General features: G+C 35.7%; 1 protein-coding gene across 4 annotated transcripts; it reads left to right on the forward strand.

Annotated features, from left to right (window-relative positions):
* Positions 1-53,845: 53,845 nt before the first annotated feature.
* GABRA2 (gamma-aminobutyric acid type A receptor subunit alpha2) lies at positions 53,846-183,682 on the forward strand. Of its 4 annotated transcripts, XM_070262501.1 has the most exons (11): positions 53,846-54,395; positions 55,372-55,449; positions 57,928-58,043; positions 108,308-108,375; positions 125,308-125,528; positions 127,474-127,556; positions 132,076-132,219; positions 133,207-133,359; positions 169,859-170,061; positions 175,676-175,855; positions 181,507-183,682. In XM_070262501.1, the coding sequence occupies exons 2-11, from the start codon at positions 55,379-55,381 to the stop codon at positions 181,801-181,803; spliced, it is 1,536 nt and encodes a 511-aa protein (XP_070118602.1). In that variant the 5' UTR covers positions 53,846-54,395; positions 55,372-55,378; the 3' UTR covers positions 181,804-183,682. The 4 variants fall into 4 exon arrangements, with proteins under 4 accessions (XP_070118602.1, XP_001496146.1, XP_014594327.1 ...); XM_001496096.7 differs by lacking the exon at positions 175,676-175,855; XM_023638147.2 differs by lacking the exon at positions 53,846-54,395 and having other exon boundaries at positions 55,069-55,449; positions 181,507-182,500.
* Positions 183,683-267,775: the final 84,093 nt, after the last annotated feature.

Genomic DNA, 267,775 nt, shown 5'->3' on the forward strand with positions numbered 1-267,775 from the left:
GCACTTTGATATCTTCAATATTATCAGATCTCCCTTTGTCTCATTTTATAGCACTGTGCCTCTTGCTTCAGCTTTCCTGGAATACCCTTTATAGATCTTAAATATTCTCATCTTTGGTTTGTCTGCTCCTGTCAAGACGATGTTATCTACATAAGTAAGGTACCTAGGCTTATTAACCGATGATAGCATTTCTTTTGTTAATCATTTTCATTTGTCTTCTCTGTGATTTGTTATTTATTTTCTTTTGGGAGAGTCTACAGAGCACATGTGAAAATAAAGGACTCTGTGGGTAGAGTAGCCTCACTCTCCTTGTCACATTAATTTCTTTCTTTCCCCACCCATTGAGCGTTAGAATGTGGGTCACTTTGATATATAACATCCTCACTTATTTCAGCAGCTTATCTGGCAGACACTATTTCGGATCCAGATTTAAAGAAAGAATTATTATAGCTAATCATCAAAGTCGTATTTTTGAAAAAACTAACTAATAATTTTCCCACCTCTCCATTTTGGTCTGTTTCAGATCTCCTCTGAAACTCACAATCAGCTATTTTTGGATCTCTGGCATATCATTTGCCCTGTGTGTCATGCCTCTGCTAAGCTTGCCAACCTTTGCAGTGAGATGTCTACAGACGTCTTGTGATCAGTGTTCAGCAATGTTAGTGGTTTCCAGATTCTAATGCTTTCCCTCTCGTAATTGCTATCAGTAATTTTTCTTGTACTGACCTTTTCAACTTTTATTCATACATCTTTAATCCTAAGGCTTTCTAAAATTCTTTTTTTAAAAAGCTGAAAGACTCAGCAGAAAACAAACAACAGACCCAAGAGAAAAATCAAAGTCTACCTTAATCACTCTGCAATTTTTGAGTTGATATGTTTGCTGTAGAATAATTTTTAACCTCTTGATTAATTCTTGGCATTGGTACACACTACTTCTGTTTTATATGACTTATAATATTCCTTCTTAGAGAACATTTCCTTGATTTCTGATTTCTCTTTCTGTGCCATCTTATCCAATCCTAACCTTTTCTTCTTTGCATACTCTGTTTCCTGTCTGATATTTTATTCTTGCCTGACATTTTCTCTACATCTTTTACCTTGATGGTATAGGCAAATTCTCTCACTTGTACTTTGATTTTTGCTGCTTTATCTTCAATTTCCTTTCCTTTGTTTTTCTATTCTTGCTCTCTCCACAAAATGTTTCTGCAGCCTTATGGAATATTGACTTTCTTCTTGAAAGCCTTGTCTTGACTCAGTCCCTTTTAAAGTCATACTTCATATCACTTTTAACTTTTTCAGTCACTCTCCAACACCTTCAAAGGGCATCTAAGATGCACTCCCTTAATCAATCGTCTCCTAATTTCTTCCTATTCTAATATCTTATCCTCCATTTACCATTATGAGTTAATTCCTTTAGCTCTAAACTGTCCTACAAAAACCTTTATAGACTTTTTCTCAAAGAAAAGATCACCTGCTATTAATTATAAGCGAAGGCAAGCAGGAGAATTCATCCTAAAGCAAAGGGCTGGGGCAGAGGCAGGTTTCTTCCTGGAACGGCTCTGCCTGGCAAGGGAGTGGCCCATTCAAATATTCATCAACTTTTTATGACAAATGGGACTTTGGAAAGTAAGGCGCAGATATTAGTTCTTTGGAAAAACCTAAAGAGAAGGGCTAGGTCTGCAGCTTTAGCATCCTGACTCTGAATTTTCTTAAATCATTGGGCTCATCCTCATCATCTCTCCCTTCCAGGTTCAGTGAACTTTACCTCATTTCTCAAATGGACCAGATCTCATCCTCCCTCACCTTAGGGCCTTCATGTTGTTTCCTCTTCCTGGGACATTTTGACCTCCCAACCCAGCATCCAATTATTCTACCTTATGCATCAGGCTTAGTTTAGATGAGCTCCTTCCTGTTCTCATTACCTGGGTTGGATACTTCTCAGGTGTGTTCTCATAATGCCTTGCATATACCCAGGTGCAGCTTCTGTCATGCTTTATTATAGTGTCTGGTTCTCTGTGCTACTCTGTAAGTTTTCTGAGAGCCCATGATCATCTTAGAGGTGTCTTACCATGGTGGCTAAGGGGACAGACTGGAGTCATGCCTGCTGTGACATTTACTAGCTTATGGACTTGGGAGAGTCACTCACCTCTCTGTGCCTGATTTCTTCATCTATAAATCAGAGATATTATTATACTTGCCTTGCAATTTTTTGTTTGTGAGAATCAAATGCTTAGAACAATTGCAAGCCTGACACAGTAAATGCTCTGTAAAGTTTGCTATAATAATTATTATTATAATTATTCTATATTATATAATATAAAATTATGTTACAATATAAATTAAATTATATAAAGTGATGATGTAATATAAAAAATTATATCATAATAATTATTATTATTAGTCACAGACACATTCCCAGAATATCTAGCACAATATCTACCATAGAATAGTATTCAATCAATGCTTGTGGAATAAATGAACTAAAGAAAGAATGAAAGACACTGAAAAGATACTGAAAATAATGTAAACAGTCTGGCAACATAAGAAAATGTATGTAAACTGGAATAAGTAAGAATGGGAACTTCCCAGAGGCTGGATTACTGTCTTTTTATCCTTCTGATTGGCAGATATATCTAGAAGGGAGCAGACTTTCCAGAGGAAACTTCACCTAAAAATAGCTGGGCAATGATAATTAGTACCCATTTTAGAGATATCTTTTGTTATCTCAGGAAACTTCCTTCCTGGCCTCTTCCCAAATTACGCTTCTGCCAAATTTCTCAGCTTATGAGAAATTTCTGCTTTTCCCATGGTATTATAAGAAAAGGGAGCTTCTTTCATATTTTACAAGCTAAATTCCTTCTTACACACAAATCCTATCAATTCTGTCACATCTCTCTTTTTACTGAATTTGTTACAGAGTGTTAGCATGGGCATGCAAATAAACATCCTACAATCCTATGCTCTTTCAAATCCTTTCTTGCTGTTTCTCATATAGATCTTTTGTTGTTGCTGTGACTGTTTTCATCCCTATCGCCTTTATGGATAGGCAGCCAAAATCCTCTCAATTAGCTGTATGCATAAAAAAGCAGAGTGCTTGCACATTCTCCATTTTTTTTTCCCTTTCGAAATACAAATACATTCACATGTCTAATCACACACCAAATTTTTCCTGAAATGACTTTATATCCAAATTTTAATTTTCCACAATCCATTTTTGCATTTTGCATTCATTGACTTGACATCTATTGAAAACTTACAATATGGTATAAGGAAGTTACAGCAATAGGCCTTTAAAAGAAGTATATAGTTTTTTTGGTAATGTTAATTTTATAGTGTTTTGCATATTATAATAATTCTAGTAAAAATTAACATTTATTTAGACTTTTTTAGGTGCCAGGTATTGTTCCAGGCATTTTACAAGCATAAACTCATTTAGTTTTCACAAAAAGCTTGTAAGTACTGTTTGTATCCCAACTTTACACATGAGGAAACCGAGTAACAGAGATTCTAACAATTACTTGTTATTAAACATACATTTGCTGAATAAAAAGACGTAAAAAATAAAAAAGTAAAATTAAGCAGTGTATTATAGATCCAATGAGGCCGAAAACATCTGATTTTTTTCTGGCGAGGAAGATTGGCTCTGAGCCAACATCTGTTGCCAATCTTCCTCTTTTTGCTTGAGGAAGATTGTCACTGAGCTAACAGCTGTGGCAATCTTCCTCTATTTTGTATGTGGATGCCGCCACAGCATGGCGTGATGAGTGGTGCATAGGTCTGCACCTGGGATCTGAACTTGCAAACCCTGGGCTGCGGATATGGAGCTCGCAAACTTAACTACTACGCCACCAGGCTGGCACCTAAAACATCTGGTTTTTAATACAGTGGTCTATACAGATTCCAAGGAGCAAAAGAGCCTTATGATATGTGGTGGCCAGGTGTAAGTTTTGAGTTATGGTTAGTTTGGGCATTAACGGGTAGATAAGGTTTGAAATGGGCATGAGGAGAAAAATAATAAAAAATCAAAATTAAATGAGCGTGGACTTTGACACTGCCTAAATATTTTACAAATATTATTTAATGTAAGCCTCAAATTACTCTCATGAGGTAGTTCCTATTATTCTCTCCATTTTACAGAAGAGGAAAGAAATCAAGCTTCAGAGAGGGTCAATATGTTGCTCAAGGTCACAGACCCATAAGTCGTAGAGGAAGATTCAACCAGTAGTCTGATTATAGAGCTCTATTCATCCACTGCAAACAGCTCCTCTTTGCTGAAGAATATTTCAATTCATTGGGGACCATACGCAAGTGATAAATGGGTACACACACAAAAAAAGCAAAATAGAAGGGAGAAATATCATGTTCAAATAGTCAAGAAAGTTGAAAAGTACAGACCAAACTAATGACAGTAACTTCTGAAATTTTCAATATTGTTATCAGATATCATAAAAAATAAAATTAAGCTTTGAAATAGACTTATAGAATTGCCTGAATGTTTTTAGCTGGGATTTCTAGACAGTCTTTTAGGTAACCATTGGTAGAGATATGTCGCTGGCAGTCAGAAAGAAGGATGGAGAAAGGATTCCAGAGGGCCAGGAGTCAGCAGGTCACCTTCATAATGGCCTCAATTGACTGTATTTTATCCTGAAGTAGAGCTTCTGTAATGAACAAGTTGGGACCTGATTTAGCTGGCAGGGGTTCCGTAAGCACCTCTCTGTTTCTTTATTACATACCACTGAGTTTCAAGACCCTGAACCAATCTCCCTGTGCTGCAGGGGATAGACACCCCACAATCTCATAATTCTTATTGTTTTTCCTACTAAAACACACCCTTAACAGCCACTTCTGGCTTCTTAGAGAGTCCTTTGTTTCTGAAACCCTTCTTGTTTTCCAGCTCTTATAAAAATAAATCTCAGTTTTACATCTACAAAAAATAATTTCCAAGTGGATTAAATGGTGTATTAGTTTTCTATTGCTGCTGTAACAAGTCACCACAAACTTAACGGCTTAAAACAATGCAAATTTATTAATTTACAGTTCTGGAGATTAGAAGTGTGAAATGGGCCTTATGAGGAGAAAATCTAGGTGTCAGCAGAGCTGTGTTCCTTCTAGAGGCTCTAGAGGAGAATCAGTTCCTTGGCTTTTCCAACTTCTAGAGGCTGCCTGCATTCCTTGGCTAGTGGCCACATCACTCTGACCTCTGCTCCCATCATCACGTCTCTTTCCTGACTCTGAACTCCCTGCCTTCCTCTTATGAGACCCTTGTGATTACGTTGAGCCCACCTGGATAATCCAGGATGTTGTCTCCATCTCAAGATCTTTAACTTATTCACACCCTCAAAGTCCCTTTTGCACTATAAGATATATTCACAGGTCTGTGAATTAAGATGTGGACACCTTTGGGAGGCCATCATTCTGCCTACCACAAATAGCAAAAATAAAACTATAAAGGAAGAAAAAGAAAATAGTAGCAGATATGAATTAGTCTTGGAAAGGGGAAGAATATTATATGTGTGAAAGTGAGTGAAGAAATCATAAAAAAGAGACTGACAGACTTAAATTAAGTTTAAAAAATCTACATTGGGGGCTGGCCCCATGGCCGAGTGGTTAAGTTCGCGTGCTCCGCTGCAGGCGGCCCAGTGTTTTGTTGGTTCGAATCCTGGGCGCGGACATAGCACTGCTCATCAAACCACGCTGAGGCAGCGTCCCACATGCCACAACTAGAAGGACCCACAACAAAGCATATACAACTATGTACCGGGGGGCTTTGGGGAGAAAAAGGAAAAAATAAAATCTTAAAAAAAAAAAATCTACATTGATGGGAAAAACATACCGCATTAAGTAAAATAACAAACAAATGAAAACTAGAATAATAGTTGCAGCAGATTTGCAAAGGGTAAATAAATAACATTATTGATTAAAAAAATAATATTCTCAATCAGTGAGAAATAGATGAATATCTCAACAGAAGGAGCAAAGGACCTGAACAAACTATTAATTGAAAAAAAGGAAACTTAAGAGATCAACAAAAAACACAGAAAAGATTCAACCTTACTAGTTAAGAACTGCAAACTAGTACTAAGAAATACCATTTTCCTTATCAAATCAAGCAAGATTGAAAAAATAACTCTGAATAATGATAATGAAGTGGTTGTAGAACATGTATGGCCAACAAGAGTTTTAAATGTCACAAACTATATGATGGATAATTTGAGAATATATGTCAATAGTCCTTAAAATGCTCAGCATTTTATCTCAATGATTACCATTCCATAATTTATAGGTAAATGAAAAGAAAATATAAGTATTTATTTTCAAGTCTTTTCACTACAGATGAACTTACATTGAGCAAAAATTGGAAAATAACTCGTCTGAAAACTAATTCAATAACTGATCATAGACATTATAGTGGCCCCTTATATAATGAAACATTATCTTGCCATAAAGTTGCTGTTTTCAAAGACGATTTTTCAGAATACATTATTAAGGGCTAAAAGTTAGATACAAACAACATCATTTTAGGCAGTTAAGCTCTGATACAATAACAAATATCAAAAATTCAGAGGCTTACAACATAAAGGTTCATTTCTCATTCATGCAACATCTGCTGTGGGCTCAGTGATGTGCCACAGAGAGTGGTGACTCAGAGCCTCAGTCTGCTCCCATGTAGTGGCCCTGCCAGCTCAACCTGAGACTTCAGGGTTCATGCCTCAACCCAGTAACCTCAGCTAGCCGTACGGTTCTGGGTAAGCAACTTCAAAAGAGAGAGGCAGTGGATTCCTTCCCCCTGCCAAAGAATGAGATAAACACTATTGAGAATTAAAAAAGTTCCAAAACAGGTATATTCTTTGGTCCTGATTTTGTTATTAATTGTTTATACCATACTTATATATGTATATAGATGGATATAGCTATATTTACTTCTATGTGTCTAAACTAAGGGTCAGCTTGATATGGCCCTTGTCAAGTCTAGCCAGCTGTCTGTTTTTGTACAACTGGCCAGCTAAGAATGGTCTTTAGAATATTTACATGGCTGAATAATACTTGAGGATGCATGAAAATTGTATGAAATTCAAATGTAAGTATCCATAAATAAAATTTTATCAGAAACATAGTCATGATCCTTCATTTACCTTTGTGTCTGGTTGATTTCAGACACAACAGCAAAACTGAGTAGTCGTGACAGAGACCCTGTGACCCACAAAGCCTAAAATATTTACGATTTAGGTTTTCACAAAAAGAGTTTGCTGACCTCCATTCTAGATACTTAGGAAAAGTAGGCGTAAAAACAAAATTCTTATAGTAGCTACTTGTAGGTTTATGATTTAGGGTAAGTTTTAGTTTTCATATTTTCTAAAATTTCCACAATGAATATATATTACAGCCATATTTGGGGAAAAACTAATAAAAATAATTCATACGTAGAATCTGTAAGAATATTCTTGCACCATTAATTCCAGGTAGCTGCTTCCTTTCTGGAGGCCTGCCGCCTAACACAAGAGCAAGGGAATCACTACTCAAGAAAGGGTTCTGGCTTCTTTTCCAGTCTCTTCTCCCAGTCCCTTCTCCCTCATTCTAGTCTCCAGCCACACTCCCTTTCTCTCAGTTCTGCAAATAAACCAAGCTTATTCTGTCATCACGGCCTCTAAACTTGCTTCTCCCTGGAGAGCACTTCCTCCAGATTTTCACATGGCTGACAACTTTGTCATTCAGATCTTAGCACAAATGTCACCACATCAGAGATCTCTCCTGACTGCTCTGGGTAATGTTGTACACTACCACAGTCAGTCTCTATCACATTTCTCCATTTTATTTTCTTTATGCACATGTCACTATCTGCTTTATTTCATTTGTCTGTTTGCATTCTTTTTTTAATTTTTTTTTTTTTGAGGAAGATTAGCCCTGAGCTAACATCTGCTGCCAATCCTCCTCTTTTTCCTGAGGAAGACTGGCCTCAGCTAACCTCCGTGACCATCCTCCTCTACTTTATATGGGGGACGCCTAACACAGTATGGCTTGCCAAGCAGTGCCATGTCCACACCTGGGATCCGAACTGGCGAACCCCGGGCCGCCAAAGCAGAACGTGCACACTTAACCACTAAGCCACCAGGCCGGCCCCTCTATTTGCGTTCTTATTGTCTGTTACTCCATTAGAACTGAAAATCCATCAATGCATACTTCTTATCAGTCTTTTAATCACTACTCTATCCTAGAATACTGGACAGTGAATAGTGAAGGATTTTTATATATCTTTTTTTCCATATTTTCCTACGACATCTTTTAAAATATCATATAAAACCAGCTTTTGTCAGAAATTATTTTCCTGGATTTGAGGCACTCAGAAGAATAAAAATAAACAGAAAGAAGCAAATTCCATATGTGTAGGGCAGCTACAGAATTTTGCCCCCTTTCTAAAAGTGTTTGTCTGTCACATGCCCCTGCATTCTTTCAACTCTTCACGATTCTCATCTATTGTTTTCACTTTTTGCATGTATCCACTTAGATTCAACAAAAATCTTCTTTTGTAAGGGTCCAACTTAAGGATTAAAATTTTGTATTTGTCTTAGTTAAATGACACCTCCATGAAACACACATAATTGGTGGAAGAGGAGCGAACTATTCTTGAAGAGGCAGAAAATACCTCATTTCAGGAGAGGAGGCAGCTGCGACCTGCTTCCCTTGGAAAATGCTCAGACAGTGCAATGTAAACGACCTTGGTCTGTTATGTGGAAAAAGAGTAATCTCACAAGCTGTTATTTACTAGCCAAAGATGTATTAAGCCCTAATATTGTGGTCACATATGCATAAAGTCCTATCATTACTACTTTTACAGATAAAATGTTTTTGTCTATGCTATCCATGAATGTCTCCCAAAAGCGGCATTCACGATAAAATTTAACATAAGGATTTTTATAAACCAAATGCTATGGTTTCTCTTCCAACACTGTCACAAAGTCAGATCAAATCTACTTCCTATTCCTCCTATAGACAGCATAAACAACTCTATTGTACTCCCTGTCTCCAGTTGAGTGCTGGAGCTATATGACTGCGCTTGTCAATGGGAGGTGAATGGAAGTTACATGTACCACTTCAAGGCACCGACCATAAACACCTTCACCTCCTCAGACTCCAAGTGAATGTTGATCCAGGCTGAAGAAGGTTTAGCCATTTTCAATGCATTGCTCCCCAGATCTGTGGTCTGTGAATGAGATATGAAGCAGAGTCACCCCTATTCCTTCCATTGCCTGTAAAGTCCACTTGACTGTAAAAACTAAACTACTGTTCTCTTTTCACTGAAATTTCACAGATTGTGTTCTATTGTAGTGACTAATCACATTAAATAATACAAAAGACTACAACAATATGGCTAACAGTATTGCTATCCAACTTTTCTCCATGGCCATGATTAACTCTTTTAATTCCTACAGCCATTTATCCAAATAGACTTTAAGCAATATAATAGAGGAGAAAGAATATCCATTCATCTCTTCAATATTTATTGAGTATCTCCCTCATGCTAAACACTGTGTCTGCTAGACGCATGAAGATGAATTGCACAAGTGCTGGTGTGTTTTGTAGCTAAGATTGTGTGGTTTGGAAGCCAGTAGCTGTAGCATTGGTTTGCTGACCACAGGTAGCAATTTCATAGTGTGGCAGCAGCAGTCCCCTTGGCTGCCTATTTCTGTAGAGTTTTTGGGAAACTTTCCTACTGAAATGTATTTCTTTTGATGTCCTAGTAATTTTTCAAACAACTTAATAATTCTCTGTACTAAATTGTTTTCTCCTTAAACTAGCTTCAGTGGATTCTGTTCTCTGAAACCAGAACGTGTACCCTAAAGGTTCATCATTCCAAGAATATATCTACAGATGTCTCAGTTTTTGGATGCCAATTTGAGAAGTTTGTTTTTAATTAATTGTGTTTAATGTTAAATGTTATTATTTTAAGGTCTCACTTGGTAAATAATGTGTGATTGCAAAACCAAATTCAAAAAACAGGAAATGAAATTTATCAGTATTTAATTATAAGGTGATCATTCAGACAATTCAGAATAGGTTCATACGGTTTACTAGCAAAATAAAATAGAATATTAAAACAAATAGTAATGTGTGAACTTGCAGATACCCAGGGTGCTACTGTTGCAAGACTGAAAAATCCTGGTGTAACACACATAGCTGCTTAGTGCTTGCCACAGTCATGAGAAAGCACTCAATCAGTTGTTCATAATTTTAAACATAATGTTGTTATTCTTAAATACCAATTGAGGTCACAGTTTGGAAGCACTTTGTAAAGTGGTAAAGGTAGTATCATCTACACAAATGCCTCACATTTCCTAACTGCCATAGTAACAATGGTCCAGTGAAGCATTATTGTAACTGAAGGACAACACATTGTATATTTTATCTACTGAAGGCACAGATAGAAATTACATAAAGGACCCTTCACTCTACAGACGAGATTCAGGTTAAGCAGCATTAGTGTAAACAAAAGAGGAGTCCAATAATTGAATGCCCATAGTGATATTCCAGGTCAAGACAGAGGCCTATGTGTAGAGCAGTTTAAATTACTCTTTCTCATGTTGTACTTTATTTCAGGGATCTCAAGCTGCCATTATAACACCTTTCACCAGACTGAACTTGCAATTGAAAATAAATCAATCTTGAGGTGATTGAAGTTACTATTGCCTGACTTCTCTCACTTTGTCATTCCACAGGAAGCCGGTATCGGCAGTAGATAGAGAATTAACTGACATTGTTTCTTCCATTTGGTTGCTTCACAGGCTTTAAGAAAAATTAATCATAGCATCTTTATTTCTATGAAAAGTAACACATGAATTATAAATTTTAGTATATGTTTCTCATATTTATTTTATGTATATTTCCCTCAGTTTATGTGTCCTCTGAACTCAATACTAAAATCACCTTTGAGTTCCAGACCTTGCAATTCAAAAACATAAAAAATATTGACAGGGGCTGGCCCGGTGGTGCAGAGGTTAAGTTCACACATTCCGCTTCTGCGGCCTAGGGTTCACTGGTTCAGATCCTGGATGCAGACCTATGCACCGCTTAGCAAGCCATGCTGTGGCAGGTGCCCCATATAAAATAGAGGAAGATGGGCATGGATGTTAGCTCAGGGCCAGTCTTCCTCAGCAAAAAGAGAAGGATCAGCAGCAGATGTTAGCTCAGGGCTAATCTTCCTCAATATAAAAAGAAATTGACATACTATTTATATACCTATATCAATGTATACTACTGATAGTGTGGATTTATATCTGTAAACCATGAAAATATATAATTATATATTTATAAATATATATAAATATTAATATCATGGTTGATCCAAATTTCATGGATCATCTTCTTGTTAATTTACTGGTTAACTATAGTCTACTCTCTTTGAATTCATTAATTCTACTTTTATTCTGCATAGCACCTACACATTCATTCATAGAAATTCATTTTTGCCCCTGCTCTCATCTTTAAGCCCTTTCTGGCTTTTGAAGACAATAAAGAGAAAAAGCTAGTAAGTAGCTTTTACTAACTCATTACTGTTTTTTCCCTCCCTTTCATTTCTTCCTTTGTATCCAAGCAATCAACACGCTCTTTCAATTTGCCTCATTGTCTCTCAGATTGCACCTCTTCCCATCATTTCCTCTGCACCATGCAGGTCTCGTCCTCATTACCTCACGCCTGTACTAGGGCATTAGCCACCTTGTCAATTTCCTGACACAATTCCCTTTTTCTCTCTCCACTGCCACACATTTCCTTTACCAGATTCCAGCCCCCAAAGGATGATGTTTACTATGCTGCAACTTGTTCAAGAGTCTGTACTCATTCCCACCATCTCCTGCAAATTTTACTAAACCAAGAAATTGTTAATCTTATGAAAAAGAATTCAAGGCCTTAAGTGAACAAATGGAAAGACGGTTCTTGGCTACACAACCTATAGAAACTACAGTATGCTAATACTCACTGTAAATTACCATGAGGACATATAGTAAACAGCAATACCTAAGTAGAACATATTGTTGTTTTGGAGGGGAAGGGAGATACCATTAATATCTAACAGAACATTGATGTTTTACAAAACACCATTAAAGGAAAGCTAATCTGTGAAAATTGTTTTGAAAAGCCTATTGTTAAAGTCTGACTATTAAGCAGCTCACACATTTTTTAAATCTCCTCAACAATTGCCATGAGCCGTAGTCATGATGTGGGCTACACAAGACTTGTGCATTTCCACTTCTGTGACTTAGTGCACGCGCTGTTCACAGCAAAGACCGTCTCTCTTTTCCTTTTCACTAATTTTTGCCTAGGACCACTATGATTTAGGTCAAAATTCCCCTCTCCCAAAAAGCCCTTCTTAATTATCTCCATTTTAGGCTATTATGCTTTTAGTTTAGAGCCATAGTGATATACAAATGTTTTACTCTTTCATCTAAGAATTACATCCTCTTACATATCAATCTAGTCTTCCTGATTGCAATGTAAGCTTTTTGCGAGGTGTGACATTTCTAACTCTTTTGTTTGTTTAATTTTTACTGTTTGTTTATGTTTATGTCTCTAGAATGAGTTACTAGTTGTAATGTCTTTTATGCAATATTTTCCTCATATATTATTTCCTCATGTCTACTAACATAAAATATGCTCTGGCTGCTATACTGAGTAAGCCTGCTGTCAATATCTCTGGATACATTTTAAATGGACAGTAGCAGCATGGTGAGTCAACAGCTGACAGTGACAGTATGGCAACAGACACTCAGTACTTTCATATAAATGAACATTATTTCTGACAGCTTATGTATGACTCAAGAAAACAACTTGCAATATACTATAAATGAGAGAAAGGACTAAGTGGTTTTCACCACGGACTTTATCTATAATGTTTTATAAGCTAAGGGACAATACATGCATATATCATATATATAATATGAATATATAGATCTAAGTATCAAGGAATTTGAAATATATAAGAGTGGAATACACTAGTTCTCCCTTGTCTGCCGGGGATGTGTTGCAGGACCTCCAGTGGATGCTTGAATCTGTGGATAGTACCGAACCCTATACATACTGTTTTTTCCTCTAATACATACCTACGATAAAGCTTAATTTATAAATTAGGCACACCGAGAGATTAACAATAATAAATTCCCTTTGACATATCCGAATTGTCAGCATCATGACTCTTGTGCTTTGAGGTCATTATTAAGCAAAATAAGGGTTACTTGAACACAGGCACTGAAATACTGTGACATTCAATCTGATAACTCAGACATCTACTAAGTGACTAACAGGTGGGTAGCAGGTAGTGTATACAGCGTGGATACACTGAACAAAAGGATGATTCACGTCCCAGGCAGGATGGAGCAGGATGGTGCAAGATTTCATCACACCACTCAGAATGGCCCGCAATTTAAAATTTATGAATTGTTTATTTCTGGAATTTTCCATTTAATATTTTTGGACAGCAGCTGAATTCGAGTAGCTGACACTGTTTCAGACAGTGAAACCGCGCATAAGGAGGGGCTATCGTCTATTAAAATTTTAGCGTTTGTTAATTCCCAGTGATGGAAATAATAAGGAATATTGTATCCTTTGTAAATTTCCATATAATCATATTCCTTCATAGAAATGAAGATGGCAATAACCATTCTGCGTAATTCACCAGACTTTTTGTAAGATCAATAACAATTTATACCTTGATGTCATTTTATTTGAACCCCATAGATCATCGTGTTTTGAGTCTATATTTTCTAAGCAGCATTCTGATTGTAATTGCCTGCCTTGGTGACCTAAGTGTACCGCTTTGCATGAGTTACAGTTTCCATTTTAACTAACACTTTAGCATTTTGTTACATACATTGCGTTCTGTGCACTCCGGTAGCAGGAGTCTGCTCCAGACAGGTAGATCCATACTTGATGTACTTAAAATTTGTTGAGCTTTCTGAGTCTGCAAGGATGAGCATCAGATTCTAAGGCAGTGTTTCTTAAATTGTGGTCAAAAAGCAACCTGCAGCAGAATCATGTGGCAGGGTTGGGGGTGGGCCTGCTTTTAAGTCTGATGAATGGGGGTCTTCATGCATGAATCTAAGGCATCTGCATTCCATATGCTCACACACTTGTGAAGGAATATTGTCCCTAGACTATTCAGTAAATGCTACCTTCTAAGTTTTCTTACTATAGGCATCAGACTTCTCTTGGTAATACCCCAATTTTAGCAATTTTTTTTTTTCATTGCAACTACATTATAACTCACTACTCCATGGACAAATTGATGCAAAATTTTCTGTATAATTTATTATCAAATGTTAAAAATAGGAAACTCTTCTGTTAAGAGCATAATTTTGCAATTATAAATCATAATTTTATAGGGAATACTTCATTCTTTATTATTATACTTGTGGCATAATAATTTCTTTATAATTTTTATGCTTAAACAAATGTAAACTCCATGCAAATCAATATATTCACAGTACAAAATCTATTCTCTTTATTTAGTCAGTTCTTTCATTGAAATTATACAGAGGTCTGGTTACCTTTTTTTTTTAATTTTAAGAAAGGAGACAGTAAAACTAAGAGAATAATGTAGGGATTAAAACACATACAACTTTGCCTCAATGCCTTGGACTTTATATATTTATCCAAACATTGGTTTAAATTTGACTCTTTGCTGAAAACGCCTTGGCACAGCATAAAATTGCAAATTTCTTGAAGTATTTTTAAAGGGATATTATTAAGGGACGTTCTGTCGAGAGTGAATTACCTTTCCACACTCTGAAAGAGGATATTCAAGATTGCATTTTGACTAACATCTGAGAACCAATTAGCATTGCCCCGTGTTCTAAGTGTCTTGTCTCCTAGACGCTCTGTGCTAAAAGGGCAGCATAAAAAAAAAAGCTATGATGGAGATTCTTCTCAGAATTATTCTAATGTTGTGCCTGTATGTGTAGTCCCTTTCTATTGAAGAGTTTACCTTAAATAATTTTAAGTGGAGTAGAAATCCCGGAAGTTTATTACTATAAGAGTAAAAACTGAGGTAAGTTTATCAATAGGAAAATGTAAATTATGAATGTTTGGCTTTAAAAATCTCTTCATGGAAAAATAAAATAGCATCATTATCATATTTTTACATAAAATGCATTCTTTTTTGTTCAAATAATCTTAATTCAATGCCCACACCACTCTGATTGCCATGAGATCTTGCTTTCCTGTTATAAATAATTCAATGACGTTAAAACTTATCACTTAAGTCTTGAAGATATTTCCAGTCTTAAAGTTATGCTAGGATTTTAAAATATTTAATACAAATATAAATTATCTTTTGTGACGGAATCTATACATTTCACGCTATAGTTTAAAAACCGTGTTTAGAAGATAATCATTTTTTCCCCAATAAAATGGATGAACAGCATTGTTTAGAGGAGGCTGAGGTAAAAGTTGCAGGTCTATGTTCTATACACAGTTTGTGAGGAAAGGTAGAAAGTAAGTGCCAAAGAGACTGAAATAGCTGTGCAAATTAAAGAAGATCATAATTTGAATGTCATGTATCACTTACCCCCTGCAGAAACATGAATAGCTAGCTAGCAGGATGGATAGACACGCTGTATGTACTCTACAGACACATATATTTGCTATCTTTACTCACATACGGATATGTAATATTTATTTATATTTCTTGATGCCTAAAGAAGATGATCACATTTTTGCTTTTGTTATTGTTTTTTGCCTCCTCCCCCACCCCTCACTTTCTCAGGAGGAAAGTGTAATTTAATCCTTAGGCTCTGGTACACTGTCCTCATTGGCCAAGGCAAGGTCCCTCTCCTGCTTTATACTCCCTCCGTCCTTGGTCCTCATTCACATCCTTCTCTCCCTTTGCAAAAGTACCTTCTACAATGTATTTGATGTGTTTTCCCAAATAAATCAAGTGAGTAAAATTTATTTTCATTTTTTAAAGCTCAATTTTATTAAGGTAGAGAAGTGGATGATTACGTCTAAACAGATAATTTATTTGACCATTTTGATGAAATTAATCAGCTGTTACCATCCAATTCAGCATTTACCAAGGCCTTACCCAAGGAAATGCAGGAATCACCATGTGCTGAGAACCTTCTGGGTCATGTTTTAGGCATTTTCCAGAAATTTTCTCATTTAATTTTTACTGTAATTATAATTCACTTTATCCATATTTTAGACATGAGAAAACTGAAACTCAGGGTAGGTAGGTAACTTTTTCTAATTTAAAATAGGAAAGGTTTGTGGTAGTACTGAATACTTTCATGGTAATAAATCCTATTTGACGGAATGAAATAATGCCTGCATGCAGGAGTAAATGAATTAATATAACACATTCCCTGCCCTTCATAAGCTTATATTTACCATCTGAGGAATGTTTACTGTCTGAGGAAAGAAGAAGAATTGGGAAAAAATTGGGAAATTCAAATCTGACTCATAGCAAAAGCCAATGTATTATTTAGATAAAGTGGGCTGTGTGAGAGAGGTGTGATCAATGTGAACCATTTTGCAGGTTGCAAACATACAGACAGTTGTGAATTTGCGCATGAAGCCTTTGAGTCTAGGTTAGAAGAGCACAGACAAGATTAGAGGAAAGTAATGGTGCTTTCTTGTTTGCCTTTTGCTTTGTTCACTGTGTATAAAGCAAACAGCTGCTGATTGAAGCTCACTTATGTCTAAGTCAATAAAATGGATGGCAGGAGAGCAAGTGAGGACTTTATGGTTCACAATGCCAATTTCATAATCAATAGCAGTAGCAAAAGCTGTAGTGACTGGCATCGAGTATTAAGATGCACAGAAATGATTCATGGAGGCTGTTTTCTTTACTTTTGTCCTATTTTCTCTCCATCACATAGCCATGGCTTCAGGAAGGGAGTTCATTCTCCACTGGTCTGGCTGGGCTTCACTTTTATTAATTTTCTTAACTATCTGATTTTGTTAACTATCTAATTTTCAAAAATTTCTATGAAGTGATTTGCAAAGACAAAAATCTGCACCGGGCTCTGCTGTGGATAAAATTTAGTCCATTTATAAACTTTCCCACAACAAGCTTCCTACACAACTTCTGTACGTTACTATGTTTATACGAACCTTTGTGTAAAAAATAAAATGATGATATTAGTTTTGCTACGTTAGAGTTGAGTGAATTATTTGGGCAACTTGTATAAATGGGAATATTCAGTGAATAAATGGCATTCATATAAGGATATGGTTGTTTATAAATTAATCTTAACATGCTTGTTTAAATTCCTGTGGACATGTTTTTATACCGTTCCTCTCACTAGTATTTTAATCTTTATTAACAGCTCCACAATCTTTGTTAAGTCGAAACAAGCCTTTTTTAGAGATGCTAAATAGTGCACTAGTTTAGAGAAGGAATATGGCATCAGACAAAATGATTATATCACTTACTAGCTTGGTAGAATACTCTATACTATGTTATTTGCTTTTCACCTGCAAAAAAAAAAAGAGAATAATAATAAAAAGTTCATGTATTTTTCCTTCAGGTTTGAAAGAGATAATGCATACAAAGTCACCACAGCACCTGACATAAGGAAACACCAAAAAATGATAGCTGTTAAAAATATCTGTATTATTTTTCTTATTTATTAGAATCTGGCTTATTTACAACTAATAATTGTCACAATTTACAAAAGAGATGTTTGAAATGGAAAAAATCTGCTTCGACAATTCCGATTTTGCATCACTTACAATGAAATTGATGTACTAAAAAAAACCAATTGCCTATTTCAATTTACTGGCTGAGACATGGCCTAACTTAGTTAAAATGTAGTCAGACAGACAGACAAAATATGCGCATTTATAGAACAGTTATCACCATGGTTTTGTGTTATTCATTCTCCTTCATTTGTTCTCTAGTACCTGACATGCCGTTAATGCATTTTAGTTGGGGCCTTTATTAATTGAAATTTCAATTAATCTAAAGTTATCCAGGAAGATTGGAAGTTGCCAAATTTGTTTTTTTCTTTGAAAACTACATTGTGCAGTAATATTCATAGCTACACCCACTCTCCAGCAATTTTGAGTTGTGTGGAATGAGTCATGCAGACATATGCATATGTATTTTTATCTGGCTAGAAAATGTCATGCCCATCGTATTCTCGGTCTTCCAAATAGATGCACTTCTGGGCTTCAGACCTCTTTCTCATATGCATGGAATGCAAGATAGGGAATGTTATTCCGTAACGTATGTAAGCTATTTTTTAAATCACCCACTTGAAATGATTTGGTGCTTTGAAAATGTTCTTTTAATGAATCCTATCACTGTGTCCATAATTTTTTAATAAATTATTTTTATAAAACCTAAAAGAAAAATGAACATGAGTCATTATTTAGAATACAAAATGTAAAGGTGCTTACTAATTCTTAGAGGTATTTTGGTAATTTTGTTTGATTTTGCGTACTCTATAAAATAATAACACAAATATGTACAGAGGTAGGTATCTTATGTTTGGATTTTTCTAAGAAAGTTGAGTGAAGAAATGATCAGACTGATCAAAGATATTTTTGAATAATAAGAAACTTTTTAACAAATTTTCAAATCAATTAATGAATTATCTGCTAATTATCCACTATGATGTTGTATGTGCCATAACAAGATGGTTTGACTATCATATTTCATCAAAAGAACTACTTCTAAGTCAGTCTTTATTTACTATTTTCACCTTTTGAAAATAATTTTATATTACTAGCTATTGTTTAAAGTTCTTTTGACATTTCCCTCACCCTGATACTTCTTAAAATCATGAGAAAATCAAATACTTTGGTTCAAGATTGTCTCAGTCCACAGTAACCATTGAATTATTTGAAGCAAACCAATCTAATTGATCTCGCTATATATTCTAATTTCCTTAATTATGAGGAGGTAAACCAAAAACAAATAAAGATAGCTTGTTTCTTCAGACAGAATAACGTCACAACATTGTAAGAAAAGAGACTATACTCAACACATGCCCCAACACACACACCAACCCCCATCTACCAAAACTCAAACTCATTTTACTTCAGGCCAAAAGTCAAATTTGTTTGTGTGAGACTCAGATTCCTTTGCATTCTAGCCACAACCACCCTTACAGCCTAGTCCCTGCTACTCTGCAGGTGTGACTCACTCCTTCCTCAAACGCTCAACATGTCTCAGCTTTTGCACACGCATGGTCTTCTGAGGAAAAGCCATACTGTGAATTTGGCTGGAGTATTGGTTCTATGGCTGGAACTGAGGGAAGAGTAGGCTGGAAAGATGAATTGGATCCAACGTATGAAAGGTTTTGACCCTTTGGCTATAAAATTTTGGTTTCTTTTATTAAGCAAGGGAAATATATTTATAATATCTTAATAAAGCAATGCTCTAGAAAAATCAGATGGACAGCAGTATATGAAAAAGCTTAGAAGGGATAAAGAAGTGATAAAATACTGAATGAAGGGAATGCGTTTGAAAGGAAAGGAAGTGAAGGAGCACGATATTTGTAAGAGCATAAAGTCATATCCTAGCCTCCCTGCATACCAGCTGCATGGATTTGGACAACTTACTCAATTGCTCTAAGCTTTACTTTACCTCATTTTGCAAATGAGGATAAAAAATTATTACTTATAGATTTGTATGAGGATGAGGATTTTTTTTTTTTGAGGAAGATTAGCCCTGAGCTAACTGCTGCCAATCCTCCTCTTTTTCGTTGAGGAAGACTGGCCCTGAGCTAACATCTGTGCCCATCTTCCTCTCCTTTACATGTGGGATGCCTGCCACAGTATGGTGTGCCAAGCAGTGCCATGTCTGCCCCTGGGATCTGAACCAGTGAACCCTGGGCCTCCCAAGCAGAATGTGTGCACTTAACCGCTGTGCCACCAGGCTGGCCTCATGAGAATGAGGATTTAATGAAACAATATATACAAAGTATTTAGCATACAGCCTAGCTCATAGTAAGTCATCAAGAAATATTGCCTATTTCATTATTATTATTGTAAAATCAAATGAATTTGACAGCATATTGGCTATGAATGCCAGGGAAAAGAAAGAATAGAAAATCATTCTAAGATTTCTAGCTTGACTGCCTGGAATAAGAATGACACCAGCAGAGTTTGAAAATATAGGAGGCAAAGAGCTGTAGAGGGGAAGAAAATAAGCTAATTTTTTGTTGCATTTTTTATTTGAAGGGTTGGTGGGACGTCCAGGCAGAACTCATTCAGTAACCAGTAAGAATTGTGGCCCTACTGCTTCAGAATGCTCTGCCAACTCGCCATATTATAAACAGCTGGACTATGACAACATCTGATCAGACAACTGTATTTTTTATTTTGCTTTTGATTTTTATCCAATGGATAATTTTAAGCAAACTGATCATGATGATCATACAGCCATATAAGTCTATCTTAATAAAATCTAATGAAAGAGATAAACTATTTCACAACGAAAGCTTGTAGTCTCATGGGTACAGACTCTGAGTCATTTCCTATACTTATATAATCATGTTGTATGTTTATTCAAAAGAGGGATGCAGGCATAATTTTGTGCATTTTCATCTGAAGAAAAATGTTTCAATTACCTCAGGAACACTAAAGATGACTCAGGGAATCTCCCCGTAATCAATTCAGGGAATTTTCCCAATGCTGACGACTCCAAGAATTGAACCGTGCTGTTGGCTTTAGCTAGGTTCTCAACGAAAATAACGTTATTCATATCTTGGTGATTTGCCAACACATTTACTGTAAGAATTATTCTAAAATGTCACTCATTTCCTCCAACTCCCCATTCTATTCCTTTCCCTCTCACTTTCAGATTATGGTATTTTCTCTTTCCTTTGAAAATTAAGCTTGATTTCTCAATCTTGCCTATTTTATGTAGGAAAATTGGTGTGATCTCTCTCATCTTCTCTAATCCCTACCTCACTTTAAGATAACTTACGCTATGATTTCCTATTCTGCCCATTTATAAGGTACATGTTTTGAAAACATGCCCTGCCAGAACAACTCTGAGATCTGGTCCCCTAGTTATGTCTTTGTTTTAGCATCTTCAAGCTCATTGCCTCTGCCCTTAAACATATCTAGTCTATGGCTTCTGAATCATTGTGTAATGAATGCATATCTCAAAATAAAATATAGTAAAATTATTTCCCCCCAAAAGTTAAAATACTCAGGATAACTCAATAATGAAGTCTAGGGGAGGAAATATTTCCTCCTCTGCCCTTGTAGGTTCTTTGCCTAGTCTAATAATCAAATTGGCATAAGATAGATTAGCAAGAGAAAAACAAATTTAATTTTGTCCATACGGGAGCCCCATAAAAATGTGAGACGTAAAGGCAAGTCAGGCAGCTGAGGCTTCTATGCCATTCTGAGCTAAGGAAGGGGATAGGGGCCTAGGGCTTCAAAGGCGAAGAGGGTAATTCACAGGATGATAAGAAGAGCAGATGTTTGGTAACTAGATGTTTGCCCTGCCCTGTAGATAGGTCATTCATAAAAGTTATCTTCGTAATAGCTCTCTCTCTGAGCCAGGCCCACTGTCTAAGTTCTTTTAGGTAGTTAAGGGAGAGGTGAAAGTTTTTCTTGATTCTTCTTGGTCTTGATTGCCTTCGGCTCAAAATAATCCACATGCCAAAGTGGCGTATTTTGGGGTCACATATTCCGTGCCCCCTCAGAAGCAACACAAATGAAAAGTTAGTCACATGAGCCTTCATCCCCTACCCCTAGAAAAAAAAGTGTCTTCTTTTGCCTTAACATCTTTAGTTCTCGTTTTCTGTATGCCTTATAAGATGCTAGTCCTACAACGCCTTGTGTTGGATTTATTCCTATGTTCTCTGTCTTACTACATAGCAAGCACCTTGACATCTGACTTCATTTTTCATCCATTCTTGTATAAGTATTGACTATAATATAAGAATTGAATGAAACGTATTTGAAGCAAGGTTTCGTTAAGATCCCTATTTTTAAAAGAACGCTTATAAAAATCAAGGCTATAGATAGGGTAACAGCTAATCTTTTATGTGAAAAAAGAACACAGCAACTCCCATCATCATGATATTTCCAGGCATGCTAGAGGAGGAGAAAGAGAAATAACTATATCACATTCATTTTTCCTGTTAAGTCCTATCATCTGATTTTTATGTGCAATCAGATTTAATGATTTCATAAACATTAAGATGGGGCTGGGAATTTGCCTCTTTCCCATTTCCTTCATAGCTTAAATTTTTACCTTTAAAAATAATTTCTTTTTGAGGCAAAGGAAGGTGGGGAATTGCCATTCAGTGGGTATAGAGTTTCAATCATGCAAGATGGAAAAATTCTAGAGATCTGCTGTAAACACTGTGCTTATACTTAACACTACTGTACTGCACACTGAAAACTTTGTTAAGAGGGCAGATCTCATGGTATGTGTTTTTTACCAAAATAAAAAAATAATTCTCTGAAACATTGTAGGCCTTTCAATCTTCGCTAAATCACCTATAAAAAGCGAATGTCCATAGAAGATAGTGCATTCCATTTCCAGTGTCTATAGTAGGGCTGCTCAAGGTATGGTCTGAAGACTCATGCTGCTCTGTGAACTATTTGTTACTGATCTGTAATAAAGTAAGTATAAAAAATTGAGAGTATGCATTTAGAAATTTTTATGGAAATTTGACATTGCCATATTTTTAAATTTTATTTTATATAACAATGCCTCTCTGCAACAGATTAGAGGGAAAAAGAAAGGATAAAAGGTCTTTCCTCACAGATCATTCACTGGGGACTATTACCAGGATCCTGTAATGCTAGAACTTATGGATATAGCTTGATGCTCTAAGGATTTTTAGTAGAAAAATGGAAATAATGACTTTCTATAATGGAGGTCATCCTTGTGGAATTTAATGCTTTGGAAGATACCATAAGCTGAAAACCTAAATAGGTATTAAAGTTCGTGGAAAATTATATCTACAGTTGTGTTAAAGGGTGCCCCAGGATTATCATTAATTTTTAGAGAAAATTTTTGGAGATTGTTCACACTTTTGAGAATCTGATGAAAAATGTTGATTCTTCTTGAGAAAAACGGTTAAAAGGTGCATATGGACAATATGCATATATTTTGCATATACATTTGCATATATGCATATAATTTTGAGACGTTTGCAGTTTGAGGTGGAGGTAATCAGGTTAAAAGTAATACACAGTAAGAGAGTAGATCTTAACAGTTCTCATTACAAGAAAAAAAATCGTAACTATGTGTGGCGATAGACCTTAACTAGACTCCTCGTGGTGATCGTTTCACAATATATACAAATATCAAATCATTATGTTGTACACCTGAAACTAATATAACATTATATGTCAATTCTATTTCAATTTAAAAAAGTAATACACAGGAAGGCTTTTGACATTAGATTTCTACCCAATAGAAGTCTGTTTTAACTTTGAACCAGAATCACTTTCTCACCATAGTGAACACAGTGAAACGTGCTTTGGTTGCTGCAGTTTGGTGAGATACAGAGGTTGGTGCTTGGGGAAGAGGAAACACTGAGATAAGCGGTGAGAAAGTAGCAAGCCCTTGCAAACCGAGAGAAAATGCTGCTGCAGCAAAAATTCATTATTGACAGATATCTTGGGAAGAACTGTCTTCCCTCTGCTCTTAATTTCCCCCATCCCCTCCCATTAGTTAGACATTCTGTTTCATCTAAATATAACCTTCCTTCCTTACTGCCTCATTTTCTTAGCTGATCCTTACTCATTTTTCATGACTCAGCAGAATAATGATAATAATGATGATGATTATAACAACAATAATGATAATAATTGCTGAGATTCATTGAGTGTTTGGTTTACTAGGTAGCAGTCATTATCCACACACAGCCATACACACATACACACGCAAGTATATGAAATTTACTCTTTACAACAGCCCCATAAAGAAGGCACCATTTTCAGATAAAGTGATGCACAAAGAGGTTAATTAATTTGCTCAAGGTAACATAGCTATTAAGTGCTAAAAGTAGAACAGATATCATTTTTGCTAAGAAGATTTCTAGGATAGGTTCATTTCCTTTCCTGTGTGCTCTCAAAGCAGCCTGTGTTGATTGCATCATAAACCTTATCAAAATTATAGGTTATCATCCTCCAGCTAGATGATAAACTCCAGAGGGGGAAGAGACTGTCTTGTTTATGCTTTTAGGTATCTCTAGTAAGGAGCACCGAACAGCTAGCACAGAAGAGGCATTCAATAAATATTTGTTGAATGTAAGTAAAAACGAATGAATAAATGAAGCTCATAATTAAAGACTGTATAATCAAAGGCTGAATAAATGAATCTCATAATTAAAGACTGTAAGTAAAAACAAAAATCTTGTTAAGAAGAAGTGACATCCTTGTTTTCCAACTTGGTTAATGAAAGTTATTTCTGTTGTTTATGGAACAATGGAGCAGCATTTCTCTTGACTACTCTGGGCAGACTCTACAACCACAATTTAACAGCAACAATGGAATTAGGGACCATACGCCATTGATCTCCATTTCTCTCTTTGTGTCGACTAGAAACTCCCACATTGAACATGAAGCTCTATCACGATAATGGTAGTTTCCAAAAGAGAAAAATCAATCAATATCTTGTTTATTAATCCACATGATGCCAAATACCTCCACTGGTTTTCTTCTTTTACTGAATTGTCAACCTCATTCGAGTCAATTTAGTTGTATGTAGTGACAATTTTGCTTAATTTAATGATGTGAATTATGAGCATGGTTTTTCCTTCTAAGAACAGATTTTTGCAATGGCCTATTCCCTGGCATCCTGCTTCCAATTCTTCCTTTTCAGTCCTTCACACAGACATCAGATTTCACTTGTAAGAAGATTATTTTCACCATTATACTTCCTTACTCAAAACCTCCAATTATTTTCTAACCTACAGGATCAAGGTCAGATTTCTTAGCCTAATGTTCAAGGCTTCCAGAGTCAGTCCAAACGCGTGTGCTTCTCTTATTTCCAACTCTTCCCTTACATCATCTTTCTACTTCATGTTCTTTGGACATACCTTGCTCAATCCAATATGGTACCATGCAGAGTTAAAGAATAACACTGAAAAATCTTTTCCTTTCTGAATCTCTCTATTCTATTGCCTAATAGGCCTAATATAAACTCCGTCATCTCTACTAAGCGCTACAGATTGTGCTTATTTTTTTTCTCTTTTCTGTTAGTGGGATTTATTTTTGACACAATTTGTTTAGCATTTGGTTTTATACTATCTTGATATTCTTATCCTGTATTTTAATTTATTCATGCCTTCTCTAACTTTGATGGTCAGCATCGTGAGGGCAGAAACATGCCTTGGACTTCTGCTATATTCCATTTTATCCACAGTTTCAATAATGAGTAGCTAATAACTATCTGTTGCACGCATATACTTATGCTTTGGGGTAAATGTTTGATGAGAGATACTCAGAGAGCACATAATTCCAGGCAGGAAACGTGCCAGGCTGAGTCATTCAGCAGCTGCAACATATTTGCAATGTATTTCCTTATCTGGGTGTGAGAATTAGGAATAAAGAAATCTCAGTTTGAAGTGCAGTGAATAATCAATCTTGGGTTTTGTGCGTTCTTGTAATTTAATAATGCATTTGAAAAACTATTCCTGTGTATAATTCTTCCCTTTGATTTCATACAGATAAAGGGGTTTGGCTGCAAGTAACAAAAATGGCTTCAATAATGAGGAAACAATCATACCAAAAGAAAAAAACAAAAGGAAAAGTTTAGAGATAGAATGGTTTCAGATTCCGTTAATTTTATAAATCAAAGACGCCATCTGGGGCAAAGTGTCTTCTATCTTTCTGTTCTCATGCCTCCTACTAGTGTAATCTCCTTGGGCTGAGTCTCTTTTTACTTGTAAAATGGCTGTTATAGATTCATCCCTTTGTTGAAGGTACCACAGTGTTCAGTGGGGGACAGAGTCATTTCTTCTTTGATGACTCTATTTAGGAGTGAAGAAGCCTTTTCCAGAAGTCCCTGGAAGATTTCCTCTAATGTTTTACTTGTTGAAACTGGATTATGTGCTCACTCTAAACTGATCAATGGAAGGAAAGATGAGACTTACACGTTTATCTTGGTTTGGGAAGAATTCTGGTCACTTGGGGAAAGCAGAGGGCTATCAGAACAAAATTAAGGCTTTTCAGTATGTGAGGAGTGGAAATGTCTGCTAGTGAAACAACCCACAGTGGGCCTTAGTTCAAATCCAGTGTTAGCCAATGACCCCTGTCAAGAAGGTAGGCACTGCTCGTCCTTCTCTATTTGTTCTCAAAGGATTGAAGAGGCCAGTGCATTTCCTCACTCTGACGGAGGGATACCATCCAGCTGATCAGTGGTTGGAATCCTCTGCCAGAACATTTTAATTGTCTTAATGACTACAAATTATATATATCGTTTGCATTAAAATATTGGCTATGACTAAGCCCAGAGGTTTCTCTAGGGCATCTTTTTAAAATAATAAATTTTAGACTTTCCAAGCCAACTTGTAAAATAGAGAGATCTTATGGCCAGTTACCCCCACTTCATTTTGTTCCTTTCTTTCACTTAATCAGATGATCTCAAATCTTTTTCTAGAGACCCAAAGTTATATCAGAATCTGTTCTTAGAAGTTTTCTATTGACAGTCAGTTACACTAGAGAATGAATTTGAACACATGTTCCTCTACCTGGAATATGTGAATTAAAAATTAATCACTAATGGTAGAAAAAAGGACTTTCTGGTTTTGCGTGCCGAAATTGTAGGTATCAGCTAAGGGAGTGTGTGTACAATAATTTAAGAGATTTTAAGAGTTTTCTGGCACCCTTAGCTACTCAACACAAGTTTAAAGCTGCTGAAAACATATTTCAATTAGCCAGGTAAAATGTCAGTGTGTGTGTGTGTGTGTGTTTGTGTAGGATGTGAGAGTGTGTGCACGTGTGTGTTGGAGGTGTGACGGAGGAACCAATTTTGAGATGCATGTTTTATGTTGTGATCCAGTTAAGTTCATCTATATTGTCTCCATCCATCCGTTTGTAGAAGTTTTATTTCAAATGCATAGGAAAATTAAGCTGAGTACACAGAAAAAAAAATATATGGTATGCTGTTTTAAAGTCACTTGGAAATAACATTTTTTCTCATCAACTATTTCTAAAAATATATTTTCTCAAAGATTTTTAAAGAGTAAACTCAGTAAAATATTTTCACTCCATTTTTTTTCTTTTTAAAATCTCTTTCAACAATATCTTCTGCTTAATTGAGCTGAATGCTACACACATGACACCCAGAGTCACCGAAGTGTTCAGAATTGTCTGATGAGTTTTGTGTGAACATTAAAAAAAAAAAATTAAAACTCAGATTTCTGACATGTATTCTGTATTCATGTATTCTCACTAACTACATTATTCTTTTCCTACATTTCCTTTGGATAGACTGATAAGAAAACTTTTTGTATCTAATCTGTCAAGGAGAAGGAATACTAATTAAAATAAGGGTTTCAATAGAATAAATTATGATTTCTAAGAATAAATTATGATTTCTTCATCAAGTCAACTCAGACGAAGTTAAAAGGCGTACATTATATTCAGAGTTTTAGCTAAAAGACTAATTTGGCACAAGAATCCTTTGTGAAGTCTTCAACTCAGCTATATCTAGCACAGTATGAGCGCTTCCCAGTTGGGGACCACAGAGTGTTTACAGGGCTCATACTGCTATTGTTTTACTTACCACAGTGCACTGTATTTATTTGTGTATTTTCCTCAACTACAAACTTTTGGAACTCGGGGAACATTTATAAATAATCTTTGAGTGCCCAGTGCTCAGCCAAGTATCCAGCTCACACTAGATGCTCAATGCCCATTAGCAATGCCTCATTCATTTCTGGCCCCTTGCTTTGGACCACTCTGGGTACTAGGTTAGAATTGGAATTATGCTGGACCCTCCATGCAAGGAGATAACAGGAGGAAGTCAAGGCCACTTTGCTCATGGTTTTTCCTCTTCGTAATCTAAATTAGGCACTATTAGACTGTTCTTACATTCTGCCCTTTCTTATCTATTGATGCATTTATTCAAAATTTATTTATTAGATATCTACTATATGCTAGTCACTGTCTCAGGCTCTGGGATCCATCTGTGACTGAAACATGATGAAAAATCATGCTCTCACGGAATTTACATTCCATTTGGAAAGACAGACAGTAGAGACATAATCAAATAGCTATATAATACAGTATATATAGCTATATAATACAGTGTCAAGTAGAGATAAGTGTCATGAAGAAAAGCACAGAAGATAAAGGGACAGAAAGTTTCAAGAGATGCCTTTTTTTTTTTTTTTGAGGAAGATTGGCCCTGAGCTAACTGCTGCCAATCCTCCTCTTTTTTCTGAGGAAGACTTGCTCTGAGCTAACATCCATGCCCCTGTTCCTCTGCTTTATATGTGGGATGCCTACCACAGCATGTCGTGCCAAGCAGTGCCATGTCTGCACCCGGGACACAAACTGGTGAACCCTGGGCCACCAAAGCTTAACATTCGCACTTAACCGCTGCACCACTGGGGCCGGCCCTAAGAGATGCCATTTTTAAAGAAAGTGGTCAGGTCACTTCTCCAAGGTGATAATGGTTGACCAGAGACAGTGGGTATCTGGGGAAGGGATGTTCTAGGCAGAGACCAGTAAAGGCAAAGGCCAAGGCAGAGCATGTACAGTGGGCCTGACAAATAGTAAGAAGAATCTTGTAGCTTGAGAACAATAAGTGGAAGGAAGTATGGTAGGAAGTGAGGTCAGAGAAGTGTTGGGCATCTGACCTTCTAGAGTTTAAGGCAATAGTAAGGGCCCTGGATATTGCTCTGATATACACACACATACCCATACATTAATATATTTGGGCATTATTTTAATATAGTATGGGAAACCACTTGTAAGTGGTTTTGAACAGAGGACTGATTAGATATGATTTTTTTTTGACAGAATTACTTTGACTTCTCTTTGAATTATTGACTGGAGTAAGGCAAAAGTGAAAACAGAGAAAGCAATCAGAAGGCAAGTTGCCGTAATTCAGACATGGCATGGAATGATGGCAGCTGGACTAGGACAGCAAGAGTGGAATGAGTGAAAAATGGTTACTTTCTAGATTTATTTTGAAGTGAGCCAATTAAAAAGATGGATAAATTTGATCAAAGCTGAGAAAAAGAGAAAGTAAAGGATGGCTCCATGAACTTCAACTTGAGCAAGTAGGAGAATGATAGTACTATTTAGTGAGCTAGGAAACACTATCTCATGGCGTGGGCAGGAGGAAGGCAGAGAGGAGCTTGCATTGAAGTGCAGCAGAAATCATAAATTCATCGTGGGACACACTGAGTTTATGATGGTTATTAAACACTTAAATGGAGCGTCACGGATTCCAGGGAAATGGGCAAGTTTGGAGGTTTACTTTTGGGAGTTCTTAGTGCCTTCAAGCCACGGAATGAGATGAACTTGCCTAGGATAGCTATAGAAAAAGAAGAGAAGACATAAGAAAACTGAGACATGAGGTGCTCCAATGTTTATATATCAGAAAGAGGAAGGTAATCTAGCAAAGGAGAGGAAGCAGTTATTGAGGAAAACCACGAGAATGTGCTGCAGGAGAAGTAAAAAAATAAAATAAAATAAGGGCGAAAGACAGCAATGTCTAGTGAGAACCCACTTTCCTTTTTTGCTTGGAATGTTTTCTTCCTCTTTTCTTTAAACATCAAAAAGTGAGATTGATCTTATGATCCAACCTATGTATTAGGATTATTCAGTCCAGAACAAACACAATCAATCTCCCCAACTTGTGAAGGGGTGTCTAAATGATCCATTGTGGGAAATGTTGTTCTTACTTCCATCAGTTAGTTAACTAACTTATACGACACTTAGCTCCTCATCTTACAACATGGGTGAAGGGGTATACAGTGGGTGGCCCAGATGTGTGGACTATGTCCATTATTCAGACCCAGGCTCTGAAAGTCATTTTACTTATTAAGGTCAATTTTTCTAAAATTTATAAAAGCTTTGAAAGTAATTACAGTACATGTCTTCTTATCTGGACTCTTAACAACTGGCTCTAATGTTTCCCATTCTCTCCTTAAAATGCACTGATCACAATAGTCACCAATTGCTCCCAGCCACAGGTTTCTCCCTACCATGTCTGTGCCCTTCTGCTCCCTCTTGGCTTAAGATGCTTCTCAAGATTGTATTTGTTCCCAACCTATGTATGCCAATGTACCTATCAGGGCAATACCTAACTTGATGAAATATTTGTAGACGAATATAACATGAAAACAAAATTTACTACATTGCTGAGTGTTGATGAATGTGGTTGCTAAAATAATTCTGATGATTTGCTGTAGGAGAGATAACTAAAAACTAGGATGAAAATTATAAAGATTAATGAAGACTTGTCCCCAAGTCCTGAATTGCGTATTTACATTACATAGTTATTTAAATAAAGATTAAAGTTAAGTTAAAAATATGTATGGTACACTTTACAAATCTTGCTTTAACAGTACAAAGTCAACAATATCAGTTTTTTACTTGTTAATTTTGAAGAGCATAATACAAATAATTTAATTTAAAATGCTTATTTGGAAAACATAAAATGAAATAGCTGAGACTTTTAAAAATAAAAAAGAAAGAGAAAATCCATTCAGAAGAAAGAAATAGCAGAAAGAGCTTCAAGGGAAAAGAAATGGTTCCTGTGGCATTTTCAAATTCTCAGAATAAAATGAATGTGTGTCTAATTGTGTAGAGAATTGTGCAGTCTTTTGCGATTTTTTTTTTAAATTTGAAAACCTGTGTTAAGCAACTTTTATGTGATTTAGTGAAAAGAGCTTCACCGTGAGTCCCCTGTGAGCTAGTTACCATTTTTGAGTATTTACTCTAAGCCAAGCACTCTACGTGTCTCATTTAATCCTCCTGACAATCCTTCCAGGTATATATTGTCATCCTCATTTTCTCCATGAGAAATAGAGGCTTAGAAAGAGGTGAAATACACAATCAATGGCTGAATAGGGATCTGAGCTAACCTCTCCCTGATGACAGAGGCTGTGTATTTAACCACACGCTACTGTTTCACCTCATCTGTTCATGTCTCAGTTTCTTCTTCTGTAAATTGGGGGTGAGGTCATCTGCCTTCCCCAGAGTAGGACAAACGAAATGAAAAGTGAAAAAATTCCTGGTGCTTTGCAAATGTCAGGCAGTGTTTATTGTTATTATCATCTCTCAAAGAAAGTTGGAAAACAGTTGGAGAAAAACCGAGTAGAGGAGCTTGACCTGGAGAAATGGAAACGTGTTCAGCCCTCAGTATCGGCCAGTGCTTCCAAGCTGCCCTGTTTTGTCACTCCCCAGGCTCTCAGCAAGGGCTCCATGGGGCTGGACAAGTCGTCCTGCAATTTTCTCCTGCTTATCAGTGGGTCATTGTTATCAGATTAACTTTCCAAACAATTTTCTTTTATAAAAAGGAAGAACTAGATGTTATGTAAGTTCTAATTCTGATTTTAACAGAGGCCAGTGACCAGCTATCAGCAAGCATGGCTGTTTCATATATCTCCTCAACTTGGGAGAAATTCCTGATGAAAGGAAATTATAAAATGAACATTGCAGAGAGTCATTTTACTGTCTATTAGGTAAAAGGTAGGAACACCATTTTGAGAATATATTTGGACACATGCATGGTTTTATTAAAGTGTGGCCTCAATGATGAGACATGTAAAATATTCCTAAAACAAACCAACAAAAAAACCCCTCTGGGTTTATTTAAGGAAAAAAATTCTGGGTGAGAGATAACAAAAATTTAGTGGTTTTTTAATACAGTTTAAAAAGTCAATTTTTAAAATTTCTCACTGAACTAAATAGTTCTCTATTATATCAGCAGCAAAAAATCCAGGAATTAGAAGTTAAAAGGGATGGCCAGATAGAAGTGGTTTGGGGGTAATTATAATCAACAATTTCTGAACAGGATTGAAGATGATGTACCCCAGGAGTGAGTTTTAGGCAGTGTGAACAGTAATAGTATGTAATGGATTCCTAAGAAGGAACTTAAGACATTTGTCAGGAGCACATCCTTCGGGAAACTCATTAACAGAGTAAATACATCTAGCTTTTCTCAAACATAATATGTTGGCTTTGACTTGATACCTCAGTGAACAGAGGGTCTGGAGGAGGCAGGGGAGGGGTAAGAAATATATTAAATAAAAATGCTGAAAAAACAAAAAATTCAATGTTCAAATTCCCGTCCTGGGGTGCCTGATTTCAGTGTCAACAAACAGTGTTTTTTCTTCTAGTTTCCCACAGTGTCTTAAATGAGAAAGTTTTCAAGATACTTAGTGGGAAAAAATCAGAACTTTTCAATCTAATCAAATCAAATCACAAAAGAAAGTAAAAGCAATATGTAGCGGTGGATTTTTATTATGTTCCTGACTAAGGAGACTACTCTGATAAAATTGTGAAAGAAAAGGCTCTACTCATGAAATCCTCAAATGGCAGTATTCTAAAAGGTTTTAATATGGGTGCATATGGGTGATCAAATGACTTTAGGAATTTGTATTTTTGTTTTTCTTTTGGATATCCATAAGGCATAGGAAATCGTACTATAAAGATTTCAGTCCAGCTTTGTTTGTTCCAGTATTTCCCATTTTTGCCCTCACATTACACTTAAGCACACTTTTTTTTTTTTTTTTTTTGTCTAATGGAACACTGAGTAATAGCTTCCTGAATGCTTATGGACATGGTTGTCATGTATTGGGACCAATTTGTTATATCTCTCCCTGCGTTCTTGCCTGTAGACACTACGTGAGTAGGGAATACTTCTGCTATCTCCTTGTGTATGTTTAGCACATCACACAGTGCCTGGCATGTAAAAGATGCTCAATAAATATCTGTTGAGTTGAATTGAACAAGACAAGTTAGTCCTTGACTGATATTTAGTCAGGCATGTGGTCCTAATAATGAAATATTTACACACTACATACTCAGACATGGAGTTGATGTTTTAATTACAAGGTGGAGTTTATAAAATAGTGTTAGGCATATTATCAGATTTTATTCCCATAAACAACTGTGAAATGGCATGGAGGAGATGGCTATCTGTCCACCGGAATTTCTATTTCTTTATTTGTGGTATAAAATACTTGCTGGAAAGTGACTAGGTAGAAAATATATTTCTGTGTCCCTTCACTCCTTTTATTTAGGTGCAACTATTTTTCACCATCACAATATGAGTGGAAGTGAGATCTGTGACTTATAGGCCAAGGCTTTTTTTTTTTTTTTAAAGATTTTATCTTTTCCTTTTTCTCCCCAAAGCTCCCCGGTACACAGTTGTATATTCTTCGTTGTGGGTCCTTCTAGTTGTGGCATGTGGGACGCTGTGTCAGCATGGTTTGATGAGCAGTGCCATGTCCGCGCCCAGGATTTGAACCAACGAAACACTGTGCCGCCTGCAGTGGAGCGCGTGAACTAAACCACTCTGCCATGGGGCCAGCCCCAGGCCAAGGCTTTTAAACAGCATGTGTCCCCTTCTCTGTGCTCCCATTCACCTTCTACTGCTGCATAGAATCGGCTGTCACCTGTAGGAAAAACCTGGCTCTATGTATCATACAGAAGAGAGTGGACCACCAATGGAACAACCACATTAGGCCTTTACATGTACAAGAAAAAAAAGCTAAACTATAGACACTGGGTTTGTTACAGCAGCTCAAAGTTGTTATTGCTATTATATCATATTATAGAAGCTGAAATGAGAAAGAGTTGAATGACTTAATTAATGTCAGTTAGTGAAAAACTCAAGTTTCAAATCCAGGTCTTGTCATTACAAAGGCCATGCTTCTTTGAACACTCTGTGCTGCCTCCCAGCCAAACACAAATTTGGGTTGGCCAGGCAGGGATATTGATGGAAGAGCTCCTTGTTTTTGAAGTCTTGAATTTAGTATCTTATATTTGTGAAGTTGATTTGACAACTCAACATGAGAATGGTCATTTTAATAATGATAAGAATAATACCATTATGCATTTTTAGCTCTTTTTAGTTGATATTTTCTTATATGGCTCATTTAATCCTTATAATAACCATACATGGTATATAGAAGATTTGTCCTATCTCCATGTTACAGGTGCTCAAATGAATCTTAAATAAATACTTTTATCCGTAATACTATCATTCAGTTTAGAATGGGCGAATGAGGACTCCAGGAGCGAGGTCTTTAGGAAAAAAAGGAAGAAGTAAAGAGAGACAGACAGATGATCTCAAGAGAATTCCTGACATCATGAGTGTTTGAAAACGTTTGAAAAAACCTTTGAGGACATAGTCAAGAAAGCACGAAATAATTAAAACTCTAGGGAAAAAGAAAATACTGTAAAAGAAATAAAATGGAATAAGAATTACCCTACTTTGTTCTCTAGAGCAAAATAATTACCTAGCCATAATCATATATGTACTGTTTATTCATTCAACTAGAAATAGTCATGAAACCAAGTAGGGCTTATGAGATAGAGAGGTGGGGTTGAGTTGTAAGAGAACTAAATCCTCATAGCAGGAACTCCGTGAATAACGTTTGAAATCAAATAATCAGAAAATACCGCTATGTACCTGTTGTTTGTGTATAGAGAAATAACTGCTGGAAAAAACAGTGAAAAGGTTAAATATTATTGCCTTGAGGTGGTGCAACTCAGAGGTGACAAGCAAGATTTAGATTTTCAGTTTAGATCTCTATAACATTCGGGTTTTTAATCACAGATATGTGGTACTTTGGTTATAAAAACATTTATTTTAAGTGACTTTAAGAAATGCAAAATGCTGAATACTAGTCACAATGACACACACATAGAGAGATCTGGTGTGCACCCCTCACCCCCCGAGGGCAGACTGTGCAGTGAGTTTAGCTTGGACATGGCTGGGATAGAAGCAGGAGCACGTCTTACACAAAGATGCCGGTGAGAAGGGAACAGGCTATGGGGAAGCACGAATAAATGCAGAGAGGACATTTAGCAGCAACTTTCATAGTCCAAGTAACAGAGTTTAGGTTTGGACTAAACAGTAGAGTCAGTGAGCCTGAGAAGGATTCTACATGTTTTGAAGGTAGAAACAAAATATTTGCAGACAGGTTGGATATTGACTGTGAGAGAAAGAGGGGAGTCAACAAGGACTTTACAGTTTGGATCTGAACAACATAAAGAATGAAATTGCCACTTATGGAGCTGGAGAAGACTGTGTGAGGAACACGTTTGGGGGATTAAACTCAGGAGTTCGGTATTGGACATGACAAACTTGCTGTGCCTATTAAACATCCAAGCGGAAATGTCAATTAAATACTTGATATAGGAGTCAGAAATTCAGGAATGGTTCTTAGATGGAGACATAGATGGGAGAGTCAGAGTATAAATGGTAGTTAAAGCTATGAATGGAGGGTCACCTGAGGAGTGAGCATAGAGATGGAAGAAATAAAGTCTGAGGGTGGAGTCTTGGTCATTCTGAAGTTTAGAGGTAGGGAAGATAAGAAGGATCCAGCAAAGGAGACAAAGTAGTAATGGCCAGAGAAGCAGGAGGATAACTAGACAAAGCAACACACAAATGGTCAAGTGAAGATAGTATTTCAAGGCATTGGGAATGAGCAACTGTTTCAAATGCAATTGAGTAATTAAGTGAACGCTGAGAACTAAGTGATTCTTGCATATGGCAACATGAAGCCCATTGGAGTCATTAGGATGGCCCCTTTTAGTAATGTAATTGGGGCCAAATGAGTCCAAGAAAAAATAGGAATACAGACAGTGGAAAATGAGTATAGACATCTTTTTCTGAGTACTGCTGAAAGAGAAGCAAATTTATTAGGCAGCAGTTATAGGAGAATATAGGGTCCAGAGACGTTTTTTGGTTTCTGTTTGTTTATTTTTAATGAAGTATGTTATAGTATGTTTGCTGATGTGAATGAGTCTGTAGTCAGGGAAAAATTCATTCTGTGAAGAAAAACGGGAAAAATTGTGGAGTTATGCACTTGAGTAGACTGAGAGATTGGGAGCTGGTGCGCAGGTAGAGGACAGGAGCACGTTTGGGATTGTCGGATTTTAGATTTAGTGGTAGGAGCATATAAAAACTCTCTCTTACTTTTTTGCTTCTATTTTCCCTGGAGAACGAGAAGCAAAACAATCAGCAGAGAGTGAGGTAGGCAGGAGTTGTAGATATTTGAGGAGTGATAAGAGCATATGAAATAATCACGCAGCAGAGTGAGAGAGAGAAGGAAGTACAGCAGGGTTGCCCTGGTGCACTGGGGCCCACATGAGGTTTTTGGTCATGCCATTGTGTGTTTCTCTCCAGCCACATGCAGCTGCTCAGGCACCTGAACATTAGACCTGGTATGTTGAGAGTTGGGTTCAACCAGGATTGGAGTTTTCCCAAATTAGCTCAACAATGTAAGAGAGGAGTAAGTGAGAAGGGGTCTAGGTGGAGGGATGATTATGATGATGCATCATGGAATGTGAGTCAGGTAAGAAAAGACAAGAGCATGGTCCATGAGAAGGGAGGAGGGTCAATGGGTCTCACATATGTATGGAATTATGAGAATTGAGGTACTAGAAAAAAAAGAGTGACATAGGAAATAGTAACTAGAAGGGGTAAAAGACTGTGCTGAAGACATTGGCTTCAAAGAAGCTGGAGTATTTAGATAGTAGGGAACACGATGGTCTGGATGTTGCAATGAGTAGCAAATAGGAGGCCTATCCACCTCCAAGCTGAGTGGTACACGGGATATAATAGACAAAATGGCCACAGTTGGCAAGGGCTATAAGCAATTTAGCCTTCTCTGTGGATGGACAGATTTCAGAAAGCCTGACAGGAGAAAGAATGCAAATTTATCCTAGAATTTCTTTTAGAATTTTTGGAATGTGCTATACAATATATACATAAATTTATACTATATAGACAAGTATTTATACTATATATATACATATATTTATGTGTCTGTATATATATTCTTTCCTAGAAATAACATTTCTGTTTTTCTAATAGTTTTCTGTAAAGTAGAAAAAGCCTAATTTATATAATATGTGTGTCTATATCTGTGCATTTGTTTTCTCTTCTATTATTTTGTAAGAAAGTAATAAAAGGAAAATAAAACAGGTTCCAAGAAACAGTAATGTTAAGCGCAGCATTACTTGATTGTCAAGCATAACTACTTTTCTCTGAAATTCATTGTTTAACTTAAATCTTATACATTAGCACATGTTTAACATATTCCTTTGTCACTTCAATATTCACCACTCAGCGTTTTGCAAATGACTTCGTAGTATTTTGTTAGCAATAACTTCCTTTGGCTCCTTTGCCAAGTAGTTGATATCCAGATGCTCGTAAGCACAATAAAGTGTCGGCATAAACTAATTATCTGCCATGTGCAGCTATTTATACATCCTCACTACATTAGTAAGATATGAGAGTGATTTACAATTCCCTTTAAATAGCCACATGCACCTGCAGGCAGTTTTGGTTCAATAATACGGCAATGAACGATAAAGATAGGTTAGGCATCTTTGTTCTTTATGGCTTTAAGAGTTCAAATGATTATGAACAAAACATTTCCTTTCACTTCACAGCATTGCAAATACTGTGACAATTTTCTTTGTAAATTCTTGAAATAATTCTGGAGTCTTATATCTTGAAAGCAAAGAAACTGGAGTTCTACAATTTAGGCTGATAAGGTGGTTGCATTAATACGTATATTCTTTAATTTGGGACAAGTGGAAAAAAATGTGAGGTTGGTGATTTAATGGTGGTCAGATTTAATGGTAAGCAGAGGGACATAGTCTTTGGGCTCACTCCATAGGCCTGAGTTTGAATCCTGTGTCTGTATGTCCAACTTTCTTTCTGGGCACAGTAGGCATTGTGCCTAGGACCCCTGATTTTTTTTAGAGACTCACAAAACTATTTTAATTTTAGTTTCTCTTAAAATCAGAAAGAAACAATTGAATATAATAATGATGAATATGTAATACTGAATCCAGACTGGATAATAATTGTCTTTATACTTGCATAATTATCAAGGCGTAATTTTATTTTAATTATCCTTATTACTATGATTTTATTTGTTTATTTTTTTATGGAGGAAGGGGCCCACAAAGGCAAAAGTGCCTAGGGCTTAAAAAGTCCTAATCCAGCTCTGAGTGGCTCTGTCACCTTGAGTAAATAACTGAGAATAAGTGAACCAGCCTCAACCTTATTCTCCCCATCTTTAAAGCAGAGCTAATATTTGAGAGAGCTATTATGAAAAACTGACAAGATGTTGTAAATAAAATTCTCCTTATAGTGTCATGCCCAGTGTAGAGGCTCAATAAATATGAGCTATTATTGTTTCGCTAAAAATGAAGAATTTGCCTCCATTACTACAGCCAAAATGGACTAAGGAGTTGTCTCTCTCTCTCTCTTTCTTTTAACATTGCTTGCTGCATCATTACTGGATGAAGCTGGTTGAGAGGTTTAACAAATTCAATCAGAACAGTTGTTTGTAAAGATAATTGATGACCTTATAAATTAACTGCTTATTTTAAGTACTTAGCCATTGAACTGAAAATATGTTGGCTTGTACAGCTGGGTTCCTCAGCTTGCAGAGCCCGTGTACTACACGGAATTTGTGTCCATTTATGTTTATTTTTTATTTGGATGATTTATAAATGAGTGAGAAACTAAGTTTTTGATCAAATTCTTAAAAAGTGACTATAGACAATTTGTTTTAATTTGAAAAATGACTGCTTATAAACTCTTTAGTTCTACTGTATGAAGCATGGTAGAAGTCTTGTGACAAGTAATTGAAGAAAATAGTCATAGTATCTCTCTTTCCCTGGCACCCTAAAGCCAGGGTTTCAGCCAAATACAAAGAAGGGGAAACATTTCTATTTTTATTTGCTGCTCTTTGAGAAGGAGAAGATGGGGAGTGAGGGGAGAGAGGGGCCTGAGCGTGAATCTTCTCCAAATAGACTCTGATGTAAATGTCAGTCTGTAAGTGGGGACAATGTAGACTTTCCCAGGGCCAGATGGTGTAAAGCTCTGCTTGGTTTCCTGTTCCTGTGATGTTCTCGCATTCCCAACACTGGTTATTAACTCATTAATCATGCCCTCCTCCAAGTAGACAATCTAACAGAATCTAATGATTTCTTGGCCAGTATCTTAGACTTACTAACCTTTCACCTTTATCTTGAGCTCTGATCTGTCGCTACAAATCTGTGATCTTTCAATTCCAGTCTGACACATGCTACCATGTGCCATGGTGGGCATTTTTTGGGGCAGGATGCTGAGACTTAAAATATCTCTGTCTCTGACTTTGTACAAACAACTAGGTTCAAGAGTTGCTTTCCATATTATCTACAAGTGTTCTACAAATAAAAGACCTTTTCTGCCCTAACCTTTCCTACCTATAAGTTTCTTTTCCCAGAGATGCCTTGTCCAAATTCAGGAGCCTAGACTCAGATGTGAGTAAGGCTTCCCTTTCTGTACCCACTCCAGGCAACTTGTGTCACTATTGCTACCTTTAGCCCCATGCCAACTAGAAAGGCCTGGCAACATTTTCTTAAATACCAGCTGCTCACTCCTTGTTTTCTCATTTTCAAGCTCTACAGTTCCTGCGAACAGTTCCAAATTACCCAAGTGTGCCAAAACCAATTTAGTCCTTCAGTGAATGTCAGCTTCTTTTGGTAAACATCAGTAACCACCCCTGGTTAGAGGTAGTCCTCATGCTGCAACCTCTCTCTCAGATGTTAAGTCACAGTGAAAGCAAATCTTAAGCCAAAATCTGCCAAAGAGAAGACATTTATTAACAAGTATGCATAGTCACAGAACTTCTTTAGCTGATTAAGAGATTCATTCTTTTGCCCTCAGGTTCACAGACCAGCATCATCTATGTAAAACACTCACTCTGAGTGGGACACAAGAGGTTCTAGTGGCAGAATCTGCAGGCTTTGTAACTGGATCCACTGGCAAGATGTCTCCAGGTCAAAGGCCCTAGAGATGCGGGCTGCACTGTAGGCATTGGTTGTTGCTAAGCTTGATCTTCTCATACTTTATTCACGCAGGACATTGAGTCTTCTTAAGCTCCTCTTAACTTTTCACATATCTCAAATCCCATTTCTATCACCAACAAAAGGTTATTTCTCATAGGCCTTATGCAAATTAATTAACCCAAAGGGTTGATTCATATTGAGACATTTCTTAGGCTAATTAACTCCCTCCAGAGTGTTAGTTAAATTTAACTTGTCCATACACATATGTCATATTACTTAAACTGAAATACTTAAAGTTAATTACACTCAGAAAATATAATGAACAAAGCAGTCAGTGGGGTGGAGGTGGGGACAGGATTCTTCAGTAATTTCCTAGATTAATAAATAAGGTCAGTGGGACCTTGAAGTTATTCAGCTTTATAAATCAGACATAGAAGTGGATGGTAGGATAGGTTTAAGGGGCATTTAAGGTCCCTTGTAACACTTGAGTCTATGATCCTCTAAAGTCAGCGTTCTTCTTTATCCATGAGACTTTGTCAGCCCTCTCTAGGATTGTGCTATTTAACGGGCCACACTTTTTCGCTGTTAGATAAAACCCTAAGAAAATGCAAAGGAAGAGAATAAAGAAGAAGATGAGAACAGAGTTAGAGGGACACAGTGTTCAATATTCTGATTTGAGTTCCCAAAAGGACTAGGAAGGACAAAATGGTAACTTATTCTTTAAAGAGAGGGGATATTAAAGAGGGACCCAAAGCAGGAGCCAGGTGTGGAAGAATAAAGTGGGATCCCACTTACCAGAAGCAGCTATTGGCTGAGACTTAATCTCAAGCGAAGAATTCTGTTACTACAACTATAAAGGCAGATCAGAATGGAACCCCAACAAGGCTGACTTGAGGTCTACCGTCAAACTCTGGTTCCAGGAGACTTCACATTATTTTACTCTAGTTATTTTCAGAGTTTAGGGTGGGATCCATCCTGAGGCACAGTTAACTGATTTATAAAAAATATTAGAAGAACAAAATGGCACCTACTTGCTTTATTTTCCCCCAAAGTTTTATTTATTCTTAATAGCGTTAAGAATAGTCAGGTCATTACACTAATATTTTCATGTGGTCAATCAATGTTCCTACTGTCCATTTTAAGGAGCTCTCCCTCTCCTTAGCCACCTCCATGATTTATTCAGATACCCATAACTTCTAGCAAATAATAGTAGAAAAGTCAAAGCCCAGAGTTCACATTCATCTGTAAAGAGACCAATACATTCGAATTTGATTTTGGAGACAGTCAGTTGGTTGACAATTGGCTGGCAATGATACATGAATAAAGAATTCAATCTGCTCTTGATTAGATTCAAGTTCATGTTAGCTCTGCTCAGATACTTTGATAAAACTTCAATTGGTGAGAATTGTTATTGTTGTTGTTTAGTTCAGTGTATTTTGTGAGTTAAATAGTACAAATGTTTTAGGACAACTTTGTGACCAAAGATATAAACTATGCTGAAACACCAGAAAATTTGTCTGCTAAGTATAAGTAACAATGAACAAGTGACGTCAATATGAGTATTCATAAAATTATCAAGTAGAAAATGTGTATCTTCACAAAACAGACTTTTTCATCTCTCCAGGCCAACTTGTTTCAAGATCTTATGACCCATGTCTGGTATAACCACGCAGAATAGCAGTGTCCATCTGACCTAATCATCCATCCATATATCGATTTATCTGTTCTTTCAACAAATTTTTATTGAGAACTCATTACTGTACTATACAGAAGGGGACACAGAAATAAATCATTAGTTCCTGTCCTCGAGGCATTGACATTCCACTTGGGGAGACAGGTGACAACATTTTTGCAATATAGTGTGATACTGCAAGCAGAGGACGGTGTGGGAGCACAGGGGAATGATACTCACCAATATGAAGAACGCACATGAGACCTTTTGTTTGAGATTTTTGGTGCAGATCTCACGTTCTTTCATCACACTGTTTCTTGGGGAGGTGGTGACCTTGATTTTTTTCTGTTTTTAATTTAATATAAGCCTAGTATAGTGTTTTACTTTCTAGACATCGTATATAAAAATAGTTTTCAATTCTTCTTTTGGAAAAAAAGATAACTACTTAATTCACGAAGGCATTGTTTGATATTAATTGAACAATATTCCTCTAGGAGCTAGAAAAGAATCTTCTAAGTAGTAACTGTTGAAGGAAGGTGTAAAGAACCACCCTGTTATACAGCACAGCTTTTTTGAATTGCCACTGAGATTCTAGGTGCGACTTTTGACTTAGTTCAGAGGTCAAGAAATTTTTTGTCTTAAAGAGTCAGATTGAAATGTTTTAGCTTTGTGGGCCATTGTGGGACTTCCTTGCAACTACTCAGTTCTGCCACTGTAGCACAAAAGCAACTATTAGACAATACATAAATGAGCAGGCATGGCTATGGTTCAATAAACTTTTTTATTTTTTTTATTTTTTTAAAGATTTTATTTTTTCCTTTTTCTCCCCAAAGCCCCCCGGTACATAGTTGTGTATTCTTCGTTGTGGGTTCTTCTAGTTGTGGCATGTGGGACGCTGCCTCAGCGTGGTCTGATGAGCAGTGCCATGTCCTCACCCAGGACTCGAACCAACGAAACACTGGGCCGCCTGCAGCGGAGCGCGCGAACCTAACCACTCGGCAATGGGGCCAGCCCCGGTTCAATAAACTTTTATACACACAACAGGTAGCTGGCCATATTTGTGCAATAGCTAATTTCCTGACTCCTGAGTCTTAATTGATTAGTTCAGACCATGATACAAACATATGTCTACACATGTGTGCAAATATTCAGTTAGTTACATATTTATGTTGTATAAAGTACATTTCTTTGAGCCATTTACTTTGATTTATAGGAATATGGGACAGATAAACAGTTCATTTGACTTAAGAGCTTAGAATTTAGGAATAATTGATACAAAAAGAAAATTCCTATCTGTAATAAAATTTCTAGAGAAATTAGTCTCTTAGTAGACAAGGAGAATTTTCATAATATAGGACTATATAAGAAATAAAATGTATCTTATATTTCAAATTCTACAACTCTTTCATAACAAAGATCAGGAATACTTATAGATCCCGCATCCATATGGTTCATATAGGCCTGTTAATTTATCCTGCATTTCAGCTAAATAAAAAGAGGCAACCCCATTCTAGGCAGAGAATACTAAGGCAAGATTTGTTGGGATGGTCAATTCTAGAATAGTGAAAAATATCTATATGTGATCTTATTCCTCAAAGTCAAGAATCCATTGGCCTTGACCATTACCAGTTACCTCAGGATAAGCAGAAACAGCCTTCCTCCTTGTGAACCAGTACATGGCTATCTTTCTTACTATTTCCTCCTGCTGGCCTAGCTTGATTGAACTATCTTTTCCTTCTCTGTGGTACCAACACAAAGTGTGCCCTCTTCTCATTTCTCACAAATGCAGAAAGCCAGTGACATGGTCTTAAGCTATGAGTTCTCCATAGATTCTTTATGAATGTGGCAACAACCCAAGTTACTGGACTGTAGATTTATTTTTAGGGATATCAGATGCTAGTTTTGCAAGTAATATTATACAACTAGTCCCTTGTTTGTTACACATTCATTTATTCTTTCATTTTTTCCAACAATTATTTATTGAATACTTACTCTAAGTCAGGCAATGCACTAATTGTAGGGGATAAAAGGTTAAACAAAAATAAGGATGGCCCCTGAACTCATGAAACATACAGCATAGTTGGTTAACAGACATTAGTTAAATAAACACATGCAATAATAAAAAACCAAGACCAGGGGCTGGCCAGGTGGCACAGCAGTTAAGTTTGCACGTTCTACTTTGGTGGCCGCGGGTTCACCAGTTCAGATCCTGGGTGCAGACATGGCACTGCTTGTCAAGCCATGCTATGGTAGGCGCCCCACATATAAAGTAGAGGAAGATGGGCATGGATGTTAGCTCAGAGCCAGCCTTACTCAGCAAAAAGAGGAGGATTGGCAGCAGATGTTAGCTCAGGGCTGATCTTCCTCAAAAAAAAAAACAATAAAATAAAAAATGAAAAATAAAAGGCTATAAAAAAACAAAAAAACAACCCCCCCCCCCCAAGACTAATTCTCTTAGAGAAAGCACATATAACAAAGGAATCTACCAGAGACTGGTGGATGGGGGACTATATCAAGAAAGACTTCTTGAAGAAGGGCTTCCTGCTTTTTTTCTTTTTTCTTGTGCTGAGGAAGATTCACCCTGAGCTAACATCCATGCCAATCTTCCTCTATTTTTTAACATGTGGACCACCAGCACAGCATGGCCACTAACAGAGCAGTGTAAGTCCATGCCTGGGAACTGAACCTGGGCCACTGAAAAGGAGCATGCTAAACTTAACCACTAGGCTACGGGGGCTGGCCTAGTTCCTACTTTTTTAATATGATGGATGAATAGGTGCAAATCAGGTGAGTGGAGGGGGTAGGCACTTTACAGCAGAAGGAACATGTGCTACGATGCCCGATGCCAGGAGGAGAAATGGCAGTAGGGAGTCTGGCACATGCTAGGAACTGAAGAAGGCTGGTGTTGATGGAGCAAGAGAAACAATGGTTCAAAGCCAGGCAGGAGTCAAGGTATTCAAGACTATGGCCGTGACAATGTCTTTGGTCTTGACCTTATGAGATATAGGAAATATTTGAAAGATTTTAAGTTATGCAGTGACATGAACAGATCTGTAGTTTGGAAAGATCACCCAGACCACTGCTTGGAGACCAGTCTGGAGAGGATCATAATGAATAAGGGGAGAAGAAGTGAGCTACAGTGAACATTTATGAGCTCTTTGACACATCATAGCATTTGTTTATAAATTTACTCACTCATCTATGCACTCATTTATTTGCCCTTCTATTAACACTTATTGAACATCTACAATATGAGAAACATGGTGAGGAATAAAAAGATAGATAAATTAGTTTCTGGTCTCTCAAGAGCTTATTAAAGTTGAGTATATTTTTCTCCTCACAACATGAATGCTAAATTGTTGCAATGGTCTGTACTTAAATGGAGTTGACTGACTAGCTAAAAGCAGTTTGGACCTGGAAATTTTTGCTCCAGTGAATTGTGTAGTTACAGCAACAGAATTCGTATTAAAACCCATGACTACCTAGCCTTTTCTGCCTTGCTGGAAATCTCTGAAAATGTCTTTAAAATTTGCACACTGTATACTTATGTCAAAGTCAATTTCTTTTGTTTTCGTTTATGTAGTAGAGATATGGAGATATATTCTTAACATGGATTCCTACTCATTACCAGTTTTCTTATCCATCTCTCTTTTACTTTAACATCTAGCAATTGTTGTCCCAGTCAGGCATCTTTTTCTTCCCCCTTCTCTTTTTATCATCTTTCCATCCCATTTCTGGGACCTGACAGGTGTTTCGGTAATGGGAGTTCCTGCTGGAACACAGTGACTATCATCTTCCTCCCTCAGAACGTGGCGGTGTCTGCGTGATGTCTGTGCTGCTGTGGGGAAGGATGAAGCAGAGGTTCAGAAGGATTGTTCATCAAGAATAATTTCAGACTTTGTCTCAACCCTCTGGGTGTTTAGATGCAAAAAGAAAGTGAAGAAGCTTTAAGAGATGGAAGCAAAGGACGAATGTTACCAAAGACCAAAGAAATCAATTGGTTCAATCTTAGGCAAGCAACGATTTATATGCTATGATTTCGGGATCTTTAAGAAAGTCTCCCCTGTCAGGAAATAGTTTATGTGCCACACCATCATTCATTATTTGGTATTGAAAAAAACACACAACAAAATTTGCTTTTCTCTTCATCCATCAGGGTCAGGATAGACAAAAGTTATTTTGTGGTTAAACATCGCCAAATTTTAGAGGCTTAAAACAACAAATATTTATTTCCGGTCCATGCTATGTGTCCAATGCAGGTCAACTGGAATCTCTTATCTTTGTTGTCCTCATTCAGGGATCCTTTGAATGACCATTTGGAGTATCACTGGCCACAACCAAACATGGGGAAGGAAGCAGCATGATGAATCTGATGCTAGCTCATTCTACTTCCATCTGGAAATGGCCCATGTCTCTTTTACTCACCTTTCTTTGCTGAGAGCCAGTTTTACTGCCACTTCTAATTTCAAGGAGAGTAAGGAAGTTTAGTCTGTTCATATACCTAGGCTGGAAACTGGTAGTTTTTTGCTGAACAGCACTAATGTCTTTTGTAAGTCTCTTTTAAAATGTCTCCCTTCAAAAAAAAATCCTTTAAGCATAATTTGCTAAACTTAAGTCACAATGTAAAAACTTCTCTTACTTCTCTGCTCCAACAAGTAGCATGAGGACAAGAGAAATCTGGAAGTCACAAAAACAGGAAAAGCAATTTGTAACCACATTTTAATCTGAGGTCTGACTAGGAAGACAGCAGGAAGCTCCTGCATTGTTAGTGACTTTGACTTTCTATAAGTTACAGATATGGGTCTGTTTTGAACAGAAGTTCCAATTTGTGGCAATTTCTTTATTGCAGGCAAATCTGTAGCCAATTCAAAAAAGAAAGTCAATTGACTTTGCTATTCAATTCATATACTAAATCAGTAAAATACACTTGAGTGGATTTTATAGCATGACTTATACAGAGACCTGCACAGAGAAACACAGACTGGGGTGCCGATGCATTTGCAGCATAGGTACTCAAGTTCCCATTTGCCTAACTAGGCACTTTCTTATCTGTATGCACAGTTATAAACACACCTTCCTCCATATGCCAAAAGACAAGTGTCCACACAAACGCAGACTCATGGTATATATGAATATAGTTGAGAAAGAGGAGGCAGAGGGAAGATCAGAGCACTGTCAAAAGATGGAAATGTAGGCTCAGGAATATAAAGGAGGGCATGGTATACTAAAAGAAGGACAGAGGGAAAAAGAGCAGAAAAAAAAAAAGAGAGAGAATGAGGGAAACAATACATTCATGAGGGAAAAAAGGAAGAGACAACATAAGAGAATGTGGGTATATGTGGAGGGCTCTGGCAGGTTATTCTGCCAAGGTGGGAACCTGAATGTCAGTGGGAAAGAGAGGATAGAAACATAGGGGAAAAGATGAGTCAAAAGATTCAATACATTCAAGGGCAAGGAGTATAACTAAATCTCATCTATTAAATGTTGAGGCAGTGAACTAAGAGCTTTCAAATACTTCAGCAATACCAGCAAACACTGTGTAGTGTTGCCTACAATCCAAGCATTGTTCTGTGTATGTACATCACCTCACAATGACCATATGAAGTTGGCTTACAATTACCCTTATTCTACTGGTAAGAAAACTGAGGCATAGTAAGGCTAAGGAATTTATCAAGGTGGCATGGTGATTAAGTAATAGAACTAGGATTTGAACTTAAGTATTCAGCACGAGAATCTGAGTGGCTAACCACTACCTTTGTTGCATCTGATTTCCTCTAAAGAAAGCATTGTGGTTCTCATATACATATGAAGGCACATATACTTGTGTACTGTCTCATTTATTCATTAAGTTGTTCATTCATTCATTAATTTGTTCTTTCAGTTATTCTTCAAAAATTTCCTGGAGGATTATGTACGTCTGGTTCTGTGCTAGGCACTTGGAAGGTAAAGATGATTAGAAAGAGGCTCATTGCCTTTAAAAACGTTAAGGGCTAATAGGATGAGATGGAAAAGTTAATAAATAAATTCAATTGGATATTCTAGGTTTCATGTTAATTGCTTGTGCAAAGTTCAATGGGAGTATGAAGGAAGGAATGGATAATTTTATCTGGAAGGGTAAGAAATAGTTTGTAGGGCTGAAGCTTGAAGTGCTCACTAGGTAGACAGTATGAAAGAGGCATTCCAGTTGAAGAGGGCAATGAGAACCAAAAACAAAGGGGCGTAAAACTGTTGGCTGTTGAGAGAAAACATTTTCATTTGAAGGGAGCATAGAGGATAGGATGATGATGAGAAATGAATGCTGATTGTGGAGGGGGCTGTGTGTGTGTGCATGTGCACATGTGTGACAGGGTATGCATGGAAAGAGCAGAGTTGAGGCTGGAGATATAAACAGGGGTCAGACGTGATATGCAAAAGAGTTTGCACCTTAAATTTTTATCAACAAAGAATTTCAAATGATCAAGTGACGTTATCAAATTGGTTTTGAAAGACTATTCTGTTGGCCCTGTAGAAAAAAATAGCTGGAGAAAGCTAAGACTGGAAACAGAGAAACTAGTTAGTAGGCTACTGTTTATTGGTACTGGAGTAGTCCAAGTGAGGAAAGAGATAAGTCTACAGAATTGGTAATGGGTAGAATGGATGAGATAGTGGATAGATAGTAGGTATTTTTCTCAGCAACTGCAAATGTGTGCATGTGTTATGTGTGTGTTGGGGGAAGGGTGTAGAGAAAAAAAGTCTAGAATGACTCTCAGCTTTCATGATTTTGCTGGGGGGGATGGTGGTAAGATAGAGAACACCAGAGGCGATACCTTTTGAATAAAGAAGGTATCTACCAGTGATGTACAATGAGCTGTTAGAGATAGAAAGAGCTTTGAGAATTACCAGTATATTACAGCTGAGACTGCCCGAGGTCATGGCATTTTTAACTCTGGAACCAAGGCTTCCAATTTGTATTCCAAAGTGCTTAACTCTACAAAGAAATCAGGAATTATTTATTCTGCATCTATGAGCAAGTTACTCTGGCAAATACAAAGAGGTTTCTAGAAAGGAAAAATGATCTACATATTATTATTTGAAATCATTTGATATCCATAATTAATTTGCCATGGCATTATTCACTCTTTCTTAAAAATAATTGGTTTCCATTTTCTCTTTCATGTCTCTCTGACTGACCATGAAATACTCATAGCCTGATTATATTTTTCATTTATTTCTCCACGATACATATACTGTTTCTTCTTCACAATATGGAAAAGTTTCGATGCTAAAAATAATGATATTAGAATAATCCTTCAGTTGGACCACTCTTATCCCACCTGAGATGTATGTAAATAGGCCCAAATTAGGTTCTGGACTCTATCCTCTGATTTTGTTGTTGTTACTGTTACTGGCTTCTTCTCATAATTTTGCGTGAGGAAGTGCTATTATTCAGAAAATATTCATATAAAATATATGTCTTTTCATTCTAGACATAAAATTTTCCTGGTCCTAGGGGCTTCTTAAGTGGCTTTTTGTATCATAGAAAGAGCTTAATCATGTTCTTAATAATGATCCACTTATTAGTTGTTATATGGTAAGAACTAGATTTGTAAATTACTAATTAAAGGAGAAACTTGCCATGTTGCATTCTTTCTCTTAAGCTACATGTTACTACTTATAAAGATACCATTGTTTTGAAACATTATAAAGTTGTAGAGTATGTGTACAGTACTTCATCGTTAATTGGTTTGCAGTTAACAACATATGTTATTTCATGCCTTTTCGATTTGCTATAATCTCCTTGAGGGTAGGGACCGTGTCTTGATCATCATTATATCCAAAGTGGTACCTAACAGAATGTCTGGTACAATAGCAGACATTCAATAAGACTTGTTGAATGAATACACAGCTGTTTTTAATAGATTTACACTACCCTGATAACATCAACACATCAAGAGTTAAGTATTTTGTCCAAAGCTTCAAGGGCGAAATTGCACATAAGCTAGACTTTTGGCTGCCATGGAATAACACAGAGGCAATATAGCATAGGAGTTAAGCATGGAGACCCTGGAGCCATACTGACTGGGCTCTACTCCTGGCTCCACCAATGGGAGACCTTGAGCCAGGTCAAGCTTTCCGTGCCTCAAGTTTCTCATCAGTGAAATGGGAATAATAATAACCTAACTCTTACTTGTGAAGATTAAATAAGTTAATACATGCAAAGTATTTAGAATGGGATCTAAACTTTTATACAAATGAAGACAATATGGGTTTACTTGTATCATTTTCATTACTGTGATTATTATTTATGGAACGTGACTCACAGGTAAAAGCATGCCATCACACAGCAGCTCATCCTTCAATGAAATGCACAGTATATTTTCCAATGAGGGAGTTTTTGGTTTGCATTACTGGAATTTTACCTTTGTTTTAAGATGCAATTGAATGACCTAAAAATAAATTCTATCTATAATTTCACAAAATGAAGGCAAATGGATTTCCTTACAAATTAGTCTATATACGTGTTTGATGTAAGTAGCTAGTTTTTAAAATCTCAGAAACCACCAGGATATCTTGAATATGTGATATAATTGATTTGTAAGTTGGATAAGAATTTGTAAAATTATTTTATAGAGAGTTACTGTTTGAAGAAGGTAATGTGCATGGTTTATGCAGGCTAGTATACATGATATATTTAGCTCTAATGAAATGTGACCTAGATACATTAATGTAACAGAGTAGTTTTGGAATTATTTGTTTATAAGGCTAGTTACTCCCACTTTCCAGCTGTTTCTTCTTTCAGAATCTTGGAGACTAGTGGCCATATTAGAACCATCCATCTAAATTCAACTTCCAGGGGAAAATGGAGCTTGACAAGTCATGGTTTTGACTTGAGAATTATCAAATGGATATTTGCTCCAGTTTTTTTTTTTCCCCGAATGATAATGTAGTGAATATTTGAGAACAGACTTACACTCCAAGCTTATTTTGAAATTAGTAAAGCATTCTGAGGAAAAGCACAGGATAGTATTTAATTCTGTGAAAACACGATAATCTATACTTTAGTTCCTAATTTTCCATAAATTTATATCCTCATTTGAATGAATGACTCACATAGGAAATTACGTAAAGTGTATATAAATTAATTATATGGAATACATGCTGATATTTTAAAATTTGTGAATACAGTGAGACGCTATTCTTTTTGAAGTAATTCTGGCACTTCTCTTCAAAGTATGCAAAAATCACTGCGATCAAATTATGTGGTAGTGAGACTAAATACATTCTGTAGAAATGTGTTATATAAACGCTATTCCCATTAAAATCCTTATGCCTATTTTTATTAGTTCAGATATCTATCTTTCCACAGATATATATTTGTTTATCTGTTTGTATGTATGTGTGTATATGATCTATATACATATATATTACATGCAATTACACACATATTATCTTATAGAACTTAAAGATCCATGCAGTCTTCTAGGGCATAAACAGTAGTAGTTCTCTGGAGCAGTAGTGCCAAGTCTTTAAATAGCTGGGCCCTAAAAAAGGAAGCTTTACAAAATATCTGTTCAAAAACATGAACAGTTTCGTAATGAATTTTAAAACTGTACAATATTGTGAGATATCAGGAAAGAAAAATCAGACAAAACCAAGATCCCTCAATTCATCATCTTCCTTTTATTTTTGGTCCTTGTATTAAAATTTCCTTAGGAACTTGGGTATTGGGGATAGCAAATATATAAGAAGTGATCTCCCCAATCCAATTCGTGGGGGAATAATTCAAACAAGTTCAAACAGAAGGTTTCCTACTGCCCTAGCCTGGGTGGGAATGCATTTACTGGCAACCAATTAGTTGCCAATTCTTCTCCAGGATTGGTTGCCTTAGGACATGCTCCAAAAGGAGTGGGTAGGTACAGCTTAGTCACGACCCACACAGGCTGGTTCTCAGATGACAGGCAGTTCACTGCACTCCATCACAGAGAGGAGAGAAGAAAATCAGGCTGAATCTGTCAGATGTATGGGGAAGCTGGACAATACTAGAGGAAATCTGGCCGTACTAGTAAGAGAGTGAAACATCAGCATAGATAAAGCAATAAAAGTAGAGGTCCACTGACCACAATCGGCTTTTCTCATTTCCATTTCCTTTAATAAGCTTTGAAGTTTAAAATCACAGCTATCCAACTTCAATAAAATTGCAAAGCATTTTGTGGGGAAGAACTAAAACACGGCTTTATAAGGATTCTTTGTGAATCTAGTTTTTACTGTAAGTCTTTCTCAGGTAAGTGCATATCCAAATCATATAGACTGTTCCTCCATACAGTTAAAAAAAAAAAAGCAAATGGTGAAAATCATCCAAAACAGTTTGAACTTTGTAAAATTCCATATAAGTGGGTCATGTGGCAATGAGATTACAAATTTAATAAGGGTGCCAATTTAATAAGGCTAATTTTTTAGAACAAATCATTCCAATAGGTACAAATTTTGAGATAAAGCAATTAAAACTAAAATCTATAAGTCAGCATTAGAACCAGGGAGAAGACTACAGTGGTAATAATAGCTAATATTAGGAGGGGGGGTAATAGCTAATAGTAGGAGAATAACTCATGAAGATATTCACAAAAATTGTGACATTCATGAAAGAGAAATTTTGTTGGAGCAGAGAAATTAAGGTTGGGAAGAAAGCATGGGCTGCTTAACTTCCGTTATCAAAATGTTAACAATTCAGTAGTAACATAAATGATGAAGTGACAGAGATCTTAATGAAATGAAGATTGACTCATGGAAATGGAAAATAAGAAAATAAAGTAGCAAGTGAAGTGTTCACAGGAAGCAGAAGATGTTTAGATCCCCTAGGTGCAAGGTTTTAAATGGCATGCTTTTTATCTTTGTGAATTTCAATTAGACTCTGCAATGGGCAAGTCAGGAAGAGAATATTAATGATGGAGGAGAAAGCTGGGTGGTGTTCCATTCTTCACACAGACAGCTAAATAGCAGAGCAAATGTTTGTTTAGGTTGTAGCATATTAAATGTTCATTCAGAAAGTGGTGATTAATAGGTTAAAAAGAACAGCTTGAAATATTTACAATGTAAAGATTTTACTCTCCACACATAATCTTCAAAGCAAAGCTAAAATTTACTGTAGATTAGCTGTGCATGTTGTTATGAAAACTGCACCATCTAGGAAAACACATCTGAATTTTCGGTTCATAACTAACGAAATTGAAATGTTTGGTGCATATTGACTCTGAATGTAAAATGACAAGAACATATCAGCATACTTATCTTTCTTTTCCTTTTAAAGTGTCTAACGTTTATAACAACTTCTTGAAGAGATAAACATTCGCTCTGCTTTGCCTTAGCAGGACGTGAGCAACATTGTCTTATGGGCAGTACAAAAAGGAAAATGTCTCTTTTTTGTTTATATTGCACGTTTAGATTTTATCCCTTCAGATAAAACAGAAGAGAAATGAGCCAGATCAAACACACCACGCTGTAAGTGTACGATGGGATTGGAATTACAACAGGTCCCTTGGCCAGCGAAAAGCCCTAAAGCGGGGAAACCTAGAACCCCTACATTTTCCCCCTGGGGAAAGGACTGCAGAGGTAGTAGAAACACAGCAGGTCCTTTTTATCTCCGGGAAAATATAAACTTTTTTAAAGCCGTTGATTGAGTTTGATCACCAGGTGGGGAGGACGCCTGTGAAAAGAGGTTAGGGGAAAGAAGTGCTGAGTGAGCGGGAGGCTTCTCTAGGTGGATAATCTGCAAGTGGACTTCACTGATCCGCTGGAGGGAAGTCTCCAACTCTCGCTGCTTTAAGGGGAAATTAGTCCTGCGCGCAGGAGGGGGAAGGAATGAGTAGTGTATCAAGAGGGCTCAGGAAATCAAAGAAACTTCCTGCTGTCTGATCCACGCAACATGCGTTGAACTTGGACCTGCGTGGATGCGCTGATGACTAAGTAAAGCCGTGATTAGTCCCCTCGCCTTCCAGCGGGAGCGGTACCTCTTTACCTCTCCTCGGCAGCCACGTCGCTGGTTCCAGAGTCTGGGGATGTTAGGGGGTGGGCGGCAGGGCGAGGCCCGGGGGATCTAAGGCCGCACCAACGCACTGCATTCCCGACTCCGCACCGACACCCCCCGGAAGACCCCCAGGAACCTGGGGGCCTCCGGGGAGCCCGGTGGACCGCCGCGGGGAGCCGTCCCGGGAGGCGCGTGGGCTCCGCTCCTCCGGCGCGGCTAGCCGCGCTCGGGGCGCACCCGGGCGCCCGCTGCCGCCCGGGGCTGTGCGGCTGCAGGTGCCCGGCGGGCGGGTTCCCGGAATCGGGGCGGGCGTGGGGGTAGGGGTCCCTGCGTTTCGGGGAACCTCGTTAGCCCTCCTCCCGGGCCTGGCTCCTCCTCCTCCAGGCGTAGGGCTCGTGCCCGCCACAGCCTGCGCGCACCGCGCCTCCGCTCGCGTACCCCCTCCCCGCCTGCTCGTCCAACGTTTCTCCCTCCTTCTCTTCCTCCTCCTCCGCCCATCACTGCCACTACGGACGCCTTCGCCTCCTTCTACTCCTCGCGCCGCCGCCGCCGCCGCTCCTCGCGCTTCTCTCCGGCTTCCAGCAGCCCTTCGCTCGCCGCTCGCGCGGCTGCTGCAGTCTCTCTCTTTCTCTCCATTTCTCTCTCTCTCTCTCTCTCTCTCTCTCTTTCTCTCTCTCTCTTTCTCTCTCTCAAGTTTCCCATCTCCTCAAGATCAGGGCAAAGGAGGAAAACACCTAATTCTGCTTGCTGTTTCAGGTAAGGTCGCACACGTTGGTCCCAACAGGCACCCTTTCCCATTTGCCTCTGCCTCGCGTGCATGCCTCCTCTCCCCCCACCCCACTCTCCGATGCTCCCTGGAAACCGACGAGGTTCAGGTCGCCCCCTCCTCCCCAGTACATTTAAAAAATAATTTCGATACTCTTCGCCAGAAGCGTATTTACAACTACACCGAGATCCGAGACGGCCGCCCGGCAGCCCGTTCGCCTGGCTCTTTTATAGTCTTCAACTTTGCACGCCGCGCTGCCCTGCCTGCCGGGCTGGATCCGGCAGCCTCACGCTCCGGCTCGGCTTGTGGTGGTCGGCTCCGGAACAGCTGTCAAACGCGTCGTTTACGCAGCAGTTGATCCGAGCCCGGCTGCCTCCAAGATGTGGTCTTGGGCAACTGTGGATAGACAGGGAGGGAGATTATTTTATTTCATTTTATTTCAGAGAGAGTGAAGAAGTGAAGATGTGAGGACTGCAGTTCACTGTAGTGAAAAGAATAATCATCGAAAAAGTGGGCTGGCTGCCCCTTGCTTTTCCCGCTGTGGTTGCGGAGGTGGTCTTGGTTGAGGGGATTGTGGCATGATGTCTCCATCTCTCCTCCCCTTTTTTACTCTCCCCTCCAACCCATTCTCTTCAGCTCATATGTCAGTTCAGAGTCCCGTGTGTTATTATTACGTGTGTGTGAGCACAAAACAGTGTTTGCTGACGACGGGGCTAGGGGAAGTTCCTGGCAGAGCAAAGTCTGATTACTTGCTCATCTTGATGTGGAAGAGAAAAAAAGGAAAGGAAAGAAAGGAAAAGGAAAATAATCTCCCCCAATCATCATGCTCTACCCTCACTCCACTGGAATAATCTCCGTAGCTTGAACTCCAATTCCCAACTGAAATGACATTTTTGGGTTATTTGGGTGGTGAGACTGAACGGAATTTTAAGTGTATTTTGTTTTTCTTCCCATGGCTTTACAAAGAGCGGCTATGAGCATGAAATTGAACACCTACAACATGCAGTTGCTTCTTCTTGTTTTCTTGATGTGGGACCCAGCCAGGTGAGACATTTATTGTATTTGACTTTTAAAATTCAGGATAAGGTGTGTTACTTGAATGCCATCAGTGCAGGGGTGGCTTTTGAGAAGCTGGAGTATTTTGAAGAATTATTTCTAATGAAAAAAGGCTGTGCTAGGAAACTGAACTGTGAAGTGACAGAGACTATAAAAAGTTGACTGCTTCTTGTATTTGCCCATAAAATGCCAAAGTGGACAGAAGCATTTTCTAAAAACAAAAAGCAGTGAAGAAAAGAATAGCTTTTGAATGGCATATTCTAGCAAGAAATTGAAATGGTTAAGTTATATGCACTTATAATGAACCCAAAATTCAGTAAAGAAAACAACAGTTTTCCTTTAAGCCAAACAGAAAAGCACACGCTAAAATAGTTTGAGTGTTAACTTGATTTTTTGTTTTCTTTTAATGGTATTGGCTCTTTTAATCAACATAGAAAACCCAAGTGATGTGTAAGTTTTAAACCTCTAGGTGGAGATAGTATACAACTTCACAATCACAAACAATAAAACAAAAGCTTGATTTATTAGTCAACTTTACATATTATTGATTTAGAGATCTTTTATTCTTAAAATGGTTACTGTCACAAAGACTACTTATTTTAAACAGGTAATTCATTTTGTTTTGCCTATGTTCTACAAACATGAAATTAATTTTTGTTGCTTTCGATAACTTCATCTTAGTTGTAGGGTTTTTTTTTTTCTGATTTTCATCGTTAATGCACATCTCCTATTTATTGCCTTTAAGATAGGGTTTTCTAAACACCAGAGGACTTAAATTACAAGATTCATAAGAATGCTAATGTAATCATTTCTTTTTGAAAAACAATGTCTTTATTATACCTTTATTTCCCTTTTCATTTTGTTGTCCAAGTATTTGTCAACGTATGAAATTATTTTCTAGAATTGAGAAGAAATCTCTTTATGAAGCCTTGTTTTTAATTGGAAAATATCTCCTCATTTAACATCTTAATATTGAATTTAGAAAGAAAATGTGACGTGATTAAAAAACACTTTTCAGTGAGAATCTCTGTGTGGAACTTTATGACTATGTTAGTGATTGGTTTTAAAATTAGCTTAAGACAGTATAGAAACTTTTGAGGCTCAAAGGTATGAACTAATTTGCTGGCGTAATTTTTAAATGTTTATCTTCATATCAGTGTTTTAATACTTTGCTCTCAAGAAAATATTTGTTTAAAGTTGGTTACCAATTTTTTGATGTATTATGACTAATTTTAGCTACTAGCTGTGTAATCATCTAAATGCAAATGGGCTCTGTCAAGGATATTTTACATGCTACACCTTGATCAGAATGCAATTACATATAATCTTTGATTTTAAAGGAGTGAACAAATTATAAATTATAAATTATAGTCAATTAATCATTGAAAACCCTCAGTACTTAACCACTTAGTACTTTCCTCTACTAGTTTTCTGTTCTATATTTGACCAGGCGTGCTCATGCCAGTATTTTATTCTATTATATAAATGATTCTTTTTTTGGGCCAGTAATTTAAATCTCTGAATCATTCTGGGGAGAAAAAATGGCAATGAAGAGGGACATTCTGTTTTATACATCCAGTTGCTTCTGCACCAAATTGCTGGATGTCACAAAATCAGGTCTCTGGCTTTCTGATGGAGAAATAATGGAGAGAATCACTGTTCCTAACCCTCTTCTGGTGATATTTTAAGAGCATTTGTTCTTTCGGAAAATTTGTCACACACACGAAAGTAGCTGAGCATGTTACTCTTTAGGTGACCCCTATCGTCCCCCTCTGAGATCCATCAGGAGGGTCCTCCTCCGAGGCTCTCTGCGGCTGTGTGTGCTGCTGATCCTTTCAGAGCCCCCCCTCCACCTCCTGGCTACATGGAGCCTGGAACACAGCCAGCGGAGATTCCCTGATGTCTATATTGCACTTGGCCATTGGGTGGAGGTATACCCAAAGTAAGGAAATAATCTTGGTTTAAAAGAGAAAAAGACATAAAGAGAAAAAGAAAGACATTTATGAGGAAGATAGAGAAATTTTGTGCCTCCCAGGAGGCAATTTATTTTCCAATTAATATTCAAATCACTGAAGAATTTTTTCAGGAGCCCCTTTGGTTATTGTACCTTTTTAAATGCAGAATAACATTACTAATGGTGTCTGCATGTGATAAGCTGCAATCATAATATATTCTAGGGAATGGATTTTAGAAAAAAATGAATAGTTTGTACACAATACTAAGTGGTAGAAATCTGAAATAATTTGACACAAAACTTTCTAATAATCTAGTATTTAGTATCCATTTTCAACAGCATGTTTATCTTCTGCATAGACATACTGGTATTTATAGAAGTGAAAAAAAGAGGAAAATGGGTGGCACTGATAGCTTAGGGAGTCTTAAAATTCAAATCAAGGCAGAAGAGCATGTTGGCACTTGGAAAACACACTTATGTATATATATCAGCTTGTAAAATTATCTGTTTAGGTTGGTGCTGGCTAACATCCAAGAAGATGAGGCTAAAAATAACATTACCATCTTTACAAGAATTCTAGACAGACTTCTGGATGGTTACGATAATCGACTTAGACCAGGACTGGGAGGTAAAAATAGTTATATTTTTTTAAACTCTCACAAAATAATGCCCTTAAAAGTTAAGGTTAATATTCATATTTTAATACATTTTATTTGTGAATGCATTGCCATGTTTTAAAAAACCCTACATAATAGAAAGTAAGGTATATGAAATAAACATTATCTGTGATTCCTTTTCTACATGCATAATGTATTTAACATATCTTTTATAGAATGCCTAATGTCATATAAGAGCCAGACGTTCTGCATGAATAGTTTTTAAATTATTTATAATGGCTAAGTTTTTCAAATTTAGAGTATGTTAAAACAGAACATCGGGAAGATATGCTTGTGTAGTATTGTGGTTCCCTTCATCATATTTTGCAGAAGTCTCTTTTCACATCTGTAGAGATATGCAGAAATGAAGAACATAAAGAAATAAAAGAATATCTAGATTGTATTTTAACAAATACACTTTTTAGGATTGTGTGATGATATTTCTTTGCACGTGTGTGTGACATTTCTAAAATACAGCTCAGGTTTGGCATTCTTGAAACTTTCAAAGACATTTTAGATGTGTGTTAGCTGTAGGCCTACATTTATTGGGCCGTGGCACAGTTTGGTTTCAAATTTAAACATTCATTTTCAACTCAGAAAAATAAGTCTTTTTTTATCCATAAAGGTAAAGGAAATTAGGCTTGGCTAATATGTTACATTTTAATTATCCTTCAGTGTAGCTGGATGATACTAAGGAGATTAGGTGAAAGTCGGGTAGGTGTGTAATTCCTCAAAGAGTGCTGGGTCAAAATATTGTTACTCATCAAATCTGACGTGAGATATATATGCACACATGCACACATTTATCACATGTCCGTTATACTTATAGGATGTTCAATTTAACAGTTAATTCAAAATTAAGACAAATTAGTTGAACACTTGATACTAATCAAAGGTTTATATAGTTAGCCTGGTTATAACCAGGTTGGCAGCTTTGCAATATTAATTTGCTTGAAAAGATGTGTATTGACTAAAATCCCTGGGTGTTTATGTAAATACTTTCCTTGAAAAATATAGGTGGTTGTTAATTCTATGTATATTTAACAGTTGTATGGTTTGCATTGTCCAGGGGTCAGAAAAAGTGAGAAAAGACCCACCTTGTTTTTAAATAATATGCCTCAACTAATTGCTATTAGTTTTTGACTTGAATCCTGAGTGGTACCTCCCATTTTAAGAGAGAAGTGCTGGGGAGGAATAATGTTCAGAAATATGACACGTTATATCTCTCAGAAAGAATTCAGTGGTTTCGTATGCACATAGTTTTCTAAAAGGAAAAACTAAAAGTAAAAGAATATTTCCAAAGTGATTAATATGTCTAATGAGCATGAATATAAGGAATTACTGTCCATGTTAGCGTGTATGGCAATGAGCTATCGCCAAACTCCTGTAGTAGAAGTATGCCTCTCATAAGGCTGTCACACTTCATGATGGTGGTCTGAGAGGCAGATTGCACTAAGGCAGATATTCTTCCTAAGCCATTGATTTTATTATTTTTAAGTAAATCGTGTGCTGTCAAAAAACTTGAAATATTCAAGCTAGATTTTGAGTTTTGTCTCTGATGTTTTAGGAGAAATATTTACGCGGTGGGTGTATGGTTGGGGAGTAGAAACTACCTATTGCAGGATGTGGGTATGGCCATTTATGTCTTTTATTTCTTTTCTAATATCTCTTACATTCTTTTTTATTTCCATGATCAGACCTCAAATATACATCCTCGTCACCATATTATTTGGGTTAATGCAATAGACTAGATGGCTCTTTCCTAGTCCGTCTCTGCTATTGGACATATGCTGATATCTCACAGTCAGACTAGTCTTCTTTTATTCTTACACTGCTTTTCATAGGTCACTCTCTTCTCTTGACTGGATACCTTCGGTGACTCCCCATTGCCTTCGGTAAATGGGGTGGGGAGGGGTAGTGGAAGGAATATAGGCCTTAGACTCAGATAGATCTAGATTGGAATTTCTGCTCCATCCACACACAAAGCTATGCCTTGGCCAGATAATCTCTGTTTCCTTTCATTTAAAATGACCGTGATGGGGCTGGCCCTGTGGCTTAGTGGGTAAGTCTGGCACGCTCTGCTTCGGTGGCCTGGGTTTGCAGGTTTGGATCCCGGGTGCAGACCTACACCACTTATCAGCTATGCTGTGGCAGTGACCCACATATAAAGTGGAGGAAGGTTGGCACAAATGTTAGCTCAGGGCTAATCTTCTTCAAGCAAAAAAAAAAAGGAGGAAGGTTGGCAACAGATGTTAGCTCAGGGCTAATCTTCCTCAGCAAAAATAATAACAATAATAATAATAAAATGGCCATGATATATCTACCTTTTTACCTTAAAGGGTTGTTGAGAGGATTACATAAACAAAGAGTGCACACAAAGCAGGTGCTGCCTACTAGCAATTCAACAAAAATCTGTTCCTTCCCTTCTCCCCTAGATTCCTAATTTGCCAATCAAGGTTTTCTGTAATCTACTTCTCTGACTTTGTTTTAACTTTACCTCCCATCTGTCCTGCACTTCAAATGCTTCTATTCATTTTTTCTTGATAATCCATTCACAATCTCTCCCTTGGCCTTTGGTCATATTATCTCCTTTCACTGGAATTGCTTTTCCTCATCCTCTCTGCTGATCTAAACCCCACCTTTCCTGTAAAGACCACCTCAACACTGGTCCTCTCTAGTCGTGATCTTTCTTAACTGAATTGAAGCACCCAGATTCAATTTTCTCTCTGTTGTATTTCTTACGTGGTTGTTGGCTCTATATTTCAATAGGTACTTATTATGTGCTATCTTGGATTATTTATTACCTTTTTATGTGTCTCTTGTTGCCTTAACAAGATTGTGAGCTCATTGAGGCAAGATACTGTATCATAAATCCTCTGTGCTCTCAGCAACTAAATATTGATTTGCATATTGTGGCCATAAAATAAATGTTCATTGCTTGATTAACTTTTCTATGACTAGTTAATCATCTGTAAAAGGGGACTACTCATGTCTGGCTGACCTTTTAGTTAGGAATCTTGGGGTGATATGTTGAGCATCACCTTCAGGAAGGTAGTGTTGCTTACTAAAGAGAACCTAACTTTAGACTGCGGACATTTTGGTAAAATCTTGGCTCTGGTCCTGATTAGACCTGTGACCTTTCAATACTTAGCCTCTCGGGGTCCACATTTGTCATGTATAAAATGAGATTGCTAATACTCTTCTTAGAGTTTTTGGTGAATATTAAATATAACAACATATGTTAAGACTTTAGCACAGTGGCTGGCATACACTAGAGAGTTAATAAATAACCATAACTAAAAGACTTTGAAAAACTTTCTAAATGTCCTGTCGTGAATTTACATTATGATTGCTTCTGCATCCAAAATTCTTAGCCTGAATGTTCATATGTCATTTCGAATAGAAAGTTCAGGGAAATTACTTGTATCGTTATGTCCCAGAAATTAACAATAAGGGAAAAATGGGTTTGATTCAATTTTAATATATCAAACTGAACATCTCTATTGATGAATAATCTGGATAATTAATCTCAATTATTATTTTCTTTCCTTTACGACTTTAATATAAATGAGTACATAAGAAAGAACAATCAGTTTTGGACGGTGAGTTAGAAAACTTGCTCGTTTCACCTGGCTCTACCACTTACTAGATCTTACCCTAGGTAAGCTACTTAGACATTCTGGGCTTTGGTATTTTTTTTGGGAAGATGGAAATAATATTTTATTCTGAGAAGGAGGAGGGTAAATTAGGATTCATATATATGACAAAGGTTATGCAATATATTGAATGATAAAATTTTAAGGTGTTTAACGATTAATAATGGATCCTCTTTAAAATTTAAGTCAGATCGTGCCACTCAATAGCTCAAAACCCTGCAGTGTTTTCTACTTCATTCAGAATAAGAACCAGATTTCCTGTGGTGGCCTCCGGGGCCCTGCATGAGCTGTCTCCCAGTTCTTTCTTTGACTTCACCTCACACAACTCTTCTTCTTGCTAACCCTGCTAGAGACACGTTGGCTTCCTTTCTGTTCTTTGAACACACCAGGATACTCCTTGGAGCTTTCTCCCTGGCTCTTTCTCTTTGCTACATATCCATTGATCTCACCTTCTCAATGAGGCCTACCCTGACCAACCAGATAAATACTACAACCTGTCCACCCTTTAGCAATTCTCATCCCCCTTATCCTGCTTCATCTTTTTCTTTTTTTCCTTACCACTTATTATCTTTTAATATACAAGATTATTTATTTATTTATTACCATTATGTCAATTGTTTATTTTTGTCTCTTTTGCTAGAATGTAGGCTCATTGAGATCAGGAAATTTTGCCTGCCTTGTTATTTGATTCCCAAGCATCTAGAACAGTGCCTGGCACATAGTAAGCACTCAAAGGAAGATTTCTGGAATGAATTTTAATTTAATTTATTTGTTTTAGTACGCTACCAGGAAAAGAATCAACTCTGGAACTTACCTTATCCTTAAAATCGATGGAACAGTTATTAAATTACCACACTAGACTTTCACTATTAACATCAGCATATTTTAGACTGAGTTCTTGGTGAATTGAAACAATTGTTTCACCAATTACTCAAACTCTTGACTTAAATGTTAGTTGTGATTTTGTCGTGAACTTATTCTGTGGTTGTGGGTGATTTATTTATTCCATCTGTGACTTAATATACTCATTTGTGAGATGGGAGAAGTTCTACTTATTCTGTTTGTATCTCACAAGGATATGGCATGGCTCAAGTAAATTAAAGTTCTTAAGAAATCATAATGTGACATACAGTTGATAAGCATTAGTATTGTTAGGAATGGCAGAGGAGACTTCTTCAAGGAGAACATCCTCTTAGGAGGTAGCATGCTTTGAAAACATACCAAGAAAATACTGGTAGATCTTGTGTATTTGGTAGACTTACTTCCTTGTGACCTGGAAACCTGAGATGGAGTTTGTCTGGATAGCTTTATCTACCAAGACCATACATTCAGATTAGCTAGAACTAATAACTGAATCAATTTTTTCCTTTTGTCTTCATTGTAGTCATCAGAGCTAACAATTTGGGGTACGACACATGGATTTTTACATTCCATAAGAGGTTTTCAAATTGTTAATGAATAAAAGGAACAACATTTGTTTTTTGGGCCAGTTTTACGGGGTCATTGGAAAAATGAACGTGTAGACAGGCCTCATATATTTATGACAGCTAACGTCCACAATGCTCAACAGTGACAACTATTAGAAATGACAAGCCTTGGTATCTAAATTATGGATTCATTCTGGAAAATCTAGATGGAGTACCATGCTTAACTGCATTTTGAAAAGCTGTTTCGAGGAGGGTGTCTAGATAGAATTTTTTTCCCCCAGTGCCCTTGTTTTATACTCTGAAAACTTGAAGAAGCTTTATGCTTAAAATCATGAGAAACATGATGTCAGATCATAGACTTAGGGTCTGAAGGTTGGTTTCCAACTTCACTCTTGGATATTCATCCTCAGGCTGTGGAGAGATGTATGGTAACATGTTTCTATGAATTTTACTACTCTCACATTTATAAAAACAAAATATAGGCTATTCAGTGGGCAAAAATTAATAGAGAAAAATCTGATCTCTCCCAGAACTTAAGAGGGAATCTGACCTCAAAAATAGCATCATATGACTTTATAAAGTAATGGTTAAGATCAGTGCCTCAGGGTAATGACACCTTTGGATTTGAATTCTGTTGCCACCATATTAACTACAAAAGTTTTAGTGTGTTTCTCAACCTCTCCTTGCTTTGGTTTCTTTATTTGTAAAATGGGAGTAAAATTATGTGACTCATGGGTTCTCTGGGGATTTAAATTTTCTTTTTGCGTATAAATCCTTTGGACAGAGTCTGACATGCAGAGTAGGAACTCAATACATATTGATATTATTGCTGTTATTGCTGGTCCCACTACGCCCCTTCTACTATGAATGCAATAGAAGACATGTTTCACTTAATTTATAAAAACTATGACTTCCAAAAAATGATAAATTTGTAGCACTTATAATCCAGTTTTAAAGAAATGAGATGTTTTTTGTGTTTCTTATGCAATTAGTTTCATTTTGTAGACATACCTTTGTATAGATATAGAATCTCAGAAAGGAAAACCAATCACAAAATAAATGACATATTTATTGCTCTTTATAATTATTATCATGACATATAACAACTTGGCATCATCAATTCGTGATAATGAGTTTGCCTGTAGAAGTGAAGTTTATATTTATAGAATAAAAACCTCACTATATGACATTGATGATGATTTTAAGGACGTAAAACTACAAGCATGTCCACCGACCTATCCTGGGATGTGCCAGGTACTTGAATGGCAAAAACTCTGGGTCTTGGAGCTGTAGAGTGCCTGACTGACGCTTGACAGCATCATAGGATGTGAGGGGTGGTGGAGGCATCAGAAGGAAGAGAATACACTGAGAATGGTCTGAAATCTTTATATAGAATTGGAAGAGGGGGGATGGGGAAAAGTGGGTTGCAAGGTGAACAGAAAGGAAGAGATTAAGCTGTTAAATACTAGTCTCAGCTGGAGGGAGGGTAAAGTCCTGTGTTGGGACCTCGCTTCTTTGGAAAGCTGTGATATTTGTTGTTCTCCTCCTGATTCAGCAGCTGTGGTTGGGGCTGATGCTCGCAAAGAGGCAGGAGGCAGCTGAGAATCTAAGGGAAAGTTGTCCCTTAGACTCAGCTTTCTGGGGTCCCCTAAAGTGTCCAAAGTAGGACAACCTTCAGAATAAGCCTTAGGCATAAGAAGATTTTGGAGACTGTATCACTCTCTGCCACCAGATCTTCCCCACCTACTTGAGTTTCCTAAAGCTCATGGAGAACACTACATTTGATTATTTCATGAGTGACAACATGGAAATAGGTTGGGACGATTTCACACAAGGGTGTAAATAGCTTTCAGTAAATGTGTAAATGACTGATATCAAGTCATTTGTCACTTCCCATTTATTTAAAATTATTTTCTGGGAGGCATGAAACATAGAAAGCGGAAAGGTACTGGCTGCCTGAAGTGGGGTGCTACTGGGGAGGCTGGAAACTCTGGACATGACTTTCAAAATCTGTTGGTTCAATTTTGTCTGGGGCCTGTCCTACGACTCTCCTTCTTGAGTGGAAATAGTATGGGCTTCCTCACAGTGCATGCTAGGTTAAAGAAACATGGTGATATTATGTATAGAGTTTTGGATTCTTTTTACTATTTCAAAGCAAGAGTAAGGAATGCCTTAGCGTTTCTGCACACACTCACTAACACTGTGTTGCTTGTCCACTCCCTGTCAGGCTTCTTCAGAAATGGTTAGAGCGAGGGAGTTTTGCAAAACTTTTTCTCACTTTGGTTGTTTGAACTAGATATATAGCTGTGATTATTTTATAGGAAAGGTAGACTGAGTGCCTGGCAGCAGTGGTATGCCTTAGATTGGATGGCAGCACTTTCTTCCCAAACGGCATCTCTCCAACAAAACTTAAGGTGACATTATTGGAGTGCATGACCCAAAGAATACTACCCGTATTTTAATGAACTAATGCTAAAGCTTTGTTTTCACCTTAAAACATTTTTGGTTAATAGAAGTTTGTTCTTTCAGCCATTGCTGCTAGAGAGGCATTGCCCTCAGTCATAATTTTGAGGGATTGTTATTTTTGCTCCTTTAGGCATGTGCATGCCTCACTCCCTGTGTTGTTTTTCCCTCTAGCATTTAAGCTCAGGTGCAATCAGATTTTTTCTTTTTTTTCCCCCTTTAATTCACAGTGGATAAATTGGACCATAGGCATGACCAATCCATTTCTTTTAGTGTTATTTTTTTATTGCTGCAGCTCAGTCACATTGTAGAAATCTATATTGGTAGTGGAGAAGGCCAAGTGAACAGCTTGGCCAGTCAGCAGTTCATTACTTTTCAATGTGTTAACATGGAAAGACTCAAATGAAATTATTGTAGTATTCTGTTCCTTAGCACATGTGTATTGAAGGCTTATGATGTGCCAGACTTTCAGCAGGATATAAAGATGTGCATGGTCTCCAGGGGATGAAGTCCCTGGGAGGGCAGATAAGGTGGGTACGCTATGGTTCTCAGAATAACTTGAAAGAGCACAAACACATGTTCCATTATAAGAACACCCTATTGAAGTTTAGAGAAGAAATCACTTTTCCTTATTCCATATACCTAGACTTAGCCAAATTCTGTCACTATAAGCGTAGTTCATTTATTCAATGGTTTCTTACTAAGGGCCAAGGATTTGCTAGGTCCTCTTGTAAATGCTGGAAATCTTATGATGAACAGACTCGGTCTTTGCAGAAATTCATATCACATCATATTTTGGCTCTTTCTGCCTTTCGAGTGTCCTAGACATTGGTTAATTCTTTCCCTCCTTAGTGAAGAATACTGTATAGTTACCCTATTTTTGTTTGTTTGTTTGTTTGTTTTGAACTGTAAGTCTTTTCCCATGAAGGGCAGAGTGATTTCTGGTATATTTACTGTCAGGCTGAGAATTATGATATCTACGGAAGAGTATAGCATGCAGAGAGCATGTCTTTTTGTGTCTGTAGCAGGGGTGTTGAGAGTGTCTTAAGAGTGGCATTCCCAGAGGTAGTGAGGTAATTGTTAAGTCTGGTTGAAACTTCTGGATACTCCTCAGCTGTCTTTTTAAGGAAAACTCATTTTCTGCTTTATCTTGTTTTGAGCTACAGATGAGTTAAATACTAACTAGTCATGCCCTGTGAAATGAAAAAAATAAGTGATATAAGGTGTAATGTAGTGAGTGTTAAGTTGATTTCTTTTGAATTTTAATGTTCCTGACACAACTCAGAATTCTGAAAACTTGTTTTAAACTTGAAATACCCTCATCCCTTGAGGTACAAATCTTATCATTTAGGAGTAGGGTATGACAAGAATAAAATTAATATTTAAATCTAAAATAAATTTATATAGAAGCTCATCAAATTAGGGATATTAACTTATAAGATATAGATCCCTTTGAATTCTCCTTTTGGTTTTTGCATTTTAAGTAGGTAGAGTTTTGATATCTTTGTATGTTTTTATTATACCTTTTTATAAGTTAAAAAACTAGCATGTAGAAAAGTATGAGTCCATCTTAATTTGACCTGAATTAAGTGATGTCAATTTTTATGTAGTCCTTTTTACATTCCTTTTTGTTTACTTCAATATTTAAAACATGTTAAAAACAAAAAAATGCTTTCACATAAAGTTCAAAAATATAATACTCTGTTATAAGAGAATCTTTTTAATAAATATCTTTGTTAACATTCAAGATGTTAGTTCTTTTTTAGGGGAATGAATGTAAAATGTAGCACAAAGATTGTTCCAGAAGCGTGTGTGGCAGCATTCTTTCTGTATAAAATGTATCAGTATTCCTAGAGGACGTGTTTAGTTAGGGTTTTACTAATATGATTTAAGATGTAATAAATGAAAATGTAAGGTTTTTCTTCTTATGATATGGTATCCACAGAAAAATATGTCAAAAATAAGATACTGCTATTTTCAACTATTTTGTGGGGATGTTTAGTCAAGTCTAATAGATTTTATGAGTATTTTGGGAATGTGATATTACGAGTAGTAAAATTACATTTTGTCTATGAGTAGAGGAGTAGAGTTATGTCACAAGGTTAAGGAATGTTGAAGAAAGGATAAAAATTATAAATGTCTCCTAATGGCGTTCTCAAACCATTATTTAGATTATTCTTTGTAGTGGTACATAAATATTTTAGTAAGTATTGGGAAGGCATTTGACTTCTATTAAGAAGGTAAAAGACCAGGTGCTTTTAGAATAGTGTATGTTAAAAACTTTTGATGACAAAGGAGTACTCTGGACTTGAATTGGAGAAGTGGTTTAGAGGAGGAAGACAAATGTCACAGGAGACTTTTAGAAAAAGATGAGAGGTTTCCAGTTTACTCCGATATACTCATGAGAAGATTTTTAGACTTAAGAAAGCAAAAGATGCTGAGTTACTACTTAGATATTTGGGCTGGAGAGTCCAAAGTTTTTCAATTATATGAAATTTTTAGAAGCCTTTACGATAGAATTAAGCATAAAATTAAGCCATAGTCAGAGAATGTGGAAAAATGGAACAAATTGATTTTTGTTACCATGATTACATAGAGAAACATTCCAATTTCTGAAGAAAGGAAATAGTGGGATAAAACGCCAGCCAGGTTTACAAGGAAGATTAAAATTTGGATATCGAGAGAGGAAGTCTTAATTAAAAGAAAATGGAATCGCAAGGCTATTGTTCGGGTTGGGTAGAGGGCAGTAGGGGAGAGTAGATTTAATCAGTTATCTAGGGCGCGTGAGAGGATAACCATTGAAGCCAAAAATGTGAGGCTGCTGATTGTGCTTTGTAGAATAGCAAAAGAATCATCCAACAGATAAGGGAGGAAGAGAAACTTTAGAATCTTAGGAGAGTAGATGCAGTGGGTTTAGGCGGTGAAAATGTTAGAAAGGAGTGAAGGTGAATGCAGAGCCATTTTGAAGAAAGTCATCATTAGAGCATTACTAAGAGAACAGTAGATCTTTGATAACTAAAAATTAAAACTGAGTATCCTTTTATCATTTTGAGTAGCTTTTGCCTTAATAACAGTTACAGAATTACAGAATGAGAGATAACTAACAAGAAAACTATATATAGAATCATATGATTAGGAGTGCTTATGTTAATGTATGTCACCCTTTAAAATAGATTAAATATCAAAAATTGACTTGTTAGTCTTAAACATATAAATCCGAATAACAGCGTCTGAATTCTTAAAGGAGAGGATGAGGCTGAAGAAGTAGTGAGGAGAATATTGCTGTAGCAGAATTCCTTTCAACTTTCATTCTTTCAAGTTTCCCAGTTTATCTGAAAGGCTCTTGGAGGTATTTTTGGCTGCCACCAAGCTGATGATATGACTCATAGCTTTAGCAAAGAGGGTCATTTAGAGTTTACGTTATTGTCTGTGAAATCCAGGGGTGAGGGAAAGTTCCATGGGATGCAGTTGCTGACTCAGGATGGAGATATTTACGGTTAAATGCAGTTCTGCTTGTTACATTGATGTTGCTTGCCAGCATTTGTCACCCTCCTTTAGCTGCTGCCACACCCAATCTAGTCTTTGTCATTTTTGATGACAGCTACTAACACAGGCGTCTCACTCTCAGACATCTGACGGCCACCAGTTGCAGGGGGCAGCTACAATTGCTGCTGCTTTTGCTGCCACCTGGGAACAGCCAGGAGGTTAAGCAAAATCTATCCACAGATAAGGAAAGTGGGCAGGTGCATGTTTAAGTGAATGGATATGAAAGTTAGTGGGGTGGAAAGCACATGTGTCTTCATCAGATCCTTTCCCTTTGGGGAACTGTTCTATTGCCTGTCATTTCTTAATTTTCCCCTTGGGCTCAGAGAGTGTGGTATGACACTATATACTTCTGTGAAGACATTAGAAGAGGATATAATAATCCTAAGTGGCCTTTTATAGTGCAAATTTAATGCCCATTGAAAACAAAGGAAACCTTGTTCCCTAACCTTGTAGTAAAATAATAAAATATAGGTGAAAGAAGAATATCATTGTAAACTTTATCAGTTAGGGATGTCTTTGTCTGAAAGTAACAGAAAAATCTATCTACCATGAACTTCAATGAGGATCAGTTTTTCTTACAAACAAGAAGCCTATAGAAGGGCCGGCCCAACGGCCAAATGGTTAAGTTGGCGCGCTCAGCTTCCGTGCCCCAGGCTTTCACTGGTTCAGATCCTGGGGGCGGACATAGCACTGCTCATCAAGCACAACCAGAGGCACTCACAGCCAGAATATACAACTATGTACTGGGGGGCTTTGGGGAGAAAGGAAAAAAAAAGAAGGAAAATTGGCAACAGATGTTAGCTCAAGGCCAATCTTTAAGAAACAACAACAAAAAAGAAGTCTGTAGGAAGGTGGCTTCAAGTATTTAACTGAATTCTTAAATGATGGCATCAAGAACATCAGGAACCCAGACTCTTTTACTTTTTCCTTCCTCTTCCTTAGTTGACTTTTGTCCTTATGCTGTCATCTCATGATCCCAGGATGACTGCTGTGTTCCAACTATCATATCCATGGTTAAGGCTGGAATAAAAGGAAAGGATGGCACCAGCTCCATTCATTCCTTTCATCCGAAAAATAAACCTTAGCATTTGTAGCTGATTTCTGCATTTATCTCATAGCTATTTCAAGCTAGGAGAGCATCTGGGAGAAATGAATGTCCTACCTGGGGTTGGACATGTTTCTTCCCTAAATAAAATTGAAGATGTATTAGAAAGAAGGAAGATGTGTTGTATATTCAGTAGGCTACTAGTAATTTTTGCCACATCTACTAATGCTAATAGCAAAGTTACTTAATCTCTTTGTGCCTCAATTTCTTGCTCTGTAAAATGGGAAATATTAGTTCCAATGAGGAATTGATATATCTTAAGTACTTAAAACTTTAATTTGCATATGAATAACCTGGATACTGGTTGTTAAAATGCAGATTTTGATTCAGTTTGTCTCTGTGGAGCTCAACATGCTGCATTTCTAACAGGCCCCTAGGTGATGCCAGTGCTGCTGGTCCTTGGGCCACACTTTGAGTAGCAAGGAAGTACTTAGCTAATCTTACCAACTTGTGCAAGCTTGGGGGCGTTCATAAAGAATATAATGCAATGAAGAGGCTCTTTAAGTGCTCACTAAATATTATTATTATTATTGTTGTGATTTACTCTGACACTTAGGAATTCATAATTTCTGTTTCTAAAGGTTGTGGGGATAAAACTCATTTTTATCAGAGCATAATATAGACAAATTTATTCCTTATGATATTCTTTTACAAAATTGCCAGTAAATATTAGATTGACCATTAATTTCTGTGGAGATGCTGCATAATGTTAGATATAATTTCTGTATCCAGTTACCAGTACACATTAATTCTATCACACTCTATAAATAAGAACACATCTCTCGGGGCCAGCCCCGTGCCGAGTGTTTAAGTTCTCATGCTCCGCTTAGGCAGCCCACGGTTTCGCTTGTTCGGATCCTGGGTGCAGACATGGCACCACTCATCAGGCCATGCTGAGGTGGCATCCCACATACCACAACTAGAAGGAGCCACAACTAAAAGTATACAACTATCTACTGGGGGGGATTTGGGGAGAAAAAGCAAAAAAAAAAAAAAAAAAGATTGTCAAGTTGTTAGCTCAGATGCCAATCTTTAAAAAAAAAAAAAACACATCTCTCTATATATTGAAAAAATTAAAACTAATCTGTGTTAACACCATGGTGGTATTTGAACTCTGCTTCATAAAAGTATGTTGGATATTCCAGTTAACTAATTGTGGAAAACAAATACTGACATGAAGGTTGTGAACTAAACTAGTATAAATGATTGGTTATCAAAAACTAATTTAATTCTGAATATAGTATTGTGGTAAATAAAATTTTACTACGTGTGTAATCTCGAGGGTAGAAAAATAATAGAGCCCTCTCTTAAAATTATATATTGTTCTATTTAAAATGCTTCAAAATTTTTTTTTGGATAGATAAAAAGTGTTATTTAATTTAAAAAATATTATGCATAGTTTGTATTAGAGCGCCAGAGACCAGATTATAAACCTGGAGGATCCTAAGTTCTTCAGGAACTGATTGTATTTTAATTTTAAAGACACTAAGAAGGAAAAGGGCCTTTGCTTTGATCAGAAGAAAAGCAAACAGAAGAGGCTGTGATCCCAAAGCAGTACACAAGAGCATAAAAACGCTAGTTTATATATGAAAAATCTCTTTCTTTTTATAAAAGCTCTATAACGTTGGGCAAGGCAATTATTATCTCTGCCTCAGTTTCCAAAACATGAAGATGAGGAGACTGTAGCTAATAACTTCCAATATCCCTTCCATCTAAAATTTCTCCCATCTTTTTTGGCTTCTTTCAAGGCAAATAGAGTAGAAAATAAGGCTCTTGGAACAGAATCTAAAACCAATGTTTTCTTCATTGTAGAGAAGTAGACAGAGTGTGGGCCTGAATACAAGCGAGCAGGGAAAGGCCGCCCAGCCTCTAAAGTCTGGCCAGCCGAGAAGAGCACAAAGGCTCTGGGTCTTACAACTCCTAGTAATTAGGAGTTTGTACAAAACTAAGGGCTTCCATTGCATGAAAATTCCAATTAAGAGCTTCTCTTAAAGCTGAGTAAGGTTGGATAAGGAAGTGATTGGTACAGTGAGGTAGTGATAAATGGACCAGATTATATTTACCAATATCAATGTTTACCTTTCTAAACATTGCTCTACACTCTTTATGTATGAGATAGAAATGGCGGTATCGCTTCAAAGCTCACCCTCTTTGACTTCTCTGCTGTTTGATATCATAGATCTACCTCCTTTTGAAACTCCCTCCTCTTTCCTGGGTCTTGGTCCCTTCACCCTTCTCTATCTGTTCCACTCTTTGGTTCCCCTTTTCTCTCTTCTTAAATGTGCTCTCTAAGGTTCTATACTTTTAACTCTTAGTGCTTTTTACTTTAATGATTTTCATAGAACAATCTCATTCGATTCTGTTGCCTCAAATATTACCCATATGTAGATGGTCTCTGGTCCTGATGCTGTTTTCTAATGGGGATTTACTCATTACTGTCCAGATGAACTCCCTTCAATGACCGCCTGCTGCTTTCAGAATCAAGTCCAGAGCACTTAAAATAGTGTGCACGACCTCTGGCCTCTGTTCACTTTTCTGGCCTCATCTGTCACTACTTAAAACTATCTTGCACAAAGTGTTCTAGATTCATTGACCTTGTTTCAGTTTTTATTTTTTAATGCATTTGGCTTTCTCTAGTCTGTGGGCCCTTTATACAAGCTATTGTTTCTATTGGGAACACATTTTCCTTTCATCAGGTTCCAGCTTAGATGTCACTACTTTCTAGCAGCCTTATGTGACTATCACCCCTCACACATGTCTCTATTGAACAAATCACCTGTTACTATATTTGGCATAACATTAACATAGTGTTTTATAACTCTATATTCCACCTATTGGAATCTAAGATCTCTAAAGCAGAAATATGACTCCTTGTCTGTTGATGTAGGCCCAGTGCGATGTGTAATGCTTCTGGAACGTAGATAGTAATCATAATATTTATTGAATAGATGAAAGACTAATGATGAACCATGTACTTTCATACATGAGTTCCTCAAACTTCTAGGAACTAAATTCATAATCTTGCCACCTAAAACTTCCTTTCGTCCTGTAGTTCTCTTGCATGGTTTATGATGTCCATGTTTTTCAAGCTGTGAGAGCTAAAAAATTCATCTGAGAACAGTTTTTCAAATTTTCTTACTTCATTCTAGTCTCCTGATGCTAATTCTGCTATCTTCTAATATACAGATAAAACTCCAATTGATTGGCCTGTTTTTGTTTTTAGATAAATAATTAACTTAAAACATTGAGAAATCAGGACATTTCCAATAAAAATGTGGATTTCTATCTTCTCTTTTAAAAATGGCAGATATGGTGACCCCAGGCTTAAATTCCTGATGACAGAAATTGAAATTGAAATTGAATTGATGACAGAACTTGAAACTAAGTAACAGCTTCCCCTATTAAAGGGGGTGTGTCCTCTACATTTAGTCAGAGATCTCATTCAGTCCCTGTCACTTGGTCAGGTTACGTGCCTGGCCAGTAAATATGCTGCTGCCCAAAAACACATTTGAGTTTATAAACCTAACCCTATCCTATTTTCTATATTGCCAGATTTTTATTTTTAATTTTATCTTTTAATTAGATTTGATTGTGTAATTCTTTTGCTGAACATTCTTCAATGGCTTTCCGTTTTCCCACTTTCCAAAGCTTAATCTTCAGTGTGTGTGACATGGTATTCAGAAACCCAGAACAAGGGGACCAGAATGTTCCCCTTGGCCAAGACAGATAAAAGAATGTGTTGACATTATGGAGACTGAGGGACCGGAGTGTGTGTATTCCTTGTGTGAAGAGGGCTAAGTTTTATGTGCCTATTGCCATGTAAGTGTTAGAATTGCCAGATATCATAATTATTTTTCAAAAGTTGTTGGAAATATCAATTTTGGGGGGAAGTTTCTTAATTTTTAAAGGCCAGCCAATTCTAATTCAATTCAAAACCCACAAAATCTTGTGCATCTCAACAAAATACACCTGAGCATTATTAGTTTGCAGCCATTGGCCCTAAACCAAGATTTCTCATGAAGGCTCTGAAGGAATCACTTGTAGAACTTATTAAATGCAAATTTAACAAATCCTCAAAGTTTTAGTCAGTTTTGGTTTGGGCCCAGGAATCTGGGTTTCATCAAATGTTCTTGATTATCATGCAGGTTGTCCAAACACTGGACTGAATCATTTGTCTTCCAATTTCTGGTTAAAAATGATGGGTCTTCCTCCATTCTCATAGTACTTTGTATGCTCTTAGTTAAAAGCAAAAAATAAACATGGATATTAAGATCAGTCTGTCACTAACTGAGTCTGGTGAGCATTTTTCTCAATAACCTGAAAGAGGAGCTTTTGCGCACCACTGTTCTGAGTTGGTTCTCAGTTTCCTTTTGTGTACTAAGTGTATTAGTCTGAATTAATTGGCTTGTGCTGCAGTAACAACTCTTGACTTAAAACAGTCAAGTTGTGTTTCTCTTGCATTTATCTTGTGTGTGATCCAACACTGTCTTCTGAGATTGGATGGATGTGTAGGGGTTGGGCTCGCCTGTACATTGTCCTCACTTAGGGTCTCAGGCTGATGGACTTCCACCATCTAAACCATTGCTAGTCACTGTGGCAGGGAATAGACGTGTGGTCAGGAGCATATGGTCACTTAAAGCTTCTGCCCAGATCGGACACAATGTCACTTCTGCTCATATTCCATTGTTCAAAGGAAGCCATAGAGATATGCTTAACTTCGAGGAAGCGGGGAAGTACAACTCTACCGTTTACTCAGAAGTAGAAGAATTGGAACTATTTGGCAACTTAATGATTACCATACTTAGCAAGAAGCACTCATTTCTCAGGGAGTAACTCATCTTCAATAGTGATGGATAATATCACTGCTTGACCACACAGGTCGTATCTTCCTTCAAGATATATAATTCGGCAACTCTGTTTTGTGTGTAACATGATTAGTGTGTTTATGAAATTAATTGTTATGCTTTTTTGACAAAAAGTGGATTTGATATACCTTCAAAGCTTTCTTTCCTAACTCCCAGGAGAGAAGAGCTTTGCCATTTGGGCTGTGAAGCCATAGCCCGAATTGCGGGTATTTAAGAGAAAATAGTCCTTGAAGTGGTAGCCTGAAATCTCAAACCTGTGTAACGGTAATTGCCAAGGAGAGTGGAATTACCAGGATGAGCAGCAGAGGCCTTGTCTTTTTATGCTAGCCTGTCCTCAGTGCCTGGCACACAACCTAGAATTCAGTATTTGTTATTTGACTATGTATGTGAATCCGACACTCGTATACGTGAAAATACATAGACAAATCTGTACTGTGCATAGCTACTTATTTTTTGATTCTCAGATACATTTTAGACATTTAACAATCAGTTTTATCTTTAAATTTTAGCGATTTAGACTTCTAGTATTCCTTACAATGAGTCATCCTTCTCAGAAACAATGTCGATTGATATATGGGTTCAGTTGCTGTGCTGAAACTTAAATTCAGTAGCACATAAAATTAGAACCATTAGGATGAGGTTGGATTTGATATAGCGAAATGGGTGATTTCAGTGGCCCTCACTGTTACTGAATTGGGGACCACATAACAATGATCGTGAGCAAAGCCTCATGGGTTCTGCTGTCTGAATGGCGTGCAGCACTGCATTCTTTCACTGAAATGATAGCTCGGGAAAAGCCACTAGTTGCACAAGATAGAAACAAAAACAAAACTGCAAAAATGGATTTCAAAAGTTTGAGATTCATGAGTCTAAAATTTTTTTCTGTGTTGAAATTATGTAAAACTATTGTTAGTTTCATATGGACTCTGTAAATTTTTCAGTTGTCTTGCAGAGGCTATTTAATTTAACATTACAAAATAATGCTAATCATAATAAATTAATAATAATATCTAACATGGTTTGAGTACCAGATAAAGCTAAGCAGTTTACCTATGATTTAATAGTCGTTATTGCTCCCATGAGGTAGGTAATTTGATGATCCTCACTTTACTAGTAGGAAAATGAGAGCCAGAGACCAATTGTTTGCCCTTTCTCACACAATTATTTTGTGATAGAGTGGGCATTTCAACCAATGCATCCTTCTTCAGAGCCTTTGTCTCATCAATCAGGAATTGAGAACACTCAAATCCAACAAAGGTTGTGAGTAGCAATGAGAATATTTCTGCTCTGGGAGTCAGGAGGTCATTGTTTATTACAATTATGTAATCATTAGCCTCTGGATAAGTACCTCTGGAAGGTGAAGGATGGTTTGCAACTCATTTTTTTAATTTGCTTAGGGGTTGTCATTAACACGTTTCTTGATCAGCCTTGACTTTGATGTATATGCTAGACTTGGATCTGGGTTTGGACATGAAGGGACAGAAAGGACATTGATTAGTAGAAAATCTCCTAGGGTGTTGGTGAATTAAAGCCACAATCTTCGACTCTCGCTCTGTAAGAGTTTTAGCCCTTACTTGATGTGAATCAGAGCTTTTACTGATATTCTGCTCAAGAATAGCTAATGAGAAGGACACAAGAAGACCATGTGGTTTAGGCAGATAATTCCAAGATTTCTTGTATATAATAAATTAGTACTCAGATTATTTGTGTAAGAAATGCAATGATGCAATACTCATATAAATTTCAGCTTGGATTGGCTTATCTTAAGTCTCATTTAAAGAATATGGCACGTGAAAGAGGGCTAAGTCTATGAAAGTCAAGGAAATGAAGGAATATTAGATGTAAGAGACATTTCTCCTAAATGCCTTGGATTAAGACGTCTTCATTTTTCTTTGTCTCCATTTCCCCCGTGTTAATCTTCTGAGGCAGGATAGTGTACTTTGGAAAAGGATCAGCCTTTGGAGTCTGATAAACCTAGGCTAGTATTCTGGTTCTAGCATGTTCTAATGAAGTGGTTTTTGTGTGCATTGGTTACCCTCTCTGAACCTCAGTTTCTTCATGGGTAAAATATGGATAAGATAACTAACATTCATAGAAATGTTAAAGAGATTAAATGAAATTATATGTGTAACGTTCCTATGAAAGTACATTAAAGTGGCACATGACAGGTATTCATTAGTGGCCTACTTGCCACTTGTCCTTTGATTCTTGCTAATGTGGCATAATGTGGAGATTTGTTCACAATTTAGAAAATGATGAGTTAAAATGAGAGTTTCTTTAAAAATAGGACATAAGTAGTTATTTTTATTGAGAGAATTCGTGGAATTGGGTGATCTTTCCTTCCCCTAGGATTAGCTGGGATGAAACTGCTGCTTTTTGGGGTGCCCTTCCAGTAGAAGCATCGAACTTCAGAAGATTGTCAGCATCTGTGAATTGCATTGTTTTCTTTGTCATACTTGGAATTAAATGAAAGAGAATTGCTAGCTTTCAAGGTTATGTCTATGGGAGAACACAACAAAACAGAGGAATAGGTATTTTTGAGAAACTATGCGCAGACGAGTAAATGATAGTCTAGATGCTTCTGGCTTTTCTTTAGAAATTCAAATTCCCATAAATATGTTGTATCTCCTGTGTATAAATATAATTAAACATGTAAGGTATAATATGTGAGGGATTTTATTAGGTTTCTAATCATAATTACTTATGATTTCTTCCAACCTTAAAAAAGGTAACTTTTTAAAATGATTCAAAGTGTTATACAATAGACAATTATTAAGACTGTTACCACAACTACTGTGGTAGATGGAATTCTAAGATGTCCCCCACGATTTCTGCCACATGTTTTACAGGTCCTGGATAATCCCTGAGACTGTGACTATAGAAATCCCCTGATAAGCTTTTGCTATGTGGCACTTTGTCTTTAAGGAAGGGAGATTATCCAGGTGGGCCTGACAGAGTCACATGAGCCCTTTAAATCTGATTCTAGTGGTCAGCGCTGGAGAAGTCAGGGAGATCTGAAAGACAAAAGGGATTTGGCATGAAGGAGATCCTCCACTGCTGGAGGGAGCCATGTGGCAAGGAGTGCGGACAGCCTCGAGGAGATGAGATGTGACAGCCAGCAAGGAAACGGGGACCTTAGTTTTTACAAGGGAGTTCTGCAAAGAGCTGAATTTGGTCAACAACCCAAATGAGCTTGGAAGCTGATTTTTCCCTGGAGCCTCTAGAAAGGAACGTAGTCCAGCTGACACCTTATTTCAAGCCTCGGGTCCTGAGCGGAGAACCCAGCCACACCATGCTGGACTCCTTACCTCCAGAACTACGTGCTAAGAAATGAGTAGTGTTTCAAGCTGCCAAGTTTGTAATAATTTGTTACACAATATAAAACTAATGCAATTACTATTGCCAATTAAAAATATTCCACTATTTTAGTGTGCAACTTGTGCTAGGCATAGTACACTTTACAGATATCGTCTATGTAATTTTTATAAAAACACTGAGATTGGCATTATGAGCCCCATCATAATTGTGAAAAAATTACAGTGCATACAATTTAAGTAATGTGCACAGGCTCACACAATTCTTAGTATATGACTCGAATTTGAACTTAGATTTCACTGATTACAAGTTTTGAGACCTTCATGCTCCTTAATTTGTAGGAATGGACATTTCATGGAGGTGATAACATGCTGTCTGTAGGATAAGATGTGACATTGATATGACCCTAGATCTACAAAATATCTTATTTATGAGCTCTTAGGAAGAGATAAAGAAATTTCATTTTATCTTTTACGTGACAAGATTACCAACTGTGGGTGTTACACTTTTAAACCATTATATGTGAGTATATTTTTCCCTTAGAGCTGTTAGGAGAAAGTTGAATTATATCCAGCAATTTTTTTATATGTCAGTTATGGCTCAAAATTGTCATTAATCTGAATAACGCTACATATTCTAAAGTGACTGACTTTTAAAGTCCATTATTGATACATTTATAATGTTTAATTTTATCTTTATCACCTTTGCCTATATTGGATAAATATCTTTTAAAACCATTTTAAGATTGTTAATGTTCCTGTATCTTTATTAAATAGCTTATGGAATATTCTCAGAGTATTAACTTTATAGCCGAAAGGCTGAACTATTACACATTAGAAATTCTATATAATAAAGGGTAATTTTTTTCTTTAAGTCTCCCCTTGCTAAATTGTTCTTTAAATTAGTTGTAAGTCATTATATATTCTCAAATCGCCCATTTTCTTGTCATAATTTTTAGTTAGTATTAGAGTGTTTCCGCCTCTCCTCTCTGGTGACCTCTTTTCTTTCTCCTTCAATACATGCAGTTATTTCTTGCTCCCATTTTCATTCTTGTTGATGGTCTCATCTGTTCCCAGGGATTCAGCTGCCCTTATGTGTGCATGTTTCTAAAGTCTTTTCTTAGCTTGGAGACCTCACAACCCCTCTGCCTCTGCAGGTGTAAACATCTCCTATTCTATCCATTAATGCTTACCTATTAGCTGTCTCCGCCAATTCTTAACACTCCCCCTGCTACTTATCTTCTTTCTGTCTTGTTGAAATACTTCATTCTTGCATTCTCTACATTATCCATCCCTTATCATCTGTCTTATCCATTGCTTCTTAATTCATTTTTCAAAAACGCCTGATTTTGGATATCTTGCAGGTAGTGGAAATATAACTCGTTGGGCTAGATGAGGTGAGAGAAGAAAAAGAAAATCAAGAATGGCTCAAAGCGGGCCAGCCCAGTGGCCGAATGGTTAAGTTCACATGCTCTGCCTCGGTGGCCCAGGGTCCATTGGTTTGGATCCTGGACATGGACCTATACACTGCTCATCAGGCCATGCTGTGGCAGCATCCTACATAGAAGAACTAGAAGGACCTACAGCTAGGATACACAACTATGTATTGGGGCTTTGGGCAGGAAACAAAAGAATGGCTCAAAGGTTTTTTCTTTGTGTGTATGTGTGTGTGTGTGTGTGAGGAAGACTGGCCCTGAGCTAACATCTGTGCCAGTCTTCCTCTATTTTATGTAGGATGCCACCCCAGCATGGCTTGACAAGCGGTGCTAGGTCTGGTCTCAGAATCTGAACCTGCAAAGCCCAGGCTGCCAAAGCAGAGGATGCAAACTTAACGGCTATGCCACCGGGCTGGCCCCTCAAAAGTTTTTGACTTAGGCAAATGGGTGGGAACTGCTGACTTTAACTTAAATAGGAAAGATCTGAATTATTGTCACTTTTGTGCATGCCTTAGCTTCCTGAGTTGCCTATCAATATCTCGTCTTTAGGAACGAAGTCCTCTTGATTGGTTTTTCCCCACAGCATTTAACACAAGATCTGTGTAGAGTATCGCCCAGCAAATACTTAATAGTTGAATAAACTGGTTTAGCTTTCTCGTCTTTTGTCCTTTTGCAAACCATTACTTTACTTCACGTGAGTCTACTAAGACTTGAATTTCTCTCTTCTTAGAAATCACCAGCAGCCATACGGCAGATCCTTATAACCAGTCATTAAAAGTTTAGAGACAATCCCACATCTTTTACTTAGTAGCTTTTTATTGTCCTGGTAGTATGATTTCATCTAAATATTTTTAAAGGTACTTCTATTTCTAAACTATGCTTCTCTTATTGGATGGAATGTAAGTTAATCTCTACCATGTAAAACAGTTTTTTAAATGAAGTTTCTGTTTTCGAGCTGTAAGGAATTTTGTCTTTTTTATTTTTGCATTTCTTGAACAAATCACAATCCCAAAGAGCCAGAGGCGTCTTACCTCGTTTCACTGCTCCCAGAACTAGTAGGACAGGAGAAGAGAGTCCTCTTTTCACTGGTTGGTTTTCTTCTTCTCTCTGCCCCTCTCTTTTCAAGCTTGTGAGTGGAGCTCCACTGCTCCTACACTTCTTTCATGCTCTCATTTATCACTGCAGTGTGATGTAAAAATAAAAATTGCTACATGAGGAGTCCTTTCATGTTGAAAGCAATTATTTTTGAAAAAACAGTACAGAGTTCTAATCAAAAAGCATTTCAAATATTACTTGGTTTATTAAAAAATATTAGAAACAGGCAATTGTAGATATGTTGTTTTAGCAACACACTACTAAATCAAGAAAGATGTGACACTTGTCAATCGTCTTGTGTTTGATGGAGCTGACAGAAAAGCTGACAGGTTTTCTTGGGTCCCACAGAGTTAAGTATAATGAATATTTTGAATATCCACAATTGAAGGTGGGCACTAAAGTGTCCGAGAATGTTAGGTCCCATTAAGATTTAGTTTAAGAATATTTTCTTGAATTTGGAGTAAGTGATTTTCATTAGACTTTACAACATAAGTGGAGAGACTGTCTTGAAACAATTAGATCCCATAAAGATTTTGTTTCAGAATATCTCTTAAATTTGCAGTGAGTGATTTTTATTAGATTTTACAAGACAAATGGACAGTTTTTGGTAAACTTTTGTGGACTAGTGTGTCTGTAGTTTAATAGAGTTTGGATCAGGAGAATATATTTTAGTTAATGCCTCTGTTACTTACTATCTTTATGACCCCATGTACACTGTAATGTTTAAGTTCTCCAAGTTTTGATTTCCTGTTTCAAATTGAAGACAAAATTGCAGATCACAACATTTGGTAAATAACAGACATGTGGTTTGATGGTTGAATGAATGGAGGAAGAAATGAGCCGTGTTTGATAGTTATCCATTACCTGTGAAAACAATTCATCATTCCTTATGTATAGAACATTAATGTGACAGAGATAAATGGATCCGTTATGGATGGTTAGACTGGAATTCAAGTGGAGAAATTCTAACAAGTAACTAAGCTAGTACATAAGATCCTCATAACTGGCGTGGCATGTAGATGAAAAGATTCTGATAGAAGAGTGTGCAGAAAGTTCCGTTGGAGATAAAGTCCAGAGCAGTTCCATGGGAGACAGTGGATATGCTTGGACCTAAGGTGTGCTAGTGTAGCCATTTCTATACTGGAGCCAACCCAGCAAACATGTGGGCCTGGAATCCCTAACTGGCCAATGTGTGTAACTGAGATAAAGGTCAGAATATTCTTAAAGTAATGCCAATTCTGTTTGTCAATATCCTTGTTGACTTCATAGCACTATTTATTTAACAGTGTCCTACTGCCACAAAGAAGACTATGAGAAAATAATTATTTCAACATTCCCTACCACAATCCAATTAAAAGTACTGTATACAGAGCATGTTTTACCTGAAATGTTGCAAAACAAAACACACACGCAAAAATGAAAGCCCTGTACTTCGAAGTCAGAAAATAATACCTCCTGACACAGCATAGCATGTTAAATAACAGTATCCTCTAAGGAATGGGTGTAGGGTTTGAGAGTGGAGTTTAGAAATCAGAAGTTATAAAATATTTTCACCTGAGAATCATCATTGCATCATGGGACATCCTGAAGCTCAGAGACAATGACAGAGAAAGAAGAACCACATTAATAGCAAGAATTAGTCAGTGAGAGTTGGCATTGCTTCCCTAAATGAACCAAAGATCATTATCATCATCATCATCACTTATTGTGTGCTTATTGTACTCCAGGAACCACTGTAAGTGCATCTTATATACTAACCCATTTAGTCCTCATGCCAACTTTAATATTGTAGAACTATTTTAATTTTATATAATGAAAGCTCCACGAAGACAAACGTTTTAGTCTATTTGTTCCTTGTGTGTCTTTGGACCCTAGAATGGTGTCTGGCACATAGTAGATTCTTATTAACTATTAGCTGAATGCATAAGTGAGGAAATGGAAGCACAAAGAGGTTGAATAACTTGCCTACTGTTATGTAGATAGTAAAGACAGAATTCAGATTCAAACTGAGGTCTTTAATCTTCACACAGCCCTAATCAAGAGAAACTCAATATTTTGAGTGAAAAGCAGGCATAATTGCTCATGTCTAGCTGTTGAGAGTCTATGAGGCCAATACTAAGACTCCTTTATTTCCCTCCTAAATACTGACTCACATAAAAACTAGACATAGGAAGCAGGCATAGGGAGATCAGAATATCCGTTTCATTAATAAGGCTGGATTGGAGAATGTGGCTTAGATGTGTGGTCATAGTCAGGCTCCCTAATACTTCACCCCAGGAAATGTTTGGACCTGCAGATAGATAGGAATACGTACTCCTGGGCACTGTTGCATGTGTGTAGGACCCCAATAGTGTAGCCCAAACGGGACACTTTCAGCTCTGTCTCTAGATGACAGACTTATACCTGAATTTGTGTGCTTATCAGAGGAAGCAAGAACATGGGATGCAACTCTCCTGGGCAAGTAGACCCTAAACCAAAGAAAGTGGCAGAGCTGAGCATTTTCAGTTCCTTCTCCCAATCTCACTTGTCACAAAAGTTACTTCTCCCCCAGGGCTGGTATCATTGGGTAGTGAATGGGACTGGAAGTGTTATTTCAGTATTGTTCCTTTTAAGTGGGGAAAGGTCCATGAAAATGTGAGAAATGGGGAATAAGTTTCCCCCTAACACTAGATCAGACCTCCACAGTGTGGCAGTTATGTCTTCTTCATTCTGTCTCCCTGGGAAAATAGAATATGCTAATTCTGAACCCATTAGATTAGTTCTTGATTGTCCTTTGACAGCCTCTGCAGACCCAGGGTTCACGTGAATCTTGGAAGTGATTTTGATATGCAGATTCTAGACTCCTCAAAGGCATGCTTATTCTGATAGAGCTGCCAGGAACCTTGTAATTGCTTGATAAACGTCAAGGAGAGGAGCTGTTAGATACCATAAATTTGGGAAGCTGAAAAGCAGTGGCTGCTTTCTGCTCAGTGAATTTGCCATAACCCGCCCTCCCCCTCCCCCCCCACAACAATTACAAAGACATTTTCTGCCTGGGCAGAGATGTGAAAAGATTAAGGCAAACAGGTTCTTGAATGGGGATTTCAAGAAAATCAGAAAATCGACAAGTACATTGGCTTTGGCAAATCCGTAGAGCGGGACTGGACCGGAGGCTGAAATTCGAAGTCTTGGGAGATGAGATGACAAGCAGAGCAAAAGAAAGCTGATTTTGGTTTTCAGAGAACTCCAGAATTATTAGGTTTCTGGGGAGCACAGTAGAGTAGTGGTTGAAGAAATTGATTTTAGGAGTTTACAGGGCAAATTTGTAAGGAAATGGTATTCCTCCATGAGGATTGATGTGAGTAGAAGCGCTGAGTGCTACGATCCAACTAACAATTAACAAGGATATGACGTTGGCACCTCACGTGAAGTCAGAGAATGTCGCGTTTCAGCAGGTTCAATGAAGATGGAGATGAGTTCTCATGACTCTTGGAATGGGTAATACATTGGTGCCATTATGAAAATAATGGATGAGAAATGTAAACAAAACTCTTGTAACCACATTTAGTTCCAAGTGATCTAATAAGCCGAGGAAGCATGTATTGAAAGACTTAAAGAGTTTTACCATTGAACTGTCATTCTAACTGACCTAGTCAAATTGTAAAATAATGCAGAAAAATATAAATGAATGAAAAAAGACAGAAAACTCATAGCATAGTAGACTGTAATATTTTCTTCCAATAGTGCGCTGACAGTGCTGTGCCTAGCATAGGCCCAATTTTTTGAGAGTTCTTGTGCCCAGGGGGAATCTTTGGCAATGGGAGAATCAGGAATCCTACATATTTAAATGAGTTACCCTGCAGGAAGTGCTAAAGTGAATGCTTTGTACATGTAAAAATTCTTCTCTTGTTTTCTTTAATTTAATAATATCTTTGATTTGAAAAGAAATTTGAGAATCCATTTAAGAAAAGTTATTTGTATTTAAAGGGTCTACTGGGGGGAACATGGAGCATAGCCTGACCCCAAAGGATATATTATCTCTTCACTGCTTGTAAAGGAAGGGACAACTGCTGTTTACAGCACCATTTAGAAAGACAATCTGTTGGAGTATTTTTAAAGCATGATGGATGTTTAATCCTGAAAGACTATTGTTTAGTGCATTGAAATGCCAGGAGTCTTATTGGGTGCTTATACATTCCTCCATGTTTATACTGCAAGAAGTGAACAATTGCAGCTATAAGGACTATTCAGATAAAGAAAATATTGGCAAAAGAGAAAGCAAGAAATTGGGACTGAGGCATTTAATATAAATTGCCAACGTTGATATGACTCACCAGACAAATGAGAAAGAAAAAGGAGTGTTGATGTGGGTGGAGGGTGCCTTGGAAGGGAGTAGACTAGGATATTTTTATCAGAAGGCACATATTAAGAGTCTACTCAGTTCATGGCTGCCTGTAAGGTATGCATAAAGTGGATTAGTGTGTATAATTATATCCAGACCTCCTCTCCTCCCAAGGAATTTTGGAATCTAAGACACAAGTGGCACCAGGTCTGAATATATGGTGCAAAACTGGATGACAAATTCAAATTTGAAATGAGATAGTGTGCACAAGTGTATACACTAGTGCCATGAGTGAGGGAAATTAAAAGTTTCCCATGTTTTATCAAGATGGGACCAAGCATTTTCATTCTTGAGACCATAGCCAAATCGAGAGGATCCACTGAGAGCAGCTGAGGATCAGCTGGTTGGTTGGTTTACGTGAGTCCAGACCAGCAGTTTGAATGATTAAAAAAAAAAAAATCACTTAGCTATTTTTAAAATGCTGAGTTTTCCAAATGGTTTGGGTATTGTTAATTGAAGGTCATGAACAGAGGTCAGGCATTAGAGAAACTTAGGAGTATTTCCCAAGGGAAAATTGAGAATCAGGATATAATGAAATGAATTAAAAGGATAACAAATTAAAATTCACTCGTATTCCCTGTGTTTTTCTTGCCTTTTTCTATAGAAATTATGAGCCAGTATTGAGTTTTGAAAAATTTTCTAAATTAGGATTAGACTCTGGAATAACATATCTCTTGATCCACAAAGTTTAAATCCTTTCCTACACATAACAGAACTTATGATTATCCAGAACTGTGTAGTGAAACAAGTTGCTACTGTCCACGTGTCACAGTGGTTAATGTCCCAAGTTTCGGAGTTGGACGTGAATTTCAATCCTGGCTCTGCCAACTTGCCTGCTGTGTAACCTTGGACAAGTAACAAACTTTTCTAAATGTCAGCTTTTGCATTCTCCAAGAGGAGGCGTAATACCTTGCTCACAGCGTTTTATGAGAGGAGATAAGATAATATATGCAAAATACGCAACAAAGCACTGGCATGTAGTATACAGTCAGTAAAAGATAGCTATTTTTTGATTTATTCTTTCATAAATTTATTCACATATTATAAATATTTATTGAGTGCCAGCTATGTGTCAGCAGTTGTTCTAATCCACTGAAATACATCAGTGAACAAAGCAGATTCCTGCCTCTAAGTGTACATCTTTGTGAGTGGAACAGAAATAAACAAACATAGTAAGTACATACATTATATAGTATGGCCATAAGAGATGAATACTATGGAGAAAATAAAAATAAAAGTGGAGAAGGGAAATGAGTAGTGGGAAGACTCGGAGTAAGATGAGCATTTTCTGGTTTATATAAGGTTGTCAATATCGACCTTGTTGAGATGTTGACATTTCCATGAGGATTTAAAGAAGGTTGAAGGAGGGGCTGGCCCCGTGGCCGAGTGGTTAAGTTCGCGCGCTCCGCTGCAGGCGGCCCAGTGTTTCGTTAGTTCGAATCCTGGGCGCGGACATGGCACTGCTCATCAGACCACGCTGAGGCAGCGTCCCACATGCCACAACTAGAAGAACCCACAACGAAGAATACACAACTATGTACCGGGGGGCTTTGGGGAGAAAAAGGAAAAAATAAAAAAATCTTTAAAAAAAAAAAAAAAAATAAAGAAGGTTGAAGGAGTCGCTTATATGGATGGCTAGAAAAAGCATTCTAGGATGAGGAGGGGTGCAGCCCATTCAAAGGCCTGGAGCAAGGAGGCCAAGTTGATAGAGGGAGAAATCAGTAGAGATGCAGTTAGACTTGTAATGAAGAGATGGCTCATATCACTTAGGGCTTTCTTGGCCATTATACGAGCTTTGGCTTTTAGCCTGAGTGAAATGGGGAATTGTTTCAGAGTTCCGAGAAGAGGCATGGCATGATTCCACTTTCTCATGTTTTGTAAGACCCACTCTGTGCGCTGTGATGAGAGTAGACTGTCTGAGGGCAAAGATGGAAGCTGGGAGACCAGTTAAGAGGCCATTGTTTTTATCCAGGTGAGAGATGGTGGTGGTGTAGCTCAGGGTGGTAGCAGTAGAGATCTTGACAGGTGGTAAGGCTTTGGATATATTTTGATGATAAAGCCAACAGGTTTCCTGATGGATTGGATGTGAATGTGGAAGGGGAAAGTCAAGGATAATTACAAGTTTTTGCCCATCGGGAAAGGTTATAATAAATATTATTATTTTACAACTTATGGATTCTTGTTTTATACACTTAAAAAAGAACAATGAACTTGCTTTTACTTCTTTACATCCTCCACAGCACTGTGAATGAGAAGCACAAAGTTGGTGTCGAATAAATAATTGTTGAACCTTCAAGGGGTATGAAGGACGACTCTTTTGCTCAGAGAAAACACTAAGGCATGAAAAGATACTAAGGCCTTCCAGAGAAAAACTTCTTTTACTTTACAACTTGATCTAGGTTTGGCCCTGCCTCTTCATCCCCCATCAAATTGTCTGATCCAGACACTTGGCTACAGCCATTCTTCAAAATCAATATGGATGCCCACAGCCTTCTTGATTGCAGAAAATGGTGTCTCTTGTTAAGAGCCTTAACAGTGATCTGGCTTCATTGTTCTCTGGCCACATAGAGACGAGTACTGTGCACTCAATGGAAATGGACAATGGATGAAATTACCAGACTAAATAAATCTGTCTAAAATTTCTCTTAAATGGGCAAAAGGGGATCTCAGTTCTTCTCTTTATGTGGTGGTATATTCTCAGGAACTAAAGAGAACTGCCATCATACTCTCTGGAAATGATGTAGTTCATTTCTGTATTGGATTTATACTCTTGTGAACATTTACAGATGGAATACATAAAAACTTTCTCACTGAGAAGAGAAGCAAACATTATTACTTCTGGGAGGACTGAAAGAAAAATAAATTATGTAGCTTGCTTACTGTTTTCGTTTTTTCATCCTAATTGGTGAGTCACAAATATAAGCAAAATGTCGAGGTTCAGTGGTTGTAAATAGAGTTCAGAAATGTAGTGTGAGTTCCAAACAGGAGTATCAGGGTACGAGTGATCTACCTTGATTTAGCTGAAACTGTCCCTGTGACTACAAACTGACTGTTTTTATTGCGTGAGGTGCAGAGGCTCAGTTATCAGTGATTCTCTGCCCTTACAGCAAAAGGCTGAGTCCCACGTTCTGAGCTCAGAGAAGGCAAGCGTGGGGTGAATCTCTTTGATCTATTAGCTGGAGTTGTGCCACAGCTGCCTTTTAAAACTGCCTGGAGAGCTGAAGCAGCAGTTTAAAAGACTACCAGGAATGGCAGGAACAAGTAGGGGTGGACAAGTGGGAATCGTTTTCCGGTAAAACCCAAATGTCTCTACTTACAAGTTTATATAACAAATGCTTTTATAGGAGGCGGTGCTGGAAACTGAATTTAGGACAGGGGGACAAAATCAACTTTTCATAACAGTGGATCAGAGGAGAGAAGGAAAAAGGAGAAAATTTAAATGCAAATCAAAAAGGAATAAAGCAACTTGAATATTTACATTGATATGTTTTATGTAAGAGATATAATCAGAGCTGAGAAATTAAAGGTATGCTACAGACTAATGGTAATTCCAATTTTTTATTTCAAATATTGTCTTTAATCACTATCCTTGAAAGGTCAGTTTTTCATGCATAAGTTTGAATGTTATTACCCATACGTATATCTTTTCAAGTATTCTGAATTTAAAAATTTTGATTGTAAAAATAATTTCTTGTATCTCTAGTTTTTCTTTAGTAGCAAATGTCTAAAATAAAAATATTTTATTGTTCTGAAAAAATATATAGACATAATTAGGATTAAGGGACAGATTTGGAACAAAGTAAAATAATGTTGTGAATTGCAAAGGTTGCCAACTGAGCTTGAGAACTTGCATTAAATTAAAATGAGCATTTCTTGACCAGATCTAAGGGTAGCATCCAAAACAATTTTGAAAGACCACCAGAGAATTCTCCCATCACTTTAACTTTACAGTTCTCCTTTTTTCATCCTTTCATGTCTCCCCTGCATCTAGTGAATCTTTTCTACTAAGTTCCTTTTACTACCGGTTTCTGCACTCACTTTGAGGTCCAAACGCTATGCTGTAATCTCCTTTCTTAAGATTTTCTCCAAGTAAAAATCTGGATCTCCTAAAATTTCTTCAAAGAGGCCTGTCATAAGTATTAATACTCATTAAAGTTAATAGCTTTCTCTTTGTTTTTTTAGCTTGTAACTGGGAAACCATGTAATAAAATGAGTTGAAGTGACAGAGGGGAAAGGTTCTGAGAGCAGAAGCAAAAGTAAATAAAAAGAGCAAGCATTGCAGATAAAAGGACAACTTGAGAAGCCTTCTCTGACTCCCCAGCTCTGAATTCAGTGCCGCCTCTCTCCTTGCCGTCACCCACCTCCCACCTCCTCACACCACACCTTAGCATGTTGGATTATCTTTACCGGTATGCACACTTCATAGACAATAATCTGTTTACTTGTTTCTTCTCCCTCCAAGACCGTGATGGCTGCATACCATGTTCTAAATTTGCCTTTTATCTGAGCTTCTTACATAGTGTAACAGGCACACAATTATGTTTTTTTTGAAGGAGGAAAACAAGAAGGAAGAAGAGAGGAAAGAAAGAAAATTCATTACGATTTCTCAGTGTCTTTCCACATGCAGCCCTCTTCAGAAGTTCCAGATTTAAGATAGAGTGATATGTCTTTTGACTTAAATATGCCACAGCTAGTACCAAAATTTATATATCAGTATATAAATACACTGTATACACACAAATATTTGTACAGTATAAACATACTCAAATAATATATAGTATACACATACATACTACATATTATAACATATATGTGCATATATATACACACATACCAATATATTTCACACATATATATTCACAAACCATATATATGTGTGTGTATACACATACTAAGATGTATATATAATGATACATATGTGATAAGATGAAAAGTTTTTATCTATGTCTGTGACACATATACATATAAACTTTTAATTTTAAAGTTTAAATGACATGTTTAGCAAAACTAGCACTGACTACTTAACTGGACTGAAGTTTGTTTATTATTATTCTTTATTCTTATATCTCCCCAAATATACAAGTTGAAGCTGGTGCATAAGTGTATAATAAATATATATAGTTTGATTATACTGGCACCACTCAAGATATCAAATAGTCTTAAACTAAATGAAAAATCTTTTGCATTGGTTGTGTTTTTGAATGGCATTGCGTTATTTGAGTAGTGTTGAGAATGGGAATTTAAGTCAGAGAAATATGTTTCAGTGCAACTCTATGTCTGATTAGTTGTTGAATTTGGATGAGAAATAAAATGAATATAATTATGCATAGCTTATAGAGTGATCATGAAAACAAATGTGGATCATATATATAAAAATTTAACCTAGTCCAGGCATATAGTAAATAATAGGTGGTAAGTTCCTTTTATTATCACATGATAGGAATTCAACAGATAGAACAAATACTTGAGTTGCTATATACATTTTTAAAAGTCTCTAATTACATGTTAGGTGTACAGTAATCATAACATTTTCCAATGCACATACCATCAGGAAACTGCATCCAGTGATGGGTGATAAAGTTAATTACACTAGGAGATTTCCTTTTTCCTTTCGTATAACTTTAAGTTAAATTTATTTCTAAGAAGAAAGTGATACTATCATCAAACTAGAATATGAATGAACTCTATAAGTACAGAGTTTCTTTTTGAGGCTGATCTGGGTGATTCAATGAAAGGTAACAAGGGTTTGTAATATTGCCAACAAGGCTCTCCGCATTTAACTTTGGAATGTTGTAGATGAAAAATGTTGGATTGCTGAATGTGAGACCTGAACTTTTTCTTGAAACAAAAGCAAATGATCTTATGATTTTAGCATCTAAGTCTGAAACCTTGCCTTTACCTTTTTTTCATATATGATTAAGGTAATTCAGCAGATAACCATCATAATAATTTTCCTACATGTAGTTTATTTCAAATTCTCTATAGGTGTAAAGGTAATAATTTTATTTATTTCATATCTAAGTGTGACAGAATTGGTATGGCTTTATTCTTGATCATAATCTCCTGTCCATTTAGAGTTGCACAAGAAAAACTCAAAATGAATTGTCTACTTAAAAGCCATATTTCTAAAGAAAATATAAACTACATGACAGAAAACAATGAATGGTAAAATGATTCTTCTTAGGATGTTGCTTTGTATTATTCTATGATTATCTATAGAACTATGACACTCATATAGAGCAAAGTGCTGGGAGCTAGTGAGCGGTGAATAGCATGGGGGACCACACGACCATTTAATAACTTCTCATGCATTGAAAGTTGCAGTGTGATTTGATTGTTTGAAGAAGTGAAAATTCCTGGAACCAACAGAAAGACTAATTAAATGCCCCAGGGATGGCAAGAAAAATTTCACAGAGGAAGTGTTAATTGAGCTTGTTTTTTGAGAACAAGAATTAAATGAGAGGACCTTTTTTATAGAGGAGAGAGCAAGAACAAAGAAACAAAGGTATGAATGAGAATGACATGGAGTGTGGTATGGCTGAGGGACACAACATAGAATGGCATTGGATCAGGATGGAAATGTGGACAAAGACAGATCCTGAAGGGTATGTGCCATGCTGTGATCCTTGAACTTGATCTTTAGGCAACGGAGAGTCATTGAGAAAAATTTTGATCCAAGAAGAGACATTGCATGATTTCTAATTAGGAGGGAACACGTTAGTAGTATCATAGAGGGTAAATAGGAGTTTGTACAACTAGAGGCAGGAAGACTAAAAGAGGCCATTCCAGAGGCCATTGCCAATGAGGATGAGGATAAAAGGAAAATTCAAGAAATATATAGGAAATATAATCAACTGAATCTGGTGAATAATTAAAATGTAGAATATGAGTAAGTAGTTCAGACTGAGTTAAAAATTTCATAACTGATAAGATGAGGGTGCCTTTTACCAAGACTAAAATAGAGGATGCAGAATTTGAATGTTTGAAAGCCATGGCCTCTAGAAGCTTTTGAAATTCTTGGGTTTGTATTTTCAATGTTAATACTTCTATTGCATTTTAATGCTTTCTTTCTACAAAATAATAAAGAATAGAAAAATTATTTTGCAAAGTAAATGGAAATATTATTGTCAACAGCACTGTTCTGTGGGGAGGTGAAAACGTCATAAAGCAAAAGTTAATTAGCATGCTTTGACTTATGTATCTTTTTATAAATAAAATGATTATAGGAGGATTTTTTTCAATCCTTTGCTATTAGTAATATATATCAATGATGTTTCTTAATGCATTAAGAATCTTCAGGGGCCAGCCCCGTGGCTGAGTGGTTGAGTTCGCACGCTCTGCTTCGGCGGCCCAGGGTTTCGCTGGTTTGAATCCTGGGCACGGACATGGTACCGCTCATTAGGCCATGTTGAGGCAGTGTCCCACATACCACAACTAGAAGGACCCACAACTAAAATATACAACTGTGTACTGGGGGTATTTGGGGAGAAAAAAAAAAGAGAGAAGATTGGCAGCAGTTGTTAGCTCAGGTGCCAATCTTTAAAAAAAAAAGAAAGAATCTTTAATTTATTTTGATTTTTAAAATAACTAATTATCTTAAAAAGATAAAAGTTTATCCCTACTATATATTGGATATGAGAATCCTTTCTTATTCATATGTATTTTGGGAGTAAAATGTAAATATATATCCGCATATTTTTTACTTTTAAATTCTCATAACTTAGTTGTTAAACTGGTTGCTGTCAGTACTTAGAGAGCAGCATAGGATTTTAGACTGATGACTAAGCTCCAAGTTACTAACTGGCCCAGGACTACTAGCTCTATAATAGTCTGTGCCCACATTGAACTTTGGACTCTTAATATTCTGGCAGATCCCATGTGCTCTGGATGCCATCTTTAACAACTTGAAGTGAGGTGGGATCACTAGAATCTCCTCACAAGAGGATCTAACTTGAATAGTAGAGGTGATATCTTTGAGAACATCTTCACTCTCCCTTGTCAGACTCCAAGACTGAGCATGTAGCAATCGCTTGATGAAACGTTACCTAGAGGAACATAAATAGTTTCTGGTACCACATATAGCTTCCCTTTGGAAGCATTCTCTCCCTTGTCTGTCAGGCTGGGGATGTCTCTAGACTGTACTTAGTAAACCCTTGGTAGCTATTTGTTAATTGAACCAAATGGTCCCACTAAATCAATGGGAATCAATGTGCTTTCAGTCTCCTCTTCCCTTTCCTATTTGATTTCCTTTACTAGTGCTTTGGGGAGACAGGCGTGTCCCGCTTTTTCACCAGAGTACGCTGAGTCATTAGGTCTTGAAGAAAGACATTTCAACGAGAGGGAAGGCTCTATAGATCTCCTACCCGGTGATGGTTCTAAGGGCCAGACAGTCTCAAACCCTGTTGTGGGTGGATAGACCCTGCAGTGATTTCAAAGTCAGATTAATTTGTAACCCATAAGCAGTGACTGTCATGATGGGATATGTTTAGTTTATCCTTTAGGACATTTGTCCTGCTCATAAACAGGCCTCTTGATTCTTGTTCAGGAATCCCAAACAGACTATATTATTTAAATCAATGCACTTTCAGTCAAAGTAATCGACCAAAACTATAAGAACAAACAGAATGTATAAGGATGCAAAAATTAAAAAGCTCCAGGAATCTTACTCTGAGAGGAAGTTTCATAAATTCAATAACGTTGGTATTTTATGTTTCCAAATCATCAGAAATAATCAAAGATCAAAACTTAGAACTGTGATGAAAAATGATGGTACCAAAACACAATACATGCTGGTTTTATTATTGGTCTTAACTCTTCCTGCTTTTTTGGGCAGTTTGTTGACCATCCAAATGCAGCACTGTATTATTCAAGTCATCCCTTTTTGTCAAACATGTATTGAGTGCCTACTGGAAGGAAGATATTGGGAAGGTGCAGCAATTCCTTTGTGGTAGAATGGTGACAGATTATGTTATCAAATTAAAAGTTTTCAACTTTTAATAGGGAGCCCTAAGTGCCATATACACAAATGTCACTTGATAAGTATTTGTTGACTTTAATGAAATTGACTGATGACGAATAGCACATGTAGGTGTTATGGGAATCATCCCAGGAAGCAAAATGTCTTTGTTGTTGCTGAGCAAGTAAAGCAAACACAGCAATGAGTAACTTGTCTTAAAATATGTACTTGACAGTCTATTTATGACACATGATGAGGAAAATTATTAGCATCCTAATATTGAAGGGATGTCATCTACAGTTTGATTTTACTTTCAGCATTGTAAGTTCACATCCTCATTAATATCGCTGTTAATGTCTAAATAACACGGTGAAGACAGTATAGCTTATTGCTTGGATGGTTAGCTCCAATGACTACAATTAATATTTTTCCTGTGTCTTTAATTATTATCATTTTTTTTCTCAGAGTAAGTTTGTAGTTGGCTTTGGTTTCTCTCAGAAGCAGACTCGAAGATATGCCTTAATTTGGGAAGTGATATCAGGACGCATTAGCAGAGTGGGTGGCAAAGTGACATAGAGAAGGGGGGGAGCCAAAAGAGGGTACACTAAAGAGCAAGTTACGAGGGAGGACAACTAGGGGTTAGGCTCACTGAGGACTTCTGGAAATGGTGTGGAACATGCCTTAGAGCTGTCTCCAGTGAGAGGAAGAGAAAGCTGAGTTTTATTTCTTCCAGCTCCCATCAGTCATTGACTGATGGTTGTTCCCAGGAGCATAAACTTCTCTGCACTTCCAGTCTGCCCTGAAAAGCCAGGGAAAGGCCTCAGCCAGAGAATCATAGGTGCCTGCAGCAGAACACCTGCACGTAGATGGATCGTGGTTGTCAAGAGTGTATGGACAAAGAACTGGCAGCACATGCTAGCTTGGTCTTTTATGGATGTATATTTCAAATGTTGTTAATATAATTGTTTAAACTATTAAACTTTTGACTTGGAATCATGTTCTGTCATAATAAGAATAATGCACAGATATTTTGCACATAACTTGAAGTTTCTCTGCTCTCCAGGAACTTCCTTGACTTACCTGCCACTAGACCTAAAAACCTACTTCCATTTGTTTCCGTACTCTCTACTTACTCACGTTATAATCTGGGCTATTCCCTCCTCCTTCTTCCCTCCATGTGGCTATTGTCAATCTCTTTTAATAAATGCACTGCCTGCTAACTCAGAAATATTCCTCTGTCATTGATATTTTCTCTTTCTTGCATATTTAGTCTCTCCATCTCTACCTCAGTCCCTCCCATCTGCATTGCCATATGCTCAACTATCTTTCACCTTAAACAAGCAAAGCAACCAACCATCTCTGTCTCTTTTCTGCCACCTTCCTGTTACTAGCATCCTCTTCCCCTTCACAAGCAAACTTCTCAAAGGTTAAGATCACTCTAGCCTTTTTCTTTTCTCTCCCTTCTCTCACTCCAAGCTGACCTCTGCGTACATTCTTTAGTCCACTAATGACTCCCAGGTCTCTAAATCCAATGAGTGTTCCAGACCTCAGATTACTTGATCTCTGAGCAGCATTGACTATACATCACTCCCTTCTTCATAAAATGCCTTTGAAACATTCTTATCTCCAGTCTTTTTGACACTGTGTTCCCCTCTACTTTTGATTCCAATCCCTGTCTTGATTCTCCTTACTAGCTAATTTCCTGGCTCATTTTCTTTAATGAATTCTTTAAATGTTGGGGCTGGTATCATTTTCCTTCTTAGTCTATATTCTGATCTTCAGTGAATTTTTCTCCTCCTTTGACCCCAATTACAGTATATAATAACAGTAGTAATAATAATAGCCAACATTATGGAACATTATTATCTAGCATTGTTCTATACCCCTTGCATGTCTTAATACTTAAAAGAACCCAGTGAGATGGTTTCTGTTATTTTTCTTGTTTTAGAGATGAATAAATTTGGTTCATAGAGGTTAAATAATTTGCCCAATTATTATTTAGTGAAACCAAAGACTCCATAATATGCATTTGTAGCCCAGAACTCCCCAGTTAGCTGCAGATGTAAATAGATAGCAAACACTTTTATTATTACTTTCTATGTGGCTGTTATAAGTGAGTTTTATAAATTAACTCATTTAATCTTTAAAACCAGCCCATGAAGTATGTATAGTTATTATCTATATTTTACTGATGAAACTGCTTGTTCAACATCATACAATTACAAAGCATGCATGATCTAACGTGCCTATTTCTCCAAACCCATCTCATATGACTCTCCTGTTCCCTCTCTGTTCTCCTGCTGCACTGGGCATTTTTCACTTCCTCACAGGATTTACCTATTTTCCATCTCAGGATCTTTGAATGTTTAGTTTCCTGTTTGCTGCTAAGAGCTAAGTGTTCTCTTGCGTGCCTTCCCCTAACGCACACACCTCTCTAAGGTCTCAATAATGTATCATCTTTTTGATATCACTGAAATGTAACTTGATCAAGGAAACTAGTTCCAATCCCACCCTCCTTGTGCCACTCTGGGGTTCATTGATTGAATTCCTCAAGAGATATTTACTCATAGCCTATTATATTCCAGAAACTGTTCTGTTTGCTTAGAACACATCAGCAAACCAAACGGATTCAAGTATCCTTGCCTTCTTAGAGTTTTAATTTTAAACAATGCACATCATATTTAAGCGAATTAGATGACCTGCTGGAGAGTATCATTATTATGGAAAACGGGCAAAAAAGGAGCAAAGTAAGGGAGAGTCTAAAGTACTGGGAGTGATAGGAAGGTGTGATTCAAATTAGGGTATCAACTTGGGCCCACTGGAAAAAAAAATGACTTTTAAGCAAATATTTGTTAAATACTTAGAGTAGTGCCTGGCATATAGTAGGCACTAGGTAGATATTTGTTAAATTAGACAAATAGATACAAAAATATTTAAATAAGTGAGGTCAGAGAATATCCTATGGCAGAGAAGAATGTCTGTGCAAAGACCTGGCATGTTTGCTGAACAGCCAGGAGGTCAGTGAGGCAGGAATGAGTGAGAAGAGTTGAAGGAGATGAAATAGAAAAGATAACAGGGTGTGCTCATGAAGTGTTCTGTAGGCCAATATAAGGGCTGTAGCTTTTATTCTGGGTGAGATAAGGAGTCATTATAGGGTTTTATGAAGAGGAGAGACAGAATCTGATTTGTGAGTTAAGAAGAGGTTGTGGAAAAATGCTTGTGGAATGGCAGAGTAAGGGTCTCTGAAAATTTACTGACCCCAAAAAGCAACAAGGGCAGTGGCAAAAATTATGCTATCAACTTTCTCAGAACTCTAGAAATTAACCAAAGCCTTGCAGCTATTCAGAGAGCATGTATAAGAAAAACAGCTGAACATCAGTAAGAAGCGTGAGTTTTGTGTCATTTTAACTTTCCTTATCTTATCCCCGTTTTTTGCAGCTCCATACTCACCTTTAAAACCAACAGCCTTGCAAGTATGTCAGTTGTGAAAACTAGCAGCCTAGCAGCTGCTGGAGGGGGCAGCACAGGTTTAGAGCTTCCTCAAAAACCCTATCTCCAGGGAACTGCCACTATTCGACCTGTCTACTAGTTCCTTGGAAGAGCTTCCTTTGCAGAACTTGTCTGAATTTTACCTGACTCACTTTGCTCTGTGTGGGCAGTTCTATCCCTGGGACATTTGCTGAAAACAGTCATGAGCTACTGTTTGACATCACAGCTATTTTAACAGAGATACTAGTTGGGTCTAATAAGAAGCTGGCCAGAATACTTAAAAGGAAAAATCGAGGGCTGAGATGACTACAGGAGGCTTTTAAAACCTCAGGTATATTCCTTGGAATCCAGAAGGCCATGCACACATGCAGGGCTGTGCACATGCCATGGAAAGATGTGAGAAGGCCCTAATCTCTCATCTCTGTATGACATTGGGGTTCTGCACAAGCAGGAAATGAAGGCTAAGGCAGAGGTGTAAACTGTGTGCTGGAGTGTTGAAGACATACCCCAGTATACACACACACATGCATACACCCTGGTGAGTGGAGAGAATCTGATTTTCAGAGTTATATTACTTAAAATTTCCAGTTTTCAACAACAGCAAAATGATTCATGCAAAGAAATAGGAACATATGATCCATATGCAGGAAAAACATGAATAAATCACAACTATCCTTGAGGAAACCTAGATGTTACATTTACTAGACAATGACTTTAAATAAACATTTCTTTTTTCTTTTTTTGCTGAGGAAGTTTTGCCCTGAGCTAACATCTATTGTGAATCTTCCTCTTTTTACTTGAGGAAGATTCACCCTGAGCTAACATCTCTGCCAATCTTCCTCTATTTTGTATGTGGGTTGCTGCCACAGCATGGCTGCCGATGAGTGGTGTAGGTCTGTGCCCAGAAACCAAACGCCTGTCACCAAAGTGGAGCACGCCAAACCTAACCACTAGGCCATGGGGCCAGGCCTAAGCTTTTTAAAATATGGTCAATGAACTAAAGGAAACAATGTCAAAAGAATAAAAGGAAAGTATACGAGTATAAAAATGATATTTCTCCAAAGAGAAGATATTGATAATGAGATATATATTTTTAAAAAAGAACCACATAGAAATTCTGGAATTAAAAATTAACTGAAATGAAAAATTACTAGGGGATCTCCATAGCAAATTTGAATTGGTAGAGAAACTAATAAACCTGAAAAGAAGGTTAATTGAGATTATCCAGTCTAGGGAACAGAAGAAAAAATAATGAAAAGCAAATTAATAAAGCCTCAGAGGCCTGTTGGTATCAAGCATACCAACATAAGGAAGTCTCACAAAAGGTGAAGCAGAAAGAATATTTTTTAAAATTATGGTTTAAATCTTTTCAATTTTGATGAGAAACATTACACTTCCAGAAACTTGACAAAATCAGAGTAAACTCAAAGAAATCCACATAGATAGATCAGAGTCAAATTACAGAACGACAAAGAGAGAATCTTGAAAACAACAAAGGAATTACTCATGATGTCTAGGGATCCTCAGTAAGATAAACAGTTGCTTTTTATCAAAAATAATATAGGCCAGAAGTGGCATGACATATTCAAAGTGCTGAATGAAAAAGCCTGTAAACCAAGAATTCTATATCCAACAAAACAATGAACAATGAAAGAGAAATTAAGACATTCCCAGATAAATAAAAACTAAGAGAATTTGTCACTAGTAGATCTGACATCACCTACCCCGACCCCAAAAAATACTAAAGAGAGTCTTTTAAGCTGAAATAAAGAACACTAGACAGTAACTTGAGTCCTCACAAATAACTAAAGTGCACCCTTGTAGGTAAATATATGTGAAACTTTTTTCTATCTTATTTAATAGGAAACTGCATAAACCAAGAATTACCTGGAGTTGATGGGTTTAAGATATAAAATTGTAATTTGTCTGACAAAAATTCCACAAAGGAGTGGTGTGTGGAAGGAACTATAAGTGGGACAAGCATTAGGTTGGTATTAATAGAGTCTAGATCAATTTAAGATGTTAATTGTAACTCTCAGTGCAGCCATTAATAAAATAACACAAAATGTGAGAAAATAAACAAGAAAATTAAAATGATATACTAGAAATTATCTATACAACACAAAATAAAAAGACATGACATATAAAAACAAATAGCAAGGGGCTGGCCCTGTGGCTGAGTGGTGAAGTTCGTGTGCTCTGCTTTGGCAGTCCAGAGTTTGTCAGTTTGGATCCTGAGTGCACACCTAGCACTGACTGTCAAGCCATGGTGAGTGGTATCTCACATAGAAGAACTAGAAGAACCTACAAGTAGGATATACAACTACGTACTGGGGAGTTTTGGGGAGGAAAAAAGAAAACGATGAAGATTGGCAACAGATGTTAGCTCAGAGTCAATCTTACTAACCCAAAGAAAAACATTAAAAAAAAGGAACTCTAATGTGGTTTTAAAAACAAATAGCAAATGGCAGGTTAATCTTACTTTATTAGTAATTACATTAAGTATAGATGGACAAAACACTTGGATTAAAAGCAGAGATTGACAAAATGGATAAAAATGATTCATCTATATGCTGTTGTTCAAATACATAATAGGTTGAAAGTAAAAGGGTGGAAAAAGTTGTACCATGCAAACAGTAAGAAAAGGAGAACTGGAGTGTCAAAAATAATATTAGTCAAAGTAGACATTGGACAAAAATTGTTGCAACAGGCAAAGAAGGACATTTTAAAATGATAACAGTGCCAATTATCAGGCAGCCATAAAATCTATAAACATATGTACTAATAACAGAACCCCAAAATACATGAATCAAAAATAGACCAATTGAAGGGAGAAATAAATGTTTCAACACTATGCCCAGCTTTTAATCATGGATAGAACAACTAGGTGGAGGATCAACAAAGAAACAGAATATTTGAAAAACACTGTAGACCAATTAGAACTAACAGACATCTATAGCCCTTTCCACCCAATAATAACAGAAAACACATTTTTCTCAACAGCACATGGAACATTCTCCAGGATAGATTATATGTTAGGTCATAAAACCAGCTCAGTAAATTTAATAGGTTTAAAATCATAAAATGCATGTTCTTCAATCACAAAGAACTAAAGTTAGAAATCAATTATAAAAATAAATTTGGAAAATTCACAAATATGTGTAAATTAAATAGCATACTCTCAAAGAGTAATGGATCAAAGAATAAACCACAAGTGAAATTATAAAATACTTTGAGGTGAATCAAAATGAGGACACACCATAGCAAAATTTGTAAGATGCAGCTACAGCAGGCTCAGAGGGAAATTTATAGCTCTAAATTATAAAGGAAGAAAGACCTCAAATCAATAACCTAATTTTCCACCTTATCACAATGAAAAAAACGAAGAGTAAACTAAACTTAAAGCAAGTAGAAAAAGTAATAATAAATGTTAGAGAGGAAAATAATGAAATAGAGAATAGAAAAAAAGCAAAAACAATGAAACCAAAATTTAATTCTTTGACAAGATCAACAAAATTGATAATTTAGCTAGAGGGACCAGGAAAAATGAGGAAGACTCAAATTACTAAAATCAGAAATGAAAGAAGGATCCTTAATATTGATCTTACAGAAATACTATATGGGAATACATTTGTGTTGCATTTGTATGATAACAAATTAAATAACCTAGATGAAATGGACAAATTCCTAGAAAGATGCAAACTGCCAAAACTACCTCAAAAAGAAATAGAAAATCTGAATAGACTTAATGCAAGGAAAGAGACTGAAATAATAATAATTAAAAAAGCTTCCCACAAAGGAAATCTCAGGTCCATATGGCTTCACTGATAAATTTTCCCAAATATTTAAAGGAGAATTAATACCAATCCTTCACAAACTCTCCTGAAAAAATAGAAGAGAACACTTCTCAGTTCATTTTATTAGTCCAATATTACCTTGATACTAAAATGAGACAAAGGCAGTATCAGAACAGAAAACTGAAGACCAATATCCCTTATGAATATAGACACACAATGCTCAACAAAATACTAGCAAATCAAATCCTACAACATGTAAAAAGTTATGCATGAAAAGCAAGTGAGATTTATCTCAAGAATGCGAAGTTGCTTTAACACATGAAAATAAATTGATGTAATATGCCATATTAAAAGAATAAAAGGCAATACTTCATGATCATCTGCATACATGCATAAAAACTTAGTTGATTAAATCCAACACTCATTTGTGATTTAAAAAGAAAACACCACCACCTCTCTGTAAACCAGGAATAGAAAGGATTCCATTTATATGAAATTTCCAGACCAGGCAAATCCATAGAAAGGGAAACTGAATTAGTAGTTGCCAGAGCCTGGAGGGAGGGAGGATAGAGAATGATCACTAATGGGTACAGGGTTTCTTTCTGATGATAAAAGTGTTCTAAGGTTAGATAGTAGTGATGTTGTACAACTCTATACTAAAAACCACTGAATTGTATACTTTCTGGAGGGTGTATTTTATATTATGTGAATTATATCTCAAGAAAGCTATTATAAAAAAATAAAGGAAGAGGGATGAATGAGTGGAAGTAGTATTGTTATAGAGAGATGATAACTTTAAAGAGTATTAACAATGGAGGAAGTCACAAGTCAGATTATAGATATCTCTGAGAGCCAACCAGACTTACTGTTGAAAGAGAGAAGTTGCAAATGAAACCAAGAATTCTGACCTGGAGGGTTGGAACAACAACCAAATATGTGCAATTGGGAAGGCTGCAAGTATGGTTGATCCTGGAGAGAAAAATCAGTTTTGTTTGGGACACAACGAGTTTGAGAAATCTATCAGACAGCCAAGTGGAGATGTCAACTAGATAGTTGGTTGTAGGAGTCTAGATTTTAGAAGAAAGCTCTGGACTTAAAATAGAAATTCAAGAGTCCTTGAGTACATGAAATAAATAAACAAAAGTAAGTATAAATGAAAATAACCAAAAACTGAATGTTGGGCATTCTAGTCTTAACAGGTTGGTGGAATAGGAGTGAAAGATTCTGAGAAGCAATCGGTGAGGTTGGAATAAAATCAAGAGATTGTAGTGTTCCAGAGACCAAGAGAAGAACATATTTCCAGGAGAAGGAGTCTTCCCTTGTTATATGCTCTCATAGCTTCTATCATATCTGTCATTGTGTATTTGTTTGATTTTGCAAAGTATCTCTCTTCACTAGGCTATAGTAAGCTCCATTATGATAGCAGAGGCTATGTACTTTAAATGACTCTGAACTAAGAATGAGAAGCCGTTTATTCGACACAGATTTATTAAGAATATGCACGATGTCAGGGGTGGTTCTGTGCTGGGGTTTTACTTTCCTGAACAAACAAAAATCCCTGTCTTCCTGGGGCTTTACTTCTAGTGGGAGGATTTAGACTAGTGCTATCTAAGAGACCTTTCTGTGATGATGTGGAAATGTTCAACTGTGCTATCCAGTATGGTAGTGATAGTTATATGTGGATAAAATGTGGCTAGTGTAAATTTTTCACTTTATTTAATTGAAATTTAAGTTGAGATAGCCCCATGTAGCTTGTGTTTACCATATTGGTAGATATAGACAGTAAACAGTAAACGTAATAAGTAAATGAATGCATAGAGCCAGGGAGAGATGTGAAAAGGTTGCACTTTCAAGTAGGATTGTAAGGTGGACCTCATTGAGAAAGTAATGAAAGCCCACTGCTGTATTCAGTTGCGTTGAAAGCCATACACCCAATAATGAACCACTGGAAACAACAAGCCTTACATGCATAATTTCAAATGGCCATCAATCCTTCACAAAAAGCTTTACATAAAGATATGATTTTACTCTTGCCAAATGTTAGAAATTTTTGCTTGAAAGGTCTGATTGCTACTGTGTGTAACATTACCCAGCACAGTTCAACTATCCATGATTTCATCCAAATATTTTTTGACAAGCATTTTAAGAAAATATTTTCTGCTTGCTATCTTCATGTCCTCACCATCCATTTACTTTCCAGTCCTCTTTCATTTGTTTTATGCCCTTACAATTCTACTGCAACAGCTAATTTCCAGGCTCTAAAGATCTTCTAGTAGTCAAACAGAAGAGCCTATTTCAGCATCTTTTAACAATACCACTTTAAAAAAAAGCCCCCTATTCCCTTGATTTCTACACTTTCCTTTTCTTAATGTCTTTTTATATATTTTTTCGCCTTAACTATTGCAGCATCCTCCAAACTGGATACATTGTCTTTAATCTCCTCTGATTTGGTTTTCCCACTCTTATAACTGTAACATAACACTTCTAGTACAATAACCTTGGACATAGCATTCTCCAGATCAAAGTCCTTCAGTGAATGCCCTGCTGCCATATATATAGAGAGAGACGATACTCTCATCATTTTTGCACATCAGGTCTTTTTTGATACAACCTCTCTCTTTCTTTATAACCTGATACCCCACCTTCTGTATTCATGAGCCAGGCAACTATTTGCAATGAAATTTTAAAGTAGGTTTGATTTTTATTGTATCCTGCATTACCCAGTGAAGAACAATTTTCATGAGTTAATTTAAACCCTTCTTGAAATTATTTATATGTTCATTTTGGATATCCTTCAAGGCCATTTATTTTTTTTCTATGAAGTATTTCAAATATTCAGAAAAGTACAGAGAATAATATGATTTATTCCGTGACCAGCTTCATCAAATCTTAAGACTTTGCCAAAATTGATTAAGATCAATTTTAAAAGGAGGGCAATGTTAGAAATACATTAGAAGCCCCCTCGGTACCCCTTGGAAGGTTATTCCTCTTTCTCTCTCCTCAGTGATAGCTGCTATCCTGAATTTACTGACTGTTCCTAAGGATCACACGTTCTCCTATGTTTAGTGTACACAGTCCTTATTTTTCCCAAAGTACCTGTTATTAACCTCATGGTGTTTTTGCTTTTGGAAAAATCTATATAGAAGATCCTCTTACTTTTGCATATTATGCTGTTGGTATCTCTAAAACCAAAAATTTAGCTGATAAACAATTTGAGGTAACTCATGGTGGATGTTTCTATTAAAAGCTGCTTACTGTTCAACAGTTAAGGTTTGATTTCCATTGAAATAGTGCTTTCTTTAAATACATTTTCCCCTTTTGCTTGACTTTCAGTTTCTTCCCTGGGAACCAGTTTCCTGGGCTTGAATCGCCCTCTGTCGATGAACAGTTTGGGCTCTTCCTTCACAAATGACAGTGCCCATTCCTTATGAGTAGCAACAGCTATTTTTGCCCATTGTTAATGTTGATGAAATATTTGGGGAGAATTATGTGTTCTGCATGAACTGTAATTGGAAATGATCTGTGTATTCAACTATAAAGCACCTAATATGTGGCAGGCATTGTGCCAATAAGCACTGGGTATATGATAGTGAACAGAAATGTCACCATTCCTGTCTTTTAGTGCATTTGAATCCTGGCTGGGGAGACAGACCAAATACAAAACAAAAAAACAAGTAAAAAAATATTAAGACATGAAAATAATGCAAATTCTAAAAAGTCCTATAAAAAAAGGAAGTGTCAGAGAAAATGAAAGAAGACTTACGTTATGTAGTGGGAATAGTGAACCACTGCTCTGAGGAGAGCACATTAAGTTGAGATTTAAAGTCAGAGAAGCAATTAACTAGAAATGGAGGAGAAGAGGTAATAGCCAATGGGAAAGCCCTGAGTGAGGACAGTGCTTGGTGTGTCCACTAAATGTGATCAGGACTTGAGAGAGTAACTCCTGGTGCCTAAAATGCAGAGACTGAGGTTGCCACCAGAATATCAGTTCATTTGTTTATGCTGTAACATACATTTGTCACATGAATCACAATATTGTAACAGGTTTTAACAACACAGTCCAACCTTGTTCTAAATCCACGAGAAAACAAAATATGTCAGAAGATACTATGGACTGACTCTGATAAGTTAGTGTCACAAGATCTGAAAATAAACTATGTTCATATCATTTCATGGCCCCTCTCCTCCCTCCCCTCCCCTTCCATCTCTTTCCCTTCCCTTCTCTTCTCTTCAGGAAAGCCAAATCATAATCAGAGATTGCACTTTGAATATAGAACCCTGAAAAGTTGTGTTAGATGTCTCAGATATTTTCAGTCATCCCACTAAAATATCGTTCTAATGCGTGTTGGTTCTTTACAGCTCTGCGCATTTGTCCATATAGAAATCCTCAAAGTCTCATTGCCAAGAATCTCTTTCCCAAACTCAGGTAACTGTTGGGTATTCATGGTCAGGGTTTGCCTTGCTGATTTTCCTTTTTTCTGATAAGGATATAGCAGAAGAATATCCCTTGCAATGCATACATTCTTTAACTATGGTTATGAAGTCAAATCATTTTTTTAAGGTAACTTGGCATATCTGTGTTCTGCGTCTTTAGTTGTTGCTCTTATTGTTTATAGCTTTGAAGGTAATCTTATTTTTCCTCTCTTTGGATTCTTAGCTGACACCTCCCTGCAGACACTAGGTACTGATAATACTCTCCCTTACTCTTTAGTTGCCACTTGGCAGCTAGTGGATATTCTTCATATGCTTAGCACGAAGATATTCACATGTTATTGTCATCTCTCTTCTCTAACTTTGCTGCCCCAGACCGAGGAGAATAATTTCATTGCCTCTTTTTGGGTGAAGGCTATTTCACATTTTAATTTCTCTTCTCTGGAACATTTTAAATCAATATCTATAATGACTAAAGTGTTATTCAATTGTTATTGAATAAATGTGGTAGCATGATTGATTTGGTGTGAATTAGAAGAAAATACAAACTTGGGTTTCCTTTTCATAATTTCTTTCTTATAGCATATATAATTCAGGTCCAGGACTAGCTACGTAATTTGTGAGGCCCAGTCCAAGATGAAAATGCAGGGTCCTTTATTCAAAAAATAATGAAGAATTTCAAGAGAGCAAAAACAGAACATTAAACCCAGCATGGGGCTTTGCTGAGCACGGAGTTCTGGGCAGTTGCACAAGTTGCATGCCCTTGAAGCTGACCCTGGGCAGGTCTTTGGGGAAGATGGCAGCTGAGAATTAACTTTATCAATATATTTATGTTTCAAATGAGTTTTCTAATAAAATTTCATGAATACAATTTTTGGAATAAAATAGTATATAAAATAATAAAGTTGAATGAATATATTTATTTGGAACACAATAACTATGCTTTTGGTACAGAGTATTGCAGCAAATAGAAATATGTAGTTAATGGGAAAACACTTTTAGTTTCAGGTTTGTGATTGACTGTAGTATAAGGCTTTGGTTTAGCTTGAGGGCTCAGGAGCCAGATTGTTTGGGTTCTAAAACCTGGCTCTATCTGCTTTACTGAGTGTGGGTCACTGGGCACATTTTCTTACCTTTCAGTACATCAGTGTACACATACATTGGGGTGATAACAGAAAATCTATCTCATAGGTTTGTCACGTGGATTATTATATTCCAAATCCTTTGAAGAGTAAGCATTCAAAGTCTACTGTGTTATTTCAAAATCCTTTTTACTTTTTATTTTTGCCTTACTGGATATAATATCTAGATTTAATTTACTCTTTCTTTCATGGCTGTGAATTAATGTCCAGTATGATAATGAAAGTATTTCATGATATAGTTTGTGTGCAATGACAAATTTGACAGTAGATGAGGCATTCAGCTCATGATGATGGAAATTAATGATGTATTTTTTGCCTTATAAGAACATTGAAAAGTTTTTTTTATAACCTTTTCTTTGAGCTTTTCTCCCAACACCATTTGGCTTAATTAAAATCAAAAGTCTAAATCATTTAGTTATTAGAGCAGTCCAGTTAATTGTGTTATAGTTAATAAGTCACATAACTTTAGAATCTAATTCAATTCACTCTCAGCATTTCAGACAGTCTTAAATATATTTAAAGGCAAGCTTGTTTGGAAGGAATCCATTGTGATTAATGTATGTTATTTGCTTCTACTTTTATGTCACCGAATAATACTTTTTATATTAAAATGAATTAAATTTATTTGTAGTGATTAACAATCTGTTCTTGTGCTTTATTGAGAAGGTATATTAATTTACAATCTACAAACTAAATCTCTACCACCATGAAATACAACCTGAAATATTTAGTTTAAGGGTCAAATTTAAGACTATATCAAATGGTAACCATACTAACTATACTTTTTTTTCAGTACTGGTGGTAAATTTATTGTAAACTAGTTCACTTAAGATAGTTTCTAAGAAACTATTATTTCTGAGCAACATGCTTAAAACAAATTGCTGTAACTGGGTTGTCGTGATATGAAAGAATGTCCTGATACTTCTAGGCATTTAGTGTTTAGGATTGTGAGAACCTATGCAATAATTGAGCAATATAGCTATTTTTGTTATCTGTAAAAGTTGAAAACAAAGTAAAAAGCAATATTCCTAAATATCATGCAGCTTTCTAACCATGCCATGTACCTGACCACTTTTCTTTCCTGTGATTCTCATTATATAATATCTATATTCAATCTCTTTTTCTCATATCAGACAGCATCACTGAAGTCTTCACAAATATCTACGTGACCAGTTTTGGCCCTGTCTCAGATACAGATATGGTGAGTTTTTCATTAACTAGTATTTTTACTTCATATAATGGGAAGTGAAGATGGGGATAATTTAGAATAAACAAGCATCTTTAGTGTTACAGAATTATGTATCTGTCTCATGCCTATTTAGTCTACTCCCAAATACGGAGAATTAGAGATGGTAATGTTTGTGTCTGTGGTGCACTGTTCCAGCCTGAGTGTTCAGATTAGCCCTTATATTCTCTTCAAAATTTGTCTACCTGGCTACAGTGTGGTAAACCATTGTTTAAATGAAAATAATTGTATTACTGAGAATCTTTTTCTAGGATTAAGGCACTTGCTTGGACTTCCGTAAGTAAAGTCTATATGGTTTCGCAGACAACTGCTTCCTATAGAATGTGGTCATAGTCAGAGTTATAAAAGGAAATTTTCTATTGGCCTTGAGTAAGGTGGGTGCCTTATCATGCTATCTACATACGTACAATACATACATTCCGCATACATAGTAGGCACATATACATCAATCTAAAGAAAATTAGAATCTTGACATTCTTAGAGTCTATGGAACTGGTGTTTATGTTTCTTTAAAATGAGATAGATAGGAGAGGGAAATTGGTCTGGTGGGTTAGAAACTGGTGGGCTAGAAACATAATAGATAAAATAATCTTGATTAAGCGTAAAAATTTTGGTTATCAGTCCTCCATTTCTACTGCTAACTGTAGTGCTCTGTTATAGAACTTGTTGTTGAAATAATTTCTCATTCACCTTCCTTATTGCCCAGGGAGTGAGAATTAGAGGAGATGCCCTGTCTCTTCTTTGCCTGGTCTTCCTACATCGTATCATCTCTCTCCAATTTCTTTTCTTTCTCTGAGAGCGCAAGGAGAATGTTGACAAGTTTGAAGGTTTTCCATATGGAGAAACAAACAAAAAACAAAAGATCTTCCCTTTTTGCAGACACTCATAGACACTATTAGCCAATCTATTGGGACCTCCCTACTTTTTCTTTAGGGAGTAGAAATGCCACTTTTATCATTAAAAAAATCCTCTTTTTCTTCCGTCAGAGCCACTTCTTTGACCTCATAGTCCTTTTCTTGTATTGACTTGGATGGCTGAAATATGAGGTGGCAAAAGGGTGGGTATCCCCAGCTTTCAGGAGGTGATCAGAAGGTGATTGACACCAAACACTAGCAGATCTTTGAAGTTTTTGCAAATTAAAATGTGAAGATTTAAGTGCTTCTTTTCCCCCCTCAACTCTAGGCCTTAGACACAGTCCTAGAACAACAGGAAAAATCCCACTCTTCAATATAACTCTTCCCCCTCCCTTGCAGTATCTTATGTTGTGACCTGAAATATTAATACAGCTCTTTCCATAAGCCGTTAGAGTGTACAGGAGCTTAAAAAGATGACAGAGACATATTTACCAAGAGTGTGTATTCCAATAGCTATTAGTTGACTATAAAGATAATACTTCTGTGCAGGTTGTCTTAGTAAATACTCCCAAATATTAGAGACAGAGTGAGAATGAGCACCTAACTTTTGCGTGGAATCAAGTGCAGAGTCAGAATTTTTTCAAGCACCACATTGAAAAACTAGCAGAATATCCTATAAATGGTGGTTCTTATTTGATTACCTCTGGTGTCTTTTTCCAGCCAAAACAGAAAGGCAAATGATACAGGACCCCAAAATATCAAAGTTTTCAATGTTGTAGCTTTTCTCTTGTGAGTATTAGTGGTCATAGTTACTATATTGAAATTTTTTTTCAAAGTAATTATTTTACCTCAAAACAATAAACCCCAAAAATATACATATGTACATAGATATACATAAATGTACATATATATTTTTTTCTAGACATACAAAATATTTGTTATTTGGGAGTTTTAGGCAAACTCAGGTCATATATCTTTAGCAAAATGTATGAAGTGACTTTTTTTTCAGTATTGGTAATGGATTAGATTAATCTTCCACCCCTTTGTTTTGACCAGTCTTTGACATTACTAACACCACTTGAAAAGCTAGTAGCTTCAACTCAAAATGGATTAAAACCTGAATATTAACACCTGAAACCATAAAACTCCTAGAAGAAAACATAGGAGATAAGCTTCTTGACATAAGTCATGGTAATGATTTTTTGGATTTAACACCAAAAGCAAAGGCAACAAAACCCAAAGTAAACGAGTGGAACTACATTGAACTAAAAAGCTCTGCATGGCAAAGGAAACCATCAACAGGATGAAAAGCCAACCTGTAGATTGGGAGAAAAATATTTGCAAATCATGTATCTGTTAAGAGGTTAATATCAAAATATATAAAGAACTCACACAACTCAATAGTAATTGAACCAAACAGTCTGATTAGACAATGGACACAAAAGCTTAATAGACGTTTTTCTGAAGAAGACAAACAGATGGCCAATACGTACATGAAAAGGTGCTCAACATCACTAACCATCAGAGAAATGCAAATCAAAACAACAATGAAATATCTCCTTATACATGTTAGAATGGCTTTAATCAAATATATTAGAGATAATGTGTTGGCAAGGATGTGAAGGAAAGGGAACACTTGTGCACCATTGGTGGGAATGTAAACTGGTGAAACCACTCTGGAAAACAGTATAGAGGTTAGTCAAAAAAATAAAAATAGGGCCCACCTGTGGCATAGTGGTTAAATTCAGTGTGCTTTGCTTTGGCAGCCAGGTTCGTGAGTTTGTATCCCAGGTGCAGACCTACACCATTCATCAGCCATGCTGCGGTAGCGACCCACATATAAAGTGGAGGAAGACTGGCACAGATATTAGCTCTGGGCTAATCTTCCTCAAGCACAAAAAAGAAGAAGATTAGCAACAGATGTTAGCTCAGGGCTAATCTTCCTCAGCAAAAAATAAAAAATAAAAGTGAAAACAGAATTACCATATGATCCAGCAATCCCACTCCTGGATCTACATCCAAAGGAAATGAAAACAGAGATATCTGCACTCCCATGTTCATTGCAGCATTATTCACAATAGCCAAGATGTGAAAACATGATGTGTATATACACAGTGGAATATTATTCAGCCACAAGAAAGAATGAAATCCTGCCATCTGCGACAACGTGGATGGACTCTGAGGGCATTATGCTAAGTGAGATGTCAGACAGAGAAAGACAAATACTGCATGATCATTTACATGTGGAATTTAAAGAAAAGGTCGAACTCATAGAAACAGAGAGTAGAGAAGGGGTGGCCAGGGACTGGGAGATGAGGGAAGTGGGGAGAAGTTGGTAAGAGGGTTCAAACTTTCAGCTGTAAGATGAGTCAGGTCTGAGGAAAACTAAAATGTCAAAGTAAATGACTTTGGTGACTATGGTTGATAATACTGTTCTGTATAATTGAAATTCGCTAAGAGAGTAGAATTGTAATGTTCTCACTATAAAACTAATAAATAAATGAAATGATGGATGTGTTAATTAAGTAGATGGAGGGAGTCCTTTCACAATGCCTACATATATCAAATTGGCACAATGTACACTTGAAATATCTTACAATTTTATTTGTCAATTATATCTCAATAAAGTTGAAATTAAAAATAAGAAAGAAACTATCATCATTCAGCTACCATTTACATGCAGAAATTCCTCCCAGGCATTGTCAGAAAATTTACTTATTTTTACAAATCCTGAATTCTGGGAAAAATCAAGTAAAAAAACAAAATGGAAGAAAGCCTGTGCTACAGGACCATGTGCAGGTGAAGCAGTCATTCTTAGGTGATAGTGCTTCTAACTGTTGTGTGTTTGTAGTCCTGTCTGTTGCTGTCATTCTTAAAAAATAAAATAAATGTTAATTAAGTTTATATGCAAAATTAAATAAGAAGAAGCTGGTAGCTGATGTTACATGTGCAGTCATTAGCAAAGGAACAAATTGAAATTTCCTCATGTCTGAATTGAACTGATAACTTTGGTTTCATCAGTGAATTTAGCCCAAGAACTTTAAAAACATTTTAGCAAGCTCAAGATACACTTTGTTATTTGGGGGGGCCCTACCACACATTTTATAAACGTTAACATATGCTTAATACCCTGAATTTTATATAGATTGAATTGAGGTGAGTGGGATTGTAATTGGCAACGTTTAAATTAAAAAGTCATTTACTTTGACATTTTAGTTTTCCTTCTCTATATCGGAGTGTATGTGTGTGTAAATGCGTGTAATTGTGTGTGCATGTGCACCTTTATGTGGAAATATTCCCCAAAATGAAATACGTATTTGACGTCTCAGTAGGCTCTGAATGCTTGAAGGCCTTAGATGTTTTTCTAACTGTATGTTTCCCTTGAATCACCTAGCCTAACACAGTCCTATAGAATTCTCATTGGTCTTGTCAGATTTTCTCCTTTATTTCCATCTTTATTCACCTTGTGTACTCAGTCTTACCAGTAGTTTGTTTGGAGGAAGTCTGATTAATGGCAAGACCACCAAGTGGGCACCTACTTACTCTATCGTCAGAATCCAGTCAGAGGAAAGGATCCATAACATAATTTGAACAGAGAAAATCTAATATAATGAATTATTAACCAGTACAAGGTGGTTAAATAATAGAACAGGATAAAAGAAGACTCCAAGCAATACAGAATTAGCAATGCAGAAGGCAGCATCTACTTCTAGGAGTGAAGCGTGATGAACAAGGAAGGAACTAAGTCCTTGGAGAGAGTCCTTCCCCCCTGGGACCAAGATTCAGATCCCCTTGAGAGGATGTTACTGCTACAGAAACACGCCACTGCTGCAGGTAAAGAAACATGTGAAGGTACATGCGGAAACCAGTCCATGAGAGCATCCTGCCTAGTGGCTGAAAACTCACAACATGCTAGTCCTTTGAAATTGTACCAAAGAATGAAAATGCATCTGAACCAGAAAGAGAACCAGACAGAAAAGCCCTCTTCTCTTTCCGTGACGTTGGAGTATTCCTCTACCACTTTGTATTGACCAAGCCTAATGTTGTGTGAGTTGGCATAGGAGCAGTGTTTACAGAATCCTTCCCTGTATCACAAAGAAGGAGAAAGGAGGATAGACTTGGAGCTGAGAATCAATACACTGATAATGGGTATACATAATGATGTGTGATATGGGGAGGATTTTGATTAAGAGTCAAGAGATAGTTGGATCACTGAACAGGTACTGTTTGATATTTGTCCAAATCTAAAGAAGATGAAGCTGAGGAAAATGAAAGTTGTGTAACTTATGTATATACAATACAGACACACACACACACACACTCATATTGTAAATTTATTGGAGTAGATAATGCTTAATTTAAAAACATGTATACATTTTGTGAAGACAAATGATTTGGTCTTCCTGATGATCAAATGGAGTGATTTTTAATTTCTATATTACTTTTTCTGGAAAGCAAGATAAATAATGCGTTAAAGTTTGAGTTTACGTTAGTATAGATGGCCAGGTCAAGAAATGAAACTTGGATGTGACACTAAAGAGAAAAATGTATTATGATACAGAGGGAAAACACACCCGTATTATTGTTACCCCTATGTAAAAGTGGATATGAAGATATCTAAGTCATGTCTTGCAGAAGCAATTTAGTAATGGGGAAAAAGTAAAGAATAAGTTTAATTTCACTTTTAGTAGCCTAGGTGATAACACTCTTATTTCTATGCAGTGTGCATACTCAGTAGCAAGACCTCAACCCCTAAGTCCTCCTGTTCAGATCAGTGATGTAGATTTGTTGTGACATTAGCCTGAGAGGAAAAAGAGGCATAGCAAAAAGAATTAAGAACCAAAAGAACACAGACACACACACATACATGCACACACTGCTGTCCCAGAATTATTAACCAGTGTAATTGTCCAAAGAAAGTTGCAGATCTAAATTATAATGAAAGATTCTAATTACAGTGTCTGCAATTAAGTTTAAAAGTCTTTTATTTCAACTTTCAAAAATTCATGAGTAAATAGGTAATTATACTTTTGAATGTACTAGTAGCTGACAGTTGAAAAAGTTTGTAGTAGGCATGTACATTTTAGTAATTTATAGCTCACTCTTCTGTCTTTTGTTTTTTTTCTTTCCTTGGTTTCTATATAGGATGGATGGCTTTTCCCATATTAGTAAATGTTTTCACTGTGTATGCATATTCTTCAAGCGTAAATGGTATTGCTACCAAGCCTAGACAAGGAACCTCAGCTCAAATGATTGTCTCTTGCAGTGCTAAGTGTTAGGGTTAGAACTTGAACAAGGAAAACTTTGAAGTCATCTCAAAATTTCTGATCCAGAGTTTACCCTTATACTGTTAAGAAATAGGCAGTCAGGTAAGTGGTGACCTTGTTTTATTAATCATATAGGTCCCCTTGGTTAATACTTTTCCATCTTATGAAAACATAGAGTGCAGAAGCTATCGGGATGTTATGTAGTTTGGTAATTAACATCATAGGGAGGTTTAGAGAGTTATGAAATCTCAATACTTGTTCAAAAATCGACACTGGATTTATTTGTTAGCTCATCAGAAATTGTCATTATTAAATGTAACTAGATAAGGAAAACTGCTACAAACATGGCAAGTATTGTATATCAAAAGTAACGTAATAATGTTTACTTACTTTAAAGCTAGCATGAAGAAGTTGATTATCAATTGATATTTTGGAAGGATATGAATTAGACTTGAGGAATATTCATTTATTCAGACAATATTTTTCGGCATCCTCTTAGGTTTTTAATAATGTTCCTCAAAATGGGATTCATGAACACTTGTATTGGAATCACCGGGAGTTATTTATTAAAACAATTATTTCTTGGGCTCCTACTATGATTTGCGGAATCATAATTTCTAGTTGTGGGGCATGACAGTCTGCATCTTAACAGGTTAAAGTATTTGACTTTATGCTGAGGGCAGCAAAAGGCCATTTTAGGATTGGTGGAGGGTAGGGGTTCTGTAGAAGGGATGGGACAGAGCTTGATTTTCTGCATTCCGGTAATTTGTATTAGTGGATGAGGAAAGGAAAAACTAGTTTGAAAGCAGTTGCATTCCAGGCAAGAAATGATTGTGGACTGGACCAGGGTAGTGGTAGTGAAGATGGAAAGAACTGAAGAGATTTAAAAGACCTCCATGTGGTGGAATTCATAAGACTTGGTGGTCTGTTGGATATAGGGATTGAAGGGAGAAGTTGAGGATGAAGGTTTAGGAGATTGGGTGGATGGTGGTACAATTTACTGGGATGTGAAATACAGGAAGAAAAGTTTTTACTTTTGTTTTGGTGTTTAGGAGAAGAGTATTTATGTTTCAGACATAGTGAATTGGGATTTCTGTGAGAGATTTATTTGGAGATGTCTGGGTAGCAGACAGGTCTGGAGCTCAAGAGAAGGGCTGAGAGTGCAGTTGATTTTCGGAGCCATCTGATAGTAGTTAAAAACCATGGGCATACATAAAATTGGTTCAGGGAAAGAGATGAGAGTAAAATGGTCATCATACTTTCACAGAAACTCTAGAATTCAAGAGGATAAAAAAAAGGCAGAGGAGACTGAGAAGGAGCAACCATGGATGTCTGTCAAAATGCAGGGTGATTCCCTTCTCTGAGCTAGACTCTGCTTTGATCTGTAGCCACAGAAGTCAGAGGCCACTACCTTTTATTCCTTATCACATGCAATGAATGAGATTCAGTAGTCAGATTATCTGTATCACTGACAGCCCTCTGTCAAGGTAGGATTCTGTATACTGAAGTTGCTATAATTTATTTGGTAATGGGAAGAACCCGTAGGTTTTGCCCACAGTAAAACTTCACCTGGAGAATGGGGTAACAGTTCCAGAAAAGAGTGCAGATAAAGGCAGTTTGACTAGTTTGACTCCATCCATTACCTTCCTGCAGGAGGGAGGGTTGTAGGAACCAACTACAGCCAGTCATAGCTCTCTTGGCTTCCTTGAGAGGGGGCCATTCCTTACCCCCTCCCACTCATTCTTTTGTATAAACAAAATAGCAAACAACTACTATAACTTCTGAACACAAAGTGACTTTTAAAATAAAAATTGCAGAGATTGCATGTTCTTTCCCCAGGCTGCAAGGGTGGAACCTGTCTTTTGGGGAAAGCCGCGCAGAACTTGTTTGCCTTGATTAAGAATAATAGATATTATCTCTTGATGTTACTGCCATACATTTTCCAGGAGATACCATTACACATGGATTGTTGGCAAACACAGAAGGTCTCAGATCCCACGATGAAGATTTTCCTAATGGTTTCCCACAATACCAGGAGAACATGGTTTTAATGTCAGTGCAGGAGAGCATTGCAAAAGTAGGGAGAGAACAACAGAGTCATATATTATAAGGCCGAGAAGAGAATTTGTCATTAGATTAAGAACAAGGAGGTATTTGCTGAGCGTGGTAAAAGCAGCCAGATTGCAGTGGGTTGAGGCTTGTGGGAGGTGAGGAAATGGAGAAAGAGTGGAGGCAACATTTTTAAGCAACGTGGTTGAGGATGGGAGGTGAGACAGAGGGCAGTAGCTGTAAGGCATTCTAACTCTCCATGAGGCTTTTATTTTTAAAGATTGCGTTAAACTTCCCACTGTTCTCTGAACATGCCATCATCTTTAACAACTCTCTGGCCTTGCAGATGTTTTTCCCTGTTCTTGTTATGCTTTCCTCCTCTGACAATTGGGGATCTTTCATTTATTCGAGGCCAAGCTCAAATTTCATCTTCTCTGATGTTTTCCTAGGCTACTCCAAGTAGAGTCAGTCCTTCTTGTCCTTGTGCGCCACCACATGGTATTCACATATTTTTATGGCTTTGCACACTGGCTTATAAAAATCTTTACATGTCTTTCTTCTTTACTGCAGCCTGAGCTACTGGAAGGCATGAGTTGTATTTGTTCATTTCAACAAGATTTCTCAGGACGTACTCTGTCTGTCACAGTGTCAGGAGCTGAATACTTAAGTATAACCAATGTTTGGCCTCAAGTTGTTTACAGTGTTGTGGGGCGACAGCTAAGAAAAATCATCCATTTCAAAACGCTGTGACCATGATTCCTTTTGAAGTATTTATGGATTAATATGGTAGCAGAGGGGATGTGGGTAGAGGATATCTCTATCTGATAAGGTCTCCGTGAAAAGAAAATAGCTGAGGTGGACAAATAAGGATGGGTGAGCCACGTAACAGGAAGAATGTTTTAGCAGAAATTGAAAGAGTTTGTTGAGTTTAGTGCAATGTAAAAGTTCAGTGTGACTGGAACCTAGAATGCTCTTAGGGATTTGGGGCGAAATGAGGCTAGAAAATAAATCAGAGCCAGATCATGAAGGGCTTTATAGCCAATTGCCCCCCAAAAGCCATAAAAGCACCCCTAAATAAAACTTTAAAACAAGTAGATCTCTGTTAGCAGAGAACTTGTTATGGTCTGGTCCTTTATGATATGTGTCAAGATTCTTTAAAATATACCTATTATACACAAGAAATTCCTACTGTGATTAGTTTAATATAGTTATACAGACACACTTAACACTTGCGAATTTAAGAATTAGAGTGTTGCATTCAGGTGACTGCAAAAGATATCTAAGAGCTTTTCCACCATCTGCCTCTACTGATGCCTTTCTCCTAATCTAGTAGTCAAGCTCTGTTGCCCAGAATTCTTGTTAGAACGTTTATTTTCCAAGGACTCCTCTCATTCATTCATTCATGGACTGATTATTATTAATTTCCCATGTTCTAGGCAGTTTATTAGATGCTCGTGATATAGCATGGAAGAAGGTGGTCATGGTCCTTGTTCTCCCTGTGGAGTAAAAGTTGGCCAGATGTAGGCATTGATAGGGAAGAGAGACTGCAACAGAGATGAATAAGGGTAGTGAGGTGGAGCATGACACACCAGAGACCCTGCAATATCTGTATTGCTGTAGGCAGAGTATGTGGTGGAGAGTTGTCATGTGGTGGAGAGTTGTCATGTGGTAGGCTAGAGAGGTAAAGAAGGGAGATGTTATGCAGGGCCTTGGAGGCCGTGAGAAAACGTTTGGACTATTCCAGAGGCTTTAGAAATTCAACTGACCAAACTCAACAACACCTCATTCTTTGCATCTTCTTTCCCCACATCATGACCGTATCTCAGGTGCATCCTGTGGCTTTCTGTTCACTTTCAAATATCAAAGACTCCGGTTCTGTCCAATTTAAAGATCAATCTCTTATGCCATTTAGATCTTCTCTCCTTTTCTCAGCCGTGTTCACAGCTAAGGGATGTACAGTGGGTGACAGGCCATGATCCTGTCCTCTCCTCTGTCTGGGTCTTCCAGAATTGAGGTAAGGAGAGGGGAGATTATGAAAAGGGGGAAAAATATCTTATTACTTGGTTTGTTCTGTTAGTGGTTCTCTCTTGGCCATTTGTATGGCTGGTAGATAAAAGCAGGCTCTCTCATGGGGCACACTTGCGATTTCTTCTCAGGGATCTCTTTGTTGCCCAAAACACAAAACACACGAGTGGCTTATTCTTTAATGGACCTCTTGTGGCATCCTACTCAGCCTCTGCCCCTGGCACTTTACTTTGTGACCTTTTGCTGCTGGGTGTCCCTCCCTTGTCAGGTCACCTTTTGTTGAGTGTGGGGAATGCGGGCAGAAGGATACTTTGAAGGTAATTCATACCTTCCTTGATGTCCAAACTGTTTCTAGGCACTTGAGACATATTATCTCACTTCATCCTTACATGAAGTAAGTTCTATTATTATCACCATTCTGCAGATAAGTCAACTGAAATAAACAGAAATTAAATAACCTGCTCAAGCTCAAGTACTCTGGTTTACCTGACTTAAGATCCCATGCTCTTTACAGCTCCTTCTTATTACTCAGTTTATTATTTTTTCCTTCGATCTTGTGTTTGAGTCAGTTTTAAATGTGGAAAGAAGACTTTGACAGAGATTCTAAAACTCCAGTCTCAGCTCTGCAGCTAAATTCTCCCTGTAACCTTTCATAATCCGTGACTAGCATCCATTTATTGGTCTATAAAAGAAGGAAATTTCATTCTGATGTCCTGCCTCCAAGGATTATTTTTATATATGCTGTAACAAAAAGAGCATGGTGTTAGGAAGCATAAGGTTTGAGATTAAATTTTGGCTTTCTCTCTTTCTTTTAAAATAAATATGGCTTCTGAAGTATTCCCCACCTATGAAATAGGGATACTTTTGCATATTGAATAAGATTATTGTGAATTTTAAATAAATTATATCACTTTCTCTCTTTCTTTTAAAATAAATATGGCTTCTGAAGTATTCCCCACCTATGAAATAGGGATACTTTTGCATATTGAATAAGATTATTGTGAATTTTAAATAAATTATATCAAAGTGAATTGCAGTTAACATATTATAACTATTAATCATTTTGAATAGTTTGATTGGATATATTTTACTAATCTACTATTAGAATCTGAATCTTTAGTATCAGTTTCTAATTTGTTTGTGAAACTTGCCCAACCTCTAGTTCCAAAAAGAAAGCCCAGCCATCTTACCTACCTCCCGGTTGGATCACACAGTTGCCGTGGTATTCTGCAGTCTGTCTTTGTGTGAGCATCTTTGCATAATAGGCTTTTATGATCTTATACTAATTGGGTTTATTGACACTTGGCTGATCTGTTCTTAAGCTTCTCACTTTTTGCAATTTTTTGCAATGCTAATACTGGGCTTAATTTGTTGTTCATGCCCCTTTGAGTACCAACTGAAAGTGTTTGAGCTTAACTATTCTTGTATATTCCAAGGGTGTTGTTTCTTTAATTGCTACAAACCTGCTTCATAAACCACATTTTTCTTCGTTATAGAAGAAATACACTGATTGGAACTTACTCAAAGGAGACTAGCCTTTATTAGCAAAAAGGGTATAATGAAATAAATTTTCTTACTTTAAAACATACTTGGTAAATCAATGTAAATGTGAAATCGCTCCAAGAGCAATCCTACAATTTGATTATGTTTTAGTGGATAGATATAATTCTTCAGAAATTGGCTACAAGCAATGACTTATAATTAATGTAGCCAGGCACTAAAAAATATGCTGTCTTCACTAAGTTACTGTCCTTGAAATCATGTTTGTACAATAAGCTGTGTAATAGAGAGTGATTTCATTGTTTGCAATACAAATTATGGAATACTTAGTGGTAGTAAAAACATTGGACTGGAAACTGCATCCTTTTCTGGGTTCTGCCCCTAACAAGCTTGGAAACAGGAATGTCACTGAATTTATCTATAATCCCATCAATAAAAAGCAGAAGTTGGATTAAATTTTCTATAAAGAATTTTTCAAGTCTTGAAGTGTATAGATTCTTTAACTCTTTAGTCTCACCCAACAGTCAGCCTCACATCTTCTATACATAGGCCATAGGATAACTGCGTGCTGATATATGCTGGTGAATTTTTTTCTTTCTTTCTAAATCTGCTTCTTAGTTGTTGGTATATTCTCTGAGAGATTTTGTAGTTGATCTTGGTGATACTTCTTTCTTTTAGAATCTCAGTTCATCGGTCTGTCTTGTTTGTACGAAGCAGTTGCATTGTTTTGTACTTCTCTGGCAATTTTCTTGTAATACACAAATAATTACTACATTAGGATATACTCATGGAAAACATCAGGTACATTTTAAGGAAACTTTCAAGAATATTCTTTTCAAATACTGAGAGTGTGCATTATATATACATGTATGGAAATCAGATGCAAATCATTTGTTTGGAAATCCTGTTGTACTTAGTGGATAGGAAATAAATATTATTTGATTGAAATGTCTCCTTTCCCTGCTGTTTCGTCTATAAAGCATTAAAAACCATGAAAACTAGTGAATCAACTCTATTTGTTTACGTATTTATATATCTATATCTATATGCTTTTGTATTTATATATTGAAATATTATAACATAAGCACTAAAGCAGAAATTGGAATGGGATGAAGTTAAAATACATGTTATTTCAGGGATAATTATGTTTATTAATTAAATAGATTTTGCTCTCACTTAAGATTGCTCTTCATAATAATACTTTAGCAATTAATATAGTTAAATATGCTTTATTATTTTTAAATATCTTTCTTAAATACTTTATAATATAGCAATCCAAAGGTCTGATTCTAAATTCATATTATTTTAATACTAATTTTGATGACTGTTGTAGATGAAAAAGTTATGTAAATTCAAATTTAAGAAGTGTGTCATTGGCTATTGGTTATTGAACCATCCTGCTAATTTTTTAAAACCCATCCACCAATTTTAGATGTCTGTCTTCATATTCTTGATGCTTCGTTTTTAAAATAACTTAGTATTTGCAATGGCCTTATGCTGTCATTAACCAGCATTTCAAGGTACAACGTGTGCTTCAGATGAAGCTTATCACAATGGGTGTAAAACCACATTTTAAATAGCTTCACTGATAATTGTAAATTTGCTTTTGCAGATTTCTTTTTAGACTTGATTAGTTCATAATTCCTAATGTGCCTAATGAAGAGCTCATATCAGGCATAGAAGTGATATTCCCATGGTGAATACAATCCATGGTGTCATTTAGCAATAGTTTTTGAAGCCACTTGTCATTTTCACTATTTAGTTTAATCGAAACTAGATATTATAACTTGCAAACTCATCTGAGTACAAATCACAGTACACTGACAGCAAATTAATGAGGTATCACTTGACCATTCCCTGTTGTGGCTCATTCTCTTTCCATAGGATGCCTTACATACATGCCCGTCATCTACTTATGGACGTAGTGAGAGTGCCAGTATCATTCCACGTATGATCTGTTAGCAAAGCTTCATTTGCTTCTTATATTTAGATAAGAATTCTATATAAAAATAAAGGTTCCATTATTTTTCTTCCTACACCCAAATAGATGCCCCCCACGCACCCACACACTTTGTAAACTACTGCTCTAAGCTAATTATCTTGCTTCTGCTCAAGCCTCTCTCTTTATGATGCACATATGGTAATTTCTGGTAATCCTACTATCAATTTACTCTAGAGCAGTGGTGGGCATGCTAGGGCCAAATCCTGTCAGCTGCCTATTCTTGTGAACAAAGATTTGTTAGAACATACCACTCTCACTCATTTATCTATTGTCTCTGGGAGCTTTTGCACAAGAGCAGAGTTGAGTAGTTGTCGTACTGACCATATGGCTTGCAAAGCCTAAAATGCTTACTAACTGCCCCTTACGGAAAAAGTTTCCTGACCTCTGGTTTAAACTAACTCTTACACCTTTGTACTAAAGTGCTGTACAAGAATGTTCATAGCAGTATTACTTACAATAGTGACAAATTGGAAAAAGAAAAAAAATTCAAGATCAAGGAAAAAATTGAAGATTGTGAAATATTCTTACAAGGGGCTGCTACATAGCAGTAAAAATGAATAGAATGGGGGGCCGGCCCGGTGGCACAGCGGTTAAGTGCACACGTTCCGCTTCTCGGCGGCCCCGGGGTTTGTCAGTTTGGATCCCAGGTGCCAACATGGCACCGCTTGGCACGCCATGCTGTGGTAGGCATCCCACATATAAAGTAGAGGAAGATGGGCACAGATGTTAGCTCAGGGCCAGGCTTCCTCAGCAAAAAGAGGAGGACTGACAGTAATTAGCGCAGGGTTAATCTTCCTCGGGGGAGAAAAAATGAATAGAAGGACTACATGTATTTCCATGAATAGCTCTCAAGAAGTAACTAAAAAAGCCAAGCGTCAGAAAAATATGCACAGTGTGGTACCATTTCTATAAATGTTAAAAATGAGACACAGAACACATATATAGTAAATGTCTAAGTATGTGTATGGGAATCATAAACATTAAATTCAAGATAATTGTTTCCTCAGAGAGTAGGGGAATGTGATTAAGGAGAGATAAACAGGAGAGGGAAGTCTTCAGTGATATTTGTGACAACATTTCTGCTTGTGATGGTTACAAGGTGTTTGTAATATTCTTTATATGCTCTTATATATCTAAAGACAAAATAAAATAATACACAAATGAAAGCCACAGTCCTTTTCTTGAAGATTTGCAAGCTAGTTGGGAGGCAGAGGATCAAATGTATAATTGCAGTATATGATCTTGCAGTAATGGCTTTATGAGTGATAAAGACACAGAGAGAGCTGACTGTGTATTTTCCAGGTGTTCAAAGGACTGGGAGTGTGGTTGTGAGTAGAGTTCTTGCTCCAGGCAGGTAGGGAACTTGCTGTGTTTGAGGAATGGCAAGCAGTGGGGATTGTTAAAATTGTCGAGAGTGTAACATGACTGTGCCTGCTGGGGGTGGGAGAAAAAGGCCAAGATCACACTGGATTGGTTGGTAGGGCACATTTGGGACACTGTGAATGCTCAGAAACAAATGATATTCTGAAAAACAATTTTTAAAAGCGATCACCTGAAACTTACTCTCTATGTGGTAGGTCTGTAGGAAATGATTGTCGTAGCAATAGCTTCTGAGACAGATAAAACATATCATAATTTTACAGAAATGGAAAAATTGAATTTGAAGTTTTATAAAAAGTTGTAAAATAAATTCAGTTTGCCTGGAAAAGTAAATGTCATATGTAGTCACACTTGGCTTGGATTCGAGGGAACCACAGTTGGAAAGAAACACTTGCACAAAAACTTATATACAAAGACTCATCTCTTAATCTAGTTTTTTTTTAATTGAATTCCATTTCTGTGGAATGAAACATTTAAAACAATGACTAAATTGCAGAGAGTGAGGGTGGATTTGATTATGTAGTTTTCTCCCGAGGATTAGGAGGATAGCCCAGAGACACTGTTCCTTTCCTGTTCGTTTGCCATTACCTATGGCTGATACTTATTATCTTCTTCCATTTAATTTTTGAGAGATCACTGGGGATCAATTATTTTCGTTTACTTGATTAGAATTTGTACAAATGGTTTGATATTTTCATAAGTATATGGTATTTTTAATCTGTCCTTTTTTACACACGCAATTTTAGTTGAGTTCAATTGCTAATTGCTGAAGCATTTATTTTCAAACGTTTGATAATTGTGGCTTTGTGGCCAAAGTACAGTTTCTGAATTTCCAATCTCAGGTGTGTCATTGAATATTTTAATTATTTATCATGTGAGTGTTTGCACAAACATGCATTGACAAAACATTTCACATCTGATAGATTGTTCAGTATTCACAGTTGTGGATTTGTATATCTCGTCTAAAATGTACACATTCTCTTATCCTAAGAAAGACAGAGATAGAGAGAGAAAGGAAGGTAGGAGGGAGAGGGACGGGGGAATGAGAATCAGAGGGAGAGAGATTCAGCTAATAAAGTATGGGAGAAAGACAGTAGAGGAATTGACCACTAACTGGTCTGTGTGAATATTTAAAACTACATTTTAAGCTAAGGAAGTTTATTTGCAAAATATTTGCGTTTTAAGTATTCTAAGAACTTAAAGTATTTTTATTACAAGTAATTTCATTAAATAAACTTTATTAAAATCATCATCCTCTAATGCATTCCTGCTAACAATATGGTATCTTAACATATTTTAGGATTAAAAAAATATGATACTCTACAGTTTCTTTGGCAACAGGAGATGATGACTCATACAGAGCAGAGCTGACAGCGTGTTTGATAGTTGTTTCTTTTTCTTTTTTTGCTACCGAGATGGTTGCTTGTTCATTCTTTCTTGAGATAAATGACTTAAAACAATCCACTCAAACCCTGCGCCAGCCTGCCTCCTCTCTGAGTGGTTCTAAACCATGGGATGCAGTCAAGCAGTTTGACTGAGATCTTGTTCAACCGAAAGAGAACAGATAACGTGAATGTATTCTTTCATTTTCATAACAATATGTAGCTAATTGTGTAAATACACATGCTTTTCCCCATTGTAAGTGGCAACATTTATTTATAAGATTAAGGAATGATCTTTCTAATTCAAAATTTACTTCTCTCAGTATAGCTTTCTTTTTTAAACTATTTATTAGTTTTATTGGAATTTTATAGTGTTCTTGTATCCAAAAAATTTATTATTTTCAAAAGAATCCTATTTTATATTTCAGGAATATACAATAGATGTTTTCTTTCGACAAAAATGGAAAGATGAACGATTAAAATTTAAAGGTCCTATGAACATCCTTCGACTTAACAATTTAATGGCTAGCAAAATCTGGACTCCAGATACCTTCTTTCACAATGGGAAGAAATCGGTAGCTCATAATATGACAATGCCAAATAAGCTTCTTCGAATCCAGGATGATGGGACTCTGCTGTACACAATGAGGTATGTTTTTAGGTTTGGTTTGTGGCATTTAAATGCTGAGAAATCCCTTATTAAAAAACTGGCCAACTTAGTTGAAGTATTAGCATAAATTGAACATTTTCATAACAGGTTAGAAGTACCATAATATGCTTTGTAAATGCTTGGATATTAAAAAAAGCAAAAATAAAATAGTGTTTATGAGTTTGACTCTCATCTTAGTGTGTTAAAACTTAAAAATTGCCTTAACTATTAAGAATTGATCTTTTCGTCGATTTACTTTTCACGCTACATTTTAATTAAGCACAGTTTAATAGCGTGACTTAAAATTTTCTTTATACCAGCATGTAAGTTTATTTTTAATGTCTCATAAGATTTTCCATCAAAAATTTAAGTGATTTTTAAGCAAGCTTTTACTTAATTTAGTATTTGACCCTCCTTATGAAGCAACCCTAAAGAAAACGATATTTTTAAAATTCAGAGTGATAGTTTTTATTTAATAAGGCTCACAAGTATTGGATACCATAAGCATATGTATTAGATTGAATCATATGAAGTTGCCATTTTGTAAATCAAAAAGTGTCATGTAGCATTTCATATGATTCAACCTTAAAAAATTATCTAAAGGAATATACAGGTATGGACTCTAATAACAACTATTCTAACTATTCCCATGAATTAGTCTTTTAAAATAAGTTATTTGTTTTATGTAACAAAGAAAACAAACACAAATCTAATAAAATGATGTAGAATCTAAAATTAGCATGTTTAATAAAGACTTTAAAGCATGGATAACCATCAGCCTTATATACAGACCGGTGTTTGTTCCAGGCATTTGATGTATTGTTATTTCATATGAAATGTTGTGGTAGATTTTAATTGTGAAACATTTGAGAAGGGTCAATAATACAGTCTTGGTCTTTAAAGAAAAATCTCTTGAGGACTCATTACTGAATGACCATTGCCTACAATGGAAGTCTAAGCTGTTCCTTCTGCCTCTCCCTCTGAATCTTGCCATACAGATGCAGTACCCCTGTTGATTTTACACCTTGATCATTCCTGTGGATTGAGACAATGATTGGAAATTTTGAGTTTAAACAAAATATAGGCAGAGAATACACAAAGTGGTAGAAAATATTGGCTGCGGTTCAGCTTAAATACTCTTAGAAGTATATAAGCTGTAATTAAACTGTTGGCCACATTTGCTTTGCTCATCATAAGAGGTTCTTCTCTAAATTCAATTTAGTACCTGTTTTATCCACTTTGCCTTTGTGTGAAATGGAATCATTTATAACTTTATAACAAGTTTCCTATGATTATCCTTTATTGTGATCATGTAGATACAGAAAATGTATTTATTTAGCATTCATACCTTGTGTCCATAATATAGCCAACAGTCTAAACGCAGCAAGATATTTCCAGGAGATACATGTACATATGTATCCATATCTACTTCTATATTTATATCCATGTATCTATATACAGTACATAATGCTTATTCATAATTTACCTGTTTTTGAAGGGAGCTTCTGTGAGCCAATATTGAATTCTCATATCAATTTTGCTAGATAGTAGATGACGTGATGGGGAAGGTGACGTTCTTTTAACAATGGAGATTTTTTTCATTTTTTCTCTAAGATTTTAAATGTTAATAGTGAGATTAATGGGAAAATAGCCCTCCAAAGATGCATGTATAACTTCTTTACTTAACAAACCAGAGTACAAAATGGTTACATAAAATATATTCATAAATAAATATTGTTACTTGAGCTCAGACTTTTTATATGCTCATGTCTTCGGAAGGATGATCTAAATGTGAAAGAATAAAAATGTATTTAAGTGTGGATTAGCCTAATACGATGCTGTAAAGAAGGTCCCACCTCATCATTAATTCTGTTGACAACAGTAAGGAGTGATTTATCTTGACTTGCCAATTTACTTAAACAAAGAGTGGAATTTTGACTTTTAGGCTTACAGTTCAAGCTGAATGTCCCATGCACTTGGAGGATTTTCCAATGGATGCTCATTCATGTCCTCTGAAATTTGGAAGCTGTAAGTATGGGGATGAAGATACATGTTTTGGGTCAATAATATCAGGGATAGTCAGCAACACAGCTGAATTATATAGTTTCTCTTCCATATTATGGAATGCTTAATGCTTGCCCAATAAGATACAGAAGTAAAAGACATGCTTATTTCTCTCAAGGAACTACTTGGCTGGCCCTGTTGTAATCACAAATATCACTATATTGCAATCGTGATGTTTAAATTATCACTTACTTTACTGCTAATAAAGAACATTATGTGTTTTTGTACATGTGTAAAACTAGGCCAGGAGCTCCTTGAAGGTCATGAATATGTCATTTACCTTCTTTTCCAAGTGCTGGCACATTGAAAATGCAAAATAATTGTTTCATTTTTGTTGACTAAGAATGAATTGTAAAGGATAGATTCTATTGTTTATTAAAGTAGCAATCACCCTGTTGCAAATGGCAGGCACAGAAGCAGGCACAGAATTATCATTCTACTTTCTAACTAACGGAAAGGATTTTTTTTCCTAAAATAAATTTGAAGGAGATGACGTAGCTGATTGCTACATGCAGGCACTTTTTGTATACATAGAATATTTCAGAAAAGGCTCTGCGCATTTGGCCATTCTTTAGGTCACTGAGGTTACATCTTGTATGTCAAGCAGAAGCTTTCACTCTCCCGGAATAATTGAAAAGAAGGAAGGTCAAATCATCTCCCTAGGCCCACAAGGCCTTCAGGGCAGGTTCAGGATAAATTCATGGGCACAGCCAAGCAGCTTCTCTCTTGTGTGAGTGTGTTCCATCGCCTGACCTTTTCAGAAACCTCACTCTCTCTGGCACTCCCGTCTTTGTCCATTCTGGGCATCTTTTGACTTTTCATTCTCTTGAACAGAAATGCAGTTCTCCCAACTGATTGAAAATATGTAGCACTGAATAGTGTGCCTTCTCCCTGCAGACTGTATCAAGTGAAAGAAAAGGGAAAAATGATGACTAATATGAATGCAAAACTCTCTAATTATTTTCATGACCGTAGTTTTGTGGAATAAGAAGTTCAACTCTGTTCCATTCATTCTTACAAAAGGTGTCAGCTCTCAATTTTCTTTGAGAATCTTTTCTTTGTTTAACTACAAAGCCTTCTTTTATTGTCATGGAAACCATCACTGCAATACTGGCATTTCTTCCAAAATTATTTAAGATAGTCAATCATGTTATACAACATAAACATGATACTGAGAAAACTACAGCAGATGCAGCAGAGAAAAACTCATTTGCATTGCATAAGTGACATTAAAGGGAACATTGAGAAGCCTTTATACCAAAGAAGGGATTTATTCAAGCTGCTGTGATGGTGTAAGAAGGAAAGACACTTTTCACTGGACAAGTGAGTGCCATTAAGACACCAAACATAAATGATGTGATTTCTCAATTCTGATTATGAAATAAATACACCTGAAAATAACTTAAATAAAATTTAAAAATCCCTTATAGTGTATTCACAGAGTAGTGGAATATTGCATGCTTGACAATATGGTTTCTATATCTAGAAGTGATTTGAGCAACACACAAAGTTTGTTGTTAGGCATTCTCTGTTTAAGTAATTGTTTTTTATTTGTTTTATTCATGTTTATTTTCTGACACATTGAATTAACAATTTGTATATCCTTTTGTTTATCCTTGCCAATAGTAGGTGCTTGATGCGTAAGTGTTACAAGTATGGACACCAGCATGGAGTATTACATACCTAAACCTAAACTGTAAAATGTTGCCACAACATATTTTGGCAGTAGCAGCCATATTTTTGTCTTCTAGTCATTTATTTCTCTCTCGCTTAAAAGCCGTCTTGTCTGCCCCCAAGTGATGGAATTTTTGGAACTTTATCGTTGTCCTCAAATAAAAGAAACATCTTTTCTATAAATTTACAGTTCTGAATTTGATTTTGTTTTGTTTTATTCCTATTGCCTCACATCTTTATATATTTCCTTGCTGTTTGCCTTATTTAAAACTTCCTGAATGGGAGTCTAGGAATATTGTGTACATTAGCCCCAAAGAAATTGCAAATTATATTTTTGGATAAAAATTCATGATTAGAAATGATTTGGGGATTTTTGTTGGTTACCAAATATTAAGAATCAGTCATTATGCATTTGATGTTTAATGCAGAATATGACTCAAAATGGATTACTTAACAGAATTAAATAAAATTATTTAATGAAAACCTAATTTAGAGATGGAATTTATAATGCATTTGTAAAACAAACCTTCTCTCCTTTTGTACTTTACTGGGAAGCTTTGCAGTGGCCTCCTGGTTTGGATGTTTGCTAGTGTACCAGAGAGTGCCTCCAATCTGCCTTGCATCCTTTCTGCCATGTCTTCTCTCAACAGACCCAAAATCTGAAAAACATTTCCTAACTAATGGAATGCAACGATGGCTTTTTCAAAAAGACAGGGGGAAAAGATCCATCATTTTCTTTAACATATTATCGGACTCCTATCCAGATTTCCATCTTCTATAACAGTAAATAACATAAATAGAATATTATGAGTTTATTGATTAGTCTGGCAAGAATGAATGGAGAACTTTCTCTCTGTGTGAGGCACTGTACCACATGAGAAAAGTGTAGATATGAAGAAGACAGAATCCCTGCCCATCAGTGTTTCACCACTTTCTTTAAAATGTCACTGCATTTGTAGGCTTTCATTTTCCCTTATTTATGTGTAAAAGTAAACTTCAAAATTCAAAAGTTGATTATTATACTTACTTAAACAAAAACTTCATAATTTATTAAGATTCACAACTACTCAGTATTGTGAGGCCTTCTGATATAAAGTGGCACATGTGATGTGTCTTTTTTGATTTATTAAGTTCTGCACCATTTGAAATTTTATTGAAGAGAAAGCCATGATATATATTCATGGAGAAAGCAAAATAAGCCGCTGGATGACCTGCAAATGGATTGCTGGTTATCCACATTACTAATGTTACTCATTAATCATAGCAGCAGAATCGTCAATGATTAATTGAAATTAATTAATAACAATTTAAACCGTAGAGTAGCTGGAATTCACTCAAATGTAAACTATGTGAATATATCTGCTAGTAATATATATACACATACATATATGAAGATATACATACATATATACTTTTTTAGAATCATTTCAAAAATTGTTTCACATAATATAATTTACTTGTGGATGTAAGTGAACACATGTCAATAAAAACAGTATTTCACTGATGAACATTTGGTAGCAACATTCAGAAAACCAGACATCATAGTATGCCATTAAAACACCACACAATGAATAAGACACAAACTCATAAACATTCACTTTATTGTTACTGATGACTGAGTGGGAATTTATTTGTGATCTAAGACTTCAGATCAAGGTAAGAACCAGGACCACCCAAGCACAACAGTAGTAAACTAGAAAACTTCTAGATGGCAGGGACATGAGATGAGTTTTCCAGTGTCCTGGAGAGCTAGAGGGAGAGGTATTACCAGAGACAGCTGGGCATTTCTCTCCCTCAATTGACAATGTGACTGCGATGCTGAGTGTTGCTCAAGGGCCAGCACTAACTAATGTTTCTAAACATTCCCCTGAACAAAAGTGCGTAGAAGTTCTCCAAAAGGTCAGTAGTATAGCAAGATTTGTCTGTTTATTCAACTGTGGAGAGACTCTGCCTGCATGGAGAGGTCAGCTGTTCCCTATCAGGACAGATGGGTGCAAGGGAAAGGCCAGGGCCAGAGACGGGCTAGGACAAGCCATTCTGCCTGGCCTCCAGTTCTAAAGTCATCTCACTTCTGCTGAGGTCTGCATCCTTGGCCACATAAATCGGGAAGTTTCACCTGGTCTGTATATATTTTTTCTCTTCCTGCCCACTCACAACTTAACTGGGATGCTGTGAAAGCATAGTCCAGTGAGATCCGTGTGCATTAATTAATTGTAAAATGAACATGTTTTCAAAAGTGTTTGCAACTTGATGGAACTATAGCATTCTCATTTATTTTCTATCTTCTGCAATAATTAGTTCTTATTCTTTTAATGAAGTGCGCTGTATCATGATAACTAAGTCATTAATTCTTAACTAAGTTACTTTTATGTCCAGAAAGCAATATCGTTTTAAATTATGATTGTTCTTTCATGAGCAATTGCTATTTCTAAATAAACTATTTAAATAGGCATTCATAACCTGTTTACCACCATGTCTTAACCTACTACCCTGGGACTATGGGAAATATCTTAACTGTCTCTGGGCCCAATGATTTTTGCAGGCTCTAAAGACAAATTCACTCTTCACCTCTTAAAGTGGTTGCAATGAAAATACTCTCCTGGTCATGGTTGTCACTCTTGGTCTGCTTCACACTCTTCATATTGAAGCTGTAAACTTCAAGGAGACGTTTTTACTCTAAAATATGAGATCCGTAAATATCAGTTTTATAGTAAACAATGATTCTATGAAATACACAACCTTTGATGTTGCACTGTATTGATTCTTCTTACTAAAGTGCTTAAAAAGATTTTTTTCTGATTTCCTGCAGATGCATATACAACCTCAGAGGTCACTTATATTTGGACTTACAATGCATCTGATTCAGTGCAAGTTGCTCCCGATGGCTCTAGATTAAATCAATATGATCTGCTGGGCCAATCCATTGGGAAGGAGACAATTAAATCCAGTACAGGTTAGTAAAATGAAGAAAAGCTAATTCCTAAGAAAATTAATGGGTTCAAGTCATTGGAGATGTCAGTTTTCTAAAAACCTCTTGTTCTTGGGGTCCAAGAACTAGCAGCATAGCCTGTGCTTGGGAACTTTTTAGAAATTCAGAGTCTCAAGCCTGACTCCTTACTAAGTCAGGATCTGCATTTTAACAGGATTTCAAGGAGACCCCAAGGTGTGCATTAAAGTTTGAGAAACACTGGCGTAAAATATGCTACATATTCAAAGCGTGTGTGTCTTCTCAGATAAGCCAGTTACTTTCAAACAGGCTTATAATTTTCCTAGTTTTCTAATTATTTTCCCCCTAAAGCTGACACTCTTTCTAAGGGCCACACTCATCTAAGGAAAAGCAGCTGTGTGGACTAATGATCGTACATCTGGCAGATGTAAACCCAGAGAGCAGAAAGGAAAGGAGCTCTGAGGATAGAATAGAGCTGACTGAAGTGAATTAGAGCGGACATACAGCATTGAGAAATTCAGAATTGGTAACAGTTCTGGGGTTATAAGTAGAAAATCTGGGCCAGCAGATGAGACTTGGAGATATGGCCAGAAATCCACACTTTAAAGAGCCAGAGAGAACTGGACTGAGTTGGAACAGAGGCTTGAGGTTAGTACCAGTGGAGATGAGGGACCAGAGTTAGTAAGATAATTTATGGCAGAGAGCATTTATGAATTCTGTACCCACTTGGTCAATAAGCATGACCTAGAGAGAAAAATGAATACCATACCATGGGACATGCAGTACAAGTTTCTTGGTAATATTAAAATTCTCTTTTAAATACTTGTGCTATGCTAAGCAGGCATTTAAAGGTTATTTACTTTTCATAGCATATCATGTGATAAGTTCTTTTTTTATAATCATGGACTGTTCTTTCTCTAATCCCTTCCATTTCCAAAATGTTCAAACTATTGACTATTACAGTTCCTTAAGCTGTTTAAATTTTTCTTCCAGGTGAATATACTGTAATGACAGCTCATTTCCACTTGAAAAGAAAAATTGGGTATTTTGTGATTCAGACCTATCTGCCTTGCATCATGACTGTCATTCTCTCCCAAGTGTCATTCTGGCTTAACAGAGAATCTGTGCCTGCAAGAACGGTGTTTGGTGAGTGACTAACTACACACTTGGTTGTACAGCACGTTATCTTTTGTAGCCTGCTTTCAAAAGCATTCTCTCTCTCAGTACTCACATCAGTAATTTGTAGGATGTGGGGTAGGGAGTATTGTTTCACCTTCTAGACGAGGAAACTGTGGCTCGGAGAGTAAAATACAGAGTCACTGCCACACTGTTAATAAGGGATATTAACAGTACTCAGATCTTCTGGAAATACGTTGTATTCTTTCTCTTAAATAATTTTGCTTCTCAACATTTGTCTCCGGTATAAGGAAAATACTCTTAGAGGTTTTCATTTAGAGTATAACAATACCATATTTCTAAGCTTTCCATATTTGTTTTTGTTGTTTTTAGATAGACAAAGATGATCTTAATAGTTTAAGTTAGAGAGAGAAAGAAAGAGAAGGAAAGAGAGAGAGACCCCTTCATTCACTATGATTAGTGTGTTTATTAACAAAGTTAATTTTCTTGATTTACACTACGCAGGGGAATTTGGTTACTGCTCTTTGGATGTATGAACTAGGCTGAGCACACTTTGTGACGAGGTAGATTACCTTTGCATATTTAGTACACTCATTCATTTAGAAAACTTATTGAGAATCTACTCTGTCACATACTGCACCAGGTCGTAGAGATGCAAATACATATAAAATATAGTCCTTACATTCTACTAGCTCAGTATAGTGGAGGGCAACAGAATAAGCAGAAAAGATAATGGCAACGCGAGATGAAGGCATTATAAAAGAGCTATATACATGTTGTTCTAGAAAACAGCAACGTGGATCCTCTCTAAGAGAACTGAGTAAGTAGCTGAGTTAACATCTGAGCTAAACTTTGAAGGATGAATAGGAGTTTCTCAGTCAGAAGAGATGGAGCAAGATCCTAGACAAAAAGAATAGATTTTGCAATGACATCGAGGGATGAAAGAACATAGTGTGTTTACTGACAGTGAACTGTTTCAAGGTCAGTGTAGATGCAGATAGAATTATAGTTTGACGCTTAGATGAAAAGGACCTGGTAGACCATGTTAATGCAATGTACCTTTATCTTGCTTTATCTTGCTAGGCTATAGCAAGCCACTATAGTGTTGTGAGGTCATAGACGTGTGTAAAACTCTCAGAGCAAGCCTGGTATTTAATATGTGCTGTCTAGCTGTTAGCTATTTTTATTATTAATATGATCCTATTTGTACTTCAGAAAGATATGCCATCTTTGTGGAAGATGAATTGGAAAGTGGAAATAACCAGAGGCAGGAAGAAAAGTTAGGAGGCTACTGAAATAGTCCAGATGAGATATGATTAGATCATTCCAAAATAAGGCAGTAGAAATAAAGGAAAAAGACACAGGGTCAAAGGATGTTTGAGAGATAAAACCAATGGACTTGGTGAACATATATAGTGAGTAGACATAAAAGAATAATTTAGGATAATGTTTTTGTTTTTCTGCTTCAATACTTTAAGTAGATAGTGTTGCCATTAATAGAAGCAAGGAGAAGGGAGAGGAAAAGTAGGAAAAGGTAATGTAGTTTAAGTTATGTGGATTTGGAAGTTCCTTGTGATATCAATTTGATGTTTAGTAGACCAGTAGAAATTAGTGTATGGAGCATAGATGAATTAGGGAATGTCATATAAATATGAGAATCATTAGCTGAAAGTTAATAAAACTTACAAATCTAGAGCTTATCTCCTAGATAAATTAGGTGACTCAATAAGTGAACAGAGGACAGAATCCTTAAAAATGTTAAAATTGTAGGATTTAAGAGATAAAAAGGAATTAATTGAAATACTCAGAGAATTAGGAAGGAAACTAGTAGAGAACAATATAGTAAAAGGAAAAGAGGAGAATTTCAAAATATATCATACAGACACACAGTCACGCACACATACACAGCCATTTTGGATCTTCACTGTCAAATATGCACAGATAACTCTAAAATGCGTTGAGTGAAGTTGACTAGAAGAAGGTCGCTGACACTAATGAATCCAATGAGAACAGTTGCTTTGGAGTAAAGTCAGATTAAAACGGGAATAAGAGGTAAGAAAGAGGAAGAGCTGGTGTAGAACAAATTTTGAAGGAGAGAGAGAGAAAGATTAAGGTAGCTAGAGAGAGAAGTGAGTCGTTATTATTATTAATATATTATTATTAGCTTGGAAATTTGAACAACAGGGGCAATGACTTTATGTCAAGTGACATACTAAACATGTCACTACTTCTTTACTTCTTATTATATCCATGAAGTAGATTATAATATCCCTCCTTTAAACAGAAGACTCATGGAGACTCTAAAATTTTATCTTGTCCAAGCTCTTGACCTTACTCCAGAGCCTAAGTTCTTTCAACTACACTATGCTGCCTTCATGTTTCTCTTTTAAGTGGAAGAGTTCAAGAAAGAAAAAGGATACTTAAGATATAGAAGAGGGAGAGATTTCTGAAGTATTCTAAAGAAAATACTTGGAATGGAGTTGGGTTCACCAGTAGAAAGAAAGAATCCTGCCTCTCCAACATAGAATGGAAGGAACTCAAAATGGGCTTTGTTGGTGCTTTCCTCTTTCCAAATCATCACGTGACTATTTAACAAACACATAAAAAATTTCTTTATCTTGGAAAAAAGGCCTTTTATTATTACAATATTGGAGGAACAAGTTTGCTTAGAGGCTTAAGTCACTAATTATAAGTATGATATAGACTGTAAATAACATCAAGAAATACTATAATAAGTTAAAATTACAACGAAATTGTGTAAGATAGATAACAGAACCTTTTTGCAGTTGAGATTTGATGGGGAGTTTTAGAAATCTCTAAACAAACACGTTATGCATTAGGGATAGGAAATGGAAGGAAAGAATGGAGAAGAGAATAGAAAGAGCATTTTTTCTTTTAAAATGTATGTACACGTATAGAAAAGTTAAAAATATATACATTTAGGAACAAAATTTAAATTTTACACTTTATGCTAGAGTTTTATTAATTTGGGTTAATCGTATGACTGCAGTGGCTGGCTTGAAATTTATCGGGATATGTCTGTAAAATCAAGTTTAATTAAACATTGTTAACATTTGTTTGTTATGACAATATCATCCATGTTTTCTTTGCACTAATATCACATATTTATGATCTATTTATTCTATTTCATTGCAGAACAATTGAAATAGTTTACAGAGTACTGTATAATTTGGTTATTTTCCAAATACAAGCATTATTCAATTATTTTTTGTCCTCAGTGAATAAGCAGTTGATGCTTTCATAAGCCACAATTGAATTATGTAGAAAAATACAATACTTATAGTTCATAATCCTTTAAGAATTGTGCATTTACAAAATAATAAAATGAAACTATATCTAACAATTAAATTTAGGTCTACATTAGGATATTATAGAGAATTCCAAGAGACTCTTCAATTCAAATTGATAGATAATTTTCAATATGAAGTACATGATATATTAATGCATTAATATATTTACTTGTTAATGCACTAAATAGTTCAAAAAAGACTTTCCTTCCATCCTTCTTCTATGGTGCTTGGTAAATGTCCGCATCTGCCAATTATTACATTTCATTACAGATATTTGGTTTACATGCATGTCTCAGTCTTCAGACAGAGAGTTTCTACACACAGCTATTAGCATAGAGCTTGGCACATGGTAGGTGCTATAAATATATGATGAATGAAAGACAAATAACTGGGCGGAGGGATAATAAAGTGATCCATAAAAATGAGCATTCTTCCATATTAAACTCACTGAAGAAACAATATTAAAAAATAAGAATATGTTCAATTCTAAGCAACAATAAATGTTTTTTCAATATTGTGGGTACAACCAACAAAACAAACAAAGCACACATATACTCCTGCACATACAGAACTACAAAAATTTAATCTGTAAGAGAAACGTATATTGAGAGAATTAAAAAAACATGTGGGAATGTGAACAAAGAGATGAGCACAATTACAGAGAACCATCTAGGAATAATGAAAGTACCAAACAAGAAAACCTGCAGAAGTGGTAATGAAAGAAACAGGTACAACCCGGCAACAGCAAATATACATTCTTCTGAAGTGCATGAGGAACATTCTCCAGAATAGATCACATGTTGCATTGTAAAACAATTCTCGATATATTTTAAAAGGCTGAAATAATACAGTTTCTTCTCTGAACACATTGAAATGAAGCTAGAAATCAAAAACAGAATGAAACTAGAAAAGTCACTACTATGTGGAAATCAAACAATACACTCTGATCCAATGCATCAAAGAATAAATCACTAGTGAAATCAGAAAATACTTTGAGATAAATAAAAATGAAAACACAGCATACCAAAACATATGGGATGCGGTGAAATCGGCATTCAGAGGGAAATTTATAGTTATAAATGCCTACGTTAAAAAAGAAAGAAAATCTCAAATCAATAATCTACCTTTATACTTTTAAGGGATAGAAAAAGAAGAGAAAATGAAGGCCAAAGCCAGTAGAGGGAAGGAAAACATAAAGATTAAAGCAGAGATAAAGGAAATAAAGAATAGAAAATAGAATCAACAAAACCGATGTTGGTTCTTTGATAGATTAACAAAACTGATAAGCCTTCAGCTAGACTAAGAAAAACAGAGATAATTCAAAAACTAAAATCAGAAATGACAGTGAACACATTACTACCAATCGTAGAGTAATTAAAAGGATAAGAGAATAAGATGACAATTGTACACCAATAAATTAGATAATCTGCATGAAATGGACAAATTCCTAGAAATGCACAAATTAACAAACCTGACTCAAAAAGAAACAGAAAATCTCAACAGATCTACAACAAGCAAAGAAATTCAGTCAGTATTCAGAAGCCCCCAACAAAGAAAAGTGTTGTACCAGATGGCTTTACTGGTGAATTCTACCAAACATTTGTAGAAGAATTAATACCAAACCTCTTCAAATTCTTACAAAAAAATGGAAGATGAAAGAACACTTCCTAACATTCTACATGTCCAGCATTACCCTGATACCAAAGCCAAAGATACCACAAGAAAAGAAAACTACAGATCAATATCCCTTATGAATACAGATGCAAAAATCCTCAATAAAACACTAGCAAAGTGAATCGAATAGCATATTAACAGATTATGCACCATCACCAAGTGGAATTTATCTCAGATATACAAGAGTAGTTTAACCCAAGAAAATCAATTGATATAATATACCGCATTAACAGAATGATGAAAAAAAACCCACACATGCATTATTATCTCAATAAATGCTGAAAAAGCATTTAACAAAATTTAACACTTTTCCTGTTAAAAAGAAACAACCTCAGAAAACTAGGAATAGAGGAGAATCTCCTTAAGATGAAAAAGGACATTTATGAAAACCCCACAGCTAACATCACTTTCAATGGTGTAAGACTGAAAACTTTCCCGCTAAGATCAGGAACAAGAAAATAAACCCTGCTTTCACTAGTTATTCAACATTGTGCTGAAAGTCCTAGCCAGAGCAAAAATTAGTCAAGAAAAAGAAATAAAAGACATCCAAACTGGAAAGGAATAATTTGGAAAGGAAGAAGTAAAACTATATTGCATATGGTTGTGTAATATATACTGAAAGAATCAAAACTACTAAAGCTAAAAAACAAATTCGGCAAAGTTGCAGAGTACATGATCAATGCACGAAAATTAGTTTGAATCTTAACACCAGCAATGAATAATTCAAAAGGAAATTAGGAAAATAATTCCGTTTACAATAGCATCCAAAAGAATAAAAACACCTAGGAATAAATTTAACAAAGATGAAAGACTTGTCCACTGAAAACTACAAAACATTGCTGAAAGAAAAAAGAAGACCTAATTAAATGGAAAGACATCCTATGTTCATGGATTGGAAGACAATACTGTTAAGATGGCAATAATCTCTAAAGCAATCTGTAGATCCAATCCAATACCTACCAAAAGTCCAATGGCCTTTTTCTGCATAAATGGCAAAACTGATCCTCAAATTCATATGGAATTACAAGGGGTTACAAATAACCAAACAGTATTGCAAAAGAAAAACAAAGTTGGTGGATTCAGATTTCTCAATTTCAAAACATACTACAAAACAACATTAATCAAAACAGTGTGGTAATGATACAAGGATAGACATACAGACCAATGAAATACAATTGAGAGTCTGGAAACAAACTCAAACATCTGTAGCCAACTGATTTTCAGTAAGGGTGTCAAGACCTCATAGATGAGGAAATAATAGTCTCTTCAACAAATGGTTGCTGGTTGGTTGTATGACCAACACATGCAAAAGATTGAAGTTGGACCCCTACCTCACTCCAGATACAATTAATTCAAGTGGATCAAAAACTGTAATATCAAATCTAAAACAATAAAACTGTTAGAAGAAAACATAAGAATAAACGTTTATGATCCTAGCAGTGGATTCTCAGTAGATTTGACACCAAAAGCATTAGTAACAAAAGAAAAAATAAATTGGATTTCATTAAAATTGAAAACTATTGTGCATCAAAGAACATTATCAATAATGTGAAAAAATAACTTACAGAATGGGAGAAGATATTTGTAAATCATATATCTGATAAGCATTTAATTTCCTGAATAAATAAACAGCTCTTACAACTCAAAAATAAACTCAAAGAAATGGATTTTGTAAAGGGGCAAAAACTTGAATGGACTTTTCTCCAGAGAAAGTATACAAACGGCGAACAAGCACGGGAAATCATGTGCGACATCATTGGATTTAAGGAAATGCAAGTCAAAACCACGGTAACATACACTTCACCTTCACTAGGGTGACTATAATAATTTAAAAAAACGGGAAATAAGTGTTGGCAAGGATGTAGAGAAATAGAAACCCTCATATATTGCTGGTGGCAATGTAAAATGCTGCAGCCTCTGTGGACAACAGTTTCATATTTCCTCAAAAAGTTCAAAAGAGAGTTATCATACAACCCAGCAATTTCACCTCTAAATATATAATCGAGTAATGAAAACATATGTTCACCTGGAAACTTGCACACAGACATTTGTAGCATCATTCCCAATAGTCAAAAGGTGGAAATAACCCAAGTGTCCATCAATGGGTGAATGGATAGCCAAAATGTGGTATATAGTTACAATGAAACACTATTCATCCATAAAAAAGATTAAATCCTGATACATGCTACAACATGGATGAAATTTCAAAAACAGCATGCTAAGTGAAAGAAGCTGGATGCGAAAGGTCGTGTATTTTATGATTCCTTTCATACAAATTATCTAGAATAAGGAAATTCATAGACGCGTAAAGCAGTTTAGAGGTCTCCAGTGGATGGAGGCAGGGCAGAACAGAGAGTGACTACTTCCCAGGGATAGGATGCTCTTTCGGGGTGATGAAGACGTTGTGACACTAGAGAGAGGTGGTCATTGAAGAATATGTGAATACGTAAATTCCCCTGAATTGTACACTTTAAAATGGTGAGTTGTATGTTATGTGAATTTTAAAGTAATTTTAATAAGTCATGAGTTGAAAGAAACAGCATTGAGTGACTACAACAAGGGTTTCCCAGGATCTAGACTGAAAGCAATCTTCTCAGATACCTATTTCCAAATTTGCAAATTATTGAATCAAAGACAAAAAAATTTTTTTTTTAAAGATTGACACCAGAGCTAACATCCGTTGCCAATCTTTTTTTTCCCTTCTTCTTCTCCCCAAAACCCCCCAGTACATATTTGTATACTCTAGTTGTAGGTTCTTCTGGCTGTGCTACATGGGACGCTGCCTCACCATGGCTCGATGAGCGGTGCCATGTCCGCGACCAGGATCTCAACCAGCGAAACCCTGGGCCGCCAAAGCAGAGCACACGAACTTAACCACTCGGCCACAGGGCCAACCCCCTAAAGACAAAAAAATTTGTAGTGCCAAAAATAACAGAAGGTTTTCATTCAGATGACTTAAAAAATAGAACTATGTGATTTTTGGAGCACAAATAATGCAGAAAAAAAGTTTAATGGAAAAATTATACAATAATTAAAAACAGGAAGGAAATGACTAGGACAGAATTGATATTCCAGAAAGATCTAAATTTATATGTAAATATATGACAAATTAGGTAAAATAAAATAATTAAGTATTTGTTTGATAAATGTGAGGAAAGTAAAATATTGCATTGAAGTAAAGACAGAGATTTGGTAGCATAAATCACATAAATGCATATGTTAAAAGCAGCCAATAGAAAACTCTACCTGTCTAAGTATAGAGGAGAGGTTATTAGACGAACAAATATTTAACTTTGAATCGAAAGAATGTGTTAGTGTCAAAGCTGGTGGGTTTAACTATAACAAATGCTCAAAAGTTTTTAAAGATTGGTAGTCAATAAAATGTATATAAAATTAAGAATCCAGGCTAGAGGCTGGCCTCGTGGCGCAGTGGTTAAGTTCACATGTTCCGCTTCTCAGCGGCCTGGGGTTCGCCGGTTCAGATCCCAGGTGTGGACATGGCACTGCTTGGCAAAAACCATGCTGTGATAGGCATCCCATGTATAAAGTAGAAGACGATGGGCATGGATGTTAGCTCAGGGCCAGTCTTCCTCAGCAAAAAGAGGAGGATTAGCAGTAGTTAGCTCAGGGCTAATCTTCCTCAAAAAAAAAAAAAAAAAAAAAAATCCAGGCTCTCTTTGAAGGTGTAAATTTTTATATCAGTTATTTACAGTACAGAATTAAGGATCAAAAAGTCATATTTTCATGTAAATTGAGACTGTTAGATGGTAAACATTCTTAGTATTATCTCCACAAGTTATTCTGTGTAAAGCTTGTAAATAATATAATTCTGTGTGAGTGTATGTGTGTGTTTGCAAGTAAAAGATAAACAAAAATCCTATATCCTGTCTGGAATGAGACTTGAAAGCCCCCCAGCCTCCTTATTCTACACCTTTATTCCATTCTTCATTGTATTCTGCCTCCTTTTGAGTTTGGCCGTTCGTCGTCTGACTAATAGACAGCAGTTACCTAAGCAAAAGTTTCTACCTTCTCAAATTTTTGTCTCTGAATTCACAGACAGATTTACAAGCTGGTGAGAGATCATTAAATCATCTTCCCTCCTCCTGCCTCAAGGCTTTCTGTGACCCATAACCCACCCAAGGAAAAAAACTATTACAGTTAAGAAATTAATATGACCTGGGAGAGAGATGTTAAATTTCCCAACCTTGGAGGTCTGGTTTCATGCTGTGAATAGAATAAGAAAACAGAGCAGACAAGACAGTAGGCAGAGGAGTTGAAATTAGAATGTGCACCTCTTGATATTAGAGACTTTGCTCCATTATACTGGGTTTTAACTATTCATTTTCTGTGTATTGCATTTATTCTGTGGTTTTGTAGATCCAGCTTGATATTTTTCAGATATTTCTTCAAAGGGACTGCCCATGTATTTTGTGATGATAAAAGCCTCTTTTGACTTCTCTGAATGTTCATGCTTAGTTCATTCAACACGAAGAAATACTTATTGAGCACCTATTTATCGGCACTGTCTAGATGTTCGGGACACATCCTTGAGCAAAAACCAAACACGATTCTCTTCATGATGAGGTAGCTGCTCTCTGTTGCCAATAGTGTAAGAAAGCACTTGGACAACTTTTAACTTTATACCCCAGATTTTGTGCTTTTAAGGCTCCCGTGAGTAGACAATACATTCACAATTTACAAACCTCATTTCGTGTTTGTAAAAACATACAGCTTATTTTGTGAAATTGTGGTTTCTGGTCCTTTCAGTTACTTATTTGTTAATAAGTAACTTCCTAACTTATTTGTTAATAAGTCTACTTCAGAACTTCATATAAATAAGTAATAATCATAAAGAATTTGCCAATTATTGTCTGTATATTTGAAGCCAAATGATTTTTCAAATTTATGAATGTTTACATGTGAATATATGACTGTAATTTTAACTATGAACATATGAATAAGCTTACGCATTTATATATAAGAAATATGCCCTGATATTTTTGTCTTAATATTATAATCTGTATGGAACAGAAAGTTTTTTCTCATTCCTTTGCTTTCTTAGTGCTTTTCTCAGCTCTCATCTTCTCAGAGGCCTGACAACCTATCATAATTTGAACTGCTTCCCAATCCTGACTCTTCTGCCCCCCCGGTCCTACTCTATTTTTTTCTTCATTGCACATATCATCTTCCAATATTTTACATAAAAATCTGTTTTTGTTTAATTTCTGTCTCCCCCACTAGAATTTAAATTTCAGGAGGGCAGTTATTTTTGCTTCTTTTTTAAAACTGTTGAACAATAAGTAAATTAAACTGAGACAATAAGTAAATGGAAAATGATTTTAGGTAGATAGATTCATACATACATACATATATAGATGATAGATGATAGAGAGAGAGAGAGATACAAGTGATAGATACTTAACACATAAACATTTGTTAGTTCAACAGGAGTTAGATTAGCAAAACCACAACCATACAGACTAAAAATGTAGCCAAGGTAGTTTCCTAATTTTCTTAATTAGGAAATCAGAATGTTACTTCCAAAAGAAGGTTGAATGGATGTTAGGTAAAAAGTGAATAAATTAAAATTATCCATTGCAATAGGTAGGCCGACTATGAAGTTTAGAAGGAACACAGTCCAGAGGGCTGCAATCACTCTGGCGCTAACTATAAGTTCAGGGGCTCCCCAAATCCCCCTCAGGGCTGATAATTCACTAGAACGACTCCCAGAACCCCTGAAAGCTCTTACGCTCACAGTTAGGGTTCATTACAAAGAAAAGATACAGATTAAAAATTAGCCAAAAGAAGAAGCGCATAGAGTTGAGTCCAGGAAAAGTGCCAAATGCAGAGCTTCCGTTGTCCTCTCCCGGTGGAGTCATGGACAGCATTGCTTTCCTGGCACTGATGTGTGACAGCACATACAGAATGTTGCCTACCAGGAAAGCTCACGTGCACCTTGTGCCCAGAGGTTGTCTCGGGCTCTGTCACATGGGCATGGTTGACTAGTCTTATGGCTCATCTCAGTTCAGCTCTTCTGGAGGTCAAGCTGATATGGCATGATCCCAGACCCCCACCCTAAATTCAGTTGTTACTATCTGGCTGGATCAAAGCCCCAGGCAAACAAAGTTACTCCTAAGCGGTTTGACATTCCAAGGCCTACAAGTTATTCCCAGAAGCTGAGGGCAAAGGCCAGACCTCTCTTGGGGTAAGCTTAAAATTCTTTATTGCCCATACAATATGCATTATAAAGCCAAATATTAAATATCTAACTATTACATTATCATTCTGAACTATCATTTTATCTGCTTCCTTTGTACCTTTATCAGTATTGTCTCTGGTCTTCTTCCTCTCCTTCTCCATCTTTCCTTCCCTTTATGCTGGTTCCCTCATCATTGTCTAATTCCCCATAGGTCTCAACATTTAGTCCTACTCTGGGACATATTTTTCCCATTACTGGCATTCCAAAAAGTTGCTTAATATTAGAAACGTCTTGTTTACAGTGGAATTGGTGAGTGAAAAATATGCTTCTTCATTTAGTTCTAGAAAGTCACACAGAAAATGGGCTCTGTGTACTTGTTGTGTGAAACTCAGCTACATACTGTGGGTGATCATAAAATTAGTAGATAAGAAGAACAGTCCACTGTAACTTTTGAGAACCCAGTCATCTAGTAAGTTTACCATTGGTTAATAAAGAGAGAATCATGATCTGAAGTAATGAATATAGAATTTTTTCTAACACTATTGAGTACTTACTACATGTTTGAAAGAATATGGCAGCAAAATGAAAAGAGCTTCTGTCGGATCCTGACTCCACTTCTAGGTTAGGCAACTGTGTGACCTCTCTAAACTCTAGATTTTCTCTGCTGTAAATGGATATAAAACATATGGTATCTACCTCATAGGGATGCTAAGAGGCTCAATCAAACAATATGTGTTCAAGGTTTCTTAAATCTTAAAGTAAACATATACTTTTGTTGTTTTATATGTTCAACAAATAGCAAGTTTGAGTATTTCCTGAGAACCAAGGATATTGTAGAATGTTCTGTGAATCCAAGTGGTGTGTGTGTATGTGTGTGTATGCTTCTTTCCTGAATTCAAATTCCTTTAGCCTGAGTTTATAATCTCCAGTTCTACAAAATTTTAACTACTTCCCATATTCGTATACAAGGCCATTTCTTACATTTACTTTATCTGGACAAGCTGCTGAATACCATAGAGTTACACAGAACTTAAAGGATGATAGATATAGATAGATAGGTAGATAGATAGATGATAATTTATGGATAATAAAATGTGTTTATCTTTTATTGTCCACATATATCAAATCATGTTTGCATGTGTATATGTATAGATTGTAATAGTTTCCAGTGTTTAAAAAAGGGTGATTGAAAAATCAGAAAATTTGGTAAAAGAGGGACTCGTCTTCTTGCGTGGCGACCCTGGACCGGAACTGAGCAGCAGCAGTCCTGTTGGCCGTGCCCCTGTAGTTTGTCTCATCCCCAACCACTCCCCATTGCCCACCTTCCTTATTTATTTTCCATGCCTAGGCTTTGTGGACTTTGGAATTTGCAGCCTATGGATCAAAGCATGCAGAGATAGGAAAGAGTATTCCATGAGAACTGGGTGAAAAAGCAAAAGCAAAGAGAGAGAAAGTCAAACTCATAGAAACAGAGACTAGAATGCTAGTTGCCAGGGGCTGGGAGTGGGGGTGGGGGCATCGGGAGAGGCTGGTAAGAGGGCACAAACTTTCAGTTACCGGATGAGTAAGGTCTGAGGATCTAATGTATAACATGGTGACTATAGTTGATAACACTCTATTGTATAATTGAAATGTGTTAAGGGAGTAGAACTTCTGTTTTTAATAAAAAAGAGAAAAAAGGGGGAAATATGTGAGATGATGAGTGTGTTAATTAACTCTGTGGTGGGAATCCTTTCGCTCTATATCAATTTGTCACCTTGTACAGTTTGAATATACAATTTTAGTTGGCAATTATACTTCAATAAAGCTGAAAAAATTAGAAAAGAGAGAAAATCAGAAAGTCCCCTGGGTACAGGCTCAAGAGTTGGGGCAGCCTTGGAAGGAGACAGAGATGGCTTTAATTGGAAAGTAGCGAGGAGGTGGCTGTGGGAGTGGAGGGCCTGGGTGGTAGCAGGATAGAGAAGCCGAGAACAGAAAGCCTGTGCAGGGCAGCAAACAGTCTCTGCAAAACTCCTTCCAAATCACTGTCTTCCCCGGGCATGGGCTGCGGAATGCTAACAGGCGGCACACCTGGCAGCCCAGAATTGACTTTGGCACAAGGCAGCTCATGCTAATCAGCAAGCTGCCAGCCCACCGGCCGCCCTCCTTCCCGCTGTCAGAGGCTCAGCCCAGTCAGCCACTGCCAATCAGGAAAGTGACTGAAGCACAATACAGTAATAAGCCATGGCAAGGAAAATTAGAAAGCTTTCTAGTTCCACTCTAGAGGCGGGTTTAGAAGTTGTTTCAGGAATAGAGCTGGGCTGCTGAGGGTTCATTGATGAGAAAAAATTATTAGTAAGGGTATAGGAAGAGAATTAAAAGTATATGCTATTGTTTTGTCCATGAATTGTTTTTTGGATTTTTCCAGGATGTACAAATATCACGTCAATACAGTTATGAACATTCAAGTCACAAGGGCGGGTTATCCAATCCCATCTCTTACACTGAAATCCATGTAGTCATTGTGACAAGAAAAAATTTTAAAACAGCATTTATTAAGCACCTTCTATGGTTCACATACTGTGATAGGCGCTTCAAATTTACTTGTTTAATTCTGAAAAAAAAAAAACCATCCCTGGTTAGGAAAGTAACTATCCCCCCTTTTTCAGACAAGAACATTGAACCCCGGAGATGTTAAGAGGCTACTCTGTTATCAGATAGCAGGTCAGTTACAGAAAAAAATTGACCTTACAGCTCTCTGACTCTAATGCTCTCACTTTTTCTACTGCACCATTAGGCCATCAAACTATTTTTTACTTTCTTTTTTTTTTAAGAGCCTGGAGTCAGAAATATCCCAGGTGATTGCTTCCTACATGGGTAATTTCTGTTTGAGAGTCAGGCTAAGCAAACATATCAAAACTTGAGGTGAACATTCAGATTTGACTTCTCCTAGTTAACTTTCGGTATCAGCAGCCTCTGATTGAAGTCGTTCAGACTCCTTGCCCTATTCCTCGCCCAGAAATCGATGCCGTCAGATTATAATATAGCAACTAATACATTAAATAGCTTTTCCAAGTTTGTTCATTTCCAGGTGTCGTATTCTGCATTTTATGCAAAATTAACCTAGTTAACCCAAGTCTTTATAGAGAATATGAGGGAGATTTCTGGTTTTCAAGGGAACAGTTTTTTTGTTCTTGTTTTGTTTTGATTTTTTTTTTGTAAGCATAGTTTTTGTTTTCTTCACTTAAACTTTGAAATAACAGAGTGGAAAATAATAGCTTTTTCAACTCTGATTATTCTACTATTTATACAAGTTTAGGTCATTAAATATTTAGTTTTACTATAGGAAAATTTTGAGTGCATTTTTATTCTTGGTTTTTTAACTCTCCAGAAAAAGAATGAAAACTATTACTTATTTTCAAATACATCCCAGTCTTTTAAGGAAACGTCTTCCGCTTGGGTGACTTTTTTGTGATAAAAATTCTTTAATAATACATTATTCATCACAAATAACATAATATCTCCCCAGTTAAATCACCTCAGGGAGCTAGAAGAAATCACCAAAACTATTAACATTTGAACATTCACGCTGCATTTTATAGCAGTGCAATTACAAGATTGAAATAGTAAAAGAATTTGACAGCAATGAGGCGTTTTATAGGAAAGTGTTTTCTGTGGTCTCTTGTTCTTTTATTGCCTTATTGTCATCATACTGAATATATTATTTTCTTTTAAAGTCATGAAATGAGAATATTACTGTCTTAGTTCAAACTGCTTTAACAAAGTGCCATAGACTGGGTGGCTTATAGACAAGAGAAGTTTATTTCTCACACTTCTGGAGGCTAGAAGTCTGGGAACAGGCCGCCAGCACAGTGGGCTTCTGCTGAGAGCCCTTTATCAGGTTGCAGACTGCTGCCTTCTCATTGTAGCCTCACGTGACGGAAAGAGAGTGAACTAGCTCTCTGGCTTCTTCTTGTAAGGGCACTAATTCCATTCCTGAGGGGTCCGTTCTCATGACCAAATCACCTCCCAAAAGCGCCACCTCCAAGTCCCATCACATCGGGGGGTTAGATTTCAACATATGAATTTTGGGGGATGAGAGACATGCAGTCCATGACAAATACTGTAACATTTAGCAATTGTATCATATTGGACCTCTTGGGTAACGGAGCGGAGGTGTAGGGGTCCCCAGAGTGGTATCCATGGCAGGTTGTATCCAACCATTTTCAGATTCAACGTTACCTTATTCCAGAACTTCCACCTCATTCCTGATTTAATTTGAGATTAGATGTGAACCAGGCTAGATTTCTTGGAAGTCACCTCTCAAATGTAATAGATTATGATTGATGGATAGTTCTTGCAAGAGATTGGTCTTAAGTCATAATGGCACTGCTGAATATATTTGATAACTTCAGGCTATCAAATTATGCTTAATTAAGGAGCTGAATCATATCCTTTAAGAAATCTAGGTACACAGTAGTTTAGTCATAACGACGATGGATTTGAGACCAAAAGTATGTATATCCACTCTGAAAACATTTCAACCATTCTTGGAACAACGGAAGAAGGGAGGGGAATCTGGTGCAAGGCAGTGCAATCCCTAAGTGTCCTTTGATTTTTCTTAAACCACCACTAGATGGGACTCTTGCATCCTTGGTTTGGATTCTGAGTTGCTTTATCCACACTTTGGGGGCCCAGAAATAACACAGAAGCCATAGTGCTCTTTCGTTGACATGTTCTATATAAGACATTTGCATATATTATTTAAGGTTCAAGTCTATAAGATGTGTTTTATAATTCCCACTTTAGAGATAAAATCACTGAGGCTCAGAGACAGAGAGAGACAGAGAGAAGGGAGAATTTAACATCTGTTGGGCAATTCTGTATAGTAGGCATATGTCCTCATGCTTTATCCTTCCAACGACCTGAAAAAATATCATTTCCATTTTGCAGATTGGGGGAGGGGTTGAAGCTTAGCAAAGTCACATACTGGCTGTGGCAGAAGCAGAATCCAAATCCTTGCCTGATTGTAGTGCACATTTGTCTCCGTGCATAGCCTCCATAGTCTCTGTGCAAGCAATTTAAACACTTTAATGTGTAATATAAATTTACAATATATAAGGGGATGCAGCAGTAAAATGCAAGGATAAGATGCATGATATTGAAAAATATATGATATGGACATGTAATTGGGGTTGAAAAGGAATACCATTTACAGATTAGCCAGTATGAGATAGTGAAGAGTGCCTGGGTTTGTATCCCACTTCTACTACTTGCTAACAGCATGATCTTCAGCAAGGCACTCAGTCTTACTTAGCCTCGGTTTCCTCATCTATAAATGAGGGTAATAATAATGCCTAACTCACAGGGTTGTTATGAGGATTAAGCAAATTAGTACATGAAAAGTTCTGATGATAGAACACGGCATATAGTAGGTACTTCTAAGTGATACTTTTTATAATCCTATCTAGAGTAATGTAAGAAAATGAGATTTATGTGCAAAAGACATCAATTTGTAATATTTTATATCACATTTATATTATGATGTTGTGATTAACCCACTGTTTTATTCTAAAGCTTACTAGATTCTTAACTTGTATATTTCTTCTTATAGAATCTGTAAGTATGGTCCCCCAGTGTTACTGTTCACAGTTTTTTAAATTAATTTTTTCATTCTGTGAACCAACAGATGAGTATTTACTGTTGCCAGAATATGAGTTAGATGGCAGCATTTTAAAAAGACACGAAGAGCCACATACCCACAAGCTGCTCAGAGTGCACAGGAGTGAGAGAGACATGTAAATAAATAAGTGAAGTCAAGGATCATAGATGCCAGGAAAGAAATATTCCAAAATAAGCTAAGGGCAAAAAGAAGGAAGCAATTATATCTGAAGAAGTCAGAGAAGCCCAAAGGGAAGAAGAATCAAGTCAAGCCTTGCAAATTAGCATAATGGAAAAGGCCATTTTCTAAGCAGAGGGTACACAATTGTCAAAAGCAACACGGAGCATATGGAAAACAACAAATTATTGATGGTGTGTCTCAGGCCTGGGATTCATTTGTTTGTAAGGATGGTTAGACGGACAGAGGACACTTCACGTACAGCCTTACATCTGATGCTAAAGCCATGGAAACTGCTTGAAGAGTGTTTGCAAGGGAATGTTTGATGTATTTGAGTTTGGGGAAGACTATTATAGAGAATATTTTATAAATATATTGAAATTGTATGAGTGATACAGGGTGACTAGTTAAGAGATAATAGACATCATCTGGGTGAGAAGTAATGATGGCCTAAAATAGGACAATGAGTATTGGTGGAGAGGGAGTTATAGATTTGAGGGATGCTATGGAGGGAGAATATGCAGGATGTGATGAATCTGAAAGGGAGAGACATATAGGCATTGCAGAATACTTGTAGATTTCTAACTGAGTGACTAGAGAAATGTAATGTTACCCCCTACAATGGAGAATTATGGATGACTAAATAGATTTTGGTTTAGACTATAGACTCAATAATGAATGTTTTAATTTTGAGATTTCTGTGGGATTCATACTCTGTCGGATGTACTGTCTTACCTTTCTTGGTTCTGTTCTACACAGTGTGACAAAAGTGATCTTTCTAAAACTCAAATCTAGTTAGAAAACTCTCTTCTGCATGAAACCTTTCCATGACTCTACGTTGTAGCCATTGACTGAAACCGTCCCCATGATTATGAGACCTTCATGAGGCCTCCCCACCCTGACCTATTGTGAGTCTACCTTTTGCTGTTGACCTACATGAGACCTAGGAACATGCTGTGTCTTCATTGAACGTATTTCCCAGACTCTTCAAATTTCCTTTTGTATATCACTTCCTCTAGAAAGCCTTCTCTGACTTCAAGCTCTTGGTACCCTTTAGATAGTCTCAGAACACCCCATACCTTCTCCATCACCTATTATGCTGTCTGTGTAACTTGCCTATCAATTATCTGCATCTTCCAATAGATTTTATTTTCCCAGAGCATGTAATTCTTGTTTTTCATATACTCATGTCTGACAAAGTGACAGGCATATAGTAAAATAAACACATTTTAATAAAAAAAGAATGTCATATAGGAGGCTCAATAAATTTTTGAGTCCACGTGGAGATATCAAGAAGATGGTCAGTTATTTGACACGGGAGCTCATAAGATACATCTTTGAAGATCTTCTTCATATGGGAGCAGGTTAAGAAATGAGAGTAAATGAAAATGTCCAGAGAGGGCGGTAAAGTAAGAAGAATAGAAGAGTGGTATGTTACTTTGTGGAATATGAACAATTAAGCGACTAGTGGTGAATAACAGCCTACGAAGCGAACAAAAGAAGAGTGGTCAAAAGATAGAATGTGCATGGAATCGTAGTAACTCAAGAATCCCTGTTTAGATGGGACCAAACTGTTTGGAAGTAGGACTTGGGACTGTCTTGAAGCTGCGTTTGCATAGGGAGCACATTGGAATGGCTTGCAGGAGGCCAATGTGTGTTTGTTGAGTTTTGTTTTATTTATTAGCTAGTTTGGTATTTTAGAGGGTCAATATAAAACACTCTTTTCTTCATCTCCCAAATATTCAACCAATTTACACAGTCTGTATCAGACAATCACAGGCGTCCCTGTGTCAGAGATGATTAGTTGCCTCCTAATAACTTACAGAACAATAAAAGTCTTGCTTCTAACTGTGTACGTCAAGTCAAGACTACGTTTCTCTGCCTCCCTTATGCCAGATGTGGCTGTATGACTAATTTCTCAAAGACATATGAGTAAAAATTAGGTGTATAATTTCCAGATGTGACCTTCTTCTTGGGAACATGCCCTGAAAGTGAAAGAATGTGCCTGTCCTCCTCTTCCCTTCTCTTTGCTGGAATGTAGACCAAGTGTTGGAAAGCCCACCTGAGCTTCAGGATCATGGACAATACGTTAAAAATGGCAGAGAAATAAGAAAGAGGAAGCCTAGACCTCTGATACTAAAACCATCCTACCTTTGGATGTCTTGTGCCACAGTTGTTAAGTGAGAGAGCGGTGGGGGGAAGACTTCATCGAATCTTGTCTGCTTTCCTACTGATCACTCCAGAGAATAGTCTTTAGTTGGTGCTTAGCTTAATGCCTTTTTAATACTTAACTATAACTCTGTGTTATATGGGCATATATATAGAACTATTTGTTATATATAGGTAATATTATATACACAACTATATTTGTTATATATAACTATATACTAAATATACATTTTGTACTATATACACATATTATATATATAAAGATTACATATATCAAATTTTGAATAGGCTTATTAAGCATATAAAATGTTAATTTAAAAACTTACAATGATCATACATATTTTTAATCCCAAATCCTCAAAGGCACCCATTTCCCTAGTCATTGAATTTTGGAAAAAATAGCTAGCATCAGGCTATTTTTGTGTATTTACATATTTAACCTCAAACACACAAAAATGCGCTGTCATTTCTGTGTCTCTATCTGCATAAATAGGTGTATTTGCTTCCTAATCTATATTAATTCATTCATTCAATTCAAAAATATGTGCCAGGCACTGTGCTAGGCCTTGTAGATACAAAGTAAATGAGATTGATACGGTCCCTCCTACCCTCACAGAAATACAATCTGTTTGAGGAGATGGCCAGGTAAACAGTTGCATATATTATGATACGGTATGTTCTGTGAATATGCACGGTGCTCTCTGATGACATGCAATGAGCACTCAACCCAGATTTGGAATATTAACTTATCCTCACAGTTTGAGGCTCCACCACTGATTCCCCAGAGTTCCTGAATATTCATGTGCATATGTGTATGCACTTTCACATTCATACTGATTGCAAATAAATTTCCGTCTGTATCCATGAAGATTTTTAACATCTTACTAATTTAACAGCTAGTGTGCATAGATGTTAAATTACTATCAGTAACATTACTGTCTGAATTTCCTTCCTACTTTCAATCTTAAAATACGATTTTGCTTATGCCCGTGGTAAAAGCGTTAAGTAATTTGGCCAAATTTTATAGGTCGTGTTTTTGCCGAAAGTATAATCAAGCCAGTTAGTGGGAGAAAAATATCAGACAAGCTAATTAAATAAATCAAGTACATACATCTGAATTAAAAATTTGGTTGATTTCTTGAATTTTTCTGTTTTTAACAAATTATTTTAAAATGGTGTAGTCATGACGATATTATAACGATACTCTGAGATTCTGTTATAATTCATTTAAATTAATTTTTATATGCTTTCAAAGTTCACCTTTTAAGATTCAGTTAGCAGGAACACAGTGAACGGTTGGAGCATCTGTGTTTCAAATTTAATTATGTTAGCCAAATTCAGAGATTTGTGAAGTTGCCTTGTTGACTCTCAGTCATCTGCTGCTATCCGTTCATTCTTTACTTCCAGAAGGTTGCCTATGTTATATATTGATTCATTTTCTTGCTGAGTATTACCCAGTTTTTCTGATTATCTATCAAATTCAGCTGTCCAGAACACAACCATAAATCCAGAAGAAGAAAATAAATAGACATTGGAGTAAGAACATGAGAAGTTATAAACCTCATGTATTAAAATCGAGGCACTAAGCTTCAGATTTCAGCGCTGACATGTGAAGAGCTGGCAAGTTGTCACTCCCATCCTTATAGCAGGAAAACGCTGAACAAACTGAAAATTAAAGACTTTTATTGCATTCGTAAGAGAATTGCAGTGACAGGAAAAGTGCCATCCCAAACTGTGAAGAGGCAGGCACATTCAGAGACACACAGCTAAGGATTTTTTTACCTGGAAGAGATGCTGCTGAAGCACCATACACTGGTAGAGACTGTGTCCTAGTGTGAGAGGGAGACATTCTCAAGGCCACAGTCTCATGGGCTTTGCCCACCAGATTCTCAAGGTAAAGATCTGAGAAATATCCCTTCCTGACTATGGCAGGGAAAGGGGCAAGGAAGAGGAATCATCCTGATATACACCCAGAGCCTTCTCCATAGCAAAGAGTGCAGGGACTTAGCTACAGCCTCATCCCAGCTGACAGAAGGGCATCCCTCCCACTCCAGCCCCCCAGCCTTACTCTCTCACCTCCGGGCGTATGCAGCAACAAAACTCTGTCAACAGAGATCAGAGCTTCAAGGAAATAGATTAGGCATGCTGCAGCCAGTGAAGGGAGCAAAGATAATGAGGGATAAAGTTGTACTAGTGGAGAAACACTCATGAAGTTTACAGCCTGAGACACAAGCCTCCTGGAAGCCTGAGATTTAATCATAAGATTATGGAACAGTCCCCCTCCTGTACACCTTACCACCACACCAGTAAGGCTCCAGTCCAATAGCAGTAGCTTACAGCAGAAAGAGCTGAAGACACAGACTCTTTGGGAGGAGGAGTTTGTTAGCAAGTTCAAAGTCAGAAGAGAAGCCACAGCAATAACATGAAAGGAACTTAACTGCTGTGGCACCCATAGCTACAGCAAAACTTAAACACACCCCAGCTTCTGGCCAGATTAACATGAAGCCTCCAGTAAAGGGCTGTTTATCTCAGTTCCTATTATCCAAATCAACAGAGTCATCTTTCAAGAAAAACTTATCAGTGATGTATGTCAATTATCTCAATACAACAGGGAGGATAAAAATTAGAAGGCATGCCAAAAGGAAAAGTAAAAACCCAAAACCAAAACACAGTTGAAAGAGAAAAAACAAACAACAGAACCAGACTCAGATATGATGCAGGTGTTGGCATTATTAGACAAGGAATTTTTAAATAACTATAATTAATATGTTAATGTCTCTACTGGCAAAAGTAAACGACATGCAAGGGGAGATCAGTAATGTAAGCAGAGAGATGGAAACTCTATGAATCAAAAAGAAGGATAGAAATTAAAAACCCAGTAACAGAAATGGAGAATGCCTTTCATGGGTCATCAAAAAACTCAGCACAGTGAGGAATGAATCAGTGAGCTTTGTATATAGACCATTAGAAAGTTCCCAAATTGAAATTCAAGCAGGAAAAAATAATTGAATAAACAACAAGAAAACAGCACAAAACATCTGGGAAGTGTGCTACAATTTCAACAAGTATAACACACTCATAATTGGACTATCATAAGAAAAAGTGAGAACAGAGCAGAAAAAAATATTTGGGGTAATAGTTGCTGAGAACTTTCCAAATATTAATGACCGAAACATAGATCCAGAAAGCTCAGAGAACACCAAGAAGGATATATACAAAACAAAAATAAAAAACGAAAACACGTACCTGGTCGTGTCGTATTCAGACTCAGTAAACCAAAGACAAAGAGAAAATGTTGGAAAAACTAGAGAAGGAAATAGCCACCTTAACTATAGAGGAACAGCAACCAAAGCAATCTCTTTGAAACAAGAAATACTGACCATGTCACTACCCTGTTTCAGACGAACTCTATAATGGTTTCCCACTGCTCTTGACAAGAACTTTTATCGCCTTGACACCGTCAAACAGACCCTGAATAGTCTGGCTCCTGCCTTCCTGTCTGGCCTCATTGTCCATGAAACCCTTGTCCCTCCCCTTGCCACCTTGCAGACATCTCTCTGTTCCTCTTAAAAGCCATGTTTCCCCCGTCTCTGGGCTTCTGTGCATCTTCTTTCCTCAGTCTAGTGTCTTCCCTTGTCTGGTGACCCCTCTCCCTTTTCTCCCGATTTCTTTAGGGAGCCTAACCCAGTTTCCCGGTCTGCATGGATCCCCTGGCTGCGGTTCATCGTAGACCTTGCCCACTTGTAATGTTAGGTTACTTTATGCTCTTTAAAAAAAAAAATCTCTTAGACAGGTTATTTTGCTTACATTCCATTCACAGCTCCACAGTGTCCAACATAAATTGGGAACTAAATGTATGCTTGCTTTATGAAAGAAGGAATATATTTCTTGTAATTATCCTAATAAATCAATGCTTATCTATTACAGACCATTGGGGGAGTAGTTTCAATAAATATTTACTAATTCATTTAAAAATTATTCAGTGGCCTCTTACCCTTTGCTAGTCACCCTTTAACATTTTGGGAAGAAGACAAACAGGCTCTAATCCATATAGTTTATTGGGTATACAATCATGTAAACCAACAGAAAATCCAGAAAGGACATGATCTGATAGAAGTATGCATAGGACCAAGTTATACGTGCCTTTAGGGACAAAAATCTACAGAAGGGACAGACTCAGCTGTGGGACTGCAGCATTAGTAGAATGTGCACTCCTTGGGTGCAGTAATCTTTGCTATTTTGTTTGGTTTGTTCCTGGTGCCTGCAAAACTATCTAGCAGTTCGTAGGTACTCAATAATTTATTAAGAGAAGGAATAGGCGTTAGCTAAATAAGAAAGAGGATGGGTTGTTACCTCTTAGGAAAAGATTCTAGATAGAGGAAACAGTACGTTGCCCAGATTGACAAATTGCCCAGACTGACAAAATATTCCTGTCACTGCAACTTCAATGTGGAATGTGAAAGCGGCTTCATTTAGCTAATGGGAGCCTTTCACTGAGTAAAGGACTTCAGGTAGAAAAGAGTTTGGGGAAAGGGATATGAGTTTTGGATTTACTAAACCCATGATATATTCAGGTAAGCAAAGAGAAAAATTTGCAATCCCTCACCGTGTTGTCCACGCTGTAATAAACCTTTGAAACATTTTCTTCTAGATCATAATCAATAGTTTCTGAATTCTCACAGATCTTAAATTAGTGAAATTCAAGTTTAATTAGGTTTTGTGGCAAAGATATGTTATCAAAGTTCCAATTTCTGTCTCTAATATATAGAAGTTACAATGTTTTTATCACTCAGAGGTAGTACAGTTAGAAGTTAAAATGGCAACTTTAAAAATGAGATAAAATTGCAACCTTTTATAGTACAGTTATGTTGTATTTGTAAATGTTATTTTTTTTTGGAGTAGGGGAATTATTGCTTTGCCCAGTGGACTGAAGTGGGAAAAAACCCTTTTGTTATCAAATGTCTGTTATTTCTACCATTTCTAGCAGTAACCAGCAGGTGGTATCAAACAATTTTGTATTTCTGTTGTATCATGGAGTTTCTGAGACTTTTCTTTCCTGACTTACACCGCACACTCCAGCTACAAACGCTCACACCAAACGTTTGATTAGCATACAGGTCTAAAGAAGGATTTTATTTTGTTTTTCTGATTTAAATCTGTCTTGACTTTGCTTGCAGGGTGATATTTTTTTCACACACTCACTGCGGTATCTTTATAATAGAGACACTGCTTTATATGCAGTAACTCGTTTGGTCACTATAACAACACTCTGGGAAAACACTATTTTTAATCCCCACTTTACAAATGAGGAAACTCTGGTACAGGGAGGCTGGGGAACTTCCCCAGGGTCCCAAGATTAGAACTCAGGCATCTGGCCGTGGCGCCCACAGTGTCAGTCTCTGTGCTCGAATCACTTCCCCTGATTTGATTTTCTTCTTTCGGTGCATATTTTTACCCAACACTTAACATTCATTTACTTTGATACCATTTGCTCAGCTACTCTGAGTTGAAGTTTCAGCTACTATGAACTATGAAGTTGAAATTACTATGAGTTGCTCACCTACACCTTGAAATAAGAAATATTGCATAGAATAAAACCAGAATATAAGAGAGTTATCTGTTAGATATTGTCTTTGTATGAGGAATGATCACATATATTTCAAATATATACATAAGATTTTTGTATTAAAAGCACTTTAAGATACTTGTCTTTTATTTTACTGAAAAAGAAACTTCAGCCTTGCAAAGAAGTGGTGAGTTATGGTGGTCACACAAAGGCAACAAGGGAAGAAAGAGTGTGTTAAAGAAATGTTGTGGGAACATTCATTTATGGAGACCCTACTAGGTATAGAAAAATGCCCATTGTTGGGAGATGCGCATGTGGAGGTTTTGTGACCTTTCCAAGTGAGTGCATCTCTTTATTTAATGCCCAGCTCTTCTTTTTAGAGTGTAATCAGACCAGGTGAGGCTCAGCTAGCAGGTAGAAAAGCTGGCATATGAGAATCTTATCCTTGCGGTGAAAAGAAAAAAAGGAAGGGAGGGAGGGAAGGAGGAAGGCACTTACAGTCAGTGTTAACAATTTTACTATCAAGTTTCCAAAATCAAATGAAAGAAAATAAAATTTAGATAAGGAAAAGATTTGAATATGGTGAAAAATAGCCTCATAGTAGATTCATATTAAAATCGCTATGACGTTTTATTGGTTTGTATGACTAGACCCAGATCTAATTTTACACTAGCACTGTAGACTTAGAATCATAGTTGAATTTATGGTTTGCCATAATTTGAACTTGTGGTTTTTTTCTAGGTTTTCTTTAAATTAGTTAGCATTCACGTATCCATCAGTTGTTCCCAAGAAGTCACACTTGAATTGGAAATGATAAATGTATCAAGTATCCCTTGTTTAGATAAAAAATATTTGTATTTTTTTTCTTAACACAAAAGCAGAGCAGGTTTACTGCAGGGGGAAAAAAAAGAAAAATTAAAAAAAATGTATTCCCTTCAATGTTAATTCCCAAAAGTAATTCATATTACCATCTTAGATTGTATCCTTACAGATTTTATCCTTTCACGTTTTTCTGCTAAAATACGAAGTAAAACAATAAAAAATTAGTCACAATCCACTTTCTATTTCATCCATCAAAACACATACTACCTTCTCTCCCAAAGTGGTAACAGAAAGTCAGCGTCCTTTTTGATTTTTTGTTTACCAAGTTCATGCAGGTATATCTATATTGATACACAAATCCAAGTGCATATACTTTTGAAAATTGAAACATGAAATATTTATAAGCAAAATGTATTGTAGATATATTTGCAGTCAATGCATGGTCTTCCTTTATGCTTTGTAATATTTGTTGTGGTATTATTAGTTTGAGTATCCGACAATTTATTAAACTATTTTCCAATCAATGAATATGCCAATATTGGCACTTTTTTACTTTTACAAGAAGTGTTCATGTGAAGAGCCTTGTGTATCACTTATTACTGTAAATTTTTCTACTGTCTTTTCAGTGAGATAGATTTCTGATAATAGTAGTAGTAATAACAACAAAAATAAGAATTAAAATAACTAACATTTACTGAATACATATAGTGTGCCAGGCTTTGTGCTAAGGGCAGACTTACCCTTCAAAACATCCTTCTACAGTAGATACAGTGTATAATTCCACTTTGTAGCAGAGTAAAGTAGTGAGAGTAGTTGAATAACATGCTTAAAAACACAGAGGAAGCAAGTAGTGGAGCCAGGATTCAAACCTAGGCAATCTGACTATAACGCCTTCTCAGGACATAGCCATGCTATTAACTAGTATTTTTTACTGTTCTGCCTTATGTAGAAGAGGAATTGCCAGGTCTCAGGGTAGACCCATTCAAAATGTTAAAAGTGACATAAACAAAAATGATGGTTTAAGAAATTCCAAAATCCCATACCTTCATAAAAGCATTGAATAAAAATGGTAAAAGTGTCAAAGCTAACTTTTTCAGAACTTTGGAAATTAACCAAAGGCATGCAGCAACCATAGGGACACGTTGAAGAAAAAAATGGCTGAATTTTTGAAAGAACAGTAACATTTGTGGTGTTGCAATTTACCATGGTCACATCCCCACTCCCTAGCTGAGTGGTATCCTTGAAATTAATAGCCTGAATTCTTGATACCAGAGGGAAGAAAACAGAGCTCATTCAAAAAAATTATCAACACTTCATCTGTATGGTGGCAACCTGGAAGACTCTCTCAAAAATCTTGTCTTTATTTCACCTGACTCAGAACTCCCCTAGTGCCAAAGCCATTACCTGGGGGATGCCACTGAAAGTGTTTACAGGAACATGTTTTAGTTGCTTCTGTTTGAAGCAGTAGACAACATTTGGGGCAAACAATGAGCTAACTAAAAATTTGAGATGAGAGGCTGAGGAATTGATTGTACACAAGTAATTTGAAATGCACTGACATGTTACTTGGAATCTGGAAGGCCACATGCATACAGAAAGCTATGTGAATACTCAGAAAAGACCTGAGAAATCTTAAGGTGTAATCTCTGATTGGCCTTGAGGCTCTACACATGCAGGAAGTGGATGCTAAGTCAGAGCTGTAAACTGCCTGGCTGAATCTTGAAGACATAACCCAACCTGCACACAGAGTCACTTGGCAAAGACAGAGAATGTTTTGGTTCCAGGTATTTAAGGAAAACTATCAAATCATTAGATAACCACTAAGCTAAGAAAATAGAGACTTCAGTGGCCCAAAACAAACATAATACAGACTTTACAGAATTAGTTGAGAAAAGTCACAAAACAAACAACAAATACAACAAGCAGCAATTGACAGCAAACCCTGGAAAGGGAAAGAATATGATTTTCAGAATTGCCACATTACAATATTCAAAATAATCAGTTTACAACAGAAAATATGAAGCATACAAATAAAAAAAGAAGGTTTAGCCCATTCACAGAAAAAAAAAGAGAGAGATTCAGTAGAAACTATACCTAAGGAAGCTCAGGTATTAGAATAAGTAGATGGACATTTTAAATAAGTTATATTACATAAAATAGAAGAGCTAAAGGAAACCATGTCTACAGAATAAAAGGAAAGTGTAAAAATGACATCTAAGTAGAAAATAGCAATAGATAGAAGTTATAAAAAGAAAACAAAAAGAAATTCTGTAGTTCAAAAACAGCATAACTGAAATTAAAAATTCACTAGAGGAGCTTAACAGCAGATTCAAGCGGTCAGAAGAAGGAAATAGTGAACACAGAGAAAGGATGGTTAAGATTAGTGAGTATGAAGAACAGAAAGAAAAAAAAATGAGGAACAAAAAATCAGAGCCTAAAAGCCCTAAGGTACATTATCAAGAATGTCAATAAATGTATAATGGTCATCACAGAAGGAGAGGGGAGAGAGAAAAGTAAAAAAAATATTTAAAGAAATAATGGCCCCAAACTGTCAAACTTAATGAAAAAGACTAGTCAACACATCCAAGAGCTCAATAAACTAGATACAGAATAAATCCAAGAAATCTACAACTAGACACATTGGAATCAAACAGCAAAGACAAAGACGGACAGAATCTTGAAACCAGCAAGAAAAAAGTGATGCCTCATGTAAAAAGTACCATCAATATGATAAACAGCTAACAAATCATCAGAAACCATGGAAGCCAGAAGGTAGTGTGATGTTATATTCAAACTGTTTAAAGAAAAAGATTGTCAACCAAGAATTCTATATACATCAAAACTATCCTTCAAAAATTAAGATGTTCCCAGATAAAGAAAAACTGAGTGTCTTTTGTCATTGGCAGAACTGCCATATAAGAAATGCTAAAGAGAATGATTTAGGCTGAATTGAAAGGACAGTAAGCAGTAACTCAAATCCACAGAAAGAAATAAAGAATGACAGTAAAAATAACTACACAGGTGAATATAAAATACAGTATAAACATATTTTTTTGTTGGCAAATCCTTTTTTCTTACCTTATTTGAAAGACAATTACACAAAGCAATAACTGTACATCTATATTGATAGACACAATGTGTAAAGATGTAATTTGTGATAATAACATAAAGTGGGGGATGGAGCTATAAAGGAGCAAAGTTTTTGTATACCATTGATATTTTGTTTTTATTAATTTAAACTAGATTGTTTTACATTTTAATCCCCAGGCCAAACACTAAGAAAAAAACTCAAACATGTATAGTAAAAGAAACATCAAGGGAATTAAAATGATACATTATAAAATATTTACTTAAAAAAGAAGGAAGTAGTGAAGGAATTGAGCAACAGAAAGATATAATACATATAGAAAATAAATAGGAAAATGGTAGAAGTAACTTCTCAGTGATTATGTTATATGGGAATGGATTAAACTCACTAATTAAAATTCAGGATTGGCAGAATGGATAAAAAAACAAAAACAAAAACATCATCTAACTATATACCGTCTACAAGAAACTCACTTTAGATTGAAAGATGAAAATAAGTTTAAAGTAAAAGGATGGAAAAAGATATTCCATGCAAACAATAACCAAAAGAAAGCTTGATTCACTACACTAATAATAGACAAAATAGATCTTGAAACAATGAAAGTTACAAGAGACAAAGAAAGACATTGTAGAATGATAAAAGAGTCAATCTATCAAGAAGATATAACAATTATGAAAATATATGCACCTAACAAAAGAGCATAAAAATACATGAATCATAAACTGACAAAAGTGAAGGGAGAAATTAACAGTCCAACAGTATTAGTTGCAGAAATTCAAAGCCTCATCTTCAATAATGGATAGAAGTAGACAGAAGATCAGCAAGGAAATAGAAGACTTGAACAACAGTACAAGCCAATCAGACCTAGCAGACATCTACAGAGCCCTCTACTCAATAAAAGCAGAATGCACATTCTTCTCGTGTGTACATAGAATATTCACCAGGAAGACAATACATCAGGTCACAAAACAAGTCTCAATAAATTTAAAGATTGAGATCATACAACGTATGTTCTCTGACCACAGTGGAGTGAAATTAGAAATCAATAACAGAAAAAATGTTGAAAATTTACAAATATGTAGGAATTAAATAGGAAACTTGTAAGAAGAAATCATAAGGAACATTAGAAAATACTTTACAATGAGTGGAAATGAAAATACAACATACCATAACTTGTGAGATACCACATAAGCAGTTCTCAGAGAGAAATTTGTAGCTGTAAACTCCTACACTAAAACAAATTTTAAAAAATCTCAAATCATTAACCTAGTTTTCCAACTTGCAACTAGAAAAATAACAGCAATAAGAAGGGAATTAATGAAAATTAGAGCAGAAATAAATGGAATAGAGAATAGAAATAATACTAGAGCCAATCAACACACAACCGTAAGTTGGTTTTTTTAAAGGTCAACAAAATTGACGAGGCTTTGGCTAGACTGACCAAGAAAAAAAGAAGACTCAAAATTTAAAAATCAGGAAAACAGAGGAGATGTTACTCTTGATCTTACAGAAATAAAAAAAGATTATAGGGAAATTCTTTGAACAATTGTATGCCAAAAAATGATATAACCTAGAATAAATGGACCAATTCCTAGAAACAAAAAATTACCAAATCTGACTCGAGTCTGATTAAATCGATAATAACTGAAGCTATGAAGTGAGTAATCAAAAAAATCAAGAAGAGTGATGTCAGCAACATGGCAGAGCAGACTGTTCTCTTTATCTTTCCTTCTTTTAACTACAACTAAATGGACATTCATTGACCATTGGAAGATACTCACACAACACAACAGGACACCTGAGAGACCCATGCAGGTATACATCTGAAGGTTGATGGACTGGCCCCCCAGGAAGTAGTGGAGAGAGGTGAGCACTTCCCAACCCTTCCCCGGCAGCACTGCAAGCACACATGAATGCTTTTCTGGCTGGGACCATACCTAGTGCTACTGTGGTCCTGCAAGTGAGAATGTGCCTTGGTGTGATTGTAAGAAGAGGTTATGGCAGCCCTGAACCCAAGCACGAATGCTTTCCTGAGCAGTGGGAGAGCCCACCATGCTGCTGCGGTCCCAATGAGTGGCCCAGGCTTGGATCCTGCAAAGAAGGCCCACCCACCAAGCACAGCAGCTGGTGCAACCATAAAAAGAGGTGGCAGCAGATCTATCTGTGTGCATGCAAATGCTTTCTCTGCCACCAGGAGTGCCCATAGTACTGCTGCATCCCAACAAATGGGAACACACCTTGGTGCAACTGTAAAAAGAGGTGGTGGCAGCCCTGAGCCCACATGCAGATACTTTCCCAGCCAGTGGGAGTGTGCACCATGCCCTCAAAACTTCCAGCATATGGGGTGGGATCGGAAACACAGCTCATGCTTCCCCCCAGCAGTAGCAGGTGGAATCTGTGGCCTGATACTACCAAGATGCACCAGGAAAGGATTAGTTCCAAGCACCATGAGAAGCTACAGCAACAATTCAGAGCAGAAGCAAAATGACAAGTCTTCACAATCCAACCCTGAAGTCACAGAAATTTAGAATCTAAATAATAGAGAATTCAAAGTAGCTGTCATAAAGAAACTCAATGAGTTACAAGAAAACTCAGAAAGACAATTCAATGAGCTCAGGAATAAAATTAATGAGAAAAAAGAAATACTTCATCAAAAAGGTTGAAACTATAAAAAAGACAAGCAGAAATTCTGGATCTGAAGAACACAATTAGATAAAAAATAATCTAGAATCCTTAAAAATAGAGCTGACATTATGGAGAAAAAAATAGTGATTTTAGAGAATAGAAATATGGAAACTTCAGGTGAAAGAAGAGAGAGAACTAAGATTTTTTAAAAATGAAGGAATTGTTTGAGAAATAACTGACTCAATGAAGAAATCAACATAAGGATTATAGAGGGAGAAGAGAGAGAAAGGAGCAGAGAGCTTGTTCACAAGATAATAGCTGAGAACTTCCCAAACCTGTAGAAGGAACTGGACTTACAAATACACGAAGCCAATAGCACTCCTAATGACATTAATGCTGAAAGACCTTCTCCAAGTCATTTAATAGTAAAACTGGCAAAAGTTGTGACAAAGAAAAAATATTAAGGGCAGCAAGACAGAAGAAAATAAACTGCGAAGGAACCCCTATCAGGATTTCAGCAGATTTCTCAGCAGAAATCTAACAGGATAGGAGAGAATGGAATGATATATTCAAAATACTGAAAGACGAAATCTTTCAGCCAAGAATACTCTATCCGGTGAAACTATCCTTCAAATACAATGGAGAAATAAAAGTTTTCCAAGATAAACCAAAGGTGAGGGAGTTCATCATCACTAGACATGCCAACAAGAATTTATCAAGGTTGACCTCATGCCTGACACAAAAGGGCAAAGGTTTACAAAGCTTTGAGCAAGGAGATAAATAGACAGAAAAAAATTAGAAAACTACAGCTCTCTTTCAGAACAGGGTAGCAAATACTTAATTATGCCTTAAAAGGTAGAGGGAAAAAAAGCATTAGAAGTAACTATAAATCTTCAACTTAGTCACAAACTCACAACACAAAACAGAATAATTTGTGACAACAGTAACTCAGAAGGGGACGAGGAGGAGATGGAACCTACTTAGGCTAATGGAGATAAGAAGCTATCAGAAAATGGACTATCTCCTCTATGGCAGTTTTTATACAACAAAGGAGCCAAGAGCATACAATAGAGACAGGAAAGTCTCTTCAATAAATGGTGTTGGGAAAACTGGACGGCCATGTGCAAAAGAGTGAAAGTAGGCCATTGTCTTGCACTGTACACAAAAATTAATTCAAAATGATTAAACATTTGAATGTAAGACCTGAAACCATAAAACTCCTAGAAGGAAATATAGGCAGTGCACTCTTTGACTTCGGACTTAGCAGCATCTTTTTGAATAAAATGTCTACTTAGGCAAGGGAAAAAAAAGAAAAAGTTAACAAATGGAACTACATCAAACTGAAAAGCTTCTGCAAGACAAAGGAAACCATGAACAAAACAGAAAGACAACCCACCAACTGGGAGAAAATATTTACAAATCATGTATCTGACAAGGTGTTAATTTCCAAAATATATAAAGATCTCCTTCAATTCAACAACAAAAAAACAAACAATCTGATCAAAAAATGGCTATAATTACCAAGACAAAAAATAACAAATGTTGGAGAGGTTGTGGAGAAAAGGGAACCCTCATACACTGCTAGTGGGAATGTAAACTGGTGCAGTCACTGTGGAAAACAGTGTGGAGATTTCTCAAAAGATTAAAAATAGGAATACCATGTCATACAGCTATGCCACTACTGGGTATTTATCCAAAGAACTTGACAGCAATAATACAAAGAGATTAATGCACCTCTATGTTAGTTGCAGCATTATTCACAATAGCCAACATGGAAGCAACCCATGTGCCCTTCTACAGATGAATGGATAAAGAAGATGTGGCATATATATACAATGGAATACTATTCAGCCACAAAAAAGACAAAATCATCTCATTTACAACATGGATGGATCTTCAGGGTATAATATTAGTGAACCAAGCCACACAGAGAAAGACAAATACTGCATGATTTTACTCATATATGGAAGATAAACACGTGGATAAAGAGAAGAGATTAGTGGTACCAGAGGGATTGGTTACTGGGTAGTGGGTGAAAGGGGTAAAGGGGCACATATGTATGTTGATGGATAAAAATTAGACTAGTGGTGCAGAGCACAATGCAGTCTATACAGAAATTGATAAATAAGAATGCACACCTGAAATTACACAATGTTATAAACTATTGTGATCTCAATGAAATAGTTGGAAAAAAAACTCCAAGATAGGCCCAAGTCCAGATAGCTTTGTTGATGAATCTACCAAATATTTAAAGAAGAATTAACACCATTTTTTCTCCAACTCTGAAAAAGTAGATGAGGAAACTTCTTGACTTATTCTATGGGGCCATTTGACCACGATATCAAAAGAAGACAAAGAAATCAGAAAGAAAAAAAACCATTACAGATCAATATCCCTTGTGAATATAGATGCAAATGCTCTCAACAAAATACTAGCAAACTGAAAGCAGCCACATATAAAAAGAATTACATAACATAACCGGGTGTGATATATCCCAGGAATGCAAGGTTGGTTGAACATGCAAAAGTAAATCAATGTAATACAACATATTTATGGAATATGGAAGAAACACTTAATCATCTCAATAGACACTGAAAGATAAAATCCAACAACTTTCATGAGAAAAACACTTGAAAAACTGGCAATGGAAAAGCACATCTTCAACCTGATAAAATGGATCTTAGAAAAGTTCACAGCTAACATCATATTTAGAAGTTAAAGATTAGAAGCTTTAACCCTAACATCAGGAACAAGACAAGGACATTTGCTTTTGCCAGTTCTATTCAACATTATACTGCAAGTTTTAGCCAGGGAAATTAAGCAAGAAAAACAGATAAAAGGAATCCAACGTATAAAGCAAGTAGTAAAACTCTTTTCACAGATGACATGATCTTACATATAGAAAACCTTTTATGGTAAACCACATAAAAACTATTAGAGCTAATACCTTTAGCAAAGTTGTAGGGTACAAATTGAACACAAAAAAATCGTGTTTCTGTATACTAGCAATGAACAATCTGAAAAGGAAATTAAGAAAACAATTCTATTTACATTAGTATCCAAATGGTAAAAAATACCTGTGACTTGACTTAACCAAGGAAATGAAAGATTTGTACACTGAAAACTACAAAATATTGCTGAAAGAAATTAAGGAAACTCTAAGTAAATGGAGCTTATATTAATACAATCATGTAAAAATAATTATAATGGATATGTATACCATGTTCAGGGATTGGAAGACTTAATACATTTATGGTGGCAATGCTGTCCAAAACAATAGATTCAATGCAATATCTATCAAAATTCCAATGAATGTTTTTTGCAGAAGTGGGCAAAATGATCATAAAATCATATGGAAATGTGAGGGACCCTGAATAGCCAAACAATCTTGAAAAAGAATAAGAAAGTCAGAGAACTCCAGCTTCTGGATTTCAACTTACCCTGAAGCTACAGTCATCCAAACAATGTGAAAATTGCATGAGGACAGACATATAGACCAATGCAACAGAATTGAGAGTCCAGAAATAAACACATCTATCTATGGTCAATTGATTTTAACAATAGTGCTAAGATAATTTAATGGGGAAGGAAAAGTCTTTTCAACAAATAATACTGGCTAACCACATGCAAATGAATGAATGATGCCACCTACCTCACACCATACACAAAAATTACCCTCAAAATGCACCAGAGACCTAAGTGTAAGAAAACATAACATTCTTAGAAGAAAGCATAAGTTTAAATCTTTATGACCTTGGATTAAGCAAAAGTGTTTTAGATATAACACCAATTTGTAATTCCTGTTAAAGAGGACGTCCATTGCCCCACGTCATCCTCAACACCAGGACAATATCAATCTTTTAACGTTTTGCTAACGTTTTGCTGATGGTATTGTTTTAAAAAGGCATCTCATCGCTTTGTTTGTATTTCCTTGACTGCTAGCAAAGTTAAATACATTTTCATATATTGATTTGTCACTTGCTTGCTTATATTGTGTGTGTGTATATATATATATATGAGGATATGGTTGTGGTTTGTGGGTATGTGTGGGTGTATCTGTCTTGTATTTTATTTAGTTATTCTCCTGTACCAAATTCTCAGAAGAAAATATCTTCACAATCTAAAACCTTTCAGTTTATGCATGCAAGCGCAATGCATTTCTGTAAACGTGTTTTTTGTAATATTGACTGAGCAGCAGATGAACTGAATTTATTTTTCTAGCTTTTATCCCTACTACTACCTTCGTATTCCTAGATGCATTCTCTCATGATTAAATAGAATTATTGCTATTTTTAATTATTAACTATTGTGGATGAGAAAAACAGCTACTTTAAGGGAAAAGCAAAAAATAAAATACAAAAAATTTAAAAATATGAATGAACGTTTCTTTAACATTTTAATTCTCTTTTCATTTAATGTATCCCCTATGTACATAATTAAACTTCTGTTGGATCTCTGATAAAGCAAGTAATTGTAGACATTTTGACTACTGATATTACAACTTACCTCCTGAATTGTTGTTTTCTCTTCACTTAACCATTGTGAGTTCCCTAACAACTGGTAGAAACGCTTTACAATGAAAGGAACTAGACTATTTTTTAAATCAACGAAGGTGTAAAATATTCCTTAGAAGGAATGATTTACATTTTACAATGTTTTGGTTTTAGTTGCTTGTTTTATTTTCTATAGATTCTAAGCTTCACTGTGAAAGAAATTATGTACTGACGATGCCAGGCAATCCAGAATTAATTCCCTACTTAGGCAGCCATACTTAGAATGAAGAACTTCTTAATCATAATTCCATTGTGATCATTGGTGTGGATGTTTGATCCATTGCTTAGTGTGATTCAAATAAATGATGAACAAATTAATGTGAGGCTTTGTGTAGGATTTTTTAAAAAATTAATATTAATGGGCAACAGGTTAATTTAAAGTAGTTACTTTCCTCAGGAAATTCTACTTCAGTCTCCACCAGTCTTTTTAACCTCACCAGTACTTAAGAAGAGAAAAAAAGGATTCATACAAACAAAAATGAAAACTGAAAGCATTTGAGTCAGTACTTCACAAATTATAATAACCACTTATGACAATTAACTTTGCACTGTTCTGCCAGTATTTTTTTTTTTTTTTTAGTGGATAGGAGTGGCACTGAAAGTAGCTTTAAGAAAAAGAATATTTCCAATGCTATCCTGCTAGTGTCTGTTGATGGTTTTGGTCCCTATCTTTTCTTCTGCAGGAGTAACAACCGTTCTAACAATGACAACTCTAAGCATCAGTGCTCGGAATTCTCTCCCCAAAGTGGCTTATGCAACTGCCATGGACTGGTTTATTGCTGTTTGTTATGCATTTGTGTTCTCTGCCCTAATTGAATTTGCAACCGTTAATTACTTCACCAAAAGAGGATGGGCTTGGGATGGGAAGAGTGTAGTAAATGACAAGGTAAGTGAGAACTTCCTTCTCACCATGATTAAGAGAATCTCCTAAGAGATTAGCTTGTAACAGATAAGTTCCCAAAAATTGACATTAAGAACGTTCAAACATAAATTATATGCATAGGGATCATAGAGTTTTCTTTTAAAGTATGCTCTTGCCTGAAATCCTTTAGGAGTGCTTCTGGTAGTATTACTTCTGTTACTTCCTAGTATCTGTTAGCTCTGACTGTGTGTCAGGCACTGTGCTAAGATTTTTACATATGCTCTCTCATGTAATCTTTACGACTTGATAACTAGGGTCTCTTTTTAATTCTCACCTTTTTCTTATGAAGAAGCTGAGGCTTAGTGAAGTTACTTATTTGCCCAAGCTCACACAACTAGTCAGTAAGTATACTTGAACCCAGATCTGTCTCATCATTAAGTTCATACTCTTAAACACCACACTGCTTTGTAAGAGAGATTTGGAAAAAAAGTGGGCATTAACTTTACCTTACATAATTATAGGAATTATAATTGTATAATTATATCTGTTAGAGAATTTCAGGCGCTATTAGTGGCTTGAGTTACTCCTCACCTACCGCCATCTCTGTTGCCTGGATATAAAAGCCCGGGCAGCATTGTTCTCTCTCCCATGTTGTATGGAATAAGTAGGTAGGTGCTAGAATGCCTAGAAATTTCTGGTTGCTCATGTAGTCTATAGGAGAAAAGTTATTTGTTTTTAAGATTAACTTCTTTGGGATTTATTGGTGTCCATTTTTAGGATTCAAGTACTAAAGCTAGTGGGAGTTCTATGCACTGATATAATAACTGTTCCCTTTCTTATTCTTTAGATTATTATTCATCTGCCTTAAGAGGATGTTTTGAATACTGTAGATCACGAGATATGAAGTATTCTTGATAATAGTAAAAAGTTCTACTTAGACGGGCTCTTCTTAACAAAATATCTACCTAAATACTTCTTCTGTTAAATTTGGAATAACATACTTGCTCATTTTATTTCTTTTCAGTTATTTCAGTATCAATGTTTCTTTCTCATTTTTTGACCATATTGCAGTTTAAGCATGCAAGCAGTTGATGTTATAGTTTAAAAGTTTGCTCTTTTTCCCTAATTTTGTAAACATAGAACTTTTAATAAGAGTGCTGGTTTATTTCATTTTATAAGCTATGTTTTGCATACTAACAGCCAATGAGTAAATAGGAAAGGGAATCTGATTAATTTTCTATGCTTAACTTAGGCTATTTCAGCATTTCCATTACATTTTATTGTTGATTTATGTTTTCATTCCCCAAATAGTGTACTGCTTTTTCATTACTATGTATGCAATTACTTCTTTTTAGTTATATTAGTTACACATGCACTTTCATACTAACATTTTTTTGAAGATAAAATGCTAGATAGTTTTTTTGTAAATATGTCACAAAAGACAAATAGTGGTTTGTGGTATAAATGCCCCATATGGAGATTTATTGATATTTTGTTTTTTAGTGCTATGAGGGTGCCAGTCAAATTGATGTTTTGATTTGGCATATCAAATAATATGCCTTCTCAATCCCTGAACTTGGAAAATAAAAGTACCTATGGGCGCAAAAACCACATTCTTGCTAATGCATTCTAAAAGCAATAAGCTACTATTGATGAATACTAGATTTAAGGCTACCCACCTATCAACTCACATGTAGTGAAGATGAATCTAGGTTGAAATCATTGACATTCCAGCCGAAATTGCAGGAAAACAACTAACAAAGTTTATATGATTTCAGTTCTAAGTGGTTCAAGTTCAGTGGTTAAGTTGAAGGGAACATTACACCAGGCATGTTGCTTGTTCTTATGCACTTTTCCAGAGCTAGAGTCCCAAGCACAGTGCCAGGGGCTTAGTAGGCACTTCAGAAATTTCTGTTGAATAAATGAATTTCTGATATTAAATCTGGCAATGTAATACCAGTAAGAAGATTTCTTTGCTGTCATGAAAGGCTTTTAAAACTTAACAGTGATGAATTTATCACTGGATACTCAACCCAATTTCATGATTCAAATGAATTTTGGGAGGTTTTTTCTAAACCTACATTGGAAATATCCAGGTTCTTAGAACTGAAAGGAAATCAGGTAGAGTGCCCAAAACAAGTGCATCTGCCTGACAAATATTTCAGTGCTATCTACCTCTGCTTTAGTTTTCCTGAGATTCAGTTTTTAAGTGGAGAATGTAATTTTCTTGAAATACAGAGTTTTTGTCTACAGGCCACATTGGTGTCCTTTCAGTTTAACCAAACTGGCAGAAGTCTTCTGCTTTTGAAGTTAGTAAACCTGAGTAAATGCAGTTAAATTATCTGTCAATCTAAAGAACATATGAAAAGTTCTAAAAATTTGTAAACTGACCATTATTAATTTGCCTCATGAGAATACCCACTTAGAGGTACATATCAATACTATATGTTTGCAAAAAACAAATATGTATGTATTTTACATATAGTTTACATGTAGATTGTGCTCTGATGATCTTTAAAGTTAGTTTTTGCAAATAAATAAATAAATCCACTCAATTTATATTCAAGCTACATTTGAGTCCTCTACTAGAAGACAAAGCCTACTGTGATCTTGGACAACATTTTATACTACTTTTAGCCTCAGGTGTGAAATTAGACAACATAACCTTATCATTCTGAAAACGTAGTGCTGCATCAAATTTTTATGCCCTTGCATATACAAAACTGTCTATTTATGCAAACCCCCAATTTCTCGGGAAACCTCCCTCATACTCAGTGTTTTTCCACTTGCCAAAGACTAATTCTTTCATTCCACCTCTTGATCTCCTTTCTTCTTGTTCCTTTTTCAACCTTGAACCATCAGTTATTATTTTCTGATTTCTTCAAAGCCATCTTCTCCTTTTCAACTGTCTCCTTCCTTTCAGATTATGAAGATGCTTAATTTACCATGAAGGCAAAAACAAAACTCTCTCCAGATCCTATGTCATCCATTCCCCCACCCTCAGATTCTACCCTCTTTTTCTCCAGTCAAGCTTTTTGAAAGCATTGCTTACAATGTTTGTATTCTCACTTTCAATTTAATTCTCAACCCACTGTAATCTGATTTCCTTTCCATTTAATTGTCCTGTAACTGAAGGGCACCAATAATGTCCATATTTTCAAATCAGATAATAATTTTCCATTTTTCTCAAGGGATCCCTGTTGAACCAAGTGCATATTGTTATACTCCAGAACCCATTTCAGGCCCACGTCAGCAACTCTTTTTCTCTCTTTAAAACAGGCCTTAGCATATCGACTTCCTTCCCTCAAATCCTGGCAGCTGCCACTATTCATTCTATTTTTTGAGATTCACTGCCTGAGTTCACAGTGGATGCAGTCTCCCTAGCATCTGCTCTTGTTTATCTCCAAAGACAGTCATTTGGCTTTATTTTATGTTGTTTTTGTTTTTACTATTCACTATGTGTTCTCACTTTAAGGGTTTTGTGAACAATATTTGTAAGAATGTCTGCAGCAGTAAGCACACTGTCCACTCGTTTACTGTCCCCAAATAGATAATCCCTCCTCATCCTCAGCATGAATATCAATCCTCCAGAAATTCCTTGCTCCTCCTTCAAGTGATTAGATCCCTTCGTAAGTTTGTATAGTTCCCTGCTCTTTTGCATTAGACCCTGTATCACAGTTTGTAATTGCATATTCATGTCTCAGCTCCTTCACTGATCATCCTAACACTGACCATGGTTATCTTAATAAATCGTTTACCCCTGGCCCTTTGCACAGGGCCTTGTGTATATTAGTTATTCAATAAATATGGTGCAAATTAATGAAGTAGAAGCAAATCAAGTCTACAACCCACACCTTTATCTTTCCTTCTGCAGTTATTATCTATACCTGTATCCCCATACCTTTCTTTTAACTTCCAGGATCATATATCCAACCCGTTCTTAGGCGTTTATGCATGAATATAACATCTCAATCTTTACAGATCTTTAGAAAAAGATGAAAAAAGAAACAGAAACAAAACATTCTAAATAGACTTTATATCTTTCCCTTGCCCATGCCTATTTTTTCATCTATACCTCAGTCCATGGCAAAACCTAACCTCACATATCAACAACGTGGAAGTACCCTTTAACATCTAACCAGTCATCAAACGGTGTCCATTCTCCCACTTATATTTCATACACTATGCCCTCCTTACTTCTCATTGTTTTTAATCTCTTTATTCCTCCTTATCTCTGATCACGTCTCCCTCTAATCCATCCTCTACATTAGTGCCAGTTATCTTTCTAAAACAGAAATGTGACCATTTAACTTTTCAGCTCTTCAATGAATTGTTGAAGGCAGTTCTTCAAGCAACTTGGCTAGTATGGTCCAAGTATATAGCTTTCTCATATATATGTTTACATGACGAATAATAAGGATATTTTTTGTTATTTATTTTACACTTCCTACTTTGTGCCTGGGAATATATCCATGTTGGAAATGAGGAAATCTAGGATTAGTCAAATAAAGTTACCTGCTCAGGATCACACATCTAATTAGTGATGTATCCAAGATTGGACAAAGATCCATGCTTTTATTCTTCCTCCAGCCATTACAGACCTCTCCAAATATGCATGCCTCTACACATCTCTATGACATTAGATGTGCTGATCCCTCTTGCTAAAATGCCTTCTTCTTCCTTCCCTAACTGATGGACTCCTACTTACTTCTGAAGATACATCTGATTTTATTTAATCTCGAAACTTTCCATATGAATCTAATTGCCAACCCCCATTATGCTTGTGCAGTACCTGGCACAAATTCCTTTCATGTAACCTCGTTAAATTTTACTTTTATTGTAAATAATTCTGTTTCAAACAGTAGATTACATATTCTAAGAGGATAATGGTTTTGTTGTATTAGCCATTTTCTCTGCCATTACCTAACATAGCATTTAGCATATAGTTTATTTGAATTAAATTTAAAAAATAAATAAACTCAATCTCTTGAGATTGTTTCCATTTCTAAATCTGAGTCAGTGGTTCTACCTCGGCCAAGAAAACCTATACTTTGGAAGGAAACTAGATATTAAATTACTTAAAACAGAGACATAGTAATAGAATATCCAAAATAACATGAACTGTGCCATTTTTTTGTGATTCACTCCATGCAATTCATAGAAAACATCACATTTCAAGTGTTTTTATTCATTTATTTGCATTATGTTAACATCCTGCCTTGTTCCAAAAGCATTTCAGGCAGTTTACCAAAAGAATGCATGTACTTAAGTTATTATAAAATAAAATATAAACAGAAGTCGGAAATATGAATAAAGGAAAATACATTGCAAGTATGCCCACCATTGGAGCCAGAACATTAACTGTAGTCCGTAGCTAGAGAAGTTGAACTTCAAATTCTGAGCTTCTTGGCTAAGCTCAGAATAAACCTTAGGGTGGGGGTGGGGGGGAGCTATTTTTCTTTAATCAAAAAATGGAAGCATAAATTTCCTCAGAGAAAATATTTTCCTACACTGAATTGTCTTCTTTAAGACAATATCGTATGGATTTTATATTAGAGAAAGCTGGATACTGTTACAAGTAATGTCAAAATTTTCCCAATAAACGCAGTAATGAATTTCATATTGATGTTTCTTGTAGTCCCCTTCAATAAAAGCTGAAGGCATTACATTAACATACAACTCAGTGAAGGCACTTCTTCAAGGAGCTAAGCTAATATGGTTCAAGTGTATAGCTTTCTCATGGCCCAATTTAATCCAAGAAAAGACTTTAGAGTACTTAGAGAAGTGGATGGACTGTATAAGCTTCAAACAATCATCTGTAAGTATCCCTTTCTTCAGTTAGGATGGTTAGCCCGCAGTTAATAGCGTTATCTGACCAGGGAGCATGTTGTTGTTTTACAGGTAATAAGCTTTCTGGAAGCCACAGTGACTGTAAAAAAGCAACATGGTATACAGAAAGAGCATAGATTTGCCACTTTGGAGACTGGAGGTTTTCTCCAAAGTCTGTTATATTTAGTGTTATATTTATGAGAGCTCCATTTCTTTATTCTGATGGACAATCTCTGAGATCCTTTCCACCTCCAAAACCATGTGATCGTTATTTTTATTTATATGCCAGGTCACTTTGACTGATAGGTATCTATATTTTATCTAGAGCATTTCCTCATGTTATTAACACACTATTTTATCAAATACCCTTAGGAAGCCAAGATTGGTTTGCCACTGCAGAGTAAGACATTTTGATTTCTGTGATCAAATTTTACAGACTTGAAATTTTTAAGTATATATTCAGATACTCTAATAAAGTAATAACCTCAGAATATTCTGAATCTTATAAAACATCACTTAAAAATAGAAGTTTTGGGGCCAGCCCTGGTGGCCTAGTGGTTAAGTTTGGTGTGCTCTCCTTCAGTGGCCTGGGTTCAATTCCTGGGTGTGGGCCTACACCACTTGTCTGTCAGTGGCTATGCTGTCGCAGCAACTCACATACAAAAAGAGGAAGATTGGCAATAGATGCTAACTCAGGGCGAATCTTCCTCAGCAAAAAAAAAAATAGAATGCTTAATTAATGTGGGTTATATTTCCTTTTCATTCTACTTCAATAACAACATCAACAAATCCTATAGCAGCATAATTTACTCTTTTTTCCCCAGATAATTTATAAAAATACATCATTTACTGATTTTGTATATAGCCATATTTTTCCCCTCCCCACTTATATGAGTCTTAGTCATAAGTAAAACAATTTCCACAAAGAGGTGGAAGTTCCACAAGCATTGTTTTTTAGTTGAGCTTATTTTAATATTTCCCAGTCTGACATCTATAGATGGTGAAATTGAGGACTTTCAGGATAATTACATAACAGAATTGTAGGCCACACTATTGGAATCTGTTTCTATTAATGTAATAAATACTTAATTATATTCTATAAAATACTTTATATGTTTATATAAGAATTTATATATATATATATATTATCATAGTAATCATTCTGGTACATGTCATTCACTTATCATGAAGCAAACATCTTTTTGAGCTTGCTCTGTGCCAGGAACTGTGCTAGAAGCTCTGCAGTGTACACTCTATGCTTTCAAGGAGCTTACAATCAAGTGGAGGAAAAAAGAAGTGAAGAAAAGTTTATGTGCCATTATAGAGACAAGCACCATGGTGCTGTGGAAACACATGGAAGGGGTACTTGCTGTAGTAGGAAGTGATGCCTCAATAGATGTGATTTTGGGCTGAGTCAGTGTAAAAGAGGTCTGTCTAAGGGACCAATGTGATTTGATTACTAGTTTCTGACTCAATTCTGGTATCATTCACAGGTAGGGAATACAAGAGGGTGAACAGGTTTAGGTCGGGAGTGAAAGTGACGAGTTCATTTCTGAATATTTTGTATTTTAATTACCTGTGGGATATGTAGGTGGAGAAAACTAGTGAAACATGGTAGGAATTCTGGTGAGAGATATTATATCAGTCACACATGAAGAGGTAGCAAAAGTCGTAAGAGTCACTTAAAATTAATAGAAAATAGTGCTAGTTTGCCTTCATTTCCCCCATTCTTCTTCCACTTGATTTCACTCTTCACATTTAACATTGTTTTCTTTACTTGTATTTTCAATCATACCTGGCCTTGTTCTTCAAAAGATATGAAGCAGCCTACCTAAGAGCCTTAAAGTAGAAACACAGAATGATAAAATTAAACTGTGAGAAACTAGATAGTAAGAAGTATGAGAGCTTGCCTAGTTCTCAAAAGAAAAAAAAACAACATAGGGTCATGGGCATTAAAAAAATTATCTCATGGCAGTTTGTACAGTTAATTCAAAATAGACTTTCTTGGACTATTTCTCTTCAAGAGTCTGAAGGTCTGAGGGTAAGCCAAGAGTTACACTAAATTATGTAAAATTAGTCTGGAGGGGTCAAATCATGTGGCCCAGGTATCCAGCCTGCTGATGTTCTGTCTTGATCAGAGGCTTGCATGATATTCGAAGAAGAATTTATAACATAATGTCTATCAACTTGGTTCTTTTTAATAGAAGATAATATTGAACAGGGCAAGGGTAATATCTTCTCAAAATGGCCTAGAGTACGGATATTCTTTGGTACTATCACTAGCAGATCTATGTCTTACAAAGAGCAGTAATAAAATATTATATGGACTAATCTATAGACTCTGCTTTTGTAGATTTTAGAATTGTAAGTAAGTCAGCAGAATTTTTCTCTATATACATGATTTTAATTTTAAGTAGATAGGAATAATTTGCTTTACTCTAGATGTGTGATAACTGTTTTCAAATGAACTGAGGGGAATTATTTTATCCTTTAAAAGAAAACTTTGTAAGATTTTGAGCCAGAAAGTCTTTACTGGGTTATGGGGTAGATTTGAGAAGATTTAGTACCATGGGGGTGAGCTCTTTTTCATTCAATGAATTGGTAAGAAATTATAGGTGCCAACCACTGGGTTTTGACTGAAGATAGTACTCCTTGCTATTGTATTTTTGCTTGCTACTCATTCTGAAAATAGTCATTTCCAAGTTCCAAGGGAGCATCTTAAAACCAAAACCATCATCTTGGCAAGTACTGAGCCAACCTCTGAAGTTATACTAATAGCCAGATATTGAAGCCATACTTTGAACAATGAAGAAAAAAACGATGAAATTTTGCCCTTTGTAGCTTAGTCAATGAAAGTTACAAGCATATGTTGGAATGATTTTAACACTGCATATTATAGTGTCCACAGTGTTGGGATGAAACAAAAAACACAAACATTCAAATAGGAGGGCTGCTATTTGGCTAGTGCATACTGGTACAGCCCTTCTGACTATTTACAGCTGATGTCCATTTGGATTGGTCAGAGTATCTGTTGTGATTTAACAAACTCTAGAGTTTAACAAACACCTGTGTGTTTATGTACAAGTGAAAGGTATTCAAGTGGGAGGCAGGAAGGGTGTTGGTAAGAGTTAATACAGAGTGTCTATCTGTAGACCCCTCTTGCCACAAAAGACATTTACATTTTATATTTCTTTGTCTAAATGTCTAGTCCTTACACCATAACTGCTGACCCAACTTAAATGTCCCTCTCTATGAAACCTTTCTTGAGCTCCTCCACACGATGTTTATGTCTTCTTCCAAAGATATAAAGTATATTGTCTATACTTCTTGTACACCGGTAATCATTGTCTCGCTTGTAATAATCATCACTACTTTCTACTAAGAGACTATGAGTATACATTCGTTCATTTGATTCTCACAAAAGTTCAATATGGCTTTGGTATAATTAGCTCCCTTTTTTCAAACTGGAAGCTGAAGCAAGGAGAGGTTAAGAAACATTTCCAAGGTCCAAATTCTCTATAAGTGCAATTTGAAATCATTTTAAATGATGTTTCAGTATAATTGAAATAATAACAATACAAACACTTTACGTTACATACTTTTTGGGCTAAAGAGTCCTTTGAAAATATTGACCTAGTGATATAAGCTTCAATTGGAATATTTTAAGAAAAAGTATTCCCGGGTTTCAAACAAGTTTCTCAGAGAAGTCACATAGCATGGTGTTTAAAGAGATTCAGAAGTCACCCACATCTGAGTTTATCTACTTTTTTAGCCACTCAGTAGACAGGAGACCTGGTCATGTCATGAAACCTCTTTAGCCTTCATTTCTGAATTTGTACCATAGGCTTAACAATAGAACTTACTTCCAGTAGTGAAGTTTTTCACAACTGACACCCTCAGGCTTAACACTCAATGTGATACATCTTAGCGCTCGGAAGGTGTTAGCCATCATCTCCTTACCATTTATACACTTGGAGATTACCTTCCATTTGTAACATGGTTACTACACATGTCGTTACTGAAGGAAACCTGTTTTATAGCTTTTGTAAAGTTACAAATGGTAGTCCCTCACCCCTTTTCCTTTTATACTCCAGCCAAGGCTGGAAGACTGCCTCATCAGCAAGGGAAAGACGAGAGGGAGAAACCCAATGCAGGTGAAGGACAGGAAATCGCTTTCATATCTTATTTTACTTGAACATTTTGAGAATTCTTGCTTCAAATTAACTGATACTCAGAATTCTGTTCTAAACCAATTGGTCCTCTAAATCTGTTGATTTATGCTGTTCACTATTTTGTATAATTCATTGCCAGCTCATTTTGTTTGCATTTAGATAACCAAAAATATGTTTCTATTAGCATTGAAATGCAGGTAAATACTACTTATACTTTCAGGTTTCATTAATTCAGCTACATATTATGTGACTACCTCATGGAAGGCATCATGCTAAGTGCTAAGGTTGTAGTGGTGAACAAGACAGAAGTAGCACCAGCCTTTATTAAACTTAGATTCTAAAGAGAGAGGAAGATGTCAATCAAATAATCACACAACAAAAGAAAGACTTTACACATTTTGAAACATGCCATGATGAAAGTAAACTGCGTGCTATGAAAGAGCATATATGGGAAGCAAGGATTATGATAGATAAGTGGTTAGGAAAGGCCTTTCTGAGGAAATGACATTTGAACCAAGACCAAAATCTGAGAGGGTGGAGGGAAGGCATTCCAGGCTGAGGAAGTAGCATGGCCAAAGGCACCAAACAAGGAAGTATCCTGAAAACTGAAGTTATTTGAGTGGGACTGGTATATAACGAACAAAAAAAAGAAGCCACGGTAAGAAGTACTGATTTTATTCTAAGTTCCATGAGAGAGTATTTAAGAGATTTAAGCAGAGAAGTAACATGATCCCATTTATGTCTTAAAAATTCCCTTTGGCTATAGTGTGACTAACAATTAGATGAAGTCAAGCCAAACTGGGAGAGCACAAAGGAATATTGCTTGGTCCAGGCAGGAGATGATTGTGATCCAGACTAGAGTGGGTGAGAACGGAACTGGGGAATATACAGAGAACCAGGTTGTGGATGAGCTAGGCAAAAATCCAAAAGTTTGTATTTCATCTTCTTTCTATGTTGTTAGTATTTATTATACTGCCCTCTGTATATGGTTACTATTTCCCACCATCTGAGTAAAGCATTGCTGTATGATTTTGACATGAAAGCGGAAATCCTGTTATCAAATTAAAGAAGTTAAATTTCTTCATTCAGAAGATGAGATTATTCATTGTAGTTGATCATTCCTCTTGTTAAAATATTTCTACATTTCATTTATTCATCCACTCATTCATTCAAAAAATATTTGAGTGACTTGTAAGAGTCAAAACTGTTGCGTCATTTATTAAAGTTGTATTTTTTATTGTTTCCCATGTAAACAACAAATAAATGATCCTCTAGGAAAATGGTACCATCGATTTTTACCTTGGGGGTTTCCTCAACCTCGTGGTTTTATTTATTTCCTTAAATTCTTTCTTTCTAATGGATAATAATGTTTATCAAGATACTTTTCTTCAGAATTTGAGCTGGAGTTCAGAAAATATTAAGTAGCGGTTTCACCCCACATTCTGTTAATTCTTGTATTTTTCAATAGAAAAAAGAAAAAACTTCTGTCATGATACAGAACAATGCGTATGCGGTGGCTGTTGCCAACTATGCCCCGAATCTTTCCAAGGACCCAGTTCTCTCCACCATCTCCAAGAGTGCAACCACGCCAGAACCCAACAAGAAGCCAGAAAACAAGCCAGCGGAAGCCAAGAAAACCTTCAACAGTGTTAGCAAAATTGACAGAATGTCTAGAATAGTTTTCCCAGTTTTGTTTGGTACATTTAACTTAGTTTACTGGGCTACGTATTTAAACAGAGAACCTGTATTAGGGGTCAGTCCTTGAATCTAGACACAGGTTATCTTTTGGATGTATAGCAACATTAAACTTGATTTGTTTTGCTATGTACAGTCTGACTAATAACTGCTAATTTGTGAACCAACATGTACAGTATGTATATAGCGATGTAGCTTACCAGTCGACCTCTAATGGAGACAGGCATTTGCTAACTCTTGGAACTACAAGCAAGAAAGCACCCCATGCCCAAAGAACCATTGCCTTTTTTGAAGATTTACCCTAGGAACTGGTTTAAAGTGGAATTCAGATGACCTGATTTATTTCCTATACCACACTTTATGGAGCCTTTTGATTTAGGTCTTACATAAGAGTATTTTCTACTGTGGCCTAACTGTAATTGTAAAATAACATTGTCATTCCAACATGAATTCTCCTAAGTAACAGAACCTAGTATCTGGACCATCAGTTCCCTTCCTGAGTGCTCAGAACCCCTGCTAGTGTAATTGGAAGCTTAGCACACCTCAGAAGAAAAACTAGAGATTTGAAATCAGCTTTTAATTACTCTGTATAGTATCTATAGCCATGTACATATTACAGCATGACTAGCTCAAATAATTCGAGTCACCCCTGACAGGATGTTAATTATGCCTAGAATTTAATAACTATCAGAATGTTGTGGCCATTACATTTTTAGCATCAATTTATTTGAACGTAATAATTGAAATCCTACCAATTATTTTAATCATTGAAAACTACCTTAAATTAAAAAAAAAAAGACAATAATGGATCTTATTCTTTCCAGGTATGTGTTGTATTGAAATTGCTCAGCTAAATTTTCTTGGTGCTGGAGCCTGGAAAAGTATCCAGTTTGGCTGCTGTGGAGCAACATTCATATTGGACTAGAAAATTGTGCCAAAAACTCCCACTGATGAGAATTCATAGGTGTCACAGAATATGGATAAGCACTTATATGATTCTCTTCTTTCCTGTTTACTGCAAATTCTGCCTTAAGGCTTCTTTTCATCAGGACTCAGAAGCCACTAATTACAAAGGAAAGGGCCATTAATTGGCACATTTTTCTGTCTGGAAAGCAGCTCTCTCAGATAAGAATTAATGTAAATCTGCTTTTGTAAATTGCAACTTTAAATTTCGCTGACTCAAATTTACAACAGCTTTGTATACTAGAAGAGGTTTTGGTAAGAGTTGAACATTTTTAAACTGAAGCTTTGAAGCATCACCAATGGATTGTGGATTAGTTCACATGCACAAACGTAAACACACACACACATATAATTAGCTAAATTAGAACACACACATACCAACATGTAGCTAAATTGGAAACCACAATTTTCAATTTTATATAATTACTAATGGGAAAAATTAATTTTCTTTTAATCTTTAAAAAATACTCTTTATGTTTCGGTTTATGCCCCTGAAATATGTTAATAAAAGTTAACAATTGTGTCTTATGCCTAGATTCAGCGTTTTTGGCAAACTTAAAATTCTTTTGACTCACATATACATTAGCAGTTATTAGTTGACTTTTACTAATAGATACACCTTTATGATGGTGTTTTTGTAGAAATATAAGTAGTCAAATAGTGGCATTTCTTGCAGTTTTGTACAGTATTTCAGTATAGTGCATAAATAGGTATGTTCATAAAATCAATAAAAAGAGTATCTTATGGAAATAAGCAAAATCACAACAAAAATTGCTATTTCTTTGCCTCGTTTAAATTTTATTTTTTCATTTTCTTTGTTTTAGTGTGACTCTATTATGTGCTCTGCATGATTGTATTAATTCCAAGGTCACAAATGCATCTTATTAACAGAATTTGCTGTGAAGACAGCCTTGACATTAAAAATTTCCTCCCACAAGGTAATCCATCATCCTTAATAAAATAAAATTGTTACGTAAGCCAATAAATGTATTTCTTTAATTCCCTTCCAAGAACACCTTCTTTGTCATCTACATAGTTTTAAAATGTGCACTTTATTCAGACATTGAAGTGGAAGATATCCTATTTTCTTACATATTTAAATATAGCGTAGCTCTTCTGTGTAGTTCAGGAAAGTGTGCAAGTCTAAGAAGGTACACGATGCCTGATGGTGAGCAATACAAATGCTTTGTGTGGTATATGTTATCAGACACTTTGAAATTTTGTTCTTATAAGTTCTGCATTGCCCTCTTAATGTCTGACTATAAACTATAAATTTATAAATATGTAGATATGTAAAAATAGCTGTAAATAACAGTTTCTGTAAGACAACAGGAAAGACTCACCTATGCCTTTGGCAAGGGCCGCACTTACATTGATGGCACCAGTTTTATTAAAAGTTATGGTAGATTGACCAGAAAAGTGATCGTTTTTGTTACTCTTATTTATATTTTCACTTGTTAAAATCTTATGTGAGCCTAATGACATCCTGACAGTTCGTATTTTCTGATAATGTGGACGAAGATTTTCTGTTATTTCTCTCACTCTGGTGTATGTTTTAGACACTTCTTAATCTTTTACTTTAGATAAATCAGAGGGACTTTTGGTCTTGCTGGAGAGGAGGTATGCTGCATGGAAAAGGATTTTAAATTATAAAACCATAGTCTTTATAATTATTCTTTCTTCCATAAACCATTTAAAAAACGAAAAATAAAAGTGACACAGATTTATTAATAAAATTAATTTTTCAGGAAACACATTTTTAGTAGACTAACAGTGGTCTCTTTTGCCCATAATGTTATGGCAAGTTTATGCAGTTGTACATGGACATAGTTATGGTATGTACAGAATGTAGATAAATACATGTACATATATAAAGATATAATCTCATTGTTGTATAGCTACTGCTCCGATTCAGCTAATATTTGTTCAACAAATATTTTTTACCTCCTACTATATGCCATCCCATGGGGATGGTGTTAATACCATTCATATCACACCCACAGAATTTAGTTGAAAATTAAAGTGCATCTCATTCTGATAAAGACTTAAAATCAAAGACTGAATGGAACATGTAAATTAGTTTAGCACTAAGAGTTGTTTAATGAGCTATGAGATCACTGGTGTGCTAGGATAGTGGCGGTTTTGCTCTTTTGTCCTATCCATGTTCCCGTTGGTTTGAATATAAAAATGGAACTAATATAACCATTTCATAAATTTCTTTAAACTTCAGTGATTTTTTAAGTGCCAGTCTTAATGTTTAGCAATCTTTTCAGGGATCTCTCTATTTCGAATTTATCTCAGGTTTGGATAAGTGATCCCCTTGAACCACATTTCCAATTTTATTTCTTAAATAGTTCATAGTTTATTTAAAAAGGACACAGATATTTTTCTTTGATATATATATATTATATATATATACACACATATATATAGCAAATGTTTATGACGTGGCTCTTTTTACTTTCATGGTTGAGGGAACTGAGCTCTGCCATGATATCATAGCTTCAGAGGACATCAAAGCTCTATGCATTCTGTGGATCCTGTACTTTGGCATGGCCTCTCCTCATTCCAATGAGAGGAAAAGGGAATAGCTCAAGTCAACTTCTGCAAAGTCATGATTCTTCGGCATCTATTAAGAATTTTTTTTCAATTGTTCCGTACTTGATGCTCTCAGACAATGTCTGCAACACGTTAAAGTGTTTATTACTTCATTTGAAATCGAGACCCTATCGATAGGTTTATTACACAGGTTATTCCTGTTATTAGTCTTCTGGAATTCCTGTATCTATCTTCATAGTTTTGAAACAATTACCAGATTTTTTTTTTCATATAAAAAACATTCAGAATTTCAAGGGAATCATGAGCTGGCAAGCTTCCCTGTAGTGCATTTATTTCCTTTTAATGGAGGTCTCATGAGCACCTCAGGCTTTCTTTTTATTAATAGCAAAGAACACAGATGTGTAAAATGTAAACTGGGGAGGGCTGTGGTTGTTTTTAAGATCTGCATGCTTGAGAACTAGAGACACTATATCAAAATCACTCACAACAGTGTGGACAAAACAAATTATGATATTTTTCTCTATTGAATTCATGCTTTAAAAAAAGAAATTCAGTATTTAATAAAATTCTTTAATATCCATAACCTTGTGTTATCAACATTTATATAAAGTATACTAATATTTTCCATTAGTATTTAAGCGCTTATATTTTCATCAAATTCAAAGACTAATTCAGGACCTGAAAAACAGAGAAAGAAGTATCAAAGAGAAAAACTCACTTGAAAAATGAAGCAGTTGCTAATTAAATCTAGTGATGCATTTTTCCTCTTTAACTCCTAAGAGGAGAAATTATACATATGTAAGAATATACAGAAATATTTAACAGTCATGATTCTATCAAAGTAAGCATCATGATTAAAATACTAAAATAGATGAAGTTCATGTAAAAGGCATTTGGGAAAGGTAATAACATAATATTCAAAATATATTTCTTATTAGAATTTTGTATCATGTTTTTCTCGAAAATTCTTAATTATCCTACGATTTAGACCACTGGTTTCAACCTTACTTGGTTGAAATATTCTACTTTTCTTCATTTGTATAAAGAAACCTTTCTTATATACATAGTTGTATCCCCCACTTCAGACCACTTTCTGTGTGTTGTAGTTAATATATAACATCAGTTAATATTTCCCGTAAGCAAGAACAACTAACAGATTTATGTTTCAGTTTATAATAATATTCCCAAAGAACCTTTAGTAAGGTGTTAGCTCTGATTAGAAGTGTGTGTGTGTGCGTGCATTTCCAAGGTATGAAAGAACATTTTGAGAAATTCAGACAAATTTATGAAATCTAAACAATTTATTTTATTAATGGGTCCAATCTCAAATGTAGCTCTTATTAAACTAGCAGTTAACTTAGTCAATAGACTAGCTTTTTCGATAGATCTGTAACAAACATGTTAATTGGAATTTAGTCTTCAGCCATACATATGGTTAGAAATAGCCTTCCTATAAATGTGTAAATGTTTTTCCGATGGGTTTCTAACTCTTTCTTTTGAGCCATTAAGTTCAAAATCATATCGCAATTCTGCTTATAAAGTAGCATGGAAAAATCTTTGAATTCCAAGTTTCTCAATGGAGGTTAGTGAAAGCCTGCATTAAATTAAATATCTGGTTAATTATTTGCAAATACCGAGTCATTGATATTAACTATTGGTTAGTTGCATACCTTTTTGAATTGAAAGGGTTCTGAGGATACTTTCATGGAGGACTCATGGCATGCTAGTCAATGTTCTAAGCCCTTTACATATATTACCTCATTCAGTCCTCACAACTACCGTAAATCACTGTGTGATTCTAGAGTTCTGGAAGTTTAGAATTTCTATATAGTACACCAACACACTAGTCTAACACATATTTTAGACAAAGTAAAAAAAAAAAAAAGCTGTATTTTTTTTCCTTTAATTCAAATTTATATTCACATGGTTTTGGGAGCATCAATCCATTAGGAAGGCCACTATATACTTTCCTACAGGACAGAAACCAAGCAAACAAATATTAAACACTAAACTGTACAGCAATCAAGAATCCATTTTTGTGAAACTAGCTATTCACCAACACTGACTACAATTTAGCTTCTGGGAATACATTGCGTTTTTCTTTCTTGTTCTATCGGTAATGATAATGTATAAAAAACACTTAAAGTTGATTAAGCACACAAAATAATAAGCACTTTTCTTTGTTTTCTTCTTTTTGTAAAATTTTATTTTACCAAGTTGTGTTAGGGGTTGGAGAGGTTTTGTTTTTATTTGCAATATTGTTGGTTTCATGACATTTAAACCTATTGGGCTTCAAAGATTATGTATTGATTTCATCAGTTTGTTGCAAATTACTGTTTATAGTAAGAAGTCTAAACTGACTCCAAATAAATGCCAGTGTTGGAATTGTAAAGGTTGAATTAGCTTAGTTGGTATGAAAATTTCAGTTTTTCTTTCTTTGTTTTAGAACACTTACTTTGCCATAACATGCTGCCACATGCAAGCCAATATTATTGGATAAATTTGAGTAAATCCTACAAAGTTTATTTGTAAAAAGAAATAGTATTAGGAAAGAAAAACAAAGGAGTTAGACAGAGAATTACTTTAGGGATAATGGCTTATAGATTTGTTCCCAATTGTTTATTTTTAAAATATTCAACATAGTTGTTGAAAGTTGTTGAACCTCTTAGCTGTGTTTTAAACCCAGTGTAATGTGTGAAGAAATTTAATGTATAATTCGAAAGGCCTAAGTAAAACTGACCTTTGAGCCACAATTTTCATGAATTAAACCCTATCATCCGTGGATAAGTCCTTGATTGCTTTTTGGTCTTGGGTTCCTGCTCCATAATTGATTTAAAGTTTGTTGGTATCCAGTTTTTCTCAAGATTCTTCTGAGCAAATACAAATTCATGTTTTGGTGTGCTCCAAATTAAGAATGTGACCTTTCATGAAATATTCCCTTTAGAGGCAACTTGCATAGAAACTTAAGAAAGTTTCATATTTGTTGCTAAATTAGAAAAGAAAAAAGAAGAATTAGATGTTTTTCCTGTGCTACACATTAATGATAAAATTACATGCAGAGAGAATGCATGATAAAGCTCCAATACTAAACTTTGAATATTCACATTAGGTAAAATTTGAAATTTTCTGGGTGACAGTATACTTGTACGGTAGAATTCTGTTTTGATAAAATCATTTGGGAGCTAATAAAATTGTAATTTGTGACCTTGTTGTAATTGGGAAAAGTCACTATTTTTTATGTATGTAAGATAATTTGACCTTTATTGAATGTGTCATTATGCTTGCTGTTTAAAAAATTCCTAATTAATCACATGCAAATTAATGCTAAACATTATCTTTTGTACTTATTAAAATTAATTTAAATATATTTGATCTGAAAATTGTGTTTTTTATACTCTAATCATTCATTACATGTTTGCTTACAAGAGTTGAATTCATTGTAAATGTGACTTTTTTATATTGGGAGATAGCACTGATATTTTGTGATAGAGATTTTAAATGCTATTAGTTTATTAAACTTATTTTTAAAATAAGAAGTTATAGAGTGACAGGAAAAGTATAAACTTACCCTGAAATGATAAGGAGGGATCATGAATTGCTAATGTTGATCTCTTTAACACTTTAAGAAAGTGGTGCTATGGAAATATAAGTTCACCCAGAAAATTGCCTACCTTCTATCATAAAAAGTGTCTCATTTACAGGAAACTGTTAAATAAAAGAAATAAGATGTTCTTTTCTTTAGATAGATTCAAATTCATATTCTATTTGTAAACCAGAAATCTTTCAGTTTTCTTGTTGCATCTATTCTCTTAATTTAATGCAACATTATTTAATAGAGCTCCTCTTTTGATTATTGCTATTCTTGCTAATATGATTGAAATTAATTACTTTTAAATATCCAAAAGGTATAACAAGGGAACAATTTTTATCAACATGGTAAGTTCTTTTACAATATTTCTCAACCTTGGCCACACTTTAAAACTGCTTGAGGAGTTTTTTAAAACATTGGTCCTACCCTACACCAAGTAAATCAGAATCTCAAGTGAGGAGGAATTATGAGAAATTTTTAAAACTCTCCAAGTAATTCTACTCTACAGCTATGTGTATACTTGTTTTCATTTTGTAAATCTATTCATAGACTCTCGAATCTCTGTTTCTTTTTTGGAGACTTCTCCTGCTTGTCAATAGCTTTTAGTTTAGTCTATATTAGTAAATACAAAAAAAGATAAAATTAAATGAATGTTACAAGTTAGTTTTTCACAGAATATAGTGAATTTAAATGACAGTATCAAACCTTATGTAACACAGTATTTATTCTTGATATTTTACTATCTAATCAATTAATTAAATTACTCTTACTCTTAATTTGTACTCTATAGAGCTGCAGTTAATTATGAACAATGTAAGTGTATATATATATAAAAGGATGTATTATAATTGTCGTTTTCAGGTTATGCATTTTAACCAAATATTTAAGAAATTATTTATACTAGCATGTTTATGATACTATTTGCCTGGGGGTAAGTAAGCTCAATTTAAATAATGTGGTGAGTATTTACAGCTCCAAATTCACACCTCAGTAAAATTATAGGCAGCAAATGCTACATTCTTCAATAGTGTTCAACCAGTTTCCCCAATATCAGTTTATAGTCCAGGCTTGTCAAATTCATGTAAATGAAAGCATGCTGTAAATGGAAGCATTTATGTCATCTTTGTTCTGAAGGATTCAGAAAAGGAGGAACCGAAGTTTCAAAGGGCTTTCTACAGAGTTTTGCCTCATCTTTAAAATATAAGGCCAAGGAAACTGCTGAGAAAGCAATAAGACTCAAATAATAGTAGTCTGCGAAGATTGTTGCACTGCCAAATGGAAAAGCTTTTATATTCTCAGGCCTGTGGTCAATATGAACTCTTGGAGGTTTTCAGACTCAGATAAATTAGAAATGTGGAAAACCAGGTGCAAGTAGTAAAAAGATTGTCAATTGCTTCTAGAGGAAATGTTGAATTATATCTAGTGTTCTCGGTTTAAGAAATCAGGGAATTGACTATTATTTTAAATTTTAATTTTTCTCCATCAATAATTGCAGTGAACATTTTGGAGCTTAATTATTTGGGGTTCATTTATCTGGAAAATTCACTTCTGTGGAGCACTTCGTTCCATTAATGGCTTGAAATTTTATAACATTTCTTCCATGAATCAAGAAAAATAATCTTATGGAGAATTTCTAAATCATGTCTTAAGATGTAGAGTAATAAAAAGATGGAAACTAGTAATGGAAGCATATCAGTTTTAAATTGCTTTTGCACTTACTCTTTGAAAGCTAGCTTTACGTCCAAACTAAAATATACAGGAAATGCCAGATGAATGGAAAAATGAAAGAGTTTATCAATATTTAAAAGTTATCATGCCTGCCCCTTAAACCAGCTTACAGGAAGACTTCACAATGGATGTATACAGAGGTCACCCTAAGGCATATCTCAAAGTCCAATCCATTCCAGACAACTGAATCTGTACCTGAGGAGAAAATAATTATAATTCTCGAATTTTTTTTTACTTTACTTCATACTGATCATTGCATTCCTTGTTTTGATAATCTAGTATCCTATCCACTAATGATACTGCGCTTTTTAGCTCCTCTAGGTAACTTTAAGTAGTGTTGAAGGGAGAGTATTTTGCTGAAATTTACATCTTGCTTATTGAAAGTCAGTATCTTAGCCATGACTCCTTTGAGTTAGAGAAAGAGCACTTCCAACTAGTGTGAGGCCAAAAAGAACTCAGGAAAAGGATATAAGATGTCCCATACGAAGCATTAAAGTCCCTGAACTCAGGGACGGTAGAACTGGGTTATGGACTTTACTGATGTGTTGGAATACCAAGACTCCTTGCCTATGTAGCTTGGTTCAAACGCTCAAGTAAAGTAATCCCATAGAAGCAGTTTGGTCCAATTAGCTGTATTATCTGGAGTAAAAAAGATAAGCACAGCTGCTGAGCCACCCCTCTGCAGGGAGAAAGGCAGTGCCTAGTAAACAGGGGCAAAGGTTCAGCATATACTTCGAAACATTGGCTATTATATTCAAATAAGACTTTTTACTTTGAAAAATTCCAAAGATGAAAATAAAATTAAAAAATATGTAAAAGAGGAAAATAAAAAGACTGTGCTCTCAATTCTCATATAAATCATTGCATTTTCCAATGGGTACAAATCAACTACTTATGGATGACATAATTTATAATTGAACCGTTCATGTTTATATGTCTGCATAATGTATATAAAATCAAAATACAACTAATGAACATGTGGAAGAGTACAGAACACATGTATTTCATAGATTTTGTTATATGCATCAAAGTTACTCATGCTGAGTTTACATTGGGATGACAGGCCATCTCCATTACTACACTCATAATTGCCCCATCAGCACAGTCCCTCAATAAGTATGGAGGTGATTGATGGCTCAGGTAAGTGGGTCATGATTGATATGTAGGGCCCTCCCAAAGGACAAATTTTTTTTATAACCAGAGGAATTTATTAGAAACCATATTCTGATAGAAAAAAGTGCCTAAAAAGAAATATTCTGTAGGTGTCCTTTTTCTTTCTTTTTTTTTAATTTTGGTAAAACATACATAAATTTACAAGCTTAATTGTTTTTAAGTGCACAGTTCAGTGGTATTAAGTAAATTTATATTGTTGTGCAACCATCACCACCTTCCATCTCCAGAACTCTTTTCCTTTGCAAAATTGAAGCTCTATGTGCATTAAACAATAGCTCCCAATTCCCCTCTCCCCCCAGCCCCTGCCAACCACCATTTTACTCTTTTTTTTGTGTCGTCTTTTCCCTATGCCCCTGCCTCTGGTAACCACCTTATTCTCTGTTACTATGAGTTCAGATGTTTATTTTATTTTATTTTATTTTTTTGGTTCCACATATAAGAGGACAAGATTTTCATGTCCTTTTTGCCCTAAAGGATTCAGAAAGAGAAGAACTGAGATTTTGAAGGACTTTCTGTGGAGTTAGAAGTTTTGCCTTCTTTGTTTCTCATCTCAAAGGATCCACGACTGGAAAGAGACTAAAACTTAATGTTAAACAGAAATTATTCTGGAAAGGAGTATTCCAGGACAATTACAAACAATTGACAGATTCAAACCGCAGGAACAAGGGCAAAACAAGAGGATTAAGAGATGAGCAGAACTGAAATGGAATTGGAACACGTGTTGTAGATGAAGGAAGTAAGAGTCCATATTGATGAACAAAAATGGAAGTAGAATCTCTTCCTTGTCTTCATTAGTGATTATGCTCATAATACAAGCTGGGTCACACTAATATTAGGTAAAATAAGTAAAAGGAAATAAAGTTATGAGAAGTGAATGCAATTTTATTTTAGGAAGTAGCAGAAGACAGTGACTAAATAATTAGTCTTGGAATTTGAGTAAAGAGAAATAATCAAGATTTGAGGACTTGGTCTTCCCTGTTTCCAAAAACTAGAATTTGCCATTTACCCTTAATATTAATTTATATAGCTAAATGTGCATTTGGTATATTGCTACTTCTTTATTAAAAGGTTATAACTAGAGTACTTTTTATACCATATGCGAAATTTTGATACAGGAATAGTGATCACATCTAACATAGTTAACATAAGCTTAATTTATTTCAAGGTAGTACAGTACTAATTTATGAAGGCATGATTTTATAATTTCATTTTCTTCTCAGAAGGATGAAGTTCTGTTTATACAGGATGTCACTATTAATGACTCGTTATTGAGCATAACTTATAATTTCTGTAACATTGAACCTCAGTTGTTAGTACTTTAAGTTTGATGGAGCTAGAGCTAATATTTTAATAATAATAGAACTCAAACACTAGATAATAATTTATTATTTATTATTTGATTTGAGCGTACATAGACAAACTTTTATAATTCTTTGTAAACTTATATTGGGCAAAATTAAACTCCACGTCATTTCGTGTTTCTCTGACTTTCTCAGCTATCCCAGAGGTTGGCATTGCATTGGAGGAGAGAAGTCTTATTGTGTTCCCAGCTTGTTAATATCATGAAGCCAGTACTGTGTCCACACCCCTTCCACTGACCTGGACTCTGCATCAAGCTCCAAATCATGTTTGTGGAAAACTTGTGCCTGATTTCATGCCCCTGTGCTGATCATTGTGCCCTATTTTGCCCACACTCAATATTTGTTTTCCCCGTTAGTCTATAATATTCTTAATGGCAGGAATTATATCCATCTTTTTCAAAGTCTTTGGTTGAAATTCAGTGAGATTCTTTGAATCTGTGGATTGTTTCTTTTATCAGTTCTGGAAAATTATCAGTAATTATCTCTTTAAATAACATTCTTTCTCTTCTATTCTCACTCCTCTCTCTTTCTGGAATATCCATTAGATATATGTTAGATCTTCTCACTCTATCTTCCATGTCCCTTAATCTCTCTTTTATGTTTTCCATGTCTTTAACTCTCTCTGCTGCATTCTGGATAATTTCTTTTGAGCAAAAGCTAAATAACTTGCCTAAAACCACATTTTTAATATTTTCAATTTCAAATTCCATGGCCTTTCCATTAAATTACACAATGATTCTATAATTATCTTTCCTTGAAAGGAATCAATCTAAATATAAACTAGTTACGTATTTAAGGAGACTTCGTGAAAATCATGTTAGCCCAGAGGGACTCTCCAGGCTGAAACTTCTTGATCCATAGCAGAACACTAGGGAAGGTACCCAGGAAACTGAGTCAAGTGTTTGTCCTGAGATCCTATCCTCCAGGGTTTTGTTTGCTTGATTTTCTGAGTGTAGTTTCAGTCATGTAAAACAGCATGAACAGGTGAATGTCACAATTTCAAAATGATATTGTGGTAATTGCTTTTCCAATGCTTTATCTCAAACTTCAGTTCTCTCCATATACTAAACATTCAATAAATGTTGACAGATTTTCATACTGAATAAGTCTCCAAAAAGTAATTCTGGCAGTTGGCTTCAGCCAGATTTTACCTGAAAGCTCAAAGAAGAATGATTTCATCTTGGTGATGTTGAAATATTCAATCTTCTATCATTGTGTGTGATAGTTGTGCATTCTGTTATTCAATTGAATAACAAAGCAACAGCACTGTACTAAAGAGACAAGTTCCTGGTAATTAACTTCAGATTGCATATGTCAAGATGTAGTTGTGGTCATCATGTTAGTATTTACAATTAAAAAAATATTCATTTGTAATTCACTGCTCATGGAAAAACTGTAAGGATCTCTATAAACATTGTGCCCATTTCCAAAATATAAAACAATTAAAAAATTTAGTGCCTGAATAAAACAATTGTTTAAAGTAGTCTGGTTTAAATGGATTGATTTTGATTTTAGGTTTGAAGGAATTAGAATTATCATAGATAAGTTTAGGATAAAACATACAGGAATAAGAAGGATAGTCATCTTCTATGAGCTGTGCTCATATTTTATAGGGCATTGAAGGTGTCTACTTCATAAATAAAATGTAAATAATTATTTTTATAGAGTAAACCTATAGCACTATATAGATTAGACTTCAGTTGTGAAAACAGAATCCACTACAGGTATTTTAAGCAGGAAATTATTTATTACAGAGGTTTTTGTTTGTTTTTTGCTGAGGAAATTCACCCTGAACTAACATCTGTTGCCAATCTTCCTCTTTTTGTTGGAGAAAGATCGTCACTGAGCTAACATGTGTGCCAGTCATCTTCTATTTTGTATGTGGGTTGCTGTCACAGCATGGCCACCAACATGTGGTGTAGGTCTGCACCTGGGAACTGAACCTGGGCTGCAGAAGCAGAGCACACTGAACTTAACAACTAGGCCATAGGGCCAGCCCTATAATACAGAGATTTTTTTTAGTGGCCTACAAAATAGTTAGGAAGGCTAAAAAAATCATAATATGGAAGAATTTTCAGGAAAATTTTCAGTATCTCCACCATAGGACCAGGCCAACAAGGTTGTCATTTCTGTTATGATTAAGAAATCATTGTTTTAAGATCTCTACCACCACTGCCACAACCAAAAAGACCCCTAATCAGGAAGGTAGTAAAATGTTGCTTGGTTCAGAACCACATTGTGGTACGTACAATCTTTACCAGCTGAATTCATGATCTGTGTCCTGCGTCTTAACATCTATGAAATTAGTGACCGGGAAGTCTGCTACTACTGCCGCAGTAAAATCAACTGCTTTTATCACTCTGCTTGCCATTAGAAATAGACAAAACAACAGAAGCACACTCTTCATATTGCATCAGTCTTCCAAATCTTACAGAATTTCATCTGATTGGTCAAGTATAAACATCCAGAACTTGGGTTATATAATATTTAGCTTTCAAATTTACGAAATTTAGGAAGTCACCCTCCTGTCAGTTTAGCACATTCACCACACTTTACCCATTTGGTTACTCTATTTCCAAAAGTACTCTTCTTCCCATACTGAAATGTACAAAAAAAACCCAATAGAAACAACAATAAACTCATATCAAACATAATGAAATCATCATTGAACAGCAAAAATACATTCAACAACTCTCCAAATGGAAAAAATAAATTCCAGCAGTCATTGAATCTTTCTTTGGGAGGTGTTCAGTCTCAATAATTCATTAGTCACAATTCTGTGTTGACATTCCATAATTACATAAAGTCTATCACCCCAACCATAGGCTATGTGAAATAAGGACAAAAGGAAGAGAGGGAAAAAAATATATGTATGTATATATATGTACATTTACGTATATAAAACAGCAAGAAAAAATTATCAATAAATACATCTCCCCACTGTTTTCCAACTGATGAGGAAGCTATGTTTCACAACTATAAATTCCTCCTCTTCTAACCATTTCATATTTATTTTGTTCTCAGTCATATTGGAAGCACTGTCAACCTGTGCCCCCCAACTTATTTAGGTCCCAGTTGGAGGGCCCCAATAATTACAAATAACACTTTCTTTCTAAGGGAACCATGTGTGCTCCGAGACTAATTCTTATGTGGAAAACAGGCGCTAACTTGCCTTCCTCCTTAAAATCTGGTGAGATGTACTTTAGAGACCTTCATGTATTTAAGGAAACATCTCCAGTAGATCATTTAGCCCTCAGACTACAGAGCTTTTTCCAAAGTGAGGTTATCCTTGATTATTCAGAGAGTCTTCCTAGAGAGATAACTGACTCATTATTTATATGCATCCTGAGGGTAGTTTATCCCTATAATAGGAGTCATCCAATTAGAAAAAGGGGGACGAAATTTGTTTCCTGACTTTACCTGAAATGATTAATGATACCACGTTGACCCAGAAAGACAGTCAAGTCATCCTCAACTCACTGGCCAGGGTTGTTAGGGATGATAGAATTGCCCTAGACTTCCTCCGTGCAGTTGTTAATATATTTTGTTTTACACGAATTAATGCCTCAGGACAAATGGAAAGGTCAATAAAAAAACTTACAGAGAAAATTTTCTGGCTTCTTAAGGTAGATCCTGATTCATTTAGCTGGTTGGGTTTGAAAACGTGAGAGACCATGGTTGTGGTCAATACTGCAGGTTTGCTTCATCCTGCTTCTTCTAGTAAAGTTGATAATAGCCTTAGTTAAATGCTGTCTGAGACAAATGGAACAGATATGATCCAAGCTCAGTCAGATTTATCAGAGGAACCAAAAAAGTGGCATTTACTCACGGAAAAATTCACCAGAAGCCAAGATTGTATAGAAATAAGGGGCAGATCTTTTTGAAACAATTCTCCATGAGTCTCTCACATTTCTGCACAACTTATCAGCAAAGGCTCCTGCTGCCTTTGTCCCAGACTATCATTTAAAATATGTTTGTATAGCCAACAGCCTTGGGAAATAAAGATAGTAGCAAAGTCAAGTTGTTCACAGTCCAGTGTGATAAAGATAATGTCTCTCTCTGGGGCAAAGGTCAGGCAGGTGTACTGCCGTTACAAAAGACTTAGCTTTCCTAAGCTTGCAGTTCCTCTCTTGTAGTGTAACCCACTGTGTGTGCAGGTGTCTTCTGAGTCTCTTTTTGTTGGTCTGTAGGAATTGGGGCTCATGAAATGGGTGTAAACATGATGATATGCTGACTATTGCTGTTGCTATGAATAATAAATTGTCTTTTGTCCCTGACACAAGATTCACAAATCTTCTGCCAGTATCTGGAAAACTGTGGTTGGCTAACTTATTAGCATGTATGATAAAATCATAGATTTCACAATTCTTGACAAATAAAAACCACCATAAGAATAATAGTAACAATAATAATAATATTCATAAATAACAAAAAATCACTTCCAGCCAGACATCTTCCAGGCACTTTAAATGTATTAATTTATTTTATCTTTGTAACAAAGCTATGTTAGTACTACTATACAGATGAAGAAATCAAGACAGATAAATTAAATAACTTGCCAAAGATCACAAAACTAGTAAATGGTAGAACCTGGATTCAAACCTAGGTTATAAATCTCCAAAGTCTATGACTTCAAGCAATCTCACATACTACCTCTCCTAATTCAAGTAACCCTTTTACCATTGAATGTCATAGACTACCCACAGCCTTTCTTCTCATTTTGGTAGGAACATTGCCAACCTAAAACTAAACCAAATTCTCCTTTCCTGAAGAATTGATTACTTTCAAACACTCTTGCCATCAGTTTTTTAATGTCATTGTTAAAATGCAGACCAAAAATAACATTGACTCTATTTTACAGAATAATAGGTTTCTTATAGGATATGAATTGCATAGGGACTCATTGGAAGACTGTGGAACAAAGCTCCAGGTTAGGAAAGTGTCTCAAACATGTGCCACAGAACAGCTACCAAGGGAGCTGGTACCTCTTCTATAATCAGGAAGCCACGGATGCTAACACTATGGCCACAATCAACCATCATAGCCAAGTAACTGCCATGATGTCCAGATGCAGAAGAATACTTACTGTTATCCACAATCCAACTCAGGAAAATGCCTGTGCTCTGCTTTTGAAGGGCTTTGGACCTAGAAGAGTGAGACTAACGCTTGTATTACTGCAGAAAAACCCCAAATCTCCTTTAATATGCATCACTAGAATAAACAGCAGAAGGAGGAGAGGCCCTTCCTTCTCTTGGCTTTAATTTTCAAAATCCTGCTGAGTTTATCTCTTTGGCTGAACCTAAATCAAATCCAGAACTCCAGCCACACAGAAGTCTCAAAAGTGATGTTAACCTGTGGCTCCCTTGAAGTATGGTGGAGTAGATGCTCAGAGCCGTTCCACCAAATTCTTTCTAAAACATTGATTTCTAATGCAGTAGAGATAAAATCTGCTGAAAATAAACTACAATTTTTTTTTAAATCACAATTATATGCAAACGCATCTTTCTTTGAAAATTAAATAACTAGTAAGCAGCAGTAAAAGGATTTCACTTAGATCTCTACTCATTTCCTGATGTCTTCCTGCAAATCCCAATGCAGGCAGGTGGGTTTGGAGCCACTTTTTTGATCTCATGGGTGTAAACTGGTATGAAAAAGAAAGTGATTTGAGAGGATGAAAGTCAATTCTTTAAGGCAGAGACAAGAACTTTTACCTGCCACATTGTGGACAGACTGGGAAAGGAAGATTCCACAGGAAGTGAAATCTATTTGGTGAGATTAAAAATAATATATTGGATATTAAAGTATGATAATGTCAGGAATCAGTATATTTCAAACTGGTTTTGTTCATTAGCAGTTATATACATCTAGAATAAAGAGAGGATTGAGAAGTCAGGGCCAGAGTTTTTAAAAAAAATGTTAATTGTCTATATACAGACCACAATTAAATCTATATACGACTTGAAATTGTAGGAATGTTTAGAGAACTGAAGGATGAAATGCTTGACAAATGTGCACTGGGCAATGTGGCAGAAAAAGACCCCAGAATTATGGCATTCCTCAAGCTAAAAAGACATCAGCAGTGAAATGCTGTACTAGAAAAATTTCTGGCGCTGTTGTGTGATGATTTTGCGGGCAGTGAAGGGAGAAATTAAGGGCATGGTACAATCTGTCTCTCAGAAGATGCACTGGGAATTGCTCTCATGAGAAGGAAAAGGGAATAAGTGAATGCATGAGATGAGAGCAGTTTGTGAACCAAAATATTGATGAATAAAGAAAGGATAGCTCTTGGGAAAGAAACAAAGGCATGGAAGACAAGTAATGTTTAAACTTCAAGTTCAGTTTTTTATTGAAATATAGGAGAGAATGAATGTGAGGCAACTCTGAAATTATAATTAGAAGGAAATCTATAGCAATCAGTTTTGCAAACACTTCTAAAAGTGACAGTAGGAAAGATTTTTAAACAAATAATTTTCAGGCCTATTGAAAAGATAATGGAGTGTGTAGCTCACTCTTGGCACAGACAACAGCTCACTCTGTCCAGAAAATTATAGGGCAAGCAACACAGAACATTTGGGTTTCGTTAAGAGGAACACAGTACTCTGCTGACTGGGGAACAAGTAGCTACTAGAACAGAAAGGCATCCACATCCTGCCTATTGGCCATTTCATTCAAATATTGTTGCAAATGTTTTAAATTACTCTTTCATTTCATTCTCTGTAGAAGAAAAAGAAAGTTCTGTTTTTGTAAGGAATCCAGCTGTTCACGCAGGTTAAGAATCATGGGATGATTCTTACGGGTATGCATATTTAAAGCTAATGTACAGAGAAAGAGAAGTTATTTGTGGTCTAACAATTGCAGATTGAAAGTCAAGAAAAATGAGCTTTGTCTTGCTGATCTTGTGAGCAAGCAGATCACTGCCATATGTGTTTTCACATTTTATGTGATTCCAGTTATCATTTTTAGGCTATTCTAAGAATTACATAGTAAACTCACATATGGCATACTGAACTTTTCATTTGAAAGGCATTTTACTAATCAGATAATGGACTTAATAATATACGCTAGGTCCAGAATTTTTGATATCAAATCGAAAATTCAGGGGCTCAATTAGGTATGCACCCTCACCTCTCAAAATGCAGGAAATCAAAGAATTAAATTTTCTCTCTGAGAGTTAAACCCTAAAGTTCAAAATGAAGTTTCAAATTCGTATTTAAGTGACAAAATATCTTCCAGGTCTTATGGATTAGAATATAACCTGATTACAAATTTTAACATTTCAAAATAGAAAATTTAGATCTTAAGGGTTGCTGGTGAGCCACAGAACCCTAACAAAAGTAGATCCTTAGAAAGAAACATCTGTAATGCCCATCCAAGCTCTACCCAAAAAGGGAGAGACTTGGCAAACACATCAGAATATCCCAGTCCTTGGGTAGGCAAGATGATCCCTATTGCCAGAGGGTTGCATTTAGCTGAATTGAGATTAATATTCAATTTATCATATTCCTTTGTTCTGATTAACTTACACACTGAGCTGACTCTTTATCAGCATTTGGCTTCTCATTTACGTCTGCCTACAGTGAGATGATGCGTTGGACTTATGGACTAGGAGTGTTCTTGCCTCTGTAATAGTTCTTTGTTATTATAGATTAGCATTGTGTTTGTGGCAATTTTATACATTAATTTCACATTTTGATTACTATGAGTCTGTCACCAAGGGAGGAACTGCCAGTGATGTGGTGACAATGCCTTATTTCTGTATCAGATATAGATAAAATTGCCAAGGTCACAGGCGGAATCCTGAGAGTCCTTTTGCAGGAAAGCCTGCTGGACTTTTCCCCACCTTTAAATCACTGTATTAGGAAGAGAAAAGTCACATATTTGTTTTTCCCTATGTCATATCTTATTGCTCTGATCAACCACAATACAGTCACTTCCTCCTTCTAGTTCCTCAGTATGTTTATCACAGTTTATATTCATTATCATATACTCCCCGATTTAGATAACACACAGTGTTCAGTGCATACTGGTTGCTCAATAAATGTTAGAAATCATAGGCATTTTTGTGTTTATTATTATTATTATTTTAAATCCAGTCACCAGAAGGCACTGTTATCACAATTCTTTCTGTCTTCATCCGCAACACTTAAGTTTTGGGAATTAAGCTTTTCAAGACGCAATGTACAAGTGTCATTTCCATTTCCCAGTTCCCAGTCAACTTTCTGGGGAGTTCCTATTCAGAATTGACAATATTAGCATGGATTTTCTATTTCTAATTCAGAGGAGATATCAGTGGTAGAATAAAGAATGATCTTGCTTCTACTTTCATGTGGCAGACTTACATAAATGGTCCATATTTTATTTTTAAAGTTCCATCATCCTTGTAATTAGTGAAAATGCCTTATAGAGATTTGCAATAGGTTAACTGTTAGGTTTTTTTATTGTGATAGTTGAATTTTTCTTTTTACTGTGTGTAAATGTGTTGATATTTAAATCAAAAAGTGGAGGACTTTGTCAGATCATACAAATCAGAACCATGTTTAACAGAGGTGATGTGTTTACTTCTGACCTTGCTCATAGGGAAATCTCTGTCTGCTCGTTTCCAGTCCCACCTTGATAACAGGGTGAAGCTGACCCAACATGACATGATCCTCTACCAGGCTACCATTTATACACCTTCAGAGGGGTTTGGGGGGATCTTTCATCATCCCACGGTTGGCTGTTGACAAGCTCTTATTTCTAGTCTCTGATTTGGGAATGAATTTGTCAAGCAATGTGGCCCTGAGTCAGCCTCCCATTGGGCTTTCAGGTCCCTTTGACAGAAAGTTTTTCACTCTCGTCAGTCTCCCCACACCATCTACCAGGATTCAGGTTTATCCATTTCTTTATTTGCTTTTCAAGCTATCCCATTTTCTCTTCCTTTCTCCACTGTTCAATTCTTATCAATAATAGCTAACACTTACTGAGTTGGATTTACTTTGGCAGGCACTACACAAAGAATTTTGCGTGAATCCACTTATTTCATTATCATAGAAAATACGAGGCAGGTGCTAACATTATGCCCATTTTTACTTGTGGGAAGCCCGAGGCATGGTACAGTTGTGTCACACAACCAGGAGAGGTGAATAAAGAGACCCGAGCACCTGCTTAACCACTATGAGGCACTGACTTATTAGTTTCTAAGTGTGGAAAATCTTGCTTGTATACATGCATGATGACATTTCTGCCTAATTACAGTCTTTGTGATTGCTTATAAAGTAAATATTTAAAACAAGGAAAAAATGCTTAGGAGGAGGAATAGACAGAAAACACCTAGATGACTACTTCAAGTTAAAACTCAACCAACTTACTATACTAGATTCTTACAACCACAAATTATACTAGATTCTTTATAGAATAGGTCTGCTATGAAAAATATACTAAATTTTACTGATTTGTCCCAGTCTTGAGTAAGATATAATCTTTGCTGTGTCTTCCACTTTAGTAAAAGTTTTACAAATTGCTTGTGTTCAGTGAGGTTAACTCATTTAGCTGTATATTGGAAGCTATTTTGACATATGGTGATATTATTAAAATGTTTTTCCTCTTAGAAATAGCTTTTCAGTAGACTCTCAAGACTTAATTGCATGGATATATGAAGGTCAAGGAAACCTGGAAACAAATGCAAATATGATGATCTAATTTTGTGTTTTACATTCATTTATAAGATCTTACAATGCAAAGAGAAAAATTTCCAGTACACTATAAAAATCATTTTTAAGTTACAGAAACACTATTGCTTATAAAGAAATGTGTTCTAGGTACTTTCACTGCAAATATTTTTGCCACAAACATTTTCACATCATAACTAATTGGCTGTAAGGCAATTTTGCCTTAAAAGATAAAATTGAAAAAAATAAGAAGGACATTAATTAAAAAGGGCATAATGAAACATGAAAAAATGAATAACAAAGTTAAAATGACTTTGTTGAGAAATACAAAATATTTGAGTACATTTAAAATGTGTGTATGTAGATTCATGGCAATAATGCACAAATAATTGATTTTATTCTATTTTTTGTGTGTGTGGATTGCACCTAACTAAAAACTCATCTTTGTTCTATGGAAAATGTGGACTCAACTCTTCACCCCCGGCCCTCTTTTTCTCCTCCAATGTAGTGTGTTTCAGAATAAGAAACCAACTGTTAGGGCAAATCACTGTCATATGTTAGTTCAGTAAACCCATCAAGCAAATGTCACTAGCTGGAAGAAATGCTAACTATCTTAAGACCAGCACCATGTCTACTTGTTACTGTATAGACCACTATGAGGGCAACTTAAAATTTATGTCATAAAAATGGTAGTACCTGCAAGAACTTTTTCAAAGGAGAAATAAAACCAAACTGACAAAAAACAAACAAACCTGTCAACCAGTTATTCTCGGATCTTTTGCAGAAGTTGATTCAAGTCAATGGAGAAATGAAACCAAAATAAAAAAAATCCAAACTGTCAATCAATAATTTTTTAAATCTTTTACAGCAAAATTGCCTTACAACAAACTTGTCATGTGGGGAAAATGCTTGCCACAAAGATGTCTAGGGCAAAGATATTGAAGGCAAAAAAAGTGGACACAAAAGAAATGACTAATAAGATAAGGGGGTTTGTGTTTCCCTGGAGGTATATGATTCGCCCATTAAACATCTCCTTCTCAACAGATATTTGAATAACTCTGTAGCAGTATCATTTTGGTAATTTCCAGAGTTCATGTGATGGATCAAGATCATAACATAATGAACTGATCTGTGGTTTTGTGAAGATGGTGGCAATGCTTGCCCTGGCATCCTTATTTCGGATCAGCAGACTTTAACATGGATTACATGAGGTTCCTGATTTACAAGTCAACACAAAAATGCCCATCTCCAAGGTGGTCACTAGTAAATGCCAGCTGATAATGCAGAACTCACCAAGGAGAAACATTTCAGGAGGCTGTTGGTTCTTTCGTAAGGCTTTGTACCTTGGTAGTAGCTGGAAGATGCGGTCTGTGTTACTTGTGTGATGAATCTCCAACATCTTCTATCCAGGTGAGTGCTTTAAAAATATTTTTTTGTTAATAAGTAATAGTGGTGAAGGTTAGGGGAAAACAATCCTATATACTGAAAAGCTCTATATTTATAGTCAATGTCTCAATTTAACAAAATGGATTTTTTTTAGCAACATAGGATTAACTGCCAGGGTTCATCAGTGAACATAAAGTGACCTTGTATTTATCGTATCTGCCCAATTAGTGTTACAGTCATGCATCACTTAACGACAGTGATACTTTCTGAGAAATGCATTGTTTGGTGATTTTGTTGCTCTGCGAATATCGTAGAGTGTACTTACACAAATCCAGATGGTGTAAACTACTACACACCTAGGCTATATGGTACTAACCTTATGGTACCACCATATAGGCCATCCGTCGTTGACCAAAATGTCATTATCTGGGGCATGACAGTATTGTTCTGTTTTATTTTGTTTCATTTTGTTTTCTGTTAAGAAGCTATTTCAAAGAGAAAGGCATCTGAAAGCCTTTGTGGAAACATATGCATTAACACCTTCAACTGCATGAAAATTCTCATACTCACCACCATACAAATACCTGAGCTGCAGAACCACTCACTTAGAAAGGCATCTTAGGTATCAACCATCTGGGAGCCGACATCCACTCTATTGGTCAAAAGAGAATGTTTACAGTCACTCTTGTCTCTATATTTTTTCCATTCTTATGTTCAATCCTTTATCAATTCCTGTCCACAAAAAATACGCTGTGTCCAGTTGGGAAAAAAATTACTTCTTCTTTACCCCTAAAGCCATTTCCTTTACTGAGGCCTCTATCTCCTTCCCTTGGCCTCTTGAATGACTTCCTTGCCTTGTCTCTCTCCATTCTTATTAGCCCTCTATCTCCCCAACAGAAGTACTAAAATCCAAGTCTGATCATGTCAGGGTACTGCTTAATAGCTAACCATTTCACAAGGAAAAAATTCAAACCAAACAGAGAAGATCCTTCATAATATAACCATATCCTAAATTATATATTCTATTTTACTGCTATTTTTCTTTGCCTTTCCTGCAAGCATTTTATGCTCTATCTGCAGTGGAGTATTTCCTGATCTCCAAATGGGTTATGCGTATTCTTTTATTGTGACTTTGTATGGGATCCTCATTCCCCTGCCATGTGCCCTCCCTTCCATGCATCTCTGCCTGCTCAAAACCCATTCAGCCTTCAAGACACAGCTTTACCTGTAGTGTCCTCTGTGAATTATTTTTATATTTTCCTGGAGTTACTTCTAGTCTTTGAGTCTCATTAGAACTTTAAATTAAATATGTTATTATGATTAAAGGGCAGAGAATCATGCCCACTGAAGTAGAATATATTCATTTTGTGTCTGAGTACAGTCTCTCTTTTAGGCTCTGTCCAATTTGTCTGAGACTAATAGCCTACGGATGCCTGTGATTTCTGCAGCTCATTTTAAATCATGCCTTTAATAAATTCTCAAAGTCCATACTTCTTCGCGATCTATGCATTATACTGATGTGGCATTTTTTCCACTTCTCTTTTTAATGGAAATAACAAGGAGGTTAAAGCTTATGTCTGTTTCAAGAATCCTAATTCCACTTGTAATGAAATTAACTCCCACAATCGTATATTACAATTTGTGATCACCTTTTGTCTGCAGACTTCCAACCATCTGAAATTGTGCTCACGTTATCCAATTTAAATCACTTGGCAATGCTAATGAACCCCACCTGGCAAATACAAAAGAGATGTAGATATCCATTAATAGTAGCAATCTCAGCCAGGCCTGACCACCGCTGTACATTAAACACCACTCTTTGAAAATGACTTCTGACATACGTGGCTGTTTGAATCCCTATAAGCCATTTTGCATGAAAAAATTTCAGAAACAGATTTTCTATGTATTTTTTACATTTTTGACAAGATTGCCTTTTAAAAAATAGCCAAATGAAGAATCAAAGTGAAATGGCTTAGAAACGTTTGAGGAGCCAGAAAACTTTTAAGACAGAAGCCAGCAGGATATTATTGAATGTCAGATACATTAAATGCAGAAGTGAAGAAAAAATGCGGAGAGCAATGTTAAAATATTTTACTAAGGTTTATTAATAACATAGTAGAAAACTATTTAGATTGAAGATTGAAAGAAAATTGCAACATATACACCTAAATGGATCCCTTATTATAAAGACATATTTGGCTCCCTATTTCAAATATCAAGGAGAGTTCAGGTAGTAAGAGTTTAGATAGTAAAGGATACAGTTTCTTCCACAAGAATCTGTGGAAAAAATATACACAATTCTATTAGGATTGTGATTTCACATAATGAGTTTGAATAATGAGAGACGCCTTTATTTTATTAGCATTGTGTATGTTTGTACTAATTTTTAGGATAATTCTTTGCGTAATAGTGGTTCTGTACCTCAAGAAGACCTCCACATCTTTCCCAAGTATCTACAAGATTATTGAACTTCATTAAGACCCACAGCCTACTGAACTTATCATTTCCTCACTTCTTATTTGTCTTTCCTTTTGGACTGATCTGGGTCCTGTGTTCCCTTAATTGTAATAAATATCTGGCAAACTGCTGTCAACTTTTTGCCACACTTTCTCTCCTTAATATTCTCTTGGTAAAACTTACATCTGGTTATTTCCAACTATCTGCCTTCTTTGTGCTTTAACCCAAACGTCTGAACCATGATGGAGAAAAACTATACACTTGGCAAGTTGGTACAATTTTAACTAAATGTCATCACTACTAAGGGACACTTAGAATTCTCTGTCAGTACTCGCTTGTTCCCTAATATGCTTAATTTCTGAAATTGTTTTCATTTTATTTCTCCTCTCTGCTCAAAGCTTCAAGTTCTTCTTCCCTGCCCTCTACAATCAACTCCCAATTGATGGAGCATCTTATTTTTAATTGAAAAAATAGAAGGTATCTCTTGTGAAAGTCTTTTCCTTCCATAAAATTCTCTCTCTATCAGTTAGATGCAAGTTAATAGTGATGAAAAATAACAGTGGTTTAAGTAAGACAGAAATACATTAACTGACTTTTGTTTAGGTCTAAATACAGGCAGTCCGGGGCTGATATAAGGGCTTTGCTCCACAGGTCTGCAAGGATTCATCTCATTCTAGCCTGTTGCTCATTCTTTCTCAACCTCTACTCCTAAAATCCCTTCATGGACTAAGATGGCTCCTTCATCCCTAGCCATCATATTTGCATACACCCAGAAGGAAGGCAACAAAGACAAAGGGACACGTGGCATGTGCCAGCTGTCTTATAAGGAAGATTCTGCTTTCATCTCATTGCTCAGAACTTAATCACATGAGCAAAACTAGCTTCCAGGGAGGCTGAAAAATGCAGTAATTATTCCAAGCCGCCAAGCTTAGCCAATAATAGAGATTCCATTACAACAGAAATCTAACTGGAAGTTTGCTAATTTTATATTTTACAAGAACAAATACCTTTTGGCTTTAGTGATGATGTCTCTTATATGCATATATTTCTTTTTTGTTAACTTCTGTTATCTTTGTTACTTGTCCGTAGATTCTCAGGTTTTATTCTTTTGCAACCTTCTTCATTTGAACATTGGAATCTTTAATTTTCAGGTTTTCTACTCTTCTAATATAAATGTTGATGGCTATATATTGACTTCAAAATATTGCTTTTACAGCATTCCACAAAATTTCTGTGTAACAGTTTCATTATTCCATTAAAATTAATTTTAAATTTCCTTTAGGATTTCTTTTTATACTCATAGTTACTAAGAAGTGTAGTTTTTAAAATTTTCAAAATAATGGCGAATTTTTATTTATCTTTTGTTGCTGACTTCCAACTTAATTAAATTGAGGAAAGGTGTCCTGTTTGATACAGATTTCTTTTTAATTTGTCGACACTTTATGACTGTGTGTGAGAAGAATGTTTACTCTTAAATCTTGGGTGAAGAGTTTAACACAAACCTTCTTAAAGGAAATTGTTAATTGTATTATTCAAAATTTATAAATATTTATAAAATCTTTCTCTGTCTTATCCACCAATAACTGAGAAAATTATGAGTGTGCATTTATCATTTTTCCCTGTAGTTTTATCAATTTTTGCTTTCTATAATTGAGACTATTTTATTAGGGGCATAAGCATTTAGAAGTAATGTATCTTCTTGGTGAAATAAGCATCTTCTAATTTTGCAACGATCCTATTTATCCCTAATAAAGCCTTTTATCTTAAAATACATGTTATATGAATTTAATGTAACTTTTGTTTGTGTGAACACGTTCTCTGACAAATTTTTTTCATCTTTTTACTTTGCACCTTTAGTCATGTTTTAAATGAGTTGTTTTCAAAGGGCATGTAGCTGGATATTTTTAATCTGTTTTTACAATTGGTTCTTAAATATTGTTTAATTCATTTTTGTTTATTGAGAGTCTTTAAAAACGTAATAGATTTATTTCTACCTTCATATTCCCTTGATTCCTATTTGTCCTTCCCTTTTTATACATTTTTTCTCTTTCCTACCCTCTTTTTTTTTTTTGCAATACTTGAATTTTCTTCTTTCATATTCCTTTCTTTTTTTTTTTCTTATATATTTAGAGGCTATAGCTTCTATTTTCTTATGCATTCTATTTTTTATCTTTAGGTGGATACCCATTCTTTCTGTTATCTCATATGTTCTGTTCCAAATTCGTTTCCTCTTTTTCTACATTTTGTCCTTTTCATACAATTCTGTTGGTAGTAACTTTCTCAAAAATATATTTACATCACCCTTACTCTAATAGTATTTTTTTTTTCATAAAAAAGTTTCTCAAACCTTTTAAACTTTCCTGTGTTCTCTGATTTATACAGTTTCTGGTAAGAAGTCTGATTTCAATATTAGTACGGATTTCTTTTAAGATCACCTTTTTGTGTTTGATATTCTCTAGTTTATACAGATTCTTTTTCACTTTGCTTAGAATAACTTGTGCATTCTATGTCTGTGGATTCATGTCCTTCAGCATTTTAGAGTGTACTCAGTCAACTATCTCCTCTTCAAATATCAGATTTCTCCCATTTTCTCTAATCTCCTTTCTAATAGTCTGATTAGATATATCTTAGGAGATCACAATTTATCCTTTATATTGATTCAATTTTTTTCCTTCATAATTTTCTCTTTGCCCCTGACATTGCATTCTGGGTAATTTCCTAACATCTCTCAGTTCACTACATCATTCTTCAACTGTATCTAATCTGTTGTTGAACTCATCCATTGAAGTTCTTATATCAATATTTATAGGTTATGTTTCTAAAATTCTCTTGTTTCATTTTTATATCTCTCTGGGAATTTTTGATACTCACTAGTTTTCTGCTCATTTTTTTGTGATTTTATTGTTTATTTCTAAAATGTTTTCTACATAATTACTTTTATTATCTATTTTATATTCTATTATCTGAAGTGTTATGGGGGATCTAAATTAATTAGAGATGTTTCTTCATTTTTTTTTATTTCTCTGACACTGATATTTCCATGTTCTCTTATATGTTTGGTGATCTTTGCTCATGAGTTCAATATTTTTCATTTTAGTCTGTGAGAATCCAGAGGACTCATGTTGGGTATTCTTTATTTCAGAGAAAGTTTGCATTTTCTCCTGCAGAGCTCCAAAGGTACTACTTTCCTGAGATGACTTTGGCCTCTTTAAAGAGGCTAAATATAGGATATGTGAGTTTAATGTTGTTACTTTAACCTAGATTCAAGGTTGAGTCTCTGAACTGATATTAGTATTTCCTTCAGGCCACCAAACCCTTTAGCTTACTGGAACTTGTTTGTTTGGGTTTGCTTTTCAGGTAGGGGAGAAGTTCCACAGAGATTTTTCTTCCTTCTTGGGACTCCAGACATTCATTAAAATAATGTTTTATATATGATCTAGTTATATTAAGATTTCCTTCAGATTCTCTAGCCTATCATATCCGCAGGCAACTTCATCTCATATTTTAGTTTTCTTTGTTTATGAATTATTTCTTTTTTCAAGATCTTCATTTCTATTTGAGCAAAGTTGATAGTTTTAGCATCTAGAAATAGTCAACAATAACTTAAAGTATATTATAGTTTATAGTATAGTCTCTATAGTATATATAGCATAGATAACCCACATGTACTGTGCAGAATATTGAATACTGGTTGTTTATTTGTTAAATTGTAAATGACAATTTCAAACTGGAACATTACTTGCTCTTTAATGCTCACTTACAGTGAGAATAACACTTGAATCTTCATATCAAAAAGAATTTTTTCCTAATTGGGGAAATTAAATTTACAAGGAATCTTTCACTGAGAAAGTACACTTTCAGGCTGCTACAATTCGTAGTATGTTTTAGTTAATCTTATATGTTACAATATAAGTGTTGAAATATTTAATCATATAAAGTGAATATATCATCATGAGTGTGCATGTGTAAAGCTCAAATGTATTACCTCACTTAATTTTCAAAACAAATTAGTAGATAAAATTAATATTGTGACTTTACTGATGAGGATACTTCTGCTCAGAAAATTTAAGTAACTTGCCAAAGCTCACACACATGCTGAGACCAAACTTAATTTTCTGTTCCAAGTTGAGTGGACTTCCTACTGAATCCTCAGAAAGCACTTTTTAGTCTATAAAATATTAATTTGTCTCGACAACACCAATCCAAATAGATCATTAGCTTTCATTTTCTTTTATTGCATGTATTGTTTGGTTCTTTTATAATTTTTCAGACAGGCTTACATAAAAATGAGAAAATTATCTGAAGTCATTTCTAATTTTTGCTGAGTCAATAATCTGCCAAATGAAGTAAGCCATGGGAGTAATGTTGCTGATCGAAAATTAATCATCTTTTTTATATTTGTCCATATCTGTATCAACTGGGATTTTACAAAAGAATTTAAATTGAACATGGTTTTGGTAAATTACTTAAGTGTCATCCAGTATTAGATATCAAGATTAGGTGACAAGAATCATTTCTCGATGGAAGTTAATTTTAATTATCTTAAAAACTATTTCCATCTAAATATCTCAGACCACAAGTGATAATATATTTCCTTTCCATCCTTAAAGAGAAAATTTAATTCATCTGTCCAATAAAGGTAAGAAAATGTAATATTTTTATTTCCCATTTATTATAACTTATTCAAACAAATGTAAACTTTCTTGATATAGTTCAGCAAAATTTAAATAAAATAAACACTGTAACGGTAAATGTAAAGTTACATAAAGTAATAAGTTTAAAGAAGAAAAAATGTACAAGAAATTAATTTGTATTAAGAAACACATATATGTGTTTTGTGACTATATTTGAAAATACTATATCCCTCTTTTTATTTCATCTTTTAAAAAAAGCCACAGGGTAACTTCTGCTTCTGTTCAAATTGGAGTAACAGGAATGTGATGTGCTCTCACATCTGAAAGGTTCAAAAAAAAATCAGATGAAACTTATAAAGCAACATTATTTTTAAACATTAGCCGTCAGGCAATGCAAGGCATTGATCCCCAAGGGAAAAGAAACAAATGAGGTGAGCTCTACAGCTTTGAGAGAGTTTAGAAACCATAGCATGAGAAGGACAACTAAAGCAGACCCTGGAGGATTCCATGAGTTGAAGAGATGAAGCTGAGATTCCAGACAAATCAAACCAGCTATTGTTTGTGGGACAGACTACCAGAAACGTGAGAGCTATACGGAGACAGAGAACTCTGGAAATCTGTGGAGTATCTTGAGTGTTCTGAAAATTACCCCTCAGAGCACATACACGAGGAAGCTACTTAAGTCTGGAGAAAGGACTATCCAAATAGACAGAAGGAATACTTTTCAGCTCTCACACAAGGCTGGTATCAATGCCTATCCTCCAGCTGGACTAGAGAAACTCATAATTCACAAATCATTGAATAAGGAACTTAGGAAGATCTTACCTCAGCACTAGGGGAATAATTAGCCATAGACTGAGCTCTGCTCAGGAACAACCTAATAAATCATAGAAGCAAGACCTGAAAAGATTAGACTGTTTCCAAATAAATTAAGTATATCCCAGGACAAAGTTTCAGAAGATTTAAAGAGATGCAAAAATACTAAGCACTCAACAAGGTAAAATTTATAATGTGTGGCATTCAATCAAATATTACTAAAGACAGTAAAACACAGCCTATATTGGGGAGAAAAATCAATCAATAAAAACCGATGTGAATTTTAGAATCAGGAGAAAGGGACATTATAACTGTATTACATATGGTCAAATAGTTAAGTAGAGACACCCAAAATAGAAATAAGACCCAAATTGAACTTCTAGAAATAAAAACTAAAATGACTGAGGTGAAAAACACACTGGATGGGAATAGTGACATTAATGGATAATAATGGATTAATTAGACATGACAGAAGAAAAGCTTAGTGAAATTGGGGACACAGCAGTAGAAACTATCCAAAGTGAAACACACAGAGAAAAAAGAATTTAAAACTGAAAGAACAGAAGTGAGCTGTGGGATAACTTCAAGCAGAGAGGGTCAGAAAAAATTTTGAATACATAATGGCTGAAAACCTTCCAAATTTGATGAAAATTGTAAATTCACAGGTACCAAATCTCAGGATGTATTCTGAAGGTGCAGCCAAATAGATTTCCTGATAGATTGGATGTAGAGTTTGAGAGGAATGGACTTAAGTACTATATGATCCATAAACTCCACTTCTTTTTGAGTATTTACCCAAAGGAATTGAAATCAAGATCTCAAAGAGATATTAACACTAGTCATTGCAGCAGTATTCACAACATGCAAGATGTGAAAACAATGTAAATGTCCATGGACATTATATAAAGAAAATATGGTATATACATACAGTGGAATACCATTTAGCTTTTAAAAAGAAGGAAATTCTTCAGTATGTGACAACATGGATGAAAAGCTTGAGGGCATTATGCTAAAGAAATAAGCCAGTCACAGAAAGTAAATACAGCATAGTCCCAATTAGATGAGGTATCAAAAATCATTTTAAATTCATAGAATCAAAGAGTGGAATGATGGTTTCTAGAGGCTGAGAGAAGAGGGAAATGGAGAGTTACTAATCTGTGGGCATAAAGTTTCAGCTAAGCAGGATTAAAAAGTTCTAGATATCTGATGCACAACATTGTACCCATAGTCAACAATAATATATCTATATAAAAAAATTTGTTGAGAGTAGATCTTAAGTGTTCTTACCACATAAAATAAATAAAAAATTTAAAAGAATGGAGTTAAGCATGACTAAGATTTTTTTTATCTGAGCAACTGTAGGATGGAGTTTCTCTCACCTGACATGGGAACTAAGGAAGGTTGCACAGTTTTTTGAGTTATAGATATGTTGAGTTTGAAAAGCCACTGGATGTCTAGATAGAGATATCAAGCATGAAATTATGAAGTTATGTATGATGTAGTGTACAGGGGAAAAGTCTAGGATGGAAATGCTAAGTTGGGTGTTGTTAGCGTATAAAGGATGACACTGGAAGGAATCTCTAAGGAGCAGAATTTAGATAGAAAAGATAAAAGTCCCAAACTGAGCCCTGGACATTCAACCATTAAGTGATTGATTGGGAGGAGAACATTTAACAGAAGAGAATTGGAAGAAATAATGTTGGTGGCAGTAGAAAAATCAAGAGCGAGGTGTATCCTGAAAGCCACATGTATGTAGAACATTTATCAAGACAAAGGAATGCTTGTCCCTGCTAAATGTTACAGATTGGTTTAATATGATGACAACTGGAAGTTTACCACTGAATTTAGCCAAGTGAAAGTCATTGTTAATCTGGACAAGAGTAGTTTTTGAAGAGTGGAAAAGTCAAAGCCAGAGGAGTGAATTTAAGAGAGAAACATTAAGGAAGAAATTGGAGTCAATGAGTATAGACACTCTTCAGAGTTTTGTTTCAAAAGAAGCACCAATAAATGGGGCAGCCACTAGTAGGAAAGAGAAGGCTGTTTTTTTAATGATGGGAGAAATTTCCCAATGTTTATATGCTGATAGGAATAAAGCGTTCAACTGCACAGGATCAGGAGTAGAACAGGTGGAGGGCTGGATTTAGCTAGGCTGTGGATTTGCAAGGAAATGTGTCAAAGTAATAAGGGACATTCTTTAATTTTTTGTGTAACTGTATTTTTTTCCTTTGTATACTTTCCTATTTTGCAATTGTCAATCTACCAGAGTTGTTAGTAATTTGGACCTATTGTTCAGACAATTCTTGGTTTGAATGTATGTCCTACTGCTAAAGTGTGCTATATTGAGAAAATTAATTAGCCTCTCTGTTTCTCAGATTCCTCCTCTACAAAATAGAGTTATTAATAATATCCATCCTCATGGGATTATTGGAAGAATTAAATGCGGTGATGTGTGTAAAACATAATGCACGGTGTCCTGAACACAGTACATGGTGAAAACTCAATTATTGCTGGCTATTTTATATATTAAATAATATATTTCTGGTCCATTACTTACTCATTTCTTTTTTTTTTTTTTTTTTGAGGAAGATTAGCCCTGAGCTAACATCTGCTGCCAATCCTTCTCTTTTTGCTGAGGAAGGCTGGCCTGAGATAACATCTGTGCCCATCTTCTTCTACTTTATATGTGGGATGGCTGCCACAGCATGGCTTGCCAAGTGGTGCATAGGCCCAGACCCAGGATCCAAACTGGCGAACCCTGTGCCGCCAAAGTGGAATATGCGAATTTAACCAGCACAGCACGGGGCCAGCCCCCATTACTTTTTCATTTTTGACATCAATGTATTGTTCTTGCTAATTTGAATGACATACTTATAACTTAAAAATTGACCTTTTGCATGCCACTTGTATTGTAAATGTTTTCCGCCAATTTATTTTGTTTTAAATTTTTGTTTTACGTTACCTTGGATGTACAAAAGTTTTAAGTTGTATGTTGTAAAATCTACGGATCTTAACTTTAAGCCATTTTACTGCTTTTAAACTTAAAGACAAGTATTTTATTGAAGAATTGAATTAATGTTCACAAATGTATTTCTCTGTTATGGCTAGCTTTCCTTCTCTATTTAGCAGTTTAATCAATTTGGGACTTGTTTCATGATGACAAACTTCTGTGATGTCTTTAGCAAGAAGAAAAAGGCCATCCATCTTCAACTTTCAGCGATGAGCCATGCCTCTTTTTCTTGTATTTATGCGAAGTCACATTAGATTATGTGTCAGTTTGTTCATTTGAGAAATTTCTATTGAACACATGCTAGACATTTGGTGGCATGCCAGGTCTTAGAGATAGAGTGGTGAATGAGACAGACATCACCTTTGCCTTCATGGAGTTTAACTTTTATACAGGAAGAAAGACTAAAGCTGACAAAAAATTGTTAAAATTGTGATTTAAATGGTGTGAAGGAAACAAAAGATAGAGAATATGGGAAAGATGAGAAGAGGAGACTGCCTCTGAAAATTTGGTCAAAATCATATATTATAAGATAAGGTTGAAGAGAAGACAGGAAGGATAAGCAAAAACTTTGCAGGAATAACACTATTCCTCACAGAAAAAATAGTAGGTGCTAAGTGGGGAGGGTCTAGAGATTATTCAGGAAAAGGAAAGAAGACACTATGGCTAGAAGAGGGTGAGATGGCAGGAGATGAGGTCATAGTCAGGGGGCCAGATCCTTCACAATATGGTAAGAAATATTTATAATTACAGCTCATAATAAGTATTCAATAAATAGATGAACACCTAGAAGGTACCATCGAGCTCTTGCAATTTGTATCACATAACTGAATAGCTTCTTATGAACTGCTGTTGAAGTTTAGCTGGCTTGTCAGTAATCATCTTTATATTAAATCAAAATGGCCTTTTGATTTTATAGCAATTTCATTTGAAGCTAATGTTTCTCAGAGGTACTGCTATTATTATAGTGGTAGAAAGTGTCTTTCAAACCTAACACCACACATTTTGTACAATAAAAAAAAGTAGATTTTAGAAACGATGAATGATTCAGATCGAGATATCAGCTGGATGAAATTCTCAAATATCTTTCAATAGTAATTCACTACTTTTAGAAATAAAAACTATTTAACAATAAGATTTAAAATATTAAAGACCCTCTATAAGAGAGATCCCTTACATAATTGTTCATTTTTTGCTCAAGAAAACATTTGTCTGGAGATACTGGTTTTTCTTAATTTATAAAAGATATTGAATATTCTAAATTGCTCTTATTTACGAGATTTTACTCATCTTAAAACTACTATCAATACTACTACTGTGGTGCCTCCTGTTTATTAAAATCTTCCTTAATGATAAAGCAATTTAAGTTGCAGAAAGATTTTTCTGCACTTCAGCTATATTAAATTAACAGTAAATTTAGGCAGTCATTTTAATTACTTTGTCACTGTAATAGGCCTGTAAGGCAGATTGAACTTTCCCACTCTACCCTCATCACACTGACCTTGGCATCGATGGTGGGAAATAATGCTCAGAAAAGGGCTCCTGGGGCAAGGACATCTAGGCTAAAAACAGAATGATGAGTAGCAGCTAGTCAGGGAACAAGAGGATGCTTCAGAAAGATGCTGTATAAAGCATGTGAATTTAAAAGAAAAAAAGGAGTACCACGTAGCTGGAATATAAATTAAATGATGGGATTTTATGTTGAAGAGATAAGGAAGGGTAAGGTCGTAAAGAGTCTTGCAAGCTAATTTAAAGAAGTGTGAACTTTACATGCTTTGGGGAAACATCAAAGTTTATGCATGGTAATAACATGTCAATATTTTCATTTTACAATCACTGGCTACAGTGGGAGTACAGGAAAAGGGAGGGGAGACTGAATGCAGTGATACCACTTAGGAGATTATTGTCGTGACCCTAGCAAGAAGTGATGTTTCTTCAAGTAGATGCAGGAAATGTGGGCACAAATAAATTTGAGAGCCATTTAGGAGGTTGAATGGACAGATCTCAGTGACTGATTAGATATAGGTCATAAAAGGAACAATAAGATCTAAAGTTAATTCCATGTTTCTGGCTTTAGAAACTGGATGGATAATAACTATGGCAACGCTGAAATAGAGCACATAGGCGAACACACATTTAGTTGGAGTGGGAAGATAATGAGTTTGCTTTTATTGAGTTTGAGGTCCCAGGGAGTCTTAAGAAACTTGCAATGATCTGAGTTGGAGCTAGAGATTTGGAAATAATCAGAAAATTGGTATTCCTTGAAGCAATGGAGGTGGATAACATTAGGAGAAAATGTGTCTGAGAGAAAGAAGTGAATTCTTAAGCTCTAACTGGAGGAAAATTGTCATTTACAAAAGGAGCATAATTATTGATTCCCTCCAAATAATACCAAAAGAAAAGAAAGACAGAGAGGTCACGATGTCTTTTACAGATGTACTGTTAATAGGAAAATCTTAGAATGTTAAAGTTATTCCGCTTCCTCAACATTCTTGAGTTGACCTGTTCCCCTAGGTGGATGGCCTGGTTCTAGAGTTAGACTATTCATATATGCTAACTTTGCTAGTCTCAGGAAGAAAGACAGGAAATGGAAGTTATATGTTGGGTTCAACCTCAAAGAACCTAAGTCTAGAACAATTTTAGAACACAAGAGACCCATTAGTCTGACATTACAAATTGGTTTGTATCCCTGTTACATTAGATACTCACATTCCTGTATTTTGACTTGAGTTGTGTTTCAGTCTCAAAAAACCTAAAGAACAATTACATTTAGTGGTAAATACTTCAAGGGAAAATAATATATTGTATAGATGTAAAGATTCCTCATTATTCAAAACCTTTGGAAACTTGAGAGCCCAAAAAGTGTTCCTGCTCTTTTTTCCTCTCTTTCAGAAATGACACTAACTAGAGTTTTAGAAATTAAAAGGGAAACAGCATGTTTTGGTTCTCAGCTTATATTCCTTCATTAATTCATTCATTAATTTATTTGTATTTTTCTAAAAAAAGAAGAGTACTTGATTTTCTGTTGTATTTATCTGACATACATAAAAATATATATTTGTGGATATTTGGTTATCCTCACTTCTCTTGCAAAAAACATATTTAGAAGGGGTTTTTAGATACAGTTTAGTATCCTTAACTCTCTCTTCCATTAGCATAAGTAATCAGTAAATGATTATGTGTATGAAATTTCTGGCAATGTATTTTTTAAAAGTCAACAGCCTTATTGTGGAACAAGTAAATACTATGCTTCTTGGAATTTTGATCATTCTTTTCTCTCTCCAAATCATATGTTTTACAATTGCAGCTATCAACAAAGAAAATAATTGGAACATTAAGTGATATTTTCAACTGCATTTTTCTGAAAAAAAGTTAATCCTTGTGATTACAGGTCATTGCTTAAATTTTATTTTGATCCAGTCTCATGATTGTAGATCTGACCAACCTGAGTTCCATCCATCTCTTTGGTTGAGTATAAAGATAAATCTCGCCATGGCAGAGAACTGTCAGGGATAAAACGTGTCATGTTTTATTTGTGCAATAGATTTCATTCTTTCAAGATCCCACACTGTATGCTTTTCTGTTCGTTTGTTGAGCAGGAGTATAGAATAAAATGTGACATGTTTAGGTGTGAAGATTCATTTTGTCTCTACTTCTAATCTACTAACACCTTGAACATTTGTTATTTTACCCTTGACAAGTGACTGTAGGTTCTTAAAAAAAAAGTCCCTTCAGGTATCAAAACAAATGGAATTAGTAAGAGAAACATATTTGTTGGGGGGTTTGTAGGTATTTGCTGGAGCATGCCTCTAATTATATCATTGAATCCCTGGAACAATTCTTCAAGGTAGGAATAACCATGCCCATTTTACAGATTAGGAAAGTGAAGTCCTGAAGTTTTGTATAACAGCTTAAAGTTCCACAGCTGGTAGGCGCGGCCCAGCGGCAAAGTGGTTAAGTTTGCACATTCCGCTTCTTGGAGGCCTGGGGTTCGCTGGTTTGGATCCCAGGTGCGGACATGGAACCACTTGGCAAAAGCCATGCTGTGGTAGGCGTCCCACATATAAAGTAGAGGAAGATGGGAATGGATGTTAGCTCAGGGCCAGTCTTCCTCAGCAAAAAGAGGAGGATTGACAGTAGTTAGCTCAGGGCTAATCTTCCTCAGAAAAAAAGTTCCATAGCTGTTAAAGAGTAGAGGTAGGAGTCAAAACCCTCCTGCTTCCAAGACCACATTACACTGATTCTCTTTTAGTTTGGAATTTCAGAGATAATGTTTATACATTGTATTTCAGTAGCATTTGATAATAATTATAGTATTAATAATGAATGCATACATGATGCTTATTATGTGCGAGGCACTAAGTATATAAATTAACTCACAACAACCCTATAGAATAGATCCCATTATTATTTCCATTTCATAGGTAAGGAAGAGAGTTTGACTAATCTGCCAAAGATTATCGAGCTAATAAATAGCAAAATTGTGATTCAATTCCAGCAAGTTATTTCAGGATCATGGGCCTCTTTAACAATACATTTACTACAATATTTTGAAAACAATTCCAGGAGTTCTTGGATCTTCAAAGCTTACCCAGAACTAGGTCCCCACAGGAGTCCATCAATCCTGTGGTTGGAAGATAGGTCTTAAACCAACCCTAACGAGAGCTATAAATTTATTTATGGCAGAACTTAAACTGTATTATGTTTTTTAAAAAATATAAAGGATTATAAAGAAGCAATGCAATGGAGAAAGGAAGCAAAAAAGGAAAATGGCAATTTAAAACTACAACTGATGTAATTAGCTTACAGCACTAAGAGAAAGTATTTCTTTTTAAGTTAAATGTACTTCTGTTTAAGCAAAATACTTTGATGGGCCCAGTTTGGCCAAAAAGGAGACACAAGTGGGCCCAGAGGTGATGAGAAGAAAACCAGTTCCCCGACTCAGCCTGTACCACGCATCTGAAGATAAAGGAAGGCTCTTGGATGTCCAACTGACTGGACGAAGAGATATTAATTTTATTTGAATTATAAAGGAAAAGTAATCTCAGCAGGCTGGAAGACTTCGGCCATGTTAACTGAGATTTGTATTTTCATCATGAGCTATAACCTCAACCTTTGAATTCAGAGGCTGTGCATCTTCTCAGAAGTCTCCATCCCATTGAACATCATTGGCAACCAGCCAGAGAATAGCCTGGTTAATGTAGAGGAGTAGTCTTACTTGTTGTCACATGTACTTAAGGATTTAACTGTTCAATTTCTCTTTAATCATGATGCATGGTCTTGGACTCGTTACAATCCCTCAGGGCAAAGAAAACTAATTCTACACATATCATGAATAATATAGCATTTCTGAATAAGATGTCAGAATAAGCCTTTTAACAGTCAAGCAGTTTCTAAGTTGAATACCTTGGAGAAGTTTTACAATTATTTGTCAGAAGTTTGAAATAGAAGATTGTATGATAGAACTCCTATTTCCATGTGTCAAAATATTGATTTGTCAAGACTCATTCCACTGATTGCAATAGATCTGTTGGCACTGCATATATTTTAAATCATGCATGAGGTTTTCCATAGTTTTTAAGAGTACTCATAAAAAATATGTTTTTAACTTTTTAAAAAATATTTTTTAAATCAGAGCTATCAGGCTTAATTAGCTAGTGGCCTAATATGTTCAATACTCAAATATAAATCAAGCATAGAGTTTTAAGATAGTTGTAGTATAGTATTACTATATACATAGTAATTACTATATATATAGCATTACTATATATGTAGCATATATATACAAAATACATATGTAGCAGTATATATATTGAGAATAACAGTATATAGCAGTACATAGATTGAGAATAAGCAAAATTACATCCAATATTACGAATACATATGATTTCTTTAGTTAAAGAACTGATTAAACTAGTTTATTATGTTAAAGGTATTTACACTTGTGAGGTTATAAATTGGAAGGGGATATGAGAGAATTTTCATAGATTCTGATAATGTTCTCTTTGCCTTGGCTACTGTCATACAGGTGTGTTTAACTTGTGAAAATTTACTGAATTGTACATTTGTGTTTTGTGGTTTTCTATAAGTATATTTTACTTCATAAAAAGTTTACGTTAAAGGAATATACATATGCATATACATATGTATTTATTACATATATGTTCAACATCCTAGATGTATTGATTTTATTTGAAAAAATAGGTAAAATGATCATTTTGATGAGTTTTGAGTGATATGCTTACCAGTAAGTCAGTAACGAATGTTCACCAAAGCTAAAATAGCTAGTTGACTATTTTATTTTTATAAATATTCTAACACTAAGCACTAACTAACTAACTAACTTTTTGGACATGATCACTTCCATGTCTATTATTGTTCTAGAAATAAAAAAATTATGCATAGCTATTCTTTTAGTTGCAGAGACATTCCTTTGGAGGAATATAAAGAAAGATATCTCTGAACTATTTAATATGTTAATATTAACACTATATTATGATGTAGTGAAATTCCTCCATTTTAGACTGTTTTTCCAAAGAATATTTTTTTAAGATTCTATTACACAATATGTATTTTATGAGTTCCATAAATCATTTCTTTTTGGTATAAAATGGAGGCAAGATAAACAAATACATAGATTTCTGAAATTACGTGACTATAGCCCTGGAATTTTCCTCAGTTACTTTCTGGAATCCTTAAGGTCTAGGAAAGTTTCTTCATTTCGGAATCACCTCCTGCATCTAGCATAATACTCCATGCTTGATAGGTTTCAATGAATAACTGACAGTGAAGGGATGAGCACCCTTGATTCTTCATTTTGTTTGTAGATGTATATCCTGATATAAATCAAGGTTCCATACTTGTTGTGATCTTCATATTCTACAGTGATTAGATGGAAGGGACTGAATGAAGTTACAAAGGAAATACAGAGCAGAAAGTGTGCTGACTCACCTGTTGGCACTGAATGAAAAAGCTATCACCTGGATTTATGTTTCTCTTACTTCCACAGATGCAAAAATACTTTCAAATTATTTTCAGTTTTCTCAACATCTTTGGGTTTAGCTGAAGAAAGTTTTCTAAGATTTTGTTTACTAATCTGATTAATACCAAATTTTATACCATCAGTGATAGAAATGAGCTTAATTTGGGTTTTATTTCTAGTCCATTCCATCCAATAGCAAAAGTCTGTAGACTGGGGAGTCCAAGAGGAAACTTAAACTATACATCCAGATAATCCAGGAAAATATGAAATAAAAATATTCATACACAAATACAGTTTCTAGTTTTCCAGTATGTTTTAGGACAAAATGCATCATATATATTATTTTTAGTTACATATTACATATGAGGCTAGAAAAGTGCAAAGATGTGAAATAAATCGACCAAGGACTCACAGTTGGTAAAGGACAGAATAAATCCAAACTATTCAAACTTCAAAACTTTGTTAATTATTATGCTGTATTACCTTTTGGATCCCTCATTAATCTCTCGTCACCACCAAATAATACAATCTTGTATGAACTAATTATGCTCTGCATGGTGTGAATAATGTCGATGTAGTGAAATTACTTTTCAACTTACTTTTCTATTCTTTTAAACTGTGACACGTATGTTAAAAAAGAAGACCATATCACTTCTGCATACTTACCAGAAAGCCTAATTGTTGGTTCTCCACCTCAGGAGTTCCAGGGGTAAAATCTGAAACTGGCTTCTGTACATGGAGTGCATGGAGAGACCAAAGAAAGAGGCAGACCACTACAGATTGGTAGGTGACAGTTTTAATAAGCAAAGGAATTTACACACAAGGCTTGTCTTGGGCAGCCGCAAGGGAAATAATCTCTGCCCCCACTCACAAGAATCTTAAGTTTATACAGAGGCCTTAACTGGGTTCAATCACTTCTTTGGTCCACCTGGGCTCAACAACACCTTACCCCCTTAAGTCTATGTCCTTGAAATGACTGTTAGTATGGGAACAGTGGGTGGGATGTACATTCGAAGGACAGGGGAGGGTGAAAGGAGCCTCTGATTGCCCAGGTACAGCTCACTGGGCAACCAGCAGTCATGTCCTCTCAATGACCTCTTCCAACACTAATTCACAGCCTATGATTTTAAACCCTCTGTAACCCTATTCATTTTATTGACATCTTAAATCATTTTATTGTCTTTATGTAAGATATCACTTTTTAGTTAGGACTGTATATAGGCTGTAAAGCAGGACTAAATTTCAATTCAATGCCCAAATAAGAGGAGCGTATAACGCCCCCACTGAATATCACAAACATCCCTTGCTAAGCCTAATTGCAATATTGTCTGCAATATTTTTATTGAATATGATCAGAGATGAAAATGACAATCTCCTCTTATTATCCCAATATGTAAAACTATGGTTTCAAGAGTTTAGCAGTAGGTTAAAAGCAAAATATAATTTTTTCAGTCATGTGGACATTTTCTTATTTAGGCAAATATTATTAATAATTTGTTCTACTTTTTCTTTTCTGATAATCCAACTTTACCTGTTCCTATGACATCTCTCTGGCAATTGATGGCCTGATAATTATAAGATGGCTTTCCAGCAAGTGTGGGAGATTTATTTTTCCTAAAGGAAGACTTTCATTGAAAGGTCATATGTCTGAATGCTTAGATGTTTCAGATCCTCTTAGAACTACTTTCAGATGTTGTTTACATCACTTTATTTGATGCTGCTGAAAAGAATTAACTTTTTCATATCCTCTTTTTCTGAATTAAACCACTTGTTTCCTTAAGGTAACAGTAATTGCTAAAATAAATATATCAAAAAATGGCTCAAATACAACAGGAACGTATTTCTCACATAAAGTTTGAAAATGGATATTCCTTATCAATAATGGCTCTCCACAAGATGATTTGGCATCCAGGCTTCTTCATCTGTGTCTCCACCATGTTTCAGGTTTACCAGTGCTTGCCTTCATCAATCTGACAGTTGAGGCAAGAGTGTGGCCAGTTGCACATAGGAATATTTATAGGTCAGTTCAGAAAGTGATAGATACTTCTTTTGCTTACCTTACATTGACTAGCAAAAGGTAAATTTCCAAATCTATCTGCAAGGTTAGCTAAGAAATGTAGTCCAGCAGTATGCATGGAAAGAAGAGTAAATGAGTTTGGTTAATAGCTTTGCCAATCACTCTCATACTCTTGAACTCGAAGTATGTTGTAAATGCTCAAGGGCAAAGAATTAGAAGAGGATCAGCTCGTGTTCTCCTACTATAACTAGAGAAAGAAAACGTATCCACATATAGCAAGCCAATGAAATGAGAGATTAGCAGCAGTCAAAACATGGTCCAAATGAGTCACATGTATAGCATCTATTGCTAGCAAAGGCCATTATGAGAGAAGATGCTCTTTCTTGAGAAGCTCTTGCCTTAGGAGATTGGGGAAATTGTGGTGAGGGGAAGAATCAATCTGCTATTACATCTTTTTCCCCAACATTGCAATGAATAGTCCCTTGCCTTAGTACTGTGATACTGAGTGCTTATTTTGAATGACACATGTAACTGGATCAGGAAAGAGAGAATGAGAGAATAATATCCTATATCCATATTCCTCCAGTTATTCCTGGGCCATTCCAGATAAATCTTTTTCTTAAAGAGTTATATATAAGATTTAGGATTTGTTAGAGAAAATATTTTTATCTCTATTATGGGAGGGGACAGTATAACACATTATTTTTAAATATCATATTTATTGTATAGTCATGGGGTCCTTAGAGGGAAAAAAATGTATGAATAAAATTTCTTTCTTTTAGCTTCTTAAAATAAGCTTTTAACCCACATAGTTTAAGGAGGATCATTATTTGCTTATTTAATTATTGAATTTTAAAATAATGCACTTTTCTTAGAACAAACTATAAGCAACACAAAACATCTGACATCTTCAGCCCAGTTATAGCAGCAGTAAAGAAGCAAAGTCTGAGATTCAAGAGAATGCATGTGGTCGCACTTGATTTGGGGAAGTCCCACCCCTACAGCACTGCTGGGTCACAGCCAACATGGAGTTCCCCAGATACTAGTTAGCCCCATTAACAGAAAAATTGTTCCCTTAGCTGCTCAGAAACTAAGGGGCATTAACCTTCAGGCTTGACCAATTCTGTAAGTCTGTAAAGAATCTGGTCATTGTTCACTGCTACAATCTCACCTTACAACATTCTCGATCTCATTCACTGCACTGCTGATGACATTTCTTTCTGCTTGCAATATTCTTTCCTCTGGTCTTTTCATGTATTTGTCATTTTTGTCATACAGATCTCATCTCCAATGTCATCGCATTAGAGAGGTCTTTCCTGATCATCCTGTGTAACATTTTGCCTTTCATCCCTCTGAATTACTCTCTATCAAATCACTGTTTTGTTTTCCTCAATGGTACTTGAACTACCTGAAATGTTCTTATTTACATATTTTTTTCTCATTTTCCTCCTTGTACTCTAAGCTTGACAAGGAAAGTACTTGTCTGTCTCGTTCATTATTGATGTGTTTCTAGACTAAAGAAGCAAAGAACAATGATTGCCATGTGGTAAATAGTCAATATATGTTGAATGAAGGAGACACTGGGTGCTGATAAGTGGGTTAGAGAAGCTGATATTAGTCTTTCTTAGTATGTAGGGTGGTTCTGAGACTGATCAATGAATCACACATTTCCCCTGAAATACCCCTTGGGTGAAAGATTGTGGATCTTCTTATCAAAGCTAAATGAATATGTAAGGCACTTACCATCTTTCAGTGGTGGCTTACCAAGGAAACTGCCCTTTCTCTAATATTTTTACTAATTGATCTGGTAGAATTAGGTTTATATCTCAGACATCTCTGAATTATTTTGTTAATGCTGGTTCAGAGAATCACCTAATCAGGGTAAGGCATAAAATAATTAATCCTTCATGAACATCGCTATGTCACATAGGATTAGACTTTGTAATTATCAAACATAGCAATAATAACTAATAATTTATAGCTATCAGCAAGCTAATTAATAATGAATAGCAATCATTGTTGGTTCAAAGAACTTTGCAAACAAAGTTCTATATTCCTCTTTTACACACGAACACACTAAGGTTTAGAGAGTTTCAATACTCTGTAGAAAGACATGAATCCAATAATGATGAGGCCAGTTTTCACAAGTTTCACTAATGCAAAGTTTGTGCATCTTAACCATTTTGCCTAATTGTCATCAGCAGTAAATGTTTATTGAGTCTTGTTGTGTCTCACAGAGCTTGGCTGTGAGCACAAAGACTCTGATTTCAGAGCCCATGTTTGTAATCAATACTTTAAGCTACTTCCTACTTTGTTTTAAATGTTTTCCCTGGTCCTTAATAGAAATACCGTGTTCTTTTAAAAGTTATTTCATGTTACATTATACATTTTTAAAGATAGATTAAACCTGGTTATCTAGTAAGGAAGTCTCTTAATATGCATTAAAATAAATTTTGAAAAGTTATAACAGTTATGGAGTAAGGATTATAAATCTCATACATGCTTATTGTAGAAAAAGGAAAAGAAGAAAATAAAAAATCTTCTATAATCCCTTCCTTCTAGAGGTAGCTACTGTCAAAAAAATCTTTGGATCAGAAAACAAAATTGCACTTAATGGTAAAAGAGATGAAAGTTTAGAGAGTATAAAACACTTTAAGCTCTCAAAAACAATCAAAAGGTGTTTTGATCATCAGAAAAACCATTGAAGCTCCTTAGTTTTCACGTGGTGTTATAGATAGAAATCACCAAAATATGCGCAGAAATCGCCGTATAGCAAGGTCACTTGACCTTTTGGCACCTCAGGTACTCCTTTGAAATATAAAAATAATAAGCCTAAGCTTACCTGCCTCATGGACGTTTAAGGGTAAAATTAGACTGTAAGTGTGCCAGTTCTTTGAAATATCTTCTCTCTTGCTGGGCACTTCCCCACAACTTTATTCTGTTATTCTGCCCTGTGACCTTTCTTCTCACTTGAGAATCACTGTATCTACGTCGGGCTCTCTTTGCTTCCTTTCTCAACACAGCATGGAAAATCAGGAGACTACGTACTCTCGAAGGTACTTTCTGATTCAATGCTATGATTTCTGGGAAGAAATAAATGACAAGTTGCTAGGGGAAAAAAGGCATGTGGAAAAATGTTGGAAAATAGTTTTAAGATGTCGTCTTCCAGTGGTTCAGTGTGTCATAGGTCCAAGCTGTCTCTGTCTTAGGATTTCCCCGGAGTAGTAAGACTCCGATTGCCAAAAGATGAAGCATCGAATTATCTTCATACCCACTACTTACTTTCTTCATTCTTGGAGCTTTCATTCTATTTCCCACTTTCTTTTATTTTCAAACTCTGTTTCTCTCTGTATCTTTCTACTACCATTTAAACATCTCATTTTTAAGGAAATCCCTCAGCATCTCATTTCTATTTTGTTATTGCCTTGTCTATCTTATTTTCACAGTTTCTTCACCCTATTATCCATATGCACTGACTTTAGTTTCTCCCTATTTCAAGTATGCTTCCTTAAAATCCACTACAAAAGTAATATATACACTGATAAACATGTTAAAAAAAGGTTAAAAGAATTTGTAATTATAGTCCAGAGTCTCAGTCCTACTTTCCAAAGTTAAATTTTCAAAGTCAATCTCAGGTCCAGGAGGCTACCGATAGTCCCCTGGCACATGACCCTCTCACAACATGAGAGCTTAATTCTTCAAGGTGAGCAAGAAGAATTTCTGCTGTTTTGTGTCTCGTCTTTCAAGAAAAGTCCGTATCTTTTCTTAAAAAGGGCTCACCTTTTGGATCAGGACAGGCTCATCTCCCTTTTGATTAACTCAGTCAACCACCTGGAACCTTAATGTATCTCTAAAGTCCATTCACCTTTGCCATATTTTGCCATATTTTGCTGGTTTGAAGAAAGTCACAAATTTCACCCACTCTTAAGGGGAAGGAATTGTACAATATGTGCTTATCAGAGGCTAGGGATCTTGGGGTCCATCTTAGAATTCTGCCTACCACAGATTCCTCAGTGTAAAGTTTGCATTTGATTGTGTTTATGATGGTCTTTCCATAGACATATTAAAATTTTAGGTGAACTCAGTTTTATCAATCTTTTTTTCCCTATCTTTTGGGCTTATGCCCTTTTCGGTAAAAATTTTCCAAATCTAACCCTGAGAACAACACATGTGGTTAGTGTTTTTATTCAAGTGCTTTTATAGCTTTATTCCCTCACTTTTCGCACTAATCTTTTGACACATCTAGATTCCTTTTGCTGTTGTTACTTAGAGATCTTGTTAGTTGTCTCAGTGCTATTTATGGAGTAATCCATTTTTTACGCACTGATTTTAAATGTCACCTTTATCACACAATAAACGGTCTGAGCAGTTCATTCTCTTGCGAAAATCTGATTCTATTTCATGAGTCTGTCTATTTTTTTCTGCAGCAAAACAAAATGCTTTTTATTTCTGTGGACTTACACACGTATTTACACATGTATCTTGGAGGAATATGGTCCGCTTGTTTCTTTAATTTTGTTCAGAATTTCTTGATATTTCCAAATGTTTATTTTCTATATACATTTCAGAAATAATTTCCATAAGCAAAAATACTATTCGTAATTTTCATAAGATCATAATATGACATACTAAATTAGGAATAATTTATACCATAAAAATGTTGCATATTTTATTGAGAATAATGGATTTGCTTTAGTTAGCTCATCTTTTATGTCCTTGAGTAGTTTTGCTTTTAGAGATCTTTATATATTTGGTTCAGGTGATGTCTTGAACTTCACTTTCATGTTTGATTTTATAAATGGGATATTTTTCTTTTCTTATTATTTTGTTGTTTTTTTCATTGATTTTTTTAAATAACTTTCTATCAAGAATCATTATTTAAATATTTTATTTTTAATAGTTTTTCATTAAGCATTTTTAATCTTCCAAGTATATAATTAAATAAACTGGACCTATTGATATTTTTGCCTCTTTCTTTTTCAATTTTATTCCTCCTTTATTTCTCTCCTGACAAATGACATTGGACAATGCAACAAGAAAACAAGGAAATAATGATAATGAGAGTGAATATTCCTGACTTGTTATTTTACCATTTGTAAGAAATAAAACATCATGCTAGAAATTAGATTGAATTTTTAATAATAGAAAAAATAAAAAAATAATAAATAATCATCTGAGCTATTTTCATAACCACTTTCCTAAAGCAGAATTTGATATTGTGCTTTATCAATTACATTTTAAAATTCTATAAAGTTGATTATATGTTTATTCCAGCTTATTATTATAATGAATATTTTCTAATATTATTAAACCTCTTGATCATGGTGTATTATTTTTGAAATGTTACTGTATTCTATTAATAATTCATTGAATTTTTGCATTGGGATATATAGGAGAGATTAGGATACTTTTTGGTCAACATTTTACATATTTTCGTATAAAAGCTATGCTGCTTTTTAAAATAACTTTCCATAGAATTGCATAATCTAGAAATTCTCCTTATCTCCTTATACTTTGAAACATTTCAATGACGCTAAAATGATCTGTGTCTTGGAATGTTTGATAAAATTCTCCTCTGAATTTTTCTCAACTCTAGAGCAATGTGTACTGAACTTCACAGTGAATATGAATCACTGAGGATTTTGGTAAAATGCAAACCAATTCAGTAAGTGTAGGATGGGGCCCAGGATTCAGCATTTCTAACAAGCTCCCAGGTGATGCTAATGCAGCTGGTCCTCAGAACACAGTTCCAGTGGCAAGATCTAGAGTATTTTCAAGGTCAATTTTTCTCTGCTACTTTCATGACAATTGGTCTATGTCTTGTTTTTAATTTATAGGGTTAAATTTATAAATTGTATTTTTCTAAAAAATTTTTCCTTTCATACCAGGTTTTCAGATCTATAAGAAAAAAGTTGAGCAAACTGTTATAATTCTAATGAAATACTCTCCACCTCTGTGGATTTGCTTACTCTGTAATTTTTTTTAATTTAAGTTCTCTCGCTTTTATATTCATCTATTTTATATTTTTAAAGGAAACATCTCTTACGATTACTTACGTCTACTGATTTTATGCATCTAATTGCTTAATTTATGCTTTTATATTTATTAGTTTTCTGATTCAGTGTTATTTCTTGCTATTTTCAAATTTTTTGACTTAGATGTTTAACTCATATACTAATTTATAATAATTATATTGTTAATGCATCATAATGTTGTTCTGCAATTTTATTGAGGTATATTTTACATATAAAATTCACACATTTCAAGGGTAAAGTTTCAAAAATTATTGATTTTTCCAGATTGTGCATTCATCTCCATAAATTAGTTTAGAATATTTCATAATCCCAATATAATATTATTTGTTGATAAAAAATAAGAGTGTTTCTCTACAGATTTTACACTGTCCTCTTTGGCCTTATTTTTTCTTTTGTTTCTTAATGTTTTAATTATTAGTACTTTCTGGTTATTCTGCAGTTTTAGTTTTTATTTTCTTATTGACCAAAGTATGTTTCCAGTTAAGAAAGAAGATATATTTAACATCTCAATATTATGTACTTTGGAATTTATTTACTATTTATTAAGTTAACTTGTCTTTTGATCATATTGTGCTGTATTTCCCAGGCCTCTTGAACATCACAGTCCTCTGGTTTATTGTTTACTTCTCTTTGAGCCATTCTTAGGCTCCTCTAGTACTCCTCTTTCTCTTATCTTTTCTACATAATTTGTTTCCTGAGATATTTATTCTTTTCCCTATTCTCTTTCTCTCTCTCTCTCTCTCTTTTTTTTTTTTTTTTTTAACATAAGTTGCCTGGGTATCACTCATCCACGTGGCTTAATTATTATTCATTTGCTAATAGCTTCATATCTACATATCCACCATACACCCCTTCCCAAGCTACACACTTATCCAATTGTGTAGGAACACCTCCTTTGGAACAACGCATAGGCACCTAAACTTAAAATGTCCAAAATAGAGTTCATTGACTTCTTCTGCACCTTATCTCCTAATACCCCTCTGCCCTTTTGCCCTTTTGATGCCAAATAGAATGTAAGATACTAACTCAGTTACCTGCCTTATAAGGTTTTTTGTGCTGTACCTTGGGTATATTTGGTTTGGAATGTGCTCTGCCCCACCTTCCCTCTTCATTCATTTCCCCATTCCTACCACCCCATTGTCAAGTCTTCTATTTATGCAACTTACAGAGAGACATTTCAGTGTATGATTAAAGGCATGGACACTGGCACCAGAGCACCTTCTTTCAAATCTGATTCAATCACTTGATATTGTGACTTTGAATCTCTCCGTGAACTTACCCTCTCTCTGCCTCATAAAGCAGTACATCCATTACAGGTGTTTAGTAATGATTTAATCACAAACGTATAAAGCACTGGTGCCTGGAAAAAGTCAGAACCAACTAAATGTTTGCTTTTATTATTTTAGGTCCAAAATAATCTATTTCCTACTATAAAATCCAAAAAGCTCTGGAAGCAAAAAGAATTTTGGAATTTATGTGGCAAGAAAATCAGACCTAACCTGACCTGTGCTTATTTGGAAGCAAGATCTGACCTGAACTAAAGTGATAGTATTATGTCATTTACTAATTCAAATGAATATTTACATTTCTCTTCTGAAATAGAAATGTTTTAAATACTGGAGTGCTGCCCCAAATCCCATTAAGGATATTACATAATGTGCTATATATGCAGCATATCACCTTTATAAAATGTGAAAAATTCTAAAGTCTGAAACATCTGGCTCTGGGATTTCAGAAAAGGGATCATGAATTGTACTACACTTTAGACCTCAGCATCAATGTCATCTTCTTGTCAAAGCCTTCCCTGAATTCCAAAACTGGTTTAGGACTATCCCTCATATGCTGCAATTGTGCCTTAAGTTTACCCCATCATAGCATTTTTGCACCATCTTATTTGCCTGTCAAGTGTGTGTACTTTTAACCAACATAGTACCTGGTGCTTACTATGTATTCAGTAATTATTTATTGTAGGCTGTCTGGATAAATGTATTGGGGAGAACTTCCATACGCCAATACGAACAGTCATATTAACACTTATTTAGTGCCTTCCGGGGCACTAGATTTGATGCAGGATTGCAACAATAAATAAGATTCAGAATCTGCCCTTGAGTCACTTGGAACATGGTGGTTGAAACAAGAATATTGACATGTGATTCATTTTAAAGAGGTACGTGCTCTGATAGAGAAATCCAAAGCAATGGATGCTTTTAGGAAGCACCTTTGGGATTCTGGCAATATTTCCTAAAAAAAAAAAGAAAAGACATTTGAGCTGAGGATTGAAGGAGAAAACGTTGTTAACTCCACACAGAGAGAGCACTGAGTACAGAAGCTAATGAACAAACGCAGGAAGGCCTGAAACTGCTTGGTGAGTTTGAGGAATCATAAGCAAGATGATTTTCCAGTGACAAGGAAGGGTCGGAGAGGAGATTAACAAGCATCAGAGTCAATTGATATATCTCCTGGAGAAGAATTAATAATAAATGATTTTCACTTGTAAATGAGAAATCCAAAGAGCAAGTAAAACTGTGCTTGAGAAGAATAAACTCTTAATTTATACTGACTGACTCTCCACTGAGGGTCCCATGACCCGGGATTTTCTTTAAATATATCTTTTAACTAACCATAGTTGTTTGATAATTGGATTCTGTAAACTTTGATTTCCTTATCTGACAGGTAAACTGCCTATTTCTCCCTCTTATAAGGATGACAAGAGACGAAGTGCAAGATTATTTTTGTCTAAATAGGTGACTATAAAAAATCCAGGGTACAATAAACGTCTCAGTCATGTTATCAAGACCACTGAAGATTAGAACATCATCCATTGCAATGATTTTGTTGGCAGCATTTTAAGAGACAGTATAAAAAAGTTCAGATTACTGCCCCGAAGAAAGCTAAGGTTGGACTTACTAGACAATCTTTAATATGAACAGCTGGGCCAGTAAATTTTAGCGCAATAGGAAAGAGGAAAGTACCGTAGATCCAGATCTCTGGAGAAACCCTCATGCTTCGGCTTTTAAAACCTCTGAGTACAGTGTTCAAACTTATCCTATTCAAAACACAGTTATTTTCACAGTATTGACGACATGAGGCATTTGAGTTAAAGTAGAGGAAAAGAATGACAAACACAGGGCTGGACATCGGGTCCTATCTGGCTTTTGCCCTCAGACAGCTATTCTGGAATTATAAGTTCATTACTTCAAAATTGTACATTGAAAACAGGGATTTTTTTCTGGAGTGTTTGAAAACTTAGTTTCTGTTTGTAAAAACAGCAATGAATTGTGTTTTTCTGTTTGACTCATAGGCGTAATATTGGCTTTTAGGCTATAAAAAGAACCATAGTAAGTCAGAGGCCCTGTCCACAGGATACCCATAATAACGAACTGAAAACTGGTTGTATTGACTATGAAAAGACAAAACTGTGGACAAATACATAAACTCTCCTTTTCTATATTTCTTACAATAACTTCATTGGGTTATTGGGCATTACTTAATGTTAAAGTGAGGTTATATCTATAAAATTTTGAAAGGCAGAAGGTAAATAGGGTACTTATTTCACTGAAATAATAGAGCAAGGGTCATTCATTTGGACAACATCTTCAAAGAATTAGTTGTCAAAAGTGTACAATAAAAACCATGAGATCAAAAGTCTCACAAGCAACTTTTTTCTTTTTAAATGTTATAGAGTCAGTAGAATATACATTCCATGTGGGTAGTTACTTTGTGTGTGTTTTATTACACAAGGAATCCCCATTGCCTGCACAATACCTAGAAAATGGCATGTGCTAAAAAATAAAATGTTGAATGAATGAATTAAAAATGACCATAAAATGGGACATCTCGTAAAGAAGGAGGAGGACAGTACTTATATGTTTTTAATAATTACCTTACTTAATATTCACAATAAGTCAGCAAAGTGGATATTAGTATCTCCATTTCATAAATGAAAAATTAAAGCAGAGCTAGAAAGTACCTCACAGGTATGTATGTATGTACGTATGTATGTACGTATACACATATACACACATATGTATGTGCGTGTGTGTACAAATGCGTGCATCTAGCTACATATCTATTTATCTATCTCACCTCTTACCTATCTGCCCATATGCCTACCATCATGTCTAAAAGACTAAAAGATAGTAGATGCTCAACAGACGTAAATCTCCTTCTCTTTCTTTCTTATTAAGGGTCCTATATTTACCATGAAGTTTAAATAAAATCTTGGAATGAGTTAATATTTAGCCTTCTATAATACTATAAGGTCATAAAATGATTTAAACAGCAAAACTTTCTTTCTGTCTCTGTCTCTTTTTATTTGTCTGTGTCTCTCTCTCCTTGTCTCTCAAATATATAACGATAATTGATTTGGCTAGCTTTCTTTCCCAATGACTTAGAAAGAGATTTTTGTATCTCAAAAATTATAGTCACCTCACTTGTTCATAAGTTTTGTTCATTTTCATGAAAAAACTAGCATTTCCCTGTATTTCACACAAATTGCAATGTAATATATTTTTCAAATTATTTGAATTTGTGTCCAGGGATTTTGAAAGGCCAAGAGCTTGAAAGATACAAAGAACTAAGGAGATACAAAATATAAAGTAATATATTCATTTGATTGTGCTAACCTTTCCCCACAGACTTTGAAGAAAATTACTTCTGGAAAGAAATGAGTGTTCATAGGCTTTAGTGTTGAGAAAATGAGGTCAGTACATAAACCATTAAATGAATCCATAAAAATGATGACTTAAAATTCAGGTATACTTGGAGGAAGCATTTATCAAGTCATATAGAAGATTTTCTTCTAAAACTTGGGCATCTTAACATTGTCTGTTTGGGATTATTTAGCAAGGCGTATTGAAATATCTCAATTTATTATTTTGAGAACGTATTCTGTATAAATAATTCAGCTGCTTCACTGTGATTTGTGCTCATTTAGAAGAGATTTTGGGTCTTTTTTGATAACTACTGGGTCAAAAAGTGGCATCCAATTCATCTTTATTTTTCCAATAATGAAAATATTACAGATTTTTCAGAGAGAGGCAAATCCATTCGATAAAGTATGTCGCTCAGACTGATTACAAACCATTTGCTGTTATACCACTAGCCAGAAAATATAGAAATTGAAGGTTTTTTTGTGTAATACAATGTTTTAAAATATTTTAATGGTATTAATTTAAGTCATGTTGAATTATTTTTAGCCACTCTCATACACAAATATTTTCAGGTCAAGTTGCAAAATTATTTCACACTCCTTTGTGGTATTCATTAAGGTTACTCACATGTATTTAGTTCTCCTCCTTCTAAGTATGATGTGGCTGTGTGATTTGCTTTGGCTAATGAGATGTGTATTTTTTTGTTTGTTTTTTTTGTTTTGGAGGAAGATTAGCCCTCAGCTAACTACTGCCAGTCCTCCTCTTTTTGCTGAGGAAGCCTGGCTCTGAGCTAACATCTGTGCCCATCTTCCTCTAGTTTATACGTGGGACGCCTACCACAGCGTGGCTGTCAAGCAGTGCCATGTCCGCACCCTGGATCCGAACCAGCGAACCCCGGGCCACCGAGAAGCGGAACGTGCGAACTTAACCGCTGCGCCACCGGGCCGGCCCCTGAGATGTGTATTTTTTATGGATAGAAAAATCCAGTGCATCGTGAATCATATTTTTTCCTTCGGCTACAGTAAACTTAAGAAGCTGTCAAGGTGGAGTCTTTGTCTCCCAGGTCTCTGGGTGATGGCAATGAGCACAGCTCCTCTGCTGACTTTTATCGCACATGGAACACACATGAGAAATGTACCTGTTGCCCAATTCTGGTGTTGTCTGTTCCTACAATATAATTTAACGTCTTATGACTAAAACCCTGTTATTTGGGAAAAATATTGTTTGTGTATATAAGTGGCATTTACAGATATTTTAAAGTATAGAGAAAGCTACACATTAAAAATCATTAGTTTTATCTAAAAAAAACTAGACACGTATGGTGTATTGTGCTGTAGTACTTAAGAATAAATAACTAATCTTTGTGAATTATGGCTACGTTAATTAAAACCTAGTCTTCAAGTTTGTTGAGAAAGTTCAACCTGACGGTAATGGTACAGCTAATACAGTCCAGGAGCCCAGCAGGCACTCTACAGACAGTTTTCTTTAGCTTTTAACTGGTAAGTCTCTTAACTAGTTTATTTTACGCCAAAATTTAGAACTTACTAAAATCAGTATTACTCATGCGAAACTTGAATTATTGAATTCCTACATTATTGCATTTATAAAAACTCAGCCCTTGCTTTCAAAGGGTTATAATTTCTAATCAAAGCATAAAGTCCTACACTGTTAGTGATCTACTTCCTGTAGTATCAAATAATCATGCTAGATGGGTTTGTATGTATTGATCGCTCACAGCTTAATATAATCCCAAATCATTGTGTAATGTGCCATAAAATGGTTAGTATGTCAGTTTTGTTATGTGATATATGCCATGTTTTCTCGTATTTACATGCTTAAGTATATGCTGTTTAACACATACTCACTGAGTGCCTAATAAATTGCCAGGTACTATAGTCAGACACGGGTGTTGCTCTTCTAGACATGCCCATTTTTCCTACTACATTCTGATTTTCTGGATTCTTGAACGAGGTTTCACTAGCAATTGTATATGTTTTAACGTTCCAAATAGTGTCTGACACATAGAAATGACAGAAAGAAGTAATTAAACCTGATTGGGTTTTAACTTATTTCCATATTATAAATTTTCCTATGATGAAAGTGGCCATGTATATCCAGGAAACACTCAAAGTCTGAGAAACTTCTGCCACATCTCCCACTACCACCACTTTAATTTTGACCTTTGTCATTTCACAGAAATTGCCACAGTATCTTTTAACTAGCTTACTGAAGCCAGTCCCCCTTCTTCCTAGTCTGCATTAAGTCATCAAAACAAACCTCCCATCTTTGTACAAATAAAACAAAACAAGCACAACAATACCGGGAGCCAGCACTCCTAAGACTAGCCTCAAGTCTCTCCCATATTTCTATAGCCAAACATTACAAACCAAATATTCCTATTTCACCAGACTGGTCAATTGCTGACCAGTATCTCCACAAGTGCTTGTCTTTCTATATGCAGGTTAAGTTCCATATTAAGCAATTTGTTCTGTCACTAAACCCCTAAATAACTGTTATCCAATAAATTTAATTTGGTATTTATTATTCATTGCATAGTATTATGAATTCCTTTGTATTGTGTCCACATATTACTTCTGTAACTAAATTTTAAACTCGAGAGTAGGTATGTTCTGTACTCTCCCAAAATATCTATGATACTTAATGCACATTTATCAGCTTGATTATAATAATTGATACACTTAATTTACTATTTTCAAAAAAGAACATTGAAATTTGTCACATTAGTATGGGTATATATGAGAATTATTCTCGTGAACAACAAATAAAATTACTGAATAAAAATGTTCTGAAATTTAAAAAGAACAAAGATTTTATATTCCCTAATGTGCAGAAATTTTAAGTAACCTTCCAGAGGCCTTTTTGGGAAAACCAGTTAGGTAAGAGAATTGGCCTTACTCCTCCAATGCACAACCTTCAGTTTTTGGCATTTATAAATCGCCATCTGAACAAGGTGACTTCCATTTTAGTGTGATAATATTATCTCAAGATAGAGGAGAACAAAAAAGATGTGAAAAATATCTTTTAGAAGAGAAATAGAGTAAAAAAGAAGAAGAATGTTTGCTTCTGCCAGAGCAAGCAGCAAAGATAAAATGGCAAAAGATTGCATTTGGTAAACAGCAAACTGAGCATATATGTTAACAAAATTTGGGAGATGTGGTTGTAAGCTTAGTCACAAAAATAAATATTGAAAAAGATGAGCAGAATTCATAAGATTCAAGGAACATAAACACAATTCCAAGCCAAACGTTCGCCAGCGTGTGGGGAGTTAAAATTGCACATGGGGGAGGATCAAGCCTTTCCAAGTCATTTGCACAGACTTGGGGGCAGGAAAAGGCAGAGTTAAGAATTATAAAGTCCCAGATGTTTTATGTGCATGAAAGTCGGTCTATTCACTCCTCTAAGAATCCAGGAGGCTAGTGGACACAAGATAGAGAATTGTCTCAGTTTACAAAGACTAACTAGCCGGCCCTGTGGTCTAGTGGTTAAGATTTAATGCTACCTTGCCCTGGGTTCCCTTCTCAGCCAGGGAACCACACCACCTACCTGTTGGTTATCATACTGTGGCAGCTGCACATTGCTGAGATGTTTACGCGCATTTCAAATACCAGGTCCCCGTCCTTCCTGCCACCCTTTTCTGAAAATTAGCCATGAAAATAGCAGTGAGAGCATGGTCTGATATAGCATGATATAGCAGCAGAATATGAGAGCATGGCGCAAAAGACAGGGCAGAGTTCAGCATTGCTGCACGTGGGGTCACTAGGACTTCATGGCACTAACAACAAAGACTATCCAATTGCTTAAATATAAATAGTAGAGAATAAAAGGTGAGTCCTACAAATCAACATGTAGCTCCCCTCTTTTGTTCAGATCACTTTTAAGAAATAAAAATTTCAGATTAATATTTGTAAAATATTTGGTACCGGGAAGATAGACCTAGTTTTGAGACTTTTAGAAAGATGACAAAAACAAATTTAATTTCTAAAAAAATAAAGCTTAGAACTAAATAACACAATAGTAAGTGCTTTCAGAGAGGGATTACAAGGTAATTCTATTGTCTCCCTTTCGCTGGGCTTTAACCAGGACAGGATTCACCCCTGTTGAGTCTTGGTGTTTATCAGCTAAAGGCCCAGACTCCCCCTTGCCCAGGACACAGAGAACAAGATTCATCCATCTTAGGGACAGTGATCAGTCAGGAGGCTGTTACAGCTTTAGAGTTCCTAGATTGGATTCCTGGTCTTCCAAGTATTTGGAAGCCTAACTTTTGCCTTTGCTGTACCTCGTCACACCAGATTAAATCTCTGTTCTATGCAGCTCTCCCCCTCTGCTCACTCCTCCACTCCCACCTCATACACAAAACTCCTGAACTTAGATTGCCTTGTCTCACTGTTCAACTACGAATGCTCTTCCATGCCATGCCCCAGTCTACAGATGATGGCTGGTGTATCAGACCAGAGGTCTCCAGTCAAGTATCAAGTTGTGTCGTAGAAGACTAACGAAACAGCCAGCCAGCTGATTGCTCAAACAACGTTGTTCGCTGTGCTTGATAACAATTTTTTGCCTTCTTTTAAAGATGGAAAGAACAATATATTGCTATGAAAGATCTTTACATTTCCTATTGTCAACTAATCTTTGATTTTAAAAAAATGTATATATAATGGTAGCTTCAGCAACACAATTAGTGTTCCTGCTGATAATGTGCAAAAGTTCCGAAGGAAATGTGAGTTTAAATACTTCCACTTGCTGTAAAACAGAGATAACTCAATCTACAGAGAATAATGGTCACTATAGCTGTGTAAACAGTACCTTGGAAAAGTTCATTGAAGTTTCCATGTTTACAAATGGTAGTACCAGCACTTAACAGTGCGTACTAAATGCCAGATGGTGTGGAGAAGACTGATCGCAGACACCTTGATCTACCAAGTGACACAAATGTTTGTATTGTATTGGGATCTTATTCTCTGAAAATCTCATTCTCTCTGTCTCTCTCCCTCTCTCTCTCCCTTCTTTCTTTTTCTCTTTTGTTTTTATAAACAGTCCTTGATAGGGAAACTTTATCTTTTTTGTAATACAGAGTAAGTTTTCAGTAATATGTGTCTCAGTTATATATATGTGTATATATGTTTGTATCTATTTTATAATAAAAAGATTAGCTTTTGCGTGTATTTTCAAAGTGTTTCTTCGCTCTCAGGCTAAATATTGCATAATTTCTATGAATTATCTTTCATAGATCAATCCCAGGCAGTGATCTCACCATAGTGGTCCTCGATCCCCAGAATATCATTTTCACATTATCACTTTGCGCTCAGTACTTGTTCATCCTTAGCCTTAGATTCTTCCCTTTAGTTTTAGATCAATTTTTATTTCTATGTCTGCCATACTGATACTGTCTAGAAACGGAAGGCTAATTTCTCCTGTGTTCCAGTGATGTATTGCCATTTTTTGCTTAAACCATATTAACTATGCATAATACTTCCATTGAATGTGCAAGTGATTTTCTATTTAGGAAAAAAGTTAATTCTGTTCGCTGTACCCTTTTCTATTTCTTTCTTTATGCACATTTTTGAGTTTTGGCTGCTTTCATTGTTCTAGGCATATCTAGCCCTCGATTCTCCTACCCCACCATCCATCTGGTCCACACATGCTATGTTTGTTACTCTTTCTCTCTTTCTTTTTTTTTTGAAACTCACTTCTTAGCCAGTTGCATGACATCTGACATAATTACCTATAGTTTCCTTGCTGGAACTGTCTCTTCCTTTCCATGATTTCACCTGCAAAGACTATTAACAAATTTTCAAATAATTTCTGCCAGTCTAGATTATGAAACATGATACCCACTGTCATTTTAATTTACCTTTGCCTTTTTTTATTACCTTTCAATTTGAGAGTATTTCTTTATACTTAAAACCTATTCATATTATTTGTTTGGTAAATTGTCCATATATGTTGACATATTTGTAAGAATTCTTTAACTCATTATACGTTTTGTTATTAATGCATTCTATATATTTCAAGTATTTTTTAATAGTCTGTCATTTGTCTTTTTTTGGTTTAAAGTTTAACATTAATTTTAGGAGTATTCACAACTTTATATTACAAAGATTTCCTATTCCAAAATAGGAAATATTCTAAATTTATTCCAGTTGTGTTATATGTCCTTAATTATGGTATCAGAATTGTCTTTATATGGACCTTACACATTTGTAAGTTTTTATTCCTAGATTTTCCATAAGTTTCTTGCCTTTTTTTTTTTCTTTCATTCAATTTCCTCTATGTTGTATAGGAAAACTATCAACGTTTTTACATCATTATTTTGTCTGGCTACTTTAACCCTGTGTATTGATTGCTTGCTAGGTGCAATGTAATTTCTAGTCTCTGGGGATTTATCACTAGATAAAATAGTCCTTGCTCTTATAAAGTTATACATCAGCTTATATGATGCATTTAATCCAGTTACATCTCTTCCTTTTCAATTATTATAATGTATATGACTATTTCTTAGCAAAATACTTCCAGGTTTCCCTGAATTTTGCTGTGAATCTTAAATATTCTTAAAAAACATCAAGGAAAAAAATACTTCTAATATAGTATTGAATAATAACATCATTCTTGTCTAGTCCTTCACCATAATTGAAAATCTGTCTAATATTTCACTATTAAGAATGAAGTTTTTGATAGATTTCTGACAGACATTTTTGTTAACTAAACAATTTGTTTTTAAGTCTAAATTTTTTACTATTTCTTTGTAAGTACAAGTGCATGCTAGATTTTGTGGAATGCTTTTTCAGTATCTATCAAGATTATCATGGGATTTTCCTCTTTATTCAATAAGGATTATTAAAATGAAGCATCTTTTCATTGTTGCAATTAACTATATAATCATATTATATTATTACATTAAACAGTTCCAAATTTTGTTATAATTATCAACTAATTTATGATACAGATCATGATTGATAGCTTAATATGTTTCAGTATGCATAAGAAATAATTTAGATTATAGATATTACTTTATAGTTAATGTTTATTGTAGTCTGTATCTCTCTCTTTATTTAAATAATTTTTTAAGAAAAATTCTGCCTTATATTCTCACAGAAATCTTTCAAAACCCTCCAAATGATAAACTGATGAACAATTAATATTTAGACAGTACTTTTTGACTAAAAACACCTATTTCATCTTCCAAATTTAAAGTATTACTGGGAAAACAGCTCTGAATTGAAAATAAATTTGATTCAGAAATTTAAAGGCATTATTCTATTTCTAGTATCCAGTGTTAAAAAAGAAAAATCTGACGCAAATTTTATTCTTGTTCCTTTAAAATTACTATTTCCTTTTCCTCTTAAAGCATTTAGGTTTGCTTTTAAGAGTTCTGTAATTTTATCAGTTTATTAATAAGTCAGAGTTAAAGGAAAGAATGAAATCAGCGTTTCTTGGCATTTGGTAGACTCTTTCAATCTGAAGACTAGTTCCAGGGCAATTATCCCTTTAAAAACCAAAGCAAGGACAAAAACAGCAAACAAAAGCAACATCCATTTCTCCTTTTCTATTTTCTGTGTTCTCTTCTTAAGGAAAACACATTAGCTAGGTCTCTAAGTATCTCCTTTAGACTGACCTTCTAGGTTCTGGCAATTTTCTATGATTTTTCCTTGCAGATAATGAATTTTATTTTTGCACAAGTCCAGACTAATCCATGTGTGTGCACCTCACATTTTAAAGTTATAAGTGAATTGCATCATTTAATATTTTGTCCATTTTCACAGCAGCCTTAAGTTTCTCCAAAAACTCATCTGAAAATTCCTAGTACTTAGTGTTTTCTTTGACTTATTCTGTTTCTCCTGGGTTCAGTTATTTTGGTCACTCATTTTGGTCCTTTTTAGGTCTACTAATTACCTACAAAATTCTGGTAAATCTATTATATAGTATTAATGAATAAAATGCAGATGGAGTTATATAGATACCTAATATAGGTTTCAGTGAAGTGGTATATGCTGATTTTTCCAAACAAGCGTCATCCAAGTATTGGCGGAGAGTAGAGGGCAGTCTTCATTTTCCGTGTGAGTAAAGTGTTAGTGGGCAAGCTTCACTTAGAGTACATGGGTGAAACACAGGAAGCTTTGTTATGTGCCTTCCTAACCGCCAAAATAAAGAGAATTTCACTCTTGGGGTATGGACTATTTAGGGACTCCCAAATTTCCAGAAGCTCTCTTCTCCATATTGTTTTTAGCCCCCACTCACCTATCCCCATGCACAATAATAAACCTATTTAAACAGCTATACTGTTGTAATAAATTTAACTTCAGAGGTAGGTGTATCACTAATTAAATACTAACTCTGAGAAATGACTAAGGATGTCCTCTTGATCTCTTACACCTTGATGCTAATTTTGGAATATGATGGAAATACAATAACCTTTGCAGTAGCTTGCTTTTGTATGTGTTTTATATCGTCGTGGGTTTTCTTCAGACTCATTTCTTCATCACTATGATCCTATAGACTATTTCCTAGAAGTTTTCCAAAATGCATGACCTGTTTATGGTGCACTTTCATTTTCCAAGGATATTCGGGGGTTTCCTTTAACAGAAATAGCATTTATGTTAGTTCATGATGTATAGCTTTGGAGGAGATATGTAGGTTTTCTCAATCCTCTGTCTTGATCCAATTTTTGAAATAACCAATCTCGATTTGTAAAATAATGCACAATCCTGGCACACGAAAGTGATGTTTGGGGTTGATGGAGATTTTAGATTGGCCCACTTGAAATCCTATTCCACTCTCCTTCTGGTGTGCTGAAATGATCTTTCCCAGATTTCCTAGGAGCTGTGATCTTGGCTCTGATTTCAGCTTTACCACCCAGATGAATTAGTATGAGATTTGAATTTGGAAATGAGCTAAGTTGAGTGGGAAGTTTTCAAAGCATGTATTTTTTTGCTGCTGAGGAATTAGCGTCATGGCTCTGAATCCAACATTCTGGAGGGAGATTCCTAATTCCTGGTTGTAACTATAAGCCAGAGTGCTCTTGGAGCCAATAATTGCAGTGGTGGCATTCTGATCCTTAAAATTCTTGTTTGAGACAGAGGTTTAGGGAATCATGTCCCAGGGGCTTAGCCTTGAGTCTATTCCTTAATTCCTTTTTGTTTAACATCCTTAAAAATATTAGAAAAGTGCCTGGCACAAGTTAAGCACTCAAGAAACTTAGGGTATTATTATTAACAAAATGTTTGCTTTCTTCTTACTATATAGATAGCCTCCATAAAAGCAAGAACTGTGTTTAGTTTAATCTTCTACACAAACGTTTTCTTGCTGAACAGATAAGCACAGAAGAAATACATGAAACTTAGTCGAAATAATTGCTTTTATTCACAAACGTATATTGTAAAACCTATGTTGGGTTTAAATTGCACCTTTGAAAATACACAACAGAGATTTTATTCTATTTCCTTGTCAGTGAATAGCTTTGGAAGAATGTTTCCATTTCATTTCTATAAAAGTTAGACAATATTTTAAAATGTATTCTCCAGGACATATGATTAATACAAAGGGCACTAATAGAGAGGAACTAAAAATGCATGATCACATTCAAGCCAAGATTACAAAGTAATCATCAAGTAAAACACAATCTATACCATTATTTTTAGTAGTGATAAACCTGTCAAAGCAATTTAAAACTCACTTTTCATTAATATTTTAAAGATTTTTTAACAGGAAATATTTACTATACAACTTTCTTTTACACTCGTTAAATTCATTACTATAGCATGAGTATGTCAATGTTTTAATCAGATTCAGAAAATTGTTTTCATAAAGCAGCTGAAAAGTAAAATATGGAATTCAATATGAACCATTCTTTAGAGAGAATCCTTAATATTGAATTAACTTTATTGTTTTATGTACTTCTTAGTAGTTACAACTAGGTTAGACATTGAAAAGAAAGTACACTAAAAAGATTCATACAGAATTATGAAAACAAGAACAAACTTGTTTAAGAACAAGCAGAAAAACATTTGCATTCCCAGCACTTTATTGATCATTTTAATTGTTTATATAAGAAAACAGGACAATAGCTCAATCATAACAAGTCGGGCATGCTAAGAGTAGGGTATGGTGATGGTCTTTATTTTAAGTATATTTTATTATTTACACACATACATACACATTATATATATATATATAATTTTTTTAATACCTACTCATTGCTTAATGATCACATAGGATAATGGTGGTTTTAAACTATGCTCTTTGCAACTTTCGTTGAGCAGATTGATTAAGGACTGTTGTTGGATGGTGTGAGATAAGAACAAACATCAGGCCAGGCTCCATACCCCTGTGCCCCTGATTTATCTGGTTCAGGTTTTTTTTTCATCTGTTTTTTACACTGGGATTTATGGTAAGTTTTCATCTGAGAGCAGAAGTCTATAACTAAAACCAAAAAACAAAAAACTAAACCAAATATTTAAAAACAACTGGTCTAGTTCAAGCTCTACACTGTCAGATGAAGGAACTCAAGCCTCAAAATATCCTTTGATTAAAACCAGCCCCAAGACCAAGTCCTAACCCATGCTCCAGTCCTTTTAGGCAATGCCACATTGCCTCTCTTTGTGATAGTCTTTATTTATTCTACTTAGTTCAGTTTGTTTCAACAACCATATTATACCCCTCATGTATTCCATCCATAGCATTAAGCACAGGAGACATGAATATGGATAATACACGATTCCTTCCCCTTGAAAATCTAAGTTTATTTCGAAGACAAGCAGTAAATAAAGATTTTTTTAGGATACGGAAGTAAATGCTACTGTGATGTGTATCATACCCAAATAGAATTAAGGCTGGTTAAGGCAGAAGTATTTGAAAAAGGGCCTTCACTCTTGATTTTGTTCATTCTGGATAGGAAAATCTTGATTCTAACATTCAGAAATATCCACACGATTCTTATATCAATACGGAATAGTATCTGGGTGTTTTCATTTTGGGTTTAACTCAGAAATTTTTGCAGTTGACAAAAGGATTTATTAAACATAACTAAATCTACACTCATTCATGAAAACTATATGAAATTTACTATACCGTTGTTATACACAATGATCTCTAAAGGAGAGTGGCTTTTGTTATCAATTTCTAGTTCCTCTTCATTAAATAACAGGTAACAATATTTAGCCCTTTTATAAGAGAGAAGCTGTGGTCTAATCTGTGTTCTTTTCCTGGCATTCACCGTACTGTTTTTTTCCACATCTTCTGGTCAATCCTGGAATGTTTATGTTTTACTTCAAAGTCCTATTTACTAAATTTTTGTTTCCCCCGACCCCTGCCTGCCCCTTGAACTGTAATGACTGATCTCTGTCTCCAGTCTGAATAATTACATCTCTGAAGTCTCTGCTGGATCCATGTGTTCCCATAACTATAAATATTCTTCTGCCTGGTGACTAGAGGTGGGTTGTACTTTAAATCTCTTTGACTACATGACTTCCTTCATTCAACTTAAAACGGAGCCCCCATTTGCAAAGATGGTATTCCCAGTGAGTCATCAGCAACAATAGCTCAGGACCTGACTTTTTAATCATGTACTGGTCAATATCACATGGGTCATACATGAGATGAAGCTCGTTGTATGCTTAAATTATCAGAATTTGCTGCAGACTTCCCTGGAAACTGTGTCTTACCAGGAAATGATATCATAACCTGACCGAACTCTTCGCTTCTTTGAGTTATACGTAATACTAGCTTCAAATGTCTTTAAGATGTTACCAACCATCTACTTTAGTACCAGAGAGTGTTCATTTACTGGCAGCTATTACTAATTTTATGTACTGACATATTTCTCAATTTTAATAGCTTATTTCGCATATACAAATATTTAGAATAATATTATATCTAATTTCAGTTAATTTTTATTTAGAATATTCTAGAAGCTTTCAATTAGTATTTCAGATATAGTTTTTTTCTTGTTATATCTCAACCTTCTTTCTCAATTGTGAAGTCTACTCCTTCATCTCCAGATGGAAAGATATTTGACTAGGAAATCAAACCTCTGAATGCTAAACCAGTGTCCCAAAGCTACCGTATGTGTGTGAAGGAAACATGCAGACCATAAAAAGTGTTTCCTAAAACCTATTTTGTAGAATGTTTAAACTATGAGATAATCTAAGAAAAGAAAAGAAAGCAACCCAATAAAATAAAACAACAACAACAAAATGGAGATGAAGATCCTGTAATCAATACTGAATATTAATTACCCTTTTTGGAGATTCACAGAACACATAAGCCTTTGAGAATCCCTAAAGGATGGAAACCTCAGTTTCCTTGGCCCAGTATTTTCATGTTTATTTGAATCAAATAACCACTTTTAGGAATAATTCTTTGACATAAGTAGAATCCTGTGGAATTAGTGTTTTTCTATAAAGCATATTGGGAACTCCTGTCACAAGGCTTTGACACCACACTCTTATGTGGAACCTTGAGCTCTAATCAACAAGGTTGGACTGACTGCACATACTTGTATCACTAAGGCTCTATGTCTTGTTGCTTTTCCATTGTTTTCATTAAGTAGACTGAGTTACTTCCTTGGTTCCTTTCTTATGGACTAATAAATTTCACCCTAATTGTCAGGGTCTTAATGGTAATAAAAATAAAATAATGGAAAACTCAAAGAAAAGGGGACTGAGAGTACAAGGTACAATTCTGATCAGAGAATTAAATACTGGATTTATAATTTGGGAGTTGGAGCAATGAGATGCAGAAATAGTGAAGGAATTTGAGTGGAGGCAGAGATCAAGACTCTAAGAGACTAGATAATAGAATTGTTAAAACACAAACACTTTATAAATTTCTTTGACTGGGATAATTCACATAAAGTATATAAGAGTGTGGCTAGCATATAATAGACATGTGATAAATGATAGATTTTTTTCATTGTTGGTATCCTCAAATTTTGGTAATAATGATAACTTACAATTTTAAAGCATGTCTCAAGTTGAAAATGCTTTTGCAAGCCAATCAACCAAAGTTTGAAGTTGTCATTTTCGTCTCCATTTTACAAATCTATATATTGATCTCTGAGAGATTAAGTAATTTGTTTACACTCACACATCTAGAAAAGTACAAGAACTGAGAATTCAAAACTTCTATCTCCAAGTACATTTTTCTTTCTACTAATTTCTAATAAGAGAACAAAAATTTACTTTTCTACTTATTAGTATCAGCTTTATTCTCCACAGGGAGCTATGCCAAGACAGCTGTCATATTTCACTATTTAATTTGATTTTTCATCTGTCTCCTTAACAACTTCAGTTTCATGTATTGATCCTCCAGTCTCCTAGATGGTTTCCAACTTTTGTAACTTTTCATTTGTCAATGGTCTTCTTAATGTAGGACACTGAGAATTAAAACGTCCAAATGTTCATTACTTCAGTGTTCAGTATAAACTTTACTTTTTGATCTCTATATAGGCTTTTATTACTGCAAATTTTGATAGATGTTCTGGGCTTTCAGATCACACAGTTAAATTCTGTTAAATCTCTTTAAATATATATATTTAAATACAGCCTGTAGTGTTTTCACTTCCTTTTCACATGAATCATAGTCATATCAATCCCTACTTTTCTAGAATTGTGCAATTATTTTTTTAACTAACTGTAGACTTTCATTTCTGCTTAGTATAGAAAGCTTCAAGGACTGTCACTCTCATCCTAAAAACAAGAAAAAGATAAATAATCTACAAAATCAGTACTTTTCTTGAGCCCACCAGAGAGCAAAGATTAAAAAGCAATGACATAAACTAATTTCTAAGGAATACAGATGAGACACAATAGCAGTTTCACTTTTGGCAAAGCACAGAAGAAAGAGGAGACCACCAAAAATTTAAGGAATAATCAAAACCTAAAAGCAGACTAATGTACCAGTTGGGAATAACTGGGAGCCCCAGACAAAATGGCAGTCCACACTAACTAGATAGCTCTTGTTAAGAGGACTGCACCTGGTTTTCACAAGAAAGATTAAGAACAAGGTCAAAAACTGGAGAGAGTTGCACTTTGTGGTGCAGGTGGTACATGAGGTGACAGGAAGCTGTAGGGTAGAGAAGTGGCGATAGGCTCAAAGTCCTGCCTGCCTCCCCAGACCCTTCTCTCCTATAAAGTGAAAAACTCAACACCATTAAGGAAGGGACAGCAAACACTCTCACATAGGGATACAGGAAAAGTTTAATTGCTTCTGGGGAAGGAATAGGAATCCCTTGGAAAGGGATGAGAAAGTATCTTGGGCTCAGAATTCTATGTAGTACCAAGGATATGTCTGGTACCACTATGAAAAAGACAGGAAACTCTCACCCAGATTGACCAAATATATAAGGCAGAGTTTGGCTGCCATGAGGAGGAAGAGAATAAATTCAGAGAAAGTTCTATTCCAAAGTCCAGATACACAGAGTTAGTGTAAGACTGAGGCTGGACTGGGGAAATAGCAAACCACCATTCCTGAATCCCAAACAATTCAAGTACCAAGTAATAAGCAGCAATAGTCTGGCACTTGAGGAAAGGCGAGAGCGTGTAGAAAGATTCTATCTGTGGTGTGAGGGTACAGAAATGACTAAAGTTGAAAGGGGAGCAGGACCACTATAAAAAAGTATAGCACTCTACTCCCTATTTTACACACAAGGGAACAACAGCCCCATACTAGAGGAATTTGAAGTATATATCTGTATTAGTCAGAGTTCTTCAGAGAAACAGAACCAATAGGATTTATATATATATACAGTGGTAAAGAAAGAGATTTCCTGTGAGGGATTGTCTCACATTATTATGGAGACTAAGAAGTCCCATGATCTGCCATTTCCAAGCTGGAGGCTCAGGAAAGCTGGTGGTGTAGTTCCAGTCCAAACCCAAAGCCCTGAGAACCAGGGGAGCAAATGGTGTAAATCCCAGTCTGAGCCCAAAAGCTCAAGAACTGGGAGGCCAGTGGTGTGAGTCCTGGTCTGAGCCCAGAAGCCCAAGAACCAGAAGCACCAATGTCCTAGGGTAGGAGAAGATGGATGTCCCAGCTCAAGCAGAGCAAGCAAATTTACTCTTCCTCTGCCTCATTGTTCTATTCAGGCCCTCAACAGATTGGATAATGCCACCTGCATTGGTGAGGGCGATCTTTACTCAGTCTACCAATGCAAATGCTAATCTCTTCTGGAAATATCCTCATGGACATACACAGAAAAAATGTTTTTCCAGCTATCCAGGCATCTCCTATCCCAGTCAAGTTGACACATAAAGTTAATCATCATAGCATCTCTGAAGATAATGACAGCAACAACAAAATCCAAATAGAGTTCAACTACAAACTAAATTAGCTCACCCCATACACTAACAGCATGACAAAAGAGACATGACCATTTCCAAGGATAAATACTATTTATCTTAGTCTTTATTAGTCTATATACAATGCCTGATATTCACTTAATAAAATTATGAGACACAAAAATGTAAGACAAAAAAATTAAAATTAATATCAAGAGATAAAATAATCAATAAAATCAGACTCAGAGGTGACTCTGATGTTTGACCATGGGATAGGGACTTTTAAATTTAATCTGTTAAAGGATCTACTGGTAAAGGTAGACAACATACATGTATGGGGAAATTTAGCAAAAAGATGGATAATATAGGCAAGCAAAATAAAAATGCTAGAATTTTAAAAAATGATATTGGATATGAAGAATTCGTTTGATATGTTTATTAGTAGATTGGACACAAAAGAGGAGAGAAAAAAGAAAAAAAGAGAGAATCCAACAGTAGAGAAACACTACGGAACAGTGAAGAATATGTATAATTTGTGTCCCAAAAGGAAAAGAGAGAATTGGGGTGCAGAAGAAATGGTTGAAGAGAGAGTGGCCAAGAAGCCCATGAAACCTCAGTCAGTTTATATACAAAGAGGAACAAACAAACAAATCGCCAACCTAGATACATCATAGTCAAAATGTGGAAGAAAAAAGATTAAAAGCAAATCTTGAATGCAATCAGGAAAAAAAGGGAAGCATTACATACCAAGAAAAATATAAAAATAGTCCTAGGCTTATTGATTAGAAACTATGCAAACCAGAAGACTTTGTTTTAACTTCTTTAAAATACTGGGGTGGGGTGCAGGGATAAAAACACTCAAAGCAAAATTGTATATGCAAAGAATATATCTTACAAAAAATTAAGGTGAAATAAAGACCCTTTCAGGAAATAAACCTGAGAATTTATTGCCAGCAGACTATATTTAAAAATTTTTTCAGATGGAAGAAATATGATCTCAGATAGAGACTTGAATCTAGGCAAACAAAAAAGGAATCTTGGAAATAACAAAAAAAAGGGTGCAAATAGAAACTACATATTTTCTTATTTATAATAATTTAAAATATATTTATCTAAAGCAAAAAAATAAGTGGGGTTTATAAAATATATAAAAGTAAAATTATGAAAACAATAGCACAAAGGATGAGAGGGTATAATTGGAAGTATACTATTATAATTTTCTTAAACTCTTCATGAATTGGGACAGTATTATTTGAATGTAAAATGTAATAAGTTAAAGATGCATATTGTAAATCCTATGGCAACTACTAAGAAAAAAAAGGTACAGGAAGTAGTGAAAATAAATGAAAATCATAAAAATACAATACCAAAGGACATGAAAAAGAGCAATGGGCCTGAAAAAGGAGCAAAGAACAGATGGAACAAACAGAAAATAAATATCAATATGATAGATTTAAAACAATTCATATCCAAGATTAAGTTAAATTGAAATGGTCTAAACACCCCAAATAAAATGAAGAACTTGTCAGATTGAATAAAAAAACAAAACTCAACTATATATTACCTACAAAGAAACTATTTAGAAAGGTATATATAGATTAAAAGTGAAAAGAAGGGAAGAAGGAATAAAATAATAAAGATAAGAACACAAATCATTTATTTAAAAACAGAATGACACCAAAGAAAGTCAATGAAACAAAAAGCTGGGTGTTTGAGCAGATCAATACAATTGGTAATCTCCAGATGATTAATCACAAAATCAAGAAAAACTCAATAGTAAAATCAGGAATGAAAGATGGGACATCTCTACATCCTACACACATTAAAATAAGCAATGGCATTTTTTTTGTGTAAATGAGCTAATAGCAAATAGTTCAGAATTTGCAGGTCAGAATACAGTCTCTGCAGCATATTCTTGTTCACCTGTTCATTTTTGCAGCTGTTTAAAATGTAAGAAATATTTTTACCTTGTAGGGTATATAAAACCAGGCAGTGGGCCAGATTTGGCTATCGTTTGCCAACCCCAGATTAAATGGATAATAAGGCAAAGTTATGAACAACTTTAAGTCAATAAAGTAGTAACACAAATAAAGTATACAATTTCCTTGAATTACAGAAACTACCAACGTTCACTCAAGAAGAAATAGATAACAGGATTGATTACATAACTATTAAAGGACTTGAATTTGTAGTAATAACACCTTCCAACAAAGAGAGCTTCATGCCCAGAAGACTTCACTGGCAAATACCAACAAACATTAAAAAAAGAAACGGTACCAGTTATACACAAATTCTTCTAGGAAATAGAAGTTGAGGACTTCCAACTCATTTTATGAGGGGGAAGAAAAACTCCACTAAGTAATATCCCTCAAGAACATGATATTAGTTTCCCCTGGCTGCCATAACCAATTACTACAAATATGGAAGATTAAAACAACAGCAATTTATTCTCTCAACATTTCTAGAGGCCAAAAGTCTGAAATCAGTGTAAATGGGTGTAAATAACAGAGTTAGCAGGTCTTCGCTCTCTTTGGAGGCTTTTAGGGACACTTTATTTCTTGCCTCTTCCAAAAATAATTTGACAAAATTTAAAATTTATTTACAATAAAAACTGTCATCAAAGTAGAAATAGAAGGGAACTTTCTCAAGCTGGTAAAACACACGTACTAAAAGAAATTCAGCTAACCTCATGTGTAACGTTGACAGACAAAATGCGTTCCTGCTAAGATGGAGATTAAGGCAGGGATGTCCTCTCTTACTGCTATTACTCAACACCACAATGGAAGTCCTAACCAGTGCAATAAAACAAGAAAATAGAATTACAGGTATAGAAATGGAAAAGAAAGAACTGAAATTTATTTTATTCATACCTTGATATAATTATCTGCATACAAAACTCCAAAGAATTTACAAAACTTCTGTAGTACTAAAAACTGTGTTTAGCAGGGTTGCAGAATACAAGGCTGATATACAGAAATCATTTTTATGTATATCAGTCACAAAAAATTAAAAATTAAAAAGTACTAATATTTTTGATGGGGAGGAAAATTGGCCCTGAGCTAACATCCATCACCAGTCTTCCTCTTTTTGCTGATGAAGATTGTCCCTGAGCTAAGATCTGTACCCATCTTTATTTTGTAAAGGGGATTCCACCACACCCTGGCTTGATGAGTGGTGTGTAGGTCCTCACCTGCGAACCCTGTGCCTCCAAAGCAGACCTCACGGATTTAACCAATACGCCACTGGGCCAGCCCCCCCAAAATACTATTTAAAATAGCATAAACAACAGGATCTTCATAGGAATAATTTTAACAAAATATGGTCAAGATTTGAAAAGAAAAACTAAATAGATGGAGAAATAAAAATCAAACCTTTTTTATAGTTGAAGTAAATAATTGAAAATCAAAAATAAAAATATTATTTACAATAGGATGAAAAAATATGAAGGACTTAGGGAAAAATCTAACAAGGCATGTACAAGACATATGTGCTGAAAACCAAAATATCAATGAGAAAAATCAAAGACGACTTAAATAAATGGAAAGTTTATTTGGAAGATTCAATATCATTAAAATATCAATTATCCCCAATTGATTTGTGAATCCAATGTAATTTCAAACACAATCCCATCAGTCTTTTCTGTTTTGTTATAGATTGATAAGTTTATTCTAAAATAGATATTGGCATGTAAAGAATCTAAATAGTCACAGCAATTTTGAAAACAGAATAAAGTAGGATAAATAAAGTAGGACTTACAATAAATATAAAGTATTCCAGATAGTACGATATTGGTATAAGGATTGACATGTAGGTCATTTGATCAGAATAGAGCCCAGAAATAGGCCCACATATATATTAGTAATTAATTTTCAACAAAAAATGACATTTTCTAATTCAAAGGAGAAAGGATCATCTTTTCAGCAAATGATGATACACCAATTGGATGTCTACATGAAAAATGAAAAAAAAGAGACTTTGATGCAGACTTTGCACAATATACAAAAATTAGCACAAATAGGATCGTAAAATTAAATGCAAAACCTACACTACAAAACTTCTAGAAGAAGTCCTAGAGAAAAGCTTTCTGACTTTGGATTAGGCAAAGAATTCTTAGATACAATACACAAAGCACATACCATAAAAGAAAAACAAACTGATAACTGCACTTCACCAAAAGTAAAGACTTTCGGTCTTCAAAAGACACTGAAGAAAATAAAAAGACAAACTGCAGACTTGGATAAAATATTTATAAATCATATACCTATTAAAAGATTTGTATGAACTCTCCCAATTCAATAATAATAATAATAATAACAATAATATATCATTAAAAATGGGGAAAAAAATTGAACATTCTTCACCATAAAACAGATAGATGGCAAACAAGCACATCCAAGAGGTTCAACATCATTATTTGAGAAATGCAAATGAAAGCAAAATGAGATTTCATTATACACATACTAGAATAGCTTAAAAAAAGTCAATGCCAAGTATTGACAAGGACATAGAGCAACTTTCATACACTGCTTCCAAGACAGCAAAATGGTGCAGCCACTTTGGAGAGCAGGTTGGCAGTTTTTATATAATATTTAAGATGCTTCTATGTATATAATATAATCTGATAATATAGCCCAGCAATCCCCCTCCTAGGCATCTACCCAAGACAATGAAGACATATGTCCACAGAAAGACCTGTACACAAATGTTTATAGCAGCAATTGGAAACCAGGAAAATATACATTAATTGGTAATGAAAAAATAAATCTTGGTACATTCATACAGTTGAATATTGTTCAGCAATAAAAGGAATATAATATTGATAACATCTAATAAAGCAGAATTTTAAATTTATTATGCTATATGACGGACCCACAAGATTGCATACTTTATGATTCTGTTTATATTACATTCTGGAAAAGGCAAAGTCTAGAGAGAGACATTAAGTCAGTAATTTTCAGGACTGGGTGTGAGATTGACTCACTACAAAGGAGCATGGTGAAACTTTTGGGATAAGGGGAATATTCTGTATCTTCATAGCGATACGTTTGTCAAAACCTATGGAATTATACACCTAAACAATTATAGTTTGAGATACAAATTGAGACATAAATTATATCTCAATAAACATGATTTAAAACAACCTAAAAAATGGTATCTGTGTTCATTTCTGCTAGATTTTTAACTGCATTAAGATTTTTCAAAACTTGGTTCTGTCATCCCACATATAATTAAGCTTTCTATCCTAACCTCATGTTTTTCACTATCCTGCAAAAAACGCCTTTTAATCTCCCTTCAGGGTGACATTGATCTATACTGTCCTTGTTTGGTTGGCTAACCAACTTTAAATGCACACAGACTACAGCTACTAGACAGATTGAAGCAACATGGACTACAAGAACATCAAAAACATGACCTTCTACCATGTCTGTCAGCAACAAGTTCTTGCAATGTGGTCAGTTGAGCTATAGAGAGGGCTGATGGAATTATCCCAAAGTAACAATGTCTATCTTGAATTCCGTTATGAAAAGAATAAAACCTCTGAGGCTTTTTCAAGGATAAACTAATGTGGAAAAATGATATTATCTGGCCTTGTTTCTTGATCACACTATATTCTTTTTATTCTAAGGGTATATAGATTCTTGGTAATTCAACTGCACTTACAATTTAAGTGATGTTGGTTGTGGGCCTAGAGGAAAGATCAGCATACGTACAAATCAACAACTATATAAGCACTTTAGGGCCATAGTTCTTAACCTTTGAGGGAGGGAAGTAAGGATCCCTTGTAAGTGGTCAAATATTTGCTGAATCAATGAGAATGAGATGGAACTGCTTCCTGGAAAAAAAAATGTGTATATTATTTATGTAAAAAGGAGTTCAAAGAGTATGAATCCCATCCATCCTTTCATTAGGAGGTCACCAAACCTTAGGAGAAGGATTACCATTATATTACCTTATGAAAACTTGCTAAGTTCTTGGAAATATTTTAACATTCCCAGGAAACTGCTAAATTCAGCAAAGCAGTAATTCATTCACGTAAATTCACTGAGTAGATGTGTACTGACTGCGCTTCACCATTTTATTTAGTATCAATGGTTTCTATCCAGGTCTGCGTATCTTTTATTTAATTGTCTTCTGAGGAGCTTCTTAAAAACACCAATTTCAGGATTTTACCTAGTGAAATTCAACATTAGATTGTATAGGGTGGTGGAATTTCTATTTTTAAAGGCTCCCCTAGGTTTTTCTGTTAAAGAGCCAAGTTTGGAAATATGGTTCAAAAATTAATAAGTCCTGGGCTACTTTTCAATGTTTATAAAGACATGAAATTATCTAACATGTACTTTATGTTAAACTTATTTTCAATGAAAAAATTACTGATCATAAATTTATTCTGAAGACCCGTAGCAGACAGTTTTACACCATCATAACTACTTCAAACATTTGTTCTGGGTAGACTAATTTATGGATGTCTTTAGCAATAATGAAGGAACCTTTGCCAAGTTTACTACTGACTTCAAAGAAACAATACTATAATATCAAAATAAAATTCAGTTTTCAAAGAACAACACACAGATGTTCATAATTCTTGTGCTGGGAAAAATATAACTAAAATCAATGCCCTATAGACCTCTAAGAATAAGCACTATTAATCTAATATTCAATAATGGGGAAATATTTACCATATTATGCATATGTGTTGTGTAAATTAGTAGGTGCTTTCTTTTCTCCATCTACTCTACTTGTGAAATATTTTAACTCATTTGTTTCTATATTCCTTGCTTATGTGCCTCATAAATTGTTTTAGAGATTAATTGCCCATACTCTTATTCTTTGTCACTACCCTGGATATCCAGACAATTATATTCCTCTCTTTTACCCATGAGATATGATACAATTTCCCTGATTGACTTTCAAGACTTGTTTTGATTAACAAAAATGCAATATACCACAATTCTAAAGGGCTTGACTTGCACCAAATCCTTCTACCATTTCAATTTCTTATGAGAAATCTCTCCCTGTGTTAATCCTTATATATCCCATCCTGTACAACCAAATGTGTGATGTTTCCAATTCTTGATTATGTTTTCACGACTTAAATGTTGTTCTCATCTCAATAAATAGATGATAGATAGACAAGTGACAGATAATTCACAAATTCACTTTTTTCATACAACAATTATAGTTTTTCCACTATAGCTAGGTGTTAGGGACATTCAAACAAAAGAGAGAGCTCCCATCATAGAGAGTTTACCACTTAGTGACAAACACCACTCTATAAAATACCAATTGCTATAAATGGAACACATACACAGTGAAGAAGTACAGAAAAATAGATGTAGATATCTGACGATGATTACTGCGTATATGTGTGTTCAGTCCATAAAGATTTAAAGTAAAAATATTATTTACATTGTGAATCAACACATTAGGCCTTATTTATTCTCAAATGTTTAGGTACTAATATCCTTGGAGACTTTATAATTTGGACTTTTCTCAGACTACCCTTTACTTTTGTTCAAAAGTCAGCCTTCTGTAGAATTCTGTGGATGGTGGTAGGTCCAAAATGACCATAAATCAGCAGGGATAGCAGTTGGGGAAGAAATTTGGCAGTGAAGGGATGGAGAGTGAGGAGGAACTGGGGTATTTCTCACAATGCCCAATCTTGAAAACTCAGGTAACTTGCAGAAGAAAAATGGCATCCTTGGGAGGGTCCAATTTAACCAATTTGCTGCCAGGTAGTTAGTTGATGTCCTATGGGAATGATACCATACTGGGAGCTAAATTTAGTATCTGCTCTTGACAGGTTGAGAATTTTCCAAGTCAGACCATACTTGGTGAATCTACACTGTTGAATCTATGCATAACGTTATGCCTGCTGCCATGTCTAACCATGTAAGAGCACAGTCTGTAAGGAAGAAAGTGGCTGGAGAAAGAAGCTAACTGATAGTTACTGAACACATCGTCTTGTTCACATGATTATAAAAGTCTTTATTCTGTGGAGGCTATTCTTTGGTGAGAATTCACAGATGAAAGAAAAAATATCTTGACATTCTATGTTCATTCTGAGAGGTCTATCCAAATATCTCTTCCCTAGTTCTTCTTGTCATCACTTTCCCAAGTGTGCCTCTTCCACGTCTCTGATGTTTAGCCACAACCTATGAAACAATGTAGATCCTATCTCTGATGTTCTCTAATTTCAGAAAAAACAAAGAGCAAAAGAACAAAACAGATATAGCACACAGAGTTCTGCCTACTGGGACGTTTTTATTAACCAGTTTATTCGGGGAGATCCTGGACTAAAACTGTAGAGCTGTCTACTTTTGGGTGGTTCTAGGCAATCCTGGAGAAACGTTTGTTAATAAGGCCTGATTCTTTTTCTTCCTCAGTTAACTAGTCTTTGGAAACTCCTACTAAGACTCTAAGGGTGAAGGTTGAGATACAGAGGCAATGGAGCTGGAGTAAAGGCCATACGCATCTGAGCCATTTGCTCATGTGACTTAATCTGTGCCTTCAGGCCCCACTCAAGCCGGATCTCAAATGCTTTGCTTTCATTTGATGATGGACTTCTGTCCATGCATGACAATACCAGTTGGAGAAGGGTAGTTCAGGTTGTATGGTAACTGGGTGGCTCGTGGAAAGTGTTCAGTCTCTACTAGAGACCAGTAGCAAGCCAGAATCTATTTCATAAAAGGAGAATAATAATCTAAAGAGGATGGCATAGCTTTGCTCTAAAATCCTAAAAGTCTACTTTGTGATTCACCAATACGGATTTGCCCACACATGCAATACAGCATTCCTATCTGCTGCAATCATTTCAAACATAATTGGATTTGCAGTATCCTGTGACCCACGTGGTGGAGCAGTTGGTGTACTGGTCTAAACCTATTGCTGAGTTTTCTCTTTTTCTGAGTTCTGATGAAATAATAAAAACCCTAATAAAAAACAGACTTTAATGTTACTTGGTAAATGGGTCAAAGCCATAAACTTTAAGGTATATGTTGCCTCGAAAATCCAAAGAGACCTTATGCCCCTTACTTAACGATGGGAAAGACCTGATGCGGCAAATTTCCCTTCACTTTCACAGGGATATCTGGACATGTCCAGGCCATCAAACCTCTGGAACTTTCATCAAAGTGTAAAGCCCTGGATTATTTCTCACCTTCTAGGATTCTTTTCTCACCTTCTGGTATGTATGTGTCTTACCTAGTGTCTAAAGTAGTTCCTTTTTCCTGTTCACCAGGTCAAATGAGCATGGTGTCATCAATGTAATGGAACAGCGTGGTGTCTTATGAAATAAAAAGGCAATCAAGGTCCCTTTAGATTAGGTTATGTCATAGGGCTGGATGTTTGATTTATCCCTGAGATAAGTCAGCAACAGTGTACTGCTGACCCTCTCACCTGAAAGTAAACTTCTAATGGGTTTCACCACTAAAATATTTGCTGCATACCAAGTGTCAGGGGATTCTGAATTAATTCCAGCAATGAAAACATGTCTGCGATAGCAGCTGCAATAGGGATCATTGCCTAGTTAAATATTTTGTAATCCATTTTTATTCTTGTATACCCGTCTGCCTTCTGCATAAGCCAAACTGGCAGACTGAGAGTGTACATGATAAGATGCACCACTCCTTCACCTTTTAAATCCTTGCTGTGGCAGAAACATGGTATGTGTTTTGTTTATTATGTTAGCAGGTAAAGATAATTCTTGGTTTCTACTTGGGTTTTTATCCACAGGTCAAGGAACTAATCTGATATTCTGCCAGTTGCTGAGTATATTTCTCACAACTCTGCCTTTCATAACTGGGATAAAACCACATGATTGGTTCAGGTGCACATAGGCCTACTGTGCAATTGCCCCAAACCACAAATCCAGTTATCACTTCACCTCCACAGGTCTTTACTATGACTACAGGACCACAGTGACATTTTGAGTCTCCAGGAATTGCTATCAGTGAGAATCAGGACCTTACAGTCTCAAAAGAGTCTGGTTATTCTACGTCTACAATACTCAGTCACTCTGATAAATGGTAGCATTTCTTGGAGGAAGGCTAGGCAGTAGATTTGCAGAATAAATTTTTGTTAGTGGCACCACAACCTTCCTCAAGAGAAACCAATATCGCCTTCGTTATGAGACTCTGGGCCCAGGAATGGGCTCAAGATTAGAAATTAGTTGAGGAGCTTGGACTTCATTGTGGTAATTCAAATCGCATGTCTCTTCGCCAGACCTAGTACTTTTCTGCAAATCAATGAGACTCTATAGACTGATCATCTATTTCAATTCTAAGGACACCATGATCAGTTAGCTAACACCAAGGATCTCTGCAGATCAAACTATGCTGATTACTGTGTTGCTTCTGCTGTCTGTTACTGTAACCACACCCACTTTGATTCTGGTGATTAAGTGATGCCACTTGGTCTTGCCATTCTTGGATTTTTATCATGCCCATAGAATACAGAGAATCCCTGGGATACCAGTTTCCTGTCGAATTTCAGAATCCAGTTTGATGGCAGCATTTCCCACTGTCAAACCTACCCTGCAGGTTACAGGCACCACAGAGCTCTGCAAGGCTGCAGGAGCTTCCCTGAGAAATACACTAGTGTTAAGAGAGTGTCCTGGGACAAATTTAGGGGCATAGGTTGGAGCTGGTGAGAAGCACAAATCCACACTAACATCCATTTCTTCCCTAAAACTTTGGATACCACTTTACAGTATCAATAACATTTTAATTTCATTATTTGTTACCTTTGGGTAAAGGTTTAGTCAACCATTAAAGGAAACTGCTGGAAACACCTTTAGTCCCTTGATTTAACATATTGAATCCAGGATCTTTGCTTTGGGCACATACTCATTTCAACATATTTTGACAATCCAGCATTATAATGCTTCACCCTGCTAACATACTTAGAATTCATTCCCATAAAGGCTTCCCAAATTTCTGTCAATAAAAGCAATTTTTTTTGATGTTCATGGCACCTCCTCATAGGGCTAAGAGGAGACTTGAGAGCTATAAATGGTTTCCTGGTATTTATATGTTGTTGGGGCATTCGTTTTTGGACTAAGAACTTGAGTGTGACACAAATGAGGGATAAAACATGCAAGTAAAGGAGAGTCTCTCATTCTGGACCTTAATGGCCATAGGATACTATATTACTCTTTAGCTGCTAGTCAAAACCACATAAGTAGACACATCATAGGCTATAAACTGGATGAGTAGGGAGTTAGGTCTTGGATAGGACCCATTCAAAGATTCCCCAGGGGCTACTATTTCAATGTCAATCCTGCTAGCAAGGTACTTTTAAAATAAAATATATTAGGCTATATGTGAGGTAAATGAGTAATTGATATAATAAAGCTCCATCAAGACCTTTAGGGTTTTCATTAAATGTCAGGCTTTGATAAATCTGCAAGTGCTGGATTTCTTTCCTGTAAGTGTCTCATATCCTGAACAGGACTATATTCCTTTGAAACACGGCTGCTTAAAGATCATTCTTCAAAAACTCTTTCCCCCATTGACATTTTTATGGGATGGCCCTTTAAAATAAAATAGGAAAGGTTTTCACGGCAATGATGCCCTGGTATGTAGTCCTTGAAATAACAGTGTTGGTTAACCTGAGGGAGCAAAGCTGTCCTTGGTAGAAATATGAACAATTTCTCTTAATGCAGAGATCGTGACTCATCTGTCATCTGAAAGACAATATCACGTAGCAGTTCAAAACATGCATTCTGAAACCTGGCTCCCTAGATTCAAATCCCAGCTCTGCCATTTACTTGCTGTGTGACCTGAGAATGTCACTAAATCTCTGCTCTCCAGTTTCCTCATCTATAAAATACAGGAATTATGATAGTAACTGTCTCACAGGATTGTCGTAAGCTTTCAGTAAGTTAGACATCCAAATCAATTAAGATATCCAATGTATGGAAAGATATCCATACAGGACTATTAGCTCTTGAGATTTTGTATTTCTTTGTCATGCCTTCTGTAATTACTGTCATTTTGTGCTGATCATCAAAAAGTAATAATAATATAAACAACTAATATTTCTCCTTCATTTAATAGTTTACAAAAATTATGCTAAGGTTATTTTATTTCGTCTCCATATCCATTTTGGTAGGAGTAACTGTTATCTCCATTTTGTAATTGAGAAATCTGAGGTTCAGAGAGATGTGTTTTGCCAAAGATCAAAAAAATAATTAGTGTAGACAGGATAAATTTATGTTGCCTGACTCTACATTCCTTCCTTTCCTGCAACTTAAGCATAACTTAATCATATAATTCATGATGCTCACAAAGGTTTACCCACCTGGTTACAAGTACTTGCTATTTATTGAGGCCTATTACGTGTTAAGTATTTTCATATTATCTAATAATATTACATTAGCTCTGCAAACTTCAAATTAAGATCTTATACCTTTATAGAAAATAAAGGTAAGTTTACAGAAATGAAGAGATGATGCTCAAAATTATAGAGATAGTAAATAGAGCAATGTTGTAGTTCATTCTTTCATTAACTTATTCATTCAACAAATGGCTATGATGAGACAGTATACCAGATGTTGGGGATAGTGTGGAAAAAGAAAAAAGACAAAATCTTTTGCCATCAAGGAGTGACAGTCGAGATAAGAGAAAAAAATTAAATAAAACTTATGAAAAATACGTTTAAGAATGAAAATATGCATACTATATATTCTAGAAAGCTCAATAGAATGCAAGCTCCACAAGAGTACAAAAATCTGCTTTATTGTGTTATCTTTAGTATATAGAAGAGTGCTTGAAACCCCGATGCTCTGTGACTGTTTCTTGAATTGAATAAATTGGTGAATTATAAAATACAGCAAGTGTCAGGAAGGAAAAGTACTGAGCGCTATTAGATGGTGTAATGGAGGACTTAATTTAAATTGGGCAAATGGGGCTTCTTTGAGGATGTATCGGCGAAGCTGAGACTGAGAAGAGGATGAGGAACTAGCCAGATGAAGGGTGAAGGGAGAGGCGGAGTGATCCAGGTACGGCAAAAGCATCTGCAAAGTCCTAAGGTAACAATGAATTGTGGAAATGAAAAAACTGAAGGAAGGTCATCCTGCCTGGAACACATTGAAGAAAGGAAAGAGCCTCAAATATGCAGCAGGGAGAGCAAGAGGGGCCAGAAGCTGGAGGTCTCAAAGGCCAGGATAATAATATTGCGTTTGTGTCCTAAGCACAGTAGGAAATCATTGAATGGTTTAAGCAGAACATAATCAGATTTCCACTTTTTAAAAGACTATTCTGATAGTCATATAAAGAATAAATTAGAAGTAGGCGAGATTAGAAATGGAAGATGTTATAGTAGTCCAAGCAAGAGATGATGAGGCTGCTTGGATTAATTGGCAGTAGAGATAGAAAGGAGTTGGCTAATGATAATAACAATGGTAATAATTAAGATCAACTGAGAACTTACTATGTGCCAGACACAGTTCTAAGAGCTTTATGCAAATTGACTAATTTAATATTCGTAGCAAGCATATGAGAATTAAGGCATTGAAAAGATAAGTAAGCTTCTTATTCTTACACAGTTAGTAGTAAAGAATCTTGAGTCTGAACCCAGGCTGTCTTATTTATCAGCCCATGGTCACTGAAGTCCATTTACGCTAGATATCTTGGAGATAAGATTTGGTAATATTGAAAAGAGTTCATGACAGATTAGATGATACATATATCTAGAAAAATTATGAGGTTTCTGATTTGACTAGCTGGCTGGTATTAGTTGAATATACACATCTGAAGTCAAATAGAAATTCCTAGATTTGAGATATGATTTCAGGCACTATATTTCAGTTTTGAAAATGGTGTATCTAGATTGGGAAATAGATGAGAGAATGTGAGAGTGTGAGAGCCCAACGTGAGGGTGTGATGCAAAAAGAAGTTGAAATGATATTTGAGAAACACTAAAATGTTGGGGTCAGGTAGAACAAGCATGTAAGGAAGGCTAAAAGGAGTTAGCTAAAGATGCATGAGAAAAACGAGGAAAGCATGGTATGACACCAAGGAGTGTTTTGAGAAAGAGGGGATGGTTAACTGGATCAAATGCAAACGAAAGATCATACAAGGTGAGTATGGGAAGCTTCCACTGGATTTAGAAACATGGAGGCATTGGTGTTATAAGCGCAGAAGCCAGACGACAGAGTTTGGTAAGTGAATGTGTGGTGAATAAGATGAGAAGGATGGCTATTAATGGGAGTAAGTGATAGCCATGGGAGACAGAGGGGGTAATGAGGTTAATATAGGATGAATGTATATTTTAATAATATACATGAGATATTTGCATGTTGGTGGGGAAATCAGATAGAAAGTAAAATACGGAAGATACAAGAAAGTGGAGAAAACCAGTGGCAAAAGGTCATATACAGAAATTACAATACAGAAACAAACAAAAAAAGGGGATAGACTTAGGGTCTAGAAGCTATAGATCCATTGCCACCTGCCATCAAGGATCAGCTTCTGAACTCTCTCTTTTGGCTGCACTCTAGAGACCAGGTACAGGATTAAGGAGACTGAACAGACTGACAAAGAAAGGATGTGTGCCTTCAGTCTTTTGAAATCTCTTTGTGCTAGCCCTCTCTTCTGTTTGATTTAAATAATAATCCGATTACATAAACTAGGATGCCTGGGTTTGTTAATTTTGATCATGGTGACTGTAAATAGGAAAAATTAATTCCCAAGGTCTCATGGGGAGGAATAAGTCAAGTAACAAGATCTGGATTTCATCCATTTAGAAATGGGCACTTGAGACCTATGCTGTTGAAGGAGATCCCTTAATGGCTCCAGAAATAGATGAAAGAATTAAAGTCATTCATGTCTTTATTCATTCAATTACGCTTTGAATACTTATTCATTCTACAGATACTTATTAAGTGCCTATTATTTGCTATCCACTGCTTTGAACAAAATAGATGACAAAAACAAACAAGATCCCTGCCTTCATGGAGTCACATTCTAGGGCGAGAAAAATACTAGTCAAATATACACATAATATTAAATATAGATATACTATAATAATATTAAATATGCATGTAATATAATACCAGGTCTGATAAGCACTATAAATCTTTAATATATAAAGTTTAAAAAGACAGAACTGACAGTTTGGGTAGAAATATAGATAGTTTCCAAAAATGTGATATGTTCTAGGATGCAAATATGAAGTGGTTGCTTTAAGTGGAGATAGGATTATATGCACTTAAAATTAGGAACCATTAAGAATAATGCCTGGTGACACATAGTAAACACTTAATAAATATTAGCTTTTAGTGTGTGTGTGTGAAGAACATTGGCTCTGAGCTAACATCTGCTGCCAATCTTCTGTTTTATGTGGGATGCCACCACAACATGGCTTGACGAGTGGTGCTAGGTCTATGCTTGGGATCCAAACCTGCAAACCCCAGGCTGCTGAAGCAGAGCACATGAACTCAACCACCACACCACTGGGTGGGCCCAATATTAACTATTATTATAGGACAGACCTGTACCACAGATTAGCATGCAGTGAACAATCAATAAAGTCTTCTTGGGAAAAAAAATGACCCTTAAACTTAATCAGAAAGAATGAAGAGAAACTATGCAGATAAAGAATGGAGGGCCTCCTAAACTGAGGGACTGGCATATGACACAACAAAAGAAAGTATGATATTAAGTGATAAGTTTAGGAACCTGCAATTGTGGTTTTTTTCTGAAAGATTGGCCCTGAGCTAACATCTGTTGCCAATCTTATTTTTTTTTCCTATTCACCTTTTCCCCTAAGCACTCCCAGTATATAATTGTATATTCTAGTTGTAGGTCCTTCTGTGCTATGTGCATTGCCACCTCAGCATGGCTTGATGAGCAGTGCTAGGTCCGCGCCCAGGATCTGAAACCCCAAAACCCTGGGCTGCTGAAGCAGAGCATGTGAACTTAACCACTTGCGCATGAGGCTGGCCCCCAAAATTGTGGTTTTGACTGAAGTATAGAGTTTGCACCCTGAGAGGAAAAGTGCATCAGGAGAACTGGAACACGATGCAAATGTCTTCTTGTTCTGGAGAAGCCAGGTATCAGGACAATGTCAATGGTGGGGTGAGAGCATCAGTGTCCGGTAAACCTCTCCATCGTCCCTGATAGACTGTACATTCAGAAATTGCTACTCTGTGCCAGGTACCATACTAAGGGCTGGAGTGAATCAAGTTGGTTTAAAACATACTGTCAATGAGTTTACATAAATGACAACTAATATTGTTTGAGTAATTTATATTATCCACATACTGTTTTAAGTCATTCCATGTATTAATCGTTTTAATCCTTAAAACAACAATGTAAACTAAGTAGAATTCTTATTCTCTTTTTATAGATAAGGAAACTGAGGCACAAAGTGATAAGTTTTGTTCACCATTCTATTCTTGTGCCAGTCTCAGAGTCTGACATACCAGCTTCTTAATAAATATTTTGAATGACTAAATTCATAATGGACAGATGAATCATGCAGAAACCCAGCTTTGCCAGGGCCAGGGTTGCACATACATAATCAGGTCACCATCTCACCAGTCATTTTGTGAGATGATTATAGGACAATTGTTCTCAAACTTGTTGACTCATGAGATTCTCCAGAGGTTCTTGCTAAAAATTCTAATTCATTAGGTCTGGAGAGAAGCCCATTAATCTGCATTTTTAAAGGTACCCCAAGCATTTTATTTTAAGGTGATATCTGGACAAATTTTGAAAAAAAGAAAATTGCCGTGCACTATGAGTTGATAGTCATCCCAGCTAGATATAAGACTGGTGGATAATGGTAGTGGCTCAGACTGTCAAAGGAAGGAGGAGCGGAATGGTGACTTCATTGACAATATAAGGAAATCATCAGCTGCAATGGAATCTGGCCCCCTGTCCTCTTTATCTATATTGCAGGGTTTCTCACCCTCGGCACTGTTGACAGTTTGAGCTCTATAATTCTTTGTCATGGGACGGCTTTCTTTTGCATTTTGGAATGTGTAGCAGTAACTCTGGACTCTACTCACAAGATGCCAGTAGCTCACCAGCCCCCTCAACGTCTCCAGACATTGATAAACGTTCCATGGGGTCAAATGGCCTTGAGTTGGAAAACACAGCCAGGATGGAAGACAGAGAGCTTTCTCCAGTCCCTTCCTTATAGCAACTTCTGGCTTTCTACTCTAAAATTGCATGAGACACTTCATCTCTTCTCTGTGAGTGTTCCTCTGTGAGATGCTACAGTTTGTTTGGTAAGTACAGGGCACCTTTTTGGCTTTTTCCAAAACTCACAATATATGCCATCCCCCTCTCCAACTACACACACACACACACACAGCTAGTTTATTAAATCAGATGAGACAGACTGTCAGGGTTAAGACATGGCTGATATCCAATATCATCATTTCTTCTTCAGGTTCTGAAGGGGAGGGCTCAGATCCCTTTTACATAGTTTACAGGGAATTATAATTAACTACGACAGCAGAATAGGATCAATTTCCCAGAAGACATATATTATAAGAAGGAAAAAAAAAATCAAAGGAAGAGACATAGAAATAAAGAGTCAGATACAATTGCTTGAAAGATAAGAATGAAATAAATTTGAAAATATTTCAGCACAAAATTGGCAAAAACCTATGTTTTGGAAAATACAGGAGATTTTCCAGTCTGGAAATTACTCCAGGTCTTTATCTTTTACAAGAATAAGCAGGCAATATATAACTGCCCAAGGGTGTATCCTTCACCTTTTCTCTCCATTAATTTCT

The sequence above is a fragment of the Equus caballus genome, chromosome 3 (assembly GCF_041296265.1).
Source record: "Equus caballus isolate H_3958 breed thoroughbred chromosome 3, TB-T2T, whole genome shotgun sequence".
Classification (NCBI taxonomy): Eukaryota; Metazoa; Chordata; class Mammalia; order Perissodactyla; family Equidae; genus Equus; species Equus caballus.

What these genes read in the sequence shown, in the direction of transcription:
- GABRA2 (XM_023638147.2), top strand. Translation starts at nt 55,358, where the DNA reads ATGGCTTTACAAAGAGCGGCTATGAGCATGAAATTGAACACCTACAAC. An exon ending in ACTTAGACCAGGACTGGGAG is followed by an intron (nt 58,044 to 108,307) that starts GTAAAAATAGTT and finishes TTCTCATATCAG; the next exon opens with ACAGCATCACTGAAGTCTTC. An exon ending in AGAGTGTAGTAAATGACAAG is followed by an intron (nt 170,062 to 175,675) that starts GTAAGTGAGAAC and finishes TGTTTCTTGTAG; the next exon opens with TCCCCTTCAATAAAAGCTGA.